The sequence below is a fragment of the Muntiacus reevesi genome, chromosome 2 (genome assembly GCF_963930625.1).
Source record: "Muntiacus reevesi chromosome 2, mMunRee1.1, whole genome shotgun sequence".
Classification (NCBI taxonomy): Eukaryota; Metazoa; Chordata; class Mammalia; order Artiodactyla; family Cervidae; genus Muntiacus; species Muntiacus reevesi.
The window spans coordinates 137,226,437-137,446,045 of NC_089250.1; the positions used below are offsets into that span (position 1 = coordinate 137,226,437).

Sequence of the window (219,609 nt, forward strand, 5' to 3'; positions counted from 1 at the left end):
GTGTGCAGGAGAAATCCCTGGGTTTTCTTAGGGCCATAAGGATGTCTATCCTTAGGTGTACCATGTTTGCTATTATAAGGACACTCATGTGGCTTCCCTGATGACTCAGTGGTGAAGAATCTGCCTGCAATGCAGGAGACGTGGGTTTGATCCCTGGGTTGGGAAGATCCCCTGGAGTAGGAAATGGCAACCCACTTCAGTATTCTTGCCTGGAAGATTCCTTGGACAGAGAACCCTGGGAGGCTACTCTCCATAGGGTTGCAAAGAATCGGACACAACCGAAGCGACTTAGCATGTATGCACAAGTGAGCACATAAGGGCATTCACATTTGCAACCACTTAGGAGCCTCTTTGATGTGCCAGGCACTTGATACCTCATTCAACACCCACAGCAACCCTATGATGCTAGCATTCATCTTCCTCCTTTAATGGATGGTAAAAGGAGGTTCACAGAAGTTGGGTGACTTAGAGCTGAGAGGCAATAGAAAGGAAAGGTTAGGAGCAGTGGAGTCACAGTGATCTGGTTTTGATCTCAAGTGGACTTAACCTGTAGCGGCTTGAAGCAGGATTTCAGTTCCGGCTAGAGAGTGAAGTCAGGCCGTGGCAGTAAGAGCGCTGAATCTTAACCACTAGACCAGTGGCCAATGACAAGGCTCCTGTCCCTTCAGCTTTGCAGAAATGAATTCCTACAAAGACAGAAAGTAGTGAAACTAGGCAAGTGTTTATTAGGAAGAAAAAGAATACGTGTGGATAGATACATGGGCAGAGAAAGAGTCGTGGCTCATGGTAGTTTAAATCACATATAGGAAATTTCTTCTGGGTTTCCTTTGGTCAGTCATTTTGCTTTGCCTGGTTCTGAGTTTGTATTTATATATCTCAGGATCCTCTGATGTGCACATGCTCACCTCTTAACCAAGATGGATTCTAGTGAAGACACCTATGGGTAACCTGGCATCACTCCCTTTTTGACCTCCAAGGAGCTTTTCTGTGCATGCAGAGTTGGGAAGGTCTCCTTGACCTCAAGAATGAGAAATATGTGGTTTCTATCTCTAGCTGGGCAGGGTTTAGCCTCTTCTATTATTCTCCTGCTAAGAAGGCTGAGCTCCAAAGAATTGATGCTTTTGAACTGTGGTGTTGGAGAAGACTCTTGAGAGTTCCTTGGACTGCAAGGAGACCCAACCAGTCCATCCTGAAGGGAATCAATCCTGAATATTCATTGGATGGACTGATGCTGAAGCTGAAGCTCCAATACTTTGGCCACCTGATGCGAAGAACTGACTCATTGGAAAAAACTCTGATGCTGGGAAAGATTGAAGGCACAAGGAGAAGGGGACGACAGAGGATGAGATGGTTGGATGGCATCACCAACTCAATGGACAAGAGTTTGAGCAAGCTCTGGAGGATGGTGAAGGACAGGGAAGCCTGGCGTGCTGCAGTCCATGGGGTCACAAAGAGTTGGACACGACTGAGCAACTGAACAACAATCTTAATCTTGGAATATCTGCCCAGAGGGGACACACTCCAGCTACTCTGCCTAGGGCCCATTTATCTCCTGCCTCAGTTTGACAGCAGATTCAAATGAAACAAGAACAGAGAAATGATCTTTCAATTTAGAAGCTAGGAGCTGGTGGTGGCAGGAGAGAGGTGTTTCACTGGAGTGAAATGGTTAGTCAGACATGGTGAAAAGAGAGTATGGAAGAGTGAGTCTTCCAAAACCAGCCAGAGGGAGAAACATCACCATTGGTGCAGCTGGGGAAGTCGCTCAAGCCAGGGGGAGATGCTGCAAGAGAAGGGGAGTTTAAAGATGCCATGAAGTGAGGGAATATTTGAGAAAGACGGGTTCTTCTGGAGGAGGTGGCCCAGAGAGTGCCAAGAAGCTTAGAGAGAGGGTAGCCTTGTGGAGGTGGGGATGGAGTGGTAGGGAGAAGAGGGATGACTGTCCCTGAGAAGGGGAGAAAATGAAGGAGAGATTGGATAAAGTTATTGTGGTATTTAAGGTTAGAAAGAAGGGAGTGGATTCAGAGGGGCTTTGGGGGGCAGGGGAGGAGAGCAGAGAGGACTTAGGTGGAAAGGAAATAGCTGACGTGAGTGCTGTCTATGGTGGGAGTCAAATTAGGCCAAGAACCAGTGGGGTTGGTGAGAGTGGTGATGGGTAGAAGGTTGCAGTCTGAGACAGGAGCTCAAGATCTTGGAGGCAGAGCATTTCCATGAATATCAATGGTGTCAGGGCTGAAGGTTGGAGGTGTCTGGAATGGAGGAGAGATTGAAAGGATAGGGGCTTCCCTGGTGGTCCAGTGACTAAGACTTCATGCTCCCAATACGGAGGTGGCGGGGTGGGGGGGTTAATCTCTGGTCAAGGGGAATTAGATCCCACATGCTGCTACTAAAAGTTCATATTCTGCAACTAAAACTCAGTGCAGCCTCAGTGCAGCCAAATATATAAACAAATATTGGGCTTCCCTGGTGGCTCAGCTGGTAAAGAATCTGCCTGCAATGAGGGAAACCTGGGTTTGATCCCTGGGTTGGGAGGATCCCCTGGTGAAGGAAATGGCAGCCCACTCCAGTATTCTGGCCTGAATTCCATGGACTGGATAGTCCATGGGGTCGCAGAGTCGGACATGGCTGAGATCTTTCACTTTCATTGGGTTGACCAAAAAATGTTTGTTTGGGTTTTTTCGTAACATCTTAGGGAAACCCCCTGATGAACTTTTGGTCAACCCAATAAATAACAGATCTTAGAAGGCCAAAAGTCAGGGGGTCATAGGTCTCCCCATGAGTACTAAATGAAAGATGACGGGCAAGAGTGTGTCAGGTGCCAAAGTCCTCCAGGAACAGTGCCAAGGAGGGTAGAAGAGGTGGTGGCAGAGATGAGGTGAAAACTGTCCAAGTGGTCATGAGGGCTTCTGGTGGAAGAGTTGGGGCCATGGTGGTGCCTGATGGACAAAGACTAAACCTTTACCTCTTCCTTTTTAGAGATGGTGAGAAATACTGAGGCTTTTGGGGTCAAGACTAACCTGACTTCTAATCCTGGCTTTTAGCTTCCTAGCTGTGTGACCTTGGAGACATCATCACCCCAGATATTTCTGAGTATTCGAGCTCATCTACGAAATGGAGGTGCCACTCCTGCTGGTGAGGTGTGAATGAGGATTACCTTAGGTTATGACTGTAGAGAATATGCCACTGTATGTGGCACACAGCTGGTGCTCAGAACATGGCAGCAACAGAAATGTTGGAGCCAGAAGAGCCCTCTAAGTCATCTCAGCCAACACACTAGGAAAAGGAAGCCCAGAAAGGCCACAGATCAAGGATGATGATGGAATTGCCATGAGATTCAGGACTCTGGTGGAAGCCTCATGGGGGAGGGCATGCAGGACAGAGAGATTCTGGAATCTGCTAAATCCCCAGCCAGCCGCCAGCTTTGGCTACAGGCTGGGTTGTGTGTGTGTGTCAGAGGCAGCGGGGCAGCTCTTTCCAAGCTGAGGAGTACACATGGGGATGTAAAGCTTGCCTTCTAAGTGTTTGTGACAGTATCTTCTAATCAGCCAAGTAAGCATGTGGCCTGTAAGAGAAGAAGGATCCTCATCCATTTGCTCTTGATCTAAGCTCTGGGCATTGGCCTCCCTCTTTGGTTGAAGGGATATTCCAGGTTTGTTTACACCTCTGCTCTCTAAGCTTGGACCTGTCATGGCAGCAGGTTCTTTGCGTGGAGATTGCTTTGTATGTGACAGTGTTCATCTTTGCATGTCCAGTGTCTGATGGGAACGGGTGCTCTGCAAATACCAACTGAATCAATGAATATATAACTTCTTCTTTGTCTAGGGTGATGACACAGCTCTCTGTCCATCTCTGCAGCTGGCTGACTGTGCAGGGGTGAAGGACCCCAGGTTCAGGAGTTTGACCAACGAGGGTTTAGATCCCATCTTGATCTTGTACAACCGGTGACCTTCTCCAAACCACTTCACTTCCTGAACCCTCGACTTCCTCATCTATAAAGTGAAAACAATATACCTCTTTCACCTCTTCTGGTGATTCATTTGGTGATACATGGTTGTGACCTCAGCATCGTGTCCGCCCGGCCCTCTCAATAACGCTGGCTGTTTTTTTTAATTGTCATCAGAGCACTGGGTGTGGCAGACACACATACAAATTTATCTTCATCTTTTAAAAAAGCTGAATGCCATGTGCCTGGCTAGCTCAGTCGGTAGAGCATGAGACTCTTAAAAAGCTGAATGCCTCTTTTGTCCCAATTCTAGAAGTGCTATGAGGGACTGAAGATATATCCCTGTTTCCCTCCTCCAGGCCCCACTTCATGGCCACTGGGTTTGGCACTTCCATGAGAGAAGAGCCAAGCCAACGGTCTTCGGATCCCTTGATTACAACCTTGAGGCATCTTCAGCCTCAGGTGTGTTTGCCCTGACGAGGCAGCCAGGTAAAGGCTTGCCGCTAATAGCCCTGGCCTTTTTGGGGTGCTCACCGCCAGCAGGAGAAACACTCTGCGTGGAAATTACTTTAATTTGCAGTTGACAAAAGGCAAATTGCTGGCATTTTTTTGCTTGAAGCCTGGAATGTAACCTTGCATGGCTGCCCTAGACATTCCAGGTGACGGCTTCCATTAGACCGGCCCAGATTTCTAGCTTAGAGGAGGGAGAATAAGCACTTAACTAATTTTACAGGGGGTAAACCCCCCAATCTGATGACATTCTCCTAACTTCAATCCCTTGGAATTCCCTCCCACTGTTGCACACAAAGCAGAGTCAGTATGACTTGCGATCACGTACGTGTCTTTCTTTGCTTAACCTTCAGTTGTGTATTTCCACAGTCCACAGGCTTGTCATCATTAGCTGAGGGGAGGCTCCTTCCTATGATCTGTCTGTGTTTGGTTTGTGTGGCAGGTCATGAGAGCAGGGCCTTCTCTGCTTTGTTTCTTGGCACAATACCTGGGATGCGGTAAGGTCTCCGTCAGTACATATTTGATGAAGGAATGAATGAGTGAATGAATGAATGGGTGGCTTCTCGTTTTTCCCGACACCAGAGCATCTTTGTCTGTCTAACCAGAGACTTCCATAGCATTCCAGAGGAAGGGCATCCTTTAGATGCGGTGCTGGTTGCCTTCCACTTAAAATATGTCCCAGAGATGCCTGTCTCGGGTGGGGTTCTTGGAATGCAGGCTGAATGGAATGCCTTGTAGACCAGGAGGAAACTGAGGCCGCTGCTGCCATCTCGTGGACAGGATTTGAAACATACTTGAAGCGGCAGCAAAGTGACCCTTAAGCCCTTCCATTTCTCCCAAAGAAATCTTGGCTAATTCTGTGATGGAATAATCTCCCTTGCAATGCATTAGGCGATATTTCCAGGTCTATGCGTAACCTACTTATAGTCTCTGTTGAAATCATCATAATTATAGCAACAGTAATAAATCACATTTATTGAGTTCTAGGCTCTGTGCTAAGTGCTTTATATTGGGGGTGTGGAGGGGGGAGGGCGGCTTCTGATGCCTAAGCTGCTAGTACCATCTCTACTGTAGAGAAAGGAAATTGAGACTGAACAGCTGGTACCTGGCTAGTAAGTGGGGAGAGAAAACCAAGATTTGACCTCAGCTTGACAGACTCTGGGCCCAACTCTTGGTCATTATACCAAACTCTTTCCTGCTTTCTTTTTTAAGTTCTTCCTCCCTTTCCAACCCTCTGTTTTGACAATACATCAGCCCCTCCCATCATATCAGGTCTTGATGATTTATTTATGTGTTTGCTTCCCCAACAAGAAGACAGTGAGCCCCCTGGGAGTTGGTCAGAGCTGTTGAGGAAGGGATTTTATGTTTCTCTGAGCGGCAGCTATGCACTGGGACTGCACTAGATTAAGAGAATATAAAGATCTGTTAAACTGGGGCAAAGACTTTTCTTGTTTATGCCTGCCAGGGATTTGCTAAGCCACAGGAAAGACGTAGAGTGTGCTCCTAGGATATAGTTTCTAATGGAGATGGCAAAGGTAGTGAGTTGGAGTGGGGGAGATTAGTCATTTAACCAGTTCGTGTGTGTGTGTGTGTGTGTGTGTGTGTGTGTGTGTGTATTAGTCACTCAGTTGTGTCTGTTTGCAACCCCATGGACTGTAGCCCTCCAGGCTTCTCCACCCAGTTCTTTACAACCTGTTTTTATATGAGCTGGCCCCCTGCCCCAGCACTTCTCATGTAAGTCTTAACAGTGTTTCTGGGACGAAGAGATAGTAAGGCAGGTCTCAGCTCCTGTTGGGGTTGGCAGATTTCTCAGCTCTTAGTACCAGTGCCCTGTGAAGTGATGCCCATTGGTGCTAAAGACAAACATACAGGGGATACAGAGAGGAAAGGAGAGCATAAGAAAGAACTGGAGAGGGGAGAGGGGAGAAGCAAAGAAAAGATAGACTCTAGAGGAGGTGATATGGATCCAGAGGTCTTGGAGACCCCCTGAAATATACAACCCAGGAGCCTGGATTCAGTCAAACAAGCAAGTGCCCTGTTTGGTCCGTTCCAAAATGCCTGGCGGGCGATCGCCTTCCCATGATTACTGCAAAGGCATCTTCCAAGCTTCATGGGTGTCCCCAGCACTGCTCTTTTTCTTCTGAGGTCAGAGGCCTTGCGCAGAAAGTATACCACCATTATTAGTCCCTCCACACCATCCTGGGGTCTGAATGTGCCCGCCTTCTCGGGTAGCAGGTGCTGGGCATACAGCCAGGTCTGGAGGGATGAGGCAGGTGCTTCCAGTGGCAACCCAAAGTCAGAGAAAGCCCCCCAAACAAGTAAGATGGTGAGCAACCCCCAGAGTGGCCAGGGCTTGGACCCACTTCCGCAGGGGTGGCGTGGCTTCCATCCAGGTGTGGCTCCTGGAGGTCACTCCATCTGCATGCGGGACACATGGGGACATCCCGTCCCTAGGCAGTAACAAGGTGGCTCCTTGAGAGCACAGCTTTGATCTTTTTGCTGTCCTCTTCGTCTGGCTTATTATCAAAAGCCTGGTGAAAAGGAAAAAAGACTTGGTGAAGAATTGAAAAGCTGTATGCTTCATCATGTTGGGTTGGCAAAAAAATTCATTTGGTTTTTCCTTTACAGCTATGGAAAAATCTGAATGAACCTTTTGGCCAACCCAGTAGTTTGTCAGTTTTAAGAGTAGTCTTCACAGGACTGTTCTTTCCTATCACACTCTGACTTGTATCAGAAGTCATTACAAGAGGTATTTCTGCACTTTACAAATAGTGACAACATAAGTTACCATACAACTGTGGACATAGCAAATGTCACGAACTGTTCTTAGATCCTGGGGGGACTTTTTAAAAAAATATTTTTATGGAAATATGGTTGATTGACAGTGATTCAGGTGTACAACAAAGTGATTCATATATATATATGGGTTTCCGTGGTGGCTCAGAGGGTAAAGTATCTGTCCACAGTACAGGAGACCCGGGTTCAATCCCTGGGTTGGGAAGATCCCCAGGAGAACGGAATGGCTACCTATTCTAGTATTCTGGCTTGGGAAGTCCCATGGACAGAGGAGCCTTGTGGGCTACAGTCCATGGGGTTGCAAAGAGTCGGACTTGACTAAGTAACACACACACACACACACTGGAACTGCACTAAATCAAGAGAATATAAGGATCTGTTAAACTTGGGCAAAGACCTTTCTCGTATATGCCTACCAGAGGGTTGCTAAGCCATGGGAAAGACTTAGAAGCCTATGTATGTAGGCTTCCCCAGTGGCCTAGAGGTAAAGAATCCACCTGCAATGCAGGAGATGCAGGTTCTTCGATCCCTGGGTCAGGAAGATCCCCTAGAGAAGGGTATGGCTACCCAGTCCAGTGTTCTTGCCTGAAAAATTCCATGGTCAGAGGAGCCTGGTGTGCTATAGTCCATGGGGTCGCAAAGAGTCAGACACAACTGATGAGATTTAGCACGCACATATATATATATACACACACATACATGCATATATCTCTGCTGAGTATATGTTTATATATGATATATATGTTTGTGTACATATATACTTTTTCAGATTCTTCTCCGCTATAGAATATTACAGGATATTGAATATCTTGTGTCTACCCCTGTGCTATACAGTAGGTCCTTGTTGTCTATTTTATATGGTAGTGTGTCTCTATTAATCCCCAATTGCTAATTTATCCCTTCCCCCGTTTCCCCACTGATAACCACTAGTTTGTTTTCTGTGAGTCTGTTTCTCTCTTGTAAATAAGTTCATTTGTATCATTTTTATAAAGATTCCACATGTAAGTGATATCATATGATATTTGTCTTTGTATGACTTAGTTCACTTAGTGAGATAGTCTCTAGGTCCATTCATGTTGCTGCAAATCACATTATTTCATTCTTTTTTGTGGCTGAGTAATATTCCATTGTATATATGCACCATATCTTCCTTATCCGTTCTTCTGTTGATGGACATTTACGTTTCTACCATGTCTTGGCTATTGTAAATAGTGCTGCAGTGAACATTGGGGTGCACGTGTCTTTTCAAACTAGAGTTTTTGTCTTTTCTGGATTTATGCCCAGGAGTGGGATTGCTGGATCATATGGTAACACCATACTTAGGTTTTTAAGGAACCTCCATACTGTTCTCCATATGGGCTTATCAATTTACATCCTAGAGAGACGTTTTTATCACCTTTTGGTGTTAGAAATAAATTTCATTTTTTCTTTGGACCTAGTATGTTTTTATGAAATAGATAAAAGCAGCCACATGATATTCTTCTAACCTCAGTGTCTTAGACATTCCAAGCCACATTTTAAACCTAAATAAGAGCAACTGTGCTGTCTTAGAATTGGCATTGTTTTTCTTCTGTTACCTCTGTTCTAACCTCCTGAAAATTTCATTTGCTTGATTCTGCTTTTCTTTTCTCTGTGTGTGTGTGTGTGAGTTAACTCAAAGCCCCTTCTTCCTCTTTATAAAAAGAACACAAAGAAGTTTAATTTAAAACTTGGTGAGGTTTAAAGATGGACTTAGATTTCAGTTTATTGGTTGGGGGACTCTTGCTTAGGTTATTTTAAGCACATTGAGAGTTCTTTAGCAGAATTTACATTTTCTAAGTGAAAAAAAATGTCTAAGCATGTGCTTTTCCTGAAGGGTGTTGGAGGATTTTTCTGCCTCTCCAGACACAGAGGGGAGACTCTGTCCTCACAGGAGGTCCTCGGAGAGGACTTATGGCAGCCTTATTATTAAGCTCTGACAGCAGTCCCTTCTCCTCACGCTGCTCTAGGGGATGTCCAGCAATCAGGGCTTGGGAAAGGCACCCCATAGGAATGGAGAGCAGCTCAGGAATGTCTATCAGTTCTGGCTTGAACCCTCTCAGACTCTGCTGGGGGTGGGGTGGAGCTGTAAATTGGTACTACATTCCAGGAAAGCAATTGGCAATTTGTCTTAAGGGTCTTAAATATGCTTCTGCTTTTTGACTCAAGGATTTCTCTTTTTAGAGATTTAACTTAAAAAAACTAATGAGAAATGCATTCATTCATTCATTCAACAATGGCTGCTCTGTGTCATATACCAGGTTGGGTGAACAAAACACTGTCCCGCCTTCATAATGTTAATAGCTTAGTAGATCTAGAGGCCTTGAACTGCAGGCAAAGATCTTTGTTCCAGGGTCATTTAAAGCAACATTACTTAAAATAGCAAAGAATTAGAAGCTTCATATATCCAATGATAGGGGATTAGTTCAATTATAGTAGATACATATCATGGTATTTTAAATGGCCATTATAAATCAGATTTTTCCTTAATGTGGGAGAAAAAGTTTTATGAAATACAATTTCAAGAGGGGGAAGAAATGTAAGCTATAAAACCAGTGTGCTGTGAAGACAAGGCCAGGGAAGTTCTAGGGATGGGATCCCAATTTTATATCTTAAAAAAAGAAAAAATACTATGTAGAAGGAAGTAATGCAAATTATTAATGGTAGTTATCTCATGATAATGAGATTATGTATATTTTTAATGCTTCTTTTGGCATTTCCCAAAGTTTCTACAATGGATATAAATTAATTTGGAAATCTTGAAAGCAATGGAGAGAAAAAGAAAAGTAGTAGGAGATATGTTCAGACCTTCTATGCTGCCGGTATAAGGAGAGAATTATCTCCCAGATTCTTCTGTCTACAACATTCCTGCCAGAATCTTCCTCCAGGGCCGAGGGAGCTTGTATCTGAAACCTTCACTACGCTCACTGCATGAACCAGTGGACATCAGGAGTGGAAACTCATCAAGGACATATGTGAAACTGGTGTAACTGGGAAGGCCTGTTGGTTTCATTCTGGAAGCCCTCCTTTTATTCACTGGGAGAAATGTGGTGTAGGTTTGATACAATGGAATGGAATGAAAATTACACAGTAAAAACATAGCCCTTTGGGAAGAAAGATAGTCATTAAATAACTTATTCTTAAGATTTTGGTCCCTTAGTTTGATTTTGCTATTATTTCACCTGCTGCTGCTGCTGCTAAGTCGCTTCAGTCGTGCCCGACTCTGTGCGACCCCATAGACGGCAGCCCACCAGGTCCCCCATCCCTGGGATTCTCCAGGCAGGAACACTGGAGTGGGTTGCCATTTCCTTCTCCAGCGCATGAAAGTGAAAAGGGAAAGTGAAGTCACTCAGTTGTGTCCAACTTAGCGACCCCATGGACCGCAGCCCACCAGGCTCCTCCATCCATGGGATTTTCCAGGCAAGAGGACTGGAGTGGGGTGCCACTGCCTTCTCCGTATGTCACCTGATCAAAGGCTAAATAGGATCTGAAGGAGTGGGTGCAGCAGAGAAAGTTGTTCTGGAGTAGGACTGTCCAGGTCTAAATCCTGGCTCCACCACTAAATTGCTATGTGTTCTTAGGCTGGTTACTTAACCTCTCTGAGCCTTCCTCGCATGTAGAAGAGGAAAAATGTACAACCTACCCATCTAAATTGTTGAAGATTAAATAAGAGAGCCCAGACCCAGGCGCCGGGTGCTGCAGCTTGTCTGAGTTTGTGCTCAGAGCCGTTGCCACCCTTCCCCGTGCTCCTCTGCACTGAACGGGGCCAACCGATGCGAGCTCCGTTTCTCGGGCTAGGAGGCTGGAGGCAGGAGGCAGGGAAAGGCAGGGCGCTGTCCCTCTCTTGCTCTGCTTTGGGCAGTGTGGCTGACAGTCCCTGCAATTTCCTCGGAGGAGCCCGCCTCCTCCCTACCCCTTTGTAATTATAGTTCCCTCTGCTGAAATCTCTGATGTGGACTCAGTTTCCTGATTAGACCTGGACACTCTTCCAGCCTTTGCTGGACTTGCTGCTTTGAATGACTATGATAAACAACTTTTACGCAACTTGGTGATCACCTTTGCAATGAGTTTGATTATGTCAACAAGAATATCTTTCTGTTTAACCTTAGCATCCTGTCTAATTGACCTAATCATTTGGGGAGAGGAAACCAATTTAAAAAATTATATATCAGATATGGGGCTTCCCTGATAGCTCAGTTGGTAAAGAATCTGACTGCAATGCAGGAGACCCTGATTTGATTCCGGGGTCAGGAAGATCTGCTGGAGAAGGGATGGGCTACCCACTCTAGTATTCTTGGGCTTCCCTTGTGGCTCAGCTAGTAAAGAATCCACCCTGGGTTCAATACCTGGGTGGGGAAGATCGCCTGGAGAAGGGACTGGCTACCTACTCCAGTATTCTGGCCTGGAGAATATCATGGACTGTATAGTCCATGGGGTCACAAAGAGTTGGACATGACTGAGTGACTTTCACTTTCACTTATATATTGGATATAAAAGAATATCTTCATAGGATATATGCAGTATAAAGAATAATGATACAATGAACGGACCTGGATCCACCCCCTGGATCCATATCTTTGGACCATATCTCTGGACCAAGATCACCATATCTTTGGACCCTTCTGTGAACTCCTTCATGATTCCATCACCACCTCCTCATCCTCAACATTTCCACCTTCCTGAGTCTATCACCCCTTTGCTGTTCTTTGTGGATTTACCTTGTCTCAACCCCATAAACAATATATTTGTGTATGTATGTACACGCACATGTGTGTGTACTCAGTCATGTCTGACTCTGCGACCCCATGGACTCTAGCCCACCAGGTTCCTCTGTCCATGGGATTCTCCAGGCAAGAATACTGGAGTGGGTTGTCATACCCTCCTCCAGGGGATCTTCCCGACCCAGGGATGGAACCTGAATCTCTTGCACCTCCTGCATTGGGAGGCAGATTCTTTACCACTGAACTACCTGGAATGCCCAAACAATAGATTTAGTTTAGCACGTTTTTAAATTGTGTGTGTGAGAGGTAATGCATGTGTGTGTGCTCAGTCACTAAGTTGTTTCTGACTCTTTGCAACCCCATGGGCTGTAACCCGCCAGGCTCCTCTGTCCATGGGATTCTCCAGGCAAGAATACTAGAGTGGGTAGTCATTTCCTCCTCCAGGGGATCTTCCTGACCCAGGGATTGAGCATGCATCTCCTGCATTGGCAGGCGGATTTTTTTTTTTTTTTTAACCACTGAGCCATCTGGGAAGCCCATAAGAGATGTAATGCTTCAGGTAATCTCCCTCCACTTAGCACTGTTTCTAGGGTTTATTCATGTTGTCATGTGTAGTTGCAATTCATTCTCTTCACTGCCTTACAACATTCTGTTCTGGAACTGTGCATCAGTGTACTGTTCATTTACCATTCATGCCCACAGGGGTTCCTCCAGTGTTTGCTATTTCAAACATTCTTAAGTTCATCTCCAGTGTGTGGATGTTTCTCTAGGGCAAAAACTGAGGAGCAGAGGATGGGTCACAAAACAGGACTGTCACCCTTAGCAGATGCCGTATTGTTTCCCACGTGGTTTTACCAATTTTACTCCCACCAACTGTGTAGAAAATTTGCAACTGTTCCCATCCTTTGTGGGTCCTTGCTATCAGGCTTTAAAATTTTTTGCCAACCTGGAGGGTGCAAAATGATCTCTCATTGTGGCTTTCCTTTGCATTTTCCTCCCTATTAACAGGGTGAGTTTCTTTGCATATTGGCCATTTGGATTTTTGTTTCTGAGTGAAGCCCCTTTGAGAGTACCTGATCATATTTCCCTGAACCTTGGAGTCGTGGCTGACTTGGGGCAGCTGGGGAGGTGAGAAGAGCCCAGGAGTGAGGGAGGTGATGACCTGAAGTCCAGGGTGGAACAAGGCAGAGGCTTGGCTGAAGTGGCAGAGACAGACTGAGAGCTCCCCAGCCCAGGGGCTTACAGTTGATCCCATGTCTTGGTTCCTTTGACAACAAAAAGTGTATCTGAGTCCCACACTCAGCCTCTCAGGGCTGGGCAAGAAGAGTCTAGGAAGTGAGGGGCACTTGGTGAGGCTGGGGAGTGGGGGCTCTGCGGTGAACCGGCAGACATGTGACTCCAGCCAGTTTTTGCACTCTGAAGTATTCGGTGAATTTACAATTGGTAGAGAAGAGCTCAAAATATGATTTTTTTATGAGTTTTTCCATTTTCTTTTTAACACTGGCAGTTCATTATAAAAAGTCAGTTTGGGCCAAACAAACTGTGTCTGTTGCCACTGGATCTAGTTGTCAGAAGGCCGCTTTATGATCTGTTTTTTGGTCATGAAACAGGATTTATCCCTTGGTCAGTCAGCAGGTATTATCTGCCGCCAGGGACCAGGATCCTGAGGGAACAGGTGAAAACTGACTTCCTGGAAGGGGCTGTGTGAGGGGACCTTTTATTCTCTCAGTATTCAGGTATGTGTATGTAGATAATATATAATATATATATAACAAAGAATTGACCATTTTTAGGTGTAGATACAACTCAGTGGCATTAAGTACTCTCATGCTGTTATGTTACCATCACCGTTCCCATGGAACTCTCTTCATCTTGCAAAGCTGAAACTCTGTACCCATTAAAAACAAGTCTCCATCCCCTGCCCCACCCCTACCCCTAGCCTCTGCAAACACCATTCTATACCTTCTGTCTATGATTTTGGCTATTCTAGGAACCTCATGTAAATAGAATGATATTAATATTTGTTCTTTTGTATCTGTCTTATTTTACTTGGCAGAATGTCTTCAAAGTTCACCCTGGTGTAGAATGTGTCTGAATTTCCTTCCTTATTATAGCTGGTTAATATTCCACTGTGTTTATAGACCACATTGTGTTTATCCATTCATCTGTTGAGGGACACTTGGGTTGCTTCCACCTTTTGGTTACTGTAAATAATGCTGTTATGAATTGGGTGTACAAATACCTGTTTGAGTCCCTGCTTTCAGTTCTTACAGGCATATACCCAGAAGTGGAATTTCTAGATTACATAGTAATTCTATCTTTAATTTTTTGAGGAACTACCTAGCGTTTTTTGTCTGCTTTTGTTTAATTAGGAATATGCACATAGAACTTGAGGGGGAAAATCAGTATCATTTTGGATAGTGATGATTCACATCCTTTCAAGGGTGACATTTTAAAAGCAGAACATGTCTGACACCTTCTGGCCCATAAGTGTTCAATTGTTCTTGTCTTATGTTGATGATGATGATAACTAGAATATACTGAGTGCTTACTTTGTCCCAAGTTCTGTTCTAAATACTTCTGCATCTCTTAAATCATTTTTGTCTCCACAGTCATCCCATGGCAATTATTATCTCAATTTCATAGATGAGGAAACTGAGCTGCAGATAAGCTGGACTGTAATTCTGAGTTGGTCAAAGTGCATTTGAATTTTTCCATAACATCTTATGGAAAAACTCAAATGAACTTTTGGGCCAACCCAGTACAATTTAAGGTCATTTAATCCAGTACTAACTTTCACTAAAGAGGAAAGGGAGGCTGGAGAGGAGATACCCAGAGCCACAGTTGCATTGTGACCAAGCTGGGTGAGCTCACAGGCTTGAAGACATCTGGAATCCCCCAGCCCCACGTTCTTGCCCCCCTCTAAGACAGGATTCAGTCTATTCATTTTGTTTATCCTGTTGACCCAGGTGAAACCTCATCTGAGAGGCTGCTTCAGAATCCAGCTGGATATTCCGGGTCCTCCTGATAATTGCTGGGGCAGGACTTCGCTGAAATATGATGGGGAAAGGATTACGGGTTTGGCTCTAGGATTTTGTGCAAACACAGGAGTAGCACATTAATATTAGTCAAGGACTAAATGGGCCTTTTTAAGAAATTGAGATAAATTTTGGCAAAATCAGGTTGCCCCGAAAAGCATTCAATTTACTATGAGGGAGTTGCTCAAAAAGAATTGCGGTTTTTCTCTCGTGTTAAGTTTATTTAAATAGTAAAAGTCTAGAGTTTGCGTCTCCTGCAAAGTTGCACCCCTGAGGTTCTGAGCTTGACCATGCATATGGCGGGCCTGTGTTTTTCATTATGTTCCCTTACTTGTTAGGCTTTGCAGTTAGTCCGAGTACACGTTCCTCTGGTGTTTTTCTTGAACTTCATGAACTCTGGCATTTCACTTCAGGGATGGATATCCAAGGGAAAAGCAGCCTTTCTTTGATCTTCCTTGGGACCCCATTATGTTTAACCTAAGAAAGATTAGAGAGTTGCCATTCAACGCTGAACAAACACAAAACTCAGCTGCCAAGATGGTGGCTGCTTAATCTATTTACAACATCGACTCCATTATTAACTAATTCCACATCAAACTGACTTATGAAAAGCATTCTTTAGAATGGAATTCCCATATGCCTTGGGAAGCTATGTGCATATGGTCCACAGTACTGAATGTATTGACCTAATAAAGAAATCTATTTAGCATGAAATATTTAAACTGTAGAGGGTTTTTAAACCTTGAAATTATTGTCGTCGTTGGTTCCCCATATGGTAGTCAAGTTGTACTTTCTCTGAACTGAACAGCCATTTCTTGAATGCACCCTCACCTTTTAGCTGTGTTTGTAATAACATCTGCTCAACAGTGAGTGGTGAGACAAGTCAGCTCCAGTCTTTGGACAAACAAAATCCTCTGAGCCTGAGTGAGCTCTGAGGGGCAAGGAGCTGCCACTTGGCCAGCACCTGGAAAACCAGACTACTCTGCTCCCCTTGGCTTCCTTTCCAAAATGGGGTTCAGAACTCTGCCCATAAATAGCTCTTTAAAGTAACATGCAGGTCTAATTGTGACATTTTTTCCCCTTTCTGAAAATGAGAAAGGAAGAACAAAACAAAATCAAGTGTTAGCCTGTCAGGATTTTCAGTTCCCTGTCACTCTCAAGACATTGATGGAGATTTATTTTCCTAATGAAGGCTCCAGCATTAATGGCGGCACTTGCTAGAATCAGTTAGGACTGTGTGTTATTTAATTCACAGTGAAGCGACAATCTGACTGGACTGTGATTAGTTCCAGCTTTTAGCTATCATTTATAGGTCACCGGGCGGCTAACAACCTCAAATGAGGGACCATTATCTTTTGACAAGATGGAGTGTTTTCTGGGGGGATGGGAAGAGGGGGAAGGGTGCTACCCAGAAAGCCCAGCTCAACATTCTCTGTGGGAATTACTCATTCCTGATAGGGTTTTGCCACCAGTTTCTCAAAGGAACTTCACTGGTGGATACCAGTTAGGTGTGCTGAAGGCAAAGGAGGAAAAGCCCATCCTAAAAGCCATTCATGTATCCATTCAGCCTACTTTAGTGAGGCACTATGGGAGAGTGTGTTGGTGGGGGTCCCTGGAAGGAAGGCTAATATTCTGTCTGCACATACTGGTATTGCTGTTCTAGTTTTTTCATGGCCATTTCTCCATTTTTATGGGGTGAAGCATCTGTTCAGATTAGTTGGTGCCAGGGCCTTGTGCTGTGCTTAGTCGCTTAGCCGTGTCCGACTCTCTGAGACCCTATGGACTGCAGCCCACCAGGCTCCTATGTCCGTAGAATTCTCCAGGCAAGAATACCGGTGGGGGTTGCCATTTCCTTCTCCAAGGGATTGTCCCAACCCAGGGATCAAACCCAGGTCTCCCGCATTGCAGGCAGATTCTTTACCATCTGAGCCACCAGGGAAGCCATAATGGTGGTTAAATATTCCAAATAATAATCTTGTCTGGAACCCTTTTTCATTTTGTTGATGGCTTTCTTTGCTGGGCACTTCTTAGCTTCTTTTAACCCCAGTGCTATACCACCAGGGGGAGGGCTGTCAAGAGGAGCATGGACCTGAGATAGTCAAGCGATGAGTGACAGACAGTAGCAACCCTGTGGCTCCATGTTGAAACCAAGGGACAGTTGGTGTGTTTTCTGTAACATGTTGAGAACATTGTCCTGTTAATGTATGAGACCATGGTGAGATCAGCAAACACTTCTATTCAAAAAGCAACACAGAACCAGAGGGACAAGAAATGGTATGGTAATGGTGAGGCTTTGGGACATTTAGACTGTCCTTTCAGTGGTGAGTGTCTTGGCATTATTGCTGAGTGGTGCATTGCTGGTAAATTGGTGTAGACGTGGGAAAACAGTATGGAGGTCCTTTGTAAAGTTAAAAATAGATTAAAAAAATTAAAAATAAAACTGCCATACAATCTACCAATTCCACTTCTGGGTATTTGTCCAAAGAAAACAAAAACATTAATGGAAGAAGATATACAGCCCCCCACATTCATTGTAGCGTTTTTCACAATAGCCAAGCTATTGAAACAATCTAAATGTCCATTGATGGATGAATAGATAAAATGTGATATATATATATACTTAGTGGAATATTATTCAGCTGTAAAAGAGTAGAGTCTTGCCATTTGCCACCACATGGATGGACCTTGAGGGCATTATGCTAAATGAAGTCAGAGAAGGACAAATACTGTATGATCTCACTTATATGTGGAATCTGAAGGAAAAAAATTCAAAAGGTCATAAATAGAGAAAATATATTGGTGGCTGCCAGAAGAGGGGGGAGGGTGGGAGTGGGTAAAATGTGTAAAGGGGGTCAAAAGGTATGAACTTCCAGTTATAAATGTCATGGGATATAATGCACAGCATGTGAATATAGTTAATAATACTGTATTGCCTATTTGAAAGTTGCTTCTTTGAAAGTTTCTAAGAGAATAGATCTTTAAAGGTCTCATCACAAGAAAAATATTCTGTAACTATGTATGGTGTCAGATGGTAATCATTCTGCAGTATATACAAATTCAAATCATTATGTTCTATACCTGAAACTAATATAATGTTGTATGTCAGCTATTTCTCAATTTTAAAAAAAGGCAAATACATACAAATATTGAAGTGAAATGTCCAGACCCATCACTGCCCCCCCCAAAAAAAAAGTTAAGGTGAAAAGAACCCATACTGCATGGGTTCAAATTATAGCTCTTTGATTTATTAGTTGTGTGACCTCGAGTGAGTTACTTAGTCTCTTTATGCCTTAATTTCTTTAAAAAAATTTTTATTGTGTTAGTTTCTGTTGTACAACAATGTGAATCAGCTACAAATATACATATTTCCCCTTCTAAATTTTTTTGAATTCTAATTTTTGTAATTGAAGTCTAATTGATTGTTAATTCCTCCTGTACAATAGTGATTCAGTCATTCATAAATGTACATTCTTTTTTTAGAAAAGATTCTTTTCCCTTATGGTTTATCATAGGAAATTGAATAGAGTTCTGTTATACAGTAGGACCTTGTTGTTTACCCATTCTATATATAAAAGCTGACATGGCAAAACCCACTACAATATTGTAAAGTAATTAGCCTCCAATTAAAACAAATAAATTAAAAAAAAAAAAAGCTGACATCTGCCAACCTCAACCTCTGACTCTTCCTCCACCAACCTTCTTCCCCATGACAACCACCAGTCTGTTCTGTGTCCATGATTCTATTTCTGTTTTAGGTTCATTTATGTCATATTTTAGATTCCACATGTAAGGGATATCATATGGTATTTGTCTTTCCCTTTTTGACTTAGTATGATAATCTCTAGATACATCCATGTTGCTGCAAATGGCATTACTTCATTCTTTTTATGGCTGAGTAGTATTGTATTGTATATATGTACCATATGTTCTTTATTCGTCTGTCAGTTGACATTTAAGTTGTTTCCATGTCTTGACTATTGTGAATAGTGCCACTATGAACATAGGGGTGTGTGTATTCTTTGAATGTATGAATTCAAAGAATATACAAGTATATATTCTTTGAATATATGCCCAAGAGTGGGACTGCTGGGTCATATGGCTATTCTATTTTTAGTTTTCTGAGGAACCTCCATACTATTTTCCATAGTGGCTGCATCAATTTACATCCCCACAAACAATGCACAAGGGTTCCCTTTTCTCCACACCTTCTCCAGCATCTGTTATTTGTAGTCTTAATGATGGCCACTCTGACTGGTGTGAGGTGACACCTCATTGTAGTTTTGACTTGCATTTCTGTAATAATTAGTGATGTTGAACATCTTTTCATGTGCCTACTGGCCATCTATATGTCTTTTCTGGAGAAATGTGTCTCTAGGTCTTCTGCCTGTTTTTGCATTGGATTGACTTTTTGTTGTTGTTGTGTGAGCTGTTCATATACTTTGGAAATGAAGCACTTGTTGATCACATCATTTGCAAATATTTTCTCCCATTCTGTAGATTGTCTTTTTGGTTTGTTTATGGTTTCCTTTGCTGTGCAAAAGCTTTTAAGTTTGATTAAGTTCTGTTTCTTTTTGTTTTTATTTCTATTGAACATTGGTACTATTTATGTCAGAGAATGTTATTCCTGTGTTCTCCTCTAGAATTTTTATGGTGTCATGTCTTATGTTTAAGTCTTTAAGCCATTTTGAGTTTATTTTTGTGTATGGTGAGAGTGTGTGTTCTAACGTCATTGATTTTCATGCATATATCTCAATTTCTCCAGCTTCAAGATGGGGTTAATAATGTTACCTACTTTTACAGGATTACCTTGAGGACTAAGTTACTTAATATGTATAAAGCATTTAGAACAATAGTGTGCATAGAATAAATGTTAATTTATTATATTGGCAAGATTTGGCAATATACTTATAAAGGAATTATAGCCAACTGCCAGGGGCTATCATTCTATCCACTGACACCCAGACTAGAAATTGCCTCTTTCTCAGCTTGGCCCACAGCTGCAACAAACAGGCATACACTGAAGGTGAAATGTTTTTATTTGGGTTCATCACAGAGGTTGAATACACTCTCATAACATTTATTCATACAAAATATAGCAATGGTTGCAGGCATAAATAACAATTCCTCTAACTATTCTACTATTTTATAATGCACAGCCCTTTTCGTGGACCACAGGTAAGAAGTATATGAAATCACAATGCAGAAATTCTCATGTTCGATTTCAGCAATTTACAAAAACTGAATTATAGAAGTAGGACACATTAAAAAAAGATATTAAAATGGAACCAGCCACCTTGAAAATTACTATGAAAAAACATGATGAAAACCTTTAATACTTCAAAAGATAAGATAAAAATGTTGCCTGTTAGCCTGACTTGGAACCTAGATGCACTGGGAAGTGATGGGGCTCGGTAAAGTATGTAATATCCTCTTTGATTTTGTTCTGTTAATAGAGGCAGGATTCCCTCATTGCTGGATGACTCTTGAAGACTTTGCTTCTGTTATGCATTTGGTCTCACAATCTTCATTGACAAATAGTTCTGAAAAGGAAACAGAAACAGGGTTTTTAACTTAGGGATTCATCATGGTACCATTGACACTTAGGACCAGATGATGCTTGTTGGAGACTGTGCATTGGAGGATGTTTATCAGCATCCTTGGCCTCTACCCACTAGATTCCAGTATCACCCCCCAGTTGTGACAACCAGATGTCTCCAGGCATCCAAATATCCTGGGGGGGCAAGATTGCTCCCAGTTGAGAACCACTGGTTTAAATCAGTAGAGTCTAACTCAGGGAGAAGAAATAACTATAAGGAGTTTTCTAAATGGTCAAGACAGATTAAAATACCTACAATAAAAAAAATATTGGGTTGGTCAAGAAGTTCATTCAGGTTTTGCCATAAGATCTTACAGAAAAATCCATATGAACTTTTTGGCCAAGCTGTTAGTATGCATGTACTTAACAAGCTGAAAGTATTTGCTGAGAGAAAAGGAAGACACCAACTCCCTGCTCTTGTGGTTGTGCGACTATGCTACTAAACACAAAGTAATCTGTATTATTAATATGAACTGAAGGAGTGGTTTCTGAATGCTTGGACTCTCCCTTCTCCACTGGGCAAACTAAGCTTAAATGCCCCCTCCTTGGTGCAACCATCCTCAGCAATAGGGTCTGACGGTCATTTTTTCCTACCTCTGGACCAGCCTGCCTTCATAGTCATTTACTTGTTCCTATCCTGCAGACAAGCAGACACGTGATCTGCTTGTGGGTAGAAATCCTGCCTTGGGCATCTCTGTATTCCAATTTCTACCTATAGCAGATGCTCAACAAATTCCATGATTCTCAGAGGAAGGAAGGCACTACTTCCAGGCACACTGACGAACCTCCCACTTGAACTCCCTTTGTGACTGTGGAGATTAAGGGGGATGTTATGTGACGTGGGCCTTAAAGAATGAGGGAGGTTTTAACAGGACGCAGGTAAGGGAACAGTCTTGGCAAACGCATCCTGGCAGGTTAGGGCAATACTTGTTCGGGGAGGCCAACTCAATCTGGATGGAGTTCAAGGGTGTGTGGTAAGTTGCTCCAGTCATGTCCAACTCTTTGCAACACTGTAGACTATAGCTTCTCAGGCTGCACTGTCCATGGGATTCTCCAGGCAAGAATACTGCAGTGGGTTGCCATGCCCTCCTCCAGGAGATTTTCCCAACTCAGGGATTGAACCTGTGTCTCTTATGTCTCCTACATTGGCAGGCAGGTTCTTCACCACTGGTGCCACCTGGGAAGCCCCCAGAGTGCAAGGGTGGTGTAGGCTTCTAGTGAGCCCAGGATGCATGAAAGGTTAAGAGTTAGGATGTAGGATGGTTTGAAACAAAAAGTCTGAAGGCAGAAAGATCCACCAGAAATGCTGACTCTGGTTCAGACCCACATTGATAAAGGCCTGAGGGGTTTCTTCTAGAATTCCTGAGACCAAAGTTTTGTTTTGTCTTGTCTTTAATAGACCCTGAAGTTCTACCTGTAACTCACAAAATCTGGAGGATGTAATTCACAGAACGTAGTACTTTAAACTTTCCTAAAGTTGACAGGCTGTAATACCACAACTGCTATGTAGGTCATTTTGTTGTTGTTAGTCGCTAAGTCACATCCTACTCTTTCTGACCCCATGGGCTTCCCTGGTGGCTCAGATGGTAAAGAATCTACCTGCAATTCGGGAGACCTGGGTTCCATCCCTGGATTGGGAAGATCCCAATGGGGGCATGGCAACCCATTCCAGTATTCTTGCCTGGAGAATTCTCATGGATGGAGGAGCCTGGCAGGTTATAGTCCATGGGGTCACAAAGAGTTGGACATGACTGAGCGGCTAAGCATAGCACAGACTAAAGCCCACCAGGCTCCACTGTTCATGGGATTTCCCAGGCAAGAATACTGGAGTGGGTTGCTATTTCCTTCTCCAGGAGATCTTCCCAACCCAGGGATCAAACCTGAGTCTCCTGTATTGACAGTTGGATTCTTTACCACTGAACCACCAGGGAAGCCCCGAGGTAGGTCATTTTACTGAACAGCAAAAAAGGCGAGTACCAACTGAGATGACCCACCAAAATTCACACCCAGAAAGTCAAGACGAGAGGCCAAGGACGCATACCGGTAAGGAATAGAGAAGCACGGCCACAAAGAGCAGCAGGATCAGCAGGATCAGCAGGGCGACGATGACCCACTTAAATCGGCGCCACACGATGAACCTCATGGTCTTGCATGGGTTGGTAAACCACAGGAAGGAGGTTTCTGGTCGGCTGCATTGCAAAGAAATGGTTTTACCTACCCAACTCAGGAGGGACAGATATTTTACATCTCAGAGCATAACATAGTTTAAAGAATAATTAATAATGTTTTACAAAGCCAAGGAAAGATATTATTCCCCTTAGTTGGCTGAGAGAGTCTTTAACCTTTTATGACTTCTTAAGATGCTGCAGACACACTGGACTTTGGTTTCACAGAAAGGAGAATGGTTAAAATGAAGCCAGATCACCAATCTCTCCATCCCCCATCCTGCCTGTTCAGTACAAAATTAAGACAACGGCTAATCCATTGCATTAAGTCAAGTGGAGGGGGGCTTTCAGACTGCAGGTGTTTTGGGATCAGAACAAAGAGGGCCTCTCACTTTGGTGGGTCCAGTTTGGGGTTCATGTTGGGTTCATCCCGTCCCTTCCCGGCTGGCCTCTCGTCGGCCTCCTTCTCATTGAGGACTTCCAACGTCATCTCCACTTTCCCCTTCAGTAAAGCAGAACAGGTTAAACACATGACATCACGTTTCACAAATATTTTCACTTCAACCCAAGGCGTATTCCCCGAGCAGTGATTTTTATTCTTGTAAAACAATCCTGAGATCGCCTTAAATCTTCCTCCAGAGATCTCATCACATTTCCTCTTCCATGTGTTTCTGAACTGACTCCTTGTGGGAAACTGAGAGGACAAATTGCTTTCCCTCCTCCCTGCTTTCCAGTCTTCTTGGATCCCCATCATTCTAACTTTCTCACATCCATCTCCTTGCCTGCTCACATTATCTCCCTTTGTAACTGTGCTTGGACCCAGATTAACTTGAATACTGCTAATGACAATAGCTAATATTGAGCATTTATTGTGGGCTCCAGGAGAGCCTCTGTGCTTCATGAGACTCCTACTGTATGGAGCAATGCTGGCGCTTAGTGAGCATCCATTGTATACTTGCAGAAGAAAGGCACGAGTGAATGAATGAATGCTGCCTCCCTGTTCACAGGTCCCTAAGTGGTGCACTGGGCACTGCTTACACCTTTTACAGGGACACTCTCGTGTGATGTTCAGGACAATCATAGAAGTCAGGTACTGCTGCGATCCTCCTGTGCACACGAGGACACTGAGGCTGCAAGAGCTCTAGAAATTTGTCCACTCTGATAGCCAGGCTTAACCAGGGTGGTAACAGGCTTTCTAGAACCCTGGAATTCACAAAGTCACCAGTGATTTGAGAACATCTGATGTTGATGCTCATTAGGTGATGAAGCACAGATGCCTCCTCAGTCGACAAGTCAAAGATGGTCTGTCTATGGCAGTGAAAGTCGTTCAGTCATGTCTGACTCTTTGCAACGCCATGGACTGTACTATCCATGGAATTCTTTAGGCCAAAATTCTGGAGTGGGTAGCCTATCCGTTCTCCAGGTGATCTTGCTGACCCAAGAATCGAAGCGGGGTCTCCTGCATTGCAGGCGGATTCTTTGCCAGCTATCAGGGAAGTCTGTCTATGACAAGGTAGTCCTTATTTCTAAGCCTGTTCTTTCAAATCTATAAAATGGAGGTAATGTCTGCTTCATGGAGTTATCAGTAGAACTAAATGAGATTATGTACAAACTGCTCTAGAGTGGCAGGAAGCTGCGCCAGGGGTAGAGGAAGTGATAGATTGCAAAGGGCACAAGGAAACGATAATGGGAATGTTCTGGAGCTCAATTATGATGGTGGTTTCATGAGCATATACATCAGATGTCAAAACTCAAATTGTGCACTTCTGTTGTTTTATGTTTTAAGTGAGTGCAGTTTACTTTATGTATTGGGTTGGCCAAAAAGTTCCTTTGGGTTTACAGAAAAAGCTGAATGAACTTTTTGGTCAACCCAATAAATTTTAAAGTTGTTTAAAATACAAGATTATGAATGTAAGACATTCAGTATGTTGTCTAGTTTATAATAATTAGTATAAAATGCTTATTAGTAGTAATACACAATGAATTAAGAATTAAGTAGCCTTTTTGTGACAGGGCATGGCAATTTGCACTATGCTTCTATGTTGAAATTGCTCTTAACTTATGGCCTTAATGTTCAATGGATGCTCACATGCCTTGCTTCTTCCATCTTTAAATTTTAGTTTTTTCAAGATGAGAACAGCTTAAATTTGAAGTTGCTTTTTCTGAATTGGACTGGAAGCTCAGCCTAAATTAGCGTTTCTGGTGAAAGAGAGTCCCAGAGAAATATAGTATAATCACTTGCACTCCCAGTTTTTTGACAATTCCAATCCTTCTATCTTCAACTCAACCTCAAACATATGTTCGCAGCATCTGCCACCTTCTCCTATAATCCCAGGTACAACCTGTTCCCCAAACTTAAAAGTACCACCAATTCAACCTTCCTTATCTTATTTGGAGCAAATCTACTCATAAAGGGCAAAACCTAAAGAAGAAAAGGAATGAACAACCCCCAGCCAGGAATGACTCATACATACAGCCATCACACGGGAGCCATCTTTCTCTGTGTAACAAGGCCACCATCCTTTCATGGACTTCTGCTCAAAGAGAGAGGCAGTTTTCACTTTCAGGGGGTTCATGGCTTTGAGGTCTGGAATCATGTCTAAATTGCATTTCTCTGGTGATTTTGCTGGAATGATGGTATGATGCAAATCAAGTTCCAGGAAACCTAGCCAAGGAAATATTAAACCCAAATAAATTTCAAGTGGATCAGGTGATGTTCACAAGTAAACAGAATGTCCTTGTCAGAAGAGAGATCTAGACTGTGACTTTGAGCAGGTGACAGGTGAGTTAGAGAAATGCAGCCTGTAGACAGTTAAAATTCTTTCCAGATAGGATGGAAAGTGGCAAAAGTACCTGCCCACTGCCCACTTTATTTCTCAGGGACAGGAGCAGAGAGTTCTTCTGCAAGCTCAAAATAATTAAACACCTAGGAACACAATTTCCACTGAACTTGGAATTTGCTCATGTTGGTTCTAAACTTCCCTGAACGTAGTCATTTGGCTTTGAGTAAAGACAACTGGTACTTGGAACATGGGAAGCACCATCAAACAGTCAAGTTCAAGTCTCTCCAAGTGTAATCTCAGAAACAAGAATTTGAGAAGGAACATTGAATTCTCATCAGAAAATTCTCCCCAGGAACTAGGAAGCCCAGCTCACGGTGCCCGGAGAAGCAAGAGGCGTGAACTCTCTTGTAGTTAATGACCTTCTCTGATTGTCTTTGGGGCTTAGGAACTCCCGGGACCCCTCTCCTTCAGATAATGGTCTGGGTATGCTGGGTCAAGTCAATGAATTACTTACTGGGACAAAAGGTGGTCTTCAATAGGGATAGCAAAGAGCACCAGGGAGGTGGTGGCAGATTCTCTATAAACTTTTAGACTCAGAAACTGTCCTTCATCTTAATGCATCTGTAGCCCACAAGTCTTTCCAGAGTTTATGCCTGTTTTTATTTTGCCTCTCTCCTTTTGGTAATAACTGCAACCATTTACCCACTAGTTATCAGAGATAAGAGTCATTCTTATTTGTTGTCAGACTGTTTCATTTCAGTTCCAAGGGAAAACTCTCTACTGTTCTTCATGCTAAACTAGCACACTCCTGTGAACAGGGAACATTGCCTGGCATTTCAGTAAACAAAGTGTTACCCATTATCCCAGTTCTACAAGGATCAGAACCTTAGTCACTGCAGCCCCAACCTGAGTCTGACCCAAGGGGGATTCAAGATGGAGGGGGAAGCATTCTGACCTTTGGGTCTGGCTCTGGCTAGCTAAGATGAATATCTAAGGCATAATTTCAACAGGTCCAGGATCTTGTATCTCCCCAAACATAGCAAAGCACTAAAGTCATTAACTTGAGATATCTGTTCTTTGTGATTAGTAGTAATCTTTTGATGTCTGACTACCTGTTTTTTTCTCCCCCTCAGCAAAAACCTCTTCCATCCTGGCTCCTCAGAGCTCTCTGGTGGTGTCCTAGGGGTGGTGTCCTAGTTTGCAGTCCTCAGTAAGATGCCTGGACTCAGAACTTTTAGGTTGTACACTTTTCTTCAGCACTTTCATACTCATTTGTCTGTTCAGTTCTTATTAAGAACCGACTAAGCCAAAGCCACTGCATTCTGTGTTGTGAAGGGCAGAAGGATGAACAAGATGTAGCCACTGACCACTGGGGGCTTTTCCTCTGCCAGGAAAGATGCTCTGGAGGCAGGGAGATGAGCTCGGGGAGCTTCTGTAATGCTGGCTCTGAGAAAGTTACGTCTGAACTGGCAAGTGGCAGAGATCATAGAAGTAAGAAAATAAATGTGCATGATACAGCAGGTTACGTTGTTTAGGAAACTGGGAGGAAAGGAGAGGAGGGCCTCAGAGGACTCCAGGTGTTTCGGCCTGAGCTACTGGGAGAGGCTGCGAGCAGGTGTGAGGTCAGGAAGAAAGGCTGAGTTTGATCTTAGTCACGATAAATTTGAGGTGCCAGCTGAATGTACAGGTAAAAGGTTCTGGTGGGGGGTGGGGAATAATCATCATAAGTGTATCTTTTTTTCAAATGGAGATATAATTGACATAGAGCACTGTGTAAGTCTAAGGGGGATAGTGTGTTGATTTGATATACTGCACAGAGCAGTCAGTATGAGTCATCACAGTATTTCTTGTTACTATATGGCAGGCACCGTGGGCGGCCAGGCTGAACCTCCAGGTCTAGGAGTCATACCTTGCACAGAAGGAGAATGGAAGCTTTGCCTTCAACAGAGGAGAGGGTTGCTAAGTCACTGAGAGAGCCTGGGGAGGATCCACCAAACCCTGGGGAGAACAAAGGCCTGTGTTTAAAGAGTGAGAGTGGGCCAGTGAGACACCCAAGGCCTCTCAGAGAGAAAATCTGAACACTGTGCTTTGCAGGGACTGGGGAGAGTGCCAGGAAATGGAGGGGCCTGCGGTGGGGAGAGGGTGTGTAACAAGGGCCTTTTACCACAGAGAAGGGTGGGGAGGAACAAGCGCTGGGACGTTAGAGGACTGAAGTGACTTCTGAGAGGAGGAGGAAGCCAATTCTGAGGTGTTGATGGGAGGGAAAAGAAGAGACCGGGAGAAAAGAAAGGAGGTTTGGAGGTGGAGGCAGGGCTGAGGCACACCTGAAAATAAAATTTGTGTCTTTGTAACATGACAGAAGCTGGTGCAAGAGCCTACACCAGGACCCTGAGGGTGGACGGGGCCCACACAAGAGGTGCCATTCACTGTGCCCACTTCTCAGGGGACCTGGGGTAGCACCCAGCAGGCCACAGTGCCCAGAGGCCATCCAGGCAGTGAGTGTGACCCCAGCCCCACAGGACTGGACATTTAAATAATTGATTCCAAATTCTAGTTGATTTAACTAATTTCAAGTACAATATCTTAGAGAAAAGTATCCAAATGTCAGCCTTACCCAAGTAGTCATCCAGAGAAAACTTGTCATTGTCCCATATCTGAATGACCAGTCTGGGTGGGACCCGAAATTCAGTTTGGTCAATACTCCAGAAATGTTCCTAAAATGCCAAGAGGAACAGACAAGCCAAAATGACACTGATTACTGGACTCTTAAAACCCTCCCCTTGGGCCTCTTGAAAATGCAACATCAAGGCGCGGGGCCTCTTGTCTCCTTTGCATCCCCACCCAGAATCCCATCTTCTAGCCTGCTGGTCACGCCCCATGTGTATGTAAGGCAGGCAGGCGCCCCAGGAAATCTCACCACCACCAGCTGGGCGACAAAAAGGTTGTCTGAGGCAGTTCCCAAACAGAAGGTTTCCTGCCACGTTTCTATCAGTGTGACTTCCTGCTGCCACTCCTGGGGTTTGTGGGGGGTGGCGAGGGTAATTCTGTCTCCTAAACACGATGGCCTGGTTAGATTATCGTCCCAAAGCCAAGCTGTTCTAGGCCAGACCGAAATATCCCCTGCTGGGGTGTTACTTCTGCCCAGCAATCTCCCCACCCCACCTCCAACCGTCCCAGGGATGTCTGAGCACACTCATTCCACGTGGGGGTGAGAGATGGCGGCCCACATTTCACTCTTATCAGTACAGATTTAAAATTGCTGGCATTTGTGGTTTTTGAAAAATATTGCTAAAACTAAGACCCTCTGATCCTTCGGACTTGAGTTAGGTGCAGAGAGGATGGGGTAAGGTTCCTCCAGGTTCTCACCTCTGGTCCCTGCCTCTGCTCAGACAGTATCAGCCAAGGATCATGACACCTCCATGGCCTGATTACACCTAAGTTCCTCTGGCCCCAGAAGAAAGGGAATTCCCCCAATACTTTATGAATTCGAAGGAAGATTATTGGGTTGTTGGTTTTTCAGATGACAGTCTGAGATGTTTCCCTTTGCAGGACTTAGAGGCCTGGCTCTGAGGGGCCGAGAAGCCCACTCCACCCTTGTCTGGCCTCACCCGACTCTCCTGTGTGGGGTTACTCAGGATGCTGAGAGGTCCAGCTTAGATATGAGTAAACAGGAAGGGAAACTTTACCTAAAGGCCTAACTGACCCCAAACCCCTCACCTTCCCCCCGGTCTGCCTCAACATTTGAAATATGCATGGTTCAGCACCAGGATGAACCTCTGCATCTTTAAAAAGTGCCCTTGGAAGGCATTCATCTCACCTAAACGGAAAAAGTGCTCACTAGAGCATCAGCAGCAGGTAGGGCCTGGCCTGCTGGGACAGGAGGGGGCTGTATTCTGATCCACGTGTAGGAGGAAGAGGTGACTGGGGCAGAGCTAGGAAAAGTTTATGGAATATGGTTGGGAGGGGAAATGGGACAAGGGCCCATAAAAGACAGCTGTTGTTATTACCTGCCCCCACAGATTTCTCTTAGAGATTCTGTTCTTCCAGTCCATGCAGTTTGGGGAGGACTGACTTTATCCTTAACTCCAGAGCTGCACCAGTCAGGGTACTGCATCCCTGGGCACCACTGGCTGGCTCAGAGAGGGGCACTCAGCCTCAGACAGGCCAGCTCTGGGGTCCAATCTCAGAACCCTGGTTGGTGCCTTTGGGGACTTGATCTCTCTCTACTGACACCTGCTGGTAGCCACCCTACCTCCACCAGGGAGTGAGGCCTATGGGTGAAGGCAGAGCAGAGGGGTGGAGGAGGTGACCGCAGTTTCTAAAGACATCAGTTCAACCTGGGCTCCAGGCGTTCCTTAAGCCAGTCAACCCTGGCCTTTTTAGTAATGTGAACCAATAAATCACATTTTTGGTACAAGCCAGTTTGAGTTGAGTTCTATAATCCAGTCTTATAAATTAAGACCAGGAGGGCCCTGAACCCTCATGGAAGTGCTCCCGAAGGAAGGAAGGCAGATGCTTAAGTTTAATAAGGAAGGTAAGTGGGAAACTGCACCTACATTAATATTTTGTCTCTGGCTAGCTAGTCCAACAGTTCCCTTTATCAGGGGAAGAAATCGGTCTCCCATGACATAAATATATACTTAGGTTGGGGTATGTATAGACACAGAGGTTCTTTTACCAGATCCTTCCCCCAGCTGCCAACACGTCAGGAGAAGAAAAGCTGTCTTCCTTTTACTCCTAACTACACAAATACCTACCAGAGTTGTGTGACCCTGGGCAAATATCTGCACCACTGGGGTCTCTGAATCCCCACCTTACCAAGAGGGAGCTGGACCTATGACCTCCAAGGTGCTGAGCACCTGCGACTTTTTCTGAGTGTCCACATTAAGAAAGACCCATGACATCCCCGCCCCACTGGCACATTTCAGAACTCACTTTTTTAGCAACAAGACAGAGCTGTTCAGCTGGGAGGTAGTCAAAAGGGAAGACAAATCTCCAGTTAAAGTTCCCTTCGCCATCCAAGGATCTGTAATGGACATCTGTTTTCTGTTTGTTTTCTTCATTGCCAGGAATCCAGCTGAAAAGCAGGAGCAAACAGACTTAGCTTCATGTGATTGACAAGTAATCTAGCCACAAAATAGTGCAGTGATTAGGAGAGTGAAGGGCAGGAGAATTAATGCACTTTTCTTGGGCAGGTTCCAGTTATCTACGGAACTGGGGAGGCCGGGGGTGGTGATTTATGAAGGGAAGGCACTCTGGTGCATCCAACACAGGTTGTAGCCAAATAAAATAGAATTCCTCTAAAACCAGAGCAGGAAACCCTTTAGACTTCAGTTAACAGGGATAAGGTGAAATTTTCTGGAAAATATCAACAACTTAGCTTCTATTTTGGGAATGGTGAAGCTTGCCGGCTACGATTTTAGTCTCCCTAACTATAACTCATTGCTGTCTGTCATCACTGCTGATAGGCTCAATGAATGTGGGTTAGTTCAAAATTTCAGCATTTCCTTTCCCATATTTTACTTAAGCAAACAAAACAGGCACGACTCAAGTAATCTTACAGCTTCCTTTTTAAATTCTTCTTAAATGTACTATGATCACATTAATTGAGATGAGCAAGGGAGATGTAAGCTGCTGCATCCATACTCCTATCTATGAAAATTCATTTCTACCAACAAGTGAACATCTTAACTTTTGACATTTGGAAAGTTCTCTTTGGCCTGTGCCTGGCAGACGGGTTAGAGGGATGAATGAGCATGTCTGGGAGAAAGTGTTACCACATCCGCCAACTATGGGGAAGACTTCTGGTTTGGAACCAGAGGCACATGAGATTTGAGACGGCAAAAGTGGTGGAATGCACGGATCTGAGTACCGACTACACATGAGCATCAACTGGGGCAGCTTTCAGAAATACTGCTGCCTGGACCCCTTAGATAGAGACGGTCAGTAGGAGGCAGGCCTGGCTGTGAACCTGCTCTGCCATTGACTCTCTGAGCTTCATTTCCCATCTGTAAAACGAGGTTAATGATACGTGCTTCCTTCACATGGTCCACCTGAGGACAGAATGAGAAAGGCCAGAGTGGGAAGAGGGAGATCCTTAACACATATTAAGGATCAGCTGCTACGAACCAGGTATTAGCATGCCTTAGTTTATTCTTTCCAGCTGATAACTAGCTCCATCTCACAGATGAGGAAACTGAGGTTCAGAGAGGATCTGCACCTCATATATCCAGTAAGGGACAGAATTAAGTGTAACTCCCAGGTCTATCTGACTCCTAAGTACAGGACTATTACTCCGCCTCAAAGGACCATGGAGACTAGAAAGTCATTCGCTAATACTGGGTCCTATTAGTAGTAGTGGTATTAATAGCTGTCAACTGGTAATTTTTTCTCGTCAATTGACTAACCAAATAATTGAGTTGAAATATTCCTTTTGACAATTAACGTTTAAGCTTTTGAACTAGCTCAATGAAGAGAGACCACACTTTTTGGCTATGACCGTGGTAGCTTCAGCTTATAACTCAACCCTAATTGGCACCATCATCCTTCCCCAGATGGCTCACCTCTGTAGCTCTTCCCTCTCCTTTCTTATGAATCTTTTCACATTTTAATTTGAAAACAAGGTAAACAGCCACTCTTGGTGTATGTACTTGTATGTAATACCCATGTGGGTATAGTGCTAGGCATGTTATTTGTGCATTATTCATCCTTTCACATACAGTATTAGACTTTTCATTCCAAATGTGACATGGTACTTTAAGTTTTTTAATATTTTGGCCACACCATGCAGCACGTGGGATCCCAGTTTGCTGACCAGGGATTGAACCCAAAACCCCCTGCTTTGGAAGCGTGGATTCCCAACCACTGGACAACCAGGGAAGTTCTGACATGGTATTTTAGGTTATGTTTTATTCTTTGATTACCAGAGTTATCTCTCAGTCCAGTATTACTTGAGTTTGTTTCCCTGATTGGAAAAAAAATGCTTATGATAGTCAAATAAATTTGCATATATATAATTAGCCAGAATTAATTTTCCTTGGGGAATGGTAATAATATCCTGAAATGAGAAAGAATAATGAAGTACTTGATGAAACATTCCCTGTGTAGAGTGAACCTAAATGACAATAATTATGTCTTTAACAAAGGTTTGATTGAAGGCCACTTGGGATCATAAGTGAAACTTTATTCTCACTTTATGAATACATTAAATTACAACAAATCTATCTTTTACAAATCAAGGAACCAAACTCAATTCATGTGGAATAGTAAGTTTATAGTGTGATTGTTAATTTTATGTGTCAATGTGACTGGCCATGGGGTGCCCAGATTAAACATTATTTTGGGGTATGTCTATGAGAATGTTTCTGGATGAGACTAGAATTTGAATCAATGGACTGGGTAAAGTAGATGGCCCTCTCAAATGTAGGTGGCACCATCCAGTCTATTGGGGACCTAAATAGAACAAAAAGACAGAGGAAGGAGGAAGTCACCTGCTTTTTCTGTCTCACTGATTGAACCAAGACATCTCGGGTCATCTCCTCCTGACCTCAGGCTGGGATATATACCATGAGCTCCCCTGATTCTGAGGCTTTGAACTCAGGCTGAATGATACGTCCAGCTTTCCTGGGTCTCCAGGTTGCAGGTGACCAGTCGTGGAACTTTTTAACCGCCATAACGAATCTCTCTCCCCCTGTCTTTGTTTCCCTGTCTTTCCCTCTTTCTACACACACACACACACACACACACATACACACACATGTCCTACTTGTCCTTTTTTCTGGTGAATCCTGGTTAATGCACACAGTGTTTACTATCTGCCAGGTGCTATCCTAAATGCTTTGAGTAACCCAGTCTTCTGAATATTCCAGAGTGGTGGATACTGTCATTATCTCCATTTTACAGATGAGGAATAGTGAGTTTGCTAACTTGCCCAGCTAGTAGGGAAACCACCAGATTTCAATTCAGCTAATTTGACTCCAGAGTTTGACTTCCTAATCCTTGGGTTCTGTATACATCATCAGTGTATAACACAAAACTGACACCAACATGGATTATTTGGAATTGGATTATGCAAGTAACAGAATAATGAACACCTATGACACTTTACACATTGGATGCAGGCACTCAGTAAATATTGGTGGAATAAATGATTAAAAAAAAAAGCTTTAATGTTTCTTCTTTTCCATGGATGTTAACTTCAGGTAATATATTAAAAAAAACAAAAAACAAAAAAAACCTTGGGAGCTCTACTTCTGTCTCTAAGCCTAGTTACTCAAAGTATCAAAAAGGAATAAAGATGAACTGCATGACTAAAAAGTCTCATAAATAAAAAATCTGCTTAATAAACTAAACAAAACCTTTTTCTTCTTATAGGTATCAGATGCCGCTGCTCATAAATAACATCCATACAGGCTTTTCTTTCTGTTCTCTCTCTCTCTCTCTGTCTCCCTGGAGCTTTCTTCCTAAGCAATGGCAGGCGGGTTCTTTACCACTAGCACCACCTGGGAAGCCCAGTAAGACATAATATCTTCAATAATCAAGATCCTATAATGGACACCCTATAATGGAACACTCATGAAGGAGAGTCTGCTTTGTTCTCTGAGTCTTTCAGAGGCTCCTGCATGCCAGCCTTACCCTTTCACATAGATGTCACTCATTTCCTCTCCTGTGATGCTTTTCTCATCCAGGACAACATCCTTGGTGTTCCAGATAATCACACGCAGGTAGTATCTACGAGAAGCACATTTTGAAGGTGGTTTTTCTTTTCAGGTCTTGAACCAAGACCCCAGTGAGATACAGCAGGGTCTCAAAATTACTTACTTCTTGGCTTTCCGGGGTGTGATGTTGAAAGGAGGGCCTGGTGGCCCCAAATTCTTGGGGAAAACATCCACCCACATCTGAAGTCTTCCCTAAACCATTCAAAAATGAAAAGAGAAATGAAGTTACATTATGGGTGGTAAAGACTACAATCTTCTTTCATACATCTTCAGTGAAACTAGTGCAGGTCTCCTAATTTATTGGTCCATATGGAAGACAAGAAAAATGGAGTAAAAGAGCAAATCAAGATGAATCTTACACCTTCAGTGTCACTTAGGCCATCCACCCTCCATTCTCTCCCAGGAGTCTCTACATGTGCCTACTTTATCATAATCTGAGTCTTCCCTGGTTAATAAAATGAGGGGTTTGCCATCACTAACATAACCCCAAACATACATACTCCCTCTTACAGTGACTCAGAACAGTTGTCACACCATCTCTCATCCATCATCAGACTGTCTACTTGCTATCATTGTCAGTTTTGTGACACCCAAGGGTTTCTCCACTTACCTTGGGAGAGAAAATCAAAATAATGCAAAAATGTACTTAACTTTGTAAAAGAAAGACAACCTGGTACTTTCAAAGGAGAGACTCAAATGACAAAAACATTACCATTCACCAAACTGAGGGCTCCCTGCATTGGCTTGCTAGGGCCCACCGCCTGGAAGGGAGCTTGCAGGAACATGGAGGCTGAAAGCCTGGACTGACGCTCGTGCTGCCATCTTGATGAGCTCCCCTCACCTCCCTTTATATCTTTGATGGCTACAGACCAGGCCCATTTATCTGACTGGAATATTCTTCCAGACAGCCTAGGAATGCCGTTAACACACTCTATCAACCATACAAACCAATTTAAGTTCCGCAGACTGTTTTTGGATGTTCTGTATACTCTGCCTTCATGACAAAAACAGACTCGTCTTTAAGAAAGTTGCCAAGGAAACCACTAGGTTGGCTTCCTAATGCATTGTGATCAAAATGAATTAACTGGGGCTCTTGGAAAGGGATATATTTTACTGTGATCCTTACTCTCTTCCAACTAATCTCGAGGGCTCAAGGGTCTAGCATACATCAAGAAATTAGCCATCTCCTCACTAGCTGTGTCTCCTAAGACCCAACCACAGCCTGTCCAATGTGTAGGTAGAGGTGATGGAAGTATTGGTGGATGCCCAGGGAGAAATCTTCCTTGCTTTGTTATGTCTTAAGACTCTTCATTTGAGAGGTGGGAGGGGGAAGAGGAGGAGAAATGGGCTCTTTTGAGGGGAAGGGAGAGTAATAAGAGAAGGAAGATATGAAAATAGGGAACAGAATAAAAGTGAGTGACAAAACAATCTAAGCCCAGCCCAACTTGTACTCACTTCTTAAGAGACCACGGTTCTGCTATCCGTATCAACAATATTTGCACCCATTATATTAATATTTCTTAAAGTGTGATTTTCTAGCCATCTGCATCAGAACCTTTCCGGATACTTGTTACAAATTCAGATTCTTGGCCCCACCCCAGACTTACTGAATCTCTGCAGGCATGGTCTGGGAATCTTCATTCTAACAAGCTTCCACATAGACTGTTTTGTCCTTTTCCATGTCTCCCCTTGCTTCTCTGGGAACTGCCCTTCCCCCGTCACGATCCACAAGGTGCCTGTGATGATCCTCCCTGTGCATTGTACCCTGTCCTGGCTACAGCTCAGTGGTCTAGTGGTGGATGAAGGGACCAGGTGAGGGCAACCCATCCTTTCCACATTTGGAAGCAGGTGGGGCTACATTATAATATACAAAACTCAGAACCTGGGAGGGGGGATCGGGATGGGGAATATGTGTAACTCTATGGCTGATTCATATCAATGTATGACAAAACCCACTGAAATGTTGTGAAGTAATTAGCCTCCAACTAAAAAAAAAAAAACAAAAAAAAAAAAACTCCAGAAAACGTCCACAATATTCTGACACATGGGAAGGTGCTCACAGGAAAAGTGCAGGCTAAAGGAGACTCAGAAATAGACAAAAGACAGGGCAAGATCCTGGCCCAAGTTTGTTCTGAGTCACTGTTACTCTCCTGTCTGGATTTAGTGAGTTACCTGAAAATTCTTACAATAAATCCCCCTCGTGTGTGCGCTCAGTCACCTCAATCATGCCCAACTCTTTGTGACCCCATGGACTGTAGCCCACCAGGCTCCTCTCTCCATGGGATTCTCTTAGACAAGAATACTGGAGTCGGTTGCCATTTCCTACCCCAGGGGATCTTCCCGACCCAGGGATTGAATCCACATCTCCTAGGTCTCCTGCATTGGCAGGCAGATTCTTTACCCACTAAATTCCCCTCGGGAATGAAGCTAATCTGAGCTTCATTTCTATTTTTTGTATAGCTTAAGTATCCAAAAGAATAAACAAGGCAAGTCTGTGTCAGCTATTGCCACCACCTTTGGGGTGTGGGTGATGCATGTTCAGAGGTGGAGAGCGCTTTACCTGGGAGATGTTAGGCTGGAAGCTGCTGTGCAAAGTCCTCGTTTCCACATGTTCAGGAACCAGCCCCTGAGTCCTGAGGATATGAAGGGCGAGGCGCTCCTCGGGGGGTCCAAGGTGCCGGTGCAGGATTTTGTTTGCTTCTGCAATATATATATATATATTTTTTTTTTTTTTTTTTTTTTTTTTAAAAAAGGACAATGAAACAGGGACGGGCATCCAGAAACAGTTCAGCCTTGAGGGATTCTCAGCACTTCAGCACAGACTTTGCAAAACACAGTCAGGCAGTGCCGGTGTGTGAACTGCAGCCTGTGAAAGAGTTGTTGATAGAAACAGCCCCTGACCAGAAGCCCTGCCCAACCAAGTTCATTCCTGACTTGTGGACTGCAAATAGCAAAGAGATCAAAAACACTCCAAACTGTTTAAGAGCAACCCCCATTTATGCTGGGTCAGGGGCTCATGGTCAGACTCCTGTGCAGTTAGGCATGGCCATGCAAACAAGGTAGGCTAGACTGTAACGTAGGTAGAAGTGATAGGTGTATCCTTCAAGGTCCAGCTCGTAATACCCTCTCATGTAGGATCACCTCTGGCACCTTTTCTTCTGGATGCAGAAGAAAACGGTGACCTTAGAACCCTGAAGTGACGATGGGCAGAGCTGCAAGATGAAAGAGCCTGGTCCATGAAGGACTGTTTGGAAGAGGACCACCCACCTGTAGGAGTACCTATTTTCAATTTATGAGAAATAAACATCTATTGGGTTAAACCACTAACATTTTTAAGCTTAACTGTTACAGTAGCTAGCTAATGTCACTGTGGCATTTAAAAAACATAAGACTCCCAAAGTTTCTGTCACTCCTTCCATTGAGAGGTGGGGGGGTGGGTCTAAGTCCTCTCCTTTGAATCTACAGACCTATTTGACCACTAAAGAAAGGATGCTGTGTGACTTCTAAGGCTAAGCATGAAAGACCACACCGGTCTTCCTGGATCACTTGCTCTGAGGGAAGCTGCCAGCCATGTAAGGAGCCTGGGTGCCCAGATAGCGCCCTATGGGAAAGGCCTGGGTGGATGCTCTGGTCATCAGGCCCAGGTGAGCTCCCAGCCAAGGGTCATTCTGGGCATCAAGCCTTCAGGTGACTGCAGCCCCAGCCAACATCTGACAGCAGTCAACTGCCACTCAAGTGAGAAGTGCCCAGGTGAGCCCTTCCTGAATGGCTAAACCACAAGACTGTGAGCAAAACAAAATGGTTGCTATATGGGGAAAGACTCTAAAAAAAGAGTGGATATACATATATAACTGATTCACTTTGCTATACAGCAGAAACTAACACAACATTATAAATCAAATACACCAATACAACTTTTAAAAAACACAAAATGGTTTTTTTCAGCAGCTAAGTTTTGGGATGATTTGTTACGGGGCCAAAGTAATGGGAACAACCCTGATTGATACAGCTTTTGGGGGGTGTTGTTTGATTGTTGGGGTAGTTGTCTCCATGAGACCATGTTGCTTGCCAGTTTATTTCCAATGCCCTTTGCAAGTTCTGATGTAAATAGCATCATTCATTAAACATCTAATAATCCCTGATATTGACCAAGTCTTCAAGTCTTCTTTCAGATAGAAAGACAAATACAGTTTCTTACAATGCCAGGAACAAACAGTTGAGGATCAGGAAGCACTTTCGTTCCTGTGTATCTTTGTTCAGCTTTCTCCAGATATCCCATGTGCCCTCAAAACCAGCCTCATGCCAGCCCCTCTGGAAAACCCTCTTCCCTACAAAACACTGAATCATGCCACAACTCTTACGTTCTATTAAGCTGATTTCAGTCTATGTCATAATGCAGTTTGCTGTTTATGTGTCAGGACAGATTGCATTATAAATTACTGCTCAGGAAAGAGCAAGACCCCAAGTTCAGACATGAACCAGATGTGAACTCAGCAGATTCTTCAAATTAGCCCCCAGCATCCCTGAGCCTTCTCAGGGTTGGGAGAATGATGGAATAATATTGGAAGAGAAATTCTTGCCCTACCATCTGAGCACTTCTGAGCTAATTATACATCACATGGAAATAAGTTAATTATCAGAACTTTGTGTTCAGAGCTCAAATAGCTATGACCTAAAAAGGTCAAGTGAAACATAAGCCAGACAAGAAAACGTGTCCATTTTGACACCTGACATGACTGTAAAACTCTAGCATAATGGGGCTTTTGTTAGACAGTCATGTGCGTGGAATTCCCTGTGGTGTTAGGGTACTGCTCTGCCCACCCCCTCCGTAACGCAAACCCAGCAGCAAACATGTGCTGCTACACCTTGCAACCAGCCTGCAATCCATGGCAGTGTGCTTACCAAATTCATCTAGGCTGTAGTCTTTTCCTCCATATCTGATGCTACTTCCGTCTTCCGAAAGAACAGGCAGTGGGAAGCCTTTGAATCTGGCCACATTTTGAAGCAACTGTGTTGGTTTCAATTGATCTCGCCAGGTGTTTACTCCAGAACTGTGAATAATAATGCCACACTCAGAGTTACCGCAGGGCACACAAGTTCTTCTTAGATTCATACACACACATACTTACAGGCACGTTCATGTAATGGCGGTAATGGGGAATGCACTCTAGACATTGGCTTTTGCCTAGAAATCTACTTAGGATTTAGAGACTTAAAATCCAGAGTTATTTTGGCCTTCGCCAACTGGTCCTCCCCCTCTCTGGCCCTCTGTAGATAATGAAGAGTTTGAGATCACCATAATCATAATAGGCAAACATAAATTAGAAATCACAAGCTATATCTCATTGGATAATACAGAGGGACACTGTTTAGCACTCAGGGAAGCAAGATCACCACAAAACTGATCAGTTTGTGGGGAGGGGCAGGGAATTTCCACCGTCAAACATTGCTAGCTCTCCGTCCCTGGCATCATGGAGGGAGGGGTAGAAAGAAGGGGAGGGGAGGGACTGGCTCTGCAGGCTTTGCCACCTGTGCCAAGCTCACCGAGCACTGTACTGCCCCAGGGGCCAGTGTGGTATACAGATGCCAATGAGAATAGCGCCCCCTGCAGTTGTGCAGTGCTACGGCCCTGCTTCTTCCTAAGCGTTAGTCACTCAGTCGTGTCTGACTCTCTGGAACCCCATGGACTGAAGCACACCAGGCTCCTCTGTCCACGGTATTCTCCAGTCAAGAATACTGGAGTGGTAGCCATTCCCTTCCACAGGGGATCTTTACCATCTGAGCCACCAGAGAAGCCCAATTCTCCCTCCTGACTTAAATGATCCGAGGCTCAATGAAGACAGGCTTGAGGTAGAGCATCAGAGCTTCCCCAGTACTACCGTTAGATGGAACAGTCAACGTTTACATCCAAAGCCACTTACATACAGTACTGCTCAGGAATGCCGCAGTGGGACCCAAACCGGGAAAGGAATCTGTTTTCTAGATCAATAATCGTTTCTCCTACTTTTTCATCACGCGTAAAGGTGTCATAATCGTAGACAGAAATTTTCAGATCCTTTTCTTGAGGTAAGTAGCAGCTCAGTTCATACATTCTGAATAAATGAAAGTGAGATTAGAATTGCATGACCCCCCCCTCCCCCCAGGTGTCTTGCATACTCCATAGCTCTGCACAGACTCTCTGGGCCATGGGAGGAGGATGTCATGGCCGGGATAGCAAGGTGGGTGGTGGGCGACAGGTGGTGCTTGAGAAGTACTGCACGTTAGGAATAAGAACAACAACAGAGTATATGCTTGCTCAGGAGAAGATTCGGGGCTTTAAGTGCCTAAGGAAAATCCCAGTTTTGCTGCTTACTAGCTGTGGGACACTAGGGCAACTACTTAACGTCTCTGTGCTCTGTTTTCTCATCTGTAAAATGGGGATAATAATCCCTACCAGCTCATGTTGTTGTAAGGGTCAAGGGAATAAATGTTTAGAAAGCATTTGGTATGAGGGCATTACTCAAAATTCACTAGCAATAATAATAATGTTATTATACATTAAATGATACTTATTGTTAAGAATTATAGTAGTACTAATATTATTAGCACACATGCCTATTTCCAGGGCACCCAGGCATCTCTACCCAACTGGGGATCAGTAATGCACAAGCACCCTGATTTATAACCCCCTATCTGTGTTCCCTTTTTTGTCTCGACAAGAGGCCACTACACCACGGAATATCCTGGGCTAACCGCATGGGAGCATGGGGGTCTGGAGGAGGGCAATGGAAGGCTGCCAAGAAGGCTCCCCCTCTCCTCCCAGGCTCTCTGGCTCTCCACTGATTCTTGAAGGTTTTCCTATAGTATCCGTATGAAAACACAAACCCTTCTGAGAGACCACCAGATAATCAAACAGTAGTTTCTGTGGCAGGTGAGCAATGTAGCGCCAGTTCTGAGAGGGTAATGACTGTACGGCGTGAACTCCGGATGCCTGGGGTTTGGCTCTGTACTTGCACATAGAGGGGTGGGTCCCCTCGCAGGTGCTCAACAAACTCTGGACCACAAATTGTGAGAGGCCCCTCAAATCTCTCCTCTCCCCCTGTGCCTCTGCCCCTCCTCCTGTCACTCTGGTGTGTGGCCCGGTTCTTGCCCAAAGGGCCAGAACTATTAATCTCTGGAATAGAACAGTGTACATCAGTGGGGTTCTGGAGACAAGCTTCCAGGGGTCTCCTAGACACATCTCAGTGACTTCCCCAGACTTCTGCAGCCAGACGGGGCCTGCAGAAGGCAGGCAGCCCAGGAGAGGAGGGGCTATAGTCCTGACTAGACCGTATCCACACATGCCCTCAAATTCCATTACTGAATCCCAAGGGATAGGTAATACATGTCTGTTGAGAAAAAGAATTCTTTGCTCAAATAAGGCTGAGAACCACTTCTTCTGGTGTTCATCTGGGCAAACTGAAGATTCTGAGAAATCCTGCAGTTATCTTTTTAACCCAAGCATCCTGGTTTGATTAAGAAATATGCTTTTCCTTGGAACACCAATTAACATCTTTCTGGTAGACTAACATTCCATTGAATGTGATGTGATAACAACACCGTGCGCATAGGAAAGTATGCTCTTTCCTGAATCTCTGTCCCAGAATTCCTGAGAGTCTCCACTGAGAAGAAAGTTACCCGGTAAGACTGAGGCCAGGGCCTGGAGCCTAGGAGGGGTTGCGGAGCTGGGGTCTCCCTGACTCCACCCTGCTGGATGGAGCCAATTCTGAGTTCGCCAGATGGGGATTGGCCATGTGGAGCCTGACGGCATCACTTCCTCCTGAGGCGGCTTGAGCAAGACTTTTCCTGCCACTGAATTAAGCTTGTGCTTGGCTTCTCCAAGACAAGGATGCAGGCAGGGCTGCTTTCCTCCCATAAAAGCTGGCTTTCCCTGCTTCCCTGTCTCCCTCGCATGGGGCCCTCCTTCCTGCCCTGCATGCCTTTTCCTGTCTAGACCTCAGGGCTGGATCAGCGGAAGAAAAGGAAAACGATCATATTGCCATGCCAGAGGATTATTTCCACTGCCTGGCTCCGGCACCCGGCCCCGGGGTGTGCAGCACAAAGGGGGTGTGTGTGTGGGAGGGAATGTGTGTGTGTGTGTGAGGGGGTATGTGTGGGGTGTGTGGGGATGTGGGGGTGTGGTGGGTGTGTAGCTGTGTGTGTGTGTGTGTGTGTGGCTGTGGGTGTCTGGGGGGTGTGTGTGTGTGCATGGGTGGATGTGGGTGTGTGTGCACACTCACAGGTGAGAGAGGGAAGGAATGTGTAAGGGTATCATCCAACACACATGAGAAGAAGCAGATGGGCAGGATAATAAAGCCAGAAATTAAGATACCAGCCACACGTCAAATAAAAACAAGGTATTCTCCTTCTCGGTAGTGTTCTGGGAAAAAACAACACGGTGCAAATGTTTTTTGCAAAGAACATTTTTCTACAGGTGATGTGAAAGTTGCTCAGTTGTGTCCGACTCTGTGACCCCATGTACTGTAGCCCGCCAGGCTTCTCTGTCCATGGGATTCTCCAGGCGGGTAGCCGTTCCTTTCTCCAGGGGATCTCCCAAGCCAGGGATTGAACCTGGGTCTCCCTCATTGTAGACTGATTCTTTACTGCCTGAGCCACCAGGGAAGCCCTGCAGGTGATGGCTTGGCCATAAGCATGAAGCAGTACCGCGGTGGTTGGGAAAGCCTGGGGCTTGGTCAGGATTTCTCCCCAAGTTTAGGCTTCCCCATGTACCAGCTCCGTGCACAGCTCGGGCGCCCTGTTTCCCTCCCTGTGACGTGGGGCCGTGACCCCCTGCCCTGCCGGCTGCAGGGTCTGACACTGAGGTGGAAATCAGATGGTGGCGGCTGCAGGGTGCAGCCTGGCAGCCATGCAGACCCTGCAGTCAGGTGGCCGAGGCACGGGTCCCGGTTCTGCCACTCCCCAGTGGGGTGAGTTGGGTGCTCATTCCCTTTGTGCCTCAGTTTCCTCTTTGTCAGTAGGCCCTCAGAGTGATGAGATTCTTGAGATATTTTCTATGAAGGGCTCGCTATAGTGCAAGCCCTCAGTAAAAGCTCAGCAAATAGTAGTTTAGTCACCCAGTCGTTTCCGACTCTGTGACCGCATGGACCGTAGCTCGCCAGGCTCCTCCATCCATGGAATTTCCCAGTCAAGAATACTGGAGTGGGTTGCCATTTCCTTCTCCAGGGGATCTTCCCAACCCAGGGATCGAACCTGCATCTCTTGTATCAGCAGGCAGATTCTTTACCACTGAGCCACCAGGGAAGCTTGTAATAGTAGCTATTAGTAAATGTGGAAGGAGTTCATAGCTGACAAAAGCTGGTCCTCTTTAGAGGTCACTTGGGTTTGCCTTACCCTTGAGAAGGTTCTGATGAGATCAGTGTAACCATGCAGAAACAAATGTCAGATGGCAAGGATGAAGATAGTAATGCTATTTCAAGAATCTTCTGGAACAGGAGACAGGGAGCAGGACATCCAATGCCATCACTTTCTTCCCCCTTCTCCGCTTTTGGTAACAGAGTCAATAACACATACCCTGGCTCAAAAGAATGGAATCAAAGCATCCCAGACAAGAGAGTTCAATAGGATTGGGGTGTGAGAACCACCCTGTCACTCCACAGAAGTCACTGCCTACTCTTCTTGTCTAGAAGCCACAAACTCTCTGGACTTCTGGGCCTCCTAACATCCATGTCCTGTTACACCTGCCCCCAGGTCTTAGAGCAGGTCTCTCAGACTTGGTTTAATTTTCTTCATGGCACTTTTTACTTTCAAGAAATGCTTTTATTTATGTATTTACATATTCATTATCTGCCCCACTGACTTGGATATTTGAATAGTTCATAGACAGTTTCACAGCTTTCAAGTGCAAAGCTTGGCAGCACATACTGCATCCTTAGCATGGAGGCCATGAAGAAAAGAACCACAGAAAAACGTTAGGAAATATCTGTTACCTGCCGAACACCGGGTTGAGCGTGTTGGGGATGTAGTTGTCTCGGTCTTCGATTACTTTTTTGCCCAGTGTTATTTTTATGTAAGGGTCACACTGTGGGGATGAAACAGAGGACAGGTTATGTCACTGTGGGGTGCCCACTTAAGTCAGTTTCTGGGACAGACTCAGATGTGACTCGTGATGAGAAGGGGCAGCCTCAGACCAGGTCTGGGTAGTGCTCCCTCTTGGCGCCATGCAGCCAGCATGCCATTGGAGGAAAGGCGGTGGCCGGGAGCAGTGACAAAGCAGTTCTCTGAGGTCACATCTGTAAAATGAGAAGGATGATCCAGCGGCTCCAAAGCCCCTTCCCTTCAAGCTCTTAGGTAAATACCCATTGGGACCATCCTCCTGAACAGATTGTTTTGATAGAGTATCTTTCCCCTCCAGAGATAACAGACGCCCAGAAAGAAGGAACATGACAATTATGGTGGTTGATGACTGTAATTATCTTGCTACAGGAGAAGGCCCCACACCCAGACTCTTACCAGGCCATTGTTGTCCTGGGGCTGGAGCTCTAAGCCTCGAACAATGTAAATCCTAACCGTGCATTCCTGTGGGACGCTGTCAGGTAATTCCCGAAACTGCCGGGGAGGGGCCGGCACGCTGGGGTCATCCGATAGTGGGTAGATTCTGAAGGAACCCTAGGAGAGAGACACGCAGATGGAGCCGCAGGGCCCTGGGTGACCGGAGCAGAGGGCTCAGGGCAGTGTAGTCCCCCCAGGACATAAGGGACGGCCACAGAGGGCTGTGGGACTGGGGGAGGAAGGACTGCTTTTGTGAAAGTTGTGGTGTGCTTGGCATGTTTCTGATGGGGAAAGTGAAGGATGATAAAGTAATTAATAGATCACAGGAGAGAAGAAAGGGCAGAGCTGAAACCAGGAGACCTGGCAAAAACCCAGGGGAGACATGGAAGTGGCTTGGACCAGTATGATGGCAAAGGAGGTGGTAGGAGTGAAATTCTACACATTTTTTGAAGACAGGAATGATTATTTTTTAAACCCAATAAAATACTAAGGTGATTCCCCCCCCCCCTTTTTTTTTTGCATTACTGCATAAACCCCCTTCCACTCCCAGGCAAACTCCTGTTCATCCCTCAGGTCTCAGTTGAAAAGTGTCACTTCTTCCAGGAAGCCTCCCTGACTGCCCCTGGGTTGGATGAGTTTCCTAACATCTTCTTCTAACACCACATTCATCCCTATTGCAGCAATGACATCTGTTTCACTGAAAGTGAAAGTCTGACTCTTCGCACCCCATGGACTATACAGTCTATGGAATTCTCCAGGCCAGAATACTGGAATGGGTAGCCTTTCCCTTCTCCAGGGGATCTTCCCAACCCAGGGATTGAACCCAGGTCTCCCATATTTCAGGCAGATTCTTTATAGCTGAGCCACAAGGGAAGTCCAAGAATACTGGAATGGGTAGCCTATCCCTGCTCCAGTGGATCTTCCTGACCCAGGAATTGAACCAGGGTATCCTGCATTGCAGGTGGATTCTTTACCAGCTGAGATATCAGAGCGTCATTACTATTTATTGTCTATATTCCTCACTAGACTGTGAGCTTCCTGAAGGAGGGAGCTATTTCTTGTTTGTCACTATCTCCAGGACCTAACACAGGGCTGGCATGAAGCTGGGGCACAGTAAGTGGGTTTTGAATGAGTGAGTCATCAGGTCAGCTTGAGAGCCTTTATATTTTATCTTGAAACCAGCTTATGTACAAGAGAAAACACTAAAGTTGGATTCAGAACACATGGGTCTTAGGATCCAGCTACTTTCATTCAATAAAGCAGCATGAAGTGAGCACCTACCATGTGCCAGGTGCTGGGGGCCCAAAAATGAATTCAAGGAATCCAGTCTGGCACAGGGATGTTAAATAGGTTTGACTCTCATGCTGTCTTCAAACACTGGGGTGGAAGCTCTAATGACAAGGATTTTGAGACCACGCGTAGGGTAAACTGGTCTGACTGATTAGTAATGTCTGCTATTGAAAGGGTTAGAAGTAACATGGATTTGCTACCTGTGGTTGGAGGGAGGTGCAGTGGTGAAAGCAGATACTTATGATGTGAAAGGCACTTTACTAGTGGTGGGGACCCAGGGAGCCTGGAGCAGGAGTGAGTCACCCTGCCAGGAGCAATCAGGGAGCACTTCACAGAGAATGTGACTTCAGAGCTGGCACTTAAAAGAATGAGTAGGAGCTTTTCAGACCTCAGAGCAGGAAGGAAGGGCATCCAGAGAATGAAGACCTGTCCCAAGGCTCCAAGTTGTGAGAGAACAGCATGTGTTTGGGGCTTGGAGAGGGTGGGGTGGCAGGGGAGACAAGAAGCTTGTGAAAGACCAGCTCCACCCTAGGGAGGAGTTGAGACTTGACCAAGTGGAAACTCAAGTGATGCTTTCAAGTGGTCAAGAAACATGATCGGATTTGATTGTATGGAGGATGGACTGGATCGTGAATGAGAAAGGGAACAAGGACAATGGATTGTAAAGGTGCTGTACTGATGATCCAACTGAAAGCCTGGGAGGGGGTGGGGGGAACATGTGTGTGTATGGTAGCGGTGGGGGGGGGGGGGGACTTAGAGAGACTGACTCTACAAGATTCAAGGCTGGTTGGCATCAGCAGGAAGACTGGCTTTGAGGATTCTGCCCCCAATCCCACTGCCCTTTTCCTTGTTAGCATTTCCAAGCATCCTTCAGGTGTCAGAGGATAGGTCCCTGACCCAGAGACTGGTGGTCCTTTATCTTAGGTCTATAAAGAAAATAAAGATGGATTTTAAACAGGATAGACACACATTTTACTCACCTTAAACTCCCCTACCACAGAAGGATCTTCATTCTCATCTGATTTGCCTCGAAACAGCTTGAAAGTATCTGAGAAGTCTGTCAGGCCCTCGAATTCCTCTACATCCTCTAGTTCGCAATCATATATCTGCAAACCATCAACAGATTCTTAATTTCTCATTATAACACAGGTGGGATCTAAAATCAAAATGACTGACAATACCAAATGCACACAAAACATGGATGGAGCAACTGGAACTCTCGCATTGCCGGCTGGAGTGCATAATGATACAAACACTTTGGCAAAGTGTCTGGCAATTTAAATATCCAGGTACACTATGATACAGAAGTTGAACTCCTAGGTGTTCATCCAAGAGACATGAAAACATGTCTGCATGGTATAAGAATGTCCACAGCAGCTTCATCATCAGAGAATGGATAAACAAGTCATGATACATCCATACAATGGAATATGGCTCAGCAATAAAAAGGGGCAAACTACTGATATACATGACATGACTGATCTCAAAACTACTGTCTTGGGCTATAGAAGCCACACACACACAAATACATATTGTGTGAGTCCACTTATACGCAGTATGAAAACAGGCAAAACTGATCTGTGATGATGAAATCAGATCAGCTGCCTAAGAGGGTTGGCAGGTTGTTAGGAATTGACGGGAAAGGGGTACACAAAGGAGTTTTCTGGGGAGACGGGAATGTTTGTTGCCTTGTTTTGGCAGTGGTTTATGTAGGTATGTATATATAAACATAACTCAATGAATTACTTTATTGTATGTAAATTATACCTTGATAAAGAGCTAGAAGAAGAGGATGAGAAGAAAGGAAGGAAAGAGGGAGAGACAGAGGATGGACTGTGGGGCTGATCCACCAGACTAGTTTATTTCTCTAAATGAGAGGTTCTTTACATGCTGGTGTTTCTTAAGCTACATTGAGATGTTATGATAATCACATGAAAGAATGTGGATTTTTCCACTTTGATGGAGAAAAAAAATTTTTTTTAACTCTTAATTTTGTATTAGGGGTATGGCCAACTAACAATGTTGTGATAGTTTCCGGTGAACAGCAAGGGGACTCAGCCACACATATACATGTATCCTTCTCCCCCAAACTCCCCTCCCATCCAGGATGCCACATAACACTGAGCAGAGTTCCATGTGAGATAATTAATTTAATGGCCTGATATTTCTCTTTTTAAAGTTTATCTTTCTGCTATGCATTGTTCTGAAAATGTTAGCCTGCACTTTAGCTTTACTACTAGAAAACTGAATAAAGAACTAGAAAACTCAAACGCTTAACAGAAAGATCATCCATAACCAGAGCTGCCTAGTTCAAAAGCTCATCTCCCTCCTGGACACACAGTTGTGATTGTATGCTGCATGCATGTAAAAAAATCAACTGCTCAGCTAGTAAAACTGATGCCCAGAATGGAGGACAGAATGAAACATGCTGATATTTCATGCTGTTTCGCAAGAGCACCGTGACTTCTAAGGTCTCCCTTGGTCAAACTGGAAAGCCGTTTACAGGCCTAATTAGTGCAGTGCCAACCCAATCCCAACCCTCACTCAGCCAGATGTCCCCAAGCCCCAAAGTGGCAGTCACAGAAACCATAAATCAACAGCTGTTCTCAAGCCCTGGACATCTCAGCAAAGCCAAAATCCATCACAAGACGGCTCCCCCAGAGGAGCTCCTGGCCCCTCCCCCTCAGCCCCCACCATCAGACCTTTCAGGCTTTCACTCAGCTCTGTCTGCGACCAGTTTTAACGCATGCTCATCCCCCATCCACAGCCACATAGGCCCAGGTACCTTGAGTTTGGAATAACCTTTCTGAATGTATTGTCCACATTTTTCATGTTCCCCTGTAGAAGCATAAAATTTACTCCACCAGTCAACAATTTCTTCCTCCTAAAGACAGACACATTAAAACGGCAAAATCTTAGTGATGACCTGGATTTCCAATCATTGCAGGAAAACTATGTAACTGAAAAGAGAAACAGGTGCTTCTGAACCTGAAAGAAGTGAGATTATATGACTTTTGTTTACATGCACCAAAACAATAAGAATTCTTCCACCTGGAAGCTGGAGGTGAAGTGATGATCCTTGGCCAATGAAATGTGTGCAGCTTTAGTGGCCACAGCTATGCTGGGTAATTTTCTAACATTCTATGGATACAGTCTATTCATTTGACTGTTTTTACTCTTATCCTGTTGATATTTACATACTACCCTTATGGCAGAAAGTGAAGAACTAAAGAGCCTCTTGATGAAAGTGAAAGAGGAGAGTGAAAAAGTTGGCCTAAAATTCAACATTCAGAAAACTAAGATCATGGCATCTGGTCCCATCACTTCATGGCAAATAGATGGGGAAACAGTGGAAACAGTGGCTGACTTTATTTTTCTGGGCTCCAAAATCACTGCAGATAGTGAATGCAGCCATGAAATTAAAAGACACTTACTCCTTGGAAGGAAAGTTATGACCAACCTAGACAGCATATTGAAAAGCAGAGACATTACTTTTCAACAAAGGTCTGTCTAGTCAAGGCTATGGTTTTTCCAGTGGTCATGTATGGATGTGAGAGTTGGACTGTAAAGAAAGCTGAGTGCCAAAGAATTGATACTTTTGAACTGTGGTGTTGGAGAAGACTCTTGAGAATCCCTTGGACTGCAAGGAGATCCAACCAGTCCATCCTAAAGGAAATCAGTCCTGAATATTCATTGGAAGGACTGATGCTGAAGCTGAAACTCCAATACTTTGGCCACCTGATGCGAAGAGCTGACTCATTTGAAAAGACCCTGCTGCTGGGAAAGACTGACGGCAGGAGGAGAAGGAGATGACAGAGGATGAGATGGTTGGATGGCATCACCGACTCAATGGAGATGGGTTTGGGTGGACTCCGGGAGTTGGTGATGGACAGGGAGGCCTGGCGTGCTGCGGTTCATGGGGTGGCAAAGAGTTGGACACGATTGAGAGAATGAACTGAACTGTACTGATTTACATACGCAAAGAAGAAGAGGGCAAAAGAAGATGAGATGGTTAGATAGCATCACAGATTCAGTGGACATGGATTTGAACAAACTCTGGGAGATAGTGAAGGACAGGGAAGCCTGGTATGCTGCAGTCCATGGGGTCACGAACAGTGCGACTAAACAACAACATTTACATATACAGGTAAAATGAAAAGAAAAAAACAACGCTTTAATATGTGTTTACTATTCCATCCTCCAGTATGTGTTTTTCTACTATTTCATTTCCTTAGCCCTTTTAGCCAGCAACACATTGCAAAACAAAGCTCACTAAGCTAAGCATGGGAGAAACTGTTTCTAACTCAAGTTCTATCCTTTACGTTATAAGCCATACCCTTGTTACAAACCATGCCACATTAGATATGCTGTTTAAAATCTCTGAGCAACATTTTCTTCATCCACTGAATAGGCTAACACTATATTTCCACATCATTCTCATAGGGTTGTTTTGGACATCAAGTAAGATGATTAGGAGAAGCAGCTTTGGTTATAAAATGTAAAGCAAGAGTACGGAGGCATTATGCTTTTTTTAGACCAGTGGCTCCCAATATATTCTTGGAAATTCTAATTCAATCAGCCAGGAGTGAGACCGGGCATCTAGAATGCTTTCAAAAGTTCCCCAGGCAATGTGCAGCCAGAATTGAGAACCTTTGGTGGTTCTTTGGGCAGAAGGGATGGCATTTGGAATCACTTGTGGAATATTCTCAAACTCCAGAAGGCTGTAGTTTATAGCAGGCTATGACTATAAACTCCACTCAGATTTATAACAAGAACAGATCCTCATCAGACCCACCTGCATCTTAATCTACCTAGTAAAGAGTCAGGTTGCCCAAAATAGTGTGTCATCAGCAACACAGCTCCTATTTCATCAGGGGGTGAGACAGAAGAAATACTCAAGAAAAACCATTTCTTCTCTGTGTACAGTACACATATGTTTACACATTTAGTTATTTCCCCTCTGTGGATGAGTAAACCCAATCCTGAATTTAAAAACAGTTTTTTTTTTTTAACATATCAGTTATAGGAAAATACATGAATTATAAATCTAGCAAGTTGTATAAAACAGTTACCTTTTCTGTTAGCTGCTCATCACATATATGGCCAGGAAGAAGGCGAAACATGCATAGGTCACATGGAGGTAGAGACCCCATGAGCATTAGGTTGAACAAGAAAGAGAAAAGGAGACATTATTTTTCAACCATCATTTATATTATCAACATTTTGATGGTTTATTTATTCAAGATGATCTCATTATTAAACACAACTTTTAGGTTTCTTCTCTGCAAATGTGCAAAAGAGCTACGAACAGTATTAAAATAAAAGGCTTGGAGGTAATCACCCACGTCCCGTTTTAACAGAGTTAGACAATCTCTGTCCACCAGCACAGTGATTACGTAGGGCATTGGGGGATTAGCAGGGTACAGTTGTTCACCTTCCTGCCCCAAACCTTTCATTCCATTTAGCTTTTAAAGTATATTCCCAGCTGGCTTAATTCTCATCTCTTCAAAAACTCCTGTTGCAAGATGTTTATACCCAGTATGATTGCAATATCATTATTAATAAGCATCTTTTTTTGGTTTTTCTCTGTGTTGATGTTATAGTACCAAATACATATCCATCCATCAAAGTTGTTCTATGATGTCAAATCTCTCACTGATCAAATCCTTCCCTTCTGAGTTTCCGCATGGAGAATCCACCAGGAGATGAAAGAATTGACAGCTAGGATGTTGGGGTTTGACTTTTCTCTTGGTACCTGCTGAAACATTAGCCAAGCTCGCCCTCAGGGGCAGTTTAAAGAATTGTTGCCTCCTAACTTCAAGTTCATTTCCAATATAAGGGAACTGTGATTCCTCACTACAGGCCCTTCCTGCAGGGAGTGCGGGGTGGCTATGAGGCTTCTTTTGCGAGTGCCCCTCAGCATTTTCTGGATCAACTTTTGTTCAGCACACAGAATTGCCAAGAGAGGCAGACTGAGGTAACAATTCTATTAGATTAGTATCAAAGTGCGATTAAGAGTTAAATCATCACAACTGAATTGAGATTTTGGAGAGAGGGATTTTACACCAAAAGTGTCTGCACATTCTGCATTCAGATTTTTAGAATCTTTTTATTCACATCTATTTTCATCTATTTGAAACCTTTTCAAAGAAATGGATAGTTCATGATTTAAAAACCATTGTTTTTTGCTGATTGCTGATGTTAAAACAGCAATCTGTTAAAATCTGTTAAAACAGATTGCTGATGTTAAAATCTAGAATACAGGAAAATGCATTCATGTCCACTTGCTCATAACTTCACGTGAAAAAGTAACTGAAGCAACCTGAAGTAACTTGCTTCATTACATCCACAGGGCACAGTAGATTCTCCCCTGAAGCTTAAAACAATCACATTTGTTTAAAGATCATCTTTCGCTCCAAAATCTAGAAAGAATCTGAAAGCAGAGTTCAAGTCTCTAGAGCGAAGTCACTGCAGCCCCAGGCAGCTTCATGCATTTTCTTATCATACATACATGCACTGTCGTTGGAGAAACCATTTTGCTGAGTGCTGTTGACATACTGCTTAAGCACTGGAATTGGAAGGTAATCGTTGAAATGGCTATGTAGGAATGTCCATGACATCTGGCTAGCACTTAGTGATTTGCGCCCCCACCCCCGTGTTTATTTCCCGCTTTACTTGTGGTGGTGCTGAGCCCATCGAACGAGAGCTCTCCCAGTCTCCACAGGGTGGCGGTGTGAGTTGCCGTGAGCAGGAGACTGTCACCTGAAGCCACAGCCTCCAGCTTCCATCATCAGCACAGTGTTGACCCAGTCCCTCAATTTACCCATACAAAAGGCTCGAATTGGGTTAGTGTTAATAGACATTCATCACACACACAAAGCATGTACATGTAACACACTACACAACACACATGTTAACGTGTGTATATTATGTGTGTTACATGTGTGAACATATTTTACATGTACATATAATCCAGGACATCAGCAAGCTGGTCATTGGCTCTTCCAGAGCTCAACTTTGCTCATTTGACTTTGCATAGATGAGCCTTGTCTTCCCCAATGGACAGATGAAATCAGATTTTTAGAGGCCATTCTGAATAGCCTTTCTTATCAACACAGTATACCTCCACTAGGTGTTAGGAGAGCAGCTGATTAAAGTGATATATAGTACATAAGAATGATATGACCTTCCTCAATCCCGCTGGGTTGCAACTAAAATATGCTGTAAATTCAGCTTTCACTGTGTGTTGCTATAATAGCCTCATCTCTTAACTACTGGGAAGAAAGGAATGAGATTGGGGCATAGGTTGACTTTATTCTTTTTCTTGATCTTCCATACTTAGGGCTACCAAGAGTATACAAAAGGCATAAAGACCTGATTGACAATGGAATCTGGAGGCAGATCACAGGGTAGTGTCTTAAACTGGCTTTTTCCAGAGTAGTTGTGAAAATGTACTTAAAAGATCTTAAGTATATTATACTTCTCCCTGGGCTACTACTGTTTTATTCGGAATATCTGGGATTGTTTATACAGTAAACACAGTGGTTTTACAAATTTGATAGTCGCTTCTGACTGCAGAGGGTTCTCAGGGAACAGAATCACACACACTGCTACGCGGTGCTGGCTGTGGAGCCCACATTTAATATGGTCCAATTGTTAGTGAGCTTAATGCAGTGGGAAGAAAGTGGATTTCTTTAAAGGCACTGTTTATGGACCTAACACATTAAAGTGCAATCATGTGTACTTTCTGGCCAGTTTGCACATTAAAACATGCTGTGAAAGTCCATCATGAATGCCAACAGAAACAGGGAGATATTTGATGTTTTCTTTTTTCTGGGCTGAGAACCTCCCCCCCCCCCCGCCCCCCAACCCTTTCCTTCTTGTCAAACTGGATGGAATGGTTTTAAAATAGGGTCCTGAGTGAGCGTTTTCCCCAATGTCTTAATTTCAAAACCACAAAAGTCAGGGATATCCCACACACTGACAAATAAGAGTCATTAAAAATCCATGACCCTTCTGTTTCATTTAGGGGGAAAAGAACTGGTGTGCTCCATGTATCCCTCTTCTGAATGTTGTGATGCTTTATATTTGGTCCTGAGATTGCTCTTGCAAATGATATCACTCAGACCATCCACATCAATGGTTCTCACACCTGCCTACACGTTAGAATCACTTGGGGAGATTTTAAAACTTACTGTTGTCTAGATTCTCCTCCCTCGTGGAGAGTGCAACACGGGTCCAAGTATTATTTTAAGTATCCTTGGTGACTGAGGGGAGAGGACATGAGCTCACACAATGTCACCAAAGCTACTGATGAATGTAAGAGCCAGGTTCTTTACTGTGATAAGTTGGTTTGTTATCTTTTTGTTTTTGTTTTTCATTTATTTATATTAGTTGGAGGCTAATTACTTTACAATATGGTAGTGGTTTTTGCCATACATTGATATGAATCAGTCATGGATTTACATATGTTCCCCATCCTGAACCCCCCTCCCGCCTCCCTCCCCATCCCATCCCTCTGGGTCATCCTAGTGCACCAGCCCTGAGCACTTGTCTCATGCATCAAACCAGGAATGGTGATCTGTTTCACGATTGATATGTTTCAATGCTGTTCTCTCAGATCGTCCCACCCTCGCCTTCTCCCACAGAGTCCAAAAGTCTGTTTCTATACATCTGTGTCTCTTTTTCTGTCTTGCATATAGGGTTATCATTAGTTGGTTTGTTATCTTAACTTTAGCTGCATTGAATGGTTGTTTGACTGAATTCATCTAATGCTTAGATACCTGAAAGATAAAACCAACATCATCCAATGAATGATCAGTTCTAAGCCTACCTTTGAAGCCAGTAATGGTTTGGTGTCCTCTATTTCAATAACGACGTCCCGGCAGGGTGGGGTAGACAAAAAGGAGGCTGCAAGACAGACAACTTCGTAATCCAAGATACTTACAAAAATATAGTGGTAAGCTTTCCTATTTCAAGTTTAACAGCCACACAATGGATGGTAGAATTTGCTCCTATCCAAAGGATAGACTTACTATCCAAAGGATGAGACTCACTAAATGGAGAAGACCACACCAGACTGTAGAAAAATAACCCAACAATTCATCACTTTTCCCAAAATATGATTGCTTTGAGACATTTTAAGGGGATTAGCTGGTCTGTTTTTTTTCTTTTACCTTAGATAGTTGGCCCAATGCCTGTAGAAAGGGAATGCTGAAAAAAAGTATTTTATCAGCACATATCTTTAGAGGATGCAGGAGTGATATTGGTGCCGTGGGGGGCTACAGAAAAGAAGCCTCCTTTTCATGGAATCTGTTCTAAGACATAGAAAAGCAAAGCAGGGTGAATAGGCACATTTCACGGCTGAAGTTGCAGCGGCCTCTTTCAGCCCCAGTTCTTATAGTATATGTAGAGGGAAAAGGCACCCATCCTGACTTTAAATAATTCCCAGAATATTTGTGGCTCCAGAGTCTGGGGTTAGAGTGAGGGCTCATGAGCGGCCCCCCAGGGCTCACCAGATTTGGTTCAGCTGAATGCGGTGCCAAAGCTTCAGCTTGGGGCAGGATGGAGTGAGAGGTACAGACGCCCTTTATGAATGAAGACATCAGGCAGACAGACATTCATCAGAAGGCCAGAACCCAGACAGAACAAACTCTGCCAAGCCAAAAGAACTTTTTGTTTGACCCAGCAATTGATGCATAGGACATAGAGGAGGGAAAACACTTTCTTTAAGCACCTACTATGTGCCGGGCAGTGGGCTAAATTGTTTACATACATGATCTCATTTAACCTCTCAAAAATCTTGTAGAATAAATGCATGTGTGGCATTATGCCCATTATAGAGATTTAAAACAAACAAACTGAGGCTCAGAGAAAGCAAGTCTACTTCAGGTTGAACAATCAATCACAAGTGGAAGTAAGTAATCTAGGTCTCTCTGACGTTAATGCCTGTGTTTTAACTGTCATACCAGAGTACAGAGCAAAGCAGGCTCTTTGTAAATGTCAAAGAATATGATCCGGGGAACGCTGGGGAAGCAGAGGAGACTGACACTGGGAATCTATGATGCACCAGTTGCTATGCTGTTGCTGGTGTTTGAATATCCATGTGGCACACCCAGATCTATCAGCAGCCTCTATGCTTCCGAGATAGCTTCCCTCGACTCCCAACCACTGCCCAACACAGCAGGGTGAGTGGTAGGCATGCTGCAGAACTGCACGCGGGCTCCTTTCTATATCATCAGCTCTCCACTTCACAATCCTCATGTCAACAAACCCTTAGGGAGGGGAGGCAAATTATTCTGTGTACTTCCCCCACAAAACCAACCAAGCATATCCTTGGACTCTTACCTCAATTTGGTTTAAACAAAGTATCAGGTGGATCTAAAATAACAGATTCTGGTCTTGGGAACACTGTGTTCCCTTCACCTTAAAAATTTTCCTCTTCAGGGACTCTCTAAAGCCTTGACCACATTAACTACATAGAATTATGAACCAGGAGGCCTCTGCCTGCCCCTGATCTATTGACACTCATAGGTCCACTCAGATTCTGAGGTCAGAGAAAATCTGCATTTATACCTTCCTAATGATTTCACATATTTGTGTCAAAGAGTGTTCCCTCATGAAAGCAGTACGAAAAACACCAGGAAAACACTTTCTCTCCATTAATGTAATCCCAGATAAAAGAACGCCTGCAGTTACATGAATCCTTGTTATAAAAGTGTTGCTGTTTAGGCACCATCTAGTCAGCACAAAATGCTTTGCATGGGAAATGTATGGATAAACACATGTAGGGTTTTGTGCAAGTGTGACTATGGATTTTTTTCCTCTCTTCTCTGAATCAGGGATTCGGGATGCTCAGACCCACAATGCAGATAAGTTTCAGAGGCTCTGTAAAATCAATACCAAACCTTCTGGAAGATTACACAGAACCGGTTAGCAGCACAGCTGCTCAAACAGAAGACATCTGTTTCAGTTTTGAGGCCGCCAGCGATCAGCTGAATGGGTGGCAGTTCTCCGCTGGGTCTAATCTCACAAGCCTAGGGGTCTAGGATCTTGCTCATGGGTGGGATCCAGTCTCCAGTCCCTAACACAGTCTCTGGCACATGGTAAATTAAAAAACAAGTAATTCTTGAATAAACAAGTGCAAAATGCTACCCATATAGTTATTATTTCATATAGAACCCAAAGATAGTACTATAGCCTGCTCTATCACTTACTTATTAATTATGTGACCTAAAGCCAGGCAGTTAAACTCAGCAGGTGTTATTTTTTCCTCCATGGGTAACAATGAAATCATATGTTTCAAATCACATCACAAGGATGTTGTGATGCATTAATGAGGTGGAACAATAGATAGAAAGCAATTTAAAAATTCCTTGCTTCTTCAGTGCTCACAGAGGGGCCCCTGTATCTCCCATCAAAATATTTATCATGGCAAACTGCAATCACCCATTGTCCCGTTTGATTTTTCTGCTGGACAACACAAAAAAGAATGTTTTTTTCCAGGAGCAGGATATTTCAGAAAGTAACAGCTTGAGCATCAGGCCCCTCCAAACAAGGCCAGGATTTAAGGGGAGTTCTGCCACTTACTAACTGTATCACCCTGGGAAGGTTGCACGGTGTGCTGTCAATCAAACTGTTCCCCCATCTGCAAAACCTGGAGAATAAGTACTTGCACCTTCAGAAGTTGGTAAAGATGAAATCAGCTCAACATGAAAAGACCCAAGATGTTATTTAGAGACTTCGATTTCCCTTTTTTAAAAATTGGAGGATAATTGCTTTATAACGTTGTGTTAGTTTCCGCTGTACAACGTGAATCAGCTGTAAGTATACATATATCCCCTCCCTCTCGAGCCTTATCCCACCCTTCTAGGTTATCACCGAGCTCCCAGCTGAGCTTCCTGTGCTACACAGCAGCTTCACATTATCTGTTTTACACATGGTTGTGTATTTATGTCAGTGCTACTTTCTCAGTTCGTCTCTTGCATTTACCTTTTAGCTGTGGTACGATGTCCTCCTTTCCTGCATAAGGGTCACAGCGAAAGCGGTCCAGGCGATCAATGGTGCACTGGCCTACGACGGGCTTGCGCCCGAACTGCCGGTGGTCGATGACCTTGATCACCAGCGGAGGCATGTACAGTTCCTCCTTGGGCAAGAACTGGGGAGGGAGGGGGGGGGGGTCACAGAGGTCGGTGTCACTTCTCTGTACAAGTCCTGACGAGGGCAGCTTTGCCAATTAACTCCCCCAAAGGGACCATCCCAGGCTCTCTCTGCCCATTTGGCATAGGCCCAGGGCCCCACAGTGAGCAAGCAGTTCAGTAACATACATGCCAAGCTAGCAGCCTAGAGCAGAAGGGCCTGAGCTCTGAACCAGATGCCTGGGGTCAAACCCCTGCTCTGCCACCGACAGCTGCATGACATGATCTCAGGGAACCTGTCTACGTCCCAGGGATCTCAATAACAGTAGGGTTGCTGAATTAATGAATGTGAAGTGCCTAAAACTGTACCTTAGTGCCTGGCTCTGCTAGGTTAACAGGGTGTGAAGTCAGCACTTAGTTAGAATTAGTTAAAATTTAGAAATGATTGAGATAAAACTGAACCTTCACAGGAAATAACTGTGGCTTGGGAGTCTTTCAGCCCTGGAAGTTCAATGCCAAAATAGGATGCTCTTTTCTCATTGTCTCCTGATTCCTCTACATACAATCTGGTGACCTTGGTGATACTATCTGATTGGGGAATCATGAGCTGGTCTCAGGTCTGCCTGGTGTGTGGTTCAGATTATTTCCACCTCTGTCCTTGCACAGGAATAGACGTTAGGGTCAACTGAGAGGCTTTCCTCACTTCTGCTGACCAAGGCTAGATCCCAGACTAGAGCTTGGGAGGCAGGGAGGGAGCTGGCGAGAGGATTAAGGATGGGCGGAATGGCCCCAGGATCACTCTGGGATTCTGGCTAGGAGCCTACAGGGGGTGCTCACTGGTAGCATCCCAAGGGGAAAGCATAGGCTTTGAAGCTGGAGGTACCTTAAGTCTGAATTCTGGTCACCCACTTGCTAGCTGTGTCCCCTCGTGTAAATCACTTAACCTTTCAGTTTTCTCCAAAGCACACAAGAGAGGGATGAAAATGCCTGCCCTGCAGGCTGGAAGACTTGATGCAGGGAGTGTGAACGCAGCCAGCACTGGGCTCTACATAGCTGCAGCTGTAGTCTTGACAGAGTCTCTGGGCACGGCAGGCAGCGCCTGGCACTGGTTATGGAACCTGGAGAGGGTATTTTCCCCTCCAGGTCTTGGTTTCCTTATTCGTAAGAGGAAGAGTTAAGCCACATGACCCTGGAGTTCAAGAGCCGTGTGCTGGAGACCCTAAGGGCAGAAAAATTGACTGGGGTGGGAAAAGGACTGGGAAGGTTCTAGAACTTCCACCCCATCAAAACTGAGGAAATGCCTTTGTATCTCTTGTTATAGTAGAGTATAAAAAGAAAGGTTTTAATGTTTTAAAAAGCTAAGGATTTAACTGCTTTAAAGATGGAAAGATGGAGTAGCCTCTTCTTGCTCCCAAATATTATGGGGTCTGCAATGGAGGACTGTGAACCAGATCTGAGGCTGCCAACTTCTAATAACCAGAGGGGAACATCGATGGAACAAAAGTGGGCACCATCCCTAGGCGTGCCTGGAGGTGGGGCACAGTCACAGGCTGCTAGGACACAGCCCCATCACCCCATTACTCTGCAGCTCCCTTTCCCCAGCCAGCCAGTCACTATGGGGGCTTCTGGGTCACACACCTACAGGAGCGTGGCTGGGGCTTAATAGTCTGTTCTTGGAGGGTTGATTGAGAGCTTGTCATAGACAGCTGACTAGATGGAAGTTTCCTGGAGAAATACCATAGGATTGTTCATAGATACTTCGGTGTCACTGGGGCTTTCTGCAGCTTTAAGGAACTATTGCTACAGTGTGAGAATCTAAGGGAGGATAGTCACTGACAAGCAGACTAAGGCAGGGTTTTTCTGTTTTTGGACTTTGGAAATATATGAATATATAATATATGGATTTGTATATATTCATTTCTCAAGTACAAGTCAGCAATTCAACACACATGAACTATCATGGACTCTTGATACAGTACCACTCTCATGAAGAGAACAGAACTTGGGAAGTTGGGTGTCTTCTTCAGGTTTTTGATCACCACTGACTCGACCCTTTCCCCTCCACACTCCACAATGAGACTGGGGGAGGTGACAGAAGCCATCTGGTAATTCTTCATATTTCTTAAACCCCAAGCTAGAATCTAAGAAAACAATATAAAGAGAAGGGAAGAAAACCCAGCATATTAAAAATATTCAAAAGGGAACATTTTTTCTTAATAATCGGTAGATTCTTTAAGATGGACTTGTACCGATTTGCCTCAAATCTCTGAGAATGTTATCCTAGAAAGCCTGGAGGTCAGACAGAGAAAGTGCTTTTGCCCATTTTCTTCCCTTATCTGAACGGATAAAGAGCAGAGCAGATAAGAAAGCAAGGATCAAATCCCGGCTGGCCACAGCTCTGAGAACTCGGGCAAGTTAGTAACCTCTCTGGTTCAGCTACAAAAGGAGCTGAGTATTCCCCATCATAGGGGTATTCTGAGGATCAAGTGTAAAACTCTTAACACAGAGTCTGACCTGCAGGCATTTATTCAAAAATAAGAGCTGCAGTTTAAAGTCATCTGTCTCAGTCTTCTTAGCAAGACAGCCCGAGGGTGGAAACCTCCAGGTAACAGCTTGTTGACTGGACAAACGGGGAGCCCTCACTAGTAGGCAGGATGCCGTCCATCAGGTTCCCTCCACCTGTATCTGCTCAGACTGTCTGACACGTCACCATTTCCCATTCTTCTCATACCTCCCTCCACCTCCCTCTCAGGTCCCCTTTACTCAGCACACACAGACATGCTGCTAGAGTCCATCTCCTCTCTCCCAGTTCTCCAGTTGACCCAGGAAACTTAGAAATCCACTGGCTCCCAGTAAATGGGAATTCTAAATTCCCTTAGCAATATTGGGATCAACTTGTTTTTATTGATGAGTATTCTATTTTCCATGAATATTTCTGTTTTGTGGACAAATTCTAAAGGAAGTTGGAGACAGCAAGAGAAGACACAGCAAGATTCCATTCCTATACAAAAGATTCCATTGGGTGGCCACATCCATTTGATCTGACCAATAAAACAGAGCAAGCAGCATACCTCAATAGCAGTGAGCTGAACCACAGGCCTGATGCCCTGGGGGACCATGTACAGATTTGGTGCCCTCTGCGAGGGAAGAATGGGAAGGTTGGAGCCATCCTGTGAAACAAACATGGAAAAGTCAATGCCTCCCTTTGGTTCAAGTAAACAGTGCCTGGAGTTGTTAACAAGTGCTTTAATTGGCCACTCTGAAAAAAAATGTATGTGAGAACTCAGTAATTACCTTGTGCCTCAGGATCAACTCTGCAGTTACAAGGACATCCCCACAGGTTTTGTCTCCATTCATCACTGGGTACCAGAGAAGTTTGGGAGTGATGTCCATTTCTGAGTCTAGTTTCACCAGAGGAGAGCACATGCTTCGTCCTAAAAATTCATCTTTGCCCTAGAGAAACAAGCAATCCTGAAATTCTCTGACAAACATCCTTATAAATCTCCATCATTCCCTAAGTCATCTTAGAAATGCTAAATTACCTACCACTTGGTCATTGTCAAAAAGTTCGATGATAACCTTGGGTGGGTTCTGTAGGATGGTTTGGGGTTCCCCATAAATTTCAATTTCATCGAATATAATCGTTTGGTCCCATGTGGGATTCAGAGTTGAGTGGATGATCTCGGTGGTTTTACTTCGATGAAGGAAGGAGACATGAGCATATGGATCTAAAACAGAAGAGAGTAACAATGGGCCATGGCTGAAGTCTGAAACCATAAAACTCTTGGAAGAAAACATAGGGGTAGGCTCCTTGACACTGACTTGGCCGTGGTTTTTTAATTTGACACAACAAAGGCAACAAAAGCAAAAATAAACAAATGGAATTATCTCAAACTAAAAAGGTTTCCGTGCAGCTAGGTGAATCACCAACAAAATGAAAGGCAAACTATAGATGAATGAGGAAAAAATATCTATCTATATAGGTAGATACATACATACAATAACATATAATTCAGCCTTAAAAAAGAAGGAAATTCTGCCGTTTCTGACAACATGCATGAACCTGGAGGGCTTAAGTGAAATAAGCAGACACAGAAAGACACAGAAAGACAAATACTACAGGGTATCATTTATATGTGAAACAAACAAACAAAAAGTCTTAACTTAGAGAAACAGAGAGGAGAATGATGGTCCCAGTGGTGGCCGGGGGCAGGGGAAATGATGTGAATTAAAGAGTATAAACTTCACCTGCAAGATGAGTAAGGTCTGAGGATCCAATGGATAACATGACGACTACAGTTAACACTTTTCGTATAATTGAAATCTGCTAAGAAAGTACAACTTAAGTGTTTGCACCAACTCACAAAACGTAAATTTGAGAGACAATGAATATGTTCACTCAACTGTGGGAATCCTTTCACAAGGTGTACATATGTCAAATCATCACGTTGTTCACTTTAAACTTTATCAACTACCTCAGTACTGCTGAAAACAACTAAGAAAAAAAAAAAAGAAGTAATCTACTCCTCCTCCATGCGTAATAATTTCACCAAACCTTTTTACAACTGCTTGGGAGCTGACCTATCTGAGCAAAAGCCTGCTGTCTAACTTGAAGCTTTTGCACAAGCTGAAAGGATGCCTGGCTTTTAGCATTGCAGCATCTTATGAATGGGATTCCTTGCTTTTACCCTGATGGTATATCTTCTGTTTCAAACTGTAAGGCATGTGCTTCGAGTTTTATGCAACTTTAGTCAAGAATTAACTTTGACTTGCAGTGTTTGAGTGCCCCCTGGTGGTGAATATTCAAAAATGTCTTCCAAAACCATTCTGGAGCGCTATTAGAGATTACCTTAAATCTGCTTTAATTTGTCAGAAAAGGAAACCATTCACAAATGTTGGTTAATGTTAGTGCTCGGAACACACCTCACAATTGATGTGAGCATGCCAGAGTGTCAGGCAACTGGTCCTAGAGCTGGTTCCATAAGGGACGCTCTGCAGGCCTGCAGGTCCTGAAGTGGAATGCTCCTCCTATAGCTCAGGGAAATTACAAGATGCTTGCTCCTTGGAAGAAAAGCTATGACAAACCTAGACAGAGTATTAAAAAGCAGAGACATCCCTTTTCTTACAAAGGTCCCTATAGTCAAAGCTATGGTTTTTCAAGTAGTCATGTACAGATATCAGCATTGGACCATAAAAGAAGGCTGAGCACTGAAGAATTGATGCTTTCTAATTGTGGTGCTGGAGAAGCCTCTTAAGAGTCCCTTGGACAGCAAGGAAATCAAACCAGTCAATCCTAAAGGAAATTAACCCTGAATATAGCCGACTCACTGGAAAAGACCCTGATGCTGGGAAGGATTGAGGGCAGGAGAAGGGGGCAACAGACCATGAGATGGTTGGGTGGCATCATCAACACAATGAACATGAGTTTGAGCAAACTCCAGGAGATAGTGAAGGATAGGGAAGCCGGGCGTGCTGCAGTCTATGAGGTCACAAAAAGTTGGACACGACACTAGCCCAGGAAGCCCAGGAACTAGTTATGGTCCCACCAGCAACAGCACACAAATTCCCAAGTAGCAGGTACCCAGAACCTTCCGCTGAGAAACAGTCCAAAGGTAGCAAAACTAGAGGGGGTATAAGTGGTGAGGGGTAATGAAGTCTCATGGTTTGTTGGTGCTGGAAATTTGGGGAGCAGGCAGCAGAGGAGGTCAAGATGGACTCCAAAGTAGGGAAATGAGTGAACTGGTGATTATCATTTTGTCAACTTAGAGAGCTACAAAAAGTATTTATATATACATAAATGTGCTGACTTACCAACCAACCCAAGAGTTCTGGGGTAAAAAGAGAGCTGTAAGCATAAACAAGAGAGCAGAAACTACTTTTCTTCTTGGTGTTTTTCATCACTTAATCCCTTAATGATTATTAGTATTAAAAGATCACATCTTCTCCGGCACTCAGCAACTCGGAGAGTTGCTGTCTGCTCGACAGACTCGGCCATTGTTTAATGACTGAGCCATTGACTTCATGCATATCAAGCTACTTACTCTCAATAAGGAAAAGCTTTTTGTTGTTGTGCGAAATAACTCAAAGCATCCACTTGATGAAAAGTAGAATCAAGCTAGCCTGCTGTGTAATAACATGTGATATGAAGTTTTTTTTTTCCTTTACCTGAAAAGCTATCCTTGTCTAGAGCCATGAGGTTTCTGGCTTGATAGATATAGCAGCGCAGGTGGTAAACGTAGACTCCTAAAAGAACAAGATGGAGGTTACTTGTAAGAAACAGAACACTGTAAACTGCTATTTTTCTATTGGACATAACATATATTTCAGATAAATGGGTTACCCAAATCCACTTCCCCACAATTTATATTGTATGTACAGAAGGTATACAGCAGTGATGATGTGTCTTCCAAGTGTTTCCTGCAAAATGAAGCACTGTAAAAATGCTACAGGAAGTTCATTGCAAGTGTATCAATCAGGAGAGCATACTCCTGGTATAAACTACCTGGATTTAGGGTACTGTTTGTCATTGCTGACCTTTAAAATGACACTGGGTCTATAGGAGTTACTAAAATAGGGCTTTCTATACCATTTCAGCACCAGATCCAGGAAACAGTTATCTGCTAAGTTTTTCTTTGATATTTCAAAGACTTTATGCTTCTTCTCATTACTATTTTAATACATAAATGACCCTCCCCACTACACTGCTACCCCACCCTGCCCCTGCAAACACACATAATTTGAGAAGCAGTAGAGACCTGTGATTCAGTGCACAAATTCTGGGCTTCTCTGGTGGCTCAGACAGTAAAGAATCTGCTTGCAATACAGGAGACCCAGGTTCAATCCCTGGGTCGGGAAGATTCCCTGGAGAAGGGAAGGGCTACCCACTCCAGTATTCTTGCCTGGAGAATTCCATGGACAGAGGAACCTGGGCGGCTACAGTCCATGGGATTCCAAAGAGTCAGACAGGACTGAGCGACTAACAGAGTATTGATTCACAACGCAAATGCTAGGAACCAGACTACTTCAGTTCAAATTTTATCTCTAGTTGCCTACAAGCTACAAAATCTTGGTCAAATAATTTAATCTTTCTGTACTTTATTTCTTCTTGTGAAATTGGGAACGATAATGGTACCTCCCTTCTAGGGTTGTTATAAAAATTAAATGAGATAATAGATGCACAGTACCTGGCAATGCTAAGACTAATATGAGTATTTGCTATTATTATTACAGAGTAGGTCTGCTTCATTCAAAAATTCCTGAAGGTTATCACTAAAACCAACCTTAATTTTTTGAACTTTTTCAGTAATTAAAATAATCTTTGGAGGGCTCTTGATAGAATGAGTAAATATCAGACAGGTTATGTTAAGATTAAATATTTGACCATCCTCTACCCCAAATATAGTTATTAAAACTGTATTTTAAAAAATCACATTCACTGTATGATGAAAATGCAAGTCACATTTACATAAAAGGATTTTTTAAAAATCACATTTGGTGATTCATAGTTATCCTGAGATAAAAATAGAAGTGAAATTCACAAATACACGTTTAAAACTTACTGTCAAAATTACAGGAAACAATGGGAGTGTTTGCTCCAAATACAGTGGTGGCGCTGTGCTTCTGTTTTTCTACGCTCTTTTCCTCTCCATCCTCCGTAGTGTCTGCGCCCTAAAATAAGAGGCAGGAAAACCAATTAGTAATGCCTAAAAATGAAGAGGTAAGAATTAGAAACAAATGGAATTTTAAGAGTTTTCTTAATCTAATCATTCCATTTTTAAAAATGAATGAAGCCCAGCATAGTGACAGAATGGGAAGCTAAAGCCAGCCTTTCCATCTCAAGACCAGGTTTACCAAACCCTACCCCTTGGGGGTGGAGGGGTGGGGAAAGAAAAGTGAAAGTCTCTCAGTCTGATTCTTTGCGACCCCATGGACTGTACAGCCCATGGACTTTTCCAGACCAGAATACTGGAGGGATCGAACCCAGGTCTCCCACATTACAGATGAATTCTTTATCATCTGAGCCACCAGGGAAGCTCTGGGGGGTGGGGGGAGGAAAGCATAAAGGATACATAAGAGTATTAGGAGGAAGGGAGGAAGAAAAAGTGGTGGAGGAAGAACAGAGAAAGGTGTAGAAATATAAAAATAGGTTGTGTCCCAACAAATTTTCAAAAATGGTCCCTGACCACCACACTGATTTAAATCAATCACCACCATTTTCTTAATTCATTCCTTCTACCATTCTGCTGTTGTCCTCCCTGCCTTTCTATTGTGCTTCGTGTGAATTGTTCTCTGATTTTGTGAGCCGTCCTTCTGTTTTCCTTCCCCTCACACCTATATATTTAACTTTCTTGGCTTGTTGAACAGTTGTAGTTTCCAGAGTATGACCCAAAGAACCTAAGCTTGGAATGTTAATAGATGTCACCCACAGCAAAGGCTTTGGAACAGATACACTTGAAGAAAAGGCTAGGTGAACCAATATTAAACGGGCTTCTTAGAACCTTCCACGTGTCAATGGTCTATTTACTCTGCATTGCTGAGCACCTATGATGTGTGGCTTTCTACCAAATTAGGTGCAGTCTTACAGTAGTGGAGTCGGTGGCCTTATATCCAACATGCATGTGCCTTCCCTCTGTGACTATAATTTGAATTTTGGCCATTTATTACTTACAAGGGCCCCTTCAAGTTTAAAGATGGCAGCTGCACCATGTGTTTCTGAAGGAGCCATTTTTCTCCTCCAGCGTCTGCGGCGAAATGTATCTGAACTACGCTGTTTCCAGTGAAATTTCCAGCCAATTAGCGAAGCGTATTCCCAGCCATCCCGGTCTTCAAATTCTGCCATGGCCTAAAACAGAGGTAAAACATTTAATGATAATCATCACCATAACAACGTTCCTTATATTGATAAAGCCGTTTACGATCAATCAACAAATACATATCAAAAGTCTACTCTGGGCCAAAGCACTGTGCTAGAAGCCAGGGTACAACAGAGAACAAAATAGACAGGCTCAGGACTTTCCTGGTAGTCCAGTGGTTAAGAACCTGCCTTGCAATGCAGAGGATGAGGGTTTGATCCCTGGTTGGGGAACTAGGATCTCACATGCTGCAGAGCAACTGAGCCTGTGTGCCCTTGTGTGCTACAACAAAAGATCCTGCATGACACAACTAAGAACTGACACAGCCAAATAGGTAAATAAAATACTAAAAAAATAATAGACAGGTTCTCTGCCCTTGCAGAGGTGATGGTGGGGATGCAGAGAGGACAGTAGCAACTGAAGTAAAATGAGATTTTGCCAAGGTGATGGTTGTACCAACAGGAGGAGCCCCTTATTTAGACTTGGTAGCAGGGATGGGGTGGGATATGAGGTCAGGGGTAAATCAATTGGATTCTTTTGCAAATTGCTTTCTATTTTCTCACTTCACTAGCTCATAAGCACACTGCTATTGTGATATAGTTTGGGAAACATTATTATCTCCACTTTACATATGGAGGGAAGAAATGATACCACCCTCCCCAGGGCTTAAGTGTTTAAGATAAAAACTTCTATAGCTAATAAGTAAATCAGGGTATACTACTTCTAGAATAACTACTATAATGACTAAGGTAGCTTTTATGGTAAAAACTATTTCTATTTAATTATCTCAGTTTTCAATGTTTTCTTCAATTCATTCAGCAAATATAAGTGCCTACCATGCAGCACTGGGTTAAGAGCTGAGGAAGCAGTGAAGAAAGAGATAGGGTCCTTGCTCTCCTGTAGCTGACATTACAGTGGTAGAAATTTTACATAAATATCTTAAAAGTATGACTAGATTTAGTAGATATAAAATAATATTGAATATTATTTATGATTTCAGAAATAAGAGCTTCACGTAGGTTATTAACATAGGGGCTACTTTTTTTAATTTTGAATAAACAGAAAGTCCAGGTCAAGGATGATCTTGTAATTAACCCTCTAGCAGTGTTACTAGTGGCACCAAAATATTTCATGAAGCCAGGAGTGAGGCAGGCTGGGGAACGTGATCAAAGTCTCTTGACAATACTCTTTGATAGAACTGGGCCATGCTTCCGGTCTTCTGATTTGTTGCTCAGTGATTTTTCCTCCTCACCTTGGTACTCTCATGTGGAAGAAGGGAGCCAAAGTGCCTCTAGAAACATCTCACCTCATCAGGATAGAGCTGATTGCAAAACAAATATTCATTCATCAGCTCATTCATTCTACTTCATTATTTATTAGGAACAAGGTCTTGCGCTAGCAGAAAAGATATGATAAGATGAGAATGGTTCCATCTTTGGAAGCACAGAAGAACTGAGAAGCTTACTGGCTAATAAAAAGCCACTTCATCACATCTACTGTAAGTCAGGCACTTTGTGGAATAGAAAGCGTTCCTATTTAGAATGAGCTTAGCCTGAGTTCACTCTATCACTTACTAGACATGGTGTGGTGGTTTAGTTGCTAAGTCGTGTCTGACTCTTGTGAACACATGGACTATAGCCTGCCAGGCTCCTTTGTCCATGGGATTTCGCAGGCAGGAATACTGGAGTGGGTTGCCATTTCCTTCTCCAGGAGATCTTTCCTGACCCTGGAATTGAACCCGGGTCTCCTGCATTGCAGGCAGATTCTTTACCAGCTGAGCTGTGGGTAGCCTGAAGCAAATCTATTCAACCTCTGTGAGGACTGTCTGTAAAATGAGAATGAAACACAGATTTTGTGGATTGGAGATGATATATATTCAGTGCTTACCATCATAGAAGGCACACAAAACATACCAGTTACTATTGTTATTAGTATTATTGTTCCACTCAATTTATTATTATTCTATTTAAGCATATAACACCATAATTAGATGCATGATATTATACCCATTTTGCAGATGAGAAAGGAGACGAAGCCAGGATTTGAATCCTTAGATGTTTTGTTCAAAGTCTTGAGCTACTGCCACTACTATAATATGCTATCAAAATAATTTCTGCTTCTATCACTGCTTTTTGAGTGGTTCTCATTATTTAGCCTGCTTCAAAATCACCTGGAAGACTTAGTTGTTGAAACATAGAATGCTGGGCTTACCCCCCGAGTAGGTTAGAGGTGAGGGCACACTTTTAGAACCCTTGAGCAGGGTCTCAGGCAAATGGTTTCTGTAAAAACAGCTGGATTTACTGTGGTTCTGAGTGATCCAGAAGATAGAGCCACCCATTCCCTCCCACTGCTCCTCTTACCTTTGCGGTACTCGAAGTGGATTGTGTTAAATCTTTCTTGCGTTTTCGGACCAGCCTTCGGCGTCTATGAGTATGATACATTTTTTCTGCTGCGACCCAGGATCTGGGTTTATTATCAGGAGGAATGGTAATCCCATACTCCCAGCCTGGAACAGAGTTGGTGAATGGTTATCCAAAAGAGAGGCACATGCCAGACTGCCAAATAAAGTTTGGCAATAAAGTTAAACAAAGTTCCATGAAACACTCAGTCCCTCTCTGTCCCCCTCCCAACATTCTCCACTGTCCTGACTGAATGCCACTGCCCCTTCCACTCTTATGCAATCTGCCAAACAGAATACAGCCCGATTCCCGTGGGTTCTTCCTCAAGAAGCTTCCTTTGTGGCCATGGGGTTCACCTCCACGTTTATACTTTCCATCATTCATGGAAATTGAATGCATCTAAGAATAAAGTGGGGCTTCCCAGGAGGCTCAGTAGTAAAGAATGAGGAATGTCTCCAATGCAAGGAGACAGAGGAGATGCAGGTTTGACCCCTGGGTTGGGAAGATCCCTGAAGGAGGGCATGACAACCCACTCCAATATTCTTGCCTGGAGAATCCCAAGGATAGAGGAGCCTGGTGGGCTACAGTCCATGGGGTTTCAAAGAGTCAGACATGACTGAGTATGCACTCACACAAGAATAAAGCCCACTGTGAGAGGCATTTGGGAACAGTGATAGAGGGCATGGCCTGTGTAGTAACAGACTGGGTTCAAATCCCAGCATCACCTCGTGTGGGCTGTTTACTTTAAAAGTTTCTTGCAAGTTGGTAAACCTGCTGGGGGCCAAATGTGCTCAGCATAAAGGTAAAATATACCTTTTTCAAAAGAACTAATCAAAATAATGCAAGCAAAGCACGAGGACCATGATCAGCACACAGTTTGCACTCCAACAATATTATTAGAAGGGCCGGTTCGTGCATCCAGATCAAGAAACATATAACCTATTTGAAATCTTCCTTATCAATGGTAGTTCTTTCTGTGTACTAGTCCTTCAAAAGAAATTCAAAAATCAAATTTTCTCTTTGGACAATTCTAAATGTTTTAGTTCCATTTAATGTTAGATTTCTAGCCATAGGAAAGGATAAGCATCATTACCAGAAGCTATGTCAATAATCTGCCTTACTGCTGAATAGGATGACTTTTAAGGCATTCTGCAGTTCTTCTTTCCAAGGTCGGGGGCTCCTGAGTTAGTGTGACCTTCCCAGGGAGCGTATGGCGTGGTTGGAATAGAGAAACTCGAAACTCCAATCCCCTCCCAAATTCTCATTGGATCCCTGGCATCTCGAAGTCCAGCTACCCCGGAGCCTGTCACCTTGTATCTTGAGAGCCTACCACCCTGCCCTTGTCCAAGCACCTGTTTCTCTCCCAGATTCCGCATCTTAATGGTCACAGTAACATCACCTGACCCCCTGCTTGTCTTAGACCAGAAGACGGGAGACTCTTCCCTCCCAAGGAAACTTGACTTTAACCAAGGTATTGCTGGTCAGGTAATAGGTCGGGGTAATAGGTCTGAAATATTACCTCTCTCATCCACTGCACGATTAATGTCATAGACCCATGCATCATCCTCCCATTCCCAGCCTGGAGGGCAAGTGAGCTCGCTTGGTGATGCTGCTTTATCGCCGTTCTTTACAAAAAACAAACGAACAAACAAAAACAACAAAAAAAGAGAAAGAAGCCACAGTGTTAAATAAGAGGCAAATGTGAGATAGGATTCCTCACACCTAACTATAGATTCACATGCTAATTTGATACCTTCATAGGCAATCTTTTCAGAAAAATTCCTAATCTACACACAATTGCCAAACAGTAACTAGTTGTTAAAAGAATACTTTGTTTCTACTATTAAGGCATATGTTATGGTAAACCACAGGAAACTGTTTTTTGTAGGTTAAAAATGGTCAAAGATCAGCAATGTCATATGGTTCAACTTAATATTATGAAATGATGCAACTCCCATCAGAGATGGACAGAGCATGAAAAATAGGTGTTTTCAAATATAGGGTAATGCTATAGGAAGCTGTAGATGCTAATCATGTAAGACTGAGCAAAGTTTATGCAAAAATATTGACAAGTTCTGTATTAAAACTGATAGAAGTATGAAAAAGAAGTATATAGTAAATGAAATAAAGGAGATAAACACAAAAATAGCTTCACTTTAAGACTGTGAAAATTGACAACAGGAGACCATCTATTCATGAACTGACAAAGATGTTAAAGTGAGATGGTGCGTGTCTAGAAAAAAAAGTCCTCTTTTCTGTTGTTGGAAATATAAATTCGTACAGCCTCTTTGAAAGTGATTTGCCAATATTTGTCAAAATTTTATATGCACTGAAACCTTGACCAAGGCAGGGACCTCTTCTACAGGCAAACTTTCCAAAGTAAATAAGAATGTATGTAGAAGGATGTTCATTGTCACGTTACTTATAAAAAACAAAGACTGTAAAAAAAAAAAAACCAACCTAAATGTCAAAGAGAGGAGCAGTTAAATTATAGAGGGGTGCATATAATCAAACATTCTGAAGAAATTTTTTAAAAAACTCAAGATATCCAAGATACATTATGTGAAAAATACAAGTTGTGGAACTGTGCCTGTGACACAATTCTATTCAGGTAGGTAAAAAAAGAAGTTACTGTATAGGAACAGAAAACTGCTATCAGTGGTTCAATGGTTATCTCAAAGCGGGAGATATGGATCAGGGAGAATAATTACTTTTCATTTCCTTTTATGCTGTTTGACTATTCTAAAGACATGAAAATTCGATTTATGATTTTAAAAGCTAGTTACATAAAATAGTAAAAAACAAAACAAAACAAAACTGCACAACCCAGACTTTGAAAGTGAAAGTCGCTCAGTCATATCTGACTCTTTGCAACGCCATTGACTATACAGTCCATGGAATTCTCCAAGCCAGAATGCTGGAGTGGGTAGACTTTCCCTTCTCCAGGGAATCTTCCCAACCCAGGGATCAAACCCAGGTCTCCGTGTCCCAATACCTAGTTAAAATAGGCTCCATGTATTTTCTATAGGAAATAATTATGGATGTGCTTTGGAGGCATAAGTTATAAAGGAAAGACTGTTCGGAGCATGAGATGGGGCCGAAGAGCCGGGGAGCCCCGACTTGTGCCTGGGGATGGTTTCTTGGAGCTGACCCAGGAGAGGCGCTCTCACCGCATCCGTGTAGGTGTCCTCCGCCGGCTTCCACTCGCCCCCGGGGTAGCGACTCTCATTCTGGTACACTTCATCTGTGAACTCTGTGTGACCCGCATCCGCCTCGGTCAGCAAGCTGTGGGGGAAGAGGCTCTTGTTACCAAAGGAGAAACCTTACCAAAGGTGGTCGCTGACCACCTCAGCTGTTTCCAATGGCCGGAAAATATCTACACCCCTGGGGTGGCCCCCTGTTCCTTCCCTGCCCTTACCCTATTGGGTTCCCCACTCCAAACTCCTTTTTGTACTAATAGCTTTTGACATTCCTTTGAAGAAGGGCGGCTGGAACAAGGAGACCTAAATTACAGAGAACGTCTCAAATTAGCAGCGTTGCTCCTGCTCAGTAATTAGGGTGGGGACTGGGAAAACTGCCGTTGTGGGCAGCTTCTTCTAGGGACCTGGCTTCCGTTTCTGGGTCAGGTTAGGGCCCTTCAGCTTTTTCCCAGCCTGACTCTTGGCTAACAGTTCAAAAGAACAGAGTCATCTTCCCTCTTTCCTCCTGTTTTAAAAATGGAATAGAGATGGTCTCATGGGCCAAGTGTGGAAACCTTTCACCCGGGGTTTGCTTGGTCTAGGTAACACAAACTGAAGGGAGGGGTTTACATTTTCTGGATCGTTGCTTGGTAGGAATGGCAGCCAAACCAGGTCATTTTAGACTCTATGGTCTATTTGGCCAGTTGAGAAATCTATAATGCCTCCCTGTCATGCCAACTTTCCTCCTGGATTTGGAACAACCCACAGAGGAAAGTACAGAGATTCCAACTTTGGCTTAAGTTTTCTGCCAGGTATCTGCTCAACTGAGGTTTCTTTTTTCCTTTTGCTGTCTCTACATCATTTCCCTGCTGTATCCTCCCCTAGAATCAAGTGCTGGAGGGAAATCAGAAAACAAAAAGTTCCCACCCTTTGTATAAGTTGGGCTTCTCCATCGCTTCTCTGACTGCTGCTTCTGGGGTCCCATCCATCTCTGACAGGCTCTGATGTTGAGCTTTTCCAGTTCCAGTTCCCCTGGCCTTTTCCAGTTCTCACTAAACTTCCTTCCTTCCTTCTAATTCAAATCCCATTTCCTTTCTTCTCACCAGCAACCCCAATTCTACCTAAAAAAGGCCGTCTTAAGTTAAAAGTAAAAGTGGAAGTCCCTCAGTCGAGTCTGACTCTTTGCGACCCCATGGACTATACAGTTCATGGAATTCTCCAGGCCAGAATACTGGAGTGGGTAGCCTTTCTCTTCTCCAAGAGATCTTCCCAACCCAGGGTTCAAACCCAGGTCTCCCACATTGCAGGAAGACTCTTTCCAGCTGAGCCACAAGGGAAGCCCGTCATGGGTTAAAAGTAATTGTACACAAATACTTAACAGACAAGACCCAGCACACTTCTTTCCCTCCTTTCCTAATCCTGTGTGCTTATAGGAAGCAAGTGTGGACAGAAAGAACAAACTCTAGCTTGAGGCCTTCAACTCCAACTTCACAAGCTTGTTTCCTCCAAAAATAAGTATGCTGTCCTAAGATGGAAAGAAGAGGGTGTTCTGGCTCCAAAGCTTTTGGCAACACTCAGAAGCCACCCTTTGGTTTCCCCCAGACTCCAAGGGACACATACTTGCCCCCTCTAGTGTTTCTTTCTTTTGAATAATAGCCTTTGAGGTGTAACTCATATACCATACAACTCATCCATTTAAAGTGGGCCATCTATTTTCTGCAGACCTTCCAGCATATTGGTTGAGAACTGCTTTTGGCACCCAGGCTAGACTTGGCTTCCAGCCCTGTCTGTGACTTCCCAGCCACAGTTTGTATGCCTTTGGACAAGTGACTAAGTCTCTGCATGTCTGTTTCATCTTTAAAGTGGAGATAACACTGTTTATTTGTTGGGAGATCATTCTTTGTGTGTGTCTCGCATTTCTAAACATAGGCTCCACAACTTTTGTTGCAAACTATCTTTTCAAGGATGTTTATATGAGGAACAACCTCAAAAGACACAGTGTTTCTCTCCAGAGCAAAGGGGCAGCATGCTTACTACATATTATGAAAGATTTGGGTGCCCTGAGCTGAGGATTCCTGCTACACAATCCTCTTCATGTACAAGTGTCACCTGGCCCTTTTTTGTCGCCCTCTAGGAATTGGGGCTCAGAGAATGAGAGCAAATATTGATACTCTGGTACTGCTCTTTGCAGTGAGTCTTTTCTCTCTGCTTTGGGAGTCTGAAGTCTCCTGCCAACATCCACGAAATTGTGGCAGGTGACCTAGATAGCTTGCAAGAAAGATAAAAAATCTAAGGCTCTTCATGATTTTTGTAGGATTGCAATCCAGATTTTTTTAAAAAGGACACATTGCTTGACACATTCACATGTAATACATTCTTAGTTATGTTGGTACCAAGTGCTTTTTAATAATTTTTTATTATGAGAAATTGATGACATCATTCAAGCTTCTATGAGTTTCTGTGGACTTCTGCTCAGCGAGTGTTATATAAATTTGATCAAGAATGATGATGGAGAAGACTCATTTAGCAGTTTCTCAGGAAAGACCCCATTTACCATTCTTTTTTCTCAGAAAATGGAAAACTTACCTTCTTTCAGGATCAACTATCCAGTCTCCTTCCCATTCCCAGCCTTTTGGAGGCAAAAAGAATTCCCTCTTGAGTTTTATTTTTCCTGTGACATCGGAAAATTTATGACGACCCACTAATCCGGAAGTGCCCCATTTTCCAAACATGAGAGCTTGATTTTCATACTATTAAAAAGAAATTGGAGAAACATAATCAGGGAGCAAGAAATAAAGCCAACGTATAAATTTTCAGGTCCATCTAGGACTTAGGCTAAACAATGAGGAAAAGTGAAAAAGCTTTATATTCAGAAGATAAGGACCTAAGTTGGACTATTACTGATTATGCAACCTTGGGTAAATCATTCATCTTTCTAAGACTCAGTGTTCTCATCTGTAAACTGAGGATAATACTCCCTTTCTCATAGGATTACTCTGAAGTTCAAACGTACAAATGATTGTGAAAGTGCTTTGTAAACATTGATATATCATGCTAGTTGTTTCCACCATTATTTTGAATGGCTCCAAATAGTTCTCTGAACCTAATCTTTTAGATACCTACAAAAGTCCTCAATTTATGAACATGTAGTCTTCTAAAAGTTTATTTATAAGTTGGATGCCTAGAACATGGGGCACATTTCCCCACAGAAACAATATTAGGATTAATGGTACATTTTCTAGGCAGCACAAAGGACCCATCTGAAACATGAAGGTCCTTTAGTACCCAGCCTCTATGTGGTCAAAAAGCTCTGAGCCTTCATTGCTTCGTGAGTATGGTGAGTAGGCCAAGACCTTTCTGGAAGCAGGTTTTGTGGCAATGGCAGACCCAGGTTTATAGAGCATTCCTTTCTAAGTTAGAATTTATAAATCTATAATCTGGTCGGTTTTGCAGTATGTAAACCATATAGAGGGTTGAGATTTGCCAGTGTTGAGAGTCTCTGGGTGCAAGCCGACATCTCCATTTGTCTGCTGATGAGCTTACTGAGAACATTATTTATATAAGTAGCTGGGGACTTTTTGGCTAAAGGAGGATGAAAGACATTTGAGTAGGGGCCTGGTGAGGGACCTGGTTCAATTCCTGGGTAGGAAAGATCCTCTGGAGAAGGGATAGGCTACCAGTTCCAGTATTCTTGGGCTTCTCTTGTGGCTAGTTGGTAAAGAATCTGCCTGCAATGCAGGAAACCTGGGTTCAATATCTGGGTTGGGAAGATCCCCTGGAGAAGGGAAAGGCTACCCACTCCATTATCCTGGCCTGAAGAATTCCATGGACTGCATAGTCCATGGGGTTGCAAAGAGTTGGACATGACTGAGCGACTTTCACTTTCATTTTCAGGATCCTACTATGTGCCAGGTAAAGAAAAGCAAAACTAAAAGATGCCATGGGTTTTCTTGCCCAGCTAGAAGATGAGAGCTACAATCCTGAACCAGCAGTCAGGTATAGTATAGCAGAAACACAATTACGATTTAGCTAGAATGAAGATAGTCTTCTCCTCAATTATTTGAGCATGAAGGCCCATCTGTAAAAGAATGGAACTCATCTGAAAATTGTCAGAAGACATCCACTGACTATATCTAACACATTTATATCAATAAGCACTTTGAATAAAAGAAATATACAACTAACTCCACTTTTAGATGTAACAGTTGGTAAAAATTGTTTTCAAGGGTTTAACTCTAATGAGACTTTGGATAAACTAAGTGGATTTTTAACCCAGTGAAGGATTTACAAATTATCTCTTACTGTTTTTAAAGTATTCAGGCAGCATTTTCTTTGCCCCTCGGCAAATCCCTCTGAGAATGAGTCTTCTATGTTTTAAAGACTATGTGGCAGAAAACAACCACTCCAGATCCCAAGCAGGCGTCTCAAGGTTGGCACCTCTCAAGCATTCTTCACTCCTGGAGTGCCTGTGTGTGGATCACACTGGGGTGTCCCAACAAAGACCTCCAGTCAATCATTCCCAACCCCCTTAGTGAAGGGCCGTTGGATGGAATTTTAGTTAGCGATTATGCTGGTGGTTGATCTGACATCTGAATTGCAACATAATGGTGCTCCCCCCCAAAAAGGAAAAGATAATGATGTACCATTTCAGCAAAGACGGTGAATGTTCCTTCTGCAAAGCTATTGAACTTCTTCTCAACAGCACTTAAACCCAACCAGATGTTCACACGCAACTCCACAGGCACCTTTGGTCCGTTGTTTTTTTCTTGTGGATACTGTGAGATGTATAACAACATGAGCCGTTATGCCAGGCACAGCACAGACTGTGATATTAAGCTGAAAACAAAAGTAGACTGAACATCTAATCATTGTTTTCAACAGTCTAATTTTGTTTGTGCAGCTAAAATATTTCCAAATGACCCTTCTACAAAGATTAAAATAATAACTAAATCAGAAACACCTGGGTGTCCCTGAGATCTTTCCAGGAGGCTCATGAGGTCAAAATTATTTTCCTAATAGTACTAGGATGCTACTTGTTTTTTTTTTTTTTTTTTTTACTGTATTGACATTTGCACTGATGGTAAAAAAAAAAAAAGCAAGCGTGGATAAGACTCCAAGCTCTGTAGCAGGAATCAAGGCAGCAACACCAAACTGCACTGGTAGTAATAGTTTTCTTCATCACTCCCAGTGAAAAAAAAACAAAATGCCAGTTTCACTAATGAATTCCTTTGATAAAGCAGTAAAAATGGCTAATCCTAAATCATGATATCCAAATACATGTCTTTTTAATATTTTGTATGCTGAAATTCTGCTGTGTATTTATATATGCTTTGAGAAAAGATTCTGATGCAATCGAGCTGTGAACTGAACTAGACTTTTTTTTTAAATGGAATATCTTTTATTTCTGAAATAGCAATTGGCTGCCCAACATGGTTATTCATACTTGGATATGGGGCAGATGTTTTCTTGAACATAAACAAGTGAGCTTGTCATTTCAAGGACAATAAGTGACTGTATTTTGTTGCCAATGATAAAATTCAAGGTTTCAGGTTAAAAATTAGAAGTTTGGAAAGTTTGTTTCTGCCTCAGTGGGTGAACCTGATAGTGTCCCAATACATAAGAGCTTTTATTATAAGTGATATTAATGTGACTTTTTATTGTATGATGAAACATGTCAACATTAGGAAGATTTGCCTAATTCAGTGAATGAATATTTTCCAAATGATGAAAGCTTTATGTTACAAAAGTCAGGCATGGTAAAACAGCCATTCAAAGTACAAGGTAGACCAATGGATTTTAATGTAGCAGAGAATGAAAAGTTCACTGATATGGTTTCAGATTCCACATTGCAATTTATCTTTTAAAAGCTACTATTTGAGTTTGGTGTTGTATCCAAGATAAGTACCCACAATTATCTGTAAAAGTTATTCAAATACTCCACCCTTTTCCAAATACATACAATATGTGAGGTCAGATTCTTTTCATACACTTCAACCAAGCAACTCAGAGCATCAGACTAAATGTAGAAGCAATTTTGAGAATTCAGTTATATTTCTGTGAGGCCAGGTTTGCAAAAGTGCAAAACAGTATCACTCTGTATTCTGATTTTTAAAAGGAAATAGTTATGTTTTATAAAAATATATAGTTTGTTAACATATAATGGATTTATTATAGTTATCTTAAACACTTTTTAATGTCAGTTTTAATTTCTATTACAGTAAATACTGATAGATAGAACCATGTAACAAATGCTGTTTGAGGTCTCCAGTGATTTTTTTTTTTTTTTTTTTGAGAGTGAAGAGAGGTCTCAAGACCACCACCACCACCAACAACAAAAAAACACTGACTTAAATGACTACCTAAACTGGATAATGAGTATTAACAAAATACATATATACAACATTCTCTTAAAAGCATTTTGCTGTTTATCCACACTGAGTTCTAAAACCCAATACAGAGAATACCACTCTGCCTCCTCTCCCACCTGCTGTGAAGTTTTATTTATTAATCAGTTTGCCTCCATGCAGTGCTGAGGTCAATTATAATTGTGGTTCTATCTTAAGTAAAATTTATTCCACCAAGAGACACTTGAAAGAAGATAATCACCTTCGTTCTATTTTCACCCTCTTGATTAAAGAGCAAAGAGTGCATTTATTAAAAGTTTAGCAGATATCTCCCTGTTTTAATGGAACATTCTCCTGTGACTGCTTTTTTCTCTCTCGATTTTTCCCGCGTTTCTGATATTCTAAGGAACTCAGGAGGAGTTTGGAAGGGAGAGGGATGTCAAACTTGTATCTGGCAACTATTTGGATTTCTTTGTTTCCATCCCCAATCTCCTCTGGTTCTTCTTATGCACACAAGGGAAGTGCTTAATCCAGGGTTCTGGGATGAGTTGATGGGTTCTACAAAGTCCCTGAATCATATGCAGAATGTTGGAGACATCTGAGATATGTGTTATTTTGGAAGACAGGGCCAATAGCTTTCATCAGACTCTTAAAGGAGTCCATGTCTCCAAATATGTTCAGAACCCCAACCCTAAAGTAGTAATTCTTAAAGTTTTTTCAATTTGAGGACCCATTTGATTAGAGCATAGATTGCATGGACTACCTATATTACCTTTGTTTTTTTCTGCTTCCCAAACACTCACTAGTAGGGAAGGCAAGAGTGGCATTGCATCACATGAGACATTAGAGGTGGAAAATTCATACCAGAAAGCAAAGCATTCACAATGCCATATTAATATTAGTGTCACAAAGACCTCTACAGAAGTGTCCTTGATTGAAGCCAGCAGACCTCAGGCCACTCTGGTAATTACCACCCTAGAGGAAGGACCAGAAGAGGCTGAAATGGATCAGGATCGCCCTAGCCATTCAATGGCTAGCAAATTATAAAACAGCCCTTCCTGGGAACATGGGGTTTGCACTCCAGTACTTCACATTACACAGCGAGGAAGCCATACCTTCAGAAAGATGGTCTGGGTTTTCCCACAGTACTTCCCAGACGCATTCCCGCCGCTGGTGGAGTATAAAACCTGATGCGCGGGAATGCGTGCGTAGGCCAGTCTTTTCTCTCCCCGGATCATCCAGATGATGATGTCAGGCATGCTGTTCTGGGGCTGGTCACAGGAGGGGATGGAACAGGAAGCAAAGCTAGAGTTAGTCTAAATGCAGAAACAGCACTGCACCTGCAGGCTGAACCCTCAGGGCTCCATTTATCAAAGAAACAACGTGGTTAGGGTGCTGCCAAAATTTCTTCTGAGGCTCATGTCTTCTGGGACCACAGGTTTTTGGCCTGTGATTGGCCAAAGGAAACAGAGGGAAGCAGAGGGCCTTCACTTGCCAAAGGCCCTTTCGACAGAGAAACTGTGCGAAATACCCCCTTTTATCTCTTTTGAAGAAAAGACGTCCACAGCAGTCAAGGGGTTACAGATTTCATCTATTTCACAGGGCATAGACAGAGCATCTCTACCTCACAATCCGACATTTTCCAAATGTGCAATATTAACTTAGCTATTTAAAACCTCTTTTTTAAAAAAATAAATAAATAAAACCTCTTTTTTTTCTGATTTTAAAGCTGATATAAGTTCACCATAAAAAAACTCTGAAAGGAACAAAGCCTAGAAAGTGAAAAATAAAAATGTCCTGTCATCACATGTGTTTTTCGAATGTACCTCTACTCACAAATGTATGACAACTTGCCCTCCACCTCCCCATCTGTGAAGGTCAGTGGGGAGGGGTCTCCTACTCCCTTGTTCTTCCAACCCACAGAGGTCAGTGGCAGCCAACATTAATCCAGCACTCACTGTGTGCCCCATGCTGGGCTAGGGCCTTCTCACTCTTCATCTTCTTTAACTTCATTAAGCAGTGCTGGAAACTGAGTACTACTTTTCTCCCCATTTACTTATTTATTTTAAATATGTCTTTCTTTTATTTTTGGTTGCGCTGATTGCCACGTGCAGACTTTTCTCTAGTCGGGGCTACTCTTTGCTGTGGTGCATGGTCTGCTCATTGCGGTGGCTTCTCTTATTGTGCTGTTGGGGAGCCTGGGCTCTAGAGTGCATGGGCTTCAGTGGTTGTGGCACTCAGGCTCAGTAGCTGTGGAGTATGGGCTTAGTTGCTCTGAAGCATGTGGCATCTTCCTGGACCAGGGATCGAACCCGTGTCCCCTTGGCAGGTGGATTCTTAACCACTAAACCACCAGGGAAATTCTCTTCATTTAATCTGTGGGAAAACTGAGGCTTAGAAAGATTGAATACCTTGCCCAAAGTTACGCATGGTAGATCCAGGATTCAAAGCCAGGTCTTTTCTCGATCCCAACCAAAGGTAGTACACAGATCTGTTACTGTATCACTCTAATTGAAATCTTCTCTGATTGTACCATGACAATGACAGCATGGCCATTATGAAGACCTTTCCAGGACAACCAACTCAAAATTCTTCTACCCTGACCTCAGTGATGTTTATCCATTAGCATTTCAGTCCAATAACTGCTTGATTTCATCATCCATCAGGTCTGCTCAATGTCTAAGATAATGTACTAGATTTTCTCAACACCATCTCTACCCCTGGTGCCACTCTGCAGAATCCTGCTTCCATATCAGATGAAGTTTAAAAGCCCTACCTCCTCAGTCAGCTGCATTAATTTATCGAGCCAGTCCTCGATTTCCACCAATGTGGACTTGACCTCTGGGACCTCAGACCGCATCCTCACAGCTGCCTCATGTATCTGAGAGAGCGCTCTGGATCGCAACTTTCGGATCTGAGTATCAAGAACCGTGACATTAGGTTTTCCTTCTGTGAGAGGCAACGTGTATCTAAAAAGGGAAAACAAAACAGAATATGCAGAATGGCTTATTCGTTTTCAGAACTATCAAATTCATTTACAATTGGTTTCAGTCTTGCAAACCACACCAATTTCCTAACAGACTCTAAAGAGTGACCATGTTAAAGCTGAAGGTGAATGTACGTGGCTTTGGCAGAGCAGGCCTGCCAGACAGACTCTCCTAACTCTCGTGGGCATGTAGGGGGATGAAAATTCCAAAGCCATTCCTTGGGTTTGACCCAAGGCCTGTGGAATCACTGGGAAGGAGATGGAAACAGAAGCAACAGCTGGGAAGAACTGGCCTTCCCTTCTTTTGCTTCCTATGATCACTGTACAGACCCACAAAATGAAGAAGGAAGGGACATTTGGAGATGATTTAGCAGACTTCTTAACCTAGGGCCCATGTACCCCTAGGCAGTCTGCGGGGGCCCCCTAGAGGTCTGTGACTCCCTGAAACTTATAAAGAAAAGTGTCTGTCTGGGTTGGCATGCAGTGTGACATCATGATAAAGATGGCATCATGATGAAAACCAGAGGCTTTAGAGAAGAATATCTGGGTACAAGTCCTGACTCCATTATTTACTACTTCTGCGATGTTGACCAGTTACTGAATCTTTTGTTTTCCTATCCTCAAGTGTGGGAAAATAATATCTACCTTTAGAGTTGTGGTGAGAAGTAAGTAATTTAATATATGGCAAGCCTTTAGAGTAATGTCTACTGCAGGGTATGGCAACCCACTCCAGTATTCTTGTGAGGAGGATTCCATAGACAGAGAAGCCTGGTGGGCTACAGTCTGTGGAGTTTCAAAGAGTTGGACATGACTGAGAGTGCATACACACACACAGTCTAAATGATATTGCCACCATCACTGTCATCTCATCAGATAATCAAAGGGGCCCATTCCTTCCTAAAAAGGCAAGAAGCCCTTGTATAGCTCCCACTAGAACAGCTGAGCTGGAGCCAGAATTAACCTTTTTCTGCCAGGGCCTCCCTCTCAGCAGAGCTGCTGATGGGGAAAAGTGAAGTTGTCACCTGTTTCAGGAAATTCTACTCTCACTGTCTCTACCTAGAACTTTTATTGGTTAGAATTTCACCCAGATTCTTAAGGACATCCTAGCTGACTTCCCTAAACATAAATTTCCTAAAATTAAAATGTATCCAATTTGATTCTTCAAAAAAAGTATAAATAAATATTTTTGTGTTTTGCTCAACAAGCCTTGAAATTCATAGGCATTTTCCACATGAAAGGTATTACCAAATGTTATTGTTTGGCTTCACTGGTAATTATGGCAATACATTAGAAGGGTTAAGTCCCTGCAATGATTTTTTGAGGCAAAATATAGATGGAAGCTGTAGCTCAAAGGCCACATACAAGATGTTCAATAAATAGATATGGCAGTGGGAAACACATAATAGGAAAATAAGTTAATAACCCAACTCCGGGCCTCAGATGAGTCACTTCATCTCCTTGGGCTTCTGTTTCTTGGGTCTCTTTTGTAGACAAAATAAGAAGATTGGAAGAGATGACCTCTTAGGACCCAAATATAAATTCTCTGCATTTAAACAAGCTTCCAGTTGCGCTTTAATCTTAAAAGAAAGTGAGTCGCTCAGTCATGTCCGACTCTTTGCAACTCCATGAACTGTAGCCTACCAGCCTCCTCTGTCCATGGAATTTTCCAGGCAAGAATACTGGAGTGGGTTGCCATTTCCTTCTCCAGGAGATCTTCCCGACCCAGGGACTGCACCGAGGTCTCCCGCATTGTAGGCAGACGCTTTACCGGCTGAGCAACCTCAGCTGCATCAGAATTACCTAGCCAAACCACTAGAGGGCACAAGGAGACTGGGAGACAGTGTTCAGGCGTTCGCTCAGAGGCAAGGAGGGCGGCCGGGCGGGGAGGGCGGGGAGGGCGGGGAGGGTGGCCGGGGCGGGGGGGGGGGGGGGGGCGGGCGGTGGACAGCCCTGGTTCTTGCTAGTGTAAGTTCTGAAATACTCAATGTGCTTTTCTTTTGGGACTTCCCTGACCACTGCTTTATTGGCCAACATTTAAAATGAGTTCAGAAGGATCACTTCCTCCTTTGATTTCCAAATGCCCAGAGATCTGAACGGTTTCCCCAAGTCATAAAGGTTCTCCAGCTTCACCTAAGAAAGGCTTGGCCAGAGGACTCGTTAGGCATCTGATGATAAAGTAAAACTGCCGTTTCTGAAAATGTGTTTATGAATTAGGAATGCTGTTCTAAATGGTAAAATCAATGCCCCACCATCAGATCCCCTTCTCCGTGGGAGCCAGGAGTCACCTTTCCTGGGGTGGTGGGCACACCAGGGATGCCTAGAGGCGGAGGCCAGGCAGACCAGCCCTTCCGCCTGCCCAGCCCTTCCCCCGAGGCCGCGCCGGGACCCGGAGGGGGCCTCAGCCTCCCCTCCGCTGCTTCACAACTGGCACCAGCAGAAAGCGGGAGCTCTTCCTGCTGGTGATTCACAGACTCTTCCCTTTTGAGAAACTTGGTTGATTCAAATTACTTTTCTGGCAAACACTAGAAAATTCTAGAGACTCTTCTGGTCTTGCAGTTTAAGAGAGGGGAGCTCAGCTGGGGATTCTAGAGTACAAGTACGATCACTGTACCTTGTGTCTTCTATAACTTCCTCCAGGAGCTTCTGCCACATATTTGCCAATTGGTTTGAAGGCATTTTACCTTGTATCCCTGCTTTTAGAGCGTCTATGTTTGATTGCTGAAGAATATGGAGAGGGGAGAAAGAATTGGTAATTGTGCACTATACCCGACAAAGGTTTAACTTTTATTTTCAAGAAAAATACACAAAAAGATTTAACAGAAAAATGAAAGGTCTTTTTTTTTTCCTTTACATTTGAAATGTTCCCCACAGATTAACTCTGTTTTTCTCCAAAATGAAACCAACACCAATATATAAAGTAATAAGACAACCTTTTCCTATAGCTTGACCTTTGAAATGAAGCAAATTTTATATATTCAGAAAGTAAATAAAAGAAAAACCAACAAGGATGGGGGAAGGAACCCTAAAATGGACTGTAAAACAGGAACAAGTGAACCTAACTATATGTCAGATGAATAACATGATACACTGAATTAGCCCAAGTAACTTTTGAGCACAATGATTCCCTCAGTTTGAAGGAAGGAAAGAACCCTAAGTATATCAAACTCTAATTAGATCTGTTTTTCCCAGTATTTAACCTATGGAGAACTAAACAAATGAGTAAATATATTGAGGATAATGGAAACTGGAGAAGTGAGCTATAAATACGGAAAGAGGGAAGACTAGAATAAACCCCATAGTATTATCAATAAAATGGAATTGAAGTCATCCTTATAAACTCATTGCACTCAGTATACTGACAGATATAAAATATGCATATGTATACACACAACATATGTGTGTATACATGTGGGTTTGTCTGCTGAGAAGGCCTAGAAGCAAAGACATCTCAGTAGTACTGAACACTCCAGTACCCTGCCAGATATTATTCTTTACATTCCTCTCCCACTAAAAGGAACCAGGGCTCCTTAGAGAAATTGTGGTTTCAGAGTTGGACCACAAAAAGTATAAGATAAACCCAGAACATATTATTGTGTCATGTTGAGCATCTACCAACAGAGAGGTTGAGGGAGAGCCCACCATGGTCCCCAAAAGTCTGATCATGGAAATCCACTGTCCTGTCCATATTATTATGGAATTAGGACAGTGAAGAGAGCTGATGAAAAGACTGAAGATGAAAAAAGCTGGAAATACCCAAAACATAATTAGAATAGAGGTGTGACCAATTCCCACCAAGTTCCTTGAGATGGAAACTTGGAAATTAACACCACAACCACACTGTGTATCAATTGTAACTTTGTTAAGTGGACAATTATGCCTAAGTTAAATGTACAGTTCTCTACAATATTGTCTTTGAAGCATAAAACAACATTTTCAGATTTTGCCAAGGAGTCTTAGCTCAAGTATATTCCAGGACCCCTCCACATCACGGTACAATGCTGACAGAGGTTGGAACATCTTAGAAAAATTAATATTCATATAATTTTGGAAATCAAAACATTAATACCAGATGGATTTTATCAGTACCTGACAGAAATAATTTAGTATCTTTGACTTTATTAGAAATATCCCAACCATGTTTTCCTCCTCTCATTAACATCAACCAGATGGATAACCACAGATGTCACATCTATGCAACTTCCCACCAGAGGGAACTCTCCCACCTCCAACAAGAAAGTCCTCTGAACCCACTTGTTCCACAGTAGAGATTTTTACTGCTTTGACAGCAAAGCTCTAAGGGTTGAGACTGAGATATTTCTACTGGAATGAACCATTCTCCACACCACATTCCACATACAAATTATGGAAGAAAGTGTAAGTTGTCCTTCTACTTCAACATCCATCCTCTCTTTTCCACACTAAGTGAACTTGCACCTGGGCATATACCTGCACAGGCCTGAGACTGCATTTCCCAACTCTCTTGCAGTAAGATGTGGTTGTATGACTGGATTCTGGCCAGTGGGAAATGAGCAGAAATCAAGTGTGTGACTTCTGGGTCTTTCCCTTGAAGGGGAGAGCCTGTGTCATCTTCTTCCCTTCTTTTCCCCTTCCTTCAGACTGAAGGGGCGGTGTAGTGGTGAGCTGCTTCTCCCTTGCAAACAATGACAATGCCATAGCAATATCAGAGCAGCAAGGTGGAGGGGGCAAGAGCCTGGGTCCCCCAGTACCACTGAACTTCCATGCCAGCCTTGGATTACCTACCTCAACTGTTACTAAGGAAATAGTGCTCATCTTGCTTACCATTATATTCTGAGGTCTTGTGGTAACTCAGATACCACCTCAGTAGCCCAACTGCATTCTAACTAATACATAATTCACCCTGTTTGGTGAAAAGGAAATGTAGAAAAGATAAACTCACCAGCCTTTCTGCCATGACTAGGAGCGTGTTCACAGCATCCAGGCGATGACTAATATCCTCCCAGTAGGAAGTCAGTGTAACAACTGGCTTCGTGTGGGCCCAAGGCAAGTAGTAATAGTAGTTTCCTGGTGTAGAATATTGAGGGTCAATGAACACTGGACACTTAACACATCTATTGAAGAGATGTACAAACTGGACTGCTTGGTTAATCATAGGCCTGGAAGATGTAGTTTGGAGTAGTCTGATTCTTTCATTTTATTTAATTGAGCGACTGGGGGATAAATAAAAAGTTCGTATTCATGTAGCCTGCTTTGAAAAATCTCTCTAAAAGGCCCTGGTAAACCTAGCACAATGATCTCAGGATCTTTTCATGATTTGGGACCATGCATCTGAGCATCACTGATAATTACATAACGGTAGCAGAAAACAGAGCATAAGAGATTAGATTATATGTGTTTGTCCCTGAAAACAGTTTTCCTAAGCAAATATTTTTTTGGAATGGGAGAAGAAAAAAGAATTTTCTGTTTTTTGAAAAACTTAAGTTGGATACATGGAATTTGGTATTGCTCAGAGCCTTATAAAGATTAGCCCACATTTTATAGCTTAACACTACTTGCATAAAAATTAGCTAAAAACTGTGGTAACGCTGTTGAGACACTGGATCAGGATTTCTCGCTCCCTTCTCTGTGCTCTCCAACCATTTGTCCACATCTTTATTAGGGCATTCTCATACTCTGACTTCTATTGTGATTTATTTTATACTCTAGAATGTAAGTTCTATAAAAGCAGGGACTATTTTCCATCCGTCTTTGTTTGAATATAGCTTTCTAATCCCCATGGCAACTCTAGAGAAGATGAGGGATAGAATGAAGTGATGTGCTAAGGTCATAGTGCTGGGGAGAAAGAGAGTGATGATCAGAAGTTGATTTTCCATCCACTTCAACTGCTCAAACTAAAAGCAATTTGGGGCCGGGCAGGGCAGAGGTGGGCAGGGGCAGGAGCTGTTTTAGGGGAGGCTCAGTGTTCAGCTAGCTGCCATCTTATGACTTTACAAAACAGAGCCAGTGTCAAAATTGGGCATGAGGAGAAGCCTTGAGATTCAGCCCCTGGAAAAGGGTCTGCATCTAAACTCAAGCCACCTCTCTTCCCCATTCTACCTTTCCACTGCGAATATGCTGGGAATAACACCTGCCAGAGAGAGAATGCACTGCGTGTTTCTCATCCTGTGGTGCGCCCACTGTAAACATGTGCAGGAGAGACAGCCAGCGTCAGTCTTACCATCAAATACAGCACGGCTATACTGAGTGGTTGACGCCAAAGGCTTGCAAGTCGTGTCAAACTTGTTGCCGTAGTTCCCGATGCTGACTTCAAACTGAATGGCCTCGCCAATGTCTTGCAACATGGTGGCTGAATGGAACACAGCAGACAGGCTGTACTTCCGCCTTCGCTGATATTTCTGCAAAGCACCAGCAGACACAAGGCTCAGAGAAACTCCTTTTGCTCTTACTTACACGTGGAACTCTAGCAGATATGATTCTAACCCTGATAATTAGTGCTGAGTTAAATGCCAGGGGATAGTGGCTCAATGGTAAAGAATCCATCTGCCAATGCAAGAGACTTGGGTTCAGTCCCTGAGTTGGGAAGATCCTTTGGAGGAAGGCATGGCAGCCCACTTCAGTATTCCTCTCTGGAGTATTATTCCTGTCTGGAGTATCCCATAGATAGAGGAGCCTGGGAGGTTATAGTCCATGGGGTTGCAAAAGAGTCAGACAGGACTGAGTGACTAAGCATAAGTAACAAATGACAGGGGAGAATGTTCTTGGATGTAGCAGTTCCCCTCCTACTCACACAGTGGGCAAAGATAGAAATACAAGGATGTTCTCTGAGAGTTGATTGAAATAGAGAAAAAAAAAAAAGAAAACAATACAAATGTTTAACAACAGGCCACTGGTTAAGCAAATTATATTACATCCATGAAAGAAAGTGAACGCTGCTCAGTCATGTCTGACTCTTTGCGACCCCATGGACTATACAGTTCATGGAATTCTCCAGGCAAGAATACTGGAATGGGTAGCCTTTTCCTTCTCCAGAGGATCTTCCCAACCCAGGGACGGAAGCCAGGTCTCCTGCATTGCCGGTAGATTCTTTACCAGCTGAGCCATGAGGGAAGCCCACGAATACTAGACTGGGTAGCCTATCCCTTCTCCAGCAGATCTTCCCGACCCAGGAACTGAACCAGGGTCTCATGCATTGCAGGTGGCTTTTTTACAAACTGAGCTATCAACATCCATACAATGGAGCAAAAGTCCATAAAAAGACTTAGGTAGATACATATGCGCAAACATGGGGGAAAAGGTGTATTTTTAAGTGAACCCAATAAATATATATTTTAATAGCATCATATACAAAGAATATGCAAATAAATAATAGCAATCAAGTTGTTAACAGTAGTTATGTTGGGGAAGGTAGAGAGATTATGGCTAACATTACTATCTAACTTACACATTTCTAATAATTTGATTTGTTAGGAATTCTGTAGTCATAAATGATAAGATTTTTACTGTCAGTCTCTTTAGCAAGTGGTATTGGGAAAGCTGGACAGTCACATGCTGGAAAGCATGCACATCAATGAAGTTAGAATACACCTTCACACCATAAACTGAAAACGGCCTAAAGGTTTATATGTATAAGACATGACATCATAAAACTCCTAGAAGAGAACATATGCAAAACATCCTCTGACATAAATCCCAGCAATGTTTTCTTCAAGTCAGTCTCCCAAGACAATAGAAATAAAAGCAAAAGTAAACAAATGAAACCTAACCAAACTTATGAACTTTTGCACTGCTAAGGAAGCCGGATCCTATGGCAGTTCTAATTTTTGGAGGAAGCACCATGCTATTTTCCATAGTAATTGTGCCAATTTACACTTCTACCAACATTACATGAGGTTTCCCTTTTCTCTGCATCCTTGCCAACATTTGTTATTTATTTGTTGCTTGTTTTATTACTGGCTTAGTGTATGTGTGTGTGAGGGAGTTGAACATAGAGCCATCAATGACCACATGGAGTATCTATCAGCCTAGCAGAAATGACCATGAGCCCTTCAGGCCTTTTTTCATTAGGGCACATACAGTCTCTTGAATCCCCATCCTGCCCTAAATCCTTGCTCAGATAGCATCTCTCCTTCTTTATGGATCATATTACCACTGATCTTCAGACACTTTTTTTTTTTTTTCAGTCAAAGAGAGACATGAAATGATTTAAGTTGCTGTGCTTCATTATGTCTGAGCTTTCTGCATTTAATTTTGTCTACATCTAGAGTCTGTTCTGGGTCCTTACTGGAACTCAGTCTCTATATACTTGCTCAGCTTGGAGATGAGAACATGTGTTTACTATAGAGTAACCACATTGGCTATGTGCTCCACTGGCAAATCTGTGGGACCTATAAATGATAATATTCAAACTGCTTGACAAATTTCTCAACATAGCAAGCTTTGTTTAAAAACCTCAAAAGAAGGAACTCCCAGTTCTGTAGTCCTTTGAGTTTTGGAGGTCACATAGCTATCTTACTTTGACAAATGGTGACTTTTTTGTTGCGCTTTTTCCCCTATTAGTTACTTCTCTACCAATTTGTGTACCACCATCTTAAGTAGCAAAATAGTGACAACTTTCACTTCTTAAAAACTAGTAAAAATTATTTCATGCCTGAAGGATATTTATTAACTGATTTTTCTTCCCTTGTTATTCATCCACACCATGCATGACCTTAATTCTGTAAAATGAATCACCATCATGGGTGGGTCTTCTGCCTCATATGATGCAGGCATGCAGAAATTCATTTGCAGAAGTACTTAACCAACTATTTTTAAAGCTTTAAAAAAACATTATGGTAAAACACACATAATGTAATTCAATATCTTAACTATTTTTAAGTGCACAGTTCAATGGCATTGAGTATATTCACATTGTTGTGCTACCATTACCACCATCCATTTACAAGAACTTTTTCATCTTACAAAACAAACTCTGTATCCTTTCAACATTAATTTCCCATTTCTACCTACTTTCTGTCTCTGTGAGCTTAACAACTCTGGAGTACTTCACGTTAAGTGGAATCAAACAGTATTTGTCCTTTCTTGACTGGTTTATTTCACTTAGCATAATGCCCTCAAGGTTTAGCTGTGGTGTAGCATGTATCAGAATTTCCTTCCTTTTTAAGGCTGAATAATACTTCATTGTACTCTTGAATGATAAGTTGAGACATATTAAAAAACTTAAGTGTTTAAGTGAGCAAACATCCATTGGAATTGGCAACAAAAACCGGAATTGCTTATTGGTACTCCAGGACAGGATTGAGGGAAAAACCTTTTACAGCACAAAGGCAGAAGGAAGACAAGGAGATTATTTGATTGGAGATAGTTTAAGGGGTTGCATTATTTGGGAAAGCCCACTTGGATATTTCTCGTTTGTTGTCCTTTGATTTCTTAATCTCGAGATATTGCCAAGCCTCAGTTTTGGTTTGCTTAATGTAGGTTGCCAAGACATCAGAGCCACCTCTGTCTAATGGCCTCCTTGTTTGGTGGTGGTTTAGTCGCTAAGTCGTGTCCAACTCTTGAGACCCCCTGGACTATAGCCTGCCAGGCTCCTCTGTCCATGGGACTCTCCAGGCAAGGATACTGGAGTGGGTTGCTGTTTCCTTCTCCAGGGGATCTTCCTGACCCATGAATTGAACCTGGATCTCTTACATTGCAGGAAGATTCTTTATGGACTGAATTATAAGGGAAGCCCTAGCCTCCTTGTTTAATTAATAGTGTGTATATACCACATTTTGTTCATCCATTCATAAATTTATGAATTCATAGATGCTTCCACCTTTTGGCTACTGTGAATAGTGCAGCTATCCATTTGCTATACAAATATCCACTTGAGCTCCTGCTTTTGATTCTTTTGAGTATATACCCAGCAGTGAATTACTGGATCATATGGACTTCCCTGGCAGTTCAGCTGGTAAAGCATCCACCTGAAATGCAGGAGACCCTGGTTCAATTCCTGGCTCAGGAATATCCCCTGGAGAAGGGAGAGGCTACCCACTCCAGTATTCCTGGGCTCCCCTAGTGGTTCAGCTGGTAAAGAATATGCCTGCAATGTGGGAGACCTGGGTTTGATCCCTGAATCGGAAAGATCCCCTGGAGGAGGGTATGGCAACCGACTCCAGTATCCTTGCCTGGAGAATCTCCATGGACAGAGGAGCCTGGTGGGCTACAGTCCATGTGGTCACAGAGTTGGACATGACTGAGCGACTTCAGCACAGCACAGCAGATGGTAATTCTATTTTACACTTCTGGAGTACCATTTTAAAAACATCTGACAGTGACTGCAGTTTGCTGTCTTAAAGAAACTTGGGTAGACTGATCAAGATGGCAGAGTAGAAGGCCATGATGCTCACCTCCCACAGATATATCAAAAATGCATCTACATGTAGAACAATTCCAACAGAGTATCTACTGAATGCTGGCAGAAGATCTCAGACCTCTGAAAGGGCAAGAAAATCCCCACGTAACCAGGTAGGACAAAGGAAAAAAGGGGAAAATAGAAGAAAGAAAGAAAGGAATCAAGAGGGGAATGTGCCAACAATAGGAGAAAGTCTCTTCAGCAAGTGCTGGTGCTGGGAAAGCTGAACAGCTGCATGTAAATTGATAAAGCTGGAGCACACCCTCTCATCATACACAAAAATAAACTTAAAATGGCTTAAAGATTTAAACGTAAGACATAACACTATAAAACTAGAAGAGATCACAGGCAAAACATTCTCTGACATAATCATACCAGTGTTTTCTTATCAATGCCTTCAGTCTCCCAAGGCAACAAAAATATACAAATAGGACCTAGTGAAACTTAAAAGCTTTTGCACAGCAAAAGAAACCATAAAAACAGAAAAACAAAAAGATAAGCTATAGAATGGGAGAAAATATCTGCATTTGATGCAATCAATAAGAGCTTGATTTCCAAAATATACAGATGTGTCATACAACATGACTACAATAAACAACCCAATAGAAAAATGGGCAGAAGACCTAGACATTTCTCCAAAGAAAAAATAAAAATGGAAGAAAAAAAAGAAATACAACCGGTCAATGAGAACATGAAAAGATGCTCACCATCACTAATTAGCAGAGAAATGCAAATCAAAACTGCCATGAGGTACCACCTCACACTGGTCAGAGTGGCCATCAATAAAAACTCTACAAATAACAAATGCTGGAAAGGATGTGAAGAAACAGACCCCCTTCCATTGCTTGTGGGAATCTAAGTTGGTACAGCCACTATGGAAAACAGTATGGAGGATCCTTATAAAATTAGAGTTACTACATGAATCCGCAATCCCACTCTTAGGCATATATCTAGAAAAAACCCAAATTCAAAAAGACATATGCACCCCTATGTTCATAGTAGCACTATTCAAGACATGGAAATAGTCAAGACATGGAAACAACCTAAATTCCCATCAACAGAAGAATGGATAAGGTAAATGTGGTACACATGCACAATGGAATACTACGCAGCCACGAAAAGGAATGAAATTGGGTCATTTGGGATGGACCTACAGACTGTCATAGAGTGAAGTAAGTCAGAAAGAGAAAAACAAATACTATATAATGTCACTTATATGTGGAATGTAAAATATGACACAAATGAACCTATCTACAAAACATAAACAGACTCATGGACATAGAGAATACACTTGTGGTTACCAAGTGAGAGAGGGTTCGGGGAGGAATGGGGTGGAAGGGGGAGGTTAGCAGATGTAAGCTATTACACATGGACTGGATCAACAGCGTAAATATATGTCCTACTGTATAGCACAGAGAATTACATTCAGTATCCTATGATAAACCATAATGGAAAATAATATTTTTAAAAAGAATATATATATGTATAAATGAATCAGTTTGCTGTACATAGGTAATTAGACAATATTATAAATCAACTATACTTCAAAAAGACAAAACAAAAAACCCTTGGGACATTCCACTATTACAAAACCTCAAAAAAAAAAAAAAAAAAACAAAACCTCCATTTTGGTTAAAGAAATTTTTGACATGGTATAACTGAAACATCCCAAACTATTTCATTAGAAACCCCTCTGAATCTCAAATTTTTCTGAAAGCTTTTCTAAATCATTGGTTTGCAACCTTAGCTACATATTGAAAGACACCTGAAGAGCTTTAAAATATACTTATAGCTGGGCCCCATCTTCTGGAGCTTATGCTTTAAAAACGTCTCTACCTTAGTCCACTTTCACTTTGGTAGAGAGGGGATTGGAAGACTTTTGTCACTTGTCAGGAGTTTCCTTAATAACCATAACTAAGTCCCCTGAACAATCTATGGTTCTAAAGTGCTGTGGAAATTCTAGGTTTGGTTTAAATTGCATGAAAATGAAAAGTAGGAAGTTACTTGTATTAGTCAGACCTTATATATATACAGCATGACTTGTTCTTTGTAAACCATCTAGGATCCTATCAGAGAAGGGAAGGAACAAAAATATGAAGCATAATTTGGGGCCTAGGTCTGGGCCCAGAAAGAATGATCAGTATTTAAGCTGGAGCCATCTGTTACTGCTCTAGCTTAAACAGATGGGGAAAAAATGTAAACAGTGACAGAATTTATTTTCTTAGGCTCCAAAACCATTGTGTACAGTGACTGCAGCCATAAAATAAAAAAGACACTTGCACCTTGGAAGAAAAGCTATGACAAACCCAAACAGCATATTAAAAAGCAGAGACATCACTTTGCCAACAAAAGTCCATATAGTCAAAGCTATGGTTTTTCCAGTAGTCATGAATGGATGTGAAATTTGGACCATAAAGAAGGCTGAGCACTGAAGAATTGATGCTTTCAAATTTTGGTGTTGGAGAAGACTCTTGAGAGTCCCTTGGACTGTAAGGAGATCAAACCAGTCAACTCAACCCTAAAGGAAATCAATCCTAAATATTCACTGGAAGGACTGATGCTGAAGCTCCAATATTTTGGCCACCTGATGCAAAAATCTGACTCATTGGAAAAGACCCTAATACCTAAGAAAGACTGAGGGCATGAGGAGAAGGGGATGACGGAGGAGGAGATAGTTGGATGGCATCATTGACTCAATGAACATGAGTTTGTGCAAACTCCAGGAGATAGTGAAGGACAGGGAAGCCTGTTGTGCTGCAGTCCATGGGGTCACGAAGAGTCAGATATAACTGAACAACAACAACTCATTACTGTAGAGAAGAGAGAAGTTATGTGCGGAGGTGTTGCAAAGAGGTGGGGACACCAACTCTGGTTCAGCTGGCTCTTCCCTACACATTCTCATGGCCAGGATTCCATTAGCTCTCTCCGAATTTTCCTGTGCAGAACTCACAGTCACCTATAGAACCCTGATTAGGATCCTCACCCTGGAGGGTCTGAGCTCTAAGATAATAACTGGGGTTTCTGGCCATCACAACTCCTAACAGAGCAGGTTCTCACTGTGAGCAAGATTCCTGGGCCACTGTGCAAGTCAGACCCCATGAGGGGTGCCCAGACCATCTGCTCACCTGCCCGGAGCCCTGGGGTCCTGGAGAATAGTGAGGCTGAGAATTCTCTCCCTCCCCCAGTCCTTTCCCACCTCCCCTGTGCTCTTAGAGCACAAAGAGGTGTAAAAAGGAACCAGGAACAGTTTAGACCAGTTTGTAGCCTCAGCTTCTGTTCCCTGTCCTTAGTAGCCTTGGGGAAAAACCTCCTATAACAGGGCAAGTTGAAGAACATATATTATAGTCTATTGAATATCTACTGATGGGTGTTTAACTTTGCAGGGCCTTTGGGCTTTCTGATTATCAATGACCAGTGCGAGTTGTAGATGTAAGTGGTATAAAGTTGTTGTGGTTCAGTCACTCAGTCCTGTCTGACTATTCGTGACCCCATGAACTGCAGCACGCCAGGCTTTCCTGTCCTTCACTATCTCCTAGAGTTTGCGCAAACTCATGTTCACTGAGTTGGTGAGGCTATCCAACCATCTGATCCTCTGTTGTCCCCTTCTCCTCTTGTCCTCAATCTTTCCCAGCATCTTTTCCAAGGGACTCAAGGGACTCTCAAGAAGTATAAGGTACAGTTTCAGAAGTAAATTTGGGGAAGGGGATGATTTTGTCAAGTAGAATACATGATAAAAGGGAGAAAGTTAACAGGCTCTTAAAAGTGGCTGTGGGCCCAGGAGGCATGGGACATTAAAGGACAAAGACAAGGAGTCTGTGCCAAAGAAAACTGCCAGCTTGCCACCTTTGATCTATAGGAGCTAATGGATGAATCTCAATGTACTTACTCAAGCAATACTTGTTGACACTTAACATGAGCCAGACCTATGGGAGAGCTAAGGCTGAGGATGCAACAGCTGATCTTTCACCTGCCTGATTGCTTAGGAAAGCACCCAGGCGACATCCTCCTACATATCTTTGTAGAGTCTCTTGACCAAGCCCATCTGGAGCACCATAACAGCTTCTGCTCTAGAAAGTTGGGAAAGTGGGGTTTTTGGCAACTGAACAGGAAAAACTCACTCTTCCTCCTGTGTGTCTCCTTTGCTCTCACACTACAATCACACAGTTAATACTTCTGATGGCAGATGTGCATGCTCTGCACTACATCACTTCAGTCATGTCTGACTCTTTGCAATCGTATGTACTGTAGCCCACCAGGCTGCTCTGTCCATGGGATTCTCCAAGCAAGAATACAGGAGTGGGTTGCCATTCCCTCCTCCAGGGGATCTTCCTGACCCAGGGATCAAACCCACAACTCTTACATCTCCTGTATTGGTAGATGGGTTCTTTATCACTAGAGCCACCTGGGAAGCCCAACTCTAGCTGGGTATCCTAAAGTTTAGCTCAATCCTGACACTCTCCACTTGGAGACAGTATCAGTTCCCACAGGTTAAAAGGCTCAGTCCCACAACACTGCCCCGTCCACTTCCTCTGTGCTTTTGACCTATCAACTACAAATTGGAGGTTCCCATAATCCCCTCTTTGGGTTAGATTAATTTTCTGGAGCAGCTCACAAAACTCAGGAAAACAGTTTACTTACTGTATACGTGCTGTGTGCTTTGTCACTCAGTCATGTCCGACTCTTTGTGACCCCATGGAGTGTAGCCTGCCAGGCTCCTCTGTCCATGGGGATTCTCCAGGCAAGAATACTGGAGTGGGTTGCCATGCCCCCGTCCAGGGGATCTTCCCAACCCAAGGATCAAACCCAGGTCTTCTGCATTACAGGTGGATTTTTTCCCATCTCAGCCACCAGGGAAGCCCACTTACTGTATATGGATTAATATAAAAGGATACGATAAAGGATGCAGAGAAACATCAAGATGGAAGAGATGCACAGGGCAAGGTTTGTGGGAAGGATCTTTCTTTGAACACACCACTCTCCCAGCACTTCTATGAGTTCATCAACCCATTAGTTCCCCAAACCCTGTACTCTGGGGATTTTATGGAGGCTTCATACTGTAGGCATGATCAATGATTAACCCAATTTCTAGCCCCTCTCTGAAGGATGTGGAGGGGGTCAGGCTGAAAGTTTCAAGCTACTAATGATGGCTTGGTGAGTAGTCCCCACTCAGGAGCCCACCAAGTCACCTCATTAGAACAAAAGACTTTATCACCTGGGAAAGCCAAGAGATTTAGGAACTCTATGTCAGGAACCAGAATCAAAGACCAAATATGAGAATAAAAGATGCTCAAAAGTGCTCTTATCACTTAGGAAATCACAAAGGTTTTAGGCATTCTGTGTCAGGAACCAGAGACAAATATATATTATTTCAGGGCTTCCCTGGTAGCTCAGACAGTAAAGAATCTACCTGCAATGCAGGAAGCCCAGGTTTGATCCCTGAGTCAGAAAGTTCCCCTGGAGAAGGAAATGGCAACCCACCCAGTATTCTTTCCTGGAGAATACCATGGACAGAGGAGCCTGGTGGGCTATAATCCATGGGGTCACAAAGAGTTGGACACCATAGAGTGCTGCTGCTGCTAAGTCGCTTCAGTCATGTCCAACTCTGTGCGACCCCATAGACGGCAGCCCACCAGGCTTTCCCGTCCCTGGGATTCTCCAAGCCAAGAACACTGGAGTGGGTTGCCATTTCCTTCTCCAATGCATGAAAGGAAAAGTGAAAGTGAAGTTGCTCAGTCGTGTCCAACTTAGCGACCCCATGGACTCCAGCCCACCAGGCTCCTCCATCCATGGGATTTTCCAGGCAACAGTACTGGAGTGGGGTGCCATTGCCTTCTCCAGCCACTGAGTGACTAACGTTTATTTTACAGGGACCAGTTGCCCTTTTGTTGAAGCCTCTTCAACTCTACCAGAAAGTTTCATTACTTGTAAATGAATCACAGGATCTTTTTAAGTGGGACAAAGGTCATGATTACATTCCAGGCTGACCACTCTCAAGAAAGGGTCCTCCCAGCAACTGCACAGATCTGCTCATCTCACTCTCTGGACTCCTGGTAGCTTAAAGAGAGTGTATCCTTGGAATCTCAGCTCCTCTCCTGCTTTTTAATATTGTTGGGCTTTGGGGGACTTCCCTGGCAGTCCAATGGTTAAGACTCTGCACTTTCACTGCAGGGGACCCAGGTTTAATCCCTGGTCAGGGAACTAAGATCCTGCATTCCTCGAGATATAACCAAAAATAAATAAGTAAATAAAAATCTAAAAAAAGCAAAACCAAAAACTCAGGTGACTGGGCATAAACCAAACTCCCATAATTTGGGAGTTTTAAATATTTGGGGGATTTTGGTTCATATAGTTCATTTTTATTTTTATTATATTTATGTAATATTTTATTTATTTTTATTTATATAAAATATAAATAAATATCAATTTATAAAAATTTATAAAAAATTTTGTGAGCTGTGGAGGGGGTTGGATGGGGTGGTGTGTGTGTTAAGTGTTAGTCCCTTATTATTTATTTAATAATAATTAAATTATTATTTAATTAAACCCAGGTCTCCTGCAATGGAGGCAGATCCTTTACCATCGGAGCCATCAGGGAATGGGTGGTGGAACCCAGCAGAGAGAGGCCTGAGCTAGGGGTGGGGCATCAATGAGCTGGCTGCTCTGAAAAACAATTCAGATTTCTAGAACATGTAAGGACCAACCCACAATTCTTGGAAATAGTTGGAGAAAAGATGGCATAAAATGGCAACCCACTCCAGTACTCTTGCCTGGAAAATCCCATGGACAGAGGAGCCTGGTAGGCTACAGCCCATGGGGGTCGCAAAGAGTCAGACACGACTGAGCGATTTCACTTTCACTTTCACATGTACACACACGTATAAAATGGAGTATTACTCAGGCACAAGAAGGAAGAAAATTCTCTATTTGCCTAACAACATGGATGAACCTTGAGGGCATTATGCTAAGTGAGATAAGTCAGACTGAGAAAGACAAATTCTATGTGATATCACATATATGTAGAATCTAAAAATGCTGAACTCATGGAAGCAGAGAGTAGAATGGTTGTTACTAGGCGCTGGGAGAATTGAGGAGATGTTGGTCAAAGAGTACAGAGTTGCATATAGAAGATGAGTAAGTTCTGGAGATCTAATGCACAGCATTGTAATCACAGTCAGTAATACTACATTATATACTTCAAAGTTGCTAAGAGACTAGATCTTAAATGTTCTCACCACAAAGTATGGTAATTCTATGACATGAGAGAAGTGTTAGCTAACAGTAAGGTCGTATTCATATTGAATGTACAGGCTTCACAGGTGGCACTAAATCCATCAAATCAGCACACTGTACATCTTAAACTTCCATAATGTTATATGTTAGATAATTTTTTTAAAGTTCAAAACCAAAAATGTAGACTACCATGATTTATCAAAAACAAAACAAAATAGCAACAGTAATAATAATGGTATAGAATGTACTAGAAACAATTCAGTGAGTAACAGAGACAGGGTTAATTTAACATTGCACTATCCATCACACATGTTAACAAATCTGTACTGCACATGTCAATTAGTTTACAAGGAAAAATTGACCATTTAATTGTTTCATGATGAGAATGTTCTTCTTTTGTATTTATTGCCTTGAATTAACTACACTACTGAATTTACTAGGAAAAAAATCACATCTGTGGCTCTCTGTCTTATGAATCATGGGTGTTATGCATAAGTGTCTCCATATGGGGAAGGAGCTGATTTATAAAAAGAAAAAGAAATAAGGACTGGGTACTTCCCTAGTGGTGCAGTTGCTAAAACTCTGCACTCCTAATGTATGGGACTTGGTTACACCCTTGGCCAGGGAACTAGATCCCACATATTGCAAATAAAGATCCCACATACCGTAACTAAAAGAGCCCGCATGCTGCAACTAAGACCCAGCACAGCGACTGAAACAAATGAATATTTAAAAAACAAGGACCAACTGTATAGCACAGGGAACTATACTCAATATTTTTATAATAATCTATAGGGGGAAAGAATCTGAAAAAAGAATATATATAACTGAATCCCTGTGCTAGACACCTGAAACTAACACAACATTGTAAATCAAACATACTTCAATAAAAAAAATTTTTTTAAGAAAAAAGGAAAAATAAATAGCTGAAAAGGTGAGCTTGGAAGACTTCCTGTCTTTGAGAAGGATTAGGGGCTCAATACCTACTGTAATGTGGGCATTGATATAAATATGCCCTCACATGCTGGGAAGCCTGAGATATGGCAGTTACTTCTGAAGATGGAAGTGACTTTTAATGGCTGCCATACCATCTGGAATGGCTCTTGTGGCCACGTCCCCATGACACACCCAAGCCCAATTAGCAAACAGGCCATTCTCTTTGGGGGGTGGGTATCACTTCTCTTGCCAGCTTTCAGCAGGGTATTAATGTTTCAAAGATAAAGCAAGTCTCATCACCCCCATAGGCTGTGATAGACAAACCAAGAGGGGATTGAGGGGCCCTTGCTATGACTCCCCTCCCTCCACCTCTGCCACAGCTGACCCTCCAGTCCCTGGACGCCCCCTTCAGACCCGCTGACTCAGGCAGGCCAACACTAGCCCTCCACCACCCACTCTCTACAAAATCCTTTCCATACCACATGCTATACACGCATCAACATTTACCTCAACAACCAGCAGGTCATCATTCGAAATGGACTCAAGCTTTTTATCTGGCGGTGTCTTTTCAAGTAAAGTGCTTAATTCAACCAAGATTCTGCCTCTGTAGGCAACTCCTTCCCCCTGAAAGGCAACAGTGCAGGATTATTTTTCCAGGCATGAACAACAGTCAAAAGCTCTCTCTAGTGGGCTAAACTAGCTACAACTTCAAATTTCTCCTTCCCAAAATGAACCAGTCAGTAACTCTCTCAGCTGATCTTTGTTATCTGAGAGAAGAACCAATGACTTCAGGAAGGACCCCAAAGAGAGCCAGGGTAGTCAGGGCTAAAAGGGATTTTAGCTGTGGCTGGGGTCAGAGGCTTTCAAGCCATGCTTAGATCTGGAAGAGGTTCCCAGGAGCTGAGGTGGGAGTGGAAGGGGCTTGAAATCTCCCTCACTCTACTTCAGGTCTGCATTTGTCTGCATTAACTTGGCTCCTTTCCTCAGAATAGGGAGGCAGCCATGTTGGCAATCAGGGCAAGTCTCAGAGGAGCCAGGAAATAAAAGAGGAAGATGTTCTGGGTGTGGTGGAGTGTGAGGATGAATTGCGGATACTCCTCCCAATATACTCAGCAGTGTTAGCAGCAGAACCCTCTGGAAAGGAAGGGAAGGCTTCCACCTCCACTGCCAGCCCTCCACCCCCACCTTCATTGCCCCAGGGCTTTCTCTCTACCCTAGTTCCCTTCTTGGGCTTTAGGAGCTAACTGAAAGACAGTACTTGGGCTTCTAATGTGGTGGAAAGACCACCTCCCACTTCTGGGCCTCCATGTCTTCATCTAGAAAATTAAGAGGTTGGATCACATCAGGGATAGCAACATCAAGCATGTCACTTTCAATCTTTCAGCAAACTCCTATAACACGGCATTCAACAGAATTCTGAGATAGCACATTTGCCTTTTGGAAAGAGCCAACATTGATTACTGACATCTGCCCTAAGTCTAGGAAGGGAGAATGGCCGTGCTCAGTTCAGTCGGTCAGTCATGTCGGACTCTTTGCAACCCCATGAATGGCAGCACGTCAGGTCTCCCTGTTCATCACCAACTCCCAGAGTTTACTCAAACCCATGCACATTGAGTCGGTGATGCCATCCAAACATCTCATCCTCTGTCGTCCCCTTCTCCTCCTGCCTTCGATCTTTCCCAGCAGCAGGGTCTTTGCAAATGAGTCAGCTCTTCGCATCAGGTGGCCAAAGTACTGGAGTTTCAGCTTCAGCATCAGTCCTCCCAATGAACACCTAGGACTGATCTCCTTTAGGACGGACTGGTTGCATCTCCGTGCAGTCCAAGGGACTCTCAAGAGTCTTCTCCAACACCACAATTCAAAAGCATCAATTCTTCTGCGCTCAACTTTCTTTATAGTCCAACTCTCACATCCATACATGACTACTGGAAAAACCATAACCTTGACTAGATGGACCTTTGTTGACAAAGTAATGTCTCTGCTTTTTAATATGCTGTCTAGGTTGGCCATAACTTTCCTTCCAAAGAGTAAGTATCTTTGAATTTCATGGCTGCAGTCACCATATCAGTGATTTTGGAGCTCAAGAAAATAAAATCTGTCACTGTTTCCATTGTTTCCCTATCTATTTGCCATGAAGTGATAGGACCAGATGTCATGATCTTTGTTTTCTGAATGTTGAGCTATAAGCCAACTTTTTCACTCTCCTCTTTCACTTTCATCAAGAGGCTCTTTAGTTCTTCTTCACTTTCTGCCATAAGGGTGGTGTCATCTGCATATCTGAGGTTATTGATATTTCTTCCTGGCAATCTTGATTCCAGCTTGTGCTTCTTCCAACCCAGCGTTTCTCATGATGTACTCTGCATATAAATTAAATAACCAGGGTGACAATAGACAGCCTTGATGTACTCCTTTTCCTATTTGGAACCAGTCTGTAGTTCCATGTCCAGTTCTAACTGTTGCTTCCTGACCTGCATACAGGTTTCTCAAGAGGCAGGTCAGGTGGTCTGGTATTCCCATCGCTTTAAGAATTTTCCACAGTTTATTGTGATCCACACAGTCGAAGGCTTTGGCATAGTCAATAAAGCAGAAATTGATGTTTTTCTGGAACTCTCTTGCTTTTTCGATGATCCAGCGGATGTTGGCAATTTGATCTCTGGTTCCTCTGCCTTTTCTAAAACCAGCTTGAACATCTGGAACTTCACAGTTCATGTATTGCTGAAGCCTGACTTGGAGAATTTTGAGCATTACTTTACTAGTGTGTGAGATGAGTGCAGTTGTGCAGTAGTTTGAACATTCTTTGGCATTGCCTTTCTTTAGGATTGGAATGAAAACGGACGTTTTCCAGACCTGTGGCCACTGCTGAGTTTTCCAAATTTGCTGACATATTGAGTGCAGCACTTTCACAGCATCATCTTTTAGGATTTGAAATAGCTCAACTGGAATTCCATCACCTCCACTAGCTTTGTTCTTAGTGATGCTTCCTGAGGCCATGATATGCATTTGCAATTGCCATGTGAGATGACCTCAGGATCTTTTCCTACCCTGCATTCTAAGACTTGAGGAACATGAGACTTTCATCCTTCAACACTTAATCAGGGACTTCCCTGGTGGTCCAGTGGTTAAGACACCTTGTTTCTACTGCAGGGGACATGGGTTCAAACCCTAGTCAGGGAACTAAGATCCCACATGCCACGAGGCCAAAAAATAGAAAACAAAAACCAAGACACAACCACAAAAAACACTTTATCTGTCATCTGGTGGGCCTCTGAGGGTAGGGAGGTCTCCTAAATATGAGACTTAATCATAACCATTAGAAAAAGGAATCTGGAGTCAGTGCTCATTAATAACACACCTTAATTGAAGAACTAACCTTTCCAGCATTTAGCTCATCATAGGGATCTGGGAATCCCGTGTACTCTCTGGGGCTTCCATAAAGGTTCAGATAACAAGGTCCAAAAGTTGGAACAAAGCCCACCTCTGTTTCTCCTGTATTTGCTGAGAGATAACATCATCTTTAGTATTTTAGGCTTTTAACACCATTCTGTTGAAATAAATATTAGTTATTAGTTAGCTGGGTGAGACAGTTTTCCTCCATTTTGTGTTAGTTGTATTAGTGCAAATTGTAAACACTTGTGAAACTTGCCACATTTATCTTATTGCTATAAAACACTAAATAAAAAATATTGAGGGGGTAGTTCAGGTAAACATAAAGATGATACTATTCAAATGAAAGAAGTTGATCTTCACATTTTTTGCAAGTTTATAACTGGCAATTGTAGTGAGCATGTCACTGACAACTGGGGTAGAATATATTGTTTCAGGAAGTCATTTAAATGACATTTATCAGATTAATTTTATTTGTTCCTCCAAAATATCATTAGTCTCAAGTAGTTAGTATAAATCTGGCAGATGATTTTAAAAATACAAGACATTTAAAATTTTTATATATAATAGTGAACTGTTTGCCTACAGTTGTGGCCATATGATATTCATAAACAATGTGAAATCTCCATTCAGGACATTCCACCTCTGATGAGGATCCAATATACTTTTTATTTCTGCTACCTGGTCTCAGCAAGACTACTCCCCAATGAAGGGCACTGCAGCCAATGTAAGAAATAGTGGAGTCAAAGAGAGACTGCAGGTGAAGACAGGGAAATGCAAGAGCTGCATTCAGCCATCCGAATGGCTCCCATATGGAGGAGGGATGGACTTGCTTCCAATAAGCAGGGGAAGGACCAAGGACCACTATTGGGAGCTACAAGGAGGCCAACTTTGGTTCACTCAATATAAGGATGATCTTTCTATGAGTTAGTAGTGTCACACAATGGGACAGATTGTATTGGGAGCAGAGGAAATGTTAAGACCAAGAGTCATATTTTATCTTTCAGGATATAGTCAAAACTCTTCACCTGTGGATGAGAGGCTGACCAGATCAACTCTATGGCCCTTTCCCACGCTATGCTTAAAACTAAAGCAGAAGGGTAAATGTCAAGTAGTAGGTGAGCAGAGTACCTACTCATAAACAGTTGAGCAAACTGTATACACTTGTAGTTTGCAATCTTTTTCACCTTTTTGAGACTATTTTGCATTTTGGACTTCTATTATTACTTTATATTTCAATTTTTGAACTTTAAAAAGCTGCTATGTCTGTGACTACACTATAAATTCCTTTGGTGGGTGAGTAAGAATCAAGTGTGTTTTATTCTGAATCCTTAAACTCCTAGTCCTAGTTCTATCTTGGAGTACTACCACATAAATGTTTTTTGACTGGTTGAATGAAGTGTGACCAAATTTGCCATGTTTGTTACACACCTAAAGACTACTTAATAATCATATAAAGTCTGCCCTAAGATAATGAAGTTGGATTTTTAAAAACAAATAAGAATGAGGCATTGTGCCAATAATACAAAGGCAGATTATAATACCTTAATTTTGCAGTTTGTAACTTTCTTACATGCAATCCCTTTTCCCCCCTCTCACTATAACCTTGGGTGGTTAGAATGGCAGGGAGTATCATGTTTGTTTGTTTTTTTTTTGAAAGAAGGCAAATTTCTCTGAATCACAAAGTCTGCATCTATTAGGGAAACAGCATGAGCCGTAAGAGGGTTATAAGGTCAAATGTGAGCACATTGAGCAAACTTGCAAAGAATGGCAAATGCTGTGCAAACCAAGGACATGCTATGATCCCACAGAGTTGGAAGATGAACCTTCAAGGTACAAAGTGAAAAAAAAAATGTTATTCAATTATTTACAGTGAAGCCAGGATGGTATATATCTAGGTGAAAACATGAGGCATGTAGCAAAGCCCAGTCAGCCCATTTGTTTAAACTCAGCTTTGCAGGACAACCATACAACAGTAATACAAAAATTGTTACTCTAACACAACTATATTTAAGACAATAAAATGTAAGTTAAAAAAAAAGTGCTAAAGCAATCAGTTGATAAGTTCTTAATAAGATAACAATAAACAGAAAGATTTAGAAGATAGCAAAATTACAAAGCATAAACCTGTATACGATGCAGCCCCAGATCCCGAGGATGAGAAATCTATGTAGTAAAAATACCATTGGTTAAACAATAAGAGAAACACAGACATTATAAAAGAGACATTGAAAAAGTTAATCAAATCCAACAATAGGTAAGCAGTTTAGCAACACCAGGAAAATCCCAAATCCAGACTCAAATCACATGACCGTTTTGTCATTTATACAAATATCACCACGAGTTAAATACAAAATGGCTCAAGACTCTGTGACACCCGGTAGCACGGCCACACAGGAAATAGCCCAACCTCATCAGCCCCAAAGCAGTGAAGCATCTGAGAGCCAGCTTCCCACCATCAAAGGAGGCGGGGAAGTTACCAACATTCCATAATTTTAATAAAACATTTATGTGTCTCGTCTCTGACTTAGCTAGGACTAAGACTAGACAACCCAAGTTAATTTAGTATAAGGCTGTGTAAACAAAAGCCTATAGTTGCCAATACATTATCCTGTTTCTTTGCAGGGAATGGCTAGTGCTCACTGTTACTCTGAGACCCTATCATAGACTGTCTTGCAGGGCCTGCAGTGAAAGAAGGCCTCAGAGACAGGCTGGCACTGCTTGTAACAATTCATTTGTAGTTCTTCTGGCTATTACCACCATACCACTAAGAAAAATGTTTATTCCATTATTTCTTGGATAATTATTTTTAGGTGATATTTAATGACTTCCTGCCAATGATAAATGAGTTAAAGTGATTTTTACACTTCCTCCCATAGAGTTTATAGCATGATTTTAATTACTCTATTGGTTGCCTTTGACCAATAAATTCCATCTAATCTTTAATCAGTTTTTATCTACCCAATGATTTAATCTAACATTAAAAAAATTTTAATTGGAGGATAATTGCTTTACAATATCATGTTAGTTTCTGCCATACATCAACATGAATCAGCCATAAGTAAACACATGTCCCCTCCCTCCTGAACCTCCCTCCCATCTCCAATCCCATCCCACTCCTTTAGGTTGTCACAGAGTACCAGGTTTGAGCTCCCTGCATCTACAGAAAATTTCCACTATCTATTTTACATATAGTAATGTATATGTTTCAATATCATTCTTTCAATTCATCCCTCCCTTTCTCCCACTGTGTCCACAAGTCTGTTCTCAATGTCTACATCTCCACTGCTGTTTTGTACATAGGTTCATCCATACCATCTTTCTAGATTCCATACATATGTGTTAATATGTGATATTTTTCTCTTTCTGACTGACTTTACTCTGTATAATAGGCTCCAGGTTCATCCACCTCATCAGAACTGACTGGAATGTATTCCTTTATATGGGTGAGTAATATTCCATCATGTATATGCACCAGTGTTTCTTTATCCACTCATCTGTCTAATCTAACCTTTATATCTGGATCCTTCACTTGATAAGAAGTTAATAGCATGCCCACCCTCTCCAACCTTCCACTTCTTTTCACTTCTAAGCTCTATCTTCTGTACTTTTACATTGTAAGAGGTGATATTTACCTTCTCTTTAGAGCTTTGACTACAAGTTTAACAAAAATATTTTAGAAACAATAGTGCTCACATTATAACAACCACATAAGTATTCTCTGCAGAGAAAAGAAGAATTGTAATTACATTTCTTTTGTACAGGTCCAGCAACACGGTCCCCTATGCTACTTAGCAGACAATGCTTAGATGGACTCTCTGTCTCACCTTCTACCAGTTGCTTAAAATAATGCTATACCTGACTTTATATTTGGATTATTATCTTCTTGGTTCAACTCTATTTCTCTCAGAATTTCTAATGCCTTTTTCTTCTTCTTGAGAAAGAAAATCTGTATCTTTTTCACCAAGTTTCCATTATATTTCAGATTCTTATTCATATTACTTATTGCTTGGCTTATAGTATCTTTTTAAAAAACCTATAATGCAGGAAACCTGGGTTCGCTCCCTGGGTCAGGATGATCCTCTGGAGAAGAAGGGCATGGCAACCCACTCCAATATTCTTGCCTGGAGAATCCCCATGGACAGAGGAGTCTGATGGGCTACAGTCCATGGGGTCGCAAAGAGTTGGACATGACTGAGTGACTAAGAACGTAAAGTCCTCCCTTAAACACAATGAGGATGAGAGAAATCTTAAGTTTTCCAAAACAGAATTTTGCCTCAAATTTTCTCATTTTATTCAATGTGTTTAATCTAGTGATAATTATAGGAATTTTTGTTATTTTTATTTTAGTTACAAACAATAAGTTGCTGATGATAGTAATGGGTTAACACTAAATTTTTCTGATCATCTTAATTTATTCCTTCATTCCCTATTACAGTTTCACACATATGCACAGAACCAGAATACCAGGTATAGGCAATTAGTTCTCAATACATAAAACAACAAAAAGAAAAGTATATTGGTTATCAATGCTTGTTAGCATAAAATGTATGAAAAAAAAATACACAATATCTAGAGTGGAGATTACACGGTTCAAATGCCATCTGACCTCACTCTGGCCAAGGAAGTCTGTAGAGAAGGGAATATTATTATATATATGGATGGACTGGTGTCAATGCCACTTGAAAAAAAAAAAAGGTGCTCTCTATATTGACACTCAAAAATCTGTAAAATACGTACTGGGAAAGTTTTTGGATTGAGGTAAGAAAGTTAAAATTTTTTAACTCAAATAATTAATGTTTTGTCTTAGTCACTCAGTCATGTCCGACTCTTTGTGACCCCATGGACTGCAGCCTGCCAAGCTCCTCTGTCCATGGGGACTCTCCAGGCAAGAATACTGGAATGGATTGCCATTTCCTTCTCCACAAATAATTGATAGTTACCCCAATTATTAATTACTAATCTGTTATTTTGCTGGTCACCATCAAAACATCACTGAAATGGTTCACTAGACTCATCACATTTGACTTTTAAGAAAACAGGTCTATTGCCAGGTGGCTACCCAGTTCATTTCCTCTCCAACAGTTCTCCACCCTGTCTCATTCCTGATCCCTGTGTGACTCACCTTCCACTTCCCCACCAGAGGCAGCGATTTTAGAGAGGTGCAGATACGTTGTTCCAACGATATCATTTTTGGTAAGACGGTCCCTGTGTTAAAAGAACAGGTTAAGACCTCCACCTATGAAGACAGATTTTTGTTTCACCAATAGATCTGGAAAAGACCCTAGATCTCAGCAATCGCCCTCTCTAGTGGGCCTCAGGCTTCACTGCACTTTAAAATCATTTGGAAACCACCACTGCTCCCCTGGACCCACCCTGCACCACCTCTAATTTCCTATTGAAGCTTCTGACTCAATGAAAGCAGAGGTGAAGAACAAGAGTTTGCATTTATAACAAATATATATCCCAACTGATTCCTACACAGATGGTCCTCCAACAACCCTCTGAGAAATGCTGATCTAACCGGACAACTAATTTCAGCTGGAAACAGATTTTTACAGAGGCTGGGGAATTTTGCCTATGGTCACACTCAATACTGTTGTCATGAAGTGAATGGGTCAGTTATAGGCACATAACATGATGAGGGTAATAAAAATCTCACTACATAGAATAAGTGTTTGCATCTTATTTTATCCTATTCATACTGATTACTATGATGGTTTAAAAATTACAATGGGCTTTTCTAAGGGTCCCTCATAGGGGAAAAAATTCCCTTTCAATTCAATTCAAATATTTCTTGATAATCTACTGTGTGACTTCATTTGCTTGTCTATAACCTAAATCTTATCTATGTGGTTGGGTAAATTTGCTCACAACTTTGTGTATCTATCTGATCTCAGAGAGTTCGTGAGCCTAACCCATGAAGTAGTCTCTGGCTGGCCACACAGTAAGTGTAACAAAAAGGTTTATATTAATAACATCTTCTGTTTAATTCCTTCTATTTATTCCATCTAGTGTCACACTCACTCTAAAGTTTAGAACCCCACAGGAGGGAGGAAAGTTTCACTCAGTATTTTGAGGAAAGATTATACTATAGAATATTATTATATATTATAGCAATACTATGTTATATATATTATATAGTTTAATAAAATTAGGCTACAGAAAGTGACTAATTAACAACAGTATACATGAGGAAAAAAATTATTATTTGGGAGGTATTAAGCCACATGTGTGGAGCTTGCATCTTCTCAGGTCATCCAGAAGGGCCTAGACTACATTTCAAGAATCCTTAGCTTTCCCTCAGTTGTGCAAACACCCTACAGAGTATATAACCAAAGATCTGGATCCAAGGATTCCGCAGTTAAACAGGGTGTCTCTGCATGTCTGCATCTACCATTGCTTTGGAGAGGCCGACTAGAACGGGGAAAACCCACATCTGCTCTGACGACTCAGCCAGCGATCTTCCCACTGTGGCAATCAGCAGGCCAGAGTGGTCATCTGAGCTATATAGGGCCCAAACTCACACATCTGGAGGCCCCTGGAGCACCTTTGGGGTATCAACTGAGGGTCCAAGTGACTTAAAACGAGCTCACACTCATTGGAAGGGGCATTTTGTCCTCAGGCCCCTTCATGGACCTCAATGAGCTATGATGCGGTTACTGAACAAAATAAAGCCTTCTCCCCTCCTCCAAAGTGTCCTGTTACCATAGCGCCAAGAGAGAACTCACATGGAAGTCAAATACATTTAGCCAAAGGAAAAATCAGGGCCAGACAGGTTGGGAATCCAACCTAATCTCTGAGTGATGGTGGGCAAGTCACCTGACCTCTCTGAGCCTCAGTCTTCATCTGCAAAATGAACTAATAATAGTCTCTATCCCATCAGGTTCCTCTAAAGATTAAATGGAATAGTGTAGGGAAAGCAAGAGGCACAGCACCTGGCACTAGTAGTGCTCAGAACCCAGCAGCTAACATCATAATAAACACTGATGATGGTCGTGCTGGTCGTGATGATGTCAGCACCAGTGATGATGCTATTTATCTTTTCTACTCTCGGGGAGCTAAGGGCTGCCAGCTGAATGCTCCATCCAACTAGAATACACCCAAGAATAGCCTCATTACAGCCGATCATTGCTAGGAGGTTGGTCTAGTGTGAAGTCTATCAGAAACTTTCAACAAATTTTCTTTGCATTCAATCACATAGAAAGCTCTGTCCAATTTCCTTTCTAACAATGATACAGAACAGCTCTCAGAATGTTTTGGTTGATTCTTCCCTTGAAATAGTTTACTGCATTTCTGGAGTCTATTTTGGACAGCCTAATAGTATTTAAAGTCTTAATTTCTTATCTTGGGGTATATTCAGATCATTTTTCCTTCCTTTTGTTCATGAGCAGTTGAACCAAGATATCCAAAGCTTTTCTGCAATAGCTACTGTTATTATTTTTAAAGAAAACACCTGATTCCAGGAGCAGTGTACCACTTCTGTCTGGGAAAAAAGCAAATGTCCTGAAAAGTAAGGGTTAGAGCATCTAAAGTAAAGTTTCTCCAAATCCAAATATTTACTTCTCCAATTTGCAATTAGACACAAGTCTTTTTTAACTCACCAGTCATATATTGTCAGTTTTATTTTTTCACACACTGAAGGAAACTGTTAAAAGAGAAAAAAAAAAAGTAGTTATTTCTCAACTTATTCAGTAACTACTAGGGTATTCTTACTTTTTCCTAAAAGAAAAGAAAGCCAAACCTTGATCTGAAGATTAACGACTTGATTCCACTCAGGGTTTGCATTTTTCTCAATTATATTTGTGCAAACCTGTAAAATCATCAAAACAGAATAGGTATTCAAATTTCTAATTTTGGAAAGTTTATAATATATGCATAGTGGGTTATGATTCTAGCATACTTATGTTATAGACTTGGTCACTCAGTTGTGGCCGACTCTTTGCGACCCCATGGAATATAGAGTCCATGGAATTCTCCAGGCCAGAACACTGAAGTGGGTAGCCGTTCCCTTCTCTAGGGGATCTTCCCAACCCAGGAATCGAACCCAGGTCCCGCACATTGCAGGCAGATTCCTCACCAGCTGAGCCATCAGGGAAGCCCGTAGACTTGGTAACCTCATTAAAGTTTTCTTAATGACAATTTGGTAAACTATGACATGGGTCTAGTATATTGATCTTTGCTCCTTCTATGCACTAAGAGCTAGTTTCAAATTGCCAAATTTTAATATTGGATTCGTGTGATGATGCAAGAGTTGCTATTTAGTGAGCACTTGCTGTTTAGTTGTTAAGTGGTACCCTGCTCTTTTGCGATCCCACGGATTGTAGCCCGCCAGGCTCCTCTGTTCATGGGATTTCCCAGCCAAGAAAACTGAAGCAGTTTGCTGTTTCCTTCTCCAGGGGATCTTCCCAACCCAGGGATCAAACCCAGGTCTCCTGCATTGGCAAGTGGACACTTGTTACATACTGTCTGATATGCATTTCTTCACTAAAATATCCAAACCTATCTTTTGATCCTGCCCACCAGCCCTTCTCCCTGCTCCCCAAACTAGCTGCTGTCTTTCCATTGTTGTTCAAAAGGGTATTCAGGTTTGAACCAGGGTCAGCCACAACCCCTCTCTTTCCTTCACGTGCCTCATCCAATCCATCAGAAAATGCTGACACCCCAATTTTCATCTCATCTTGCCCAGATGCCTGTGGTTGGCTCCCCTCTGGATCCCCACTTCCTCTCCTGCCTCCTTACTTTCATGTCACTCCCCATGTAGCACTTTCAGTCAGTTCCCAGGTGTACTTAGAATATAAGTCCTGATTCATCCTCTGCCTGATAAAGCCCTGCCTGCCCACCTCACCTCATCTCTCTGAGCTCATCTCTTGGTTTCGTCCCTTGCTTGCTCCACCCCAGCCATGTTGGCATTCATCCACTGTGAACGTATCTCCTCCCTGGGGTCTTTACATCTGCTCTTCCTTCTGCCTGGAAGCCTTCCCCCCGTCAATATCTCTGCATTTTCCAGGCCTCTGTTCAAATGTCACTTCCTCCAAAATATCCCACTTGATAAACTAACTGGATACCCCTCCAAACACCCTGCACCCATCACTTCTTGTTCCCTTATTTTCTGCTTAGTACTCAGCACTAACTGAACTTATGCAACTTTTTATTTGCTTGCTTATTGTTGTCCCTTCTTTCACACAGTAAGCTCCATGAGAGTAAAGACTGTCCCACTCACTTCTTTATCTCCAACGTGAGGGACAATATCTGATACTTAGCAGGCTCCCGCTGTTTACTTCCTGAATTAATTAACTCTTTCAACAATCCTATGATATTATCCTTATCCTCATATGTAATTCAGGAAATTGAGACCCAGAGGTTAAAGAATTTGACTTCACTTGCTATGGAGTAAGGTGAAGCCTGAATTTAAATCTGGCCTCATTTAGCTCCAGAACTGAGACTTTTTGTGCCATCTCCCACTGACTTTCCTGGGACATAACCCTGTGTGTGTGCTGCCAAACCTCACTTTCACATACACATGGTTCCAATATGTAGTAGATGCTACTTCCTCATGCCTAGAACTGACTGTGGTACACCATTATTCTACTATGGAATCCCACTCCACAATCTTTGACCATCTTTGTGGGTAAAAGTGAGTTACAGGTGTTCCTATACCAAGAGTCCCTCAGCTCTTATCAGAGGACTGAGATGGGCTCCCCTGCCAGACTTTCCAGTTTCTTCAGCTCATTGGAACATGGGGGTAAGAAACATGATAGAAATGGGCACCTGGGTACTGGAGGCTCTCTTCTACACAGTGGTCCCCACTCTTTTTGGCATCAGGGACCAGTTTTGTAAAAGACAGTTTTTCCATGGATGGGGGATGGAGGTGGCTTCAGGATGATTCAAGTGCATTACATTTATTGTGCACTTTTTCTATTGTTATTACATCAACTCCACTTCAGATCACCAGGCGTTAGATTTCAGAGGGTGGGGACTCCTGCCACATTGACCAGGGATCACTGTTGCTGGCCAGAGACTTTGCCTAGAGTAAGTTAATGCTGGGACCTGGGAAATCATCTCTACTACTCTTACAAAAGACCAAATCTTTCTAATTTGAGTCCTGCATACTTTCCACTCCAAAATAAACCTCTAAGATCTCTGACATGTTCAGAGTCTGATAACCTGTGTTCCTGCACAGTGCCCAGCTCATCAGGGGGCTATTTTAAAAAAAAAAAACAACAAGTAAGAAACCACTCCAAGGAAAGCACAGTGATTTAAATGCATATTTCTAGAGGCATCTACATTGAGATTACATACAAACCTTTTTTCCGGCAAAGGAAACTTCTACAAAAGGGTCCACTAGGTTCTTCTTATCAGCTATGCCTCCAAATATTTCCTTTACTGTCTGTGAGAAGGCATCATCCACTGGAAAGGAACACGTCACAGAAGAAATCAAATCTGATTCTCTTAAGAGAACAGAAATCACTCACCAAAATTAAAAATTGTCTCCTGTATGGAAAAACCATTGCAATGAGAGTCATTCCAAAAAGTGGCAAGTACCAGTGGCACTGGATTGCAGAAATCCTTTGTCTTAGTTGACAGAAAGAGAAAACACATTCTCCCCCACAAAATTTAAAAATTAACAGGAGCGTCTTAGAAAAAAAATCAATAAATTACTATGTTGAGAATCAATCACTTATTGAGGAAAACAATAGAATAAAAAAGTCTATCTAAACAGGGTTATTAAAAAACTAAAGCCTAGTTGTGATTTAGAAAATGTTCTTTAGGTCAACATATAGGCCTCACCTTTTTTTTTAGTAACTCCAAGAAATTTGGCATAATCATAACATGTTTAATCACCTACAAACAACAGAACTCTGTTTTAACAAACTTAGAAGTGAACAGATCTTTCACTGTTGGTGGGAATGTAAGCTGATACAGCCACTATAGAGAAAAGTAAGGAAGTTGCTTATAGAATTAAAAACAGAACTACCATAAGAGCCAACAATCCTACTACTGGGCATATACCCTGAAGAAAACCATAATTCAAAAAGATACATGTACCCCAAAGTTCACTGCAGCGCTATTTACAATAGTCAGGACATAGAAACCACCTAGATGTCCGTTGACAGATGAATGGGTAAAGATGTGGTACATATATACAATGGAATATTACTCAGCCATAGAAAGGAAAGAAATTGGGTCATTTGTAGTGGTGTGGATGAACCTAGTGTCTGTCAGAGTGAAGTCAGTCAGAAGAAGAAAAACAAATATATATTAACACATACAAATGGAATCTAGAAAAATGATACAGATAAACCTATTTGCAGGGCAGGAATAGAGATGCAGACGTAGAGAATGGACTTGTGGACACAGCAGACGAAGGGGAGTGGGTCAAACAGAGAATAGCATTGATGTATGTACATTATCATGTGTAAAATAGTTAGTGGGAAGCTGCTTTATAGCACAGGGAACTCAGCTCAGTGCCCTACGATGACCTAGAGGCTGGGGTGGGGGTGGGAGGGAGGCACAAGAGGGAGGGTATATGTATACAGACAACTGATTCACTTTGTTATACGGCAGAAACTAACACAACATTGTAAAGTAATTATGCTCCAATTAAAAAAAGTGAACAGAGTTCAGTTGAACAGGCCCAAGTAGATATTATAACCTGAGGTTTAATTTATTTACTTCATTTAAGATATTTCTGAAGGAAAGATGGTCTGGGGAGGCATTAGAGGGGAGGGGTTCCTGGAAAAGTAGCAAATCCTGAAGAGCTCCATGGCCTGTACAGTGGTGCTGCCTCCTGGGGACGGGGAGAGGGTCCTATGTCCCAGGGCCAGCAGGAAGCAGGCACACCCGGGAAGGCAGAGAGGATGCCAGGTCCTCAGTAAGGACAGGCAAGCAACTAGATTAGCCTCTGTGAATGGAATCACTCTAAGTAATTCTCTTAAATGCACCCAACCTCTTAATACAATAGTGACTTCTAGTTATTAGCACTTACAACTTTGGCTCAGCCATTTTTAATACTGAAAGCAAATACATTTATCTGTTTATAGAACTTCAGTTTCATCTGGAATGAAAGGAGTTGGCAATGCTGACCGCTGACTTCTGTTTGGTATCCTTCAGAATAAGGGGAAACTGTGGAACCCAGAAGAGAGAAAGAACAGAGATGAATGGGTCAAAGGCTCCATAAGGGCCATGGGTCAGGGACCAGTAGGCTGCCCCATGAATCTGCTTAGGTGGTTTTCAATAGGGGCAAAATGAATGAAAATAACTCTATGAGGGCCTTTAAGATGAAAGACATGGCAGGGAGCACCGGCACTATCTGGAGTATGATTATTTTTATCACAGGTAATCATGCAGGTAACTGACAATCCTGAGGCTGGATTAAATCAATACATACTCTGGGGGATGTCCTCCGCCCTGTAGATCTTCAGCAGGAAGGTCACCCACCGCAGGGCAATGCCAGCAGGGAGTAACAAGTTACATTCCACGTCATCACTGTCATTATCACGATCTTGTTTCTCAGGCTATTGGGGACACAGGGTGGCAAATTATACACATAGGAAAGCAGCACTTCAAGAGGCCAAATTTGTGCTTGTTAAAATAAAACCAATCATGACTGTTTTCATAAGGATTTCCTGCGTTTTGAGCTTAAGAGTTTAGCACCAATTCAACCTCAAAACTGCCCTACAAAATCAACGCTCATGTTTCTTTGACAAATACACTACAAAAAAATAATGTGTCCTTTCTGTGTCCTGAGTCCTCTTCTGAGCACTAAATAGAGAGATAATTACTGAAGCTTTTTCACTTTTTTTCTAGCTACTGGCTTGCTGCCCAATTTTCTAGAATAACAACTGTCCTCTTAGGTAGCAATGCCTGATTCTGCGACGGAGCCGGGTTCTGTAGATGCAGTGATGTGGGGAACTCTTAAAAACACACATATCTTTACTGAATGAAAGACCTGCTCACAGACACCAGGAAGGAGCTAAGTGAGCTGGAATAATAATTCTGTTGTGAAGAAAATAACAGATTCCAGAAAATTGGAGGAATTGGAGGATTGGGGTTGTTGACTGGAAGCTCTGCTCCATTCACAATGACTGGTTCCCACTTGCTTAACTCTTGGTCCTCTTTCTTAGTGAAAAACGTAGAGGGCAGAGAATTTGGGGCTTACAGGAGGCTCATCTCCGGTTCCCAGGACGAACATGCTGACTTTCATGTAGCCTTTAGCACCTGAGCTGGTATCTTCAGGGTCATTGAGGAGAAGCCATTTCCTCATGACAGCATGACCTAAAATAAAGAAGGCGTAAAAGGACAGGAATACTCTAAAGAGAAGCTGACAGGTCCACGATTTCATCTACAGTAAGATAACCAAGTATTTCCTCCGATGTGTCTTCAGGACGGGCCATACTCCCCAGATGAGGCTCCATTTTAATGCTCTGTCCTTCACACTGACTCTCCACCCACATCCTGCCCTGGGGTGACTGAACAAGACTCTCTAAGCTCTAGTCACTGACTCTATAATTTTATTTTGATAAGGTTAAAGTAGCCTCACAGAACAGAGAAATTATCTATTTGTTTCTATTAGGATGGTTGCCATTGGATTATAAAAAAAGGCATCCATACTAAACTGCTATCAAAATTCCCACTGGGTATAGCCTTTCCTTTTCTCAATCAAGAAAAACATTGATTTTTATTCTTTGATCACTCAAATTTTCTTGATTTCCAGAGTCTTCAAGTTCATGGGAAAACACTACTTACCAGGTTCATCATAAACAAATCCAACATCGATCTAGGAAAAAATAATTTAAAATAGTTCAAACAAATTTTATAATCAGTTCAGTCACTTCTAGACTCTATCATTATTATTACACTTAAAAAAACAAGGCTTTTGACTAGACAACTTGCTTTAAGACCCACCATTTCCATCTTTCTGTCTCTGTATATCCGATGCCTCCTCTGAGGTGTGACAGAAGGCTCTCAATCCATCATTTTGAATGAATGAGCTAGTCTCACAGCTGGAAGAAACACAGTGACCAGTGTGGCCTGGTTTGCTTGGGACTTTTCCAGTAACATAGAAAGTCTCACATCCTGAGGAAACCCTCAGACCCAAGCAAACCTGGACGACGGTCACCATATGGGACTACTTATTGAGTATTCCTCCACCTTTTCCTCCAATTAATTCTAATACTAATGTTAATAGACCCTTTGATTGGGTACTCCAATGTGCCAAGAGCTAGGTGCTTTATATATTGTATCTCACCTCATTTTCACAATAATTCCATATTACAGATGAAGAAACTAAGCACCAGAGAGGTTTACAAGTGGCTAGTTAAATGGCAGACAGAGTATGAACTGACCCAAATCATCTTCTAAGACTTGCTTCAAGAAGCAGCCCATTCCACGTGGAATCGCTAAGAAGGCACAAGTCTTTATCAATAAGTCCAATGTGAACTGCTAGGAAAAGCACCTTGACTCTCTTCCCTGGATTGGTTTGCCTTTCATATACCAGATTTATAATAACTGATTTTACTAAGTCAGATTCTTGATAGAGTTCTGGGCCATTGGCAAGTGGAGTGGGTAATGGGCTTCTTGCCATCGGCAAGTACTCTTCCTTCTGTAGCAGTGGGCTTCCAGCCACAGCAGGAACTCTGTGAAGGGCCCTGGTATGGCAGCTCCCAGGCATCTTGCTCTAGGACTAAGTTCGGGACTAAGTGCTAAGTGCTGTACTTTAGAAGTTGACTAGACTCTGGCCAGAGGACACTCAACTGGCTTCTTGCCCCCACAGCATTTGTGTCTGGCTTTCAGCAATGATCATAGCATCAATGCCTTACATATAACCTTCTGATGTCACCAAGATGGGTACCCCGAGTCCTGGCCAGGAACCAGATTCCTCATCATGAAAGTACCCATCTTTGACCTAAGTTGAATGAAACAGACAGTGGACACCCACCTTAAACTCCCCCATCAGAGAATCTGCCCGCAGAGAATGGGAATTATAAACCTGGAAGAAAGGAGAGTGGTGAGGAGATTACTGGCTTCATCTGGCAGCTAGTGAGCACTACCCTCCTACTCCGTGGCCCCCTTACCCGAATGCTGATGATCTCATCCATCAATTCAGAAGGAGTCAGATGAACATTGTAGAAAAATAACTGTTGAAACAAAAAGGGAAAATGTTTGAATGTCAACAGGGATTGATTATGGTTTAGTGAGATCTGACGCTAAAATTTGAGGGGTCTTCCTAAAAAATATACAAGAAACAACCTCAAATTAGGTGTGACCATGTGAACCTACTGCAGGATCTCAGAAAAGGCTCTGAAACTTAAACATCATGTGCTTCAAGGTAAACTCTGTATATCAGAAAAAGGGTTAAGTAATAGTTGTGCATAGCGTTAATTTAACTAAATAGAATTGTTCATTTGACACCAGATATCTAGTAGCTAGGGCTTCCCAAGTGGCACTAGAGGTGAAGAACCTGCCTGCCAATGAAGGAGACATAAGAGACGTGGGTATGATCCCTGGGTTGGGAAGATCCCCTGGATAAGGGCATGGCAACCCACTCCAGTATTCTTGCCTGGAGAATCCCATGGACAGAGGAGCCTGGAGAGCTACAGGACATAGGATCACACAGAATTGGAAATGACTGAAGTGATTTAGCCTCTAGTAGCTAACTAAAGATCAAGGTTATTTCATGTGCTTAGGGCTTGGATGATCTAGAAAGTTGAGGTTAATTTTCTTCCATTTTTAGTGCTATTATCTGTAACCAGTGACTAATTTTGCTCTAACAAAATACTTGTAAAGCCAACTCTATGCATTAGATACTGGTAGTACCTCAGTAGAGTCAGTATGGACCACATTTTAACTCATTGTAACTGCTAAGTTTAAGAAGGTTGACTCTTAGAAGATGAAAATTGGGTATGTAGAGGTTTTACCATAAAGTCAAAGTTTTATGTGCCAATAGACTTTAGTCCTAAGAGAGAAAGATGGAGCATTTATTTAAACTGAGACTTTTTTCTCCTACATTTTCCTTAGAAATATTTAAAATTTACAGAGAAAAAATGAAAGAATCATCGCTATAATTTTGGGACACTGGCTTTTGGCTTTATTACTCTCTTTTTTAAACTGAACTATCTGGAAGATGGTTCTAGATAATACAATACTTCACTCCTTAAAAGTACATTTGCGTATGGCTGAGTCCCTTTGCTGTTCACTTGAAACTATCACAACATTATTAATTGGCTATACCCCAATACAAAATAAAAAGTTCAAAAAAATTTTTTAAATAAATAAATAAAAGTGATCACCAGTGGTGGGGGAGGGGATTATTTCCAAAAAGTAAAACAATAAAAGATTATTTTCAAAAAATAAACAAATTTGCACTCATCTCTGAAGAGCAAGAACATTTTTTTATATAATGGACCAAGGGGATCAAACCAATCAATCCTAAAGGAAATCAACCCTGAATATTCATTGGAAGGATAATGCTCAAACCAAAGCTCCAATACTTTGGCTGCCTGATGCAAAGAGCTGACTCACTGGAAATGATCCTGGTGCTGGGAAAGATTGGAGAAGGCAATGACACCCCACTCCAGTACTCTTGCCTGGAAAATCTCATGGATGGAGGAGCCTGGTAGGCTGCAGTCCATGGGGTCACTAAGAATCAGACATGACTGAGCGACTTCACTTTCACTTTTCCTTTCATGCATTGGAGAAGGAAATGGCAACCCACTCCAGTGTTCTTGCCTGGAGAATCCCAGGGACAGGGGAGCCTGGTGGGCTGCTGTCTATAGGGTCGCACAGAGTCGGACATGACTGAAGCAACTTGGCAGCAGCAGGAGCTGGGAAAGATTGAAGGCAAAAGGAGAAGGGGATGACAGAGGATGAGATGGCTAGATAGCATCTCTGATTCAGTAGACATGAATCTGAGCAAACTACAGGAGACAGTGAAGGACAGGCGTGCTACAGTCCATGGGGTCGCAGAGTCAGACACAACTTAGTGACTGAACAGCATCAACACTATTATCACACTCCAAAAATTTAACATGTAACACAGTCAATTTTCAAATTCCTACACTTGTTCTGATAAAAGTTTTTTTTAGTTAGTTTTTTTTTTTAATCTAGGATTCACTCGAGGATCTTACATTGCATGTGGCTGTTGTATCTCCTTTTATCTAGAATGGTACTCCTGGCTTATTTTTGCTATTTATTTCTATCAAGACCAGTTGCTTTGCAGAATATCTTACAATCTGGATTTTTGGTAGTGTTTCCTCATTGTTAGATTCAAGTTGACCACTGGACAAGAAATGATACAAGTGCTGCCGACTACTTCCATTATATCACACCAGGACACACATGTCCATTTGTCCCTTGGTGATACCAAGTTGAATCACTTGGTTAAAAATGTGTGTGTAAACTAGAGTTTTTTCGTAAAATTTTTTTATTGATTTATGAATTGGTCTGTTTAGAAGCTCAGTTATTTGATTCTTCCCTTTAGCTAAGAAATCTAATTTCAAAAGTATTCATTAAAACGATAAGTTCTGAGGTGGACTTCCTATAGCTATCGTTGAGTAAATGTTTGTCCCGCATTATAAATGTAGGGTAAGGGAGTTAGAGAAGGCAAGGTTCAGAAAAAGAATGAGACCCACACTTTACAGGAACAGATCACCTTTAATGAGGCGAGAAGGGGCAGCAGTCAGATTAGTGAGCTGCTGCACTAACCCAAGAAAAGAGTAAGTATATATAGGCATATATGTGCAAATCTACTGTCTCAGGGGGGCCTGTTCTTCTCCAAGATTGTTTGGAGTAGTTATCTCTTAAACAGCTGGGGCAAAGAATTCTGGAGATGGCCAGAGGATGGACCGACTGGGAGCTGGGCGTAATCAACCTCAATGTACAATTTTTTTTTTCTTTGAGTGAGAGTTCTTTGTTTTCTTAGAGTGGTGGGGAGGAGGGGAGTTTTAACTCCAGGCTATTTTGAGCCGTGTAACTTTCCTTCAGTAAACACTTGGATCGGTCCTGTGCTCTAGGCATCAAGTGCCTCATATCTTGTCCTTCCTGCAATCCTGTCTTGTCCCCCAACATGACTGCCACCCAGCCTTCCCTGAAGTCCACTTCCGGGGCCCCATCTCTGAATGCACCCACCTTTCAAGTTAGCTTTGACACTACCTAGCCGCCTGCTGGTGTCTGTGAGTCATCTAAGGAGAAGCCAGGGGTGAGAAGGAAATGGAGCCTCTCAAAAGCTGGGGGCCAAGTTGAACACAGAAAAATAACCAGGAGCACCACACAGAAAAAACCCGTTCCTTTTGTGAACGGAGAAAAAAAGAACCCACGCCAGGGCTGGGATTACAAGCTGTTGGGAAACTAAGAGGCACTGTGAGAGGAAGCTGTGGTAGGAAATGCCTGGCCTCAGAGATCAGAGCATGAGGTCCCAGGAATCTCAGAAACCTGGTTCCTCGGCGGAGGGAAGGCTGGCATGTGAAAAATTCCCCAAATTTACCATTTCTCTTCACAGTCCTAAATGTGGAATTTTGTGGCATTGAAGACAACTGTCAAGGTATTCAGCATTTTTGAAGAGTGTTGCAGAAGAGGTCATTAGAACAGGCTATGATCTCATTATGGAGGAAAAAACCTTTCTGCTCATAATTGCTTCTTCTAACCTATATTGTTTTTATAGCCAAGTAGGTTTTGACACCTTTAAAAAGTTGGATTACTTAAGTCACATGGAGTCACCCCTCAGAGATGTTTGCTAATTAAAAAGAGTAAAGACAGGTCCTAAGTGTTCTGTGTGGTCCATGGTAAGAGGTGCAAGGACCCATTTGGAAGGGCTCCCTCCAGAAGTTGTTGTAAAACCACCAGAAAGACACCAGGCTTCTCTGAGAACCAATAAAGAAGCAGGCCATGTGACTCCAAGACCCAGGGGTTCTTAGCACAGAATGTTTAAGGCTGGAACTTTGTCCTCTGTGTACAGTTAAGTCTGACATGTGTTCCTCTCCCACTTGGGACTGTAGAGAAGTGGGTGGAAACTGAGGAGGTACACATAAATAAAACAGACACACAAGGACATGCATTTGCCCATTTACCTCATCAAAAAATGGATTGTTCCCTCGCTTGATTCTTGTTCGGTGTGTCTGGCCACAGATGTGGACTTTGACCACAGGCTTGATATTGTTGCCACTTAACTGCCGGCCCTCGATCACTCGGACCCGGATCTGCAAGTACAGAAGGGGAGTCGTCACTGAACCTTTCCCAGCACGACATGTAAGAGAATCCACAGGTGTCACCTTGGCTCGTTCACTGGTAAGGACTGCTGAAACCAGGCCAGCACAGCTTTGCAATGTACTGGTGCTCAAGAACTGGGAGCATCCCCCTGCACCCATTCTCGTGATGGGAAATGGGGTCAGGTTGCCAAAACCAAGAGTAGTCACAGGCTTGCAGGAGTCTAGAACTGGCCTGGGAAAGCGAAGGGCAAGGTGGAGGCTGCTGCCCAGAGTCAGCCTCCTACCTGGTCTTCCTGGTCCCTGGGAGGTACTAACACCCTCCATGGCTATCTCCCAAGGAAGCAGCCAGAGCTGTGAGAAAACACAATACCTGTGCTTCTACTCCTTGATGAGCTCTTGAGCTGCCCTGGTGGATCAGATGGTAAAGAATCTGCCTGCAGTGTGGGAGATCCATTTTTGATCCCTGGGTTGGGAAGAACCCCTGGAGAAGGGAATGTCAACCTACTCCAGTATTCTTGCCTGGAGAATCCCATGAACAGAGGAGCCTGGTGGGCTACAGTCCACGGGGTCACAAAGAGTCAGACATAACTAACTCTCACTTTCTACCACCAAAGGGAATTTTATTTCTCTGAAGAGCCTCATCCGGATTGACAACATTTACTGCTGCTTGCAGAAAATGGGGAGCTCTTCTCGTTGAGTTTATGCCCTTACATCCCTTTTTACTAGTTAAGCCACTGCCCACAGGCAGAAGCACTTCTAACAACACCACAGTTGCCAGAAACTGGACAACATGGTGTTGGTACCACAGGGCTGTGGGGCCCTGGGGCTGTTCCTACCTGGAAGTCCTGTGGCTTGTTAGACAGCATGCGTCGGCTGCTCTTCGCTCTCGTGAGCCTCCGGGCAAGGTGAGCTTCCGACACGGTCCCTCCTGGCGCCCTGGGTCCTGGGACCCTGACTGTACTATCCAACCTGTCCTCATCACCTCCATCTTCCTCCTCTTCTCCTAAAATAGCAAAAAGGGATGCATTCAGAGACAGTCCTCATCCTGTATGAGCGTAAACATTCCAGAGAGTTTTCCATGCTGCTGAGGCAGCAGGTGAGGGAGACGCTTCTTGGTGACAGTGACTTGGGACAAGTTATGACTCATATAGATTCTTTAGGCAAATGTGTTCACGTTCAACATGGCATTCATTCAGGCTGTTTTCAAGGTGACTAGGAGAATGCCAGAGGCCACGGGGAGCATGAGAAGAGGAGATGGTATGAATGGACCCAGCCAGACCATCACTCAGTTGGAACCATCACTCTGGGAACCAACTTGAGGTCAGGGGTCTGCCTGGGGTTAGGATGGTGATGTGTGGAAATGCCAGGGAAATTGGAGACTTGCTGGGGAGACTTCCACTCCACCCTTCCCACTGCAGGTCTTTTCTCTAGAACTTTAATCATGAGGCTTGTACTGTCTCTTTTCTGCCGAAGTTTCCTGATCATGGATGCCCTCTCCACCCTCATGGTAGATGAGAAACTAACCTCCAGTTTCCTGCCAAGCAGACTGCAGTGGTCTTCATACTCTTACTCCATCCTCCCAGTCTATCACTTCCACACACATCTGTCCCCTAGCTTCCCTTCACACTCAGTGGGGAAAATATGGTTCGAGTGAACCCCCTCCCATCCCTGAGACCCCATTTTCTTTTGATTCTTTGAGGACCCTCTAGATGGTCCCCCTTTCAAGTACCTCCAGTGGCTCCTTCCCAATAGGGGTCTTCCCTCTGCCTTCAAATATGCACGGATCTTTCTCTCCCTATAAATAACAAACATCAACTCTGTCTTCTATGTTTCCTCCTTTTATTACTCACAAACTTTTTAAAATGCAGAGACAAACTTCAGTTATTTTTTTTCTTAATATGCAAAAAGTTTAAACTGCTGGTAATCTGTACAATAAGACTAGAAGACCAACTAACTACCTTGTCTAAAAAATACCAGCATTTGTACTCCCTACCTTTGGATCCTGAACCTCCTCCTTTACTGATGATCCCATATGGAAATGGTAGAAGGCAATTTCCATATGGAGTCATCTGCCAGTCACTCACATCAAAGTATGAATTAGTTCCATCCAACTGCCCTATAGCATGGCTCTTAAAGCTGTGGCTTTGGAGTCATGCTGTCTGCATGGGAATTCCAGTTTTGAGCTATGTGAGTCTGAGTAGTCTCTTAATTTGTTTCAGTTTCCTCATTCGTAAAAAAACTAATAGTATTTACCACAAGGTTATTGTAAAGATAACATTAATCTATATGCAAGGCTTTTAATACAGTGCCTGGCACAAAACAGCACCCAACAAATAAATCTTTTTATTTTTTCTTTAAACTTTTATTGAGAAGTCAGTTTTATTGGAATACTTCCTAGAGAGCAGCAATGGGGTGGGGAAGGGAGGCAGTCAGTGAGCAGCATGGGGGACAGGGCACAGAGTAAGAACCTGAAGGAGGAAACAGAACAGGCTCCATCCTGAAAGCAGGACGCCATCTTGGGTCGGACTGTGGGCTTTGAGCTAGATGCCCAGTATCTATGGAAACGACCTACCAACTGGAAAACCAGGACCCCGGAAGGAAGAACCCCAGGGCTCTCCATGCCTAAAAGAATACCCTAATTATCTTTGTGGCTGAATAGAATCATACATTCTATTATGCCTATTGGGGTATTACCACAAGCTGTTGATAATTGTCCTTGTCAACTACCTAGGCTTATGGCATATGAACCACTGGTTAACTTTGATGGTATCTTTCTTTTTCCTTTGTTCAGACTAGTTTCAGGGAATCTGGGGAGGTGGGTTTAGGCACGTATGCTTAGGGTATACAAGGTTTTCACAAAAAACTGGTTGGGGTCCTTGGCTAAGAGGAGACTCTGCCTTGGGCCCGCTGGTGTAATAAACTGCACTCCACTATCTGCATTGTCCTCCTGAGTGAGTTTGTTTCCTGGAACATGTGGCTACAACTAAACAAACAACCACAAGGAAGTAAAGGGTCTCCCCAGTGTTTAGCCCAGGAGGAACATTCCTCCTCACCACCCCTCCATTCATGCTCGTCCCATCCGAGGCTGGCTCCTGTTCCACAAAGAGCAACCACGACCTCTCCTTGCAAAGCTCAGGACCCTCTTCCGAATGCTCGTGCATCACCTTCCATGGCATTGGACACTGGGGATCACACGTACTTCTATGAATTGAGAAGCTCTCCTCCTGGCACTTTTCAGGGTCTTCCGAGGCCCCCTTCTTTGTCTCCAATTCATCAAGTGTGCCTTCCCACTCTGTTCCTCTGCCCTCTGCTTCTCTGACCCAACATTCTCTGGAGCCACACCTCAGTCTTCCAAGAAGTCACAGACTCACAGAATTTAGACAAGAACCGACCTTAAAGACCTTCAATCCAGGGATTTCCCTGGTGGTTCAGTGATTAAGAATCTACCTGCCAATGCAGGGGACATGGGTTCAATCCCTGGTTCAGGAAGATTCCACATGTTATGGAGCAACTTAGACCATGTGCTGCAACTACTCAGCCTGTGCCCTAGAGCCCGTACTCTGCAACAAGAGAAGTCACCACAATAAGAAGCCCATGCACCACAATTTGAGTGGCCCCTGCTGGCTGCTGAAGGAGGAAACAGACAGAACAGGCTCTATCTTGAAAGCAGGACTCCATCTTGGGCCAGACTGTGAACTTTGAGCTAGATGCCCAGTATCTATGGAAACGACATACCAACTGGAAAACCCGGCCCCCAGAAGGAAGAGCCCCAGGGCTCGTACCTAGGCTCTCCATCCTTAAGGGAATATCCTAATTATCTGTGTAACCAAATAGAATCATATATTCTGCTTATTGGTGTATGACCACAGGCCTATTGATAATTGTCCACTGTTAACTACCTAGGCTTAAGGCATATGAATCACGGGTTAACTTTGATTGCATCTTTCTTTTCCTTTGTTCAGACTAGTTTCAGGGAATCTGGGGACGTGGGTTTGGGCACGTACACTTAGGGCATATAAGGTTTTCACAAAAACTGGTCAGGGTCCTTGGCAAAGAGGAGATTCTGCCTTGGGCCCGCCAGTGTAATAAACTGCACTCCACTATCTGCATTGTCCTTCTGAGTGAGTCTGTTTCCATGAATGCGTAGCTGCAACACTGCAACTAGAGAAAGCTCACAGAGCAACAAAGGCCCAGTGCAGTAAAAAATAACTATATAAAAGAAACTTAAAAAATTAACAGTATAAGGATAAAAAATTTTTTTCCAAAAAAAGATCTTCAATCCAAACTGCCCCTCACCCTGTTTTATAGGTAGAAAAACTGAGGTCCAGAAAGCAGAAACAACTTGTTACATTATTAAGAACTGAGCTAAAACCAAGACCACATCCTCTTTCTCCCTCACTGGTTTATGACTGGATCTAGTAAAGGCAATGCTCTCTTCCTGGTTCCTCAACCTCTTTGTCAGACACCAGGAAACCCCAGAGAAGCCACAGGTGAAGAATAGCTACCTCTGCCTCTACACAATAATCTGGGCCTCTTCTTTCCTGTTTTTTCTAAAAAAACATTCTTATAATTGCTAATTTTACTTACAATTTTTGGAAACATTCATAAAACAGTAAATTTTATCTGAAAGAACAAGCAAAACAGACAAGGAAACTCACAAAGAGCAATAACAAAATAGTAATCTTAACAGATAATCAACATACTTGTAAACAAAACAAAGTGACATTGCTTTAAAGAATACAGAGGGATCAATAGAAAAACAGAGCTCCTGAAAGAACTCAACTCACTCTTAACTATCTTTTATTTGCAGGCATAGACTGACTCAAGCTAACTCAGTTCTAAGAGAGAAGCAAAACCCTTGATGATTATCTCTTCCCAGCTTTTTGAAACACTGGACTTGCTTTTTCCTCAAGCAAATTCCATTTCCTCCCAATCCAAAGAGTTTGCAACTGCTGTTCTCCTTCCAGGAATACTCTTCCTCTAGGCCTGCAGGGCTTGCTACCTGCTTAATTGTTTGACACTTCCTTTGATCTTTCCAGCTTCACCTCTGTTAATTCACACAATGAAATCTCCAGACCTCTTTTTTTCCTCCTTCTCCTTAAAGGCACTTTAAGTTTCCACACTATTCATCCCTCTCCAGTCTAAATTTCCTAGGTTTGGGACTTCCCTGACAGTCCAGTGGTTAAGACTCTGTGCTCCCAATACAGGGTGCATGGGTTTGATCCCTGGTCAGGGAATTAAGATCTCTCTGTTTGCATAGCACTGCTGCTGCTAAGTCGCTTCAGTCGTGTCCGACTCTGTGCAACCCCATAGATGGCAGCCTACCAGGCTCCCCCGTCCCTGAGATTCTCCAGGCAAGAATACTGGAGTGGGTTGCCATTTCCTTCTCCAGTGCAGGAAAGTGAAAAGTGAAAGTGAATTTGCTCAGTCATATCTGACTCTTTGCGACCCCATGGACTAGCCTACCAGGCTCCTCTGTCCATGGGATGTCCCAGGCAAGAATACTGGAGTGGGGTGCCATTGCCTTCTGCATTGCATAGCACAGCCAAAAGAAAGAAACAGTAAAGTAAATTTCCTAGATTTTCTTCTTCCCTGTTCTTAAAGAAGCATCAAAAGAAGGGCTTGCCTGCGGCCTGGATCCAAGTTCTCAGGATGTCCTTCCTGTTGTTCTCCACCAGGTGGGCTCCTCACCTCCCTCAAGTCCCAGATGAAATAGTCTTAGTCTGTCCCACCCATCCCCACCAGATGGAGTGAATCCCCCTGCTCCTGCCACCACACATAGTTCTATCCTGTCCTCACCACGTGATCTTGCATCTGCTGTTGGACTGTGGGCCTCCTATTATCATCCACTATTCAGAAGCTGGGGGCCTGCCCTTCTCTTCTTTGTACCTACCCCGTGCTGGACACACTCCCTCCTCATACACAGCAAGGGCTTGATGAATGTGGAATGAGGACATCCTGACCCTTGCTCCAGCTTTCCGGTATCGTTCTCCAGCAATTTGGCAAAGTTCCCACTCAGAGCTCAGGCAAGAGCACCCTGTGGCTAGAGGTTGCCCCTCTCAAACCTGGCTCCAGCCTTAGGGAAGCCCGGAGGGTCAGGTTCCCCTTGTGCAAACCTGTTGCAGACTGGGCAGTGGCTGGGCCACACAGCTTTAAGTTTCCTCCATCTAAGATAAGGGCTTCCCAGGTGGCTTGGTGCTAAAGAATCCACCTGTCAATGCAGAAGACATGAGAAATGTGGGTTTAACCCCTGGGTTGTGAAGAACCCCTGGAGGAGGAAATGGCAACCTACTCCAGTATTCTTGCTGGGAAAAATCTCATGGATAGAGGAGCCTGGTGGGCTCTAGTCTATGGGGTCCCAAAGAGTCAGGCAGGACTGTGTACGCTCACAACTAAGATGAATGTCCTTGGGCCATCCTGGGCACAAAAAGGATTTCCTCCCTGCTCTGGACTGTTCCATTTGGGGTTGGTGGTTATTTGTGGCAGGTGCTGCTGTTGTTCAGTCACTCAGTCGTGTCCAACTCTTTGGGACCCCATGGACTGCAGCACGCCAGGTTTCCCTGTCCTTCACTATCTCCCAGAATTTGCTCAAACTCATCTCCAGAGTTGATGATGCCATCCAACCTTCTCCTCCTGCCCTCAGTCTTTCCCAGCATCAGAGTCTTTTCCAATGAGTCGGCTCTTCTCATCAGGTGGCCAAAGTATTGGAGCTTCAGCTTCAATTCTTCCCATGAATATTCAGGGTTGATTTCTTTTAGGATTGACTGGTCTGACCTCCTTGCAGTCCAAGGGATGTTCAAGAGTTTTCTCCAGCACCACAGTTTGAAAGCATCAATTCTTTAGTGCTCAGCCTTTTTTATGGTCCAACTCTCACATCTGTACATGACTACTGTAAAAACCATAGTTTTGACTATATGAACCTTTGTAGGCAAAATGGTGTCTCTGCTTTTTAATATGCTGTCTAGGTTTGCCATAGCTTTTCTTTCAAAGAGCAAACGTCTTAATTTCATGGCTGTGGTCACTGTCCGCAGTGATTTTGGAGCCCAAGAAAATAAAGTCTGTCACTGTTTCCATTGTTTATGGCAGAAGAAGTGGTAAGTCATAGCCCTTTGCAGTGCTGGGCTCTGAACAAGCCCTAATCACTAACCTCTTGATGGATGCTCTAGAAAGAGACTGCAGGAAACAAAGAGCCAATTTATTCTGGAAACACCTTCTGCTAGTCAGACTTTAGGTTGAAAGGATGGATCAGAGGGAAACTGCACCAAGTGATCCCTACCACCTGCATCTCCGAGTAGAAGGAGAAGGTTTATTTGGGCAGGAAATCACCCCTTTATGTGGAGGGAAGCTGCAGATTAAACAATGCTGACACCCTAAGTGTTCCACAAAGCATGACCAGGGCCCCTTAGGACACTGCCAAACACACCCTTCTCACAGCACAAGCTGTTTCATTATCCATCCTGAGCCGCTGTGCTGGCGTGCCCTGTACTGAGACCCAGGCGTATGCTGAAAAACGGCCAAGAGGATCTACAAAGTATGAGTGTCTCATAACCACAGGGAGCAACAGTAAGTTAGGAACTGCGGACTGAATAGGAAGTTGCTGGTGGTAATTGATTCCTAGGGCTGTTGTAACCAAGTAGCACAAACTGAGTGGCTTAAAACAATCGAAATTTATTCTGAGAGACCCAAATCTCCAGACTCCAAAACCAAGGTGTTGGCAGGGCCATGCTCCCTCAGAAGCCTCTCGAGAAAAATCCTTCCCTGCCTCTTACTAGTTGGTGGCTCCTGGCCTGTTCCCTGGCTCGTGCCTGCATCACTCTAATCTCTGCCTCCTCCCCATGTGTGAGGACCTTTTCTCACAGGATACCTGTCATTGACTTTAGGGTCCAGTCTACTTAAGTATGACTTCATTTTAACAGAGTACATCTGGAAAGACCCTGTTCCCAAACAGTTCACATTCTGAGGTTCTGTGTAGACTGTAACTGGGGCGTGAGGGACACTGTGTGACCCACTGTACTGGCCCTCTTTCAGATCTTTCCAGTTTGCTCCTTCGGGGACTCCAGGCCACAGTCTGCGGCCACACAGGCTGCCACAAGCTATGGATCACATCACGTCCCCTGCTGCCCACTTCCTTCTCGTCCCTGCTTTTCTCCCAACCCCTTAGGTCATGGGATCTAACACTGCAACCACGCCTTGAGGTGCCCCTCAATCCCTCCCTAGATTGTACTCACCTGGTTCATTTGAGTCTCCACTGACTACACTCATTCACAAAGGTAACTGAATTTGGACACACACCTTACTGACTAGCATCACTTTAATTTCATGATCTCAAACATTCAGTGGACTCACAGGATTGACCAGGTATTGTACCACGTTCCCAGGGCATCCACCTCCAAGTTGTCCTAAATCTTGGTTTGAGATGGCCATTGATTGGTCAAGAAGGTCAAATCCCTCTACCCTTTTGAACTCCCACCTACTTTGTACCTTGAAAGTGTCCAACACTCTGTCCTCCTCACCATTAACTAATGACCTTACTTCTTATTTCACAGAGAAAACAGGTAATCAGGGTGACCAGGACTATCCTGACCAGCAAGCACCTTTATCCAAACACTTCCCGTGCCTCTCATCTTTTCCACCTATGCACTTATTGGGTCACCATCCCAGCTAATCTTCTTTCATTCCTTGATGGAGACTCCTTTCTATATAATTTTTTTTTTTTTTGGTCAGTATTTACTATTTCCTGTTCCTAAACACAGCAACCCTGTTTTTCTAGAGTCCTAGAATAGCGATCACTGCCTGTGATATTAACTTTGCTTCTCATGACAAGGTCTTGTTAAATGGTGGTACTGGTTAAGGCAGAATTTAATTACCTAGGGCAAAAGGTCACTGCAAAATCAGGACCAAGAGTTGGTATGATACAATCAGTGCAAGTTAAAAAGGATGAAGCAGAACAGTAGAGAGTAAATTTCTTTTTTTTTTTTTTAATTTTTTTTTTTTTTTTGAGAGTAAATTTCTAAGCATGAAAATATTTTGGAGATGACATGCTGATTTATCTGGAATATTTAATAATAACTTTACTGGGTTTCTAACATGCTAGAATAAATGTCTGCATTCAAGCATGAGCAATTCATTTCTCTCCACTCTGGCTTTTGGGGTAAACCACACTATATAGGCCCTCAGAATCTTATGGAATAGTTCCAATACACTGACCAAAGCAAAGGTACCATAGAAAGGTCTGTAACCAAACAGCGATACAAAGATAGACTTGCAGGGAAAGTCTGGCAGCATCTGCCTTTGATCAATGGAGGCTGTGAGCCCATCTGGGAAATGCTGCCCCAAGAGCTCTGAGTCCGGACAAGATAACATTAACCAGATTAAAATGCTCAACTCTAGGGCTTTTCAACATGAGCTCCAAAACTGGCCTTCTGGAGCTTCTCTGGTGATCCAGTGGCTAAGACTCCATGCTCCCAATGCAGGGGGCCTGGATTCAATCCCAGGTCAGGGAACTAGATTCCACATGCTGCAACTAAGAGTTCATAGGCTGCAACTAAAGATCCTGCAAGCCTCAAGTAAGACTGAAGATCCAGAGCGACACAACTAAGACATGGTACAGCCAAATAGATTACTGAAATGAATAATATTTAAAAACAAAAACATCATCAGCCTTCATCAGGATCTCCTGGAAGTTCCTGTTAACCATACAGACTGGGGGGATTGTACTCCAGATCAACTAAATTAAAGTCTCTGAAGATAGGTGCTGGAAATCTGTACATTTAAAGATTTCCCCAATGATTTTACTGTGTCTAAAATTTAAGAACCATCTGTTTATTATGATCACTTTGATTTTCCTAATACAATCAATTTGCTGGACAAAGCCAACTAGAGACCTAATCATGGAAAGAGTCCCTACAGGTGATGTTCTAACACATCGGTCAGGTTTCAGGGCAGCTCTGAACAGCAGTCCCTTGTCCAGAAGGTTTTCCATGGATCCTCAAGGTCTATTCATCCTCAGTCTGGGGGGTTCCCTGGTGGCTCAGTGGTAAAGAATCCGCCGGCCAATGTGGAGTGGTAAAAAATTAACTTCCCTGGTCCAGGAAGATCCCACATGCCACGGAGCAACTAAGACCGTGTGCCACACCTATTGCTCTAGAGCCTGGGAGTTGCAACCACTGAACCCACTTGCCCTAGAGCCTGTGCTCCGCAACAAGAGATGCCACTACAATGAGAAGCCTGCATACCACAACGAGAAAGTAGCTCCCACTTGCCACAACTAGAGAAAAACCCACACAGCAACAAAGACCCAGCACAGCCAAAAAAATTTTTTTAATTTAAAAATAACTATTCCATTAAAAAAAAAAAGATCTTCAGTCTGGCACTCCTAGACCTCAGGAACATGCTTCCCTTTTATTACTCTCTGAATGTATCAGTCATTTTGGCCTATACTCTGGTGTTCACCAAAATGCCTTTCTTGAACAAAAATTTAAACCATATCTATTGCTCATCCAACATTCATTCATTCATTCACTCAATCAACTGAGCATTTATTGAGCAATTATGGTTTTCAAAGTGCTGTACTAAGTCATAGAGATACACAGTTGAAATATAGCCAAAAAAATATTTTCTCTAAGAAATTGTTTCCCACATAAAAATTAGCTTAGTCTTCCCTTGAGGAATTAATTATATTCAGCTCTGATCTACAATTATGATTATATCTTACCTTTCTACTGAAACACAAGCTCCTTGGTGGCAAACAGCATCTTTCTCTCTTCTATGCTCCGTAGACAGGTGCCAGTAAATGTTTTCTGAACTGGACTGAATTTAATTTCAAGCAAAGTGACTTTGGCATCCATGGAATGAAATGAATTTGAAGCAGCCAAATCTAGCTACTTTTTTTTTTTTGTATCTCTAGCACTGAAGCATGTACACTTTTCACTTTTAACAGATTGTTCTTCAAAAATAGATGTGAGATTTTAAAAATAGTTTATTCTGGCCACGGGAATGTAGGCTCCAGTCAAACTAAATGACATCTGGCAAATCAAGTCAGCAAAATAACAAATTTTCAGGTCAAGCCTGTGGTCAAGTGAGTCAGTCTACCCCTCTGTCATAGGAATAGTCTCAAGAGGCAAGCAAAGAAAAGTGGACTTTTTGACACCACACATGTTCAGTTAAGTCACCAAAGCCCCAGGGTATGTAGCCTTTGCCATTTTGACATTAAGAGCTTCAAGGAAGCCTTCCTTAAAAATGAACCTCTTAAGGAATTCCCAGATTGTCCAGTGGCTAAGAGTCTGTGCTCCCAATTCATGGAGCCAGAATTCAATCCCTGATTGGGGAACTAAATCCCACAAGTGCAACTAAGAGTTTGCACGCCGCAAATAATGATCCCACATGCAGCAATTCATCAAAGATCTCACATGTCACAACTAAGACCCAGTGTAGACAAATCAATTTAAAAAAAAAAGAATCCTTTAGATACAATACCAAAGATCTGATCCATGAAAGCAATCATTGATAAGCTGGGCTTCATTAAAATTAAAAACTTCTACTCTGTGAGATACAATATCCAGATAATTAGAAGATAAGCCAAGATGGTTGAGGAAACATTTGCAAAAGACACATGTAATAAAGGACTGCTACCCAAAATATACAAAAAAGTCTTAAAACAAAAATAAAATAAAAAAACTCTTAAAACTTGACAATAACAAAATAAACAACCTGATTTAAAAACAGGCCAAAGATCTTAACAGAAACCTCATCAAAGACGACACACAGTTAGCAAATAAGCATATGAAAAGATGTTCTACATCATACATCATCAGAGAAATGCAAAATAACACAATAAGATACCACTACACAGATATTAGAATGGTCAAAATCCAAAACACTGACAATACCAAATGTTGACAACATGGAGCAACAGGAACTCTCATCGATTGCTGGTGAGAATGTAAACTGGTACAACCACTTTGGATGGCAGTTTGGTTGGTTTCTTACAAACTGCATATACCTTACCCTATCACCCAGCAATCATGCTCCTTGGTATTTATCCAAAGGAGTTGAAAACTTATGTCCACACAAAAACCTGCACACGGATATTTATAGCAGCTTTACTTATAATTACCAAACTTGGAAGGAACCAAGATGTCTTTGTGGTAAATCCAGACTATAGAGTATTACTCAGCAATTTAAAAAAAAAAAGATCTATCAAGTCAAGAAAAGACATAGAGGAACCTTAAATGCACATTACTGAGTGAAAGAAGCCAATCGGAAAAGATTGCATACTGTATGATTCCAACTCTATAATATTCTGGAAAAGGCAAAACTACGGAGACAATGAAAACATCAGTGGTTTCCAAAGGTTAGGGGGTGTGGCTGGGGAGAAGATGAATATGCAAAGCACAGAAGATTTTTAGGGCAGGTAAAATAGTCTGCCTGATACTATAACGACAGATAAGTATCATTATACATTTGTCCAAACCTTAGAGTGTACAACACCAAATGTGAGCTCTAAGGTAAACCATGGACTTTGGATGATTATGATGATTATGACGTTTCATCCTTTGTAAATTAAAAAAAAAAAAGTACCATTGTGCTGAGGGACGTTCATAGTGGGGAAAGCCATGCATAGGCGGGGGCAGGGGGGATACGGGAAATCTCTGTGTAGTTTTCTCAATTTTATGGTAAACCTAAAATTGCTCTTAAAGAGTACTTAAAAAAAAAAAAAAAAAAAGAATCTCCAAATTGTTCCATTCCCATAATCTATGATCATAATTAGTTTCTTCAACTTGCAGAGCTGAATTTTTCTGAAAATCTGCACTTCTGTGTTCTCTCATTAATATTTCCAACTTCTTTGCACAACCCACTATGTGGATGGTAACCTTTAAAATCAATATCAGTAGTGGTGAATAGTGGTTATCACAGAAGGGTGAGAGGTCTGTATGTTCTTATGTTTTATATTCCCTGTGATGTTTATCATTTTATAAGCAGATACTGCTTTTGAACTAAAAAACACCCCCAACAAAGTCACATTTTAAACTTTGAAAAGATGTATTTAAATTAGAGGGAGTGGACTCATTACTTTTATATAAAATTGTAACATTTTTTAAAGAGTCAATTTAAGGGAAGTGATGGGACTTTCCTGGCGGTCCAGTGCAGTAGTTAAGACTTTGCCTTCGAATGCAGACGGTGATGATCTCTAATCAGAGAGCTAAGATCCCACAAGTCTCATGGCCCAAAAGCAAAACATAAAACAGAAACAATATTGTAACAGATTAAAGACTCTAAAAATGGTCCACATCAAAAAAAAAAAAAATTAAAAAACCTTAAAAAAAATTTAAGAGAAGTGGAAAAACCAATTTCTGGGCCTGATCGTCTGAAGTCTGATGGCAGGAGGTGTGGTTGCCTTGCTGTTATTCCTGTCTCATGTTTGTCAGTACTATTTCCCCCAAGACTGTAGGCTTTTTGTTCCTAGGATCTTCCCTAGCATTGAGTTGTACTAAGGACTCAAAGATATCCTTGCTTAGTTGAATTGTCATATTAAGACAAAAAGAGTTTTATCTTAACACATCCAGATAATCTAGAACATTAAAAGTTTTTTTAAATGTTGAAGAAAAGTTTCTTTTAGCCGGATTATGAAATTGATACTCAGAATGCTACCCTTAACCCAGTCATGGTGAAGGTTAATCTTGTAGAACAAAGACAGTACTTCTGGATCAAAGAAACCTGTTCATTTTTTGAATAGAAAAATTTCACTCTGTCATTTCACACTTTAACATAAAATTGTCCTGTGTACACAGCTCATCAACATTCTTTGTTTGAAATCCAAATAAAAGGAACCCAAGTTCTGGCTCATTTCCTATCTCCATCCAGCAGTATCAGATATTAAAAAGAATTTATGAAGCAGATCTTGGCCAACCGCCACAGAACCTGCTGGGAGTCAGCTTCCTAAGAGGATGGGAGATTCAGTCCACAAGCATTGCTGGAGCTCAGTGCTGCCCAGACAACCCATGAGGAGAAGCAGCCTCGGGCAAAGGCAATCTGGATGCAAGGGTTTTCTCCCCAGTGAGTTTAAAAGTTCAAGAGTTGGTGCTTTTCTCATTGCTCATTGCTGGAGCCTTTGCTCCAGGGAAATGGCATGTTTTCTGAGTTTGGGCTCACAAGAGTTCGTCTCAGGAGATGGGACCTCTGTCTATACTCCCAACAGCTTGATAAACTGTTTATTCTCAAAGTCTTCCTGGTCCACTAAGACACATTCTGTTTTTTTCCAGATATTTAACAAGAAAGCACTTAGTCATCTCAGCATGACTCAGATCATTCTTTTCTAATAGCTCTGCTTTTTAGAAGAAACAATTTGAATGTTCATAAAATCTGAGGCACTCAAATGAGCTCATGACTACAAGTCACCCAGAATTATTTTTTGTAATAATAAAAATAAAGACCACATTCAGGTAGGACTTACTCTATGACAGGCACTGGACTGAGTGTTTTCTATGTATTCTCATTTAATCTTTGCAGCCACATCATGATGTACTACTATGTTCCTCACCTTACAGTAAAAGAAAACAGAGATTCAGAAAGGCTAATGACTTAACCAAGGTCACACGGCTAATTAACAACAGACACAGAATCCAACCTAGGCCAGTCTGACTCAAAAACCCTTGCTGTTATCCATAATGTTATACCTTCAGGAAAAGTCTTGTCTCCAAACCTGGCTGAAAGTTCCTGGAGAGCAGGAGCTGTATCTTAAAGAATTTACCACCCTCAGCACTGCAGCACCAAGCAATGAATCAGAATACCCAACAACCAATTTGTTTACTCCATAAATATTCAATACTAAGAATCTGTGTGGTGCTAGTTCACTGTAAACTATAAGTTTATGCTTTCTACTTGAATGAAGCTCAGAGCTATTTTTCCCCCCTCTAAAAGTCCAGCTGAAAGGGTATCACAAAAGGGCTCATTTAACATCCTGGCTCTTGAAATGGAATAAAGACAATGAAACTGCCTTTTATCTACCAGTATACAGGGGCTTTCCTGGTGGCTCAGACAGTGAAGAATCTACCTGCAATGAGGGAGACCCAGGTTTAATCCCTGGGTTGGGAAAATCTGGAGAAGGGAGTGGCTTCATTCCATTATTATGGCTCCACTAAATACTGGCTCTGCTCCAGTATTCTTGCCTGGAAGATTCCATGGACAGAGGAGTCTGCAGAGTCAGACAAGCCTGAGCGACTTTCTTTCACTATATAGGCTTGAATAGTGTCCTCTCAAAAGTCATGTCCATCTGTAACCTCAGAATGTGACCTTGTTTGGAATAGGGTCTCGCAGGCATAATCAAGTTAACTGGAGATCACACTGGATTAGGGTGGAATGAATCCAATGCCTGGTGTCCAAATAAGATGAGAAATTTGGACACAGACACGCAGAGAGCAGCATGTGAGACAGACACCAGGGCGAACACCAATTGATGACAGAGGTGGGGACTGGAGTGATGGATCTACAAGCCACGGGACACCAAGAACTGGCAGCAACCACCAGAGGCTGGGACAGAAACACGGAACAGAGTCCTTAGAGGGAACCAACCGCTGGACACTTTGATTCCAGACATCTAGGCTCCAGAACTAGAGAGGACACATTTCCATTGGTCAAGCCACCAGTTTGTGGTACCTTATTACAGCAACCTTAGGAAACTGAGAAACAGGAAACAGGAAATGACTTAGGGAAAATATCAGGGTAAGAAAAGGCACCCTGCTTCTCCCAAGTCAGTGGCTCCAGCAAACAGCCCACCAGTTGGGGGTGCCTTTTTTGGGCCAAAAAGTACCCACTGTCCTTCCCAGGCCAGAGCAAATGCTGATGACTGCAGGCATCGGTGGAGGTGGCGGGAAGGAAATGGGTTGGACCACTCGGGCCATCCCCTCATGGAGTGCTGCTCAGGACCCCACTCCTTCCTCTGTGGTGCATCCATCATCACTGCTGTGACAGCAAAGCGAGCCACAGATGTTCTCAGCCATTGTGGGGCCCTTGTGAGGCCGAGAGAGTTAGAGGACCAAGTAGCGTGCCCGAGGTGCCACTGGGAAGAAGGTGAAGGCAGAGTGCATTGCTGATGTGTTGGTGTCCTTATAAGAGGTAAGGGGCTAAGTCAGTCATAACCATCTCTGAGGAAGGAGGAGCCAGGTAACTAATGCTGAACACGCAACTGCCGGGTCAATAAATAGGTCCAAACCATAATAGTGAGCCATCTGCAGGGTGGGTGAGTGGGGGCAATGTCTGGAGACAAAGTCACACTGCAAGGGGACAGACACTACGAGGCCAGAAAGGAGGTGCTGCTGCAGGTGCCGAGAAAACCTCTCAGGTGGTTAAGCGCTGAGTTCTGAGAAACGCAGAGAAGAAAGGTCCTGAGAACCAAGACTGGCAGGAACCAGGGTTACGGCGCCCCTCCGGGAAGGAGAATGTCCAGGTGGCAGTGAGCGTGGCAGGGTGAGCGGGCCCTCCCTTCCTGGGGTGCATGTCAAGGCTGGGGAGACAGGGGCGTCTGGTGATACACCTTCAGGCAGAGGAAGGCAGAGAGAGACGTGAAGCATCATGTCACCCTGGAAAGATACCAGGAGGAGGTCGGACTCCGCTGTGTGAAAGGCCAGACTGTCTTATAGATGTCCATCCACCTGCAGCCCCAAATTTACCCGGAGACCTAACCCCATCCAGAGCAGCACCCAATGGCCCTGAATGACCCACAGCCCATGTCCGAGCACAAGGTGGGTTGTGCAGCCAGAAGTCCTTGGTTAAAGGAGAGAGGGGCTGTTGGGAGGTGGGAAGGGGTTGTGGCCAAGGGGGAGAGAGAGGCTCCAACCCGTGATACAGGGTACTGAGCACACAGTCTGGTGATGACACATTTAGCGGGTACAGACATGTGAAGAGAGAGAACACTCCTGAGACTCACAACCAGCTGACATCATCCAGGGTGCAAGCTACAAACCCTAAGCAAAGCCTTGCCTGGGACCTCCTGCTGGAGTCCGTGTGCTTGGCGGTCTCATGTGAGGCTGCTCAGTCAGGTACCCAAGTAGGAACCTAGGAGGCTTTCCAGAATAGACCCCTACTCATGTCCTGCCTTTTGTCTGTATAACAGCTTTAGTCAAAGAATAAATTCCATCAGAGAAGTAAGAACATGCAGAAAGAAAGAACAGTCAAGCCAGACAAAATAACAATACTTTAGCTATGAAGCAAAGTCAAAGACTTTTAGTTCTTCAAGGACTATATAGATAATATTCTGAGCCATGTCCTTTGAGCTGTTTTGCAGATACTGGAACCCCAACCAGGAGGAAGAAGTTCACTGTATGCTGCCCACAAGCTCATAGACCCGAGACTGGTTGGAACCAGAATGTTGATGATGCTGACTCCCAATTACCTCACCCCCAACCAGTCAGAAGAATGTCCACGAGCTGATCACACCCAGCTCCTTGAACACTGAGACTCTTCACTACTTCCTCCAGGGTGAGACATCGTCTTGAGGCATTAGCCAGCTATGGCTCTTTTGCCTGACAAAACAATAAAGCCTTTTCTTTCTACTTTATCCAAAACTCTTTAAGCTGGCACCTGTGTACAGAGGCTGAATTTCAGGAACAGCAAGGAACTGTCTGTCACTTCTCCTTTAAAAAGTATTTGGTAGACTCTTGTAATGTCCCAATTCAGAGCAGCTCCACCTGCCTCCTGGGCCCTCTCTAGGTAGGCAGGGAAGTTTAGAGAGTCTGAAAGTGAATAGTGAAAGTGTTAGTCGCTCAGTCACGTCCAGCTCTTTGCGACTCCATGGAGACTAGCCCACCAAGCTCCTCTGTCTATGGAATTCTCCAGGCAAGAATACTGGATTGGGTAGCAATTCTCTTCTCCAGGGGATCTTCCCAACCTAGGAATCGAACCTGGGTCTCCTGCATTGCAGGCAGATTCTTTACTGACTGAACCACAGGGAAGCCCATAGAGAGTCTAGTGACAAGGAAAGCTTTCCTGGTGAGTCCTTGTGTCGCTTTAGTAGATTCCCCTACTGAAGGCTGGGCCTTCAGGAGAGTCAGCTTACCTCCCATGCCTGGCATGCTGGTCCCACCGGGGTCATTTGGATGTGGAGCTGAAGGTGGATGATAGCCAATCACCAGGTCAATTGTGGCCTGGGTAGAAAAAGTCATAGCAGATAGAATCAGTGCAGGGCATCAAAATGCTTCAGACACAACACAAATCAATTCAGCAGCAGTAAAATTTCTCGAAGAGGTGAGCAGGGGGATGGGAAAGTGAGAAGAGAGAGAGAAGGGTGACACGCCCTCCACTGTTCGTATCTTCCCAAATGTGAGCCCAGGTGAACTGGGAAAACCTCCAAAAGCAGGTGCCTGGTACAGGTTGCCAAGTGTATTATTGCTAAGGGGCAGCCTCATAAACCGGAGGAAAGTTGTGACAAGCAAGTATGAACTTGTCATGAGCCTCCTTCCTAGGCTGGAGATGGCCTCCAATCACAGAATTACAGTTCCAGAGGCTCATTCTAAGTGATTAAGGTTTTTGTTCGCTCATTGACATCTTTGTTAATTGCTGAAATTTATTTTCACACTCCTCTCCAAAAAGATTTTTATGTGGCTAATGAAAAGTTATAGAATAATGTGATTCATAAAATGGGGTTCAAAAAAGGGAAACAAGTCTGTTGAAAGAGGAAACAAATATGCAAAATATGAGGCTAAATATAAGTACCACTCCTCTTGACCCCAAGTTGGCTAGAAGCCAAGGCAAGTAGAAGAACAGAAAATGTTACATAAACTTTCATTATCAGAAAGGAAGAAACATACTAAACTCATTATAGGAAATAAAATTATTTCCATTTAAAAAATCTGTTAAATTCTTCATGTGGAGCATCATTTTAGTGCAGTTTCCTATACTTTCATATTTAGTGAACTGATAAAATTTCAAGAGTTTGCTAGTGGGACTCAACATAGGCTCACTAATTTTGTCAAACGCATGCCCACAACTACCATCTACTTTTACAAGCATTTCACAAAATAAAGGATCTCAACAGCAAAAATGAGGAAGGATAAATGTCAGAATAAAAGATGTCCTTTGTAACTAAGGATGGGGCACACTCTACCCAGGTTATCAGATAAAATATAGGGCATAAAATTGGGGACATACCTATCCTACAAAATGACTCGTTATTTATCTGAAATTCAAATTTAAATGGTCATCTCCCACACATTTATTTGCTGCTACTTTTGCTATACCTGGTAAACTCTAACACACACACACACACATTATGTATTGCCCTGTTTTTTCCCACCTGTCTAGTCATCAGTGAATATTCCCACATGGATCAGCACATTCTTTGCCAACTTAGGAACTGGGAGATACTGAACAGGAAAGTAAATGATGTCTCTGACAGCAGTTCCTTGGCAAATATAGAATTGGAAGAACAGTGTCTCATGGCTACAAGTGACCACAATAGGAACACTGGATGCAATTAGGGACTCAACTGCCAAACTTAATCCAAGAATTTAACTTTCAAACCCTAGAAGAGTCCATGAATGGCTTGACCTCTGTATCACTGGTTTCCCAATAACCTCAGGATTCTGAGGTGCTGAAGGCCCCCCAATTGGGGGGGTGAGAAGATACCAGGGGGCCAGGACCTTATACTTCCTTACTCCATTCAATCACCACAGTTCTGCCATTTCAGGGTTCTATATCCACTTTCCTTCTCTGCTTTAAAGAGAAGAAAAACACCTAGAAACATCACTGCCTTGTAACATCTTCCCTTAGTATCATTCCTCTCAGTCTGCTTTTGAGTAGATAGATGAGAGCTGATATTCTGAATGTACGTTTTATGATTAGAATGCTAACTAAAAGCAAACCTATATGTTTTGGAGACTAGACTAGCAAAACTGACATTCCTAATGGGCATTAATGTATTCTTGCCTACAGGGAGGGCCTCTTTTACTTTAAACTTTCTCCCATTTGCCCAGGCTCCCGTGCAAAATAAATTGTTCGGAAAGTGAAGGCATCAGAAGTTAACAAGACAAAAGCTTTATGAGTGCTTGTTTTACTTTAAACTTTCTCCCATTTGCCCAGGCTCCCACGCAAAATAAATTGTTCGGAAAATGAAGGCGTCAGAGGTTAACAAGGCAAGCTTTATGAGTGCTTATTAGCAATCTTAAGAAATCTGAGGTATTTAGCTGGTGGCTCAGTGGTAAAGAATCCACCTGCCAATGCAGGAGACATGAGTTTGATCCCTGGTCCAGGACGATCCCACATGCTGCAAAGCAACTAAACCCATGAGCCACAATTACTAAGCCTGTGCTTTAGAGTCTGGGAAACACAACTACTGAAGCCTGTGCACCCTAGAGTCTGTGCTCAGCAAGAAGAGAAGCCGCCGAAATAAGCCTGTGTGCTGCAACTACAGAATAGCCCGTATAGCAGTGAAGATACAGCACAACCAAAAAATAAATAAATTATTTATTTTTTTTTAAATCTGAGAGCTGTGATACTTGAATCAAATTTTTTAAAAGCACATTTCAGAAAGCCTCTCTCTCTTCTGGTCTCATATCAGACAGTATCAGTGTATACTTATTTAGAGAGGCTGTGATCAGAAAACATTCAGCTGCCAATACAATTATAAAGATCATGATATGAACATCTTGATATTCTGGTCTAATATTAATGAATTACCTTCCATAGAATGTTTCAAAGTACGTCTGACACACGAGCTACACTCACCACGCAAACGTTAACACCTGAGTGAATACACACAGATCTGTACCAAGCGAGGGTCCCACTCAAGCTATAGCATTCTGCCACAGAAAATCAAGTTTATCTAACCTGCAGTTCTGTCAGTAAGAGTACAGGATGAGGCCATATCACTTGCAAACACACCTATTTATCTCAAAAACAATAGGTTTCTGTATGTGTGTGTGTGTAGTGAACTAATATAATGTCACACTTATCTTAATGAATCTTTGTGCTTAACCATCTCACTTCAAAGCCATTCAACAGGAGGGAAATGCTCACCCCAGTCTCTTGCCCCCTTTCGTTTAGCAGGGAGATCAGTTTGTAGGGCAGTGATCTGCTCTGGTCACCCATCAGGTCCTTCAGGGCTATGGTGGCCGTGCCAATTAACCTGCAGAGAAAAGAGAGCACACAGCAACCTACATAAGAGGCGTATTTCCATTTACTCAATGGACCTCCCAATTCTCTGACTGTTCATATGTTATCATTAAAAATCACTCATAATGAAATGTGGGCCATTTTGTGCTCTCCTTAGCAGGATATTTTGACAGTAAACATCACATATTAGCTATCACTTATCCATAACAAGTAGTCATTTCAAGAGTCACACTATGATACCTGTGAAATTGCAAGTCACAAATGAAATCAATGGGTGAGAGACAAAGACTGAATATAGCCCTGAAGAATCCAGGGAGAGAGAAAAATAGGACAAAATTTAGGCATTCTTCTGTAATGGAAATGTAAAAGAACTCATAAAACATTGCCTTCTCTAGTGTGGGACGATATGAGAAAATAGAATTAAAACATGTATATTACCATATGTAAAATAGATGACCAGTGCAAGTTCGATGCATGAAGCAGGGCACTCAAAGCTGGTGCTCTGGGACAACCCAGAGGCATGGGGTGGGGAGGGAGGTAGGTGGAGGTTTCAGGATGGAGGGATGCCTGTACACCCATGGCTGATTCATGTTGATGTATGGAGAAAACCACCATAATATTATAAAGTAACTAGCCTCCAATTAAAATAAATAATTTAAAACAAAAAACAAAACAAAAAAACTGCCTACTGTAAAAACATCTCCTCAAGTTGACCTTCTTGAAATGTAAATAGGTTGCTAGTTTACTGAAGGGGGAGCTTCCTAACCAAATACTATGGAGCATCATTCAAAAGTAGGATGTGTGTACTTATCTCTCTTCCAAGACCCCAAGGAATTATATTCAGCCTCTACCACTTAGCCATCCACCTCTTGTATTTTTTTTGTTATATCCATTCATTAGTTTTATCATTCATTAATGATAACATACAGTATTTGCCTTTTTCTGTCTTTTTTTCACTAAGCATAATACCCTTTAGGTCTGCCCATGTTGTGCAAATGACAAAATTTCACACTCCATTGAGAGAGAGAGACAGAGAGACAGAGAGACAGAGAGACAGAGAGAGAGAGAGAGAGAGAGAGAGAGAGAGAGAGAGAGTGTGTGTGTGTGTATGCCACATCTTCTTTAGTCATTCATCGGCTGATGAACACTTAAGATTGCTTCCATATCTTGGCTATTGTAAACAATACTGCTATAACATTGGGGTGCAGATATCTCATTGAATTAGAGTTTTTGTTTTTGTTTTTTTGGATATATATCCAAATAGAATTACTGGATCATATGGTAGCTCTATTTTTAGTTTTTTGAGGAACCTCCATGCTGTTCTCCATAGTGGTTGCACCAATTTACAATTACAACAACATACTAGAATTCCCTTTTCTCCAGATCCTTGCCAACATTTGTTACCTGTGGTCTTTCTGATGACGGCCATGCTGACAGGTGTTAGGTGATATCTCACTGTGGTTCTGACCATCTACCTCAATGTACACAACATACTGGTGCAGAAGTACACCTGTGCTCCTCCTCACTAGCATAAAGCTCCTGGATGTGTTTCCTGTTGTTCATTACTCTAACCCCAGAGCATGGGACATAGTTTTTTTTTCATTAATAGATATTTACTGAATGAAGGAAAGAAATATTTTTTTGTAGTTAGGACACATGATCAAAAAAAATTTTAAAGAACACACATCCCCAGGGAATTAGTCAATACAAAAGTGTAACCTGTGGAATACAGTCTGTAAATTGGGGGTTATAATGTTATAACGTATTATGTGATATGAGAGTGGGTGAATCAAAGGTGTTCCTTTTGTGAGTAAAAGTCGCTCAATCGAGTCCGACTCTTTGCAACCTCATGGACTATACAGTCCATAGAATTCTCCAGGCCAGAATACTGGAGTGGGTAGCCTTTCCCTTCTCTAGAGGATTTTCCCAACCCAGGGATCAAACCCAGGTCTCCCACCTTGTAGGCGGATTCTTTACCAGCTGAGCCACAAGGGAAGCCAAAGAATACTGGAGTGGGTAGCCTATCCCTGCTCCAGTGGCTCTTCCTGACCCAGGAATTGCACTGAGGTCTCTTGCATTGCAGATGGATTCTTTACCAACTGAGCTATCAGGAAAGCCCTTTTGTGAAGTGTAATAAAAAAGCAGAGAGTGTCCAAGGTTGTGCTCTCAGTATAGATACTGAAAAAGGAAAACAGACATAGTAAGAATTTTAAAATGTTATCTACTTATATCTTGTCTATATTTGCAGTGACTTATACCAACCAACAGCAGATATGATAGCATGGAATATCATTAGAATAAATGAGAAAGCTGAACATCAAGTCTTCAAAACGACAGAAGAAATTCCTTATATCAAAAAACCCATTGTGAAGAAACTCTAGTTGAGAATAAAAAAAAAGCTTTTGGCTTTCGCGCAAAAACAAATTCAAGAATGTTCCCCCTGTGGAGAAATATTCATTGTATTTAAAAATGTAGTACATTTTCTTTTAAAAATCAGGAAGTGAAAGTTGATGTCAACATAGATACATTATTTTTAACTGACATATATCTGTATTCTCCTCCCCTACTTGGACCTCAGAAATTGGACCAGATTGTAGATCTGGGTTCTGCATCCAATCACATGTCTAGTGACTCGGAATAAGTGACTTCACTTTCTGTGTATAAGTATATTGTGCTGTGCTTACTCGCTCAGTCATGTCCTATTCTTTGCGACCTCATGGACTGTATAGCCCACCTGCCTCCTCTGTCCATGGGATTCTCCAGGCAAGAATACTGGAGTGAGTTGCCATGCCATCCTCATAGATACACTGCACAAGACCAAAGATTGCGATGCACCCTGTATCACATAATTTACCCTGCAATATGAACCATTTGCAAATGGTTTCTTGGAAGAGTGCACCAACTTGGATCAAATACACACACAACATTAAATCAACCGTGATGGGTTCTCATCTCTTCTAATATCACAAGTAGAGTCAGTCAATGACAATGGAAAAGAAAAATTTTGCTTCCAGAGGATTAAGAGTGAACTTTCCAGCCCTTTTAGGTCAATACAGAAATTAGTTCTCTCTGTTAATGCTGAGAATTGATGGGACCTTTACAGAGTAATTTTTCAGATAAGTATGTTCATTCAATATGTTAGTTTGCTTTTTTATTTTAACATGAGTATGTTTTCTTCTCACTTGGATTTTTATTTTCCTGATATATTGAGGACAAGGGACTGTCCAGGACTCTATCTCCACCTGATGAAACAGGGAATCATCACACAAGGTTAGAGCACTTGAAAATCTCTTCCACTCTCCCTCAGCCCCACAGGGTGCAAGTTTTCATGAACTTCTCTCCATATTTTAAGACAGTAGGCCAAGGGGTTGGCCAATTTGTTTTTTAAAACAAGAAAAAACTGGAAAACTTTCTCCAAACATACAAGACATACAGTTGGCCAACAAACACAAGAAAAAAATGCTCAACATTAATTATTAGAAAAATGAAAATTAAAACTACAATGAGGTATCACCTCACAATGGTTAGAATGGCCATCATCAAAAAAATCTAAAAACAATAAAAGCTGGAGAGGATGTGGAGAAAAGGGAACCCTCTTGCACTGTTGGTGGGAATGTAAATTGATATAGCCACTATGGAAAGCAGTATGGAGATTCCTTTAAAAACTTGGAATAAAACTACCATATGACCCAGCAATCCCACTACTAGGCATATATTTCGAGAAAGCCATAATTCAAAAAGACACATGCATCCCAATGTTCACCGTAGCACTAATTGCAATAGCCAGGACATAGAAGCAACCTAGATGTCCATCAACAGATGAATGGCTAAAGAAGTAGTGGTACGTGTATACAAAGGAATATTACTCAGACATAAAAAAGGAATGGATTTGAGTCAGTTGAAATGAGGTGAATAAATCTAGAGCCTGTTATACAGAATGAAATAGATCATAAAGAGAAAAACAAATATCATATATTAACACATACATATGAAATATAGGAAAAAATAGTACTGATGAACCTATTGCAGGGCAGGAATAGAGATGCAGATATAGAGGACAGATTTGTAGACACAGTGGGGGAAGGAGAGGGTGGGACGAATCGAGATAGTAGCACTGACACTTATACACTACCATGTATAAAACGGGAAACCACTGTATAAAGCAGGGAGCTCAGCCAGGTGCTCTGTAATGACCTAGAGGAGTGGGACAGGGTGGGCGGCTGGGAGGGAGGCTCAAGATGGATGGGATGTATGTATACTTATGGCTGATTCACACTGTTATATGGCAGAAACCAATGCAAGACTGTAATTATTCTCCAATTAAAAATAGATTGAAAATAATAGAGCCCAACAATGAGGACTTTGAACAAGAATTTGAAGTGTCATTTGTCAAATGTCTGATAGAAAATTCAATCAAGTGGAATTATTGACTTTGGTAGCCAACTGTGACAGCCTGAAAAAGATATATTTTTGCTCCTTTAAAGTAAAATTAAAGTTAGAAAATGTTCAAGTGTAAGAAATGTGACAACTACCAGTTTAAAAGTTATTTAACTGGTACTCACCCTGAAAGACATGGAAACACACTGGATTTTCTTCCTCATGCTTCCGTGATTCATAACCTAACTTTATGATTAAAATCAAAATATTGTGCATTGAACATGTACTGATCTGCTTTTGCTAAAGCTTAAATGACCTGAATCTTTATTAACAATATATAATTCCCAGAACAAAACAAAAAATACATGATGGACACTGCTGAAGTAGAAAAAGGGCTGGTCTGCAGGTTGGATGCATGAGACAGGGGCTAGGGCCTGGTACACTGGGAAGACCCAGAGGGACTGGGTAGAGAGGAAGGTGGGAGGGGGGATCGGGATGGGGAATACATGTAAATCCATGTCTGATTCATGTCAATGTATGACAACACCCACTACAATATTGTAAAGTAATTAACCTCCAACTAATAAAAATAAATGAAAAAAAAAAAGAAAAAGGGCTGGTCTGGAGTTGGATGAACATTTATTAACATCCATATCACTAACAACTTGAACTGGATAATTCTTTGTTTTAGGGAGCTGTCCTGCACCTTGTCAGGTGTTTAGCACCCTCGCCTCTACCTACTAGAGCATCTCTATAACATTGCCAGTTGTCCCCTGATAGGTGAAAACATCATAAGTTGAGAACCATTGGATTGGACAAATCCTGTTCTAGACCTAACTCAGTGTCCCAACTTCCTTTGAGATCTTGGCTAAGTCACCCAAATCTGAGCCCCCTTCATTATCTGTTAATGAGTAGACTGAAATAATTCCTCAGACCCTTTTTAGCTCTGGAAGTCTGCTACTGGCTTACACATCAATGCTCCTAAGGTGAAAGTGAAAAGTGTTAGTTGCTCAGTCCTGCCCAACTCTCTGCAACTCCATGGACTGTAGCTACCAGGCTCCTCTGTCCATGGGATTTCCCAGGCAAGAATCCTGGAGTATGTTGCCATTCCCTTCTCCAGGGGATTCCCAACTCGGATCTCCCACATTGCAGGCAGATTATTTACTGTCTGAGCCCCCAGGGAAGCCCCATCAATGTTCCTATGTATGTCTCTTCAGAAAACTATCTCATGTTATATATTTGTTTTCTCTTAAAGCCTTTGTTTGTTGATTTGTGGGGGGTGGGAAATATCTAGAATATCTGCATAATGAACAATTCAGAATAGCAGGCAAGCTTTCTGCCTTCAAAATATTGGCCTATAACATCAGGAGTCAAATGTAGATTCCCACAGGGTGTCAGGAGGAAAGGTGAGGCCAATAACAGAAATGTGGAATACAGTGAGTGTTAGGTAAGACGATAAGGAGTGATGGAATTTTGGTTAACTGGGGAGAGCAGGCTTTCCTAAAACACAAAGCCATCTGCTGGCCCTTTATGGCCCTGAAAGGTTTTACGGCCTCCATTCTGACTCATCCAATATCTGCTCCTTTTCCTTCCCCATGAGAGGGTGTAAAGGATGGAACATATAACAGACTAGGAATGGAATGAAAATTTAGCAAATCACAAAGTCTGACCACAATTCCTTCTTCCAGGAACCTTTAGTCTCTTTTCTTAAGATTTGCTTTTTCATCATAAAATTATGTTTAGGGGTTTGGAGGAATGAGATGTGAAAGAAAACTTACATTTCTTTTTATGCAGTAAAGATGGTGTGTGTTTAGATGAAAGCCTAGAAAGATTTTAATCCCCCAAATATTTTTCACAGTAGAGTGAGCTGAAGAAAATTATAAACAGTTAACAACTTCTAAGAGATTTCACTGTAAGTTGAAGAACCCATCCCCTATAGTGAGTCTGAACTTTATAGGATTCTGAAGGCAAGCCTGGCCTGGCCTGTTTTCTGTGATGTTGCTTGGATACAAAATACAGTGAGAGACTGGGAAATGATGACTTGGCCTCCTACACAGGGAATAAGAACAGTTCAGTCAGACCAGAAGCCAATTTCCTTTAAAGGAGGTGATACTAAACCAAAAACCCTTTTTCTTTCATATTACTAATGCTATAAATGTGCTAAAATGTTACGGTGTGGCAGTAAAGAGGAAACTTTGCCCTGTGTTTCCATAGAACAATAAGAGTCTCCCTCACTGACTCCACCCAACACTAAAACAGATGGACCACGTCTCTAAAAGAAACTTAATAGTGAAAGAATCTCAAGGTTCTCCCCTATCCTTGTGGAGTTAATAGACAGATGAATTCTGAAATGAAGAACCAGTCCTGCTCCTATTCCTTTCAGCCCAAGAACGCCCATATAGTTTGTTGTTGGTTCTCTATGTGACATCAAACTCATTCTAAGCCATAGAAGCGACTACTTGAAAGTTAGATGTTAGGTTTGGAGGAAATAGAGAATTTAAACCAGTCAACTCAATCATGCAAGTGTTGGTCAAGAACTTTTTTTTTCTTTCTTGTTAAAACAGAATCTAGTGTGTTTAAAAAAGCAAAGGAAAACATTCTCCCCACTGGCCTGAACGCAAATGTTAACAGCTGCATGCCACTGCAGTGAGTAAGGGCTTTGCTGGCCGAGTTCTTAATCAGGGGAGCTCGCATCTAGCAGGCTGCTCTGAGCACCAGAGCCACAGCATAAGAGGGTTTACTGGAAATTCCCTCATGAAGGGAAGGAAAGGAAAAATAAGTTGGAGGCTGGAAAGTAAATCACACACCACTTCTGCTCCCTGGGGCTGCAGAACTCCAACTTTCCATCCTCCTAGGGGGAGTGACAAGCCCCCACTGGGCCAGGGACAAACGCTTTTTTGAACAGCCCCCGGGGTTCCTGCAGGACCGTGACCTGCCCACCCTCTGAGGCACTGGGCTCCCCACCAGCTGGCCTTTGTCGCGTGAGCCAGGCTGGGAAGGCCAGTGGGGATGCTCGGCTGGGGCTGCTTCCTCCCACACACTTCTCCCTGCCCCACTGGCAGGTATCAGTCAAGCTCCTCCCTTGGTTCCCGAGCCAAAAGGTGGGACAGCCAAGTCCCACACCTTGCTTTCTACCAGATGGGCAGCCACGGCAGCCAATCCCATCACAGGGAACCCTGGCAAACTCCTGGCCAGGTCTCCCATTCCACTTCACTTGTGGGGAACCCTCTGAGTCCCCCAGCCAGCCTACCCTTTCCCTCTGGATTAGCCCATAAAACTGTTCCTCAGAGTGTGGCTGCCCTGCAGCAAAGTCAGCAGGGTGGTTACAGATTCCCAGGACCCTGAGTCAGACTTTTCCTTTAGTTAATTCTTATACCCAGGAAGTTTGAGGAACAATCATCTAGAATAGGTGGAGGGGTGGGTGGAGGGCTGGGGGTAGGGAAGGCAGTTGGCAAAGCCAGATCTGGAGAAAGGGGAACATGTGCAGTTTTTGTTAAAGTACATCCAGTGTCACTGTATAGGTTCACATTTGAGAAATGGACACAGAAATCAATAATTTAACAGAATAATGTAGGAAGCAGAACTCCATCAAAACCTACTTGGCAGGCCTAGTTACCTGCATCCTCCCATGGCTTCCCCTCTTTACTCCACACTGAGACTGTCTAAGGGCCTTGAGGCCTTTGTCCTGCTCATCACAAGGAGGCAGGGATTTTAGAAAACCTAGAAGCTTCTAGTCCATGTAGTAGTTTCCAAACCTAGCCATGCACAAGCCCGCTGAAGTGGAGGTGTAACAAACTCCGTGTCCAGATTCTGGAATCACTGACCTAGCCTGGAGACTGTGGTAGGATTTGCAGGATTCAGGGACAGCCCCTCTGAATCGTAGCCCTTGCTACAGACGGTGTCACTTTAACAGGAGAAGGAGCTGAGTAGAAGCCCAGCTCTCCTCCCCAAAGCCCTCCAGGGCAGAGAAGCTGTGAGGCCAGGGGTGGGTTAACTAGCCTAATGCCTGGCATGTAGAAGATGTCCAAGAGTTAGTTTTTGAATAAATGATGTAACTGGCTATTTTGCTATTTGCTCCTGACCAATTCTGCTATTCATTCAGTCCTCAAAGTTCTGACTCTGTGCGTGCCTGTTCTAGACAGTTCAGCAGAACTCCCAGGCTCTGTCTCTAATGCCTCATCCATTAGAATCAAGGTAGTAGTTTTCATTCATTCATCTATCCATCCATCCATCCATCCATCCATCCATCCATCAATCAAGCACTTGGACCTTATAAAGGGGAGCAACATAACATAGTGATTAAGTACTTGGAGTTAAGCAGAGCTGACTGATTCAGACTTATCCTTGTACTACAGATAGTATAACTTTTCTGAGCCTCCGTTTTTTCATCTGCAAAGTGGGGGTGATGGCAGCTCCTACCTAACAGTACTGTTATTAATGATTAAAGGGATGATCTAATAAGTGGTTAACATTGCTTTTCATTATTATTTCAGACACTATTCTAGAAAAAGGAATCTTAAAAAAGCAAAGGACTCCAAATCAGTGCTTACAGGGAAAGCTTGTCTGAACTCATTCACAGCATAAAGTTCAGGGAGGCAGGTTTATCTGTGTGGAGTGTGGGCAGGCGGGCATGAATGAACAGATAAGAACCTTTTGTAACTGCACATAGCCATTTCTATACAATCACTGTGCAATGTTCTTAAAACTAATCCTTTCTCTTATTTACATCAAATAGATCCCTCCCCACCCTCAATGCTATATATACCGTGAATCTGCATGGAAAACAATTTTTATTTTCAGGGTTAGACAGGAAGTAAATTTCAGTTGTAGCTGAATTCTCATAAAACCCAAATAGTGGAATCAGAATGAATTATTAAAGCCATAGGTCTCATAAGACGTTTCACTATAAAACAGACCCCAGAATAATCCTTATACAAAAAGCCTTTCTAAGCCAGCACATGTGCACACACACAAAAACACACTTTACCCTGTCTTTTCTCCATTTCCCCTGCTTCATTCTTCTTCATCATACTTACAACTATCTGATAAACTATATGTGAATTTATTTTTTATTGTTGGTTTCCTCCACTCAGATGTGAGCCCCATGAAAGGCATGTAGAACCCCAGCATGTAGAGCAGTATCTGACATAGCAGGCATTACCAAACATTTGTTGAATAAATAAACTAACTGATATATCACTGAAGACAGTCCAATGATCTTGCAAATGATTTATAGGTTATAAAGCTTCCTCTCCTAAGAGATAGTCCTCCAAGTGCAATTAGAAGATAATTACAGCTCTTGGCATTATGAAATGCCTTTTTCTTTCAGTCTCTCTGGGTGTTTTTCTCCAGGGCTGTGATCCACCTTTACTTACTGGCAAGATGGTAACGGATGCCAGTGGGGCTGCAGCAGCTACTTAATTGGTCACCCCAAACAGTGGGTTCAGCCTTTCCAGCACCCAGAGCCAGCCAGCCCAAACCAGCTTTGATCTGTGCATAGCTCTGCCACTTCATTGAAAACACAGAGATAAAAAGAAATCAGAACTGGGAATTCTGTTTCAAGTAACATCTGCCTCCAGTTCTGATTTTTACAGAGCCTCAGAAGCTACTCTAGGCAGAAAACCTGCCTGAACCCTTCTCAACAACCAGAGTAGGGAAATGCAAAGGTCACGGGGACAGCCTCAGTAATACCCACTGTCAGGTTAATACGTGGCAACAGCAGAAGCCAGTCTCACCATTAGGAGAAATAAAAGTATTGAAAGCTTGAACACAAGGTCTTTTGTACATCAGAAAGCAAAAATTTCTCGTAAGCAATACCACACTGTCCCATCAAATTAATTTCATTCCAAACTACAATTTTTCTGTTTTCTCTAAGAAAAAACAACAAAAAACAAACACAAAAATACCCTTGCCTAGGGAGTCAGTACATTTCATAACCCAGGCTTGCCCTTTTTCTAATTCTATAGCCCCAAGTACCACCTTGTGAGTATGTGTTATTTATGATATTCACTCACTTTCACATCCTGGCACCCTGGCCTTCACCCACACACACACACACACACACACAGGAAATAAACCCTGGAAAGTCTGAGGTTAAATTCTGAATTTATCAGGTTAAATCCACATGGTTCCAATTAAAGAGCTGGATGACTTCAAGAAACTTGGTTGAACCTCTCTGTGCCATATTTTCCTCAACTTTAAGATGTCAATAAGCCTGTCTGACTCAAAGTCATTATAAAGATTTAAACCAAATATGTGTGGAGCAGTTTTAACACAATTCCTGGTCCATGGTAAGCCCATAATAGATATTAGCTATTATGTTGTTCATCATGAAATTTATTTTTTTCTTAATTATATTAAATTTGCCCTTTATTGAGGAAGTAATCCAGCCACCATTATGAAGATAAAGAATCTTGCCAAAGACCACCCAACCAGTAGGTAGCAGAGCCAAAATCCAAACTAATCTCATGATCACACAGCTGACCACTTGTCTGCATCACCTCTTATGCAAGAATTTGGGTAAATTTCCTCTTAGGTATATTGTGAAGTCATTTGTCATCTCCTTCTTACTCACACATAAGTAAAACAGATGATTTACTTTCAGATGATGTCTCCAACTTCGCCCTGCATGTGTGTGGGGGTATATGTGATGGTTTCGAATGTACAAGTACACACATATGGCGGGGAAAAAAAGAGTACTAGAAACACAAACTCTTAGATAATTATGGTCATTTTATCTCAGATGTTGTAATTTGCATCTCTATCCATTCAGTTTGGCTTTTTTAATATATCTTCCACTTCTCTACTTTACATGCTCAAGCTTTCTTCTACTTTCCCAAAGCTGTAGAATATGATAATACCTGTTTCATTGTCTATGCCTGCTCATAATATCATCTAATAGTGTATCTGTTTAATAATGATTTTTCTGTCTTTTTCTTCACATTACTGAGGTAAAATCCTTCTGAATACCTTGTTGTTTATTCGCTAAGTCATGTCTGACTCTTTGAGACCCTATGGACTGTAGCCCTCCAGGCTCCTCTGTCCATGGGATTTCCCAGGCAAAAATACTGGAGTGGGTCACCATCTCCTCCTCCAGAATACTACCTACTGCTCATGAATTAGAAGGTTTACCCACTCCGGATGGTGGGAATTAACTATTCTCAGCCCTCAGGTAGTTTCCTCATTGACTCACCTCACTGACACACCTGAAGAGTCAAGAGGAACCCTTTGCAAACCTTAGGAATGGTGTAGGTGTGTGTGTGAGTGTTACATGGTTGTGTGTATGGCTCTAGACTCCCACCTGTACCTTCTCAATTTGGAAGACAGCTAGGATCTGCCCACTTAGCACTGCAGCCTGGAAATGCTCTCCAGGCTGGAAGTTGCGTACTCAGGGGACTCGGCTCATTCACCCCCCTCCTGGGGATGACTGTCCTGTGCAGCCAGTGTCCAGTATCTGAAGCCACTGTGGCATGTATTTCATCTACTTTTTTCATTGTGTCAGCTGAGAGGGCAGACCTGGTTCCTGCTACATCATCTTGGCATAAGCAGCATACACACTGATCTGAAAACTTGTAAAAATCTTTCACTCCTACATTTCCAGGCTCCTGAAGATGATTTTTCTTTAGGAACTCGAGTGGAGCACCAGCAGGGTCAGGATGCCAAGGGATCAGGGTCTCAGACTCAGCTCTTCTGAACCTCGGGTCCCATCTCCACTTCTCAAGGTCATTGTGAAGATCACATGAGATGAGATACCTCTCTGAACTCATCTTATAGGGAATGAGCTTAAGTGATTTATTACTCAGTAGCATGAAATGACAGCTTAAACTCTTACCTAGGAAGGAGGTACCAATACTCTGATAATGAGTGGGGGTTTCTTTTTGGGGGGGCAAGATTATAAAAATTTAAGCTAGGGAGTTCCCTAGTGATCAGGATTCAGTGCTTTCACTCCAGTGGCCCAGATTCAATCCCTGGTCAAGGAACTGAGATTTCGCAAACTTCACAGTAACAGCCACAAAAAGGTAAAAGATAATCATTCCACCTACAGTTTGGTTCCTCTAGGTGGTCAGAGGTTTTCAGTATAATGGAAAAGTCAAGAGTACAGGTCTGACTATAAAAGTCAGGAGTACACCTGACATATACCTGCTATATGACCCTAAGCAGATGACTAAACCTCTCTGAGAAAAAAATGCGTGTGTGTGTGTGTGTGTGTGTGTGTGTGTGTGAGGAATTGGTGGGATAAAGTGTTTGAAGGGCTCATTAAGGAACAGCCACATTGCCTGTCTGCAAAGGGAACTCTCATTCTTCAGTTGCTGGGAAAAGCCTTCCACTCTGACATTTCAGCTAAAAATACCATTTCATGTTCATCATGTGACCAAGGGTTCCTCTGGCTCTTCCCTCAGCCCCTTTCAGTTCACAGGGTTGGTTGGATGACTGTAAAATGAGGAAGAAGAGAGTCTGCCCAGAACAGCCCCACCAGCCCCCTGCGCCTGGGGAGGGACACTGCTGATGCGCCAGCGCTGTGAGTGCTCAGACTGCCCGGTCCAGTTCCTGCGGGTGTGGGCTCTGAGCTCAGGCAAACCCAGGCAGCCCAGTGCAGTTTGCTTACATGCCCCGGGGCTGCAGACTCTGCCAGACAGCACTGTTCACACAGTCGGTCTCCATGGCAACAGAAAAGCCCACAAGCATGGCACGCCTTAAGCCTTTAGAAAAATCCTTCGCCCCCACCCAGTGCTTTTGGTGATGGAGACTTATGTTCCCATAAGAGCAGTGAGCACAGGCCCAAAGCCCATCTTTAGCAGAAAAGCCTAGCAAAAAACATGAGGCCAAAATACACAAATATTGTGGACAAACAAACCTACAATACTGCCCTGCTGTCATCCAAGAGGCCCCTGTGTTTTCAACAGGTATAAAATAAATATATAGTGTTCTCCCAGTATTGTTTTCCCTGCTTCCTAACTTATTCCTACATTCAACCTCCACACAGAAAGCTTAAGCAGTATTTTAAAAATGAAAGTTAGCTCATACTCAGTACTCTTAGTGGATTTCCATCCTGCCAGGAATGAAATCCAAAGCTTGCACCATGGCTCAACAAAGTCAGGTATGTTGTGGCTTTGCTGATCTCACCTCCTTCCCCTGTCCCATCCCTCTGACCTCCTGATCTTGCTCCAATACCCCAAGGACACTCCTACCTCAGGGCCTTTGCACTTGTTCTTCTCTCTGCCAAGAATATTCTTCCCCCCAGAAAGGTGCATGGCTCATTCTTTCATTTTGTTTAGGTGTCTGCTCAAGTGTCACCTTATTACCACCTCATATAAAACTTTCCCCCACTCTCAATAACTATCCTTTTACTCTAGTTTTATTCTTGGCCTACAACAGTTTTCTCCACAGATTATATATTTCTTCATATATTTGTCTGAAGAAGGCAGTGGCACCCCACTCCAGTTCTCTTGCCTGGAAAATCCCATGGATGGAGGAGCCTGGTAGGCTGCAGTCCGTGGGGTCACTAAGAGTTGGACAAGACTGAGCGACTTCACTTTCACTTTTCACTTTCATGCTTTGGAGAAGGAAATGGCAACCCACTCCAGTGTTCTTGCCTGGAGAATCCCAGGGACACGGGAGCCTGTGAGCTGCGTCTATGCACAGAGTCAGACATGACTGAAGCGACTTAGCAGTAGCAGCAGCATATATTTGTCTTTTTTTCTTCTGTCTCTCTCTCTCTCTCCCAAGTATGTAACATTCAGGAAAGCAACAACTTTTTTTGAAACAGATGAGAGCTCTCAGGCCAGCCTGCCAGGCTTTACTGCCATGTTAAAATAGAGGAGGCATAAAGTAAAGAGGCCTGAACCAGGCTGGTAGCTGTGACCGAAAGTAAGCAGCACATGTAAATAAATATAAAATATATTTATATAAAATATAAAAATATATAAAAATATATATTTTATAAAAAAATATTAAAAAAATAGCACAGCAGAAATAAAGCAAAGTAAGATCTAGCAACAGATTGGATAGGAGGTAAAAGGTAGAAGATCCAGAGAGACCTGACTGAGGTTCTGAGACCAGTGGTCACTCTTCACCACTCTGGTGGCCACCAGCCACATGTGGTGAGGAAGCACTTAAAATGTTGCTAGTCTGGACAGAGCTGTGCTATTGGTGTGAAATACACACTGGATTTCAAAGATTTAATAAAGAAATATGTATGTGAAATGTCTCAATGATTTTTAAAATGTAGATTACATATAGAAATTATAATATTGGATATAGTCAGTTAAATAAAATATAGCATTAAAATTCTCATCTGTTTCTTTTTGTTTTATAACATGACTACTAGGAAAAAAATTTTTTTTTAATATTTATTTCTTTAGCTGTGTAGGGTCTTAGTTGCGGCACACAGGTTTAGTTGCCCTGCAGCATGTGGACTCTTAGTTCCCCGACTAGGAAACAAACCTATGTTCCCAGCAATGGGAGGTGGATTCTTAACCACTGAAACACCAGGGAAGTCCAGAAAGTTTTTAATTACACATGCAGCCTGCACATATTTCTATTGGAGAGGGCTGGTCTAGAATACAAACAGCGGTACTACTTGCAGAAAGAGGAGAAGAAAGAAGAGAAAGGACTGTTAGTAGTGATAGATAGAAGGCTATGGTGAGGCTCAACTACTTACTTTCCTAGAACTTTGAAATCAGTGAAATAAAACTGTCCTTTGGGAGTTGGGGTGAAGCTAGAAAATCACATACTTGCTTCAAAGCTGAGATGTACAGCATAACCTTAAAAAGCTAGAATGGTTTTTTGATCTAAGAGGGTAGGACCAAAATCTACCAGAATATATTTATGTAGCTTAAGGGGGAAAAAAATGCATCGGTCACAAGAGGCATTGATCAGCAATGCTACACGGGAGAAAGGATCTTATGAAAAGTGACATAGGTACTATCTATCAAAGCACTGTCCAGGCTATCAGTCTGATGCCAGTAAACAGAAGACCCTAATGACTAGGATGACCATGTAATTTACTGTCCAAACCAAGTCACTGTTAACAGCAAAAGGGACATCATAAATCATTGTGCTGGGATAATAAACAAGGGCTATCCAAAGTAAATCAGAGCATATAGTCACCCTATCTCAACTAATTTATTCTAATTTATTGCTCTCATTGCAGCCTTCTGATCATACCAAATGTACATGAGGCTAAGACATACATCTGAAAATAAATTCACATTACTAAACACCGGGATGCTTCTTCAACTGATGTGGGTATTTAATATCAGGCTTCTTACCCTCTCCCCCAATCCTGTCATTAATAGTACAACTTACAGTCAATGATATCTTATAATCAAAAATACAGAGTAATTTGGTTTCCCATGTGATAAAACATGAAGGAAAATAGACGTTTCTCCAAAGAAGACAAACAGATGGCCAGAAGGCACATGCAAAGATGCTCAGTGTCACTAATTATTAGACAAATGCAAATCAAAACTACAATGAGGTATCGCTTCACACCAGTCAGAATGGCCATCATCAAAAAGTTTACAGATAACAAATGTTGGAGGGAGTGTGGAGAAAAGGGAAGCCTCCTCCATTATTGGTGGGAATGTAAACTGGTACAGTCACTACAGAGAACAGTATGGAGGTTTCTTAAAAAACCAAAAATAGAGCTATCATATGATCCAGCAGTCCTACTCCAGGGCATATATCTGGAGAAAATCCCACTTTGAAAAGACACATGCACCACAATGTTCATTGTGACACTATTTACAATAGCTTGGACATGGAATCAACCCAAACATCTACTCACAGGGACAAATGAATAAAGCAGATGTGGTACAAATATACAGTGGAATATTAACCATTAAAAAGAATGAAATAATGCTATTTGCAGCAGCATGCATGGACCTACAGATTATCATACCAAGTTAAGTAAATCAGAGAGATTATTGTATGATATCACTTAGATGTGGAATCTTAAAAATGATACAAATGAACTTCTTCACAAAACAGAAATAGACTCAGATTTAGAAAATTTATGGCTACCAAAAGAGTAAAGGTGGGAGAAGGGGAGGGATAAATTAGGAGTTTGGGATTAAAATATATACACTCCTATATTTAAAATAGATGATCAGCAAGGATCTACTGTATAGCACAGGGAACACTAGTTAATACTCTATAATAACCTATATGGGAAAAGAGTCTGAAAAATAGATATATGTATATGTATAACTTAATCAGTTTGTTGTACACTTGAAACTAACATTGTAAATCAACTATACTCTAATACCCTAACACTGTAAATCAATTATACCCTAATATAAAATTTTTTAAATTTTAACTTATTAATCAGAGAGCAGGAATGCCCTCCTCAACCAGGCAATTAATTTCCATTGGAAAATAAGAAGTATTATGGTTTTAGAATTGAACAATTCTCACTGAGCTTAGTTAGTTTGAATTGATAACCTAAGACTGCATTCCAAGTCTAAGGCCAAAGTCTAGATCAAGGACTGGGGGGAATTTACTGGGGTCATTCTGTCCCATGGAAACCTCAGCTTTACCCAGGAGATGACCCTCTCTACCACTCCTGTGCACTACCATGACTTCCCCATTTGAAACTGGTAGAGGCAGTAAGACAAGGAATCTGGTTTCAATTTGTGAGACATGAAAATGGAAGCAATGCTGGAAAGAGAACGTGAATGAGATGTACATGGGGCACACATAATCAGGAGAAGAAATGATTTTGCATCCAATAAAACTACAGTTTGGATAAACCATCAGTGCCTTCATGTAGTTAACAAAGAAACTGCAGGAGTGTGAACAGGTTTCTCTGTAAGTACCTGTTGGATACAAATTGGATAGACTAGTGGTGGCTTCATGTTCCCAACCTCTTAGGAATACAGCAGTCACAGTGATTGATTAGCTACATCTGATGTTGGCTCATAAGTGGGAAGGGGGTCGACGCAAAGAATTAAAGCACAATGATATTGGAAACATTATGTTATTAAAGATGTGTTCCTTCAACAAAACAAACAATAGTACAACAGTATGTAAAATGACAAAAACAATAAAAATCAACTTACTTATTTTGTCCAATTGTCTCAAAATCTTTCACAACAATCTCAAGGGACGATGAAAGATCCAGTGGTATACCCCTCAAGTCAAACTCCAAAATCTGTCCACAGAAAGGTTATGAAGACAAAAAGTCTGTTAAAAGGATCTGGGAATATAATAAGATGCACCAATACTATTAATAAACACTGCTTCATCCTCACCAATGACAATCTTTTCAAGTACTCAATTCTACAGTGACTTCTCCCTACAGTGAGATAGAAGTGATCAAATTCTGAACCTGGAAGCTGCTGAGACTTGTGGGAAAGCAAACCAGACTTAGCTTCAGAGGGCCTGGTAGCTACTCCTAGCTCCCCATTTTCTAGGCTCCTTGGCTTTGAACAAGACCAAGTCCATCTCATAGGCAGAGATCTAGACTTAATGCCTACCACAACCGTCACATGAATAGAATGAAATCTGTGTATGAAAAATGCTCTCTTCAAGGGTTAATTTTAAATTTCTTTCATTTCTTAATCATATTACTATTGAACAAAGAGATGAATAAATCTAAGAAAACTTTTTCTGAATTGCATCAGCCCCTTATTTTTAAGCCCCACCACAGTCAGTGCTGTAGTCAGGCAAGTCTCTCATCTTAAAGCAGTAAATTGTTTTCTAAGGGTAAATATTAAAAAAAAGAAAGAAAGAAAGAAATCAACTTAGCACCACTGATGCCTTTAATTATGTAATAAATGAATTCGATAATGCAGTTCCTGATTATGGTTTGATATGGATGGAGGAGGCATCTCACAGGTCATATTAGAAGATGCCCACCAACACCAATGGGTTTGGGATTGGCATTTCATTTAGGTTTGGTTTCAGTTATAAAATTGCAATTGGGAAATTTACTTGATAAACATATATGCATTATAAGAAAAAATGTGTCAGAAGCAAAATAGTGTGAGATGGATGATGCTCTGTGGAGAACAACCCCACTCATGTGACCACACTCCTCTCTGCCATTGGCCACATGGATTGAGCACAAACTTAAGTGGTATGCTACCACTAAAAAAAAAAAAAAATTAAATTATTGGACCCGTGGTAGCTCAGATGGTAAAGAATCTGCCTGCAATGCAGGAGACCCAACTTTGACCCCTGGATCAGGAAGATTCCCTGGAGAAGGGAATGGCAACCCAATCCAGTATTCTTGCCTGGAGAATTCCAAGGACAGAGAAGCCTGGTGGGCTATAGTCCATGGGATATGCAACTAAATGCATACATATATGTACTTGTTGTTTTAGTCTTGGAGCTGTGTGTGAGGTATTAGGATCCCATAGTGTCCACAGGGATCAACCAGACAGGCCTCTGCTCTCCGGGAGCTGGTAGTCCAGCTGGCTGGGTTCTGGGTTCTAGTGAAACTACAGAAGTGGAATTTCCTCTCAACCTATATGAAACCAGCAGGGCTTTTCAGGAAGGCACCAGAAAACTTTTAGTCTTGGCCTCATCCAACGAGAACAAGTAATCTTTATCTTATAGGGATACTGAAACTAGTTAGGAGGGGAACAGGGGATGAGGTTTGCAGTTGATGAAGGGGAAGTCTTCACAACCTGGTAACTTAGCAAAATAACAAAGATATTTATCACTGCACTTTTCCAGAAAGGTTTGACCTAGCTTTTGGAAAAACAATGGGGTGGATGATAGACTTTTCAAAAATTAGTCAGCATAGGAAAATCCTATGCTGTGGAAAGAATTAGAAACTTCACATATCTGTAAATATATTAAACACTGAACCATTTAAATAAAGTCAACAGGGGGAGGATGTATATAAATTACATTACTTCAATACAATATTACACAAGTAATTAAAAGATTTTCAAAAGGAATGAAAAAGGTATATGCTCAGGATATAACAGTAAGAAAAAGATAGGAAACTGTATTCACTATATACTTATTTGCTGACTTTAAAACATCATAATAAATATATTCACTCAGTAAACATTTATTGTTATTATATAACAACAGTCACTTCTCGATAGTAGGACCAAAAGTAATTTTTTTAAAGCTGAAGTTTTCAAAATTTCTACAATTAACTATGTATTACTTTTATCAACATAAAAAAAATGACATTACTCTTCTAAACACTCAAAGTATCATGGATTACACTCAAGTAATCACATGCAGATATGGTTTTAATTACAGAGCTTCCCTTCTGGGGCTCTAGAGAGGATCTAATCAGATATGGTTTTAATTACAGAGCTTCCCTTCTGGGGCTCTAGAGAGGATCTAATCCTTGCTCTAATTTGCAGCATAACTGGAAAAGGTCACACAGCAAGCTCATGGCTGCACCAAGCTAGAACCCCACCCTCCTCACCCTATCCAGGCTCCACTTGCCACACCACCACTGCGCAGGAGATGTCACTGTTATGTCTCCTTGAACTGCTCTGCTGTCTTTGGGCCACAAAGGTAGGTGGAGGTGGTGAGGGTGAAATGGCAGAGATTCTCCTTCCAAATGGAAGGGTTAACCTCTGACCAAAGATGAGCAATCGGAGGTAGCTTATCCAGTGAAAGAAAATTGTAAAATAATGAAGTTACCTCATTCCAGACAGGGTTGAGTTCATTATCGACTTTCTTTGTTTTCTTTTTCTCATCTGCAAATAAAAAATAAGAGATAGCAATCAATTAGAAGTATCTGAAGATCCAACACTTTGGCCACCTGATGCAAAGAGCCAACTCACTGGAAAAGACCCTGATGCTGGGAAAGACTGAGGGAAGGAGAAGGGGGGGTGACAGAGGATGTGATGGTTGGATGACATCATCACCCCTAAGGACATGAGTTTGAAACAGCAACAGAGCCAGTATCATTCATTCATTCATTCAGTCAAAGAACTTTCCCTGAGGGAAGGTAAAATGCCTACATTTTACCTTAATCTGACTAGGATGGGGACTGCCTGAATCAGTTTGCCAAACTGAACAGAATTTTTGGCCTAAAAAAAAAATTTTCCATCCCTAAAGGGCCAAGAGATGGGAGACTCAAAATCACAGAAATGCCCTAAGCCTCTGCTTCTCTCTTACCAAATCCTGCAGACCAAAGTCACCCAGAGCTTGTGTCTCCCCAGTTTGCTGTGGAAAGTCAACAAAGGTAACCTTTGAACTATAGGTATCCCATTGATAAATGGGTATACTGAGACTCCAAGGAGTTGAGAAACGTGTCTGACCTCATATGCCTAATATAAACCTGGAATTTCAGCTCTGAAGCCCATGCTGCCTTTGCAAGTGATAAGACCCCAACACAGCTTAAAGATTAAGCTAGACTTGCTCACTGACATGAATCTGAGCAACCTCTGGTAGATAGTGAAGGACAGAGGATCCTCATGCTGCAGTCCATGGGGTTGCAAAGAGTTGGACACAACTCAACGACAGAACAACAGACCCCCTCTCACAGACCTAGTACAAGGTAATAATTAGTAGATTAATGCTTTCTAGGACCAGCAGAGAACTGGGGATTTTCCTTACTCCTGGATCATTTTTTTTCCTGAAGATACAAGGTCTTTTTTCTGTGTGTCTGAGACTGGATAGTATACCTACCCAGATGAGTAAATGTTAATCCAGCTCATGCTTAAAGTTTCCTTGGAGCAAAGTCCAAATAGCAGAGGCTTCTATTGAATCCCTCAGTCCCCAAATACGTAACAAAATAAAAGCTAATGTTTCAGTACAAAAGGTTTTGTAAGCCTTAGCTCATCTGTTTTCAGGGGGAAAAAAACAGTTTTTCTGCCCGTGTGTCTCCTTTACTATCACACAGAACACTCACAACATTCCGACAGCAGAATGTTGCTGCACTGGATGGGCCATGTTCCCCCACCAAGCAATTTTCTGCGACAGCAGCTGGGTGTTCTACAATTTGATTCACTCCTGACACTTTAGCATCAGATCCCACAGGTCAAGGGCTCAGTCCCACAAGACTGCCCCATCCCCACTTCAGTCCAGATTGTCATCTGTGTCTCTAACCAATTGGAGACAAATCTGAGGTTCCTATGATGCCATCGTTGGGTTCAATTAATTTGCTTGAGCAGCTCACAGAACTCAGGGGAACAGTTACTTACCAGCTTACTATAGGATTTGATCAACAATATAGAGGAATAGTCAGCTGAAGAGATATGCAGTGTGAGGTCTAAGAGGGTCCCAAGCACGGGGGCTTCTGTTACCATGGAGTTGGGGGTGCACTACCCTACTGGCACATGGATGTGTTCACCCACCTGCAAGGTCTCTGAACCCCATACTTCTGGGATGCTTAATGGAGGCTTCATCACATAGGCTTGACCAATTATTAACTCCATTTCTACCCCTTCTCCCCACTTTAGAGAAGTGGGGTGGGGCTGAACATTCCAAACTTCTAATCATGGCTTGGTCTTTCTGGTGACCAGGCCCCATCCAGGAGTCCACCCAGAGTGGCTTCATTAGAACAAAAGATGTTCCTCGTGCCCTCTCTTATCCCTTAGGAATTTACAAGAGTTTTAGGAGCCCTATGTTAGGGATGGGGTCAAAGATTAGAACCAGAAATGCTCCCAGTGTTCTTATCACTTAGGAAATTACAAGGGTTTTAGGAGTTCTGTGCCAGGAACAATGAGTAGCGGGTCAGGGCGATGTATATTTTTTCTATCATCCCACATGACCCAATTTCCTGAAAACCCTATGTACAATTATTTCCATTGCCCTTTCACAGCTAAGGAAACTGAGAAGTCAAGTAAGGAATTCCAAGTTACATTCCTATTAAGTGGGTCAAGGCTAGATTATGGACCCAGGCAGTCCCATGTCAGTGGCTGTGCTTCAAACCACTCCTCAGCTTCCCCTCTACTGTAGTGGAATGGAGGAGGTAGTGGCTTTTGTTCGCCTGAATGTCACATCGCTAAGGCTCCCAGCACACGGCCAGCTGTGGGACTAGCCCCCTCATTCTTCCAGGACCTCAGCATAGCAAGGCTATGAGTCAGCACCCTCACTCTGCTAAGCATTAACTTTTCCACTGGAGTAGGCTCCCATCGCCCTACTGGCTTCCCTTTTCAAAGTTTAGCAGCACTTTACTCATCGGCTCATGCCTGGATCTATCCTGACTATGACTATGGCCTTTATGTGCAGAGCCCCTCACTGGATTCTGATGTCACCTAGAAGCGGTCCTGATTTCCCCTCCCACACTTCCCTCATCTCACAGAAACCTCTCAAGCTTTCTGTCTGGTTACAGTACCAGAAAATGTGAGAGACAAAGAGGAGCCCTGCAAAGGATGTTGAAATTGGAAATGGACGAAATGGCTTCTCTCCACAACTGCAGCTGCTCTCTCTAAAGAGTGATCCAGAGGTGCCAGGCTGTGCATTCTACTGCGGTGTCTCTAAATCCTCACTACAAGCCTGCAAGGTAACATTCTCTTCCTCACTTTATAGACAAAGAATCAAGAAAAACTGGTTAAGTTGTTCAAGTCACAGTTAACAAGGAAACAGAAACAGAATCTGCACCTACATCTCCTAGCTTCAAAACCAGAGTGTATGTTTGCCACCACCAATGCTGCACTAGAAGCTGTCAGAAATATTGACTAAAGAAGATGCACAGGCACCATATGTGTAGTGGGCTTTGGATCCTGGGTAGTGGCCATAGGAAAAGTCCAAGGTCAGGTTTCAGGGTATCCAAAAGACTGTCTGCCCCAAGACACAAAATATTACATCTGAGGGTTCTTCCAGAGACAGAGTTTATTGTTCTGATCAGATTCTCAGATGAATTAGGGACCTGGACAAAGGTTAGGAATTTCTGCCTTTGACAAGCATGAAAGGGTTACCATTAATCTCACTGCAGCTCACCACCATGCTGGCTGCCATATCCTGGGCTTCAGCTGGGGGAGGTGGGAGAATGGAGTGGAGACCTGAGTCAGGAAGGAGTGAATCTGGACCCTGAAGTCATGGGAGGCCTTCAAGAGAGAGATGGGCAACATGAGGTCCCAGCCAATAGGAAAAGCAAGAAGGCAGCACCTAACCCATAGAAACTGACCACAAGCCTTAGGACTGGGAACACTGAAGGATGGTCTTGAAGCAAAATTCCAGTCTCCTCTAAGTCCCTAAGATCCCAGACAAGGAGCTAAGACAGGGCTCCAGGGAAGCTTCGGAAAGAGCCAGCATTTACTCACTTGAATTGAGTCCCAAGCCTGGTTACCAACCTGGGGATCAGTGTTGGAAGGCATGCTGCAAGGCTGTCTTGATACCAAGCCTGGTACTAATGACCCTCCACCTCCAGTGGGGATTGTTCCAGAGTCAGCTGCTGAAGTGTGTGATAAAGGTCACCTGTTCATTCATTCTCAAACATTCATTAAGCACCTACTATATGCTAATGGAGGGTTCCCAGGTGGCCCAGTGGTAAAGAATCTGCCTGCCAATGCAGGAGACACAGGAGATGAGGGTTCCATCCCTGGGCCAGGAAGATCCCCTGAAGGAGGAAATGGCAACAAACTTCATTTCTATTTCCATTTTCTATTCTTGCTTAGAAAATTCCATGGACAGAGGAGCCTGGTAGGCTACAGTCCATGGGGTCCCAAAGAGTGGGACACAACTGAGCCTAAGGCCTCACAAGGAAGTTGCTGATAACTAAAGAAACAAAAGAGTATAAGATAGTTCCTGGTCTTAAAACATTCCATCAATGTAGTTTATGGGCTATTGAATAGAGGAACCAAACAAATCTTCCTGCATGCTTTCACCCAGTATAAAAAGTTCCATGTTTTATTTTTATCTTGGAGTTTCCTCCCATAAGAGGGGGAATAACGGGAATGATAACTGGCCAGGTCAGGGACCTCATAGCTCAGCCCACGGAAATGGTCTACTAAGTGAGTTCTTCCATGGCATTAATCAACTTCCTGATTCCTCCATCCAACAAATATTTCTGAAGCATCAGTTGCCAAGCACTGAGCAGGTCGCTGTGAGAGATACAAAGATCCCCAAGACCTTGGGGTCCTGACCTTGAGGAGATAGATATGGCTACAGGTGTCTGATACAGCAAGAAAGCTTCTTTCAGAAAGAGGGGTATAGATGAAGATACAGATTCCGAGGAAGTGAAGGTAACTTCACGCTGGGGAGCAGAGGCTGAGCAGGGGTTGGAAGGAACTGAAAATGTGGAGCTGAGAAGAAAATATCACTTCAGATGAGGGCAACAGCATGGTGGGTCAGCCATGGATGGAGAACAAATAATGTCTGGGGACACTGCACAGCCCAGTGGGCTGGAACCACAGGATATGTTAGGGAGTCAAGGCAACCAGGATGTGTAGGAAGGTTATGGTCACACCATGAAGCCCTGAATGCCAGGAAAAGCATCATTTGGCTGATTCAAGTCACTTAGGAAGGAGGATATTAGAAACTGACTTCAAAACTTCAGGAATTCATTACCCAACAAGAAAAAACAAGATTTGCTCAACAAATCTTCCAAGGCATACTCCTGAACACATGATTCAGCTGTGTTTAGAATAGAGCAGAGGGGCTGAGTCCTAGCAGATGCCACTGGTCGGGCTCTCCATGTGGAATTTCCTGCCACACCTGGTACCTGTGCATAATATTGATGCTAATAGTGAGACCCTCCTTCCCAGTCAGGTCTGTATTAAATCCTTCACATACATCATTTCTTTTAACTTTAACCCTTCTATCAAGCCTAAAAAGTAGACACTGTTAATATCCCCAATCTGCAAATGAGCAAAGCAAGCCCAGAATGTTGGATAACTTGCCCAGGGTTGGGGAGCTAGGAAGAAATCCTCTAACTCAGGACTAGTCTGGCCCTACCCTCCTACCTCTCTGGCTAATAAGGAAAGATTAAGAAGTCGGCATTAGCTCCTAGCTTTCTGGAGAAACCCAGCCAAACCCCTTCCAAGAAGGAGGCCCTGATTTTTTAATCAAGATGTGTCCACATTACATTTTATTGAAAGCCTATTTTCACACAAAAACATGTCAGCCAAAAAAGAAAGTACATAAATTCCAGTCTTATCAACAACCAGTCATACACTTACTCAATTATTCAATACAATGTCTATTAAAAAAAAAAAAAGTTCTCACTCAGCTGTAGGCACTAAACAGTAGATTAAGTTACCAGAAACTCTTTTCCCTTCTTCACATTCCTACCTCCCCCCTGTTTCCACCTCTAATGTTATGAAAATATCTGTTTCTTTCTACGGTAAAGAATGAAAAACTTTCAACTTAGAATATAACAATTGATTCAAATGCAGAATACACTCTGGACCACTCTGGACTCAAAGGCATTCTTTGAGACATTTCCTGTTTTTTTTTTTATTAACTACAATTACTTCTCTCTCAGATCTGTGAAGGTCAACACTGCAGTAATTAACTCTTGTGCCAACCTCCCAATAAGGTTTCCAAAGAACTGAACAAGCACTCTTTACCAAGCCACCACACCCTCTGGCACGGAAACTTTCCTTTGCTGAACTCTTACTGGAAAGGTGAGAGAGACACCAAGAATCCTAAGTCTGGATTGGTCCATCCAGGCTGAAAGGACCAGGGTGCTGGCTAATTTTATGTCAACCTGACTAGTCTGTGGTGCCAGTTGTTTGATCCAACTCTGTCTAGATGCTGCTGTGAAGGTATTTTATAGATGTGATCAACAATCTATAAAATTGTTTTCAAATAATTTCAATTGTTTTCAAGTAAAGCCAATCACTCTCTGTAAGGTGGGTGGGCCTATAGCTGAAAGCCTTAAGAGAAAAAACTGAAGTTTTCCCTCTCTTCCTGGAGAAGAACGAATTTTGCCTCAAGACTGTATCAGAAACCCCACCAAATCACCACCCCGCTGGCCTGCCCTTGAGGTTTCAGTTTCAAGACTGCAATGTCAACCCTTACCTGAATTTCCAGCCTGCAGTTGGGCTACACCCCACAGGCCTATAAGGCCTGTGTTTGACCAGCTTCAAGACCAAGAAAGAGCCTGGACTCAGCAACAGAGACATCATCAGTGGTTTAACGGATGGGGGAGCTTACATGTCTGAAGCCAGGTCCTGGAGCAATACCCCACTGCATGCATGCAGACAGTGGGGAGGACATGGCAGCAGTCTTTGCTTCCAGGGCAAAGGGAAGGTTATTAGTTATAGGGGAACTGATGTCAGGTGGTCTAGTGGGGAGGACACGGCAGCAGTCTTTGCTTCCAAGGCAAAGGGAAGGTTATTAGTTATAGGGGAACTGATGTCAGGTGATCTCATTTGTTACCAGGGAAAGGAGCGTGTCTCTCACTGCCCCTTTCAAAAGAACAATCAACACCTGGGGTCCGGGGCAAGCACCTAGGAAGTTCAGTCAGATGATTAGGATACAGTGTGAAATAGGCACTGGTCAGGCAAGGGATGTGCAGAGAGCAAGAGAATAGCCAAAAAAAAAAAAAAAAAGAGAGAGAGAATAGCCATCTTGAGTGGCCTGGCCATACATCTGCCCCACAAATTTCAATCTTGCTGACTCTACAAATGCATGAGCCCTCCCCCTCCCCACTCCCTGCCTCCTCTTTCTCCATTTATACACACACATTTGGTTCTCCATTTATACACACACACTATTGGTTCCAGAGAAATGGGACCAACTTGTAATACCAAGTGGCCATGGAAGTAACAACATTACAATGGTAACAGATTTTACATACTTCAAAACCATACCATCTCATTGATCCTAACAACCGTGCAAGGAGAAAGCAGGTATTAGTCTAACTTTTCTGACTGGATTTTCAAATCAGAGAACTCTCCACTTCTCTGAGCTGTTATCAGGGAGACAAGGCTCAACCACTAAACTCAGAGTCCCTCTTTGATGAACTAGGGAATTTAGACTAGAGGAGCTCTAAGTTTTCCACCAGGTTCAATAGAACATGAGTTTTATGAAGTCCCCCCAAGTCCTGACTGGTTAGACTGCTGCATCTTACTGAGATAGCCCCAGGAGAATTGGGGGTGCTATTTACAAAGCTTCCACAAGTAACTCAGCTCTTTGGTGAAAGTATTAGTCACTCAATCATGTTTGGCCAGGCTCCTCTGTCCATGGAATTCTCCAGGCAAGAACACTGGAGTGGGTAGCCATTCCCTTCTCCAAGGATCTTCCACACCCAGAGATCGAACCCATGGGCAGACTGCATTGTGGGCAGACTCTTCACTGTCTGAGCCACCAGGGAAGCCCCAGCTCTTTGGTAGGCAAAGTAGATCAGCCATTCATCTAAACTTGACTTATTCAGAAATACTTCTGCATCTTCTCTTGGTCCTTAATTATGCCCCCTTTGTTTTGAGAAATATTCACATACACAAAGGCATCCACTATTTGGCCTAAAATTTCAGACTCTCCTTGCCTCCAAGCCTTTCCACACATGGTTAACAATTATTAAGTGCTGTGAACTAGTCACCGTCCCCAGTGCTTCCCATGATTGTCTCATTTAATCTTTACACCAACCCTAAGAGGCAAGTTCTATCTATTATGATCATCTCTAGTTACTGAGGAAGAAACCAAGACACAGAGAGCGTAAGCCACTTCTCAGAGGTGACACAGCTAGTGAGTGGCAGAGCAAGGATTCAAACTCTGGAAGATAAAGACACAATTTCCAAAATTGGAGGATTAAGATTAGACAGTGACTCCTTAAAGGCTGGGATTGTATTTTATTATTATCCCCCCTGCCAGAGTCATTTCTCCATGATCTGAGTGAACTGAACTTGATAAGCTCATGTAAGTCTTACAACTCAAGTTGCTTTAGTGATTAAGAGAATAAATACAAAGTGCTCAACACAGAACCCAGCACAGGGTAAGCACTAAACCACCAGGAACTACGGTGTTATTTCTTCTCGCAGCACCCAAGCAGCACCCCTTGCAGACTCCAGAGGATTTCCCAGGTGTGGAGCCCTCCCTGGAGGTCAGGGCCCCACTGACTAAAGGGAGCGGCCTGGGCACAGCCCTGGCGGAGCAGTTCTGCCACATGGCTCCGTTTCAGGCCTCAGAGGCCCGCCAGAGGCAGCTGGCATGTGGGTAGTGCTCCTCCCTGGCAGTGAGTCTGACAGCTACCAGCCTCTGAAAGAACTTTCACAAGAATCAGGAGCAGGGAAAGCTCCGGGAAGGGCCAACAGGAGACTCCTCTACCCCTCAGATCCTAGGGGGACTCAGGGGAGCACAAAGACAGGGCCCCATCCCAGTTGATCTGGCTGAAGGAGCATCTGTGTTTCCCAACTCTGGCTGCACTACTTCTGCAGGAGATGTTGCTGAACGAGTTCTAGGAGAAAGGCGTTTTGGCTAAATGGCAACTGCAACACAAGGTGAGACTGTTTTGTACATTTCTGAAAGTGTCACTGATATCTCTGCTGATAAAAGGAAAGCCCAGACAGAAAAGCAGGCTGCTCTGCTTTCTGCACCCAGTGCCCCAGTGCCCTCTGGAGCTGCCCCTTCAGGTACACAAACTCTTGGATCAAAGTCAAATCCTGAAGGGAGTTGCGGTGAAGCCCAGTCAAGCAGAACCTGCTTCCTAAAAACTGATCCTGGGGAGTGGTCCAGCCCTGCCAACTGCCCAGGCTGCCGACAAATGGAGCTCCCGTGGGCCAGGAACCTGGATCAGCTGTCTCAGTGGAGAAGTGAGCCATATGCCTCTTTGGTTTCTCCGTTTGTGTATGGGAATTCTTTCTGTGCTGGGCACTTGAAGGTGCCTATTAAATCCTATCTAGTGCCTACATAGTCTTATCAAATCCTTTGAGGGAGTGTTGGGCTGCACCCCACAGGCCTACAAGGCTTGTGCTTGCCCAGCTTCAAGACTGAAGAAAGAGCCCAGGATCAACAACAGAGACTGTTGATGGTTTAATGGATGGGGGAAGCTTACACATCTGAAGTAAGGGCCTGGAGCGACACCCGACTCTGTGCCATGAACAGTGGGTAGAACATGACACAGTCTTCCCTCCTAGGGATGAGGATAGAGGGGAGGGTACCAGTTATAGGGGAATTGACATTAGGTGAACTCATTAGTTACCAGGGAAACCAGCAGAAAGGTATGCCTGTTTGATAAGAACAATCACCAGCTGGGGCCCTGGACAAGTAAATGGGAAGGTCAGTCAGATAAGTTTAGATAAAACAAGCACTGGTCAAGCAGGTGATGTACAAAGAGCAAGACAACAGCCATCTGGAGTGTTCTGACCATACCTCCACACTGACATACCCTGCACAACCCTTACAATCTCGGTCTGCCCCTCTTTAGCAATATTCCTGGGGTCAGGTACATAGAGGGGACTGCAAGCAAACATCACAGATACAATACAGACAGGTCACCATTGGTCTCCACATTAGAGGAAAATAATCCAATCTCATGAACAGGCTCAGAGGTATATTAAGGGGGAAACACATCATAGGCTATACATTTTATCACTTATATCCAATTTTCAGGGCTTCCCTGGTGGCTCAGTAGTAAAGACTTTGCCCACCAGTGCAGGAGATGTAGGTTCGATCCCTGGGTCAGGAAGATCCCCTGGAGAAGGAAATGGCAACCCACTCTAGTATTCTTGCCTGGGAAATCCCACACACCGGAGCCTGGTGGACTACAGTCCACGGGGGACAAGAGAGTCAGACATGACTTAGTGACCAAACAACCACCCAACTGTCACACAAACACTGTACATATGCTTTTATTTTTTTAATATTTATTTATGTTGCTGTGCCAGCTCTTAGTTGAAGTACGTTAACCCTCAGTTCCCGCATATCAGATCTAGTTCCTTGACCAAGGATGGAACCCGGGCCCCTTGCATTAGGGGTGCAGAGTCTTAGCCACTGGACCACCAGGGAAGTCCTACCTGTGCTTTTAGCAACAAACTTCAAAAGCAAGCACTGTAACACTTCATAAGTAGTTATACTCTGGCAATTTCACCAGATAATTTTCTTTACAACCAGAACACCAGGCCAAAAGTATGGCTAGCACAATAACTTTCATAAATACAGACCTCAATTAACAGAACTAGAATTTAACATTCACTGAGACAGAATTTTCCTCTCTTTAAAATTACTCTTATCTCCACCAAACATAACCTAATCAAGACTAATTGCAAGACTGTTTGCAAAACAAGTCTGGTCAATTGACCACAGCAGCTCCTCCAAACTGGCTGTAGTGTAACTCCTCAGAAGGAGTGTCAGACTGAATTCCCAAAAGGCCTCTCAGGGCCAGGAAAGCCATGCCAAAGACCTGCTATCAGGCTCCATCTCAGAGGAGTTCTCTGTCCTAGAGGTCTCCAAGATATTGAGATTCCTGCACATGACAGCAGTCTTTCTCACTCACCTGCTAAGGCTGCTCAGAACCCAAGAGTCTCGAATTCTGGCAGAACCAGGCAGAGAGAAAAGAAAAACGATTCAATTCTACCCACAGGTGTAGTTTACAAAATTGTTGCAAGTCATAACTAACTTAAAGGGAAGGGCTTCCCTCTACCTGGAAAACACAGATCAAAACCAGTCACATTCCAGACAAAACCCATACACATTATAATCATATTCACCAGTTCACTCAGTAACCAATCCTTTTGTTAACTTCTATGAAGTCATCAGGTTTTCTATTAGAATCCTTTAAATTTTTACACAGTTCAGCAGTATGATCTGAAATTTATTAGAGGCCTATACCTGTCAAAACATCCTTCCTATGAATCTTCTTGAAGATGAAGCACTTTTGCAAAAGCATCAAGTAAAATAACTATCCATAAATGACAAAAAAAATAAAAAGTAAAAAGGCACAGTTAAACACCTGATCACAAAGTAATTGATAAGGAAACAGTTACAAGAGTTAAGACTGATTATAATCTTAACCCTTGAAAACCTCAGTCTCTGACAAAAACCAAGAAGTAACTGTGCATTTCCTGATTGAAAAACTTAATGCTTTGGTCCCCCTCTCGTAAGCATGCAAAGGTAGATAAACTTAGACCTGCCTGGCAATTAATGTTCCAATGTTTTATCCTATTTGAAATGACCCATGAACACTCATCTTTCAACTTTAGTTTCAAGTCTAAAATCTTCAAGTCACTAAAATCTGGAGAGACTATTTCAGATAGATAGACATTCCCAAAGTATAATTACTTCTACAGAATTTACCTAAAAGTTCTTTTTACTCCTTTACTCTTTAAGATCGCATAGATTAAAGTTCCAGAGAGGCCAGATAGATAATTGACATATCAAAGGCACATGAGAAATACCAATTCCTTCTAGAAAGCTGATTTAACCAATTACCAAAGCCTCCCTTTGACACAACAGCAGAGTCATTAGAGGCCATTTTTCTACAGATCTCTTGGCAGCCCCCATTCACCAAGGACTGCCCCCTGGGTCCCCTCGTACTAGTGGATAGCCACCTCGGAATTTCCCCATAACTTCTGGGATGACCCCCTCAACTTTGGGCCCCAAATGCAAATGCAAGTGGATGACCCCCACAACTTTCCATTCCCTGTCCTGTATTTCCCAACATCTCGGCACTCATGGGAGTTTCCTCAGTCTCCTGGCTGCTCTGCCAATTGTTGGGCCAAACCCTGCAAGCCCACAAAGCCTGTTGCTTGCCCAGCTTCAAGACTGAAGAAACAGCCCCAGTCAACAACAGAGACATCAGTGGTTTAATAAACCAGGGAGCGTACACGTTTGAAGTAAGGTCCTGGAGCAACATCCCACCGTGTGCAGCAGACAACAGGCAGAATATGGCGGCAGCCTTGACTCCCAGGGCTGGAATTGAGGCCAGGTGGGCTCATTAGTTACCAGAGAAACCGCAGAGGGGCATGCCCCTCACAGCTCCTTTGATAAGAATAATCACCACCTGGGGCCTAGGGCAAGTAGTAGGATGGTCAGTTGTGTGCCTACGGTACAGGTGAAGCAGGAACTGGTTGGGCAGGGGATGTAGAGAGAGCAAGAGAACAGCCATCTTGAGTGACCTGACCATACACTCACCCCTACATGCCCTGCACAACCCTTACAATCTTTGTCTGCCCCTCTTCAGCGATATCTCTGGGGTCAGGTATGTAGAGGGGACTGCAACCAGATACCGCAGATATGATACAGACAGCAACCCTTGGTTTTCACTCAAGATGGCTGTTGTCTTGCTCTAAGACCATCCCCCTGCTTCACCCATATCTTACTCACCTGACTGACCTTCCTAGGTACTTGCCCCAGGCTCCAGCTAGCCATTGTCCTTATCAAAGGGGCAATGAGAGACATGGCCTTCTAGTTCCCCTGGTAACTAATGAGCCCAACTGACATCAGTTCCTCTATAACTGGTAAGTTCCCCCTCCCTCTCCCATCCCCTGGAGCAAAGACTGCCAACACATCCTTCCAGGCCTCTGCTGCACAAGATGAGTGTTGCTCCAGGACCTGGCTTCAGACATGTAAACTCCCCTCTCCATTAACCACTCATGTATCTGTTGCTGACTCGGGGGTCTGTCTTCAACCTTGAAGCTGGGCAAGGCCTGTGGGTGTGGTCAACAGGGAGGTACTAATATCTCCATTTTGCAGATGAGACTGAGGTTCAGGGATGTTAACTGACTTGCCCAGGATCACACAACTACTAAGGCGGAGAACTCAGCTTCAGCCCCAAGCCTGCCTCATTTCCAAGCCTGCGCTCTTCACCACCACCTCAGGCTGAGGGTGCTGGTGACCTGCCACATTTTCACCATTTACCAGCTGGATGACCTTGGGCACTGACTCTAGCTCTCTACACCTAGATTTCCTCATTAATAAATATTGGAACCTAATGCCCAGAAGAAATGAGTACCAAATTTGGCGGTTCATAATATGCCAGGGATTTTTCAAAGGGTTCTGTATGTCACCTGTTGCTATTATTATTCTTACTTAAGCCCAGTAGCACAATGCAATTAAGGAGCTTCTCCAGGCTCACCTGCTAATAAGAAATCCAGAATCTCCATGCAGGTGTTCTGACTCCTAAGACTCTTAACCTCTCGCACCTCTGCCTGGCATGTTTCTGAGACATAATTTGCTAGTCAATTAAGCTTGGTGCTCTGCAGATTCACTTTGGACCCTGCTTGAGGAGATAGGCATTCTAAGAGTTTAAAAGGGCTTCCCTGGTGGCTCAGTGGTAAAGAATCCACCTGCCAATGCAGGAGATGTAAGAGATGTGGGTTCAATCCCTGGGTCAGAAAGATCCCCTGGAGAAGGAAATGACAACCCACTCCCGTATTTTTGACTGGAGAATTCCATGGACAGAGGAGCCTGGTGAGCTATAGTTCAGTTCAGTTCAGTCGCTCAGTCGTGTCCGACTCTATGATCCCTTGGACTGAAGCACGCCAGGCCTCCCCGTCCATCACCAACTCCAGGAGTTTAACCAAGAGCTACAGTCCATGGGGTGGCAAAAAGGTCAGACAGGACTTAGTGACTAAAACAAAGTTTGAAAACAGAGCTTCAAAAGGGCTTCTCAAGACCTCAGTGTCCTGCAGAGGAGGATGTAAAAGGCCTCTTTGCAGGGCTGCACTGAGGATCAAAGGAGAGATAATGAAAGTGCCAGGACACAGGGGTCATGACTCTGTGTAGGATTAGAGTCAAAATCATAAATGGCCTCCATCAGACAACATGAAAAGGATCCACGCCCTCTGGGCTTCTGACTCCAAGAAACTGTTATCAAGAGAAAATAGTCACAGAAAATAATTTTGAAAATAAGCACAAAGCTCTGAATCAAAATCTTGCTAACTCCATCCTTACCCTCCTGGGCAATAATTTTAGCTGAATTATGATGCTCAGCCTTAGGTCCTGGTGTTCCATAATTAATCATCTCTTTAAATGAGACTTGTGCCATTGCCAGCAGTTTTGACCCACCGCACCCAGCCCTCCTTTCCATGTTGAGAATGGCTGTGGCCCCTGGGCTCTTGAGCCAGCCAGGCTGATCAGCTGCTGCAGGTATGAGGGAGAGCTGGGAATCGGGGGTGTCCGTGGGTGGTTGCTTGGTAGCGGAGGGTAGAAACGCAAGAGAGATGCCAACCACAAAGAAAGCCAGACACCCACAATGCAGTGGGAAGGCGCCTGGGCAAAAGAGTCTTGGGTCTGGGCTTCTGGTCCTTGCCCCTTCCTGGTCACCCCGCTTTGACCACTCTTGTCCTCTCTGAGACTCAAGGTCCTCATCTGTGAAAGGAATATAATAACAATCATGTCCTGGACCCTCGCTAGAGTTGTTGTGAAGAACAAACACGAGTAAGCCCAAGAAACGGCTCTACACTGTAAGTGCCCTGGGAGGAGGCTCCTTCCTCAGGCCATGTCACACCTGGAGGCCATCATAATGTGTCCAGCACACTGGGACAAACTGGAAGTCATTTGGGGCCTGGAACAAGGCCTCTGAAGTCTGAAGTGTCTGACTCCAAGGAACCACTGACCCAGGCCCTATCGCTGGTCTGATCGGATGCCCTCAGGGCTGAATTTGCCCAAGGAAACAGAAGCTGGATTATCAGGTTTAGGGATCTAAGTCCTTAACCCCTGGTGCACTAGTTACCCCAGGGTAGGTCAAATGCAGGTGTGACCAAAGGCCAGTGTCACCACATAGGAGTGAATGTTACAGCCTCAGGGTGGGCCCCTGTAAGCCAGTCCCACCTCGAACCTAGTGTGGGGTCTTGAACAAGGCAACTTACTCTCCCCAACACTTGACCTCTTAAGTTATAAAATGAGGGATTTCAATTTTTTTTTTTTTTGGTGAGAAATAAATGAATATATCTACATGAAACTTTAATGCAATGCTTCATAGTTAGAAAGTGGTGGTCATCAATATAATCTGCAAAAAGAATGTTTCCTTTCCAGGAGATTAAACTTCTTTAACTCTGAATTCACTGAACTCTTCCTGGATCTACAGCTAGACTATAAGCTTCATGCATGCAGCGGTCAAGTCTGGTTTGTTTCCCATCAGACTTGCAGTGCTGAGACCACAGCCTGGCAAAGAACACTCTTGACCAAGATTTGCTGAATGAGTTTATGTTTAAGAGGAGCAGTGGGGGGAGAGAAGTGTGAAGGCAAAGTAGTAAAAAGCATCCGCTCCTGTCATTACGTGCCCCATGTGTTCAAAAGTTTGATGGTTGTTTCATTGACCAGACCAGTACTTTAATGGTGAGACGAGTTCCAGGGTCAAGCGGTCACCTTCATAAAACCGAAGACGGTGACTGGGAGTGGAGTGACGACGAGATGGATGAGAAAAGTGAAGAAGGGAAAGCAGCCTTTTCTCAAGAAAAGTCACGAAGAGTAAAAGAAGAAAATCCAGAGACGGCGGTGAACGCCAGCAGCCTCCCCGAGCAGACGCGGTCCCTGTCTGTGCAGGACTCTCAGGGCCTACCCAATGCTAGTGAAGACTACAGAGAAGCTTCTTGTGCCGTAAACCTCGTTTTAAGATTGAGAAACTCCAGGAAGGAACTTAATGACATACGATTTGAGTTTACTCCAGGAAGAGATACTGCAGACGGCGTTTCTCAGGAGCTCTTCTCTGCTGGCTTGGTTGATGGGCATGATGTAGTTATAGTGGCTGCTAATTTACAGAAGATTGTAGATGATCCCAAAGCTTTAAAAACATTGACATTTAAGTTGGCTTCTGGCTGCGATGGGTCGGAGATTCCCGACGAAGTGAAGCTGATCGGGTTTGCTCACAACCCACAGGATGAGAACAAGCAAATGCCACAGCTGCACTACTGCTGCTCAGGTTTTCAAAAGCTATTTAATACCCTCAGCAACCAATTTGGATCTCCCTTAAGTGAAAAGAATCTGAAACACGCAGGTGGTCCTATTTATTGGCAACAAAAGGAATCTTTTCTATCAGAAGCCTATTTCTTCTCTCATTGTTGTCCTTTCTGTTATTAACACTTTAATTGTACATCTGACAAGACTGCCTCTTATGTTGTATTTAGAAATTAATATACTTATAAAATTAAGATTTATTAGCCAAACTTGAATTCTAGTTTTAAAACTGACTGTGAATTTTATTTTTCATATATTTATGCATTACACACCTTAGCTATAAGGAAGGAGAAAAACGTTTTTGATTATATATGCTTCCTGCAGTTACTCTTGTTATTTAAACAAAAAATTTCAGGTCTATCTTTTGAGTATTTATAACTTGTGATTTTTGAAATGACTGAATTAGGAACTAGGATGCTTACTCTTTTGGTTTGCCTGAAAACCAGTTCACAATCTGATTGTCTCCTGGGAGAGGGAGGTGCCTTGTGGGGGGGAAAAAAAAAATTCATATTAAGAATGTGCCTGAGGCTGCTTTACTCTGGAATAGTCTCAGATCTAAAATTTCCTCTACATAAAGTGGCATATGTAAGTTTTGCTTCACTGGAACGTTTAGGATGCTCTATAAAATGGCGCCATTCTGTTAGATTGCTAATTATGTACCCACCTCTGATTTGATGTCTCCTGAAATGATAGGATCTGTTGTTCCAAAGGTGATAAACTTGAAAATACCAGAATCCGTGTTTTACTTGAAATTCTGCAGAATACCCAGATGGAGTGAAAAATAATAGAAAGGGTTTTGTGCAATGACTAAAAGGTAAAACGCTGTTAAGTTTCAAGAATAAATACTTTCAACCCAAAAAAAAAAAAAAAAAGAGGAGCAGTGGGAAGAAACAGAAGAAAAAAAGAGGGTGGAGAGAGACAGGGACTGCCCAGGCAGTGAATTCCAACAATGAGGAGAGGTAAGCACAAGGAACATTTTTTTCCTTTTTTTAAATAATGAGAGAGAGATAAGGGAAGGGATTAAAACAAAAAATAAAAAAAATAAAAAGTTATCCTATTGCAATGACAAGATGATGAAAAAAAAATCTAGAAAATTAAGGTAATGAGAAAGTAGAAACTCACCCTGCCATTCACGTATCAGGATCTTACTATTTTACATAAGATAAGAGTTGTGGTCTCCACTAATAAAATGGCTCCCACTTGACTGTCAGAGGAACTGATTCACTGAGAAGTTATGTTAGTTCTGAGCTTCTGAGTCACAGCACAGTCCTAAAAGCTTTTGTACCCTGTGGAAACTCACCACAGGAGCGCCGGGTTTTGTTTTTTCTTCTTTTTTTTTTTTTTAAGTTCTTTTGTTCTTGGTACACTGTCTTCCTCTCTTAGACTGAGTTCAGATGACCAGGCAGACAAAACAACTCAATTTGTTCAGAGGAGGGAGGAAGGATCATAATTTGACTTAGATATTTAAGGCACACATTGTGTTTTTTCTCTGTAACTACAATGACCTCCAAGAAGACACAGGGAGGCTTTGGAATCAGAGTCCTGGGTTGAATTCTAACCTGTCTCTGCCTCAATTTCCTCATGGGTAAAATGAAGATCATAATAATACCTCTTTGTGACCCCGTGGACTGCAGCACACCAGACTTCCCTGTTCTTGGCTATTTCCCAGAGTTTGCTCAAACTCATGACGCCATCCAGCCACCTCATCCTCTGTTGCCCCCTTCTCTTCCTGCCCTCAATCTTTCCCAGCATCAGGGTCTTTTCCAACGTATCACCTCTTTGCATCGGGTGACCAAAGTATTGGAGCTTCAGTTTCAGCATCAGTCCTTCCAATGAATATTCAGGGTTGATTTCCTTTAGGACTGGCTGATCTCCTTGCAGTCCAAGGGACTCTCAAGAGTCGTCTCCAGCACCACAGTCCAAAAGCATCAGTTTTTCAGTGTTTAGCCTTCTTTATAGTCCAACTCTCACATACATACATGACTACTGGAAAAAACCATAGCTGTGACTATACAGACCTTTGTCAGCAAAGTGATGTTTCTGCTTTTAAATATGTTGTCTAGGTTTATCATAGCTTTCCTTCCAAGGAGAAAGCGTCTTTTAATTTCATGGCTGCAGTCACCACACACAATGATCTTGGGCCCAAGAAAAAAAAAATCTGTCACTGCTTCCACTTTTTCCCCTTCTATTTGCCATGAAGTCATGGGACCGGATGCATAATCTTAGTTTTTGAATGTTTGAGTTTTAAGCCAGCTTTTTCACTTGTATCTTTCACCCTCATCAAGAAGTTTTTTTATCCCTCTTCATTTCCTGCCACTAAAATAGTATTATCTGCATATCTGAGGCTGTTGACATTTCTCCCAGCAATCTTTACTCCAGCTTGTGATTCATCCAACCTGGCATTTCACAAGATGTACTCTGCGTATAAGTTAAATAAGCAGAAAAAAAAAAAAAAAAAAAGTTAAATAAGCAAGGTTGCAATATACATCCTTGTTGTACTCCTTTCCCAGTTTTGAACCAGTCAGTTGTTCCATGTTTGGTTCTAACTGTTGCTTCTTGACCTGCATACAGGTTTCTCAGGAGACAGGTAAGATGGTCTGGTATGCCCATCTCTTTAAGAATCTTCTACAGTTTGTTGTGATCCACACAGTCAAAGGATTTAGCACAGTCAATGAAGCAGAAGTAGATGTTTTTCTGCAGTTCTCTTGCTTTTTCTATGATCCAACAGATGTTAGCAATTTGATCTCTGGTTCCTCTGCCTTTTCTAAATCCAGCTTGTACATCTGGAAGTTCTTGGTTCACATACTGTTGAAGCCTAGCTTGAAGGATTTTGAGCATCATCTTGCTAGGATGTGATATGAGGAAGATTGTGTGGTAGTTTGAACATTCTTTGGCATTGCCCTTCTTTGGGACTGGAATGAGAACTGACATTTTCCAGTCTGCAGCCACTGCTGAGTTTTCCAAATTTGCTGGCATATTGAGTGCAGCACTTTCACAGCATCATCTTTTAGGATTTGAAATAGCTCAGCTGGAATCCCATCACCTCCACTAGCTTTATTCATACTATTGCTTCCTAAGGCCCACTTGACTTCACACTCCAGGATGTCTGGTTCTATGTGATACTTTCTGGAAACGATGTGAAGATGAAATCGGATAATACAGTACACAGGTCTGAGCACAGAGTAAGAATTTAGTAAATGGTGGTGGTGGAGTAACTGGTTGTTACTCACCATGCCAACATCTCCAGAAGGCCTAAGCAGCAACCAATACTTAAAGCACTTCCTACATGCTTTCTCTTTTGTAATTATTTTTTGAGTTTGGGACTATTATACTGGGAACCGTGAGTGAGAGGACATGGTGAACTCTTAGCCACAGTGGCTGTTCTGTTCTCTGAGCTGTCCAACACAGTTGTCAACAACCTCATGTATCCATGAATATTTGGGTTAATTTGAATGAAATAACATTAGCAATTCAATTCTTCAAGTCACACTGACCACATTTCAGTGATCACTAACCACACGTCTCATGGCTCTGTTAGAGACAGCAGATCTTGAACATCACCACTATCATAGAAGGTACTATTAGACAGCTGTGCTCTAAACAATTAAGCACACAGTGGGCACACAAAGAAACGTCTGCCAGATGAAGTAAAGAACATTTAGTAAAATGATCTATTTTATTCTCACCATAATGACTAGATGTTCTGACAAAATATGAACCCCAACTAGACCTCTCTTCTAGGTTGTAACTTCACCTTCTAAATGGAGAACACGCAATTCTGTGGCAGTCCAGTGGTTAAGACTCAGAGCTTTCACTGCCAAGGGCCTAGGTTCAATCCCTGGTTGGGGAACTCAGATCCTATACTCTTTTCGACCCTGTGGACTGTAGCCCACCAGGCTCCTCTGTTCATGGGATTCTCCAGGCAAGAATACTGGAGTGGGTTGCCATTTCCTTCTCCAGGGGATCTTCCCGACCCAGGGATTGAACCCAGGTCTCCCGCATTGCAGGCAGACACTTTACCGTCTGAGCCACCAGGGAAGCCCGTAAGTGGCACAGCCAGAAATAAATGAATAAATAAAATAAAAGGAGAGCAAACAGATTCTGCCTTGACTGTCCTCATTTAATTTGAAAACATATGATTTATTTAGTCTCTAATCTAGCCTACTAATTTTTCACTTTGCAATGTGCAAAGGAAACAGAACTTCAGGAGGCAAGATGGCACTAAACATCTATTTTTAATCCAGGTACCTTATTTCTCATTTGACTTTTATAATTTGTAGGGACAGGTCTTATTACCACTTCAGAGCTAGGAAAACTGAGATTCAGAGAGGTTTCTTGCCATTGATTAGATCAAAGCCCTAATATCAAGGTCGGAGGTAGGCTAGGACTCCCCCCGCCTTCCAGTTTCCTTTGAGACGCAGCTTAATGGATCCCAAATAGCATGTGGAAACTCTGAAGTACTACACACTCAGGATCAGTTTTGTAGTTTGTGGGCACAGGGATCTGGTATCATTTGGTCCCATCTGATTCCCCTGGCCTGTGAGATCCTAACCTGAATGAATAAAGGGAGGAGCCAGAATCATTCATTCAACACTACTAATTGGTCATCTGCTATCTGCTAGCCACTGAGCAAGGTGTTGAAGAAAGAGACATGGCCCCTGTGCTCAAGAAGCTTCTAGTCTGTTGGAGGAAGCAGACAGAAATCAAATAAACCAGTAAATACATAACTGCATATTCCACTAAGTGCCACGAAGGAGTGTAGAATGTTAGGGGACAGGATTAGAGGGCACCTGATCTGGGGCTACTCTGATCTCCTAGGATGTGCTGGGGGGGAGAAGCAGGGGGCCCTCTGGTTCCAGCCTTGCCCTGGGGAGTCCAGGCCAACTGGGAGACCTGGCCCTGCAGGGAACCAAGGCTATTTCCCACTTGCCTTCTGCTCTGCTACGGCTGCCAGCACAACCTTAGCTACACAGACCTCACAAGACCAGGGCCCCACTGGTCAAGAGGCCACCAGACTCTTGAGCTGCTGCTGGGCCCCGACAGGCAGGCTTCTGGTCACAGGAGGGTTGCCTCATGGCTGATCACTAAGGCTGCAGAAACACTGTGAGTTCATGAGGCAAGTATGAGCTGATGATCCAAGTCAACAGATAGTTGCTAAGAATTTACTGTGCACACCCATTAGGATGACTATTATCCCCCCAAAAAAACACAGAAACAAACAAACAACAACAACAAAAAAAACCACAGAAAATACCAAGTGGGGGTAAAGATGTGGAGAAGATGGAACCTTTTTAGCACTATCTGTGGGGATGTAAAATAGTACAGCCACGATAGAAAACAGTATGGTGGCCACCTTGAGCAAATCTGAGTTCCCTGCAATTAAATAACTGCTGACACTCATAGGTGGCTCAGTGGTAAAGCGTCCACCTGCCAGTACAAAAGACACAGGAGACCTGGGTTCGATCCCTGAGTTGGGAAGATCCCCTGGATAAGGAAATGGCAACCCAGACCAGGATTCTTGCATGGGCAACCCCATGGACAGAGGAGCCCGGTGGGCCACAATTGAGAGAGTCTCAAAAGAGTTGGACAAGATTTAGTGATTGAGCACACACACACAGGACACCTTACCCCTGAGATGGTGGAACAACTGAGTCTTGAGAGAAGGACCTTATGTGAGACCACGGTTCAGTTTGGTTGAGGAAATATTCCTCATCTGACTTTTGGGAGAATAACAAAATGTGTCTTTGCTATCACTTTCCATTTCTGTGCTTTTCTTCTACCTCTCTGGACCTCCCTTTCCAGTCTCAGGTAGGTAAAGCCCTCAGGTCAGCCTCTGGCAGAGCTGCCCCACCTAGCCCTGCAGGCCTGCACAGGCTGAACACTCCCTAACCCTAATCCTATTTCACAGAAGAGAGTGAGAAAGCATGGTCCAACTAGCCGCCCAGTGCAGTTTTCTTATTAATTTAATTCAATCAGGCTGCCTCCTTAGTACTGTTCACATTTTAGTTCCTTCCTTCTCATTCTAGCCACGAAATGAGCTCCCTCTGTCTTAGAAAGCACTTGTCTCAACTAGCACACCCCTTCATTAGTCTTGTTGTTGTTCAGTCACTTAGCTGTATGCAACTGTTTGTGATCCCATGGACTGTGGCATGCCAGGCTTCCCTGTCCCTCACCATCTCCCAGAGTTTGCTGAAGTTCATGTCCATTGAAAGTCAGTGATACCATCCAACCATGTCATCCTCTGTCGCCCCCTTCTCCTTCCCTCAATCTTTCTTATACCTGACTAGAACTAAAATATCCACAATGCTACCTAGTGGCTCCCAACTGGTTTATGAGTAATACATAACCCCAATCACACCAATTACTCCTTGGTCAACCTCACCCCACAGGACAGGGGCTCCCTGGCCTTTTCTGGTATTGTTCCAAACCTGGAATGTCTCTTTTCATTATTTCTGTTATCCTTTAAGACCAACTCAAGGACACCGTCTCCATGAAGATTTCTACTCTTTCATCTGCTCTTGCATTATAACTTTTGCATGTCTATTCTGGTTTGTAACTCATTCTTGTGTTCCAACCAGCTGGTTCCCTAGACACAGAAGACAAATCATGTGATATGTACTTTTCTAGACTTAATTTCTGTGATACTGTCTGGCACATTTTAGGGCTCCATAAAAGTAAACGTTATCAAACAGGAAAGGAAGTTTAGGAATTCCCATGTGCAATTTTATATACGTATTCATTTAACCCTCAAACATCCCTGCAAAGTAGGAGGTATAATAACTCCTGGTTGAACTATAATAACTCTGCAGCTGAGGTTTTAATTCATTAGTTCATGAACACTTAGAAAATAAGAGGTGAAAATTGGAATGCTCATTCCTAAGCCTCCCTGGCTCCAAAGCCCAGGGTTTTTGCATCCTCATGTCCAATAAGCTTTTACCCTAATGCTCAAGGCCAAGTTTGCTGATAAAGCTTAAATGTCTAAGCAGCTGTTTCTAAGAGAAAACTCTGCTCAGAATCTCTCAAAGCACACGCCCTACTCAACAGAACAGATGTTCAATAGGAATTACAAAGTAAAGTAATCACTGCCATATCATGGCAGACACATTCTGCCTTACAGACCACTGAATGTTTCATGCACAAATTTTCAACATAAAACTGGCAGCTTCACATTTTCCTGGCCAGGATCAAGGAAGCAAAAAGTAGGATGATACTGATTTGCCCTTGGGTAGCAGGTGCTAGGGACTCGGTGTTCAGAAGTGTATGAAGTGGCCCTTTGCCAAGCCTAATCCACAAAGCACCTGAGAGAATAATAAATGTAATTCTTCCTGAAAGAAGAGAGAATGGTGGACTTCTGACCATTTCAAGACCAAGAATTAATGACTGTATTGTCTTACATCTCCTGCCAGGGCATTGTTTCCAGGGTCAATCTTTAAAATGTATATTCAACATCTGTGATATGATAGAGTGGCAGAGGACATCAAAACTCCATGACTACTTCTTTTCTTTCTTTTAATCATTTGTTTATTTATTTTTGACATTGCTGGGTCTTTATTGCTGCTCTGGCTTTTCTCTAGTTATGGTGAGTGGGTGCTGCTCTCTAGTTGCAGTGCACGGGCTTCTCATTGCAGCGGCGGCTTCTCTTGTTGCCGAGCACAGGCTCTAGGGTGCCCAAGCTCAGTAGTTGTGGCTTCCAGGCCCTAGAGCACAGGCTCAGTAGTTGCGCAGCATGGGCTTAATTGCTCCTCAGCATGTGGAATCTTCCCAGACCAGGGATCAAACCCATGTCTCATGCACTGGCAGGTGGATTCTCTACTACTGAGCCACCAGCGCATCCTCCACCTCCTGTGTCATGCCTCTGTGGCACAGCCAAATCCTCTGGGGATGGAGAGACCCACGAGTAAACCCCAGCCAGCAAAGACCAGCACCCCTGGACACACCTTGAGGGCATGCACTTAAGATTTGTTGTGCAGGAGGAAAACAAGTCACACTGATTTGTTTTTCAAAGGCAATTGTGGCTTTGTAAATAACTGAGAGTCTATAAAATGTGCCTTTGGGAAGCGTACCTTTCAGAGTTTCCACGCCTTGATAAGGTGGGGCCCCTTCCCCCCTGGTGATGAGTCTTCAAACACTGTTCTCCCAGAAGTGACGGGGATGATTCAGTACCTTGAACACTTTTGCCTTCCAGAGTGTTTCGTGAAAACAATGCAGTAGTTCTATCAGAGTACCAATGTGGCCTGGCTGTCAGTTTGTGCCAGTGGGAATCTTTGACTAGCCCTACAGTATGGACTTCCCTGGTAGCTCAACTGGTACAGAATCTGCCTGCAATGCAGGAGACCCCGGGTTGATTCCTGGGGCAGGAAGATCCCCTGGAAAAAGGATAGGCTACCCACTCCAGTATTCTTGGGCTTCCCTGGTGGCTCAGATGGTAAAGAATCCACCCGCAATGCGGGAGGCCCAGGTTTGATCCCTAGTTTGGGAAGATCCCCTAGAGAAGGGCATGAGGCAACCCATTCCACTATTCTTGCCTGAAGAATCCTCATGGACAGAGGAGCCTGGCGGGTTACAGTCCATGGGGTCTCAAAGAGTTGGACACAACTGAGCAACTAAGCACGCACAGGTCATCGTGTGGGCTGCTCACTAGGTACCTTCACTGATGATAGTGAATGAGACCTACTGGATCTTTCTCCCATCATACTTCACCATTCTTAATTGGAATTTCATAGCTTCTCTCTTTACTTAAAATATCACTTTTCTAACTCAACTTTTTTTCACATTTTCAAGTAGCTAAGTAGTTTTTGCTAAAAGTAGTCAGAAAACTCTCTATTGCATAAATCACAGTGTTTAGGGAATTTCACAAATCTACTTCCTTTCAGATAAGCTACCGGAGGCCCATTTTTCAAAAGAGGAAAAAGGATTCTCAGAGAGGTTAAGTGGTTTCCTCAAGACTACAAAGTTGATAAGCTCAATGCAGAGAGTGTTCTAGAAATACCAGGATTTCAGTCTCAAATTATGTACAGATGAAATAACAAATATCTGGAAAAATAAGCAATAACATGACAATGACACCTGGACTAAGCAGTAGCCATTCCACAAGACCACAAAGAACAACACAAGACCAGAAGTGAGAAAATTCTGGCTAATGGACTAGACATGATAAGAACAAATGAGATAACTGTTAGCAGTTGTTACAACTATGCTCTTTAGGAGTCAAATGTTGCATATGGACACAATGTTGCCACATTATAAAAGTACAACAATATAAAAGTGTGCAAGAAAATTTCCTTTCAGCCAATCTTTTCAAGAGATTTGACACAGAGGCAGGAGACTAGCCAAATGGAAGTCATTGGCAATAGTCAGCAAAACTGCCTTTAAAAGAAAAGAAATGCACACACATACATACACAGACATACACACACATTCGAACACCAGGGAATCTGTCTTTCAGAAATGTCCACTTTTACAAGGAGATCCACTATGAGAATGTCCATTGCAGCCTCCTTGCTAACAGGGAGTAGCTACTTACAACTTTTAGCAAAAAATTACAACTCTTTAGCAAACTCACAACTCGTCAGCAAAAAATCAGAAAGGATTCAAATCAAACTATTCAGAGTAGTTACCCCTAGGTAGCAAGGCTGGAAAGAAAGAATGGACAAGGTGAGAACTGTCACTTTTTAGTTGTATAATCTCCTTTGGATTGTTAGTTGGTTTTGTTTCTACATGCATATATTTTTTAATTAAAAATCTTTAATATTAAACTTTTTTGATCTGTAATGTTCAGGGGAATCATAAAGTCTTAGCATTGGAAGAGGCCTCAGAAGTCTGTCTAATCTAATCTCAATTAGATTAGTCTCACAGCCTGGCTGTCCTTGTGAGACTCAAGGGAGAATGGCCACCAGAGACTGACAAGCACTCTGCTCTTATGATTCAGAGTTGGCTTGCAGAACCCAGTACCAGAACCCTAAGAATGTGAAAACTCGAGTGAGCTTTGCAGTTTCCATCATCTCCTTTTGCACTGCTAAATATCCATGACATCCACAGGGACTTCAGTAACCCTCAGATCCTGCTGGTTCATACAAGGTCCTGAGTTCAGCCTCAGAAGAGGACTGAACATGAGAGACTGAAATCAACTCTGAGTCAGTTGGCTGTCAGTACAGCACGTTCCCAACTACAGTCTACAGGGGGCTCAGTGTCTACACAGCCATCACCATTAACACTCCCATCACTTAGCTATTCTTCCGACACTCCTAAAGCTTGAAAAGAGAAGTGTTGATTACTGCCTGATCTTGCTGTTTTATGTATTAAAGAGGCAAAACTGTATACAGTCAGTAAACTCAGGGGCTTTCTTTGGTGCTGTCTTGAACCTCTGTTAGGGCTTTTCACATCTTGCTCTCCTCATTTCTCACTCACGCCACCCCATGAAGCACATCTGGCTTTGCTCCATTCCAACTGATGGATATATGGTAACATCAGTATCCTCAATTCTATCAGAACGTAATGTTACTTAATCTTACCCAGTGCTCAAAATTGGAAGGCACGCCTGGAAAGGGTTTGCTATCACCAATATTTTAAACTATTGGAATAGACCGAAAGCAAGAAAAATGCCATAGTCATTATTATATCTGCTTTACTGCCTAATGCAATGCCTTTCACACCCTGCTGAGAGCAGTTATTCAATATATGGAACTGTAAAATTATAGAACCTGAAAACTGAAAGAAATCTCAAGGAGATCAGTTCCCATGATTCCAAAAAACTGAGAAATTTGAGACCTGGCTGGTTAAATCCGATCATCGGCTATTCTATCAACATTAGCCAAGTCCAGATGCTCCTACTCTGGAGCTGAGTTGTTTCCTCCATTAGGTTGCTTGTCAGGTGAATAAATGAATGACTTTACCATTCAATTTGTACAACCAAAGGAGACTAGAAAAGAGACTGAAGCTAAATAATCTAGCAAATGTAGTAATTTAGATAACCTATATCGGCCCACATTAACTAAAATTTCCACTTTCAGTTGAGTGTTTATGTTCATAACCTTAGGCAGACATAATTTTAGTCTTTTAAAATTTTTGACCAATGTATACTCACTTCAGACAAATGATTCAGATTTCAATATAGTGTTAAATTCTAGTTCCTTTATAATCTGTATGACTTGCCCCATGACATTACCATATTGAACCCAACATATTTTTACATGTCTTTACATGTCAATGATGAAGGAAACAAACTTTTCATCTTATGTCCCAATTATGTAACTGCTTCAAGAATTTTTTTTTTTTACAAAACCACAGTGAGATATCTCATATCTGTCAGAATGGCTGCTATCCAAAAGGTGAGAAATAAAAGGTGCTGGTGAAAATATGGAAAAAGGGAACCTTCATACATTGTTGGTGGGGATGTGAACTAGTCCAGTCACTATGAAAAAGACTACAGAGATTCCTCAAAAAATTAAGAATAGAACTGCAACATAATTCAGCTATCCCACTTCTGGCATTTATCTAAAGAATAAACAAACACTAATTTGAAAAGACATGTGCACCCCTGTGTTCATCGCAGCATTATTTACAATAGCCAAGATATAGAAATAACCTAAGTGCATATCAGTGGATTAAAGGATAAAGAAGATATGGTATATATAGATATGCAATGGAGTATTACTCAGGAGTTTTTAAAAATGGTAAAATCTTGCCATTGCAACAATAGGGATAGACCTTGAGGGTATTATGCTAAATGAAATACATCAAACAAAGAAAGACCAATATTAACACCATATGATTTCACTCATATGCAAAATATAAAAAACAAACTAAAAAAACAAATGAACAAACCAAATGAAAAAAACAAAGAAAACCCAAAAACATGTAGATATAGAGAACAGAGTAGTGGTTACCAGAAGGGAAGGGGTGGGGAGAAAGGCAAAATGTGTAACAGGGATGATCAACTGTGTAATGAAGAGTAGAAATTAAATATTTGGTTGTAAGTATGCTGCAGTACATACAGAAGTAGTAATATAATATCATATAAAACATAAAATGTTACAAACCAATGTAACTGCAATAAAAATAAGTTTGAAAATAAGAAAAAGATTTTTTTTTTAATTTTTGAAAAAGATTTTTTAAAAGAACACATGCAGGGGAACCCTGATATAACATGAGTATGTGATATTCACTAACCAGATTCTTAACTACATTGTACATTAAGAATCCAACTTTTGTCTCCCAAATCTTTTTTAACTAACCAATCAATTGGCAGCTTTGGGTTTCATTTCTTGCATTTTCCTGCTCGTCTCAGAGCGGGAGATTTCAGAAGAGGAACAGAGATAAAATGGACAAAAGAAAGAAGAAAGTCATAGGGTGCTCAGAAACTGGAAGGGAGAAGTAGTGAGTTCCCTAAGGAAGAAAGAAACGTGCTGAGGTTTGGTCAGGATCCACAAACCCATCAAGGCTCCCACTTTCTCTGCCCTCCTCTCTCCCTTTCATTTTTCCTGCCAAGGAGTGAACTGGCAATCTTACCAATGACCTTGGACAAACAGAACCAGCTAAAGCTCCTAAATTCAGCTTTAGACACACCACTCTGGCCCAAACTGGAATGACCTACCATGGCTGAGAGGGTGCCATCCCTCCAACCACTTCTGTCCCCCTCCATTGCAATGAAATGTCAAGAAAAATCACCTGTCAGAATTACAACAAGACTTTTAAAGATGATCTAATCTAGGCTACACCCCCCTCATTTGTTTTGCAGAAGAGAAAACTGACATCCAGTGATTTCTAAGTCACTAGAGCAAGTCCAAACTAGATGCCTAAACTGCAAATTTGCATTGTTCAGAGCTCTTTTCTCTAGGAGCAGTTTAAAAGCTACGGAACACACAAAAAACACCCTAACTTTGGAGAGATGAGGAACAACTACAAAGAGGCACAAAATAACATGAAACAAACCAAAACAATAACTTTATTCCACCTCCCAGAAGCCCAGTGACAATAAAAGCAGCAAGGGGCTGTTTTACCAAGTAATGATACTTAGAACAACTTAATTGTGCTTTTCCCTCCTTTACCAATTTCTCACAGGCAGAGGCAACAAAAAAGTATGCATGACCACTGAAACTCTTAATCTGAACCGGCACAAAACTATTTTTTCCCCCAGAACATTTTGATACTTGAAATTTGGTACATGGCTTACTCCAAGGGCTATTAGAATTCAAACATCCGGTCTTTCAATGAGCCTCAAAGCCCTGCGGAAAATCAAATGCCTTCCACAGAAATCAGTCCTCTCCCCTGACCTGTACAGGTAACAAATTCCAGCTATAGCCTCAGAGGATTTGATCAATCACAGACTTTCAGAGAATGAGACCCAAGAAACTAACATTCCAAAGCAGGATTGGAGAAAAAGAAGCAAACTTGACCTTACCCTTAAAAATAACAGAAACAATAGGATCCGGTTTCCCAAATTTCGTCTTAGGGATATTGCTGGCAGATTCCACTATCACTCGAAGCATGGCTCTCAATGGACAGAAAACAAGCTTCAGCAACGAAGTTGAGGAGGTTAAGGCTCTGGATCCCGGCCGCGCTGCCCGGGAGAGAAGGCAGGGGATGACTTGTCCAGCGAAGAGGGAAGGAGGAGAGGCAATGGGTGGGTCCCTGACGGATTATTTACTGAAGGTTACGTGTAAACTGATATCCCAACGCCCCAGTCTCCGCAGCGCCGCAGGCACCCACTTAAGAATTCGGGAAATGTGGAAGTGAAAAGGACAAAAACCAGCTAAAAATAATTATGGGCAACAAATGAAACTGGAACTAACAAATGTAGACAGGTCAGGAGACTACTAAAACGCTGCTGCTAATAAGCGACAATACGCGAAGCCCAATTAATTTGTTTTCTGTTACCCCTTTAATTCTTTTCTGATCTTCCCGGAGTTTTAAAACTTGACTGAGTCATTTAAAAAAAAAATTTTTTTTTTTTTAACTTTTGCGGTTTCTTTTCTCCTGCTGTTGAGCACACTCACTCAGCAATAACTTATAGAACAAATTGTTTTGAATCAGTTAAAGGGTGCCCCCTATCGTATGGCAGAGAAATGAATGAGTTATTTCAAGCAAACTCAGCCGGAGGTCCTAATAGGGGTTTACCAAACTGGTGTCCTGGAGGCTGATCCTTTTTAGTTGCAAAAGGGTTCGCCATAGACCTTCTTTAAAAATCATTAAGTGGTGAGAGCTGGCGACCTAAGTTTTCCTGGTACATCAGAAGCTGCTAGTAGTGTTCAGTGAAAATGGAGAATTGACTCTCCATTTTTTCAGGGTCTAAACCCCAGCAGTGTCTTCCTTTTCTTTGTTAGAGGAAAAAAAAAAAAAAAAACACATTTGATGAGACTTGTTAAAGTGACTCAGGAAGACTTCATTCATTAAAGGGGAGGGGACTACTGCCCTGGAATCTCTCAGTGTAAGAAAGAGTTTGGGCTCATACCGGAATAGGCCATGGACAAGCTGGAATTGGGGCTTTCCTGGTGGCTCAGACAGTAAAGAATTGCCTGCAGTGCAGGAGACCCGGTTTGATCCCTGGATCAGGAAGATTCCCCTGGAGAAGGGAATGGCAACCCACTCCAGTATTCTTGTCTGTAGAATTCCATGTACAGAGGAGCCTGGCAAGCTATACTCCATGGGGTCACAAAGAGTCAGACAGGACTGAGTGATTCATTTTCACTTTCAAGAGGGAATTAAAGCCAATGAGCAGGCTGGTGGGGGGAGGGAGGGGAGGGTGCGGAGAGGAGAAGGAGGAGTGGGGGAGGGAAGAAGAAGGGGGATGGCGGTCAGTGGATAGAAATTACCAGAAGAAAACATCAGGGATAAAGGGAATTCTGCTTTAACTGACCTAACAGGATTCTTACTGAACATAGGTCAGGGTGATGAGACATCACTTGGGGGTGATGGAGAATGAGAAATCCCCAAAGATGCAGAAAGCTGATCAGACATGGAGAGAGGGGCATTCTGGTTAAACTGACTCAGCAAGGTTCTGGTTAAAACTAGATTTTATAAGGAAGTACACAGTTGAGTGTGATTAAAGTTTGGTCAAGGAAAAAAATCTTTGTGGCCTAGAGGGTGTGTTGGGTGGTATAGCCTGGTGATTAAGATCACTAGAGGGAGCCTGGTGATAGTAGTCAGCCAGACCTGAATGTGGATCCTTGCTTAGTCACTCCTAAACTATGTCACCTTAGTGTGTCTAAAACCCTCTCTTTTGAAGTTATCTGCAAAATGAAGATTGTCACCAAGGTCTTAGTGTGGGACCCAGCAAAAAACAAGGAGTAAGTTCCACACGTCAGCCACCAGAAATTTATGCTTTTTCAAAGCATTTCTGTTAATGCAAGTTGGGTTTAAATCAGGATTTCATTGTGTTTCAGAAGAAAAGGCTAAAATAAAACTGATTGAAAAAAACAGAGGATTTCCTTTCGCTTTTGAATACACTGTCAAGAAGACCCATCTAAGCAAACACTTCAAGTACGTGGAAAAATTACAGCTTACCTACACGAATTCTTCTGTCTGAGTAAATTTCTCAACTGCTTATACAAAGAACCAGGCAATCCGGGACTTCCCTGAAGGAAAGTTAAAACCAAGACCAGCAGTTAAGACCAAGATCCCACATACCTCAAGGCCAAAAAAAAAAAAAAAAGAACCATATACATATACATTATTTAGTGGACACATAAGTAAATACAGTCCATATTTAAGTGGACTATAGACAACATTATGATTATTTTGGTCTTGTTTCTATTTATCCTTTTTTTTTTTTGCAGATTTTTAAAAAATTTATTTTAGTTGGAGGATAATTGCTTTACAATATTGTGGTGGTTTTTGCCATACATCAACATGAATCTGCCACGAGTGCACATGTGTTCCCCCATCCTGAACCCCTGTTCCACCTCCTTTCCCACTCCATTCCTCTGTGTTGTCCCAGAGCACCGACTTTGAGTGCCCTGCTTCATGCATTCAACTTGCACTGGCCATCTATCTTACATATGGTAATATATATGTTTCAATGCTATTCTCTCAAATCATCCCACCCTTGCCTTCTCCCACAGAATCCAAAAGTCTGTTTTTTACATTTGTGTCTCTTTTGTTGCCTTGCTTATAGGATCGTTGTTACCATCTTTCTAAATTCCATGTATATGCGCTAATGTACTGTATTAGTGTTTCTCTTTCTGATTTACTTCACTTTGTATAATAGGCTGCAGTTTCATCTACCTCATTAGAAATAACTCAAATGTGTTCTTTTTTTGTGAAATATATTTACAGAAAAATACATACAACATAAATGTGACAGTTTAACAAACAAACATTCAGGTCCAGAGAGAGAACATTACCAAAACTTTGGAAGCCCTCACATGACCCATATGTCACAAACACTTCTCTTCCCCTTAATTTATGGTAATAATTTCTGTGCTTTTCTTTATGGTATTTAATCCCCCCAAATAGTTTAGATTTGCTTGATTATAATCGTATGAGTTATTTTATATATCACAAACTTTATATACATATATATTTATACCTATGTGTATATACATGCATGCACACATTCACACAGTATGAATTCTTTGATATATTGTGACCTTTACAGCAGTGGAATATAAGTAAATTATTTTGCGTTTAGCTTTCTTTTTCCTCCACATTATATTGTGAGATTGATCCATATAACTCTATTTGATTTACTCTCATTCTCTATGGCACTCCGCTGTATGAGTGTACCATGTTTTATTAATCCACTTGTGTTGATACACATTTGGATCATGCAGAATTTGGATCTGTTACAAACAGGTCTACTCTGAGTACACTTGTACAAGTTCGCGTACAAGTGTGCATGAGCAGATTTGGGATGTAACCTATGAGTAGAATTGCTGGATCAAAGGGTATATGCATATTTTCAAAATTACTAGGTAATTCAAAATTGTTTTCCACAGCTGTTGGACTGTTTACACTCTCACCAGTAGTGGATAAGACTCCCCATTCATACACTTGGCAGTGTTAGGTATTTAAATGTTTACCCATCTAGTGAATATATAGCATTATATCATTGGAGCTTTAATTTGCATTTTTCAGGTTACTAATAGGTTTTATGCCTTTTCATATTTATATTTCCTAGTTTATGACATGCCTAGTCAAATATTTCGTGGATTTTTCCATTGAGTATGCTATGTTTTTCTTACTAATGTGCAGGAGCTCTTTATGTACTCTGAATACCTTTGTGGGTTGTAACTTTAATATAATTGACTTTATCAATATTTCATTTTTGATTGGTATTTTTCTTTCTTCACTTTTTTTTTTGGGGGGGGGGGGTGGCCCACACCATATGGCTTGTGGGATTTTAGTTCCCTGACCAGGGATTGAACAAATTTGGGGCCATAGCAGTGACAATGTCAAGTCCTAACCACTGGGCCACAAGGGAACTCCCAGTTCCTTTTTCATATTAAAAAATCCTTTCTACTCTGAAATTGTGAAAATACTCCAGTATTATCTTCTAGAAATATTGTTTCATCTTATACCCTAAGATTTATATTCCATCTATAACTGATTATGTGTCATGTATGGTTAGAGATCACATTTCATTTTCATGGATATTCAATTGATTCAGTACCATTTATTGAAAAGTTTGCCCTTTTCCCAAACTTAGGTCATTTATCAGGTGTGTAAATGTTTCTGTGCTCTCTCTTCTGTTTCATTGCTCTATTTGCCAGTCTTTGCACCAGGATCATTCTGTCTTGATATAGCCTTATAAAAATTTCATAATAAGATTTTTATCCTCCATTCTTGTTCTTTGTCTTCAAGTGTCTTGGCTCCTCTTGAATTTTAATATACATGTTAGAATCAGCTTATCAAGTTTCAAATATTTAAAAAATCTGTTGGAAAAAAAATCTGTTGGGATTCTGTTTTAAATTGCATTAACCTACAAATCAGGTTTTTAGGAATTGATGTCATTATAAGTATTTCAATTCAATAATTTATTATATCACTTCATTTACCTAGATTTTCTAAACATCTGTCAGTAAAGTGTATAATTTAGAAAGGCCTTGTACATCCTTTTTTTAGATATGCTTCTTTCAGCTTTCAAATATATAAAAAATAAAAAAGGAAAGTACAATTAACACCTCTATTCCCATTATCTAGATTTAATAGCTATGCACATTTTGCCATGAGTATGCTTTCTATCTAGATTTTTCAAATAAAATTATTTTTTTAATCTTTTTCTAAATTAATTTATTTTTTTTTCAGTGGGTTTTGTCATACATTGATATGAATCAGCCGTAGAGTTACACGTATTCCCCATCCTGATCCCCCCTCCCACCTCCCTCTCCACCCGATTCCTCTGGGTGTTCCCAGTGCACCTGGCCCGAGCACTTGACTAATTATTTTAAAGTAATTACAGACATCATGAAATTTCACCCTTAAATGCTAAAAGACTGCATCTTGTAAGAGTGACATTCACCTACAATATTACAACCACACAACCACATCTGTGTGTGTATTCAAATTATCTAATTATGCTAAAAACAAATTATACTAAATATCTTTTTAATTTTTTGTATATTTTCAAGTTAAGACCCAATCAAGATTCATGAACTGCCTTTGTGCATTTAGCTGAAGAAATCTGACCAATAAGGTAACTGAGAGGGGCTTCCAAGTTGGCACTAGTGGTAAAGAATCTGCCTGCCAATCAGGAGATGCAAGAGGTGTGGGTTCAATCCCAAGGTTGAGGCTATCCCCTGGAGTAGGAAATGGCAACTCCCTCCAGAATTCTTACCTGGAAAATTCCATGGTCAGAGGAGCCTGACAGGCTATAGTCCATGGGGTCACAAAGAGTTGGACATGACTTAATGACTGAGCATGAAGGTAACTGAGATACAGTTACCAGCTTCTATAGGTTTTCAGAGGCCCAAGAAAGTGTATGAAGCCAAAAATACAACAAACTCATATAAAATATAATGAAACTAATATATTGAGAAGTGATACCTTATCATTTGTATGGTATTCTTGCCATACATCCATAACCCCAGTCTAAAAAGCAAGGAATTCCCTGGTGGTCCAGTGGTTAGAACTCAGCATGTTCACTGCTGGGCCCCAGATTCAATCCCTGGTTGAGCAGCTAATATCTCACAAGCCATGGAGCATGGCAAAAAAAAAGAGAGAGAGAGAATAGACAAAATCAGCTGAGAGACAGTCTACAAAAATACCTGATAAGTACTCTTCAAAAGTGTCAAGGTCATAAAAATAGGGAAAGATTCAGAGACTGTCACAGATTGAAAGACACAAAGGAGACATGAGAACTAAATGTAAGATCTTATCCTGAATCTGGTCCTGGAACAGAGAAAGAATGTTAGTGGAAAAACTGGAAAAATCCCAAAGTTTGCACTTAATGGTATTGTGCCTATAATCATTTCTTAGTTTTGATAGATTTACTATGTATGTTAAGATGTTAATATAGGGGAAGCTGAATGAAGGACAAGGTGGAAATCTGTATTGTTTGCAACCTTTCTGTATATCTAAAATTATTTCAAAATAAAATGTTAATAAAATTGAAATAAATTTGTAAATATTGGCTTAGAAGTGTGAAGAAGGAGCCTCTAAAATTAAAACAATAATTATTTCATTAAAAGCGTATAGGCAGGGGAGGAACCAAGATGGCGGAGGAATAGAACGGGGAGACCACTTTCTCCCCCACAAATTCATTGAAAGAACAATTGAACGCAGAGCAAACTTCACAAAACAACTTCTGACCGCTAGCTGAGGTCATCAGGCGCCCAGAAAAGTAGCCCATTGTCTTCGAAAGGAGGTAGGGCAAAATATAAAAGATAAAAAGAGAGACAAAAGAGCTAGGGATGGAGATCCGTCCGGGGAAGGGAGTCTTAATAGAGATAGTTTCCAAACACCAGGAAACCCTCGCACTGGCGGGTCTGGGGGAAGTTTTTGAATCTTGGAGGGCAACGTAACTGGGAGGGGAAAAATAAATAAAACCCACAGATTTCGTGCCTAAAAACAACTCCCAGCAGGAAAGTACCCCAGACGCCCGCATCCGCCACCAGCAAGTGGGGGCGGAACGGAGAGGAGCAGCCGGCATTGCTTAGGGTAAGGACCGGGTCTGAGTGCCCTGAGGGCAATTGGAGGGAGCTTTTGTGAGTTACCAACTTAAACTGTGGGACAGTAAAAGAAAGAGAGAAAATTAACCGGCCCGAACACACTGCCAGCCGTTCACAGAACAAAGGGACCAAGCAAGTCCCGAGGAGCTAACCGGCTGCGGACCGGCCCAGCCCCGCCAGAGGCAGGAGGCAGAGGGGAGGGGAAAGGGGCAGGCTCGGCCCCAAGGACTGCATCCCCTACCACAGTGCAAACAGGCCTCCAGTTTCTAACCAAAGACTTCCTGAGATTCTGGATGGTCGACATCCGCTGGGAGGGTCGCGGCTAGACACAGGGCGCACACACCCGACCGGTGCGGGCGGGAACTGGGGCTGGGGCCGCGGAGGGCAGAGGGCGCACCGCACCTGGGGAGAGCGCACCCCTCAAGCTTCTGGCTGCCTGAGCTGCTTGGGCCGGGGAAGGCACAAAACTCAGGCACAGCTGAGTCAGCGCTTTTGTGGAACACCCGAGGGCTGGAACTGCGCGCAGCGCTGGGCACGCTCCATATAGAACAGCTGGGAGCCTGAGCAGCATAGATGGGGAAAGCAGCGCCAGCCCCTCCCCATAGTGCGATGGAACTAGCAACCTGAACAAGAGACCACCTCCGCCCGCCTGTGTCAGGGCGGAAATTAGGCACTGAAGAGACCGGCAAATAGAAGCCAAATAAACAAAGGGAACGCTTCAGAAGGGACCAAAACCCCTGTAGAGAACACTGACTACACCGGAAGGGGCCTGTAGATATCGAGAAGTGTAAGCTGGAATGAGGAGCTATCTGAAACTGAACCAAACCCACACTGACTGCAACAGCTCCAAAGAAATTCCTAGATATATTTTTGCCTTTTTTTTAATTAAAAAAATTTTTTTTCTTTTATTTTCTATTTTTTCTCTTTTATTTTCATTTAAAATTCCCTATTACTCCCCCATTACTCCTTAACTTTCATTTTCATAGATTTTTATGATTTTTTTTAATTAGGAAAAAAATTTTTTCTTGGTTTTTTCTTTTTCTTTTCTTTTTTTCTTTTTTCTTTTTCTCTTATTTCCTTTTAAAGTCCTCTATTACTCCTCTACTACTCCTTCATTTTCATTTTCATTTCACTATAACCTTGCAAAAAAAAAAAGAGAGAAGCCCTATTTTTAAACTGAACTTCATATATATTTCTAAAATTTTTTGTTTTTGTTTTTAATATTGTATTTTTAAGAATCTAACCTCTATGCTAGATTTTTAATCTTTGTTTTTCAGTATGTGATATAAATTTTGGACATTTAAGAATCCAATATTCAGTTCCCATTTTTATTCAGGAGTGTGTTGATTACTCTCTCCCAATTTTGGCTCTCCATTTTCTACCTCAGAACACCTCTATTTCCTCCTTTCCCCTTCTCTTCCCAATCCAATTCTGTGAATCTTTGTGGGTGTCTGGGCTACGGAGAACACTCTGGGAACAGACAACCGTGTAGATCTGTCTCTCTCCTCTTGAGTCCCCCTTTTTCTCCTCCTGCTCATCTCTATCTCCCTCCTCCCTCTCCTCTTTTTCATGTAACTCTGTGAACCTCTCTGGGTGTCCCTCATGGGGGAGAATCTTTTCACCATTAACCTAGAAGTTTTATTATCAGTGCTGTATAGTAGAAGTTTTGAGACTACTGGAAGAATAAAACTGAAATCCAGAGGCAGGAGACTTAAGCCCAAAACCTGAGAACACCAGAAAACTCCTGACTACATGGATCTTTAAGTAATAAGTGACTGTACAAAAGCCTCCATACCTACACTGAAACCAACCACCACCCAAGAGCCAGTAAGTTTCAGAGCAAGACATACCATGCAAATTCTCCAGCAACGCAGGAACATAGCCCTGAGCGTCAACATACAGGCTGCCCAAAGTCACACCTAACACATAGACCCATCTCAAAACTCATTACTGGACACTCCATTGCACTCCAGAGAGAAGAAATCCAGTTCCACGCACCAGAACACTGACGCAAGCTTCCCTAACCAGGAAACCTTGATAAGCCAATCGTCCAACCCCACCCACTGGGTAAAACCTCCACAATAGAAAGGAACCACAGACCTCCAGAATACAGAAAGTCCACTCCAGACACAGCAATCTAAACAAGATGAAAAGGCAGAGAAATACCCAACAGGTAAAGGAACATGAAAAATGCCCACCAAGTCAAACAAAAGAGGAGGAGATAGGGAATCTACCTGAAAAAGAATTTAGAATAATGATAATAAAATGATCCAAAATCTTGAAAACAAAATGGAGTTACAGATAAATAGCCTGGAGACAAAGATTGAGAAGACGCAAGAAATGTTTAATAAAGACCTAGAAGAAATAAAAAAGAGTCAATTAAAAATGAATAATGCAATAAATGAGATCAAAAACATTCTGGAGGGAACCAAGAATAGAATAATGGAGACAGAAGATAGGATAAGTGAGGTAGAAGATAAAATGGTGGAAATAAATGAAGCAGAGAGGAAAAAAGAATCAAAAGAAATGAAGACAACCTCAGGGACCTCTGGGACAATGTGAAACGCCCCAACATTCGAATCATAGAAGTCCCAGAAGAAGAAGACAAAAAGAAAGACCATGAGAAAATACTCGAGGAGATAATAGCTGAAAACTCCCCTAAAATGGGGAAGGAAATAGCCATTCAAGTCCAAGAAACCCAGAGAGTCCCAAACAGGATAAACCCAAGGTGAAACACCCCGAGACACATATTAATCAAATTAACAAAGATCAAACACAAAGAACAAATATTAAAAGCAGCAAGGGAGAAACAACAAATAACACACAAAGGGATTCCCATAAGGATAACAGCTGATCTATCAATAGAAACCCTCCAGGCCAGAAGGGAATGGCAGGACACACTGAAAGTAATGAAAAAGAATAACCTACAACCTAGATTACTGTACCCAGCAAGGATCTCATTCAGATATGAAGGAGAATTCAAAAGCTTTACAGACAAGCAAAAGCTGAGAGAATTCAGCACCACCAAACCAGGTCTTCAACAAATGCTAAAGAATCTTCTCTAGACAGGAAACACAGAAAGGTTGTATAAACGTGAACCCAAAACAACAAAGTAAATGGCAATGGGACCATACCTATCAATAATTACCTTAAATGTAAATGGGTTGAATGCCCCAACCAAAAGACAAAGACTGGCTGAATGGATACAAAAACAAGACCCCTATATATGCTGTCTACAAGAGACCCACCTCAAAACAAGGGACACATACAGACTAAAAGTGAAGGGCTGGAAAAAAATATTTCACGCAAACAGAGAACAAAAGAAAGCAGGAGTCACAATACTCATATCAGATAAAATAGACTTTCAAATAAAGGATGTGAAAAGAGACAAAGAAGGACACTACATAATAATCAAAGGATCAATCCAAGATGAAGATATAACAATTATAAATATATATGCACCCAACATAGGAGCACCACAATATGTAAGGCAAATGCTAACAAGTATGAAAGAGGAAATTAACAGTAACACAATAATAGTGGGAGATTTTAATACCCCACTCACAACTATGGATAGATCAACTAAACAGAAAATTAACAAGGAAACACAAACTTTAAATGACACAATGAACCAACTAGACCTAATTGATATCTATAGGGCACTTCACCCCAAAGCAATCAACTTCACCTTTTTCTCAAGTGCACATGGAACCTTCTCCAGAATAGATCACATCCTGGGCCATAAATCTAGGCTCGGAAAATTCAAAAAAATTGAAATCATTCCAGTCATCTTTTCTGACCACAGTGCAGTGAGATTAGATCTCAATTACAGGGAAAAAAATGTTAAAAATTCAAACATATGGAGGCTAAATAACGTGCTTCTGAATAACCAACAAATCATAGAAGAAATCAAAAAAGTAATCAAAATATGCATAGAAATGAATGAAAATGAAAACACAACAACCCAAAACCTATGGGGCACTGTAAAAGCAGTGCTAAGGGGAAGGTTCATAGCATTACAGGCTTACCTCAAGAAACAAGAAAAAAAAAAAAAAAAAAAAAGAAACAAGAAAAAAAGTCAAATAAATAACCTAACTCTACACCTAAAACAATTAGAGAAGGAAGAAATGAAGAACCCCAGGGTTAGTAGAAGGAAAGAAATCTTAAAAATTAGGGCAGAAATAAATGCAAAAGAAACTAAGGAGACCATAGCAAAAATCAACGAAGCTAAAAGCTGGTTTTTTGAAAAAAATAAACAAAATTGACAAACCATTATCAAGACTCATTAAGAAACAAAGAGAGAAGAACCAAATTAACAAAATTAGAAATGAAAATGGAGAGATCACAACAGACAACACTGAAATACAAAGGATCATAAGAGACTACTACCAGCAGCTCTATGCCAATAAAATGGACAACTTGGAACATTTGGACAAATTCTGAGAAAAGTATAACTTTCCAAAACTGAACCAGGAAGAAATCTTAACAGACCCATCACAAGCAAGGAAATCAAAACTGTAATCAGAAATCTTCCAGCAAACAAAAGCCCAGGACCAGATGGCTTCACAGCTGAATTCTACCAAAACTTTAGAGAAGAGCTAACACCTATCTTACTCAAACTCTTCCAGAAAATTGTAGAAGGTAAACTTCCAAACTTATTCTATGAGTCCACCATCACCCTAATTCCAAAACCAGAGAAAGATGCAACAACAAAAAAAGAAAACTACAGGCCAATATCACTGATGAACATAGATGCAAAAATCCTTAACAAAATTCTAGCAAACAGAATCCAACAACATATTAAAAAAATCATACACCATGACCAAGTGGGCTTTATCCCAGGAATGCAAGGATTCTTTAATATCTGCAAATCAATCAATGTAATACACCACATTAACAAATTAAAAGATAAAAACCATATGATTATCTCAATAGATGCAGAGAAAGCCTCTGACAAAATTCAACACCCATTTATGATTAAAACTCTCCAGAAAGCAGGAATAGAAGGAACATACCTCAACCTAATAAAAGCTATATATGACAAACCCACAGCAAGCATTACCCTCAATGATGAAAAATTGAAAGCATTTCCCCTGAAATCAGGAACAAGACAAGGGTGCCCACTCTCACCACTACTATTCAACATAGTTTTGGAAGTTTTGGCCACAGCAATCAGAGCAGAAAAAGAAGTAAAAGGAATCCAGACAGGAAAAGAAGAATTGAAACCCTCACTGTTTGCAGATGACATGATCCTCTACATAGAAAACCCTAAAGACTCTACCAGAAAATTACTAGAGCTAATCAACAAATATATTAAAGTTGCAGGATATAAAATTAACACACAAAAATCCCTTGCATTCCTATACACTAACAATGAGAAAACAGAAAGAGAAATTAAGGAAACAATACCATTCACCATTGCAACAAAAAGAATAAAATACTTAGGAGTATATCTACCTAAAGAAACAAAAGACCTATACATAGAAAACTATAAAACACTGATGAAAGAAATCAAAGAGGACACAAACAGTTGGAGAAACATACCGTGTTCATGGATTGGAAGAATCAATATTGTCAAAATGGCTATTCTACCCAAAGCAATCTATAGATTCAATGCAATCCCTATCAAGCTACCAACGGTATTTTTCACAGAATTAGAACAAATAATTTCACAATTTGTATGGAAATACAAAAAACCTCGAATAGCCAAAGTAATCTTGAGAAAGAAGAATGGAACTGGAGGAATCAACCTGCCTGACTTCAGACTCTACTACAAAGCCACAGTCATCAAGACAGTATGGTACTGGCACAAAGACAGAAATATAGATCAATGGAACAGAATAGAAAGCCCAGAGATAAATCCACGAACCTATGGACAGCTTATCTTTGACAAAGGAGGCAAGGATATACAATGGAAAAAAGACAATCTCTTTAACAAGTGGTGCTGGGAAAACTGGTTAACCACTTGTAAAAGAATGAAACTAGAACACTTCCTAACACCATACACAAAAATAAACTCAAAATGGATTAAAGATCTAAATGTAAGACCAGAAACTATAAAACTCCTAGAGGAGAACATAGGCAAAACACTCTCCGACATAAATCACAGCAAGATCTTCTATGACCCACCTCCCAGAATATTGGAAATAAAAGCAAAAATAAACAAATGGGACTTAATGAAAATTAAAAGCTTTTGCACAACAAAGGAAACTATAAGTAAGGTGAAAAGACAGCCCTCAGATTGGGAGAAAATAATAACAAATGAGGAAACAGACAAAGGATTAATCTCAAAAATATACAAGCAACTCCTGAAGCTCAATTCCAGAAAAATAAACGACCCAATCAAAAAATGGGCCAAAGAACTAAACAGACATTTCTCCAAAGAAGACATACAGATGGCTAACAAACACATGAAAAGATGCTCAACATCACTCATCATCAGAGAAATGCAAATCAAAACCACAATGAGGTACCATTACACGCCAGTCAGGATGGCTGCTATCCAAAAGTCTACAAGCAATAAATGCTGGAGAGGGTGTGGAGAAAAGGGAACCCTCTTACACTGTTGGTGGGAATGCAAACTAGTACAGCCACTATGGAAAACAGTGTGGAGATTTCTTAAAAAACTGGAAATAGAACTGCCATATGACCCAGCAATACCACTTCTGGGCATACACACTGAGGAATCCAGATCTGAAAGAGACACGTGCACCCCAATGTTCATCGCAGCACTGTTTATAATAGCCAGGACATGGAAGCAACCTAGATGCCCATCAGCAGATGAATGGATAAGGAAGCTGTGGTACATATACACCATGGAATATTACTCAGCCGTTAAAAAGAATTCATTTGAATCAGTTCTAATGAGATGGATGAAACTGGAGCCCATTATACAGAGTGAAGTAAGTCAGAAAGATAAAGAACATTACAGTATACTAACACATATATACGGAATTTAGATAGATGGTGGCGATAACCCTATATGCAAAACAGAAAAAGAGACACAGAAATACAGAACAGACTTTTGAACTCTGGGGGAGAACGTGAGGGTGGGATGTTTTGAAAGAACAGCATGTATATTATCTATGGTGAAACGGACCACCAGCCCAGGTGGGATACATGAGTCAGGTGCTCGGGCCTGGTGCACTGGGAGGACCCTGAGGAGTCGGGTGGGGAGGGAGGTGGGAGGGGGGATCGGGATGGGGAATACATGTAACTATATGGCTGATTCATGTCAATGTATGACAAAACCCACTGAAATGTTGTAAAGTGATTGGCCTCCAACTAATAAAATAATATTAAAAAAAAAAAAAAAAAAAAAAAAAAAAAAAAAAAAAAAAAAAAAAAAAAAAAAATAGCCAGGACATGGAAGCAGCCTAGATGCCCATTAGCAGATGAATGGATAAGGAAGCTGGGGTACATATACACCATGGAATATTACTCAGCCGTTAAAAAGAATTCATTTGAATCAGTTCTCATGAGATGGATGAAACTGGAGCCCACTATATAGAGTGAAGTAAGCCAGAAATATAAAGAACATTACAGCATACTAACACATATATATGGAATTTAGAAAAATGGTAATGATAACCCTATATGCAAAACAGAAAAAGAGACACAGAAGTACAGAACAGACTTTTGGACTCTGTGGGAGAAGGCGAGGGTGGGATGTTTCGAAAGAACAGCATCGAAACATGTATATTATATATGGTGAAACAGGTCACCAGCCCAGGCTGGATGCATGAGACAAGTGTTCGGGCCTGGTGCACTGGGAAGACCCAGAGGAATCGGGTGGAGAGGGAGGTGGGAGGGGGGGATGGGGTGGGGAACACATGTAAATCCATGGCTGATTCATGTCAATGTGTGACAAAACCCACTGCAATGTTGTGAAGTAATTAGCCTCCAGCTAATAAAAATAAATGAAAAAAAAAATTGTATAGGCAGCGACTTCCCTGATGGTCCAGTGACTAATACTCTGAACTCCTAATGCAGGAGGCCTGGGTTCAATCCCTGGTCAGGGAAATAGATTCTGCATGCCACAACTAACAATCCCGCATCCTACAATAAAACCCAGTGCAGCCAAATTTAAAAAGGAAAGAAAACAAGAAAATAGATTTTTTTAAAAGTGTATGGGCAAAACAAAATGCCTGTTTCATTAGTTGATAATTTTTAGTACTCTTAAGATTTCAATTTCAGTTGAAAAGAAATTGTAGTTAGATTTTCTCACTATAAAAAAATTCCTGAACATGCACAATAATCACCAAGAAATCATACCCTATCAGAAGTTAGTTAATCATAACTTAATTTTTAACAATGTAATTATTGAAAATCCTTTCCAGGCTTTTACAGCAAAAAAAATATATATATTTTAAATGTGGCATAAGGTACCATTGAATATGTTTTTGATTTAATATATCCAAAAGCAAGACTCTGTTAAATTGTTAAGTAAGCCCTGAAGCAGATTAATTCTCCAATCCCTAGCATTTCCTGGAGTCTTCTATTTGGCACTGATTTATATAACTTTGAATAAACACAGGCAGGAAAGAATAAGCTAACTAGTAGAAGTAGAACCTAGTAAAAGGATCAGCCCTCCTTTTAACAACCTTGCAATGGCTTTGCAGCAGAAGCAAACACTATTGTCCTCATCCTCAGGGATAAATATTTGAGGAGAGGCAGGTTAGGATACTTGGAAAGTAGTAACTTAAAGCCAAAGGGTAGAGAAGATGAGGGCTGAGGGGTGTGACCTGGCCTCGGAGCTTCTCTCCTGACATCAGGGGATGATGGGAGCAAAGTCATGAGCGTTGAGACTCAGATTCCAGAGACAGCCATGAGCTGTGTTTCACTGGGGAGTGAAAGGGAAGGAGGAACTTTAAGACTGAAGACCTTTAAGAGGGAGATAGAGGCAGAAGTAGGGTAGGTGGTGTTTGGAGAAGCGAGGAGGTGCTCAGAAGCTGCCAGTCAGATTGACTTTACATCAGCCTGGAGAGAGAGAGAGAGAGAGAGAGAGAGAGAGAGAGAGAGAGAGAGAGAGAGAGAGAGAGTGTGTGTGTGTGTGTGTGTGTGTGTGTGTGTGTGTGTTGGGTGGAGATGATTCAGTGGCGGGAACATGAACTTGTGCTTCAGAGACTGCAGAGTTGCACACAAAGGTAGTGCACGTGCTTACACGCCATCACAATTGGCTTCCGCACCATTAAGACTTGCTCTCTTCCTGTCACCTTTGGCCCAACAACAGCCACTGGAGCCCCCATTCAGCAGGCTGCTCCTGTCTTAAGGGCTTAATTTTTACCAACTACATTGTCCCTAACAACAACCCTATGAGGTAGATCCTGTAATAAACTTCGTTCATAGAGGTTTCCCTCCTCATAGGGAGGGAAAGGAAACTGAGACACAAAAACATTAGGTAACTTGTTCTGGTTACAAATGGCTGAGCTGGGATCCAAACCCAGGTAGTTTGGCTGTGACTTTCCCTGCCACACTCTATTGGAATATATTCCTTACAACATGCTTTCCAGCCTCCACACACCCTGGAGACAAGGGTACCAGTGTTGAGTCTGCTAAGATGCATCACAACCAGAGTCCTGAGACATCCCTGGTGGTCCAGTAGTTGAGAATTCACCTGCCAATGTTGGGGACACTGGTTCAATACCTGGTCCAGGAAGATTCCATATGCCATGGAGCAACTAAGTCTGCATGCCTCAACCACTGAAGCTCGGGTACCTAGAGCCTGTGCTCTGCAACAAGAGAAGCCACTCCAATAAGAAGCCCACACTCCGCAACTAGAGAAAAGCCCACCAGCAGCAATGAAGACCCAGAGCAGCCAAAAATTAATTAATTAAAATATCCCATAATCACTTATGTAAAAAAAAAATAACAGCCCTGGATACCATCTGCCCTTAAGGACTTTATCCTCTGAGCTCTCCAGTTTCCTGCACCAGGAAGGCAACAGCGACAGTTTCTGATGGCCGCTGGCATTATCCCTGCACCTCATGGGGCTAACTCCTTAGTTCCTCTATCCCAGTGACCTCTCTTTGGACAATCCTTATTTTTCTTCCCGGAGACAGGAAAGAAGAAAAGGATACGAGATTTCTCCTTAGCTTCGCTCAAATACAAAAAGCTCACAGGGCCTCTTTTCCTCCTACAACTTAGTTTTAGATATAAATGTTTAAGATTCCAATCAACACTGTAAGAAAAACACTTAAGGAAAAATATTTCCTCCTGGAAAAATTGAGGAAGATTGAGTTAGAGTGAAGAGTAAATTCACACAGAGGGGTCAAACCTTTATTCATTAGTAATATGTTCATTTGTTCAACAAATATTTGAGAGTCTACAGGTACCATGGGTCAGTCAAAGGGCTTCAGTGGAGAATAAGCCGAAGTTCCAACATGATGGAGCTCGCAACTAGTGGAAGCCACGTGCCAGGTTTCACATGTCTATCATCTACTGCTTTCAACAACTCTTGGAGTTTGGCTCCTGAGCTTATTTTACAGTTGATGAAACTGAGGCTCAGAAGAATTAAAAATGTGAACCAGGATTCAAACCCAATGTCTCTGAGCCCTCCTTCCTTTCCAACTGCACCTCAGCTGAGAGCACACATTTTGCAGTTTCATGATCCTCACCATTTTCATCAAGTAAACTCATGTTCCAGTCTAGGTGAGTGGCCTTGGGCCTGCCCTGGACAATGAGGCAACAGGAATAGAGAAGAATATTTTCGTGAGAGGAGAGATTTAGCAAAGCATCTAGACAGGAGGAGCAAAATAAGAGAAGGTAACAAAGAGACTTTAACAGAAGAGAAATGAAGATGGAGTTATAATATCTTATTTCAATTCCAGTTTTACAGAGTCCTAGGTATTATCAAACAGCAGTTTTCAAATTGGCACACACAGAGGGTCCATTTTCAAGATCTGTTTGCTGAAATGCTTCTTTAAGAATTATTTCAGTTGATAACTAAAGTGCTTTTTAGAATTAAATACTATCTTTAGTGTTTAATTATAGAGTTTTACCCATGACAGATGCTATTTTTAAATAACTTAATGTATAGTGTGTTTAAATATCATTCCTTTAAAAAGTGCCTGGAAGTGACTAAGTCTGCTTGGGGGGGGGGGAGGGTGGGAAGAGCAGATAAAGTATCTTATATAACATTTGACATCATTATATTATCATTATTCAAGACAACTGGAGGAGCTAAATTTAAGACAGGAATGAATCTGACCTTCTCCAAGTATTAACTTACTTCAGTATATTTTCTAAAGCAAACCTAGAACAAATGGAACCATCTTAAAACTTGTGTTTACTTTTATGGAAACTGCAATTTCTCATCAAAACGCTCGATAAGCAACTGTTCCCCAGGCATTCTTCTGCAACATCTTTGATTCACTCAGGCACACGTGCATTTATTCAGCAAACACTTATGGAATGTCTACTTGGTGCCAGGTGTGATGCTAACTACAAAGATGACTAAGGCACATTTCTTCTCTGCAAGAAGCTGACAGAAAATCTCAGCACAGTGGAGAAAGTGCGATGACAGAGGAGACAAGTGTCAACAGGGAAGGGTAGGCAGGTAGAATAGGTTTCTGGAGATGGTGAGAGCTGGCCGGAGTATTAATGGTTGAATTGATGTGTATGTGTGTATGTGAGAGAGAGAGTCAGAGAGAGGGAGGGAGGGAAAGGGGTGCGGAGAGAGAAGAAGAGATCTGAAACAGAGTTAGACAAATCCACGTGGTGAGCAGCGGCAACCTCAAATCTTTTGATGTGAGTGAGAGATCACGTGGGTTGTGAGACAGTCGAGCAGGCCCCAGCCCAGAGAGCCCCATTCGCTGTGTTAACAACGACTAACATCTACCAAGTGCTCATAACATGCCAGATGCTATTCGAAGCATTTTATTTTGTCTCATGTAATCCTTCCACCACCCCATATTATGAAGTAAGTACTATTTTACTATCCCCATTTTATAGACAAGAAAGTGTGTTAATGTTAGTCGCTCCAAAACTCCAAACTCCAAACAGTTGCATCCAAACTCTTTGTGACCTGATGGACTGTAACCCTCCAGGATCCTCTGTCCATAGGATTTCCCAGGCAAGAATACTGGAGTGGGCAGCCATTCCCTTCTCCATGGGATCTCCCTGACCCAGGGATTGAACCCTGATCTCATGTATTGCAGGCAGATTCTTTACCGTGTAGGCCAGATGAGAAAACTGAGGCCTAATTTGGCTAAGTAGTTTGACCAGTTCTCACAGTATGCAGAGCTGAGATCTGAACACAGACAATCTTCCTCTAGAGTCCATGGTGGTTTGGGCTTGGTGGGACAAGTGACTTGTGGGATGTTACTTCCAAATCAGGGATTGAACCCACACCCCTGCAGTGGAATCATGGGATCCTAACCACAGGACCACCAGGAAATTCCCAGAGTCAATGCTTTTAACTCCTTAAGCCAGGCCTCACTGGCAGTGGGAACTTATTTTGCAGCAGGGGAACAAAATGACTGAATTGCATACCAATTCTCTGAATACAAATGAAATATTTCATAACCCGATACACTTAAATTTTATAAGGAACTAAAACAGACAGAACAGTCAGTGCACAGAGAGCTGCCCTCTCCAAAGAGGACATACCCTGAATCAAGAAGTGAATTAAGAAGCATTAGTGACGGGCTAATGAGACTCCTCCTAACATGACATTAGGCAGTCAGAGGAAATCTGCTCCACCTGCCCCCGAACTGGCTTTCAAATTGTCACTTACTAATAGGTCTGCCATAGCCTCAGCTAGATGCTGAGAGGGTCTCTCCATTGACCAACTTAAAGTGCAGCCCATCCTGGCTGGAGTCACAGGGAAGACCAGTGACTGGGACTGTGCTATAAAATGATGTTTTGATGTCTGTTAAGGAATATTGATAATGGAAAGGAGAGTAAAGAGTTTGTTTCTTCACAGTAAGAAGAAACTGCCATCCTCTAGGGCAGAGGAGACTGCCATTCATTCATTCACTGAACAAATATTTATTTATTATTTGCATTATTATTCGTTTATTTTTTTCGGCCACACTGTGCAGCTTTCAGGATCTTAGTTCCCAGACCAGGGATTGAACACAGTCCCCCAGCAGTGAAACCATGAGTCCCAACCACTGGACACCACCAGGGAATTCCCTGAGCTTAATTTCCAATTTGTTCAAGCACTGTGATGGTAGGTGCTGTGGATACGGGGGTGAGCAAAATCAGACAGATTCCTTGAGGAGTTTACAGTGAAACAAGGGAAAGGGGCACCAATGAAAGAATCACTCACAAGTCAATGTGCAACTATAACTGGAGTGAAGCCTTTGAAGAAATTTGAGGTAAAGAGAAGAAATCCCTTTCTCTGAGAGGCAGGGAAGCCTTCCCTTAGGCAGTGAGGACTGAGCTGAGATCTGGGAGACAAGCAATTGTAAGAGCATTCCAGATAGGCAGAACCTCCTGTGAAAAGATGCTGAGGCAGGAATAAGAGGTGTCTCATGTGGGGATGTGAGACTAGGTTGACTCCTCAACCTAGTTTAGACCTTCAAGGCCTGAGACGACACACTGGGGATTTGATGCTTTATGCTGAGAACAAACTTTAGGTCAATAAAATGTTTAAGGGTTTTCATTGGGGAACATGATATGATTAGATATTAATCTAATTAATCTACCCTATTAACGAGATCCTGGATCATCTTTACTATAATTATTCTGGATTCTTTTTCTGAGAGTTTGCCTATCTCCACTTCATTTAGTCATTTTTCTGAGGATTTATCTTGTTCCTTCATCTGGGACATAATCCTATTTCTTTTCATTTTGGCTAGCTTTCTGTGATTGTGCTGTTAGTTCTGAAGGCTGCTGGGATTGTAGTTCTTATTTCTTCTGCCCTCTGATAGATGAGACTAAGAGGCTTGTGCAAGCTTCTTGATGGGAAGGACTGGCTGTGGGGAAAACTGGGTCTTGCTCTGGTGGACAGGGCCATGATCAGTAAAACTTTAATCCAATTGTCTGCTGATGAGTGGGGCTGCTCTGGCAGTTGTTTGGCTTGATGCAACCCAATCCTGGAGTCTACAGGCTCTTTGGTAGGGCTATTGGAATCTGCCTGCAATGTGGGAGACCCAGGTTTGATCCCTGGGTTAGGAAGATCCCTTGGAGTAGGAAATAGCAACCCACTCCCGTATTCTTGCCTAGAGAATTCCATGGACAGACCCACTCCAGCATTCTTGCCTAGAAAGTTCCATGGACAGAGGAGCCTGGCAGGCTACAATTCCACTGGGTCACAAAGAGTCGGGCACGACTGAGCAACTAACACATACTTCAGAGGCCTTACACTGAGAGGCATCTCCCAGGACTGTTGCTGCCAGTGCCCCTGTCCCCGTGGTGGGCCACTGCCAACACCTGCCTCTGCAGGAGACCCTCAAACACTCACAGGTAGGTCTGGCTCAGTCTCCTGTGGGGTCACTACTCCTTTCCCCTGGTTCCTGGTGCACGCAAGATTTTGTTTGTGCCCTCCAAGAGTCTCCATTTCCTCTAATCCTGTGGATGTTTTTTTTTTTTTCCTGATAAAGCAAGAGATTTTATTGGGAAAGGGCACCCAGGTGGAGAGCAGGAGGGTAAGGGAACCCAGGAGAACTGCTCTGCCGTCTTGGCTTGCAGTCTTGGGTTTTTTTCCTGTGGATGTTTTATAATCAAATCCCACTGGCCTTCAGAGTTAAATTCCCTAGGGATTCCCAGTCCCTTGGCTGGATCCCCAGACTGGGAAGCCTGATGTGGTGCTTAAAACATTCACAATAGTTTCTAGGTCCTTCCATAATCAAGGACCTCCTATGTAGGGAGAACTTCTTTGGTATTATTGTTCTCCAGTTTGTGGATTCCCCACCTGGCAGACATAGGATTTGATTTTATCATAATTGTGCCCTTCCTACTGTTTTGTTAGAACTTCTCTTTTGTCCTTGGAAGTGGGGTATCTTTTTTTGGTCTTCCTGTTTATGGTTGTTCAACAGCTAGTTGTGATTTTGGTGCTCTGGCAGGAGAAAATGAGTGCACATCCTTCTACTCTGCCATTTTGAGCCAATCTAGATGTACACACACACACACACACACAAAAACAACTCTGCATATTGGACTGGAAGGAGGCAAAAGTTTACCCGGTTCTTCTCTTACTGCATTTAAAGAACATTTATTGAGCACATGCCAGCACTGTCCAGTAAAAACTTAGCATTAAAAAATAACATAAGCCACATATTTTGACTTTTCTAATAGTCACAGTAAAGAAAGTAAAAAACAATAGTAAGATTGATTTTAATATATTTTATTTTACTCAATATATCTAAAATATTATTATCTCAACATGTAATAATATTAAAAAGCTTAGTCTTTGAAATCTACTGTGTATTTCACAGATCTCAATTGGAACACAAAATATTCATCAGAAAGACTTCATCTGTATTTATCTTTTATAAAATTTACAGTTAAAAAAAATAGGCTTACACCCCAATGTTCACTGCAGTACCATTTACAATAGCCAACACATGGAAGCAACCTAAATGTCCATCAACAGATGAATCCATAAAGAAGAGCCCAGGAGCCATAACTACTGAAACTCACATGCCTTAGAGCCTGTGCTCTCGCAAAAGAAAAGCCACAATGAGAAGCCTGCGCACTGCAACTAGGGAGTGGCCCTTACTTCGACTAGAGAAAAACTCACACAACAATGAAGACCCAGCACAGCCAAAAATAAAAATAAATAAATAAAATTATATAAAAAAACTATCCATTTAAAATTTATTTATATTTATTTTTCTTAATATGAAGAAAGTTTTTCTTTATTGACATTGACTTGCAATGTTTCAGGTGCATAGCAAGATGATACAGTTGTATGTGTGCACATTTTTATTTTTGAAATTATTTTCCATTGTAGGTTATTACAAGATATTAACTGTTGTTCCCTGTGGGTATACAATAAACCTTTGCTGCTTGTTGCATATCTATTTTTTAAAATTAGAAATCTAGCATTCTATTCATACTAAGTCAAACAGGTAGAATCAAAATATCATAAAAATTCTAATGAGATGGCTGAAACTGGAGCCCATTATACAGAGTGAAGTAAACCAGAAAGATAAAGACCAATACAGTATACTAATGCATATATATGGAATTTAGAAAGATGGTAATGATAACCCTATATGCAAAACAGAAAAAGAGACACAGATGTACAGAACAGACTTTTGGACTCTGTGGGAGAAGGCGAGGGTGGGATGTTTTGAAAGAACAGCATCGAAACATGTATATTATCAAGGGTGAAACAGATCACCAGTCCAGGGTGGATGCATGAGACAAGTGCTCAGGGTTGGTGCACTGGGAAGACCCAGAGGGATTGGGTGGAAAGGGAGGTGGGAGGGGGGATTGGGATGGGGAATACATGTAAATCCATGGCTGATTCATGTCAATGTATGGCAAAAACCACTACAATATTGTAAAGTAATTAGCCTCCAACTAATAAAAATAAATAGAAAAACAAACAAACAAAAAACAAAAAACACACAAAATGTCATAAATTTTTTAGTTAGGCAAAAATTCATAAGTTTTCTAAAACATATATATTATACATATTATTTATATGTGTGTATACAAAAGCTTTCTAATATGCTTGGTAAAGGCTTGAGAAAGAACATAAAAAAGAGAAAGAAAAGATGGAGAATTTGGAAAACATAAGCTAAATGAAGTGAGAATACTGAATATGACATAGAAACAGTGAAACCAACTAGATAAAAGTAAAAGATCATCACATAGTCCAGTTGTTGTTGTTTTTTTTTTAGTCCAGTTGTTTTTGAACATGGCTGCTCATTAGAAACATATCTGGAGTTTTGGAGGAAAAAAAGCAATACCTGGACATTTGTATTTTTCAAAAAATTCAAGATAATTCTGATATGCATCTGGATTTTAAAAGTGATTACAAGTTTTTTTTATTAAATGGTAGTTTTAGTGATATAGAATTCTATTATTTTTCTGTTGACCAATCATGATGCAATGGTATGAAATGAATAACAGTTACATAATATCACAATAATCAGAGAAGGCAATGGCAACCCACTCCAATGTTCTTGCCTGGAGAATCCCAGGGACGGGGGAGCCTTGTGGGCTGCCATCTATGGGGTCGCACAGAGTATGACTGAAGTGACTTAGCAGCAGCAGCAGCAATCACAATAATAAAAGATGTTTGTCACTTTTCACAATTAATAGCCAGACAAAAAATAAAAATAATTACAACTGTAAACCATAATGGGAACATTATTAGCCTAACAATATAAAATAATTACATACAATTTGAGGGATCAAGCAGAGTGATATGGTAAGTGGAAGTGCATACATGCACATGTTTTCATCTACCCAGTCAGTCTATGTCTTTTGATTGGTGCATTTAATCTATTTACATTTAAGGTAATTATTGATATGTATGATACTATTACCATTTTCTTAAATGTTTTGTGTTTATTTTCTGTAGGTCTTTTCCTTCTCTTGTGTTTCCTTCCTAGAGATGTTCCTTTGGTGTTTGTTGTAAAGGTGGCTTGGTGGTGCTGAATTCTCTTAACTTTTGCTTGTCTGGAAAATGTTTGATTTCTCCATCAAATCTGAACGAGAGTCTTACTGGGTAGAATATTCTTGGTTGTAGCTTTTTCACTCTCACCACCTTAAATATACCGTGTATTTTCCTTCTGGCTTGGAGAGTTTCTGTTGAGAAATCAACTGATAGGTAGGCCAATGAGCCTCCTGCCTACTCCTCTTCCTCAGGGGTCCCCAGTCACAGGGAGAAGTTCCTGCCAGAAGAAGGGACCCTGGGGAGCAGACGCGTAACTGGGGTGTCTGGCCCAGCAGGCCGAGGCACCAGACCTCTGTCTATCAGGTGCCACTCCTCTTCACACAGTTGCCACCACTTCCTGTCTTTTCTTTCCCCATTTGACATCAAGCTGAGCAGGCAGATCTTTCTCTCTCTCATCCAAGACATCTATAAATTTCTAGGGAGACTAATTTTGCCCTTGCTGTCAACTCTAGGCAATGCATAGCATTCACAGCTTCACTAATCGTTTGCCTCAACTTCCTCCCACCCTAATTCCATTTGATAGATTAATACAACAGATATGAAAGAGCCTGATTCTAATTTTTCCATCAGAAGTGTAAGCTCCTTGGAAGCACAGACCAAATGTTATCTTCTTGCCTTTTCTTTCATTCTTTAAAATTCTCTACACGGTTTCTCAGCCAATCTATTTAACGTAGGAGTTTGTTGCTTTTGGGGAGGGGCGGGGGTCGGTGGAGCTTCCCAGGTATCTCAGTGATAAAGAATCCACTGGCCATGCAGGAGACTAGGGTTCAATCCCAGGGTTGGGAAGATCCCCTGGAGAAGGGAACCTCTCTCCACTCCAGTATTCTGACCTGGAGAATTCCATGGACTGTCTGGTCAATGGAGTCGCAGAGTCAGACACGACTGAATGACTTTCATTTGTTGCTTTTTATGTAATAATGGCTGACATCAGTAGAGTACTTATGAAACACCATGAACCTCACATGGATTCTCTCATTTAATGCACATGAAGTAGATATCCTATGAAGTAGATATTACTATCATTTTACAAATCAGGAAGTTGAGGCTCGGAGAGCTTAAATAATTTATTCAAGATCACACAGCTAGTAAGAGGCAGTCAGGCTAAACTCATTTCTAATCCAGAGTTTAACCCTTGTATGACACTATCCGAAGATGGTTTGCCACTGTAGCCTTTTCTCTAGAGTTTATGCTTGGTCTGAGAACGTCAGGACCTGCCAAACGAGTTCTGTGCCTGTTTGTTTTAGCGAGAGAAAGTCTTCAAAGTCCAGGTAACCATGACCCGGATGTAACCAATAGATACCAAGCCAGAGGGCAGCAATCTGGAGCAAACGCCTGCCTAGCTCGCTTCCTCTAAAGCTTCTAATCTCAGCATTCAAACTGGGTGTGCCTATCAATCCGTCCACCTGCTACACTCCACATGGCTCCACCCTGATTTCTGGCAGGATGAAGGCTCACCCCAAGAGGAAAACAGGGAGGCTGTGCCCCCTTGTGGAGTTCTCCCATTTCATAGAGGGCGAAATTGGTACTCAGAAGGGCGAATCAAGCTCAAGGACGCAGAACGAGTTAGTCCCAGTTCTCAATCACTGGATTTATCTCTCTCAGCATTCTA

The 219,609-nt window shown here is 42.4% G+C and overlaps 1 protein-coding gene and 1 non-coding gene across 2 annotated transcripts; one reads left to right on the forward strand and one right to left on the reverse strand.

Moving 5' to 3' along the window:
* Positions 1 to 20,041: 20,041 nt before the first annotated feature.
* On the reverse strand, positions 20,042 to 193,985 carry MYOF (myoferlin). Its single transcript, XM_065922927.1, has 54 exons — positions 193,714 to 193,985; positions 164,226 to 164,281; positions 161,669 to 161,760; positions 144,135 to 144,243; positions 141,178 to 141,265; positions 123,962 to 124,128; positions 122,988 to 123,116; positions 118,998 to 119,060; positions 118,862 to 118,912; positions 117,670 to 117,700; positions 117,083 to 117,198; positions 116,312 to 116,438; positions 114,227 to 114,330; positions 111,665 to 111,733; positions 111,525 to 111,568; positions 109,046 to 109,128; positions 106,048 to 106,086; positions 103,907 to 104,031; positions 101,044 to 101,160; positions 88,195 to 88,372; positions 86,917 to 87,041; positions 84,610 to 84,716; positions 81,789 to 81,981; positions 80,128 to 80,283; positions 77,312 to 77,443; positions 75,255 to 75,418; positions 72,660 to 72,774; positions 71,009 to 71,114; positions 69,451 to 69,596; positions 66,907 to 67,080; positions 65,798 to 65,906; positions 64,404 to 64,481; positions 61,785 to 61,966; positions 61,533 to 61,691; positions 61,310 to 61,408; positions 60,218 to 60,379; positions 58,093 to 58,258; positions 54,935 to 55,011; positions 51,174 to 51,185; positions 48,887 to 48,985; positions 47,082 to 47,207; positions 44,773 to 44,928; positions 44,250 to 44,341; positions 40,206 to 40,376; positions 39,187 to 39,335; positions 36,845 to 36,984; positions 34,388 to 34,476; positions 34,202 to 34,297; positions 30,503 to 30,644; positions 28,182 to 28,281; positions 25,259 to 25,449; positions 23,177 to 23,286; positions 22,661 to 22,808; positions 20,042 to 20,563 (listed from the first exon to the last, which is right to left on the reverse strand). The coding sequence occupies exons 1-54, from the start codon at positions 193,799 to 193,801 to the stop codon at positions 20,525 to 20,527; spliced, it is 6,186 nt and encodes a 2,061-aa protein (XP_065778999.1). The 5' UTR covers positions 193,802 to 193,985; the 3' UTR covers positions 20,042 to 20,524.
* Positions 98,496 to 98,568, forward strand: TRNAE-UUC (transfer RNA glutamic acid (anticodon UUC)). Its single transcript has one exon. It is a non-coding gene; the product is annotated as a tRNA-Glu (tRNA).
* Positions 193,986 to 219,609: the final 25,624 nt, after the last annotated feature.

Coding starts and splice junctions, on each gene's coding strand:
- MYOF (XM_065922927.1), bottom strand. CDS start 193,801: ATGCTTCGAGTGATAGTGGAATCTGCCAGCAATATCCCTAAGACGAAA. Junction 123,117..123,961: donor ACAAGCCACAGGACTTCCAG/GTAGGAACAGCC, acceptor CTGTACTTGCAG/ATCCGGGTCCGAGTGATCGA. Junction 22,809..23,176: donor CCCAAACTGGACCCACCAAA/GTGAGAGGCCCT, acceptor TTTGCAATGCAG/CCGACCAGAAACCTCCTTCC.